Genomic DNA, 275,773 nt, shown 5'->3' with positions numbered 1-275,773 from the left:
ATGTTCCTGATTTACCTGCTGTTGGTGCTGTATTTCCTTTCCTTCCCCCCTCCATTTTCACATCTGATGTTGGTAGTGATGGTGTGGTTTGCAGGTCTGTTTTTACAGGGTAGGGAGATTAATATGGAGAAGAAATAAGCCACATAACAGCAATGTTTAGAGTGTCATTGAGACTGCCTTGATAATTTTTTTTTTGCTTGCAAAGCAGATGTCTGTAACACACTCAGACTCGTCACCATCACATATTATCATGAAGCCATTTTAGCATAATCATTTTTAATTTATGTATTTCCTCTCCACAGAAGAATTTAAAATTAGTCTTTGTAGAGTAAATTTAGCTCTCTCTTACAACTTAAAGTACCAGAATAGCATTGTTTAAAAAGCAAACAAACACAAATACATGTCTTGCAATGGGAATTTTGTGGTTAATACAATAAAGTTTCTTTCAGGCTGCTTGCTTGGACTGCAAATCAAGAGTTTTATTTCCCTTCTGTGATCAGGTATCGCTTGAAATGTTCACACCTAAGTTCTGAGAACTGCATTGTTGTTAACTCTGCTTTTGAGGGCTATCAGCAGGATTTTACCACTTCTGAACAGAAGGAAAGGTGCACGTACGCAACAATTTTCAGCGAAATGGAAAACCAGAAGACATTATTTTGTTACCGTAACTTCACCCAAGAGCAGAAGAGGCAAATATGCGTGAGTGTGCTGATATTTGATAAGCTGGTATCTTTCTCAGAAAGCTTGAAAGTGGTAATTTTTGCAGCTCTTCCTTTTGTTCAGATTGATTAAGGTATGCTTTATTCTTTTCCTGCTTTCCTTCTCACCAAATTTGTAAGTAAATGACACAAAAGAGAAGAGCTATTTTTAAAATCAGACTTCAATATATTGAAGGCAAGTAGGGGGGGAAAGCAGAAAAAATCAGATCTAGTGAACAGTCAGAAGCTGGACACAGTTCGACCAAGTACTTGTGAATAAAAGCCCAAGATTGGAAGTCTGACCCCTTGAACAATTCATTTAAACAGGGCCATGGTGATAACACAGGCCACTTCCAGCTTTAAAATCACACTAAAAAGTGGAGCTGCGGTTTTCTTGAGAGACTTGTGTAAATTCCTGACTAAGCCAGATACCAGGGAAACCCCCCTACTTTGGCAATAATTCTAAGATGAAAAAAGAAAGCTTTGGAAAAAAAATTAAACTCAGAAATTGTTTTTTAATATGGGATGAGCATTGATACTTTATCAGTCTGTTTAACTGGTGCTGTGTGACTTCTTCCAGATTGTGGATGTTCTCAGGTTGTCTTGTTCAGTTTGCTCTGTGTTTTGAGAGACAGAAAACGTGAGAAAATGAATACGTACGCACAAAAAAAAATAAAGTATACTTGTATAGGTGATACATATTTCAGTATGCACAGAATATCATGTCCATTGTGAACGTCATCGTGTGTGATGCATTTCAGAAGCTGTGCCAAAGGAAGCGTGCATCCCCGTGGGCACCAGGCTGCCGCATCCGTGGGCTCAGGTGGGATGAGGCAGTCGGCCCCAGGGACACCACGCTTGGTGACAGGGCTCAAAACAGCAGCTGCACAAGTGACGAGAGCATCACTGCACAGGTCTGGCACTCTCTGTGGCTCCCCTGCATGCACCGTGCCCTATTGCTTCTCATTTTGGTTACCCAGCATGTGCAGGACCACTCTGCTAGGCAGTGGCACCGTACAGCTCCTGGTGTTTGCCAGAGCCTCCTCGCTAAATGGCAGCTCTTGGAGTCATCCAAACCCTGCCTCTGGCCTCTGCAGTGCCCTGATGCATGTGTAGAAGGGGCTGCAGCTTTGGTTCCTCACCTGCTTGACATCTTATGTGAACACTTGCTACCACCTATTGATTTTTATGCACCTTGACAGACGTGTGTTGCTCAGATAAGACAACCTGTGAGGACTTGTGCTGATGTTCTTGGTTGTTTTGACAGCACTGAGATACTTTCCTTAAGAAATATAAAAGCTGTGCTGCTAATAAGAAGCAACAGAAACCACACTGCGAGCTTTTCTCTCTCTCCCCTCCCTTTTCCACATTTTTTCTGCACTGTTCCTCACCTCATTTGCTCCCTCTTGAACTGTCTGAGTGATGCTTCTCCAATCAGCCCCTCATCAAACCGAAGTGCCTCTTGGTGCCCTTCACCCCTTGCTCCCACTTCCCATGGCCAAGTAACGTGGATCCCGTCAGCCCTGAGGCTCACCTGCCCTGGTTGTCCCTTCTTAAACCAGGTGAGTCAGGCCAGGGGGGAAGGACATGGGACTAAGAGAGACTGCCTGGATAATTTGGGCTGGACTGGAAGTATAAATTGGTTCTCTCTACTTTCATTTTTATTTTTCATTTTGATTTTTGCTTTTAAATGAAGGTTCAAACAGAAAATGGATGGCAATTTAGCTGCTCCCGAGTCAGTTCTGAGGACCCAGTTTAAATTGGGGTTTATCTCTGCTTTTGCTTAGGGCATCCACTCTGGCATGTACTCCAAGTTACATTTTATTCACTAGAAACAATCAGACAAATCCTGCTACGTTTTTATCGTAGGATATAATGACACTGTGTGGATTTCAGCTGTAACTTCAGATGCAGGAACAATCCTTGCTGCTTGCCAACTGTTATTCAAAGGAAAACCTTAATGGTTGGAAAAAATAAACGTTCAGGGAGATTAGAGAGATGAATTTGTAATTGGAGTGATTAAGAAATTCCTTCAGCGTGTTCTTAACAAAAGAGAGGAATAAACAAGTGATGGAAAACCAACCCAGAGGCAGGCGCAAAAGACAGGAAAGCGATCGTATGCTAGGAAGAAAGGTCATAACTTGTTAATGTAGTGAGCTTGTTTGAGGATATTAATGTTACGGTGTACAAGGGGAGTGCAATAGCTTTTGAGAGCATTTGGCAAAACTTCAGATCAGAGTACAATGTTCGTGATGCAGAGTAATGGAGTAAGTGGAAAGTTGGCTCCTGAGCTACAAAGCAGGAAACAAAAAGTAGCTGTAAAAAGGAGTTGGTATTCCCCCCCCCCCCTTTTTTTTTTTTAATCTGGAAAGAAATTAGGCAATTGTGCTGGAAAGCTCATTATTACAGAGAGATGTGACCTCAGCTTGGGCTACAAACTTTGTTCTTGGGTGATTTTCCCTCTGCAGCTGTACAACAACAGCCCACAAATGCCAAGTGCAAGGCATCAGTGCGACATGATGGGGAGAGGTCTCTGAAACTGCAACGTGTGAACTAGACTTAGGCAAAAGACTGGGAAAGACGTCCTGGGAACTGCCCTGCCAGCTCGATTAAATCTCTCAGGAGCCTGGAGAAGTGTGGCTTTGTGCAGAAGACAGAGACAAAGGCTTCCTAGTCCTGCTGTGAGCTCCTTCTCTGCAGCAGCTGCTGCTGCCCAGGCTCCTCTAAGCCACTTGGTCTGTGTTTGGTGTAAGCTGAAGCCAGAGGTTGTTGCACGGTCATACTAGTGTTTATTATTCTGTGTTTGCTGAGCAGGTAGGCAAAAGGCATGTTTTGAAGGGCCTTGTAGCAGTCTGGCAACTGGAAAACAAATGAGCCTCTTCTGCAGCCCACTGCGTGACACCCTGCTGTCCTTAGCTGCCTCCTCTGAACTTGGATTCGCTAAATTCCCAGCCACGTCTGGGCTCGGGGAACACATTATGAAGCACAAAGGAGAGCAGGTGGGCCTGTGCAACCCTGTTTGTGCTCAGCCTGGTCCAAGAGATTGGCTTGGGGGGTGGCAGAGGTCTGCAGGCGTACACACAATCCATCACCGGTGCTTCTGACGGACGGCGAGGAGCTGCTCCAGCTGCTGCTCGGCTTCAGATGGGCTTTGAAATATAGGCGGCTTGAAGGACGTATGAGTTTTTCTTTCACGATAACAAAAATCAGCATTTTGTTCTCCTATCTGTACAGTTAAGGCAATTTCCTACAAGCGGTGATAATTCCAGAGCAGTTTCTGCCTTGTGATTGATACATAAATGAGGTGATTATTTTTGGCAGTGCTGCTTGATTTTATTATTATAACAGAGAGAATCGCAGCTAATTCTCTGTTTGCTGAGGTTTTTAATGCATCCTCTGCACTAAAACACCTTGAGTCACCAGACAAAGGGGAAATAACACATTGCTGTGAGACAAAACCAGCGGTCCCCACTGGAGTAGACCATCCAGAGATCTGCCTCTTGCTCTCAGTAGCAGCCCTTATGCAACAAATAAATAAATAAATAAAATAAAATAAAAATAGCTTGCAGGCTATGATGGAAGATGCAGCAGAAATGCACTCTCTGTGTTTGCCAGGCACTTTTAGAGAAAGCTGTGAAGATTTACTCCTAATTGATCAAGGCTTTTGCAAACCTGAAAATGCCAAGGCTGACTTGGAGGATGTGGTCCTGGAGAGGCCAGATGCTGCCCATAGTGGCTGTTGCAGCCTCAGAAATAGGGTTGACCCTCCCAAAGCATCACCTGCATGGGATCTGGGGTCTCACATGGCTGCTGCACTGAGTGTGGGGCCGAGCCCTGCTCCCCAGCACTGCCCTGTCCCATCCTGTCCCCCTTGTCATGGTACTGTTGCCTCTCCCTGTGGTGCACAGTTTTGTCTACACTGCCGAGAGCCCTTGAGCCAGCCTGGGTATTTAGGGAAGAAAACAGCAGAAAACAGTTAATAGATAAGGCAATATTTTATTTTGTAATAAATATTTGGAATACGGTTTCCAAACTTCATTTAAAAGTATATTGCAAGGAGAATCTGAACGTCCCTTGTAAATAATAAAGATGATGTTGTCCATTGGAAATACAATCTGTAGCTTCTTTGAAGCTCGTTTTTTTAAGCATGATACGAATTACTCATTTCTTGCCCATTGCCTGACCACCTGGGTTACTCTGTAACATCAGCGTCTGCATCTGTACAAAGGGAGTAGCACTGCTGTGCATCTTTGGAGAAGAAACGGGGGTTTCAGAGTAAAGGGGTGATTTAAAGGCTGGATTTTACTTCACCTGATAAATCTGCAATCTGATTAGAGTGAGTTGTGAGACCACCATGGAACGCAGTGGAGCAATATTGGATTATTGCAAAATGCAGACTGGAAATTAATTACATATTTATTACCTTTAAAATAATTATCTATGACATTCTCTGTTAACCCTTTCATTGTTGTCTCACACAGGCCAAAAGCCAGATACCCAACAAGTGACTCCGCATAAATTTGGACACGGACAGGACATGCTCATCTTTCTTTTCAAAGCAATTAAAATTCTCATTCACTCTTTCCATCTCTCTCATTCTTGCCACGTGTAATGAAGCAGAAAGACAACAAGGGACACGGTCACTGGGGATGCTTGTCAAGTCTGTGAGAAGCCGCAGAAGTTCCCTATTAATATCACTTGTGAAAACTTCCACAAAGAAATGCTGTGGTTCCAAGGTCAAGTGTTCAGCTGTGAGGAAATAACCGTGTCATAACTTCCCCGGCCACCTCAGCTCAGTTTCACCATATATAGCCTTTATAATATTTAATTACGTTATCACAGATAATAACCTCTTCAAGGTCTAACCATACTATCAGAGGAGTTTATCCTCAATATGAATGATTTTAGCCAGAAATGTATCAATTTATGTCTCAAAACTCTAAGAAAATGAAAATAAGGCATTGCATTTATAAACTTGACACCAAGGAGTGATCTATTTTTGTTTATCCTGTGTTTCCCTATGGTTTTACTCTCCACAAAAGTCTCTGTATTTTTTTTTTCTTCTATTTCACCCTGATTCTTTTGCTTCTATTTTTTCTTTCTTTTTTTTTTTTTTCTTTTTTTTCCTTCCCCACTTCAGTGTGTTCTCTGTGGCAGCCGAAACACTGTGATTTGGGCACACTTCACCAGGAAGACATTTCAGGAGGAGAATTACATTAACCAGGCTATTTTAAAGTGGTAAAAATGTTGTAGTGCCATTAAAGCACAGCAGCTGCACAAAACTTCTGGTAATCATAGGTCTGAGGTAAGCCATCTGAGGCCTAGAGGGAAGTCCCCATCCCATTTTGGAAGCAATTTCACCACAGAAAATGGCAGTGGCTGCAGAAGTTTCAGCCAGAGATCTGGAAGATGTACCCTGAGCATACTTATATATGTAGGCCTGGGTCATCTTCTGAGGACACATCATACAGGGGTTTTTATTAGCACCCACCAAAGAAAGATTTGAGGTAAATTCCTGCTTGCCTTAAGTTTTAAAGGTGAGCTCAGCATGGCAGATCCATGGTCAGGATAACCCATGGAGGAGAGCAGGGAGTCCTGTCTCTGCTCATCCCCCACGTTTCACTGGAAATGCAGTGACCAAGGTGACCTTCCAGGGAACCCCCAGGCACACCACTTCACCACTTGCTGGCAAGCCAGCAAGCCCCTTATCCAGCTGTAAGGGCTCATCCTTGCCAGCTTGCTAGCAGAGGCCTGTGTGAAAGCCAGTGGAGATGCCTTGCCATGAAACAGCCAGTCCCAGTCCCATCTACATGAAAAAGCACAAATAAATAACGAGAACAGTCTACATAGCAAAGTTGCACTTGTTTGATTTTTGAGTGGAAAAGCTGAAGGAAGACACTGATGTGGAAAATCATGAAGATTTCTGAATCTTCCCAGGGAAGAGGAGAAAATCCAATAGTTTAAAACCTTTTTCTGGAAAAGATTTACCTTACGTTTTCAAAAGCAATGAGGCCTTCTCTGAACAGGTACAAAGATGTTTCACAAGTTTGTGTGGGAAAAAGGAGTTTGTATATCTTTCCTTTCAAAGATTTAATTGCTTTCAAGAACTCCGGTTCCTGACTATTTTGAAAAGAGACTTTGAAAGGATGACGGTGTGTGTCCAACATCCAGGGGATGCTGCTGCTGGCTAAGGGCTGCTGCAGACCTACATCTGGAGCCATGTGAGAAGCAGAGAGGTGGCACACTGGGCATCAGACAGCCATCCGCAGCAGAACAGGTTTTTCTTTATCTGAATATGAGCACCATGCATGCCTTGATTGCCACTGTGGTCAATTTGGGGGTTTCTTGCAGGGTACTGGTTTACAAAAGGCTGGTTAGAGATAATGAAAATGATCACATGAAAACAAGCGGCACCATGGTGGAAAATCGGTCCTTTTAACTAACTGTAGCAGTAACAGATGAAGCAAAGCAGCCCTCTGTGGCTCAGCAGCTTGGCTGAAGAATTGCTCTCACGAGGGGGTCGAGCGCACGTTGTGCAGCGGTACAATGCCTCAAAAAGAGGAAATGCAGATTTTCTGGGGGGCTTGCATGGTGTGGCATGGCTCAGAGCTTGGGAAGTGATGTGCACGTTGCTCTTCCAGCCGTGTGGTGGTAGAGGAAGGCTTTTATGAGTTTTGCCAGCTGACCATGTTCTACTCTTGCAGCCTAAGTGATGCCGAAGGAGCCCACGAGCTGCCCTGGCGTGAGGCCCTGCTGGGGGAATGGAGACCCTCAGGTGCTGCTGCTGCCGGGTGTGATGAGGCTCAGGAGGGAGCATCCAGAGACGAGACGAGCCCTGGGGCACGCTCTTATTCCTGTTTTTCCCAGCTGAAAACCATCCCCAGCAGCCATCTGCCACCACCCGGCTGGGTGCAGTGGCTTTGGGGGAAGCACCTGGCTCCCTTGCCCCGGGCTAATGGCACATTGTGGGTGCTTTGGGGAAGGCAGCTGGGATTCTTGATGCCCCCGGATGCATGAAGAGCACTCTGATTGTTTTGCCCTTGCTGCTCACGTTGGTTCATCTGCTGTGCTTTTTGGGGAAAACTTGCCACCCCATGTGGTACTGCTGTACATCTGCCCCATTTGAGAGAGCTGCGGTGCTGGTCTTTCTGAAGGCATCAGAGAATAGGCTTTTAAAGGGGTACCACTGGTTACATGAGTTATTTTTTACTGAGAATGCGCAATGTGCTATAGATGCTCATAAAAAAATGGGTTAATGCTTTAAAATCAGTTAACATTATTCTCCCCTCCCCTCCTCTCCCCTCCCCTCCCCTCCTCTCCTTCTTGCTGTTTTTGATCCCACAGAGCTCATACATACATGTGTTAATATTAGTGCGTCAGGATCAAAGACGGAAAGAAAGAAACTCTACCATGGTCTCTTTTTCAACCTCCCTTCAGGATGCTGCGACCTAGTCTCTACTCCGGAGGGCACAGCTTTTTGGTATCAATGGGGAGGATGCCAGGTGCTTTTTTATAGCATGTGTGAGACTGAAATTGCTCATTAAAATTCCTTCCAACCTTGGTGCCCAGAGTTTGCTGTGGGCTGCACTGAAATCTGACTGTCTGTGTCAATAGCGTCTGGCTGCTCAGCATCTCCAGCCTGGGAGGGCCCTGTTATCCTTTTTTGACCCTGCCTCTGAATACTTGCAGGACTGTATTGGGATGCTTTCCAAGTTTCAGCATCTTCACTTTATGGATTTAATGGCCTCACCAGTTTTATCTGCTTCAGTTTCTCTCTCTCTCTCTCGCTTTTTTTTTTTTTTTTTTCATCTCATTTATCTTAGTTACATTTAGTTAATTGAGACTAATGTTTTGTTGAAAAATCTCTCTCTGAGTCCCCAAGCTGAGCTTTTGAAGTGAATAGATTTGGGTAAAAATTTGCAAATGAGCTATTAATATTGCCACGGCAAAGACACTCTCTTCACCCATCATTTCCACATCAGCCTGGAGGGGATTCCCTTCTCTGAACTGATAGTCAAGCAGTTGCCAGCATCGCTTTCTTCTTTCCGTACAGCTGGGGCTTTACATCTGTGTATTGGGTTTATGTGGCAAGGTTTTGGTGGTGGGGGGCCACAGGGGTGGCCTCTGTGAGAAGGATCTAGAAGCTGCCCCTTGTTAGATAAGGGCCAGTTTCAGCTGGCTCCAGTGGGACCTGCTGCTGGCCAAAGCCAAGCCAAAAAGCTCTCTAAGCACCTCTGTAAGAGCAGATTTAAGACAGGGGATAAAACAACAACAACAACAACAAAAAACAACCAAACTGCTGCACAACAGCAGCTGGGAGAGAGGAGTGAGCACCAGCCCCGCAGCCCCCAAGGTGAGTGCAGCAGGAGGGCAGGAGGTGCTCCAGGCACTCAGCAGCAGTTCCCCTGCAGCCTGTGGAGAGGCCCCTGGTGGAGCAGGCTGTCCCCCTGCAGCCCATGGGTCCCACATGGAGCAGATCTCCACGCTGCAGCCCCTCCATGGGTGGAGGAGCCCCCGGTGGAGCAGGTGGATGTGGCCTGGAGGAGGCTGCGGCCCATGGAGAGCCCCCGCAGGAGCAGGCCCCAGGCCGGAGCTGCAGCCCGTGGAGAGGAGCCCACGCAAAAGCAGGGGGTGTGGGGGGAGCTGCCCCCACCCATGGGGGACCCGTGCTGGAGCAGTTTGCTCCTGGGGGATGGACCCAGTGGGATGGAGCCGTGTGGGAGCAGTTCTTGAGGAGCTGTTGCCTGTGGGCAGCCCCCGCAGGCTCAGTTCGGGAAGGATGGCATCCCGTGGGAGGGACCCCATGGGGAGCAGGGACAGAGAGAGACCATGAGAGAGCAGTGGGGACAAAGCGTCAGGGACTGACTGCGGCCCCCATGCCCTGTTCCCCAGTGACACTTGGGGGGAGGAGGGAGAAGCGGGTGGATGAGGGGAAGGTGTTTTCAGTTTGCTTTTTAGTTTCTCACTGCTTTTGTCTGCTAGTGACAGGCAATAAATTTTATTAATCTCCCTATGCCGAGTCTGTTTTGCCTGTGACAATAATCACTGAGTGATCTCCCTGTCCTTATCTCAACCCTTGAGCCCCTTCCATCACATTTTCTCCTCCTTTTCCTTTGAGGAGAGGGAGTGAGCATGGTTGTGGTTTTGCTCGGCTGCCCAGCTGAGTAAAACCACCACAGTCTGTAACCCTGGTCTGATCGTGGCTGCTGTTCTGGAGCAATCTTACCTCTGAAAATGAGTTTCTCTGTATTGGGATTTATCCCAAAAGAGGAGAAAATGTATCTTTTACCTCTGGCTTCTTAATGCCGTTTTATAAATGAATGGATCCTTATTTGGCTTTTCAGTTTGAGTATCACCCAATACAGTTTGGGAAGAGGAGAGAGTAGCTGATCTGTAGCGACTGTCGTTAATCTGGAGCTGGAAAAATGCCACTGGCACCAGCTGAAGGTCCTCCTCAGATCTTTAGGGGCCATACCTTGTGCAGCTCCTGCCTGTTTTCATTTCCTGAATCAAATGTGAATGCACAATTAGATAAAAGAAGCAAGACATTTGTACAAAATTGGATCCACACAGAGGGAAGAAAGATGTCATAATGTTTGGTCTTGCATTTGACTGGGTAACCAATTGGTCCAATCGACAAGAGTTAGGGCTGAAGCTGAAAATCTAATCGCCTGAAATTGGAAGAGAACCTGAAGGACACAGCTCCATCTTAAAATAAAAAGTCATTTTATCTGGGGAGAACCAGGAGACAGACCCAATCCAGCCAGAGGACGTGGCTGTGGGATGTGGTTCCTCCTTGAGAGTGGACACCTTGGGCAAGATCCAGCTGGGAAGCAGGGCTGACAGATGGCCATGCTGCTGTCCTGTGGTGGGCAGCATTTTTTATGCTTGGTGGGGACGGGAACATCACATCTCCTATGAAGAAGGGCTGAGAGAGCTGAGGATGTTCAATGGGAAGAAGAGAGGAATGGCTTTAAACTAAAAGAAAGGAGATTTAGATCAGATGTTAGGAGGAAATTCTTCACTCAGAAGGTGGTGAGGCCCTGGCCCAGGTTGCCCAGAGAAGCTGTGGATGCCCCATCCCTGGAGGTGTTCAAGGCCAGGCTGGATGGGGCTTTTGGCAACCTGGTCTGGTGGGAGGTTTCCCTGCTTGTGGCAGGGGGTTGGGACTGGGTGGGCTTTAAGGACCCTTCCAATCCAAACCATCCTGTGATTCTGTGATTCTATGATGTCCAGATTCCCAGGCTGTGTCTCAGTAGACTGCAGAGCACTCCTTGTTGCCAGCTGGATGCTGTAACGTGTCTTTAGGCAATGGGATGTCTCATCCAGGAAAAAAAAGTCTAATGCCTCTGCTTCTAATATCATTCAAGATTAGTCCTGTTCGTGCTGCAGGGTGATATCATCCGTGTAACCCCTTTGCTGGTGTCCCCAGGTGACTCCTTTGCTCTGTGGAGGGGCTGGGGTTGGTACCAAGCCCCAGGACAGGGGTCCAAGCAGTGTCAGTGGGAGTTCACTGCGCAGAGCAGGCTTCTTTCCTGGCAAGGCACGGGAAGTTATGTGAGCAGCCAGACCGGAGGTGAGGTTCGGTTGCTGTTCCTTGTGCTTATTTCCTCTGCTGGCACACATTAGCTGGCAAACTGTGAGGCATTGCTAATACATCCAACTCAAAGCATTCTACTTCTGTCATGACTTTTGATCATGGCTGTTTCCTGTAGGATATTCCTAGCCTCAAAAAGAGGGAAGCCTCCCTGAATCCTGGCATCTCCAAAAGTAAGAGATTTGCTTTAAGCCAGGAAATTGACTTTGTGTTGCTATAAGAAGGTGTTGAATGAATAGGATGTGATAAGTAGGTTGGTATTGATGTGTATTAGTATGGTATTTACCAAGTAATATTACATTATATTAGGACTAAGGAAGCTCAGGTCACTACTCCCTGGTCTCATCCTCATACTGATGGAACCAGGCAATGCCATGAAATGATACATGAAGGAAAATAAATCTCAATATTTTCAGAATCGTGCTCTGATACCCCAAATTAAATAACTCAGAGGGACAGGGTGTTTTTTTTTTTAGAAATTGTTGATCATGTACCCGGTTCTGAACATAAAGCTCCCAGCAGTTCAGACATGGTATGTACCGCTCTATATTTAGGTATCTGGATGTGAAATCCCTGGCCATGATCTCCAAACCGACTTCATAAAAACACACAGCTCATCCTTGCTTTATTTTATTTTATTTTTTTTTAGCTCTGAGATATATTTTTGATGATGAAGGAAAACAGCCCTATCTTATAGGAATCTCAGGAATGAAATGGCATTTTTTGAATAGTTATTTATTATTATTATTGTTATTTAAAGCCCAACAGAGCACTGAAGCTTTTGGCCTCCAGAAATACAGTAAAGTGCTTAAACACTGAAACAGTTTTACTCTTTGCTCATGGCTTTGGGCTTTCAACATTGTGTTTGGAGAGGAGCTATTTATGGGCTATGAAACAAGGTGCTGGAAGAAAGGAATTTAAAGCGTGTCCTTGAGCACTTCGGAGGAGCTTTGCAGATTGGGAACAAGAACTCGTGTCCACCCTCGTGCCTCCCCATGAGGCTGCCAAGGAAGGAAGCCTGGTTTGCCCCTGCCTGCATGCCACCGTGTGTTCGTCCCCTGGCTGCAGTGACATGGGGACATGCAGGGGAAGGGAGCCTCTGCTTCATGTTAAAGATGTCTCACTTCTTCACCTCGGTGCTCTTCTCTAGGGAAAGGAAGAGCTTTACACCACGATTTGAATTGAGATGCTTCCTACAGAGGAGGACGTGAGTGTGCGTCCCACAAGGGAACAGCCCGATCAAAACAGAGCCATGCCGCTATTTCATCATACTGGGGAAACGTGCAGTGATGTTCAAAGCAGGTTAAGGCAATATTTATATGAACCTTTTTAAAACACAGACTGATTTGTAGATGAGAATGGTGCAGCTGGAAAGGGGCTGTCAGAGCCCTGCACGGCTGCACGATGAGTGCGGTGAACCGCTGTCACAGCCCGCCCATAGGGAAACACGGGGGAAGAAGGGACCCTGCTGTTGAAAGGATGGCACCAGCCCGCAAAACAGCACATGCAGAGGATCTGAAGTGTATTTAATCAGAAAGCTCCTGCACAGAGGAACTGGGTCCTCTGAAGCTGAGGTTGTGCTCTAAGCCCTCTGAGCTATTCACAGAGCAAACTCTTTGCTATTTAGCCAAGGTCGAGAGGCTGGTGGCTGGAGGGGATGGCACGATCTGGGCTGTGTGACAGCAGAGGACAGGACTTAGTGACCTGGCTTTCTCCTCTGGGTCTCTGCTCTTCTCTGCTCTCAAGGAGAGCTTCCCCTTCCACCCCAATAACACATTTCCAAATACTCAGCATTTCTAAACTTGCTTGTCCTCAACGAGTGTAAATCCTAAGCTGCCTGTTTAATAGACAAAGGCACCATCCTTATCAAAACCAAATAAATCAGGATCTCACTGCAGCACAGCAACATAACTCTCAGACAGTTGGTATTTATGCTGTGTTGTCCTGGTGTTGTGTAGCTCAGTGGGAATTGGTTGCAGTATTAAGATGCTTCTGTCGAGGTCAGGCTCTCCTTTGAAGATGCTCTGGGGTGCCTCAGGGGCTTGCTTCCACCTCAAGCTCCTTCATGCCCCAGATGATCGCTTGGAAAAATGGTGGCTGAGGACAGAAATTGGCTCTCCAGACCCCAAAGTCTTGCTGTGGAGCTGAGGGAGGGGAGGAAAGGGCTCTGCTGAGAGCACTGCATATGGCACAGATCACCTACCAAGGCCTACAGCAGGAGCAGACATTTCGCCTCCTCCTGCCCAGCCAAAGGCTGACCCAAGGAAGCACCGTGAATCCAGCACCTGAATCCGAGTTTGTTTTGCCATTCATAGCAGCTTTTCCTTTCTGAGGAGGATCTGAGGAACTAGGAAAAGGCTTTGAGCTCCTGCGGGTTTCCCATGAGCCAAGGAGATGTCCTGATGTTATTCGATGTCCAGAAATCCTGTCAGGCGGAGGAGTTATCTGTGCTGCTTTTTCAAAGGCAGAAGAAGATCAGTGGCTGAAAGAACACATCTCCTGACATTGCAGGGATGACATTTGCTGTATGACATTACACAAATTTAAAATAATTAGGTGTGAGGTCTCTGCTTGGATTGTGTGCTTCCACAGGGCAGCAATTGCTCCTGCTGGGCAGCAGCAGCATCGCCCAGGTCCTCGCCGTGCGCTCGCTGCTGACAAAATTCATAAGAGTCTTCCAGATTTCCTGCCTCACACTAATTGAACTAACTGAATTTATCACCTGCCAAACCGAGCAGTGAAATCTAGTTTTTTATCTGTCACGGATCAGACGAGGGTGGAAACAAAGGCTCATTGCTTTCTCCCCAGGACCGCAGGAGCTCTCTGTGTTTCACCCTCTGACCGCTGACCGACAGGCTGCTCGCTCTGTCTTCATAGCTGTCCAGCGCTGTTCCAGGCGCTGTCTCATCAGTGATCAATCACATCAAGAGGAGGGAGGATGTGGTTTCGAAACCTTGAACGCCCTTCGTTCTCAGGCTGCTTTTGCCTTCTGCCATGCAGCGTGGGCTCTCCAGTTGCCTCCTGGATGAAACGATCTCATTAGGTGATTTCAAAGAGCGGGATGGAGCGCAGCCACCTGCTTTCTCAGAAAGGGAGCCTCATTAGCTTTCCCAGAATTGGCAGAGCACATGCAAAAGGGATGTCTGCATCCCTGAAAACCTTACTTTAAAGATGTAGCAGCAAGATTTCTTTGCTTGGGCAGGAGTGAAACAGAGCATCCCTTTGCCTCCTGCTCCTTCTCCCTCCTTCCCTGTATTTCCCCTTTTCCTGGGCTTTTTTATCTCTGATATACTTCCAGACTAGGGCCGTTCATCCCTTACCAACATGTTTATTGCAGCATTTGTAAGCCCATGTGGATGAATGGGTATAAATCCCAATGGGGAAACTTTGCCTCTGGGGTAACAGGAGCTTTTTGCTTTCTGGTGCACTGTGGTATAGTTAAGGAAAGTCCTTGATCCTGGGATCAGACTGCTCCTGGGGGAGTTTTACTGATGCAGCTGCAGTGGTTTGCAGGGCCAGGTTGGCACACAGACTCTTGGAGGTTTTGTGTTTCAGTGCTGTCCTCCACCCCTCCTTCTGCTCCATAAAACAAGCACTGCTAGAGCCACAGCTGTACCCACGTCCTGTAGGGTGCCTATTATCTTTTTAATCAACATCCGAGCATATTTGCTTGGCTTACAGAAAAGTTTTTTTCAATGCAGAGGTTGCAAACAGAACCTGTGGGTTTGAAAGCTGGGCTACTTTTCTGCAGCATGCACCCATCGGTAGCCGAGAGGCAGAAGACAGCATTTGGTTTCTCTGATGGTGCAAAGGGCAGATGGAGTCCGCTGCCCTCCTCTTGTGGTATTGACTTTGTGGGGCTGGAAAATATCTCTATTTTATATATATATATATGGAAACATGGCTGGGTAAAGCAGGAGAGAGCACACACTTGTAGGAAGAAAGTGCCATTTCATGAGTTTTTTATCTCAATACATTTATTTTTTAAACTGCTGTTGGTTTAATCCTTGATATTGCTTTCACTTGGGAGCTGAAGAGTTGCTGGACAGATTATGTAAAGCATGCGGTCTCACAAGACAGCTTTTTCAAACACTCCCAGAACTATTACATAAACTATCCTTTTCTCACAGCATCCTAAGTTTAGTCTTTGTTGTCTCCTCCTGTGATCTTCAGGACAGTTACTGTTTAATTATTGATACTGACAGCGTGTCAGCAGTTACGTGCTGCTGCAGTTCTGCAGGTAATCTTTGTACACCTATACTCAGGGAGGAAAATATTTGCATTATGATGAGTTGTAAAATGATGTAAAATGCTGTTTCCCTTTGCAGATCTGCTGGGAAGGCTGTGCTGGCTCATTTCTTTTTGTGCCCAGATCATTACAGCCGAGGCCCCGAGCTGCACGCGAGCAGCAGTACCAGCCTGCCTTCCCTTTCAGAAGCTTCCCTTCCTCCAGCTGAGTCCCGCAAGTGGCAGCTTTAGCTTCTGGTGAAAACATGGTTGAGGTGCCTGGCGAAACAGTCTCACATTAGGGCTCAGCCAGCCTGGTGGTTTTTCTTGCAAGCAGGTTTTGTTGGGTTGGGATTTTACACAGGTGGATGGGTGGGGAACCATTCCCTAAAAGTGTCCCATCGCTGCATACCAGCTCACACATCATAAAAATGGGCTTCCAAACAGAGCCCCAGTGACCTCCACTGACAGACTGCTTTGGAAACTGGCTGACAAGGTTAATTGACTCACCTCGGGCCACCAGCTTTCTCCCAGGACACGTTATTTTCCTCAGTCAGACTCAACTAATGGTAAGCCTTTGAGAATGGCACTTCCAAAAATGAAGGGCCTGCTAAGCGAGCTGTTACTCATCCCTATCCAGGAGGGAAGGGATGGCTGCTCTCACAGCTCCTTCATCTCTGTAGTGCCCTGCTCTTTGGGGACGGGGCTGTGGGGAGGCTGTGCTGAACCTGGCCTCTCCTCTTCCTCTGCCTCTTCCTCTTCAAGGAGAGCCAAGGGCAGGTCTGCATGTTTCTGAAGTGCCAGCTCTCCGCTCTCTCCACTGAAAAATAATGGTTTTGTTTTTAATAGCTGTTTATTTTTAAGGAGTAATGACTAATAAGCCCCCCTGCATTTTTCTAATGATGTCTGACACGTTTTATTTTGGCAAATAGCTGGAGCTCGTTGCTTCCCCTGACAGATGATCTGGCTCCGTGTCTGAGAGAGTTGTGAAACAGGCTCTGGATGCCTGGCAGGAGCTATCCTCACTCTGCGACAGTGTGGTGCTCCCTGCCTGTGGGCATGAAAAATCCCAGAGCATGTTTTGGAGAATGGCATGGTTGGATTTCACCTCTTCCTTTAAGGTTTTAGTACGGTTTCTCATATTCTTTCCAAATCTGTGGTTGCTTTTCTGTGGCAATGAGGACATCTCCTGTGAAGGAACATGGTACACAAATGTACAATCCAATGCTGGGAAAGGGCTCGGGCTGTCCCCAGCTGGGTGTATTGTGTGTCCTACACGGGAATGTGAGAGCATCACCCATGGCTTCTCTTTGATCCCGACACACTTGCAGAAAGAAGGAAGCAGCCTTGCTCCAAACACCTCTTCACACAAAGTACAGCGTCATCTTGCATTTCTGTGTAACTGGTAGCTCTCTTCAATCAAAGTTTTGAGCTCATTCTGTGGTCCATGGGTTCCTCTGCTGGAATTTCCTATTAATTAGCAAAATACCTGCCCTCCCGAAAAACTGGCAGTCATCTGCCTGTCCGAGGTACCTGAATTTCTGCCAAACTGTCCATCTTGTGCCTTCTTTGCATAATGCACTCTATTCCCGTGCATGCTTAATACGGCATCATTGTCTGGGAAATGGCATTTGCCTTTTGCCTTGACAGGCGTTTGACAGTATCTCACCACCTTTCCTATTATTTCCCCGTCACAAGCTTTCCCCATAATGAGGCTGAGAATAGGGGTTGCTTTGCACTTATCACAGAGGTTGTCACAAATAAAACTTCTCCCTGGCTTCTTGGAAAGACCCCCCAGCACCGGGTGGTGTGGCTGTCACTGCCGGCTCTCTCCAGGATCGCGGCGCTCCGATGAGCAGCAGAGTCCTGCGGTGCTGCAGGAGGATGCTTCTCTGCAAAGCAAAGGGGTTTCTGCAGGAGGAACGGCTGCTCTGATATTTTCACTCTCTGTACTGTTCGTGCAGGTGTTAATGACTCAGTCTTTGTTCCTAAGCTGTGATTTTCTGTGCTTTTTTTTTGCTAGAGTCCTTATGTGATGAAAGAGCGAACCTCCCAGGTTGGTTAAAATTCTTTTTTTTTTTTTTTTTTTTTTTTTTTTGAGAGAGACATGTATTAGCTTGCTTACCAAATATGTAGTGTTACTTACCAAAAGTAAAAATAACATTACATTTAATATCTGTCTTGTTTTTAAAACAGTTTAGGCAAATTCTCAGTCATGATCTAATTACAATTTCAGCTTCAGAAATTTTCTGTTTCTTCTTCCATTGACAGAATTGACCTTGTAGGGGACATACAGCGAGGATGATGATGTTGACAGGTGCTGAAATTAACAGCAGCTTCCCAAGAGCATTTCCTACACATTTGTTTTTCAGCGAAAGAAAACCAGAAACAAAAAGCATTAAAACCTTTTAGAAGCCAGAATATTTACTCCAACCCCCTCAACTGTCTCCTAATTCAGAGCACACCACATAGTTTATTGATTGCACTACAGAGCCTGTAATTTTCTTCAGACTACAAAAAGTTGTGAATAACCAATGGCACAAGAAATCTTGCTTGATGATGTACTGTTGGTTTAAGTCAGATGTGAAACGGCTCTCAGCTTCCTGTTGTCACGTGTAAAACATTGCATAAACCCTAAGGGAAGACGCATGTTTGCTTTTCTCAGAATTTAGGGTTAAGAAGCTGCTGAAACAATACTTTTTAGCTCACACTTGTATATAAATTTAGAGAGATTTCCCTTTTTAATGATAGACCAGATACGTGTCGTCTCAGTGACAGATAGCTAAGGCTCCTGGCTGGTACAATAATGTTTGTCAAATAAATGGCAGCGGAAAATGGCTTGCAGTAGTCTCTGCCAACAAAATGTGTTTTGCCAGCCCTGTAGGTGGCTGACGGCCGGCCGCTCCGAATGGGGACAGTTATACAATAATAACTCGGCTCTATCACGGGCGATGCTCGTCTATGCAAATGTCGCTGTAATGAATCCAATTAGGTGTCTCTGCATGCAGAAATAAGCTGAACTAGCTGCATCTAATCTGGCTGGCCAGAGGACCGGGGGGCACGGCTGCTGGGGGGCACACAAAGGTCCCCCCAGCTGGCAGAACCCAGCCTGGATGCCCCCAGAGCTGGGGGCTGGCTAAATAATTATCCATTTTGTATTTTCAAGCATCTGTTTTTCATTTTTGCTAAGGTCAGGTTATCACTTTCTCTTGGGACAGGTAATCACAAAAAACCTCTGTCACTCTTTTTGGGTGTTTCCAGCGAATTTCCCGAGCGCAGCAGAGGGCAGATGCTGCTGCGCGCTGAGGCTGCTTGTGCAGCCATCGTGAATGAAACGTTTCCGTGCTTAATGAAGGAGGGGGTGTCACTTATTAAATAAATTTTCCTTTGGGGCCTCCTGAATATTCATGACGCGCCGGTTCCTGCTGATCAATGTTTCTGCTGCCTCGATTAATCAGCTGGCCTTGCCAAGAGGTTAAATGGGCTGCAGCGCTGCCAGCAAGCAGCGGGCTGCAGGGGAAGGGGCGCAGGGTGCTTGCCGTGAGATGTGGAGAAGAGAAGACCCATCTGCCATGGCTTTGCCTTGTGTAACAGCCTTCATGTCACCTAACCTGATAACCACGCAATTGGGGTTTTAGGCCAGGCAGTGAAAAGTGGGTAAACCCTGCGGGGATCTGAATAAACACAGGTAAACTCCATTTAGCCACCCTGACACCGCTGGCCCTGATTCTCAATGAACAGATTGCCTTAAAAGTGTGCGGATTTCTGTGTGATGTGTTTGTGTTCAGTTTTGTTTGCCTCCCAAGCTGGGGATTCATCTGATTCATTTGCTAAAAGTAACAATGCATTCCCAGGGCATGCTGGAGTGATTTTGCGGCTCTCCTGCACCCATCAGAGGTTCCTGCACTGCCAAGAGGTCCTCTCGATGTACCCAGCATGGGTACAGATCTGACAGCTACCTGTCAGTCCCCCAGTTGGAGTTGTTTCCTTCGCACCATCAGGGCAGCTGAGTTTTCCTTGGCCTGGCTGTATGCTTCCAGAGCACAGCATCTCCACATCTGATGTTTCATGGTACATCTCTTCCCAGTTTCTGGGTGGTTTAGCTTGTCTTTGCAAATGTGAAAATGGAAACACACAGGGGATTCATACCGGGCTGCCAGGGACCAGTTGAGGAGGTAAGAAGCCTTATTTCACAGTCTTGAACATCGAATCCCCCCTCCAAGTCTGACCCTGCTGGGCACCATTGGAACTGCTCAACCACGAGGCACGGCTGGCTGGTGCTGGTCTGCCCTAAAGGCAGCTCTCCAGGCCCAAATCCCCCTGCCTTACTTCAGCCTGACACTGAATTTGTTCTGCAGGTTTCATTATTTGGTGTGGATGAAAGCAGACATACCACAGCCTGCTGCTCAGCCACGAGGTGCAGTGGGAATCCAGCGGTCAGAGGCCAGAGACCTGTGAGCCCCCTTTATACAGTTAAATTGCTTCCCTATACATCGCACCATAATTTCTCCTATCAGCTTTCCTACTCCCACGATGCAATTTTCTAATGGCTTAATTATTTTATCCATATGCTAAACATGTGCTAAGCAGGATCCTGTCATTAGCAGCTGTTGACCTGTAAACCTGAGATGCAAGGAAGAAAGCCCAAGGAGTGCACTCCAAAGAAATGATGCAGTCACTGCTGCAGACTGAAAGGAATTTTACCTTTAATCTTGAACACATGATGAAAGGAGTAGAAAAAGGACAAAGTAATACTGCTAAGGCAAAAGACTTCCTATAAGGCTTCAGTAGTAAACTTCTGATAACAGACATGAGAGTGGGAATTATAGCTGAAAGCTCTCAATCCTGCCTTAAAGATCGCTCTGTGATAAGGTGGCAAGTTCTCCAGCAGGGGAGAAATCTTGCCTGAAGTTACCTGGGCCCTAAGGAAGCTCCCAAGCCATCTGCAGATAGGAATTTTCCCTTGAACATGAACTCAGATATAGGTTGAGTTTTTCTTTTATTATCATATCTCCAATGACAAATGATCCTTATCTTTTTAAAGCCAGCAGATATACCTCCTTGCTGTTTGCTTTCCAGCTTCTTTCTGTTCATCCAGCAGACAGAACATCATGGTTTATCTCCCACTTCTGACACGCCAGCCTCCAATGCTTTCCTGTTACTTTTGCTGTTACTACTATATCCTATCAGCCTACACTAATATGGTTGAAGTCGGGAGGAGATTTGTGGTAATATTTATTCATCTTCTATCTCTTTTAGTTTAAATTATTTCAAAATGGTGTTCCACAATTTAACGCACCAGGTCACACAATAATAGTTAAGATTATTCATGAAGTGCGTACAACAATATGTACAGCTCGTGTATGTCTTCTAATACCTTATGTAGACATTTCCTAGTGTGCATATCCTGCTCAAGACAGCACCACAGTTGTCTTGTCTAGACCTTTGTCAGCTCTTTGAGGGACCACCGACAGGCATCACATCTAACAGCTTCCCTGTCACACTCAAGCAAATCACTACTTCATTTGTACAGACACATCAATAAGACTTCACAATTTTAGGACTTTGGAGCATCACTTTTACCTGTCATGTAACCCTTGATCAATGCTAGCAGCTGTTTAAAGTCTTCCCAACAAGGAGTCACTGTCTACCTTTTTCTACCTGGACACCTTCACTGCTGAAGTTCTCCATTGGAGTGGGAGACACATACCCTGGCAACTATTCCCTAGAAAAACTGGAAAGACAATGGCAAAAAAGGCAGATCACCTCCCCAAATGAAGTTTGCAATTTAATATTCAGTTGCTATTGCATACTGAGTGTTTGTAATAGAAGTCTAATTGGAATTCATAAATTGCTTGCAGACAGCTTCCCAAAAGATTACTTATCATCAATCTGCCAGTATAAATGACTGACCAAGGTACACGGAAAGTTGGTGTAAGATATAAAAATCAATCTTATATCCCTTTCATCAGGCTTGGTGACACAATCTGACAATTTTCCACAGAAAATCAATAGCAATAATAGATGTCTCATTAGCGGCCTTCTCAGTGTTGCTGATTTGGCTTCTTTTGTAGGACAAAAATGTTGGCTGGAGTATTTTTTCTTTCACAAAGACTTTCAAGGGATCTGGAAATATCAGAAAATAGCTAATTGTCCAAATTACTGTTAGAAGATTTCTTCAAAAAATGTCCAGCCTCTTTTTACAAGGATCCGGGCTAACCTTCCAGGGCCTAGTTCTGTAGCTCAGTGTCTGCTTTCTTGCAGAAATAATTTTCTGTCCAGAATCTGGCATTGCAATTCTCTTGAGCTTTTTCTAGGAAACTGATGATAAAATGAACAAAATTATTTTCCCTCTTCGGTCTATTAAAGATCCCCTCAGCCCCATCAGTGGAGGCTTCTTACAAACCAGCAAAGAGCAAACCAACCCTTTCTTCTTTCCTCCTGGCAGGGCCAGGCAGGGAAGCTTTCAGGCAGGGCTGTGCGCCCTCAGCTTTGCCATTGTTGATGATCCTCCAAAGGAGGTTTCCTTCCTCTGGCCTGGTTCTGTGGACACTGTCCTGCCACCGACCTTGGTCAGCACCTCCTTTGCCTTGCTGCACAGTGCCTGTCCTTGGAGAATCTGTTGTATAGAGGTGGTTGAACCATGAAATGTGTAACTGCACTGAGGAGCTCGTTGCTATCAGATTGAAGAACGATCTTTGAGGAATGGGCTGATGCTGTTCAGCACTGCTCTGCAACAGACAACACACTGGTGTGAGCACAGCACTGTATGGGCTGCTCTGGGGAATGCTAACTCCATCCCAGCCCGACCCAGTGCAGGTAGCTGGCAGACAGAAGTGTCATCTTGCATGGGAGGTGAGAAGAAAACCACCTGAGATTTTTCAGGATTTTCCCACTGCTCTTTCAGCCTCCCCATGGGATAATAACAAAACAGAAATTTCTCTGCTTTAAGAACTTGTCTTAACCAGCTTGTACATGCTGTCTTGGAAGAACAGCAATTGCTCCACTAAGTTAACAATTTCAAACAGATGCTGGTTCTTTCCAAATTACCCACTGGCCAAAGCTGCTTATGAACAACACATTGGCAATAACTCTACCTGCATGAAGAGGAAAACACCCATGTGTCCACAAAAGAATCTCCTTGTTTCTCCAGATACAAATCAGAGCTAGTGAAGGGGTCCACAAGTGCTGTTCAGTGAGGGAATCCTCTCCATCAGCTTTTATTTTTCAGACAGCCCTTGCTTTATTGGTTATGCACACCATGCTCAGAGCAGTGCACAAGAGCAGTCTCACCCACTGGCCCTGTGCTGCAGGGCTGCCCAGTGCTGCAAAGGCTCCACAGCCAGAAAGGGCATTATTTGTATTGTGTTGTATTGTATTGTATTGTAGTGTATTCTACTTTATTCTATGGAGCAGGGCATCCATCTCCCAGATTTCTGAAAACTGGATTGCTCACAGGAAAATGGCTTCTCCTACAATGGAAAAGGCACGTGCTTTTCTTTGTGTACATCTTTTGAACCACCCTCTGCACAGGCAACGACAATTGTATTTACTGCACTGATCCTTGGACAGTCTCTTTCATGATTTGGTGAGGAATGACAGAGGTATCATGACAAGTTGCTACGCTTGCTTCTCAGCTAGCATTTGCTGCAAGAAATGGAGGCATTTGCACCTCTAGTGCTTGGCATACTCAGGTATGGTTACATACACATTGTGTTTTGAAGATCACCTCTGAAAACAACAAAAATAAATTAAAGTTGTTTTGAAAAGTCTCTTTTTCACAATGATAACACAGACTTTAACTCAGGTAGTTTAAAGGCTCCCCAGAAGGTTGCACTGGAGCAGGTGCAGCAGTGAGTGGCTCTGCAGGGCGGGACAGTTGGGTCTTTGCAAAGACCAGCCTTGTATCTATCTGAGGTACAGATACAAGTGGTCAGCACCCTGGCCTGACTGCTTGTCAGTGAGCTCAGTGCTGGGAGAGTGAGGACAAAAATGCACAGATTATTGCCAGTTTATTTTAAAACACTCCTGCCTTTCTCAGTGGCTGTGGTCGCTGCAGGGCATGCAGCAGGGTATCAGCCAAGGTCACCCAGCAGAGCATCACGAGAGGGGAGCAGAGTGGGGGCACAGCACCTCCTCACCTCGCTGTCTGATTGCTGCCTTCACAGGGCTGGAGACCTTCTTGACCTACACAAACTGTCTGAATTTCGAATTTCACTGACAAATTGAACATCCCCACCAACACCACTTCTGAAGCTCCAAGTCCTCAAATCTTTTTTCCTTTTCCTGCTCGATCATGTGTATGCAGCACTGCACCAGGTGGTGGCTGCCCCCTTTTTAGCTCACATTGGTGCATATCTGGGATGACCATGATATTTCCAAGGAATATAAGGCTGTTATATTTTTCCAGCTGGGAATCAAGGGCAGAGCTTCAAGCTACTGGTAAAGAAGGGCTCCCTGAGAGGCCACATTCTCTTGTTCCCCAGCAGCCCTCAGAAGAATAAGCCAAAGAGATTTCCAGGGAAGTGAATGCAGTATCACTCCACTTTCCCTGTCCACAAATATTTTTTAAGGGGGTTGTAATCTGCTGAGGATTCTTGGTGTGAATGCTTCTGCAAGAGCAGTGGAGTCAGAGGAGAGAGGAAGACCGAGGAGCAAGTGTGGAGAAACAGGACTCCTGTGTGACTGTCCCATGGTGGCATCAGTCTCCTTTTTCCTTAGTAGATGCTATGGGATGCCAGTGGTGGCTGATTTTCCCACCTTGTCCCTAGGAAGCAAAGAGACCAACGCACCTTACCTGGAACAGGAAAAAAGGATAAGGCATTGTAATGGGAAACCTGCTGGCTGCAGTGTACTCAATAGGAGAAACCATAGAAGAAAAGTTACTGCAGTTTACACCTTACAGACCAGGCAGTAATTTGTAAGGCACTTTCATATCCTTCAGTGCAAAGGCATGCATATGTGACACCCAGTCAGGAATATAAATGGCAAAAATTAGGAAAGTAAGACATGTAGGTTCAGTAACACTATTTAAAAACAATAACAGCCCCGATTTAAGCCTTAAAGTTCCATGGTCAATCCTGCTATTTTATTTCTAAGCATTCTTGAGAGAGAATTTTAAAAGCTCATTGACTAATTCACTGCCTTCTATTTCAGGAGAGCCTTGAGAGGTGCTGCTAATGAAGACAAATGAAGGAAATGGAACTTGACCCTGGAGTATGAAATTTTGCTCATTAACTCGTGCTTCCAATTGGCTGATTGATATTATTTTGATGTAGATAGGGTAATTAATGACAGGAAGTAATGCAGCAGGATATGAGTTGTGTGGAATGCACTTCAGTCAATCTACCTTTTATTATGTCTTGGTTTATTTATGTGCACTACATTTGTTATGCCACTGCCCAATGCAGTCACCACCTTCATTTGGAATTTCCTTCACTTAATTGTTTTCTTTGTTCTTTTATGCTATTTTGGGATTTTTTTGTTTATGTTTCTGTATGTAATTTCCTAGTCCGTTTTTAGTAATGTGAGGATGCACTTTCATGGCCATAAGGAACGTGAAACATTTAGCATGTGAAACATTTCTTACAATAGAAATTGCCATTGAAACAAGCTATACTTCCTTCCTACTTCACTGGACAGGCTATTGGTATTGCCAGTAAATTACTTGTCACGAATCTCCTCTGTACTCTCACTTACATTATTTCTTTGTCCCAGAAGGAAATGAGCAAAATCTGAAATTTTTTAAACTTTTATTATTATTTTTTTCCCTTAGTGGGATGCAGGGCAAAAGGCTATGCCAGAACTTTTTAAAAGACACATGCTCCTTGGAAGGAAGTTGTCCTATGGTATGAGCCAAAGGATTTTAAAACAGTAAAATGCCACTGTGCTTATGATTTAGCTTCTTGATGTGTGAATAATGCATGTCACCAAAGAAAAAGACGAGCTAAAAATACTGAGTGATGTGAAATGACCCTTGGAATCATCCTATAAATGTTTATGCATGTGAATAATTTTACACAAGCTTACTAAGGTGATAAGAGAATAAGCCCAAGAAAAGTTATTGACCTGAATGTTTGTGTGAAGGGTCAGGCTGTCGTTATGAATATGTTTACCCAGATTCCTTAAAGAAAACTTGCATGATCACGTTCTGTGTGTCTATCAAACTGTCTTTTGCCTCCTGAACCTTTGGATCCTTTGACATAAATGTGGTACTTACACTTGAGGTCACACAATGAAGCTTCTTATATAGTACATGACTTAAAACATAATAACATTTTAATCAAAGAAAAATGTTATTTTATGCAAGATGCAAAGCAGAACATTGAAGAAAGTGCCAAAAATGCGAGCTTACATCTTGGTGCTACGTGTTAGTTGTCTGAGTGTACACATCTAGATCCAGGGAACTGGGACAGTGCATTTGTGAGTGAGGGAGGGGAAAATGACCTCACATGTCCTGTAAGGAAGAGCCTTCAGGTGAACAATTATCAGACAACAGCTGATGCTCTGGAATTTCCTCTGACAACACCAACTTGTTTGCTTGCATGTTCTCACCGGCATTAAAAGAGAAGCTGGGAGGACCAGGTACTCCGACCAACTGAGAGTGACAGTGTGGTGCTTCAGGAGCGCGTTGCCTTTAGATCACAAAAGTAACTTTTGCCATTCCAGACTGCCCCATCCTGCTCACATCAACCACAAACATCCTCCAGAGGATGAACATACTCTGGGACATAAAAATGAGATTATAACTCCTGAAGACACCCAGTGTTGGCACCAGGGTGTTGGTACAATACAGTGACTGAGTGACTGCTCGTCGCTCTCCTGTACCTAGACATGGCATTCACTTGTTGCCTTAGACCACAACGCAGTGCTTCACCCCAGAACTGTCTCCATCCCTCACTTTTTATAAGTGAAAATATGTTAGGAAGAAAAAAATGTCACTTTAAAATGATTTAATCCATTGGAATATCCTCAGACTGATTCACGTATAGGCTCAGAAATGGATCATTAAATGATCTCATTCTTTAGCCTGTTTCAAGGAGCTAATAACTCCTTTAAAGTTCATATTATAATACTCTTATAATGAATATTACTCTGTGTGGGCTATTTTTATGAGATAATAACAACCTGAAGGGAAAGTTCATCGTGCTGGAAATACATAATGTAGCTAAGAGAAAGAAAGCTCTCACCCTCTCCAGTGAGAACTGCAGAAAGGATGAAGCAGAGAAGTTTTATCATTCAGCATTTACTGAAAACATGTTGACTGTTTGTTTGAAACGAGAGGAATGGCCAGCCAGCTGGCAGCCTTCTGAAAGCCTGCGTGTCTCTTCGGAGCAGATGGTGCAAGCAGAACCTGAACACAAAGACTTCTTGGTTTGTCTTAGGTGCTCAGAAATGTGCTTCAAGGCACAAATGTGGACTGCTCTGTGACCACCACCACTGCTGTCAGAGAAATAGTTAGAAATAGGTAGAAAGCATTTTAACATGGGGAAGAGACCATTTCGTACAAAGCATTTTCTTTCCTGTTGAAATCTGATTCTGTGATCTCTGTGTCCCAACACGAAACCCAACAAAAAAGTCTACCCCTCTGGTAGACTTTGCTGTCTCTTCCAGCTTCTCCTGTTCCCCTCTACCCTCCCAGAGCACACATCTTTCCCGTTCCCCACAATCCCTGTGCCATGATCTGCCATCATTTATTCTCTGTAACTCAAACTCATCCCATCTCCTTTGAATCAGAACTCTCATTTTACTTTTTCTCCTTTTCTTCTCTAATGATCGTTTATGAATTAACTTATGCACGTTGGAGCTTATATGAAAATAATAAACGTTCTGGGATAATTACTGCTGTAAACTGTGCTGGTCGTAACCCCCTCAAAAGTGCAGACCAATTGCTGAAACTTTATATTGTACTGGAAACAAGAAGCTCCCAAGGCCAACTATTGATCTGGTTAGGTAATCAGTCTGATGGAAGTAAAGGCTGTAGTTAAAACTCTGTGGCATTTCTGACTTTTCCTCAGAAATGCTAAAATAATTGTTGATAATTAGCCATTCTCTTTTAAGAGTGGGATTCACTCTCTGCTATTTCTGCAGTAAGAAAATACCTGTTATCAGGCAGACCTCACTGCTCATAACACCCGCAATCCCAGCATAGCAGCCTGATGTTTAACAGGAAAAACACCGATTTCTCCAGGAACTGAAGCCACTGCTCTGCCAGAGGCACAAATGCTTAAAAACTGGACTAGGTAACAGAGCTCCCCCTAATGTTGTTTTGATATCATACATCCCCCAGGCAGCCCAGGCTGGCGAGGGGGGTATGGATGCTCGGGGTGATGTACCTGGACAAGGAGCCTCTGCTACCAGCCCCAAAGGTGCTGGCTTGGCCCACTCTTAATGCTGGGCCCTATATGAGTTTAATGATCCCTCCTGCTGCTAAAAGACCCCTAGGAAAAGCTCTTCATGGCTACCCAGGTTGCTAACTATAAAACAGGAACAAAGTAGAAGCTGTATTTCTAGTCCACCTCTAAGGATTAAAGGCAAATTGCATTCACTGACATGCCAGAGGTCTTTCACCACTGAAGGTCCCAGGGTTATGGCTCAGGTATAATTTTTCAGCTGCTCTGTTAGTCTTTGAGGGTAGCTTTATGTAACATTTCTTTAATCTGCCTCGAGGATCTCAGGCAGGATGGCTGCTTTTATTATAACCAGAGAGCCCCATGGCAGATCCTGGGTACTATGTGGTAAAAAGAAGCAAAAATAAGCCTTTTTTTTTTTTTTTTTCTTTCTGTTTTTCTTCTTCATATTTCCATTTTAAACTTGCTTCCACAAGAAGATATGAAAAGGTCATTGTTTATGGGGAATAAAATCCACCATCTTACATGTACTCAAGCACCTATCTCAAATGCTCAGTGAACAGCTTGGAAGTGCACAATCCTTTGACAGATAAAGGTTATTTAATGGAATACCTCTGTTTCCATGCAAAGGTCCAAAGGCTTACAAGAGCCCAAAAGACAGATGTGGCACAGATTCATTTAAGAAATTTGTGTGTCTTGTGGGGTGGGTGAAATTCTGTGTGGCTTTTGAGGCTGGCTGGGTAAATGAAGAGAGTTACACTGCCTGTTGGCAAAGCTTGTTCTGAAATACTGTTGCATGGTGAGAAATACTGCAGAGACTTTTTAAGAAAAGCCCAAAAGTAATGACTCGAGGTAGAAGCACCACACTCCAGCCAAATGTCCCTGCTGTGTCCCACACAGAGGAGGGCTGCTGTGGGGCTCAGTGTAACACCCCCCCAGGACTAAGCACCCTCAGCTGAAGAAAAAGTTCAATAAATTCTGGATGCTCATCTTAGCACTAATGGCTTGAGTAAATATGACAATATGGGACCTACCAAAAGAAGGAGACCAGACAAGTTTTTAAGAGACTTATCTGACTTTGTGTGACTTGAGAGCAAAACCTGAACTGAAGCTGGAGATGAGGGAATCCTGAGAGAAAGAACTGGTGTTGCTTATTCCCTTGGGTTTATCTGTCATGATAAAAATGGTATTTAAGCATTTATAGTTCTTTCAGATTCATTTATAAACTGGTTTTGCAAAGTAGAAAAGACTCGCTGATTTATAATCAACATCAGGGCAAATGTTCACCTTGTGACTTTAACACCCTCTGTGTGTGTTTATGTGTATGTTTGGAGATGAATACCCACACTGACAAGTCCTACCTACCACTCAGAGCAAGTTCTCACAAGGGGCTATTCAACTTGCTGTGTTGCCCCTTGGAGCACCCTCATCTCCAGCAGTACCGCCAGGATCCATGAAGTTATTTTAAGGGAATTGCAAGCTTATCATTAGCTGCAACCTTTGTCACAAGAAAAGCTTTGACAGGACTCTTAGAAAAGGCTGTCTGATGAGAGAAAGGCATCTGATGACAGAAAAAAAACTGTCCAAATGGGAATTTTTTTATGGAGAGGTTTGAACACTACAGCCTGAGGAAAGATGCAAAAGGTGTGAACAAATCAAAGGGTAAAATAAGTGCTATAAAATCTTGTCTTGCAAACATTACACCAGGGATCCCAGATATTACTTTTCCTTAACACTCGCATTTTTCCTGTGCCAGTGCTTTCAATGTGATCTAATGCTGCACATCCTGAAAGGTCACTGGTTGTAGGTGGATTTTTATAGTCCTATATTTCAAATGGAAATACACCCTTGAACTTTGTGTGTTTGCCCCTTTATATGTCTTCAGGAGATTCTGGAAATGAAATACTAATGGGTAAATCAAATCCTCTGTTAGCCCAATCTAGAGAAAGAAAGGCTGAAAGTGGATATGTGCAAAATGTAAACGGTACCTGCAAAGTGAATAGTTCTCCATGTCCACTGGCACAAGAAAAGCAGGTAGACACTGCAAGGGATAGCAAGGGCAGGGGACAGGGATCAGGCTGCTTGGGAAGGGTGTGGAAGCTCACCCACAAAGGGGCTGTGAGAAATGATTTAATCCAGGAACACTAAGTATAAATTCAATGTGCATTTGAGTGACAAAAGCGAGAACAGCAGGGCAAGGATTTAGAGAAATAATGATTTTCAAAACTGACACAGAAGTACAGACATGGAAAAAGATGAACTGAGCACCATAGCCTCAGGGCTAGACAAAATTGACTGGCACTAAACCCAAGGATGAATAAGAAATTCTGGGACATAAATCTCTTTCAATGCTATAACTCACCAGGATCTAGAGAACTGTGCACTAATTTTAACATTGTTTGCAATCTGGTATTCTTTGATGTTGAAAGAAAATTTCCTATGAAACAGAACTAGCTAACGGGGCCCTTTTGCCTCTGGGATAAAAAGGAAGGGAGAAGCAGTATAGAAAAGATTAAAAATGATGTGGGGAAAGCTGTGAAAGGCACCAGGAAGCCCAGCTAAAGACCAGACTATGCAAATGCAGACCAGATGTAAAATGAGAAGCGGTGGCATGGAGGATGACAGGTGTTGCACAGAGATGAATAGCTCCTGGGAAGATTAAGAGTGGCCGCTGCTTATAAAAAAAAAAAAAAAAAAAAAAAAAAAGCATGCAGGGTGCTGGTGAATTCTAAAGATGTGGGAAATGAATATGAAATGACAGGGAAAGGAAGTCAGTGGAGAAGATAACTAAGAGGAAAAGGGAAAAGGAATGAGGGGAAGAAGAAAGAACTATGAGATTTCAAACCTTGACTATCACAAGTTATCTCTTCACAATAAAAAGTGCCATTACCAGAACCATCAGAAGGAAAGAAAAGAAGGGAGGCAGCAAAGATGGAAAAGCACCAGGAATTTGCAAGACTTGAAGGACACAAGAATTTATAAAAGACTTGAAGGGTTCAGATGGCAAGAAACGGAGGATGGTGAGAGGCGGTGGGCTGGCAAGACTGAATGCAGGAAAGGGATCAAAGAAGAAACATCCAAGAGCTGGCTGCAAATGAGAATGCAGGGAGGGAGAGAGAGCCTGCTTAGAAAAGCATGGCTGAGCTTGAAGTGGCTGAACCTATGGGGTGAGAATGAGAAAGACAGGAACAAAGCCAGAAGACAGCTGTGGGCTAAGTCTACATACTGGAAAGTGTCGCAGGGAGGCTGGCTGCTTGCAGCCATAGTGCTAAATGCTTTCAATGCTTTTCACCCCATCAGGGTGACAATGTCCTGAAAGCCTGTTGGGAATAGTCCCAGGTTGGCATTAATGCCCAGCAGCCTCCCAGGGCCAGCTCTACCAGCGAGGGCTGGGTGCTGCTGCCCAGGATGTGCCCCTGCCCTACACAGGCAGCCCCAGCAGGACCAAAGCTCCAAGGGCTGGGGATGTTGGATGGGCTCTGAGAGGACACCACCACCTTCCTCATCCTCACTACAAATAAGGTGGCTTCCAGCAAGATATGGCCTGCTAAGCTGCTGAGCGGGGTTGTGAGTTGAAATCCTCTTTGGGTAAATACAGCATCATCACACTGCTGCCAAAACCAAAGGTAATCATTGCAGCTAACAAGAGGATGCAGAACTGAGTGCAAGTGGCATAAATGTAAAATATAGGCATAATGCATATTCCTGGGGTAGCAGCAGTGGAAACATACCTTGTTTCATTCCAGTTTGCTGAATATGGAGCCTGTCTTCTCTTTGCAATGGGAATCTATCACGTCTGATGGCCCAGAGCAAAGTGACAGGTGAACATCTGCAGTGTGGCAAGCACAGCAGAGCTGGCCAGCAGCTACCCACCTTTACGGTGCTCACTGTGTGCAGAAAAAAATAAAAGCATCACAAGGTTGAGTCAGAAAATGCATCCTGTAACTAAACTGGCTTAACCCTTGCCTCTCAGCACTGCAATCTTCCTTACATCCAGCAGGCACTGACCTGGGCACAACGGGAGCGCTGGAGGAGCCTCATCCCAGGCTCCTTCCCAGCTGTGTGAGCCACCTGCACTCTCCTCTTCTGCTCACAGAGGGTTGCTGTGACATTGCCACAGCTCAGCAATGGGATCTCGTGGATTAAAAATGTAGGTGGGACAAGGAGGTTGACTACAAGAGAAACATGGCAGGGACAGTGCCATGGGTGCAGAGTGCATGCCTGTATGTGTGTGCACACGGGAACACACGGGAGTGTGATAGAACAGAGGAAAGCAGGCAACCAGATCAGTATCAGAGGATCAGAGCTATGAAACAGAATATGAAGATAAAGGAAGAAAAGGGATTCTTTTTTTTTTTAAGAGTTGGATTACTTTTGTAGCATGCAATATTTCAAGAGTTACCTGGTGCGTTTGATGCGTGGCACTTCATTAGTACTAAAGCTTTGCCATTCATAACAAAGAAATGGGCAGTAGGAGATACACTAAGCCGTGTCTGTGTCACCCTGTATGGTGTCCCCCCCTCCTTTAACAGTGTCTGGGGCTCAGACAGGTCTTGGTGCACCACACAGTGGGACTGCTGCGAAACGAGCTCCCAAAGACTGGACCCTTCTGGCTGAGCATGGGGGGGGATGGCTCTGGGATGCTGAGAGCCTGCAGAGTGCAGTACAATGGGTTTTGTGCAAGTAATGAGAATTTTACCCAACAGGCATTGAAATGACATGCTTTTTTTTTTTTTTTTTTTTTTTTTTCGTTCAGACAGAGATTGAGCAAGGAAACTCCTGCTGCCTTAAATTACAGAGGTGGTCGGACATGAGCCAGCTGCAGGCAGCTGATTTTTATTTTTGTGAGAGCCACCACTGTTTGCATACGCTACAACACTCTGCAGGCTCCGAAGACAACCTTTCTCTTCCCATTTTTAGTGTGATGGAGCCCTAAAGCCATCTTGCCTTCATTCTTCAAACATCATTTGTTGTGATTGTTTCTATATGGCCTTTGCGGAGATTAAAATGCCAAAGTTACAGGGTTTTTTTTAGAGTCAGGGAGAAGGCTAGGAAAGCTGATTTTAGCTTTAGGGAAAGAATGAACTCACCAAGTTTTGCAGCTGATTTTTACAGAGAAACATTTCTTCACAAACTAATTGAGCATATTTAATTAAAAAAAAAATAAACTCCCTTAAGTACAATATTTCTGCCTTAAATAAAACTACAGAAATTCAGATGGAATGGCTGGAAGAGGAAAAAAATTATCGAGTCTCATTTGCTTTCCCTTACCGCTTCTTGTTGGCTCACTGAGCACATCCGCCTTTTCATCAAGATGGTCACTCGAATTTTGTTCTGCTCTGGTTGTTGCAGAGTATCACAGACCCTGCACACCTCAGGAAAAACCTTTCCTCCCTCCTCCTCCCAAAGTGTTAAACTGGCATCTTGTAAGATGAACTAACATTGCAATTTGGTATTAAAATAAATCGCTCCGAGTCAGTTTTACAGCAGGAACAAAATATAAGAAATGAGTGCTGATACACCCACACAAATACACATGCATGCACGCACTCCCACGAGCAGCCATCCCGAGCGAAGGCTGAATCCCAGCTTCTGTACGAATCTGATCTGTGTTGTGCTCGGTTTGGATTTGAAATCTGTAGGTTTTGTGGAAAATGGCTCAGAACTGTGTGCAGGGCAGTGATAACACATTCACAGAAGGGCAGTATAAATAGCAGATATGACTGGATAAGATGGCTGATAAGTTCTGGCTTATCCACCAGAAGATGCCTCCCCTCCTGCTTGTGGAAAAAAAAAAAAAAAAGGATGCTTTGCATATTTTCTAACAGATCCTTGAGATTCGTGAAGAAAAAAAGTAAAATGTTCTGAATTGTCCAAGTCTAAGGAGCCCAAGTTTCACTTCCCAAGATGATTTATAACACAAATGAATCAGTGGTGCAGAGGTTGCTTACACTTGCTGAAAAAAATTATCCCCAAATAATTGATACCGCAAGCAAAGCTGAAAGTTATGTAACTTGTAGGCACAGCGGGGTAAAACTAGAAGACATTCTCTTGCAAATAATCAAAAAACACATTGACATGAACCGTCCTCAACACATGTAGGGCACTTATATCCACAATTCCTGTCCAGCAGCATGGGATGGATGCATCCGAGCTGCCTTTGCAGTACTGCCCAGCTGCTGCTTCAATCCACGTAATGTTCACCAAGGGCAGACCAGGTGGGGGACTTAGAACTTACAGTGCTGAGAGCTATCCATAATTTCCATGTTCTTTCAACATGTATTTGAGAAGGACAACATCAGTCCAGTGCAGAACTTGATAGCGTGTCTCTGGTCTGCAAAAGACAGACTGTGAACATCATGTACACAATACCTGGATTTTATTCACATCAAAACTAATAATTTGTATCATCAGTTTAAAACTGTATGCCACCAAAATATCTTTGAAGCTATAATTTAACCTGCAACTCATACTTCTGGTTTTACTTTATTAGTTGAATTACCTTAGAAAATGAATTGAGATAATGAATGCAAAAAATGAACCACTGACTATAATGTTTTTTTAGGGAGACAAGCTGCAGAATGAGGTTATGTTGAGTAGAAAAACTGTTATTCTTTTCTATTTCTGTGAAGTAGCTTTTTTATTTTTTTTTTCCTCATGGGAAATCATTACTCTTTCTGGAGAAGGTAAATTGAAATGTTCCTCTGAAATAGCTTTCCTCTTGAAAATAATGGCTGAATCCTCCCTCCACCTCATCAACATCAGCTTCTAATCTTGTTGGAAACCAGTGATTTGTGGAAGCAGTGGGGACCAAACACTTTCTCCTGAGTGTCATCCTTGCTCGGTTGAGCCATAGACTCAAGTGTCTCCAATTTTACAGAAATTTGCAGAGATTTTCTTCTGCTCTTCAACTGCCATTCATTTTGATGAGGATTCTAGGGCAACGAAGGATTGACTGCAAAGATTACTTCATCCACAGAGTTTTTTCTGAGTTCAGACACCAAAAGAACTCCTTTCCCCACAAGGCCTCTTCACCATCCCTATGAAGGGTGTAGCTCTCTGCATCGTTAATGACTCCAGGGCACAGAGACCAGTGATCCCCATCAGGAAACACAAACACTACAGCTGAGAGCAATGGGCATTACTGGTGACAGTGGAGATCTTAAAGTGTATGCATCTGGTCTGCTCTTACCCAGTATCTGCCATAGCATTTCGTGCCTCTCTCTTCAGCACCAGGACTCCTGAGGCTGGATCAGTCCTGCTGAGTTCCCCCCCAGCACTGCTGTGGCAATGGCTGTGAAATATTGCTCCTCCGCTGGCTTTGCTTTATGTGCTTGGTGTAACTACTGAAAACTTTGCCCTAGGGTCATCCAGCCATGTGCTCCCTAGTCCATTAAAGCAGCTTTCATAAAACACAAAGATAGGTGTTTTGGAGCCTTTTATGTAGGACAAGAAGCTGTATATTTTTCTTATTATTATTTTCACTCTACTGCCTTCCAGCATATTACCTTTCTCTTCCAGACTGTAGTCTGGCTGACATTGAGAGCCTCCCTTTTTACAAATGATTTAAAAAAAAAATCCTCAAAACTATTTAAAAAAACTGTTCAGAACTGGGAATTTCCTTGGCTCTCTTTCTTCTTGTTTCTTTGATATCATCAGTATTTCTCTCTCATTCACTGGTAACAGGAGTCAGAGTATCTACCACATCTCACCTCTGGCTTTACTTCACTGTTGAAGGAAGAGAGAGAGTTATCTGTCTCTTAAAAACCAAGAAGAAAAATGAAAAGCAACATCTTAGAGTTTATTTTGAATTCTTTATCAACATAGGAGTGAGGGCCGCCTCAGACGTCGAGGTCCATGATCAGAAGCTTCTGCTATTTATTGCTTATTTCAAGTGGACAGCCAGGGAAAGATGCATCAAACAGCATAGCTGTTAAAAGGCTAATACCCACTTAACAGCACAGCATACAGCAACCATTTCCAAACAGAACTTATTTTGAGATTGTGATTTAGCTCCCAATTAATTCAGATGATTCTTCCCTTTGAAGCTTATTTTCATTAGCTGACATCTGCAGATTCTTAGTACAAAATGTAACAGGATGTAGGTTTTTGAAACATTTTAATAGGAATTCTGGATTTTGCCTTCTGCATGTCAGGCGAGTGGGCAAATACTTATCTATATAAATCCATATAATTTCATTGGCTTCAGTAGAGATATGCAAATCTACATCAGATGACAATTTGTTCTATTTTATGTAGCTGAAAGCGAATGCAAGATGATTTTAGTTTTGGAAAGTATTTGAAAAAAAGTAATTGGTTGAATAACTGGGAGGTTGAATAACTGAATCCAGACACACAGTCAAATCCCAAGTAGTTACTGTGCCATCATATGGTGAGTCACACCTGTGAAAGTTCAGAAAAGTGCTGTAAATCCTAAGCAGAGAGAAAAGAAGGAATAAAACAGGAGAGAATTTTATCAGCATTTATCCAGTATCCTGGGTTAGGACAGGAGGATAAGACTTCAGCAGGAGAGTGTGGATTCATGACTTATTGCTTGATGAAATTTCCAATAATATCCCAGTTTTGTTGAGATATTATTGGGAATGCTATGGATGTTATGCTTGCCATAAGAGAACAAAGAAACCCACCTTGTCTGTGCTCTTACCCTGTAGGTTATTCTTCCCAGTTGCTAGTTCTGAAGGATGCTTATGAAGCTGTTAGAAAGCCCTGTATTGACTAAGATGTCCACTGTAATCCATTGGCTCATTACTGAAGGTAAGGTGCTCACGGGAAACTTAGTTCCTCAATATTACATGTTCTACCGAGATCTTATTTTCCCAATACTTATAATTATTTTAAACTTTGCCTTTTGGGTGATTTTTTCCTTTACCCTTCTCCGTGCAATTAGCTTTTATTAATTTTTTGCCTGCTCTGCCCTGGCTCTGAGCAGCTGCCAGTCTGTTGCTGGGCTGCCTTCCCGAAGCTGTGCTTGAGGCGCTGAATTCAGCTCTGCATTTTGCTGACAGGCTGGGGATTTAGGCTGGCTCTTAGGTGTAGCACTCTGATTCAAACACCACATTCTCCTTTTGGATACAATGCTGAGCCTTTTATCATTACTAGGGGTGTTGCACACTTACTGTCCTTATATTATCACAACATTTGTACTGGAAATGATCTTTGGGGAAGTGGGATTCATCCTGCGAGGGCAGTTCAGGTACCACTGCTGTCATTTATTCAGTTTTCTGCTCTCTGCCTTCATTGCCAAAGACATTTCTGTTTTTCCTTTATTTTAATTTAAAATAAAAATAATTCATGGAGACGGGCTCAGGGATCTGACTGCTATTGGTATGTGTTCTGAGCTGTGATTTTTCTTTCAGCAGTGTAAGCGCATCACTCTGAGTGCAGCAGACTATGAAGGCACCAGCAGCCCTTAGCATACGTGAACGTTTCCCGACATTAAAGTCACTTCTGTAAGGTACAAGCAGAACAGTTGGTGTTTGCAACCTAACTTCAGCACTCCCTTATCTTTTCCCGACTGTGAGCAAGCTGACAAAGTTTTTGAATAGCATTTATTTAAAATGCAGAGTCTGCATCTGCATATTAGATACATCCGCATATCAGATGCAAGTTGTTCTCCATAAACAATTAGGAGTCAAAGACATGGATTTGTTGTCTGCCAGACAATTTGCTCCTAATCTACAAAAAACATTTTCTGTTAGAGATAAGATGTGATCTTTCAAACATACACTATCACTTTGCATTTCAAGTGTTTGGGAGGAAGATTCTAAAGTTGGAAAAAAATCATATTATATGTTTTAAGAAGAGGGGATTACAAAGTGGAGCTCGTAGAATAAATATCTCCAAAAGGACTATTAAACTACTTTATAGTCAGCACCTAAAAATAATTAATTGATTGAAATTAGCTAATGTGGGATTGTCAAGAAAAGTCCATACAAAACAAATTAAGTTTCTTCTTTGACTCATAACTGGCCTCAGAAATAGTGATGAAACAGCAGATGTGCTATGTGTCTGCATCAGTAACATTTATTACACACCTAGAATGAGGTTTTCAGAGGTAAGCTACGAAAATATTGTATAGATAGGTCATGAAGTGGGTAAGTATTTGCTACTAAAGCCACTCTCAAAATGTAAGTAACAGTTGTGTACCATGAAACTGGGAGGAGGTTTCAAGTAGGTTCCTGAAGGGATCTGGTCTCTACACTCTATTAAATAGGCTAATGAACAAAATTAATAATGAAATAAAGAGTCATAAAATTAGCAGATGACTATGAGAAACAACGAGATAGTTAAAGCATTTTGAGGAACAGGTCTGGAATTAAAGTTAATCTTGAAAAATCCACAAGATGGCCTAAAATCAGCAAGATAAAATTCAACAAAGACAAGTGCAAAGCACTACCCAGAGGAAGGAGGGATCAAATCCTTAAACAAAAACAGACAGTGGATAACAAGGAAGCAAAATATTTTGAAAGGTCATGAGGATTATATTGGATTACAGTCTCAAATATTGGTCAACACTGTGGTGAAGGTGAAAAAGCAGGCTGACCTCAATGTGGGGGGTATTGACTGAGAATTTTTTGTAGCCTGCAGAAGATGCATAAGGGGCTTTGTCTGGGGCACCAGGACAGATGACAGTTCTAGGAAGTGTAGTCTGTTAGGAAATTTGATTAATTCAGCCCAGAGGAAAGAAAAAAGAGAACAAGTCAAGGTGGTCTTTTTCAGACAGACACATCCAATGATGACTGTGCTCTAAGAGGAAGAAAGTAAAGGACCAAAGAACCGAAGAAGACTTGGATTATATAAGGCAATCCACCCACCCTACACTTGGTGCTAAGGTGATGACAACCTGCAACAAGGTAGTGAGGGTGGCTGTGGGGTCTACCTGACTGGAAGTTCTTTGAGAGAAAGGTAGAAAAGCTCCTGCCAGAGATGGACTTGCTGTATGCAATCCTGCTCCAGTGCAGAAGGGTTGTACTGGGAAACCTTGTTGAGACTCCTTCAAGCCCAGTATTTCTAAGGAAATGCCCAGGGGGGTTGAGTTTCTCACTGCAAGTGAGCAGTAGTCAACAGGTAAGCTTTTGCTGCTTTTGCCATAAAGTTCTAGATAACAACACATGTACAGTTTGGCTACTCCTCCCTTCATCCCTTCTTTCTTTCCTTCCTTTTCCCTGCAATATTCAGGTGGTGGTTTTAGTTCAGTTGTGAGTGAAAACAAGATAATTAAAGAAACCTGATTTCCAATACATTACTATCACTCTTGCCATCCACTACAATAAACTCAGCATCACTCCTAGCCCCCACACACCCTGCACTGTATATTAAAACCGCATGGCATGGTGCCCACCACCACCACCACCAGTACCTCCATCTCTGTCCTGTCATTTTGAGCCCCCACCTCCACCCCCTCTACTGTTCCCTGTCTATTGTGCACTGAGGAAGAGCACATGATCCAGCTGTTTTGGGATATATTGACGTTTATTGGCCAATATGAGTGGTCAAAGAGAACCAAAGACCAAAGAGAACAGGTACCTGTGGAATTCACTACGCAGCCTTCCCCTGAATATGAAAATCAACGTGCGTTTCTTTCTTTGATCCAGCTGTGAATTTCACAATGTTTGTAGAAACTTGGGGAAGCTTTCAGACCTTCACACCTCTGTCAAAGAGCTGAAATCTACTAATGGGATCGGAAGTTATTGGCAGACAGAGGGGATTCAACAGACAGACAAAAATCTGACTGCAAGGGCATTATTTCGTTAGTTAATCAAGCAAAAAGTAAGTATACTTTTGTTAAAAAAAATCTATATTTTATGTTTCTGATTGCACAATCAATGATGCTGATAAACATTTTCTTTCTGTTTTGAGAGAGATACAACATTATTCTGGACATTTCAGCATTTATTGAGCATAGTCTGTATATCACCTCATTAGCTTAGGACAGAAATTAATAAAGTCTTTATTCTGATTTGTTTAAACAATGCAATACTTTCAACACTTCTAGCATTTCTAATAGTTAGATAAACCAAGATCTTGTGTATAGGCCATATTTGGAAAAAGTAGGTTACAGTTACTGTAGTCTATTAAAAACCACTAACATTTTGCACTGCTATTTTTTCTGCACTGTAATTAGATTCAGGTTGAGCTCATGCAATATCTAAATGTAGACTCCTAGCTCAATAGCTAATAGAATCAATTGAGACCCTTCACATACTGGCATTTATTTGCAACAGCTGTGGTAGTTGTAACAACTCAGACGAGCAGGACAGCGGTCAGATGCCTCTTGATTCCCCACTGGTGGATGGCCTGAGGCAGCTCTGCTGGCAGAGCTGAGACAGAAGCACAGCAAACATTTTTCAGGCACAGTAATTGTGTATCTTGGGGACTCCCAGTCCGGTTTTGTGTTGTACTGGTCACAGCCGAAGAGATTTCTAACACTACCAACACATTACAAATGACAGGCCAGAGCCATTACTGTGTTTTAATACTAAAATAAAAATACAATGATCATAGTTTCCTATATCTCTTCCAATCCTTTCTAACATGTAATTAAACATGTAAAAAAAAAAACATGTAAAACTTTTTTTTTTTTTTTTTTTTTTACATGTAACGTGAAATAAACATGTAAATAAAACATTTGGTCATTTCCTTCATCTAAGAGGATGCTGTCTTTCCATCCTGCCTGTGCCCTGTATCTGGGTAGCCTTTGAGTCCTGCAACACAGTTTTTACAAAGCTGTAAGTAGATGCACGCTTGCAGTGGCTTAAAAACTGTTTGCATCTCATTTTAGATGTGACTGTACACATGAGCTGTTTGGGAGCCGGTCTGAATGGATGTGGGAGAAGGCCCTGGGGGATGAGAAAGGCTCTTTGACCCCTCTCTGATGCAGCACCAGAACAGCCGCCCTCACACCCTCGGCACGAAGGCCCTCCACTTCTCATCTTCTCCCCGTGCCTCATGAACATGGGCAGCACAAACAGCCACCCGGGGGAAGAGGAAGGCTGAAGCCTTCTGCCTCCAGCTGTCCCCAGGAGAGGAGGAAACAGGCAGCAGCTGGAGTTGTGCCCCCATACATCTCCTTGCAAACCTGTGTGCTGAGAAGAAGAGCTGCTTGGGGGGGTGTTTGTGAAGGAAAGGGGGTGTGGGAGTCGTGGGTGCTACTGGAGAAGGGTGTGAGGAGGAGGACTGTGAGGAGATCGGGAAGTACAAGGAACTTAATATGTTAAGTACATTAAAAGGATACTTGATTATCGCTGGCCGTTTAGCAGGTGCAATTTCAGTAGGTATTAATGGTCAGGCTCCAGGAGGGGAAGTGCACTCCCATCAGGCAGCTGACCTTTAGAGCAGCCCGCGGCAGTGAAGAGAATCAGCACAGGCACACCGATAAAAAAAAAAAAAAAAAAAAGCTTGTTTATTTATTTGTCACTGATACCTCACCAAGTAAACGACTCCATGTTAGCTTAGCTCAGTCCTGACAGCTGCTCCTTTCATAAGCCCCATTTCTCACCTACCTGCAGCAAATGATGCATCTTCAGGTATTTGTTCAGTGCAGACTCCGAAGCACAGACTCCCTGTGCTGTGCTAAACTGTAAATACCAGTTTCTGAGCTGCTCAGCACGTGTGGTTTCTAAATAATCTCATAGGATATTCACTTGAGGGAAAGTTCATTACACGTAAATTATTCTTTAACAGTGACTATTGACTGCAAAAACACGGACCACAAAATTAATTTACCTTTAGCTGTATTAGAATGATGACAGTTTCAAATAATTCTAAAATAAGATGATGCTTTAAGGAGCAGATATATCTTGTCAGCGGTTTAAAATTAGATCATATATTCTGCATGACTGAAATCTGCTCCTTATAGGATGTGCATGCACGTGTGTGTGTGGGAGAGGGGAGAGGGGAAAGAAAAGGATCTTTTTACTACTCTTCTCATCTGCACTCTTCAATTCCGAAAGGGAATTTTAGATTAAACCAGAAGGGAATTAATTGTAATCGTGAGGTTTTGTTGTGGACAGTCTCCTCTGAAATTCACCCTTTGCAAACTGCCTCCTGTCACGAACACCTAAGGTAAAAGATGTTAAGCAGGTGAGTAACTTTGTGTCAAAGAAAATGGAAAGTGAAGCAGAGTTTATTATTTATTTATTTATTTTGGTGCTACATCTGTACTACTGATCATGCCAGCCCTATAGCCGATGGTTTATTTGGAAAGGCCTAACCGCACGTTCAATACTTTCAGGTGCTCCCAAGGACTAACTTTTGGGGCAGCAGGAGGACAGCGGGGTGATTGGCCAGCTCTGCCCCTGCTCAAAGCCAGCACCCTTCATGTCAGCCCTGAAAACCAGGGGCCTGCGGGCTTCCTTCTGAAGACAGAAGCAGGATTTAGCGCTGCGGAGGAGGATGAAGGGCAGTGCCCGAGCAGGGCTGGGTGACACAAGCAGCATCCCCACACGAGGGGACGGGGCAGCACCTGAGGGAGCCCCCTGCTCCCCTCAGCCCCGCCGTTCCCCCCGTGGAACCGCGGCCGCTCCTCGCCCGGCCGCCAGGCGTCGCCGCCACCCTCCCCGCGGCGGAGCCCCCGCCCCGAGCCGCCCCGAGCCGCCCCCCGCCTCCTCCCGGCGGGCGGCTCCGGCTCCGGCTCCTCCGCCTCCGCCCCGAGCCGAGCCGAGCCGGGCCAGCGGGCGGCAGGTGAGGCGAGCTGCCTCGACGCCTCTCCGCTGCGCCTCCTCCTCCTCTTCCTCCTCCTCCCTCCCGCCCCGCGAATGGCTGCCGGCTGACTGGCAGCCGAGGCGGCCACACGGGGCGGCAGCCGCCCGGTGCACACCTATAAGGACCGGCGGGGAGGGAGGGAAGGGGGCGCCCGGCGGTGAGGGGCTGCGTGTGGCGGAGCTCCGCGCTGGTGGTCGGCGGGGAGAAGCCGAGCGCTGCCAGCAGCCGCCGTGCTCTGTGGTCCCGGTGAAGCCGGCAGCGAGGGGGCAGTCCCGCAGCGCACCCCGCACGCCTTCCTCCTCCTCCTCCTCCTCCTCCTCCTCCTCCTCCTCCTCCTGGTCTCCGGCAGCGGCGCCCGAAGGATGCGGAGCGGCGGAGCGCGGGCGGCGGCGGGGCGCCGCGGGGGGACCCGCTGCTGCTGCGCCGGGCGCCGCCGCCCCTGCGCGCTGCGCTGGGCAGCGCCTCAGTGAGCGCCGTGGCCGCGGCCGGCCGGGCTCGCTGCTGCTGCTGCTGCAGCTCCCGTCGCCGGAGGAGCCGCGAGCAGCCCCGCTCCGCTCCGAGCCGGCGGCGGGGGCCGCCACAGGTGCCTCGGGGCCGGGGGCTGCCCCCCTCAAGCCCCGGAGCCCTGCGGAGCGCGGCTTGAGTGAGTCCGCCGTGCCTGCGCTGCCCCCGGGGCCATGGCTCTGCTCCGGCTGCTGCTGCTCCTGCTGCTGGCCCCGCGGGGGCTCGGCGCCGCGGCCAGCCCCGGGCAGGCGGCGCAGGGCCGGGAGCGGGCGGCCAGAGGCAGGCAGGCTGTTTACAACCACATCAAGAGCCGGGAGCCTCCCCCGGCCCCGCGGAGCCGCTCTCCGGAGAGCACCATCTTGGCGCAGCGGCTGGCCGAGGAGGTGCCCCAGGACGTGGCCTCGTTCCTCTACACGGGCGACTCCCGGGAGCTGCGGCGAGCCAACTGCTCCGGCAGGTACGAGCTGGCCAGCCTGGCCGGCAAGTCGCGCTTCACCTCCCACCCGTCCCTGCACGGGGCCCTGGACACCCTCACCCACGCCACCAACTTCCTCAACATGATCCTCCAGAGCAATAAGTCGCGGGAGCAGAACTTGCAGGAGGACCTGGAGTGGTACCGAGCCTTGATCAGGAGCCTCCTGGAGGGGGACCCCAACATCTCCAGGGCAGCTATCACCTTCAGCACGGAGCCTTTCTCCTCGACCCCCCAGGTTTTCCTCCAGGCCAGCCGGCACGAGAGCCAGATCCTCCTGCAGGACTTGTCCTCCTCGGCTCACCGCCTGGCGAATGCCTCTGTAGAGACAGAGTGGTTCCACAGCCTGAAGCGCAAGTGGAGGCCCCACCTGCACAGGAAGGTCTTGAACGCAGGCCCCAAAACTTTGGAGAACAGCTGGAAGAGGCGCGAGAGCTTCACGGCGGATAAGAACCACATCAGGTGGTCCTCGCCTTACCTGGAGTGCGAGAATGGGAATTACAAACCCGGCTGGTTAGTGACTCTCTCGGCGGCTTTCTATGGACTGCGACCAAACCTTCTCCCCGAATTCAGGTAGGAGGGGGGGCTCCTCTGCTCGCTGCCTGTTCGGAAGGGGGTAAGGTGGGCTTCCCCATCCTGCCCCCTCCTTGGGAAGGTTGTGCTGTGCCTCTGCTGTGTGACCTGAGCAGCCCTTCCCCGGCCGGCTGCTCAGTCACACCGCAGTGCAACCTCAGGCCTTCCTGTTGAGCGTCACCTTCATGTGTCTTAGGGAGCTGTTGCTCAGGAGGATTGCTTCTATCTCAGTCTGTAAAGCCGTGTTTTCTTTAACTGCTCTCACTGAAACAGGTGTGTATGTGGGCTATGTGCAGGGCATCTCTCTGGAGGAGAGGAGATAGCAGGAGCTGCCAGTTGCAGGTTATTTCTTTGCAAACGATCTTTACCGAGCTGTTATTTCTTACTCTGCTGCAGAACTAAAAGTAGCTCAACCCCAGCTGTGATTTTTTTAACCAACTGGGAAACAATGTTGTCACCCTGGTAAACTGCAGTTCCTGGTCTTCAGGGCACATCCACTGTGGGGTGCTCAAGCCTGGTCAGTGTGTAGGTGATTGTTTGCCACTGCAGGTTTCTCATAGTGCATGTGGTTACAGCCTAAACCAGCAGTTGGGAAGCTTTCTTTAGGGCACTGTTTGTAGGATCCCCACCCCATTGCAAAATTGTATAGATGAGACCTGGCACATGTGAAGAATTGCTTGTTTTCTACTGCTGTTATCTCTAGGAGTTTGCCACTGGGCTGTGACTAGCAGAGAGGAGGATACGGAAGGGCTCTTATAACTTATTTTAACAGCAAAAAAAAAGATGTGTCTAAGGAATGAGAGCAACCTGTGGGGTATGAGATATCCGGTTTTTGCACTGGCACGTTTGTAGTGGGGATCATGTGTAATTCTGCTGGGGAATGCCCACTCAAAGCAGCTTTAGTGAAGCAGCTTTCCTTTTTCAGGAAGTAAGGGAAGAGCAGAGAATTTGCTTTGTGCTGTGATTGAGTGGTGGGTGAAGACATCTAACAACACAGTGGAAATGGAAGAGATTTTGTCACACTCGAGTGCCCAGACAATTGTGTGTATGAACAGTGGCTTTCTTGGCTTAGTTTGAAATCTGGTGGGATCAAGTAGGTATGAATGCAGTCATGTATTCTCATCTTTTTTTAAAAAAAAAAATAAAAATATGTTGAATAAAGAGAGGATGATTATGTATGAAATTACCTTTTGCTCTTCACGCTTCTGGGGCTGGTAGGCTTAGGGTAGAATGAGCTCATCTGCAGTCTGTTGCTGAATTCCTTCCTCTCAAGACCGAAAGCCAAGAAAAGCTGTACTGCAGAGCTCTCCTGGACCCCAGCAGGGACTCAGACAAGTTCAGGGAACTTCTTGTAGCTTGAAATATTCAAACAAACTTAAGGATGCAGGTGAAAGCTAGTGAGGCAGAGATTCTGTTGTTGGGGACAGAAATTCATGTAACTTGAAGAACCTTTAGGCTGGAGGTGGGGTTGCAGCCACCAACTAAGTATTAGAGAAATTAGATCTTGATATGAAATCTAACAAAGCTTTGTTACCTTCAGCTGAAAGAAGAGCAGGTCTCTTCAGCAGCAGAGACCAAGCATCAACTTCAGCTCTGTGCCAAGCTCCTATGATGCCAGGAAGCATCTCAGTGGTGTAGGTTTCTGCTGTGGTAGCTCATGCACAGGACACACCAGGTCCACTTGGCAGTAACCCTGGCCAACCAAGGCTACCAGTAGGGGTCCTCCTGGGCGCAGTACAGAGCACTGCCAGGTTTCCTGATCTTCCTGGCCTCCATTTACTGTGTGGGATTCACCTCAGTTAAGGAAACAATCATTTGTTGCAACTCAGATATTTTGGAGGGCATCCTATAGGCACATTTAAGCTTGGAGAACTGAATTTTCATTTAGATGTTGCAATGGGGTATTATAGGTGTTGTATTACTGTTGTACTGCTGTGGAATTGAACAGTTTGGACAAAGTTCTTGTATCAAACCCAGAGATGTGTTGATAAACACTTCTAAGAAAATCTCAGGATGTTTTTCTGAGACAACTTGCAACTCCATAAGAAAGCAGGTGAAAAAGTGTGTGTATGTATATATCTTGGCAAAGTTAAATGATGGTTCCAGTGTTTCTAGTTTGAGATATGTTACATGAAAGATGGCCTCTAATAGGCTTATCATGTGTGATATTGAGGAAATAACTCTGCAGCTACATAGAAAATACTAAAACCAAAATGAACTTCTTCCAAGACTTGTGGGGCATCTTGGTAGTTACACAATATTTTTAGTACCTGATAGGTGTGCAGCCTCAGAGTGAGTTCTGAAGAGGATAAACCATCTGAAATATAAGCACGTAAAATAAAAATGCAAGATCTAATACAGCAATTAGTACTAGTGTTCTAATAACTACAAGGTCCCTCATGAAATAAGCCTTATTTCCCCTCACCATCTGTCTGTGAGTGACACAATGGTTTAACTTTAAATTCCTATTTAAGGCCCATATGGTAAAAAGCAGCATGTATTTTAGTCTCCATTTTTTTCAAAAGCCACATTGGTCCTCTCAACGAAATATCCCTGAACCATCTGTTAGGAACACTTAATGGCTCAGCTTACATGCTCCTTCCATTTAATAGCTTGGTGTGGGATCACTGACGGTACTTTAGTGTGTGCCCCTTTAATGCTCCTCTTACAGTTCATGTACTTTCTTCTTTGCTGACATTAGGTTTATGGTGTGCCATGTTGGAGTAACAGAATCATGAACTCATTTTCTTCATGGAGAAGCATCTTTTCAGGCTGTAGAAGGAAAAGCCATTGCCCCTACCTTTTGGTGTATCTTCTGTCCCAGTAACAGATGGGTACACTGCCCAATACAGTAATGGGAAGAGTTTCATGAAGATGAGCCTAATAATTACTACTGGTTTTGTTCAGTACGTGCTACTACTGCAGTACTGTCATCAATGAGGTTCTGCAAATGCAGTTGCAAGCAAAGCATCACTTCTATGTGGTGAAGGGTTGGGCCTACAGTCAAAGGATGTGACTGTTACAGGCACGGGGCTCCTGCAAACAGCTTGCTATTGGCCTTTAATTTTGTACTCCCCCATATAATTATCCCTTCACATGAGGTGGAAGACAAACTGTGAAGTGAAGGCCAAGAAGGAGAATGTCTTTTTAATTCTCTTGACAAGGTTATTGTAGGCCAACTACTGAGATAAGTGAAGAAACCAAAGACATGTTGATTGTGCTGATGAACGTACCGCAAGCTGTCTGAGGCCAGTGGGACCATATCAGTGGTGCTGCCTTTGCACTGCTTCTTAGCAGTGCTTGCTGGTGTCTCATCTGCTTTCCCTGACCTTTGTTCTGCCCAAAAGGAAGGGAGGCGATGCTCCCATCTGCTTAGCGAATACAGTGCAGGCTCATTTTGAAGCAGGGAGGGGATTCACAGAGACTGGAAGTCATCTGTTGGTGACATTAACCATTCCTTCTTCATTCCAAAGTCTACGCTGATGCAGCTGGAATTCAACATCTAATGTGTCTAATTGCTCTACAGCTCTTGTGCTGCACAGGGTAGAGCATTGGTAGTGTTTGTTGTTAGTCTGTGACCTTCCTCTGCTACTTTCTGTTGCTCAGTGACACTGAGCCACGTTCTGCAGCCCACGAAGATCCAGCTGGACTCTGCAGCCTTGCTGTGGAAGCAGAAGGGTGTGAAAAGCTTCACCTCATGGCTGTGGTCCATTTGCTAAAAGCACTCACTCGGCCTCTAGAGGGGAAGTGGGAGGCTCTCATTGCTTCAGCACTCCAGTGGGTGGGTGGGGAGGATTGCTCTCTGATCTGGAAGGAAAGTGTGTAAGTAGTCTCCTACTAGGAGCATATGAGATTTTTTCCTTTTCTAAAAATAAAAAAATAAAAAATAAAAATTAAAAAAAAAATCCACTCTCCTCAGTTATTGAGCCAAATCTCTTGCTCACCAAAGCCCGCTTAATGTAATCAGTTGACGCAACTTCATCTTAAAGTAGGTAGCTTTCTGTCTTGGCTCTCCACTTCCCCAGCCTGATGGTTGGGATAGCTTCTTCTGATTTCTGATCTAAATTTATTCATTTAAATATCCATTTGTTCCTGCTCCAGAACTGCCTTCTGGCTGAAATAGCTGTCTGCAGATGTTTACTGCCCTGACCTATTTATAGGCAGCAGCAGGTCCTTCTCCACCTTTGGTTACTGGGCTAAAGAACCCAGCCTTCTCCAGCCTCCTGTCAGGAGCTCTCTGTTGCCATGGTCCCTATTTTCAAGTCCTGTTCCAGCATTCCTTGAATATGGTTAGTCAGATTTGTGTGCAGTGTTTCAGCCTCGTGCGATGACATCAATTACTCCCAAACTCTGATGTATGAGCTGTTGCTCTTGCAGTTCAGAACGTTCTCGTGTGCTGCTCTCATTTTCTTTACTGTTGTCGTGAAGCATGTCAGCGTTTTGGGAAGTGGTCATTGCTCACTTTTTTCATCTAGCAGGCCTGAATCCCTTTAGGGTGAAGGAATGGTTCTGCCTCTCTGTGTTCCAGTAAGGCCATGTTTCACCAAGTACAGGGCAGCATTTGCAATCAGTTGCCTCAAGGACTGCTGTGAGGATGCAATGGCATAATGGCTGTTCTGGCAGAAAGGAACATACTCAATAAGCTGAGTAAAGCTTTGTTTTTTTTTTGGTTTTTGAACAATGCTGTGTTCTGCAACAGCTGTGGGTACCTTCGTTCTGAAGTTTGGCTGAATCAACTGTTGTTTCCTAATATTTTTTCTTCCTGACATTTATTCCTTCTCTCTTAATTATTTGAAATGTATTCCTTGGTGCAAAGATTAATCTTTATTGCACAGTTCAATTCAGCTATTTTTTTTTCCCTAAAGGCAGTGTAATGTAATGATTTCCACTGTACTATTAAAAATTACTCAAACCACTCTAGGGTTATCCCATAATGGGGTGCTTAGTTAAGGAAACATTACTGAAGGCAAATTCTACCATAAAGGTAGAACTACATATGACAAGTAATTTCTTAGGGAATATGCTTCTGCTAAATATTTCACAGGTGTTAAATTGGTAAAATACCCACAAAAATAGACTTTAAAAGAGAGTTTTCAGAACTTGAATCACATTTAAAAGAAAAAAAGTTACAAGTTCTGACTTTAACCACCTCTTTTAAAAAAAGTTTCCCCGTTTCTTTTCAATCTAGTCTTAGTACTGAACTCGGAAAACAAAATTCAGTTTAACTTTTTAAGGAGGGATATTAAGTGTTGTGCCATGATGTGTTAGCTGTATAATCTTGAAAATATTTTAAAATGGTGAGGCTGACATCTTCTATACCATGTCCTGGCCCATATAACATGATTGAAGGTGTGGGCGGATTTAGAATGGATTTTGAAAATGAAAAGGAATAATTTGTTTCCTCAAACTAAAAGTTTTGGATTTATATTCCTGAAAAGAGGTGAGAACAAAGAAATGTCTACTTAACGTGATTTATTGTTGGTTAAAGAACCCCCTCCCCAGTATTTTTTTTAATGTTCTCTATACAGTCAGTGATGTATGTGCCTTTTACGTATTAGGCCATGGCTGAGAATAAACTAAATGATAATGGAAAAAAAAAGGAACAAGGAGTAAGGAATTCTTTTTTGGAAGCATGCTTTGGATTTCTTCCCTGTTGGAGAAACAGTGGGGTATTTGAAGAAAGAAGCTAAATATGACCAGGAGAGGACTGAAACATGTGTTTGTGACAACACTTATGTAGCATGTGGTAAGTTGGAATAAAAGGAATGAGCTTTTTAGGTCAAACTGCTACTTCCAATCCTCTGTTCCCTGCCCCTATCCTCCTTGGGTAAGGCTTCCAGCACAGCAGGCTATCAAAGGTCTTTTGAAGGGAGTGGGCATGTGACAGTTCTCACTATCGGAGATGCAGCGCCAGGACTGTCACCTCCTATTCTGTCTATTCATGAACCTGAGCTGAGATTGAGAAATGTTCCCAAAGATAAGAACAAAAGTATTGCGCTGTTAGGTCAGATGAGAGGCTTATCTAGTTCTGTCTCCAAAAGCAGCTTCTGGCAGGCACTTAGGAAGCAATATAAGAAGTGTTTGAGTATCTTGGTTATATTCCATTTACAAGTAATAAGCAATACAAAAACTTTGCCTTTCAGACTGCATCTGAAAGGGCATTGATAGTAGGTATGGATTAAACTGATATCTGTAATTTAAACGTATTTTTAACCCATTTTTGTCTTCTACAATATAATTTAGCTTTGCTTTCCATAATATAATTGAGCTGTTTAAAGAGCAATTATTACTTTCTATTTTTAAATTTGCTGTGTGATAAATTTATTTGGACATCCATGATCCTTGTCTTACAAAAACACTTTTCCAGCATTCTGCATTCAACTTCTCTGGGCCAGTCAGATTTAGTTGTGTTGTATGCTGTATATTTTTATCACCTGCAAAGTTTGTCAGGGTTCACCTGGTTTTGATCCCTTTTAAACCTGTTGAGCAAAGCAGGCGTAACTGTGGTGCCCAGCTTGTTAGCATCCCTACAGGTGAGAGCTGACCTCCTGTCACACTGATGCTCTCCAGAATGGCTGAGCAGTGGAAGCTTCCTTGGCTCTAAAAGAGTGTAGTGATTAAAACAGTTTGCTTTCTGTAAAGGCTCTGTCATTTGAGTTCTTTTCAGATTATGATTGTCTACTGGCCTGACGGATTTTATTTTGGACTGCCTTTTTCTGAGATATTTGACAACTTTTTGGTTGTTTTGGTTAGATTTTACGCTTCTAACGTGCTGATCCTATAATATTTCTTATTTTTTGTCTTGCCCTCTTGCTTGAGTTTATGCTCCTCCAGGTTCCTTTTTCTGAACATTGGCTTCCACTTTTCATTTCTAAAATTCCCCTACTACCTTGTAAATCTTTGGTGTCAGAAGTGCAGCTGTAGTTAGGCTGAGGTCATCTCTCCTGTGTAGGATCCTTCTCATTCAGAGCTCTTCTTGTTCCTAACTTCCTCATATCACTGTCTGTTCTCTCCACCTGTCTTGTTGACCCTATGGATAGTAATGGGAATATTTGAAAAATGACTGTTTCTTATTGAACTATCTAAACTTGGTTCCAAGACCTTTTTTCATAAGCAGAATCTAATGCAAGTGGTACCCCGCCATTGCTGACACTGCACCCTTCCTCAATGAGGTGGTGCCTGGTCACAGAATTTAGACGCTAGCAGTCCTTAAACACAAATCCTCCAGCAAAAATATCACCACCCCTCAAAGCATCTAGGAAATTCTTTAACTAAAATGCAGGGAAGTCCTCAGGCAGTGCTGTGTGCCATAAATCTGAAGGCTGAATTGAATACAAAATAACTCTGCAGACAACAGAGGAGTCAGCTTTAAGTATTCCACCCTTGTAGTACTCTTCCAAATGGCCTACAGGGATTTTCTTTGCAGGTGAATCCTAATTCGTGTGCCCACACTGCTATACTGCACTCTTCAGTTAAATATATTTTTAGTGAAAGCTGTTTCTTCTGTGAAAGTGGGCTGAAAACCAGCAGTCATGCTATGGCTAAGGAATCAGGCAAGTCTGTCTGTCCTGACACTAAGAAATTAGTGATAACTGAGTGAGCAAATCAAAATCATGTTATATGTAATATCACAGTAGGTTTGTATGAATCTGGTGGCTACATTACAGTGCAAAGGTGGTGATAATTCTAGGGACATCGCGGTGATGTGGAATCCCAAATCTGAACTTTTGAAAATAACTTTGAACACACAGAAGCTGTTGATTACCAGTAAGATCTTTACAGCTGAAGGTCACCTGTGAATTTGACAGCGGGATTTTCTTGGATGGCCAAAGACGCTTTGAAGTGGACTCAGGTGCAACATTTGAAAGCTAATGTTCTTGAATGAGCCAGTTTGCAAAATGAGAAGGCACAGAGGTTTCCAACCTGAAAACCTTTGCTATGCTAATTACAGTATGCATTTATCTAGAGGTGTGTGGATTTGCAGATTTGGGACATCAGTACAGAATTCATTTTTCTCGTTTCATTGTTTTTCCTTTTTTTTTTGGTAAGGAAGACTTCTCAAGGATAACTTGTGGGGTGTGAATGAATATGGTACTAAGAACCTAGGAAGGCATTTAGATTTGAGGGATGATGTCTGCTTTGGCATGGAGTAACCATGCCTGATACCTTAATTGTGGCTGGTGAGGGCCATTTGTTTGTCTCTTTAAACCCACCACAGTGATTTTGTTTTCCCCTGGTTTCTAACGCAACACATCATGAGGAAGTTTACATTCTACTGAGGCATGCAGGATTCATGCTTAGACAGGATTTGTCATCAGTCAGATAAAATATATATGGTATTGTTGGTGCTTTTGAAAGGCTTCGTTATAACTTGGAGAGACTTTTCTCTACAACCTTTAATGTTAAAGGATCTGCTACTGTATCTGGTTCTCTTTACGTCTAAATTTCAGAAGGTTTCTCTGATTCTTCAATTAATAGGCTTTAATGCCCTTGATGTTTACTGTTTATTACAGAACTGATTATTGTAAGGATCTTATTCATACATTTGGTATCAGATTCTCCTATTTGCTTGCGATGCTTACAGACACAGCATTAAGTGAACAAACCTAGAAGACAAATTTTGAATGCCTGTTTAGCTGAGCTACGATGACCTCTGTGCCAAAAGCTTCTGAAGATCTAGAGGACAAAGACGTTGTTTGTCACCATTTGAATGCAGGCAGGCTGTTCTGTGCAGCTCTGGCTTGAGCTGGATGGGAGAAAGGGAAGATGTTCCATCTGTGTTTTTTTTTTTTTTTTCTTTTTTTTAGTGAGACAGTACAGGCAAAAAAATCTTCTGTATCTACAGGTTTTACAACAAGTTGTTACAATGAAATATTATAACTACTGAAACTATCAAGATAGCTGGTAGGTTGAGAAAATAAGCTTAAATCAATTTCTGGCACAGATTTTGAGGCAAACAGAATGCCAACAAACAGTGGTACTGGAAATTAAGACAGACATGAAAGCCTCTTAAATCAAACCTCTGACCCGACAAAATCCTTGATGACATACTTCAATGATTATCTGTTATGTACAATTCAACCAATTCTTCATCTATAGTTGTCCAAAATGTTAAGCACAAACTTTAATCTTTAGTGTTTTTTTTTTTGTGTGTAAGGACTTTAAAATTGTGGCAGAAAACAAATATTTATAGTTATAAGGAGATTAACAAAATATACTTACTTGCCAGATGGTCCACAATTACCAGTAATATTGTTATTAACTTATCACAGTGGCTTGAGTTCAGCCAGGCAGCACTGTCAGCGTGGATGAATGTGTTATGCTGACAAACTGAGTTGACTGTCATACAGTTGACGTTTGTCTTGATCACTTCTATTGAGAGAGCAGATTATTTCTGCAATTATTTCCAGTTAGTCCAATAAATGTAACACTTACAGGTAGTTGGTCTGTATACATAATAGGAGGATGTGTTCTTCCATATGTTCCATTTTCCGAATGCTGAATCAAAAATAAGTGAAAATGTGGGTGTCTAGCTGGGCTGTGCCAGCTACTGTATTAATCACAGATGAATTTCAGAAATACAGCATCACGTACATATTGGTGTACCCTATGCGTAATGTTGGTAGGGTATGAGTCTGAGATGGTGCTTTCAAATGGCAAAGCGTCCCAAATGAATGCAGTATAAGTCTGTACCATCATGATGCCTTTCGTAAATGCCACATGTACACTTAAACTTCTTTCCTTTGAAAGCGTTATGTATCATCAAGTAGTTGCAAGAGCCTGGTACTACCTCAGCAGAACTGTGACGTTACCATGAGACGAGCATATTGCAGAGGTACAGTGAAAAAGGGTTAAAATGTGCCGTGAGGGAAGACAGTGGAAAGCTGTAGTATTTTTTAACACTCAGGAGAGATCTTCATAGTCCTGCTTCTGGACTGCACTGTTCTTCCTTCCTGTGGATTTTCACCACAAACTCATAAAGCCCTGGGAAAAGGACAAAGCAGAACAGCGTAACTGTATCAGAAGTTCAGGTTGTGCTACAGAACTGCAGACACAAGAAGGTAGAAAGGATAGAAATATCTGTACCGAGGTCTTGAAGATTGGGCTTTGTGGAAAGGCAAGTGTTCTTGTGAGAAGTTTTAACATGAGAATTCAAATGGAAAACGCGTTGTTTAAAATCAAAGTACTTTGTAGTGTTTCTGGATAAAGCGTTGTGGAAATAGTTTGAAAATAAGTAATTGTGGCTGTTCAGCCACATTGGCCTGACAAAAAACTGTCAAAACTCAAACATGAAATGGAAGTGCATGAGAGGTGGAAGCAGGCTCAGGTAATCCTACTCTGGAGACTTTGAGTGTGGATGGGGTTAGGGAAACCAAAGCACATCTGGGGTTGGATCTGACAAGAAACATGAAGGGCAACAAGAAACACTTCTGTAAGCATGTTGTTAGCAAACTTAGGGCAGGGGAAAAAGTGGGCCTGCTGCTGAAGTGGATGCTGGGCCTTGGACGGAGGACATGGAAATGGTCAGTGATACCACTTGGCAAACTCTAGCTGTGTGTGTGTGCTTTGTAACTATTCCTCATGCCCCAGCAGTGATCAGTTTACCCTTCATTTTCATTTTGTCTCTTTCCAGAAGCCTTTGTAGAGGGAAAGGAGAGTTGCCTCTTTGACCAGTTAAAAAATAAATGCATGCAAGGGAAAAGCTTTCCCTGTAAAGGAACTGAAGGCCTACTTTCCTAAGGTGTTTGGAGAGTCTCCCAGGTGAACCTGTTGCAGCCTTAGTAAGGATATATCAACACTCTTTTTCCTACCACATAAACTAGTTTCTTTAGAGTAGTCAGTGACAACCTAATGCTTGAGAGACCCTTACCAAAGTCCCTTGTGTATAGGATGAACTGAGAAGGCAGGGACTTGCCCTAGTCCTGGGCCTGCTGCTTGCTTCATGCGCTTGAGCTCTTTACACCTGTGTGCAGCTAAAGTGAAATCATTAATAAGCAGGTCTTGTCCCTGGCCTACACATTAGTATTTATGTTCAGAAAAGTCCAGAAAATACCAGAAATCTACCTGGTGGGGTCTGCGTGTGACCTGTTGAGGAGTTAGTTACATCTGCTTACTCTATGTACTCCAGGAACAACTGAAGCAGGTGTCTTCTCACGAGGTTAAGATAAGCCTGTAACCCACCAACATAAACATTTTAGGGAGCATTAGTGTGTACAGTGTGGCAGCTTTTCCCCTGAGGCCAGTGGTTACCGGGAACCATGGAAAAAGCAATTGGGAGGGGAGGAACTGTAGTTTTAGCAGTCCCTGAGGAGGCTGATGTTCAAAACAAGACTGGAAATAGAGCTATGAATTAAAAATATTTTTGTGTATTCCAAAAGCATGGTGTGTGCTATTTCCAGCTGAATTTGCCACAACCTATGCTTAGATATTTCAAGAGATTTTAAAGCGTGTCCAGTATCAGATTGTGTAGATTTTAGCAGGAGATAGAGGCAAGGGGATGAAGAGCATCTGTACGAACTTCTTATTTTGGCATATAGGTTCCTAATGCAGTCTTCCTCTGATTCCTTGTGTTTCTCCAATGACTATCTAGCATGTATGAGGATAAATGTCCAGATATAGCTGGTGTGGACACTTTGCTCTTGGTCATACTGCTGTTAGATAAGAGGGAGCAGTATTGTCCTGTTTTGAGCAAGCTCGCCCTTACCCATGTTCTGATTTCGTTCACAAGCGACCCCTCAAATGTATGGCTCTGTAGCACTATTATTTATTGTTACAATTCTTATATATATTGTACTTTAGTTAAAAGAGTCAACATGCTTTGAGGTGAGCAAAGGTGACCATGTCCTTGGTCCTTTGAGATCTCTTGGGAAAAGCTTTTGGTGCATCCCAAGGCCTGAAGAGGAGATCTCTGAAAAGTGTGACTATGGTATGTTGAATCTGACAAAGCTCTGAAAGTGAAGAACAGTCTGTAGAGTGCCTTTGGAAGACCTAGAGAATGGTATCATAAGAAATGATTTAGAAGCATTTTGGTACCATTGATGTAACTACAGCATGTATGTTAGGCTATTTGTTTCTGAAATCTGACATTAGGAAATTAAGAGGTAATGTTGCACCACTTCTGTCCTTGGTAAAGGTGAGGATTAGTAGCTGGGAGGGTAGTCCACTGCCTGAAAGGGGGCTGGTGGTTGTTGTGCCATGCAAGGTCACATGGTGGAAATCAAAGCTTTAGTCTGAAGTGGCTGAAACTGTTGACTTATAAGAAGTGGTACCCTAGACTTAGAAAATCAGTAGAGAGCGTTTATCAGTTGAGTGAGTCTCTTATGACCTACCAAAATTTGCATGGCAACATTTTTGCCAAGTCCAGAGCAGTCACAGCTACTTTCACAAGCTGATGCTATAAATGTTCCACATCTGAAGTCATCTTGGAGATGATTTTAGAGAAAATGAGGAAATTGTTGGAGGTTTTTTTAGAAATGTGACTCCAAACTTACAGCTTTTGTTTTCTTGTGGTGATTTCTGAGTTTCTTTTTATAAAATGGAGCACTGGGTTTGAAATTGGTTGTTAGCTCTTCATTCATAAAAAATTAAGGGGAACTTTTGATGAAGAAAACACAAACGTTCTTGGTGTCCAACTAAAATAGTTCAGACAGTCATCAAGGACTTGTGTATGGAGGAACCTTTTTTTTTTGGCTTCGTAGGCATCAGTGGCCTACTCCTGGACTGTGCTGCCCTTCTATAGTGGCTTGCATCTCTGTGAGAGGAATTAAATTGCTGATATATCAATGTAGTCGAGGGGATGTGCAGAGAGGGGGGGGTCTGGGTGTGAATTTTTGCACAATGGTTTTGGCAAACATCATTCCCTGGGGTAAAAGGGAGGATGTTGTCACCTGGCATGGCACTCATATGGTTCTGGGTACTCCCTGGCCCCAGTGCTCAGTGTGCCCTCCGGTTTGGCTGGTGAGGCTGCTGGTTTCTGAGACAAAGCAGGTCACTCATTGTGCTTATTTTAGTTCTTTGCTGCATCGTAAAATGTGAAGGGTGTTAAATTATTTGAGTGCGTAACTTTTTCATACCTGCCACCTTACATCTATCGAGTGCATGAGATTTGCAGCTTTCGTGCCATAATGCAACTCAGTGAGCTCTAACATATGAATATGTCTCTGCGAGCATGGCTTTGGGAGCACAAAACTCCACATTTCTCTTCTCAGACATATCAAATTCCATATTTAGAGGACAAATGTAGTCCTGCTTGGCAGGTTATAGCATTGTAAAGAAGTTTGGTGTATTTCTGTAGTCATTGTGTTCAAGGCTGTTTTCTCTTTTTCAGAGGTGTCGTTAAAGTGGACATAAATCTGCAGAAGGTGGATATCGACCAGTGCTCGAGTGAGGGGTGGTTCTCGGGAACACACAGATGTCATCTCAACAACTCTGAGGTATGTTTGTAAGGAACCAAGCTAGACCTCAACAGAGAGTCTTTCCATTATGAATAACTTTCTGTAGTATAAGTGCTAGCTGTTCTATAGACTCTAAATGTGGTTTATGGACTGGACAGACATTCCTGTGCAAGGTGTTATGGTATGCATGAGTTTCAGGAATGCCTGCAGTTTAGGAATATTGGCATTAAAGCAGAAGTTAAGTTACTGTGCAGAAATATTAGCTATAGGAACAAAGAATATCTGCGAAATGATTAATGAAGTTCTTGTGAGTCAATCAAAACCCATTATTTTACATTCAAAGTTAAAATAAACTTTAATGTGAGTATCTCTTTTGAGTGGACAGTCTTATAAAATGCAGTAAAAGTGGCTAAAATGCTGGTACTGTTTATTCAGAGAAGTTTGGTCTCTTGCAAGAATGATGCAGAATAACAAAATTGGATGCTATAATTCTTTTTTAATAGAAATGCCAACATTTTGACAGAGCTGACTAAATGTTTCTGTTCAACTCCTTCCTGCTTCCCCTTTCTTCTGAAGGCCTGTGTCTGGCTCCGTCTGTCAATGTATCATAGATCATTCAGCTTGGCAAATCACATGTACGCAATGAAACTTAAAGCTACAATATATTCAGTGATTTTTTTGATTACATATAATGTTGTTTTCAAAGGTGCACATTTGTTATCTGTGAGACTGTTCTTTGTGTACTTCTGTACTTTCAGAAAGCACAAAGCACAGGGGAAATTGAAAGCTGAAAGAAATTTGAAAATTGAATGAAATTTGGAGTTGTTTACCAAACTACTTGTAAAATGCAGTTCTATCCAAACCAAATCTAAATTTAGGAAAAGTTTGTTTTGAGGAATTCATTGGTTAACATTTTTGAGCAAGAAAAACTCGGAATTGCTGTAAACACCTTTTTTGGTATTTTTCACTTTTTTTTTTCTTAAAATATATACAAAATAAGAAATGTTGTTTGAGAAATAAAAACTAAATGTAAATATTTCTGCAAATGTTTTTTTTCTTTGTCAATTAGTTTTTGACTTCTAAATTGAAGGGAATGATTTTCGATGTCTCATGTTTCCTCCTAGAAGAAAATACTGTTCTGAGATCTGATAAACCTTGTTTTTTAGTGTATGCTAGTTATCCTGTACATGACTATGTGTTTTGACAAGTGCTCCTCCTTTTCCTAATGTCTTATGAGTAGAAATGTCAGCAGAGGGGTGGGATGGTAAGTTACGTTTCTTCCTGCAGCGAAGAAAAGGGAGGGGGAAAAGAAATCTTATGAGAAGACCAAGAAAAACACATGTAAAAGTACAATGGAAATAATGAAGAAGTATCACCGGCAAGCTTTAATGTACCTTTGGACTGGTTCAAAGCCCACTCTTAGCTGTAATGGGTTCTGAATCATGCTCTGTATTCTTAACATTAAGCAAAACATAATCAGAGTGAAACCACACTGGAGGTAATTTCAAAACTATATATATATATTTTGCCAAATCTAAGTCCTTAACTGTGTGTCCTGCACACAGAAGAAAGTAAAAAGCTACTCCCTCTTGAAATAAGGTGCAAGGCATGGACTACTAAGGCAGGGACGGTGTCTCCAGAAGATATGAGCCAGGGCTGGGTTCTCTGCAGTCTGGGCTTCACTCTCCTGCTGAGAGCATGGTGGGTGTTTCTTACCTGCTGAGGGAGAGAATAACTTTTTTTTTTAAACATTTTACTTAAGATGTGAGATGTACATTACAGATTAGTTCTTCATGCTGGGATATTGGGCTGATGTTACAAAGGATGCTCTATTTTTCATACTGGAAAGATGCATGATTTTATTTTAGTAAGCTTACTGCATAAATAAAATATATCTTCTGTTCTGCTTCTGCTCTACTTCTACAAAAGAAAAAAAGAATGTCCTTGGCTGCTCTGCCAATTTTACTACCTAGACCTTCATGGTGTATCAAAGCCTCTTAGGCATCTAGTGACACCTAGATGTAGATACTTAAATGTAGGTGTCTTAACCTCAGATTTGAATTCCTCCTTTCTCTACTAAAGCACAGATAAGCAGTGTTACTCATGGGAACAGGAGTTGTTTAATGAGTGATGCTGTAATATGTGAGCTGGGCTAATGTTCACAGCTTATGGTTTTAATAATGTGGGTAAGGAAATGAATGCCACTGCATGAACAGCTTTTCAACTCATACGTAGAGCAGAAACCTCTCATCTGCCCTTGACATTTATTAGTGTTAAATCAGCAAGGGTCTCATGGCTGAAAGAAGGTAATGCCAACCTCCCCCAGACCAACATGCAGCTTGTCAGCAGGGAGTGCTTTTCCTTATTGCATCTGAAGATGATGAGACTCCTTGCCTAATAACAGTGACATTGCGGATAGGTAGTTGCTAGGAATAATATGTGGACCATCTCCTTTTCCTCTGTGGTCGCTTTAGGAGGGGTCTTCTTTTTTTTTTTTTTTTTTTTTTTTTTTATAAAAACGGATCTCATATGCTGCTTTTCACACTTTGTTTAAACAAAATCTGCACTGTAGAGTAAGGGTAGGTTACATAGCTGTGCAGTAATGCTTTCCATACAGTGTGTCTTATAAATGCTACTGAAATGATGTTGCCCATCCTTGCTTTCATCTTCTTAGATGAAGATGCAGAAATACCTGCTGATGCTGGAATGCTTTGTCCCAGGTTACAAAGTCAGTCTCAAGCAGAATAAAGAAAGGGGGCACAGATTTAAGCTTGTTAGACCCTGCTTCATCATTTTTTTTTTTTTTTTTTTTTTTTTTAATGACTCGAGCATTCAGCAGTGCATTATTTTTCCACAGACCTTTTGGTAAGCCTTTGGCTTAGTCAAGTTCCCAGTTCTCTCTGGAATTTTGGTTACTGCACTGCCCTTACTGCTAGGCCAGGTACCAGTGCCATTAAGTCTAAGGCATAAAGCTCAATATTTCAGAGAGAAATCTCTTTTTCCTTGTCTAACACTACAAAAATATAGCAAGTGACAGAGAAAAGGGAAAGGAGGTGACTGAGGGAATGGAGAAAATAAAACAGCTCACAAGTTACTAAGAGGCTTCTTTATTTTGTCTTACTTCAGTTTTGTAGTGGCTAATATTTCCCAGATGCTTCAGGTAAATTTTCCTACTTTCTGTACTGTTCTAAAATGTTTTTCTTCCAAACAAAAATGAGTTTAGAGAGGAGGAGGTGCATTACGGCAAATGTAAACATGCTGGGAGCTGAATAAACCAGAGGTCTTTATGTGCTAAGGCTAAAACATCAAGAACAAACAAAAAAGTATGGTTCCTAATGTCTAAGAGAAAACACAGATATTTCTACTCAAAATACTGTATTGCCTTTATGCACTCTGGCACAGAATCATTAGAAAATGATCCTAATTTGTGACACTGTGATTTAGCTTTGGGAGGTCTCAAATCTAACCTGATTGTGTGATGGAATAATTGTAGTGCTCTTCCTTGCTTGAAAGAAAAATAGCGTGTGGTTGGGGAATTGAAGATTATTACTACTCAAATAGAGAAAATGCCTAGGCATCCTATTTCTCCTTTAATCACTCTCTCTCCTAGGTGTTCCTTAGGACATGGAAAGTTGACTCTTAAATACCTTGCTTTTTCTATGGTGCACTCAAATTGAATTCTAAAAGCAAACTCTGGGAACAGGGACTGAAATCTTAGATTCCACCACTTTTAAATTGGCTACCAAGGTCCCTAGTATACAGTCATATTTTTTTTTTCCTGACTTGCTCTCTTTTGTGCCCATCCCTGACTTCATAGCAGCCTAGATGAACTGGGAGAACAGTCATTGCTTCCTTCAACCTTCAGATGATGAGGCAGGCAGTTAGGTGAGGCTTTGCATGGTGAAGCCAAACTGTAAAAGTGATAAAAGTCTGCTTCAGTTTTTTTTTTTTTTTTTTTTAACCATATCAGCCAAAAAGGAAGGGGACTGTGGCCAGGTGCTCTGTTCTTGGCCTGGGGTAAGAAAGGACAACCCATGGTGAAGCACAGAGCTGCACTCTCCTTTCTGCCTTCTTCCCTGGAAAAAAATACACAGGTAATTTGCAGTGGGTGAGGTGGGTAATATGTGCAAGACAAGAAATAATCAAATGAGTTGGGTAGGGAACAAAATATTAAAGATAATTCTGAAATTAACAGGAAAAAAAAGTTTCCTAATAACAAACAGAATATGCTTTCATTGTACAGGCAAGGTTGGGTATGAGGGTAAGAAAGCATGCACTTTTAGTGTTTGAAAGATTTAAAGATTTTTCTCTTAATATACAAGGTTATCTCCCCATACATTCTGTCGGTAACTGCTTCCACTTCTGGTAATGACTTTAGAGTCCTTGTTGGGACACTGACGATAAAATCAAGGCAGAGAAATGTTTGAAGAAATCAGCTGGCATAGCACATCGAGCTTGGCCGAACACTTGCAGCCAGCAGCATCAGCCTGTGAAAACTGCAGTGGCTTCCACGCCGTTCCCCCAGCCTTAATGAGACTGCCAACAACTTGCACTGTGAGGCAGGCTCAGCTGACATCTCTCTGGGTTGCAACAGTATTCCACAAATGACAGCGTGCAAAAATATCTAGAGGGAATGAGGGAGGCAGAGTAAACAAAAAAAGCTTCACTGCTGTCTGTATATAGCATGTGTATATTTGTGTTTGTAGGAAGATGCACAGGCCTCCTGTGTATTTATTCTGCACAAACACAACCAATGGAGGAAGGAAACAATATGGGAACAATACAGTCAGGTTTTTTTCCTGTTTAGCAGGCAAAAACACCGGTGACCATTGCATTTTACTACAGTTTACACAGTGTTACAGGCAACCAACAAAAAGGCGAGGGGTGTGTGTGGTTAACAATACAAGTGTAATGGGAGTTGGGAGAAAGGAAAAACAAAAGTGCTTTCCAGGTTTTCCAAGCAGATGCCTTTGTCAAAGTGGGAAAAGGCCATTTAATGCACATACTCCATGGGAGAGGAAGCCTCACAAGAAGTTAAAAGTCATAACCCTGTGGGTCATATCCAGTGACATTGATTTTGATTACTACTTACATGAATTTTCTGTCCATTAGGAAAAATGCAGTCAGAATGAGATGAATTTAAAAACCAAGGTGTGTGTTGGCAATACAGTCTGACAGTGAGCAGGGTTTACAGGATATAGTTAACTTTTAATTTGGAAGCAATCATCATCCCTGGAGTTACAGATTGCATTCAAGATACACTCTCTATGCTGGTACTTCTCCTGCTGTATGTGAGGTGATATTTCCCCTTAGAAGAAAACAAGATCTTAAGTGGTAGAATATAACTACTAAATATGGCATCAAATCCTGGGCCAAAGGGGAAATCTAAGATAGGAAGGGAGCAGCTCAGTTTAATACACAGGTAAAGAAAAAATAGCCAGCGCTTTTTGCTTTCAGAAGCAGAAAGGAGTGTCTGTCCTGTCATAGATAAAGGTTTGTCAGAGCTTTCAGTGATAAACAAGGTGCTATGAAAACCAACTTTCAGTGTAAAGAGCAGCCAGGTTGCTTAGCTACAGCTATCTTTGCCTTTTCAGAAAAAAAAATCTTAAATGACTCTGTTTTGAAGAGTTACTCTTGGTTTTCTGTGTTATTCTAAAGAAAACCTTTGTAATGTTTCCTTTCATCTTAGCAGTATTAACGAGCATCTAAATTTGTCCAAGTCAGTTCTATTTGCAGTGCTTTTCCTTTCCCCAGATTAAAAAGTGAAAAGCTATAGATGACTGAGTGCTGTCTGACAAAAATTAAAATAGCAGAGATGTAGCTTTTTTTTTTTTTTTAGTTGATAGGCAATCATTGCATGGCATCTGTTACTGGTAGTTCTTTCACATCTGTTGGTACAGCTTTCAGATCTTTCTCTGCTGGACATACCATCATTACGTGGGACAACACTGATTAGCTGAACCAGTCCTTGCAGGATAAGGTGAACTGTTTTAAAAATAAAGTAAAAAGAAGTTACTCTTGCTGGATTTGCAGAACACTGACATGCACTCAAGGAGGCCTAGGCCCTGTATGCTTATTTCATTTCATGTGGATATGGGAATCGAGTGATCCTTACACCTTCATTCTGGAGAAGCAGCAGTAGCTAGCAATTAGGGTCCCTTAGTCTTTGTCTTCAGATTCTTGTTTTCTTACTGCTGTGTGTTTTTTTCTTCCTTGAAGTGAAATGATTAAACTTTGTCAGGAAAAAAATAAAAATAAAGGCAAACTCTATAGGAAAGGACACTTGTATGAGGTTAGGTGGCTCAAGGGATTGGGGATAGGAGTGTTTCTCACCCCCCTTCCAAATCCTTCCAAGTTACAGGTTTTATCTCTGTTTTTACAGATGTGCATTGGAGAGAATCTGAGAGAGTATGAAAAAGCTCGTGTAACAGCAGTAGGTGGGGGAGGAATAAGTTTTCCCCTTGTGTTTGGGAAGGAAAGAGGTGATGGCCCAGGTACCTAGTTAGCTAATGGGACATGGACAAAGTGTGCCTGGTAGAAGCAAAGGAGAAGTCACAGAGGGAGGACGGGCACAGGAGCTCATCCTTGGAGAGAGACTGGCAAACTAATGTCCTGTGGCTGGGGCATGAAACTGCAGGTCAAGGTCTACCCGTGGCCACAGAAAACCTTACAGCAGGAGCCTGGGGACTGTAGCCAGGCTGGATTATTCTCCTTTGGGAAACTGGCTGAGTTACCTTTCCTACACATGAAGTGATGGTAGCTTTGTCAAATCTAGTATAAATGCAGCAGAACTTCATTCATCCAGGATTTTCATTTGTTACCAGCACATTCAGAGGTCTGTACAATATCTGAAAAATCACAGTTGTAGCATGGCTGAGGTTGGAAGGGACCTGTGAAGATCATCTAATCCAACCCCCTTACCAAGCAGGATCACCTAAGGCACATTGCACAGGATGGCACCCAGGCGGGTTTTGAATATCTGCAGAGAAGGAGACTCCACAACCTCCCTGGGCAGCCTGTGCCAGTGCCCTGTCACCCTCACAGTAAAGAAGTGCCTGTCCCTAAGTAATGAGTGTGATTAGATAAATGGATGCTAATTTGGTGCCAAAGTGTTTGGTCCCTCCTACATGAGAATGGATGTGCGTATTTCTGAGGACATGCAAGTGCTCCAGTATCTTGTGAGATAACATAAAGACTGTTACCCACATCGTAGAGCTGGGACACAGGAAAAATATTCTCTCAGCTGATAGACCTCCTGCTCGCTCAGACTGACGTGTTACTTCCAGGTGTGCAAATTGCTCTCTCCAGTTTGGTTTCTGCACGAAGTTATGTAGAGTGTGTGAGTTGAAAGTGAGTCATGTTGCTCTCCAGCCAGGGCCCAGTCTTGGGTTGTCTTTGGAGAGGGGTATTGGGGTGTGGATGGTACGCATCCACCCCACACTCCAGATGCCTACAGGATGAGTAAGCATCCTGATGCATTTTTGTAAACTTGTGTCTGAACAGATTTTCTTACTGATCTTCCATTCTGACAGAATAGTCAAAAATGAACAAACCACCCAAAATCCTCTTAGCTAAATGTGGTACTACCACACTTCTTGTCATTGCAGAGGGTGCCAACTTCATGTGAACTGCACAGACGGCTCCTGAATCGGATACTTAGCTATTTGTATACTCAGGCCATATAATGCGGAAGGTTTTTTTGTTTGTAAAAATACAAAAATTCTGCTTGTGCAAGTATTCTACAGCAAATTATTTTTATTGAAAAAACATGGGCTTGAGAGAGTAGATAATGCTCTGACTAAACCAATGGAAAAAGATTGTCTCCCTTATCATAACATTTTTATTAAATGTAGCAACTGCTTCTCCTGCTTTTTTTATACTTCATGATACCTGCACAAGAGACAAGTTTAATTTAGCCTTAAGGAGAAAGTTCGTTCCTTTTATTCCAGTAACTATTCTACTTTTTCTATAAAATTAGATTGAACACATATTAAAGATCCCAAGATGAAAAACTAAAGAAAGTAGCTGCTGAATTTTCATATTCAAAGCCATAGCAATAGCTTTAATGGAAACTCATATAGCTTTATTTTTGAATGCCCTTTCATAGCTTTTAGAGCAGTGGATATTAAAATACTTTTGTTGGTGACTTCTGGTAGAAGGTGAATTGTTTCTTTTCTCAATGTCTCTTTGCAAATGCAGAACTGTTTTTTTGTTTGTCTTTGCTTTTGTTTAGCTGCCAGTAATTCACATCATTTATTCTTGTTTGCATTTTCCAGTACCGCAAACTGATGGCTATCAGGTCACCCAATCACTGGGCAGCTGCTAATCTAGAAATTTGGCACTGCATTTGCTAAACTACTTTTTTTTGGTGCCTCCTCATTGCTTTGTCACCTTATCTTGTTTCAGATCACGAATATATTAAGCACTGTCCCTAATATGGGAACGCAGAGTGTTTGATTCTACTCTTTTTATCTTTTTGAATATTTGTTTTCTTTTTTGTTCTGGCTAGTTTATAATCCATTACTGAGCTTCATCTTATTAATGCCTTTCTTTTTCATTCGTCTCATGCAAGGGTTTTACTCTTATTTCTTCAGTGAATAAGTAGAAAAAGAAAAATACTTCTCAACATCTTATGCATGTAAGCTATTGAAGATAAATACAATATTTACTGTCTTGGATACTTCCTTTACTCAGAAGAGATGGTGAGGAAAAGTAAATTTTACTGTAGAAACAGATGAGACAGTCTTCTATTTGTAATATTGCGTTGTTTTCTGTTTGTAGCAAGATTAGAATTCCTCTGCGGCTAAACTTAGCCCCTAGATTTGCCACAACTGTTGTTCACAGGGAAATCAATTTCTATTTACTTGCATAAAATAGACAGTAGGGTTTGCTTACCAAGTTCTACTCCGCCAGAGTACAGTATTTGCTTTCCACCCCCATTCCATCATTGTTTATTTTTTCATCTTTCGAATATAGTTATCTGGGAAAAAAGTAATATTCATGGAGTGGTATAACTCTGCATTCCGATTTAGGTGAAGAGAGTCCTGTAACTTTCATCCAAAACATTTGAAAATAAAGCTAACACAGTTAGTCTGACCTAAGAGCTTTCACTAGAGCTGAGAAATTGAATTAGTGGTGACTTATTTGAATAGTTTTTGTGTCTGCATATTCATTTACATCTGTCTGTGTATACACATCGTATGCATGGGCATGCATGCCTGTGTGTGCAGACGTATAGGGAATGTGAACAATTATTGTTTGCACTAGATGGTGACTGCTCCGTGATGAGATGTAACAGAGGCTTGGGAGATGCTGCTCCTGGCCTAGCATGTGGCCCCGTGCTCTGCTACAGGCTCTGGGGGCTAAACAGCTGCTATTTTAGCATAGGCCAAACATCTTTCTTCCAAGAAAGGAAGTCGGAGGCACTCCAGAACTTGTAAACTTTTACGAGGCATGATAAAACACACCTATATTTTTAAATGTCCAAGACATAGCACAAGCTGGTTTTATGCATGTCATAAATTGTTACCCTGATGTTAATCATTTTGCCACCAAATGGAATTGTATATACCACAGAAAACATAGGAAAATAAGTTTCTAACACCTTGATTTGTAAAGTCCATGTTTTGAGGAATTATATGTGTTTCTAGATGAAATAAAATCTAGTGACTACATATAAGTTGGTGTCTCAGTACTGGCTAAGAGTGTTAGCTGTGGGCTGGGACCCTGTTATATGAGACATTGCAAAAACAGAGCAAATATTTGCCCTGTAGAGCTTATATTCCTGATTTCATATTGTTCTAGAGCTCTGCAAATTGAATACTGCATTATGTTACCTGAAGGAAGCATTTCTTGGTGGTTCACCTACACTGACTTCTGTGGATAGCTAGGAGGACGCTTGTTTGAAATGTCTAAATAAGATGCTTCAACCATCTCGATACGGATATTTTGGAAGATTTCTTAAACAAAAAACCTATTTTTTTTTTTTCCTCCTGGTACTAGTGAACTTTAATTCTGAAGTTTGCATTTTCTTGCAGGATGGGACTACATAATGATGATTGCTTTCTAAGGGACCACTTTATTGCTATGGTCTATGTAATTATGAAAAGCGATTTTTATGAAACATTACTTAGCCACTTAAAGAAGAATTATTTTTAGAGGTTTAATGCATTTTTCAGTTATGTTTCTTTTCCACAGGTGATTGAGTTGCCTGTAATTATATATCAGTAGATTATTTTAGCTACTTTCTAACATTATTCAACAGAGATGATGCATTATGTCATTTTTGTTACAAGTGTAACCTAAAAATATTTTCTTTGAGTACATGATTATAAGGAGTCCCATCTTGTATCCTTGTCATGCTATTGCACTGCACCAAATTTTAGAGTGTTTTCCCTATTTTTCTATATCTTGATTATCACAGTGCTAGATGATGAATGTTGGAATACATGGAATAGATGATGCACTGACTTTGAAATCAACGTCTCATTAAATTTTCCCTAGCTCTTGCTTAAATTTTCAGAGTGTATAGATGTGTATTTCAATATAAAATTTTAAAACAAGAAATGACATATTCTTCTTTTCAATTGCTTTACTCCTCTCTAGGTTGACTACCTAATAAAATACCCAAATCCAAATGCAGTCCAGTCCGTGCTCTCCGGCTTATGGCTGCAGACCAGGAACCTTTCTGGAAGATGTGTGTTAGTCATTCCCATGCTCCTGGGCTCAGGGCAGAGGTGTTTTGTTTGAAGCAGTGTGGTCTGTGCTATAGAGTTGATAAGATTATATTATCTAATACTCCCCTTTGGCTTGAAATCTATTCTATAAAGTCACAGAAGTGCTGAATCATTTCATCGTGTGTACCTTTGATCTTGTTACTATTTCAATTGCTGAGGGTTTTTGAAGTATAGTAAATTGTCTCCTCCTCTTTGATGTCTCTTGTAAACTAAATTGGCTGAGAGTCTTCCAAACCCAGACAATTATACAACAGTGCAGTGTGATTTTATTTAGTCTAACCCCATTATTGAGCTTTCTGCTTCTGAGCTGGTTTCTCGTCTGCTTCAGCCACTCATATTTGTGAAGTTTTTACCAGTAACAACTTGACTAATGCACATGAGAAAAACAAAACTTAAAAACCTTAAAACATTTTACTACTTTGTAACGAATTTCAAGTGAAGATGATTGCTTTGAAACTGCTTATGGCTCAACTCTACAGCAGAGCTGTGAGCAGTCCAGGGGCTGTGCAGGAATGAGGGGTTTTTATTCATGATGATGTGATCCCTGCCTCTCTGCTGCGAGAGGTAGCAGCATCTGGCTCACTGCATCAGCAACAGCTTGTGCCTATTTTTGAACCAGTTCTGTTCACACGTGAAAACTATTCCTAACACATCGGAACAAAAATAGAGGTGTAGTAGAAGATGCTTTGTTTTTCCTTCATGCGTCTTTACCAGATTTGTTAACTCAGTGGACAGTTAACAGCCTAATTCTTGTTAAGCTTGACTCTGTAGTGAAAGCTGGTGAAGGATGTCCAATGTGCCTCTTGACAATTTTCCTTGTGCCTTCTTAAGCTTCCCTGCTACATTTTGATTACAGAATCAATCTTGTATATATTTGCCACATCACATCTTGTAGAGAGAGACTAACCAACGCTTTGCAGCCTGCGGAAGTCTGCAAGCTTGGTGGGGAGAAGCACCGGACGGGTCACATTTCTCTCTTCCCTGAAAACAGCCTGTATGAAGGAAAACAAGGAGAGTTTGGATGCTTGCCTGAGACTGCCTGCTTGGCACTTGGAGGGGAAAAGCTACAGACGTGAACAGAGTGAACCTTTTTTAGAATAGATGTAAGAAGTGTGGAACCTTATAATAAGAGCCTTAGGCAATCTTTATCCAGAAGACAACAGGTTTTTAGAGAAATAGGCTGAAACAAGCAATTTACAGTTTGCAGATTTACCCCAAAATGTGGTAGCTGGAAAGAAGTTGAAGGAAAAAGTCTAATGATAACTGCTATGAACCTGAACTTTAACTTTGTACAAGTAGGGTGAAAAGGAGAAAAAAAACAAAGTAGATTGTCCCTTAGACCACTGCTGACACTGATCTCATGAGACTGAACCCAAGAGGCTGTGCTTTGAGTGAAAAATTGCATGCTGGAGGGATGGTGAGTTCTCAAAACACCTGGAGGTATTTCCAACGTAGATTCCAAAATGAATATTTCTCAACCCTTCAAAATTGGATTGTTTTTATCTGCCTTCTCACAAAGAATTATAGTGCTTCTTCTTGTCTCTGTTAAAATGCCTGCTATTTCAGATCTCATAGTCCAGAATTTAGAGGCAGACGTAATCTGATCTTCACGGTAAGGGCCTCTGGAGTAGCTTCTTCAGGAGAGATGGCAACGTGGGTAGGCTCTGCAATTGGATACGGAATACTGAAGATGCTCTAGTTCTTCTGAGGACAAGTATTAACTTTTTTTTTTTCCAAACAAATCACTTACACAGGGAAAAATGTGTAATGGGTTCTATGTAGCAGATATAAGGACTAATATTGACTTTGCAAAAAATATTGATGTTGCAAACAAGTTGACTATATTCAAGTCAAGGAGAAGGGCTGGGATGATAGGGAAAACGTGGCACTTACTGGGAAAAGCACTTGGTTTTCCAGTAACTTTTGTAACAAATCAGATTATCAATAGCAAAGCAAGTTTTTAGGGCAGTAATTAATGATGGGATAGATTTAGACCCGTCTGGGCAATTTTGAATGATCAATTTCCTCTTGTTGGTTTGTAGTCATGGGTGCTAGATTGGAAGCTTGGAAATGAAGTGCTCCTTATGGCTTTTAAGGAAAATAGTTATGATAATTAAAGCTAACAGTTGTTGAACTACTTTGTCAATCTCTGTCCATGAAAGTCATGCTGTTAAGTTAGCTGTGGAAGGACAGTAATTTTAAAACTGGGTTGTATTTGTCCCTATACGGTCATGTTTGAAGTGTTTAAAGTATTTATGCCCTACTTGTCAGTACACAAGTGAATTCTGACAGAGAAGCCATGAGCTATTGCCATGTTGCCAGTACACCTTGCTAAGTGCTGTTGCTCGGTAAAACACAGCTCAAATGTCTTTTAGGTCACAATAATAATGAGATCCTTTCTTATTTTTATTTTTTTCTCCTAGAACTTGAAGATTACAACAGTGTTCAATTGATTAAAAAAATGCTTTGAGGCACAAGAAGTAATGAAGAAAAGAGATCAGCAGGACTCTTAGCTTAAAAAAAAAAAAGTGTAATGAAAGATAAATAACAGGAGCTTATTACTTGAGGATATAATTATTTGAGAGAGCATGGTGAGGATATTGACTAAACAAATCAGATGGTGGAAAAAAAGACTTTTTATTAAATATCATAGGTAAACAGAAAAATGGAGGCCTGTTAAATTAATTGATTTTATTAGTGGTAAGTGAACCATCTTTATTTGGTGGAGTGTTATGTAGGAAGCATAGTAAGTATTAGCAAGTAAGGTAAGTTAAAGTAAGTTACATTAGCAAGTAAGATAAGTTACTTCTAATATATTTTAGATTCTAAATTCAGACTGCTCTTGTATATAAACTTCTACCAGGCAGTTCTTTCTTTAGAAAAATCCCTGTTTTTAATATTAGTTTTAGATTATTCAGAAAGAAGGTAATGCCAAAGCTGTTCTGTTACAAGACTTTTTTTTTTAACCTAGTAAGAGAGAGTATATTAGCTATTAAAGGAGATGAGGATTCATGTGAAATCTTGAGAAAACACAGAGCAAGAAGCTGTTCCCATAAAGACAATAATGAGCACCTAGTGCTCATTAACCACTTAAAAAGTTGATTTGTCCACAGCTGATATAAAGGCTTTCAAGTACACTGGGGCTGCCCGCACCTTAAATTCCTACAAGAGCCATGGTAACAGTTTTGGCATGCCAGCCTCTTCAGCTGCAGGACCAAACCCTCTGAGGGACCTGGTAATGACTTCAGGCACAATTTGAAGGACTGCAGAAATTCAGCAGCTGTTAATGTTGATACGTTTTTGGATGAAATGAGGACAAAAAAACCTGACATGGTTGAAGAGTTGTCTTGTTTTACTATTTTCTCATTGATGCTTGGCTGTAAAATTCACACTACTACATCATTTATGAATCTCAGGGTTTGTGGCTGAAGATGTTAGGAGCAAGTAATCAACTGTGTAAGTCTAAAAGAATGCAGAGAACTATTTGTAGTACAGAAACTTGACATTATTGCTGAAAGAATGAGATATTTTGTCATGAGGCACTTTGAATTTGAAATTGGAAACTTTTTTACTGTCAAAATCTTTGCACAGAAATAATCTTAAGAGAAAGTCCCCACAAGTGCAAGGAGCTCAGGAAGAAAATATTGAACTAAGTGCTGGTGGAGAGAAAAACTGTCTGTAATTTCAGGGGAAATTCCTCTTGCCAAAAAGGGTCTTTCTGTAATAGAAATGCCTTGGTATTGCTGACAGATTTCTACGTAAATCTTATGTTAGTTTATGTGAAAGTGGAGTAATGTTAGTTGAGAAGCTAATCCCTTCTCCTCTGCAGGAATGTCCTAGGAGAATACTCCTACAGAGTAGCCAGAGAGGAAATGTCTTTTGGTTTTGAGGTCAATGTCAGCCTTTCAAGAGTAGCTTAAAAGATTGGGGGGAAAAAAAAGGGTAATCTCTTCCTTGTTTTTGTGGTGTTTGCTTTGATCTTTTTTGGTGTATTAAACAAAATTAACACGTTTTATTTATTTTGGGATGGTGGTAGAAAAGTTGGGATGCTTTGTTTCAGCAAGAAAAGCAGTGTCCCACATCCTCCTTAAGCCCTCCACAGCCCAAAAAAGATTTCAAGTCAATCCAAACAAAATACTTTCGGTTCAGACACCGAAGTGAAAAAGCATCTTCAGAGATCTAAATGCAGGTTCTCCAAGACCTGTAGCTCTGAAACCTTTGAGCACTGGTGTAAATTTGCACCAAAACCATACGAGTCAGCAGTGGCGTGTGTACATGGAGAAGTTTGGCTACCACGTCAAGAGCAGCTGGTCTGATGTAGCCTTCGGAGATGTGCAGCTCTGCTCCTCGCTGGGCATTGCTGCCATGGCTTTGGTGTAGGACGAAGCTCCTCACTGCACAGCCCTGCCCTGTGGGTGCTGAAGAGGTGTCAGACTTGGAGGGAGTTAAAGTACTGTGCAAGTTATTATATCTCAGTCATGTACAAAGGTTGCTAAAGAAATTTGTTGTGGTTATTACTTCTCTTTTTCCTGGAAGAGAAAACTTTGACATTTTCTAGTTACATAGATACAATCTGAAATGCACAACTCAGCCTTTGGTTTCAGGATTAAGGCTTTGAAAGTATTTAGAAGCTCCCAGAGGTTTCTAAAATGCTCATTTGGGGAGAAACTACAATATTAAAAGTTGAATAAGGTTGTTTATGGGTAAAAGGATCCTAAATCTGTTAAAATAAACCTCTCTGAAATACCTTTGTTTGTCACTCCACCACTCAAAGTCTTGCCGTCAGAGCAGAAATGGATGTTTGTCTGCCACCTTCTGCCTGTGTCCTTGAATTTCTCCTGTAGCTTCTCCATGCAACTGGCAAAATTTGCAATGCTCTCTTACAGGGGTGCCCCCATTAGCTGGAAGTTTGTTAGTTTTCTCTAGAATACACTGGCCTTCAGTAGGACATGAGTTGGTGAGGACTTTCTGGAAGAAGGTGCGAAAACCATTACTTTTTACTTTTGCTTTGCCTGAGAAGTCAAAATAGATCTAACTCCATTACGCAAACAAGTGAGGGATACATTATTCATCTTTGTCGCTCCCAGCTCATGCATTTTGTATATGATATATTTCCTTCCATTTAATGAAGGAAAAGAAAACACAAAGCAAACAAACAAAAAAACAAACAAAACAAAACAAAACTTGATCCTGTATCCTCAGTTTTTTTAATAAAAATGTTCCTGCCAGTGCTGGTTTGTAACAAGCCAGGTCACGGTGTCCAGTTTACCCAAAGTGAAATGGCTGGATCTAATTTTAAAACTGGAAACTCTAGAAGAGTACATCATTTTTGATAATTATTTTACTGTTATAGTTGATAAGTTTGTTTTTATGTAGCTGCGTGCCTGTCTGGGAAGACAAGTATTTTTATTTGAGATCTAGGTATTTTAAGAAAGAGTGCAACTTAAATACCTTGCAGAAGGAAGCATATCTTGCAGCTTGATTCACGTCTTAATTATACTTCCCCCTGATAGGGGGAAGTATAATATTTGAAGTTAATTAAATGCTAATTGGCAGTTAATAAAGGGTTACTTTTTCTTGCTTGCACTGTTTTTTGCCTGTATTGCATAGAGTCCAAGGAACTGTTTCTGACTGTCAATCATCAGCAAGCCTTGTATATTTGAGCAATTTTGACCTGGCTCTAGTAACTGCCACACGTAAGGCATTTAGTTCTCCCCAAATTCCCAAAACGTGACTCAGTTTTCTGTTTGTTTTTATTATCCCGTCCCTTTGCCGTTTTATATTTGCAGCTACCACCTAATTTCTGTATTCATGATTTTTAACAGATGTTTTCATTTTAACATCCACCCATACAAATTCAACTGGAGATCTCCAAATCTACCATCTCAGCTTGAAATCTCAATATTAATATGGGCTCTTGCTTCTTTTTAGGAGACAAAATCAGGTTAATGTCTGAGTGGATTAAATCTGACCACATTTGTTCATCATCTAGGTAGATACAAATGGCTGATTTCAGAAATAAGAAAGTAACTCATTGATCCAGTTGAAACTAAGTTACTTGGTCTTTAAGGCATTGGACAGGCGCCTTTTGTGTGTTAAAGTTTCAGGTTTAAATGTTATTTTAACCTTGTCCCAAGTATTTGTATGCACTGTGTCTGCAATATTTGTCGTTTAATTGGTAGGTAACAATGGCGATAATGAAAGGTAAGCAAACTAGTATTCACACACAGTCTGTGAAAAGACTTCCAGGACTTACCCTGTGTTGCTCACTGTAATAAAATGGCATTTTTATTTATGACATATTACTATAAATAAATACTGATTTTTTTTTATGTTGTGTACTCCCACTGGAAAAAAAAAGCAGGTCAGAAAGCATGAATGTAAACACACAAGTGGTTTTTGGAAGTAGGGCTCAGCCCTTAGAGACTGAAAGCTCAATTCTCATGTGACTGATAGGTGCTGAGCATGCCAAAGGTGTTTTTCCTAAGAATATAGCGAAGAAAGCTTTGATAATCTGTTTGAAATAGTCAAATACTGAAACAATTTTCTATCTGACACTTTGAGGTCAAATTGAGGAATTGCACATTCTCAGGGAAGTTAATGACAATACCTGTGTTGTCTTCAGTGGCTGTAGGATAGCTAGACCTTAATGGCCTTACTTTAAAAATAGTAAAAACAAACAAAAACAAAACCCCAAAAATTAAGAAGAAAGGCTTGAGAGCTTTATTTCCGTATAACACTGCAAACAACAATGAGAGAAATACATTGAGTGTCTAAAGTCAAAATATTTTTTACCCTCAAATCGAAGGCTCTAATTTTAAAACTGTTCTAGGACCTTCAACCAATATGAGAACAGGAAAGCAGCAGGAACAGGACAGAAGGACTTAAACCTCAGTGGTACTGAAGTGCCGCTTAATTTTCAGCAAAAGCTGAAATCCATTCCTGATTTGAAGCCTGGCTTGGAAGTGACTGATGAAATTAGGTCAGTACCTTGTTAAAGTGGTCCTCAATCAGAGTAGAGTACAGGACTGTTCTCTTTTCATGTTTGGGGTACCCTTCTTTGTAGTGAATTTTTTTTGCACACCTCTGGAGGAGACTCGTAGTACCAGATGGGGTTGTTTTATAGGGCCATCCCATGTCACTCTTTTCTCTCTATTTCCACACTTAAATAAGAGTAAAAGTGACAGAGTTTGATCAATAAGACAGCTTTCAACTTCCTAGCCTGAACAGCAGCAGTAGTGAAGACAGATAATAGAGTTTGGGACAGATTACTCCAACCTACGCTTGTGTGAGGATAAGTGGTCTGACTATGAAAGACAGGTGTAAAGAAGGCATTGAGAATCTCAGCCTTTTCCTTATCCTCAGGAGTCACATTTCCCACTGCATCCAGTAAAGGATGGAGGTTCTCCTTGGCACTCCTCTACCTGTTAATCTATTTCTAAAAACATTTTTTGTTATCTGTTACCACGGTGCCCAGGTTGAACTCATGCTGGGGTGATGCCACAACGGGTGTTGCCTGGGGAGATCAAAATGGCATATTGGCATTTGTCTGGGTAACTGAACCCTAGAAGACTCTGGTCTGACAATGAAAGCAGGCCGTTTTGTTTTTCTGAAGACTGATAAAGGCATACAAAGAATACCAATGGTGCTTATATCACCTAGCAAGGCTGGTAAAAGTCCCTAGGCAAAGAAAATAGTGTGTATGTGGGGTTCATTTCATGATGGGGAGGGATAAGAAATGAGGTTTGGGGAAATAAAACAGGTTGAGCCCTGTGGATCTCATTTGTTGAATGAGAAGAAGAATCTCTTCATTCTCTCTTCTGTTGCAAAAACGATGATTTCCCTACTGAGTAAAAATCACATTTTTTTTTTTAACTTGTCAGTTTTGCCACAGCAGTAGAACTGATTATTAGTTTTAATAGACCAGACAGTACTGGAATTTTCTTGTTGATGTGGATCATTGCATAGGTCCCTGAGCACTAAGGAGAAATAGGGAAATCTTTTTATTTTCTGCATATCTTATATGTCAGTAGAAGGAGGAAATGATGTGCAAATTTTATTGTAACTCTATTGTTAGAGGCATGATGAATATAAGATCAATGAAATACAGGACCATTGCATTCTCTGAGAAGGATGATTATCACCCTACTCCCGTTACACCTCAATTCAATGGATATAGCAAGGTATTAGGGAAAAAAAGTGCTGTTAAATGCAAGAGCCATACAATCTAGGAGTCATTGTTTCTTTGTCACCTACTCTAAGCACATTCTTAAACATTCATTTTTATTCAATGAAAAATTATTAAAAGCTATTTTCAAGCATTTTTTCTTTTGTCCTTCCATCTTTAATCTCCATCTCTGCAGTCTGCCAAGACTGTAAATATTTCAAGGTGAAGCAAACAAAAATTAAAGACACCAGCTGCATTACTAACTGATAGAATTAAAAATAACATGGCAGTAGCAGGTATATAGACTGAACAAGAGTCCTTCCGATTTTATGTTATTACTTGAAGAGATTACCCCAGGATTTGTTTGTTACATCTTTTGTGAAGCAATTCTGTGTAGTAATTTCCTAAGCAAAGAAACCAAAAGACCAAGACATTGTGCAGCACGGGTTATAGAGTTATCCATGAATTCTTGCACTGAAATTAGTAGACTACAAGGCCATGACTTGGAGAGGGAGAGATCCCTTCTTGGTTTTGCATTTCAAATGGTAAATAATCTGTTTGGCCCTATGATGGACTTTTCTAGTGAAAATGTCTCTTTTTCCATACTTGCATTTTTCTAGCTTCAAATCATTTTTGTGATCATATAATATTATACACCAATTCATAGATACCACGTAAGCATCATCCTCATCTAACGATTTGCTTTACTACTGGTTAACTTCGTCCACTGTAGGTATTTGGATGGTAATCATATCAAATTTGCTTTCTTTGTGTAAATGTATTTCAATCTGAACAACTTAATCCTCTCATTTATCATGAAGAAGTCTTCCTGTAAAGCACATTTTCTGGAATTCAACTCATTTTTATGGATTTTTTCCTGAATTTACTCCAAAGTACCATCTTCCTTCACAAACTCTATACACCAGGAATTGGCAGACATCCCAGATAGTGTTTCACCATTACTAAATTCAAAGGTGATATAATCTTCCTATCTCACTATTTGATATTTTGCCTGGTCTTGTATTCAAAGATTATAATTTCTTTAGTCTTCCAGGCAAACAGAATCCTTACCTTTGTTCTTTCTGAATGTTTATGCTTCTGAGTAGATAAAATATTTTGGAAAGAAAAAAAAAGGGGTTGGTATCTTTACCCAAACTGTAGCCTGTCATGAAATAGGAAATAATTTTAGTAAATCTCATATGTGTTGATATTTTAGCTTAGCTTTTTTGTTGCCATTGAGAATTTGAAATGTGAAACACATGCAAGTATTGTATTTCTATATGTGTAAATGATATGAAAAAAATGAAATTTGTAGTGAACTATGGTTGCGTATCTTTGATGCTTCTGTATTTACATAGGATTCTTCCCTAAGTGTGTTGGTTACTTAAACCAACCATGGTCTTTTAGGTTGGCATCACTGATAGGTTTATTATATCAGCACTTAAAAACATGCCCGTGGAAATAGCAGTTGGCATAATACCAGATGGTTTTATTTAAGGAAGAACACCCTTCAAAGGCAACATTCAACAATATAACAATGCGTAGGTATCAGTTTTCCTTAAAATGTTCCAAATGTATTTACTTCAATTTGAACTAGATGCTGTAATTTTTGATGTGTTGCTCAGCATCACCATGCCAGTGTATAATGTCAGCTGTATTGATGCGAGTCTTGGGTAAATTAACTGAAATCAATGGAGTTGCTGTGATACACTGAAATTTGAAACGTATTTAAATAGCTTGGTCAACCAAGGCTTGGAGGAACCATTGTCTTTTTATAATTCTTGCTATATAATTTTATTTGTCTCTCCAGCATGCCTGTAGTTTCTTTTTCAGTTCCAGTAAGGCTTTATGGAAGTATTTGATCTTGGTTGAATTTCTTCAAATGTTTTGGAACCAACCACATGAGATCACAGGCTGTTCCAGAAGTTTGTTAATTTAGCTGGCAGAAATAAACTTATTTCCCTTATGAGGTTGTGTCACTTCAGCTTTTAATAACTGGAACTAGTCAGGCCGTTTTCTTTAAATAAAGAGGCAACCAGCACTAAAAGTTAATCTAGCAGGGAAGTATTTGTGCGTATTTCCTAACCTTTGACTAATTCCTGTAGCTGTTTTTGACATTTTGCTTTTATTTGTCTGTATGCTTTCAGAAATTTGGACAGACAAGCCACTGCCTTTTAATTATGGCCTCGTGAATGCCATAATGTGGTATTAATATTGTCTCTTCACACTGGCAGTATTCCCCTCCTGATATGTTCCAGGATCAACTCTGCCCTCTTAACAATCAAATGTAAGTGGTGATGAGTTTTGATCACTAATTCTTAATCCTAATTAAAAAAAAAAAAAAAAAAAAAAAAAATCCCAAGCAGAAAAAAAGCAGGTATTTTAAAACAGAAGAAATATCTGCATATTGCTGCAAATTCTGAAGGTTATTCATTGAAGGCTTGAATTACCTCTAAAGATTAGCTATTACTATCCATTGTAATTCTTTCATGATGAAACTGGTTATCATGTTCTGTGTCCTTTAAGTAACAGAACTTAATTTTTGAATAGCTACATATTAGTAAGGTCCAGCCCAATGAATGGTGAATTAAAGAGCTACTGTACCATAGCAAGGCTGTGTTTTCATGTGTTTCTCATGTCTGCTTTGCATCCTGTCTTACTACTCTGCTTCTGTGTTTAGAGTGTGGAGAGTAACTGGTTAAAACTCCATCAGTCTGAACCATTTGTGGTCATCAGTGGGAACAGTTCACAAGGGTAGGAGTGCATCTTTTCCAGTGAAACATTCAGATGTCTTAACCCAATGCACTCCAAAATAAAGTAGTTGGATCTCTGTTACATTGAAGATGTTGTCATGTTTCTGCTGACCGTCTTCTGCCCTGAGAACTTAACTGTAAAGTAAAATGCTTCTCTCTTTCCTCTGTGATTATAGCTGTATATCATCAAAGAGCTATCTTGGTGAGTCAAAATAAATCCTGTAATAAACTTGAAGGAAAGACTATACATTTAGGGACAGGCTCTTTGTGCTGATGTGGCTGTTGACCTAGGAGAAGCGCATCTTCCTCTATTAGCACAAAAAAGTAGTTTTGTGATGTTCAAAAATATTCTCAGCTTTTTCAGAAATTTAGCTTGGTCTTGTGTTAGCAGATTTCTAATTTTTCCTTTATTTTTCTTGCTTGTGTCTGAACAGTTTTGTGAGTTCCTGAAGGGTAACAGCATCTAGTAGGAATGGCTGTGGCTGTGCTAATGGATTTTGATAGATAAATTTCAAAGCACCAGAAAAGCAAAACATGAACTACTTAGGCTGTCACTAACATAACAGAAGATAGATAATTATGTAGAACAAATGAAAGCCTCTGAATCTTGTGAACTTTTGCTTTCTAGAAGTCTTCCTAGCATCGATCCACTATCTTGAAAACAACAAAACTATTAACTTTGGTTCAAAACTGTGATTGTGCACAGAACATCTCAAGGGGCTGATCAGAGTTGAATGCTAACTTCACGTGGGTGAATTGTCACAGATCTCTGCTACTGCTTAGTATATAGTATAGCTTTTGGTGCTGTCTATTGACTGACTGAGATGTCATATATTATCTTTGAAGGGTCCTTAATTTTTTTTGGGGGGTGTAGTTGTATGTAGTAGATATGCTGCAGCTTTTGTAAACTGTTTAAAAATACACTGATTAAATGAGACGAACCTACAGGCCATAAATATAGTAAAATTAATATTATCTAGCTTATTTCCTTTCTCTGGCAGTGAGAATCAGCAGATCCCTTGGGAAGAGAGAAAACCCAGCAAATTTCACTGTTTCTGGTGATCCCTGTCTTGCTGAGTCCAAGTGGGGCTCTATCTCTCTGTGTTCAATGCCACTGGTAGGCCTGAACTCCAGTGAAATGTCTGTTTGCATTCAAGTGCATTTAGACTTGGACATAACATGCAAATTCCAGCAGTCAACTATGTTTTGTGACAAAAAGTAGTCTTTCTGCCTCCAGCTGTGTTACGAGCAATTGTGAATTGTTCCTCCAAGCTCAGCTTCTCCATGGCTTTCAATTTATCGACTTAATCATACCTCTAGTGAAGCATCTCTTTTCCAAGCTGGAGAGTCCCACTGGGTTCAGTTGTGCACACTGCTATACATTTTCCCCTTAATTTCTCTTTTAACTTGGTCAGTGTTGCTTTTGGCATTAGGAAGCTGTCAGGTCCAGTGGGAAGCACAGGTCCGAAAGCACCTGCTGCTCTCTCCATCAGCAGCAGGGCCACAAGGACCAAAGTATTTCCATTCTTTTCTTGTTTGGACTTGCATGCAAACTTGTGTCCCACCTGAGAAAAGGCTTCCCTCTGCATTGCTTTTCCTATGCTTCACTTGGCTTCCCTGGAGTGTTGGTTTTGTGTTTATGGAGGTACTGTAGAGTTTTGGCTGCAATTAGCAGCAGTTTCCTTGATGTCTGTATTATTATTCAGAGTATACCTCAATATGCTTCATTCCACTGTAAGAATATAGCCTATATAGTGTAAAGAAGCAAGACACTTTTTAAAATTGAAGTAGCTATCCCATAGCTCATTTTAATTTTGAAAGTATAATCTGAGCTATAAAATGCTTCCAATTTTATGGTAGGTGTTGGCATCCTTACCTGAGTACTGAACCATGGACATATGTGAGAACTAAGGCTAAAAGGGTTATAACTTCTACCCATTGCCCCCTTGAAAGCATTGCCTGGACTGGTACTAGTACCAGTCCCCTGCAGCAAGTGGTGTAGTGGCTATGGGCTGGGGACCCTGCTTTGACCCTTACATTGTAGTCCACTGGGGCGGTGTACAGCAGTGAAGGTATCTTTAATGTTTAAAAGGACTTAGAGTATAAAGGCTGGTACTTTAACACTGTTTTTTAAATAGAATTTTCATATAATGATATTTCTAGTTTAAAGAGAAGTCAGTGAAAGCAGGACTTGGAACATGCACACCTGGTATTGTAAACACCGGCAGAATGCACGAGATGATGTTTAAAAAGCAGCATGTGGGATTTGTCAGCAAGCAGCCTTCCCAAATTCAATCAACGGCAAAAAAAAGTAAACAGTGATCAGAACTAAACCAAATGGGGAAAAAAAAAATAGAAGTGTCTGAAGATTTTCTATTTATGGCTGTCTCATTATTTCTTATTTAAGTGTTGGATTGCATTTTGTATGGGTGGAGCATTGTTGTGGGGTAACTCCAGCAGGCTGCTCAGGATGCCACGTGCTCACTCTCCCTAGGTGGGGTGGGGGAAAGAACCAGAAACGTAAAAGTGCAAGAACTCATGGGTTGAGACAAGGACAGCTCACCTGGTAAAGCACAAGCCATACACGAGCAGAGCAGAAAGAATCCAGTCGCTGCTCCCACCAGGCAGGTGTCAGCCGCTCCCAGCAGAGCTGGGCCCATCACCCGTAGCAGTTCCTTGGGAAGACAAACGCCATCACCCCAAATGTCCCCCCTTTCCTCCTCTTTTCCCCCAGCTGTTACTACCGAGCATGCCACCGTGTGGTGTGGGACATCCCTTTGGGCAGCCTGGGGCACCTGTCCCGGCTCTGTCCCCTCCTGGCTCCTGGTGCGCCCCCAGCCCCTCACTGGCCAGGCAGCATGAGAAACTGGAGAGGCCTTGGCTCTGACAGAGCACTGCTCGGCGGTAGCTGAACACCTGTGTGTGGTCACCATGATTTCCATCAAAAATCCCAAACAGAGCATTGTGTGAGCCTCTATAAAGAAAATAACTCTATCCCAGTCAAAGCCATGACTTACACAGTATGATGTGGTGAATAAGCTAGTAGCCAAGTGAAATGGTTTATGAGAGAAAAAGGAAGAAATCATGAATGCTGTAATAAATAATAATCTGTGTTCCTGTTTGTATTAGTGGAAACAATCCATTTAATAAATTTTAAAAATAGATTCAGCATTGAAAATCAACTTGAGAAAGTGCCTAATTTTGATTGAGGGCTGTGTTTAAACCAGTAAGTGTCACAAGACATGACTTTGGGTGCATATATATATGTCTATAACATAGACATAAGTTGAAGTTTTGCGTTTTTGGAGAAACAGTTGTTCAAAGAAAGATTAACTGAAAAGTTTGTTTGGTCCTGCTGACATCCACCACTGAGTCTGCAGTGCATTGCCTGTTACCAGCTGTGCTGGACAAGAAGGGTGCCTTCCACAGGCTCTCCGGTACCGACGGGCTCTGCTCACGATGTGTTCACACAGGTGACAATGTACTGTCTGTCCCCCAGGAATAAATGCCATTATATGGCTGTTGATTGCCTGTGGTGGCAAAACTTCTGAAATTTTCCTGTTGTAGGATGGCTGTCTCCCCATTACTTTCAGCTGATTTCTTTCGGACCAGCTGTATGTTAACTAACTTGCCTAAGTCTGTGCTGACTGACCCTTGCATATCTATGTAATTGCCTGCCATCTTCCTAGGAGAGATGCATATGTAAGGAGCTTTCTGGGGTAATAGGTTGTACATTTGTTTCACTCAAGAATATTCTTCTGACATTTACACAAAAATCTTGTTAAATGGCTGGATGTAAATACACACTGCATAATGCACATAACTCCTATGAATGTGAACACTTTTATTGATTAACCTGTTCAGTGTATTTGCTGTTGTCTACCATCCTTCCCAAACAAGCTGACAGATCCAGAAACAATTCATGTTCCTCACCAGCTGCGATACTTGTGGCAATGACTGGATTTCCTCACAAGAGTCCCAGCAGCCAAAGCCCTGCAATCTCAGCTGCTGCCTGTGGTTATGCCATCCATCTTGCATGGTCTGCTGTAGCCTCTATCTTGGGGAGAAGAGCTCTGCTTATTCTGGGTGCGAGGAGAGCACTATCCTTTATCGACCTCTTCCAGCACTGGTTTATTTTTGTATACAAGGAGGTCAAGGTCCATCTGACTTTAATTTCATTCTTTCCACCTCGAGTTGTGACTAGGTCCCTGAGATACTTTCTTTGTCCGTAGTAGTGACGTTCTGGGAAGACACCAAATGGAACAAGCAGGTGACAGCAGAAGAAAGGATTCTTTCATGTGTTGAGTAGTTGAGACTGAAATTTCTTAACAGAATGCCATGGAAGCTAACAGTTTTCATATGTAAATGCCTATTGCCATACATTACTGAGTCCTAAACTTACATATTTTTTTCCAAGAGATCCTCTTATAAGCATCTTTTTGTGCAGACACGTTAGCTGTACAGTGATCTTCTGGAAACTGAAGAATTATAAAGATAAGTGCTAAAACGGGAAATCTATACAATTTACAGCTCCCAGAGAAATACACAGACACAAAGAAATTGTGTCCAGTTGCTGACTGGTTATTATTTTTCTTTCCTGCTAAGTCTACTTTCTATTTGATTATCTCTTGGTTGTGGCTGGCTGATGGCTCCCTGGGTTCTGTCGCAGACAGTTTGTGCTGTCCCTTAAGCTCAGGAGTGGCTTCTGCTGCTGCCTGCCCTGCGGGGCTGCTCTGGCCCTATGCTGCAGGTGACACAGGTGCTGTCACGCCACACCAGTTTCACAGGGGGAACAGCTGAGATGATGAACAGTTTGCTTTATCTGCATTTTTGAGCGTATTGTTTGTAAGAATGAGCCAAACCAGCCTGGTTGTCCTGAGCTAGTAACTCAGCTAACAAGGGAGCCTTGTTAACTTGCCTGCACCACACCATGCATGCTGACACTCTGCTTCTGGAGCAGAGCAGTAATGCTGCAAGATACAGCTTTCCACTGCAGGGCGTGAGCTTGCTTTTGTCTTCCAGCCTCCATGATTTCAGGACCATTAAGCCATGGATTTGATTCAGCAGCAGAATTATTGCTCACTCCTGCAGTACCTCAGCCAGCCCAGGTAGAGTTTAGCTGTCCAGCAGCTGAAGTCAGAGCTCCTGTTTTATGCAGTACACATCCCAATCTGTCATGTCATGCATTTGCTACATTTTTTTATTATAGATTTTACACACCACATGAATATCTATGCATGGTGCAAAAAGGTGCAGAGTCTGCCCCTTTTACTCCATTGCGCTTTGTGTCCACCCAACGTTCACAACTCTGTAGCAGTTTCAAATTCTTGGTATGGTATGCAAGTAATTTGCAGCCTGATTCCATACATAGTTGTTTCCAGTGAAAACCCCCGAAATAGCAAGGTGAATTTAATTGAAAGCCTCCTACTCCTAGCTTTGTCAGTTCTGCCTGCTTACTCAACCCTGTTGGTAGCACTGGTATCATCATTTTTGCTGTTTAACTCATGTACAGGTTTGTGCAATGAGTGAATTCCCTTTCAAGTGTAAAGCAGTTTTGCCTGCTGCCAGTTGTGCTTGCAGTTGGTCAGACCCTCAGCTGTAGCATGGATTTAGCAGCCTGTGGAAAGGTGAGGGCTTCTGCATGAAGCAGTCCTTGCGGTAATGCAGAGGTGGTGACAAATCCTTACTCTGGTATAGAGAAAAGTGGTCTGGTCTCTCCTACAGTGTTGCAGTTGTGTTGTAGTTGAAGGAGGACTTGAGCATGGTTTCTTACGATAGCTTGGATTGAGTTGTAGGACCACAAAATTCAGAATATCCTTCTAGACCAGTGACTGCTAAAGTGAAGGCATTAAAATGAAAAATTGTCATTTAAAAAAAAATAAAAATCTCTATGTAGGCTCTAAATCACTAGAGACTTCAAATTTTGTCTGTCAGAACCACTGGTATCACTTGAACTTTGCTAAAACTTCTGTATTGTTCCTAAAAGTATTTTTTGAAGTTTCTGATCTTTTTTTTTTTTTTTTTTTTTTTTTTTTTTTGTGTCAATTTTGAGAATCCTCTGGACTGTGACAGAAAGCAAGAAAATTTTATTTAATTCAACAGACTTTAATTTGTTCTAGATCAGGCCCAAATAGAGCCGCACATTTATCCCCTCTTGATGCTACTGGAGTGTGTCACCCAGAGAAGAATTGAGTTTGGTCCTTGAATGCTTCCTCTGGTCAAATTTAGATTTAATGATATATTTTTTTTCATTACACTGGTTACTGCAGTGTGAAAAGCTGATGAGGAATACATCTCAGTCTTTTGCAGGGTGCTTTATGATGGTGCTACTGAAGGAGATTAACAGTAATAAAGCATACCAGAAGGGTATAAATAATACTTGGAAATTCATACATAACCGCGTATTATTTATGTCTTAAAATATTTATTTACTGTGTGAATTGTGAGATGTGACCGCTTAATGCCTGCTTCTAGTCATGCATTTTCTTTTTAAGGTAAAGGAGAAGGTTAATGCTTCATAACCTTTGAAATGGTCACTAAGCTATTCTGGGATAGTGCAAGGTTCAATTTCTAGCTGCTCTTGAATTATTGGTTGCTATTATTACATCCAAATTGAAATGAGGGGGAAGGAAAGTGAAAAAGGTTACAAAAATGAAATTATGTGATTCTCTTGTCTGATATTATGCCACTTCCTAGGAATAGAATAAAATGCGTTCTACAGCCTGATAATTGAGAATTGCAGTAAGGGATGTTCCTGTTGGTGATGGCCTGTGGGCTATTAACTTCCTCAGGCTTGAATAATTTTCTGTGAGGAGCTGTGGATTTGGAATTCACCGAGTCTTACTCTAGTGTAATTTTTATTCTTTGAATTATTCAAAGATATAAAAAGAATACAGTAAAGATTACAAAATCATTTACTTTTCCTCTGTCTGAAAATCACCACAAGTTAGCAAAGTTAGGAATTAATGTTTTAATGTTGCTGAAAGAAAATATTGGCTTTTTTCTTTTTAATACAATCTAAAACCACTTGCTACTTTACATGAGGGTTGTAGCTTGTGCATACATTAAATATTTCCTGATTTTGGACTTGGATTAAACCAAAGCTGAGAAAAGTGTTCTTAACCAAGAATACCAAGAACTGAAATCAATCAGGAACTGACAGCCTGATGAAATGTGCCACCTACCTTATAATTCTTTCAGATGGAGACTGGTCTGTAAAGGCAAGTATTCATTTGGGAAGTGTTGGGCACATCAAATTAGATATTGTGGCCTTACTGATTGCCACGACTCATTGATTCCAAGGCCATGTAGAGAAGATGCGAATATCTGGTCTGATCACCTGCATAATTCAAAGCACAAAATGTCACTCAGTAATTCCTGCTGTGGAAGACATTCATTTGTCTAGTATGGAAGTAAAAGCTGTCAAGTCTGATAAGCTGTAACTGAACTTGTGTATGCCTTTGAGAGAAACCTGCAATCTGAAATTAAAGCCTAATCAATGAGAAATTCCCTAGTTTCTTTGGAAATCTATTCCACTTTGTTACTTGCGGCTGGGGATCGCTCACGTTCTTCTGTTAGACTGAACAGTGGTGTGATTGGAGCCCATTAAATGTATGCTAATGCCAGCCTTTCTCCATTTGCACCTTCTTCCTTGTGCACCTTTTTCAGATTGCAATTCCCGACTTGATGAAAAATGTGCAAAGTGAGATGAAATGACTCAATTCCAGGAGGCAGAAGTCTAGCAGGAAATAAAATCACTGTTGAAGAGACAATGAAAGGAGAGAATTTCAACTGCAGGAAGCACCTAGTCCTGTAATATGGTGAATATTGTAGCGGCTTTGCCAACAGGCAGACGTGCTGCATATCAGCTGAGATAATTAGGGTAGTAGTGCTGAAATCGCTGCAGTTGTTTAAGTTTGATTGAGAACAGAATTTGGCCACTTATGATCCATTTTTAGCATATTACTCATAAAAACCCACAAAGGCTGGTGTAGTTTTCAGAACAGATGTCCTCAACGTTTATTTAAGCAGCCCCATCCAAATGTTCTGACACTTCTGCTTGCCGTGCAGGGTATTTCTTGAAGCTCTATTTGCAAAACTCTTGGATAGGGAGGAAGACGTTAGTTCTTGCCATGAAAGTGGGAATTTAAGACTGCACAACCAACCTATGTTTTGAAGTGGGAATTGTGGAAAGGGTGTATGATAGGAAGGTATGTAGAATATCTCTATTAATTCAGGAAAAATAATGGCCTAAATTAATAACCCAAGTTATTCTATGATTCAGGGAGGCATAGCAAGGCTGGGTGTTGAAAGGTACATCTCTGACCTCTTGGTCTAGTAGGATTCTTCCTTTTCTGCTGTTCGTGGTAATTTGTGCTTTCTCCCCAGTTCTTATCTGCTTATGTGATAAGTCTTTGGGAACAAGCAGTTAAAATTGCTGAATGCTTAACTGAAGGATGCTTTGCAATGGGAAATGCTTTTGGGTGTTTGTTTTTCAAATGTCACCCATGTCTCTCACCCTCAATGTATACATTAAAATCTGATTAGAAATGAATGTTGTGCTGTAATGCCAGCCTGCAATATGGTATGTGGAACCATAGAATGGCTTGGGTTGGAAGGGACCGTAAAGATCACCCAGTTCCAACCCCCTGGAGTGGGGATGCCACCCACTAAATCAAGTTGCCCAGGGCCTCATCCAGCCTGGCCTTGAGCACCTCTGGGGATGGGGCATCCACAGCTTCTCTGGGCAACCTGTGCCAGTGCCTCACCACCCTCTGAGTGAAGAATTTCCTCCTGACATCTAATCTAAATCTTCCCTTTTACTCTCTACTTTTAATCTTGTAGTTTAAAACCCATTCCCTCTTGTCCTATCATTATCTACACATGTAAAAAGTTGCCTTCCATCTTTTTTATAAGGCCCCTTTTAGTATTGCAAGGCTGCAACAGGGTCTCCCCAGAGGTTTTCTTCTCCAGGCTGAACACCTCCAGCTCTCTCAGCCTTTCTTCACAGGAGAAGTGCTCCAGCCCTCTGATCATCCTCGTGGTCCTCCTCAAGACACACTCTAACAGCTCCAAATCCTTCTTGTGCTGGGGGCCCCACACCTGATTGCAGGAGTCCAAGTGAGGCCTCACAAAGGCAGAGCAGAGGGGCACAACCACCTCCCTCCCCTGCTGCCCACCCCTCTGTTGATGCAGCCCAGGATGCAGTTGCCCTTCTGGGCTGCAAGCAGCACTGCTGGCTCGTGTTGAGCTTTTTGTCCAACCGGAACCCCCAAGTCCTTCTCCGCAGGGCTGCTTTCAATGAGTTCTTCTCCCAGTCTGTGCTTGTGTCTGGGACTGCCTCAACCCAGGTGCAGCACCTTGCACTTGGCCTTGTAGAACCTCATTAGCTTCACATGGGCCCACTTCTCAAGCTTGTCCAGGTCCCTTTGGATGGCATCCCCTCCTTCTGTGGGATCACCTGCACCACTCTGCTTGGTTTCATCAGCAAAATTCCTGAGGGTGCACTTGATCCCAATGTCCGTGTTATTGATAAAAATACTAAGCAGCACCAGTCCCAACGGTCCCAACCAAACCCCTGAGAGACACCACTCATCACTGACCTCCACCTGGACACAGAGCCACTGACCGCAGCTTTCTGGCTGCAGCCATCCATCCAGTTCAGTGGATACACTGAATGGTCCACCCTTCAAACCTGTATCTGTCTAATCTGGAGATCAGGATGTCATGTGGGACTGTGTTGAAGGCCCTACAGAAGTCCAGGTAGATGATATCTGTTGGTCTTCCATTGTTGTCTGATGCAATCACTCCATCACAGAAAGGCACCAGGCTGGCTGGGAACGATTTGCCCTTAGTGAAGCCATGCTGGCTGTCTTGGATCAGCCAGCTACCCTGACAAAATTAAACTCTACAAGTGCTTTCATAGAGATAATTTCTGAATTTGACATGCTGTTGGCTTCCATGTGTTCTTCTAGCTGAGCTGCAGCATTGTGACTAGGATGTTGAGAGGGAAATCTAAGCACGTTGCTTCTTTTTCCAAATAACTTTGCATTGTGTTTCAGCTGTTCGTGTACACATGAAAAAGCAAAAGGATCTACTGCACTTCTGTAGGAAACAATATTTTATAAAGAAGTATGTCTTTGAATTGTCTTTAGGTCAGGACATGTTTAAAGTTATATATATTTTATGCGTACAACTATTGCTCTGTATTCTGAACTCTATTTTTAACCAATGAAAACTGAACAATTAATTTTTATTTCTGATGTAATGTTACACTGGCATAGTATCTTAAGATAGAGACAGTTGTCCCTAACAGTATTAATTTTTGTTCAAACATGATGACAAGCACAAAGCCAGCACTCGTGAAATTAGTTTTCAGGGCAAAACTGTTTGGAAAAGTAAGTAGGGTTATCCTGATCACTGACTGCAAAGGGATCTTTCACATCCTTTTGCTCAGCAACCAGGGATAGGCAGAAGGGATTTAGTTTTATCCTCTTATCAAGGCTATAAATAAGTTCATAATTAAAATATATAGGCTTTGTGAGTTGAAGTTCTGAAGTAATTTAAATGTCAAATAATAGCAATACCTTATTGGTAGACATAACTTGTTATGTCTTCTGATTTGGGCTGTGCCTGGAGTCTCCTGTATGTGATGACAGGGAGCCTTGGCCTTGGTTTCCCTGAGGCTGTGATTTCATAGTGCAATTAACACTGCTATGCAGCAGCGTCCATTTTTGTCATTGATGTAATTCGGGATCTTATCAACTGCCTGCGTAAACAGCCTGTAAAGGTGTGCTGTGGTGCAGGAGATAATACACATCCTCCCTGTTCCCTCAGCATCTCTGAGTGATCTTCCTCAGAGGGAATGACAAGGGCTGAGGAAAGAGCAAAGGTGCAAGTGCACAGGGTAGATCACAGGAGTTTGGACATCCCTGCGCCTAGCCTGTGATTTAGCTCTTGGAACCACTGTAGTTCCTCTTATTGAAGATGAAAAATAATAGCAGCAAGCCTTGCAGCTGCTCTGGAGATGCTTAAATATGAGGGGGTACTTCCCCGATTTAGGGAAGAGACATTTTGACTTGGGAAGCCATCCTGCTTTCTTTTTCTTCAATGTGACTTCCAGTGCCAGCTGGGAGCAGCTGGATTGTGACCTGCTGCAACCTGCTCATTTAACATTTTCTTGGGCTTTTAGCACAGCGGCTAGGAGCCAGGTGAGAAAGAAGAAAGGTTTCCTAGAGCACAAGCTGCCTTGTTTGAGGCTGGTACCTCCAGGCTGCGTTCTGCAGCACAGCCACACCTGCTGCTTGGTTCCTCCTGTGTTCAGGGAAATAGGATTTATTTAGAAACATAAACACAATCGTGTCAGAGGAATTTGTGAGTCTGATCAATTGCTTCTCTTTCTGAAAGCAATCCCCAGAGCGCTGACTATGATAGTATATGTCAGGAAAAGTAGCCATGGCCATATCATCACCTACACGCACAGATTAGCAAATCAGATTGGCTTGGTTTGTGTTTCTGTTTTATGCTTTTTCTCCTAAGCTGCCTCTCCTTGCTGCTTCAAGATAAGTACTTTGAGGTGTGACCTCAATCTGTTTCTAAGAGGTGAGAAAAAAATAGGAAAACCAAGAGAAAGCTGAAGGGCAATATGTCTGTAACAACCGAAGCAGAAAACCTGGAAGGAGCTGGTACTAAAATTTCTGTTCGCCAGCGGGAATTTTGCTGATTCACACCCGCCGCAGGTCTGGCCTGATGGTGCGGGAGAGGAAGAGCCGGGGAGACGGATCAAAAGCTGTGATGGTGAGGAGTGACGAGCAATCCGAGCCTCCTTAACGTGACCTGATTTTCAAGAGAGCTGGCACTTAGCGCGTTCGGTAATCAGGCCTTTTCAGGTGAATCAAGCTGAGACATCCAGAAATCAGAATATGCACAAGAACTGGCCACCATGGAAAGTGTTGCCAAGATCTATAAATACATTTGCAGTAATAATAGAAACGCGAGAGGAGAGCATTGCATCTATAGGAAGAGAAACAATTTATCTGACTTTCAGTCAAGGGAAATTCCGGGCTGTGGCAGACATTTGCTGGCAAAACTTCATGCTGCAGCTTGAAACGCTGCTGCCCCCAGCTGTCTGCGTGTCCCTGCTGTCAGAGACCCCTACCCCTGCTATGGGACAGAGAGATGGGATTATGGACGAGTACATCCATCGCCTGCACCACTTTACACTCCAGTTTTAGTGCAAACCCATCTATATCAGCTGGTTTTGGGAGGCTGGGTGTGCGCTGAGTTGCTCAGGCGTGCCGGAGGCAGAACACGCACCTGGGGCAGCAGCCAAAACCAGCCCTGCTGCCTGCCAGAGCCTGCAGGCCAAATAACCGAAGCAATCTACAACAGGTGCGTTCTTGGGTGCTTCCTCTCCTTGTGAAGCGTCTCAACACCGATGGTCTTTTAAAGGGGCTTTCTTTTTGAACAGCTCCTTTTGTATGTGCGATAGGTGTGTGCTGTAAACTTGTCTTCCGATGGCGATGCAGTCTCAGCCAAACAGCTACGTTATGATGGGGCTAACAAGTGCCTGCTCTTCATTTAACTACTGCAGCTATTGATTTCATCAAGTCACAGTAATTCAGACTGGAAGGAACCTCAGGAGTTCATATGGACCAAGCTCATTTCCGTGCTTCTAGTCTGCCTGAATAAACATATTAGCGTAGACCTTTCTGCTGAGGTTTTAAGTTAAGCTGCATTACTTCAGAATTCCAAGACAAAAATGGGAAATAAAAATCTAAAAAGAATTTCATGGGAATGGAAAGCAGGTCGAAGAGAAAGTATTTAGAGACAGCCATCCTGCTCCATGCAATAGCCATCTTTTCAAGATCGTGGCCAGAGCAGCCACAAGTAGGATGGTCAATTTGAAGAAAGAAAATCAAACTTCTGAAGCCAAATGTGGCAGGAAGGGCTGAAAGCTGAAGAAAATGATTCTAACACTAGAAGCACTCAAAAGCAGTTACTCAACAGTAGTGCAGATCCCATTGCATGACTGCATTTGTAAAAAAAAAAAAAAAAAAAAAAAAAAAAAAAAAAAAAAAAAAAAAATTTAGAAAAGGAAACTACTAAAAGCTTTGAAGGTGAGATCACGGAACAGACTACCCGGAGAGTTGTTTAAGAGCAAATGGAAGAAAGACAAAAAGGGTAAAAACCATGAGGGAGCAGAGTGCTTTCATCAGTTAGGCACCAAAATGAACTCAACCAGCTGTGAGGTGTGGTTTAGTGTGCCCTCAGCCCTGGCATGTCGCCATCCCTCCTGGCAGTGAGGTCCTGTGTATGTGATACTGTTCTGAGGCACCTACATCAGTGCCAGGTGGGTAATTAGCTGAAATATGGTGGACCAAGACAGTTAACTAGTTGCAGTTTTCCATCTTATCCATCTCTGTAGTTACTGGAGTTTTCTGTGGAATGAAGTTTCTCCCTTCTTTAGCTCTATGTAAGACACTGAAAGGAAACCCTGACAACCCCTGTAGACAAAGACTGCCTTGCCTTGTGACTCACGTGGCCTGGACCTCATTTGGTCCATAGAAAGAAATCTGCAGAACTTCTGCCATCACATTTGGCTGCTTGCTAATTTCGATCTATGCACAGTTTCTGATAAACAGAGTTATAATTTAAATATAAGTGGATTTATGAGCTCGTTCTGTTTCTTTCAGATGATCCAATGTGATATTTCTGCTACCAGCGAGTGATGCATGATGGATAAACGCCTTATCACATTTACATCCAGAAACTTTGCAGTACATCATTCAATGTGTCATATTTATCCACTCCTGCTGACAGCTTTAATGAACCAGGGATCTTCTAACTTTTATTTTCCTTGTGGTCACTTTTGATTATGTGACCAGAATCATTAGTGAATGGTCAATGAAGTCAGGCAATCAAGCACTTCAACAAACAGCCTAGCACGATCTCATTTGCTAGAACAAGAGAAGAATGATGTTATTTATTAAATAGAAGGTCTAATAATGAAAATACGGTGACTCACCATGTGCCTGGTGGTTTTCTTCTGTGCGATGTAATTCCTCCTCTCTCCCCCCACAAAAATCTATCCCAATGGGAAGCTCCTCTCTAAGTCATGTATTTGGAAAAGTAGGACAATTTCAATTCTTCCTCCCAGAAAGGTGCCTTCTCCTCGGGCTTCTGAGTCATCGTGGCTGTGACTCAGATGGCTTGCGTTCATGGAGATGAGTCACTCCAAATTTTCTGGCATTAAGGCGATCCTACTATCTATCAGTGCGTTATCTGCTGTACACTGAGAAAATGTTCTGAGCCACACAGTTGTAAGTATGCATTAGAGATAAGTAATAAAAGAGAAGGAGAATCTTTAAGCAAGTGATGGTTAGTTTGATCTCTCCTTTTGGGGGACGGGCTGGAAGAAGAGTGTGATAAAGCATGGATTATTCTGGTGGCATTAGCAGCTGTCATTCATTCGACTGCCAAGTTCCATGGACAACCATTCAGGAGACAATGTTAAAGAGAGTTTTGCCACTGAACTGTGAGAGAGAAGACTGAGAGGCTGAGATAGCTGACGTCTGAAAGTAAGGAGCCTTTCACCTCCTCCAATAGGTATAGGAAGGGTGTTAGCAGCTGTGACAAAAAACTGTGAAGCTGGATAGTGATGGCATGATATGTAAAATGCAAGATTAGATGTTCACATTTTTTGTGAGCTTTTTTCTTTAAAAAGAGGAGGAAAATGGTAACAGCAAAAATGGTTGTACTTTTATCGTTTGACTCTAGACAGGCACTCTGAGAAGGCCCCTTGGAGGCCTAGGCAGGTTGGCTTTCTGAATTTTCCCCCATTTTGCTTTTTCTTCACTTCTTCCTTTTCTTTAAAGCAGGGGAATGGCACCTAGAGATAAAACCAGCAGGGAAAGAACAGTGTGTGTCTATCTTCTTGAATTGTTATCCAAGAGGAAATGTGTGGAAGGACTTCAACACCCAGCAGAAAAAACTGTTGTAAAACTGGGGTATCTTGGGTGGCTGAGCTCTGACACCAAAATCCAGGAGCACAGAAGATGCAGCAGAAAGAGCACTGGACTAGGAGGTGGATTTAGATTCAATTCCCTGCTTGGCTGCCAACCCATTGTAGGACCTCTGACAAATCACCTAAGGTGGCAGAGAGGTTCCTCTACACACTGCTGAGACCCTCTTCATTATAGAAAACTATATGTGCCTTTTTTTTTTTTTTTTTCCTGTGGAACACACCATGCCCCAGACTTTTAATTTAAAACACAGCTGGAGGAAGAGCTGCTGCTGGTAACCTTACTTTGTAATGGCTCAGTAATTAAAGCTCCTGCCCGGGATGAAGGAGACCAGATTCCAATATTCTTCTTTCTGAGTGAATATAGATCTGCACAAATCAGAAGAGTTATGTGCCACCAGGATAACACTGTTCTTAGCTGGGACGCTTGTCTCTGTCCTTGTTGACTTGATGGCACTGCATAACCAAGGGTTCAGGATGGATTGGACAGGAGAAAAGGGCTGGAGGAAGCACTGGCCTGTGCTCAGCTGGTCAGAGATGTTACGAGATGGGGAAGAGCGCTGCCTTTCTTTTGCTGCTCCCAGCACTGTTTCCATATTGTGTACAGGGCTGCAGTCACATGTGAGTTTGTCTTGTACAACGAATCCTTAATTCTGTCAGATAATGCCTCAGATACCTGGCTGAGGAGTGCTCCCACCTCCTCCTGTCCTTCAGCTCCATTCACGCATGCTGGGTTGAGTGTCTCGTGGGTAATTCTCTTTCTTGGGATTGATTTTTTTTTTGCACCTTGTTGAGGTTTCCCATTTTTCCACACCCAGTGCAAGTGCTCTAACCCCCAAACTATTCTGTAAGTCGTGGAAAGGGGCCGATGCTCAGCTAGCACACTGCAGCAGCCACACTCTGCTGGGAGCTGGCTTCTGGCAGTATTGGGGTGCCCACACACAGGAGGGGAAAGTCCTGGGTACTTGGCTTCTGCATCTTCTTGGGTAGCAGCAGCTCAGCGAGTATAGAAGCCTGGCTAGGTCTTGTCCAGGGACACCTGTCAACAGGCTTAGAGCCTTTGGTGTTACGTGACTCTGCGTTTTTTGCAGGGCATTGGTGAGTGTGTGGGTTTTATCAAGTCTAGCAATGGAAGAGGTGCTAAGGCTGTATTATCTTTACCTTAGAGTTGTTTTTTTTTAGAAGATAGCAGGGGTAACATAGGCCAAGACTTTTGCTTGGTGATGTTTTTGAAAAAAAGATGACTATTTAGAGTATTTAAACAAAAATACTTCCTTTTGATTGATGTTACAGAATTTGCAGAATTGAGCGGGACAAAACTGATCAGCTTATTTCTTCTTGCTTTAGCACAGTCTTGTGTGGGAAGGAGCCTGATAACTTTGTGAAAGATAATTTGAAAGAATTCTAATTATTCCGATTAAAGTTTAATTGTTGCAACATGCATTACTGTAATTATTAGAGCTGTTTAACATCCCTTTCCTCCAAACACATGCTGCGTTTGAGTCAGTTAAAGCCTCAAACCAGTTGGCAGTGTCCCTTTAAAACTGCTTCACTGCTTTCGTTAATCTAAGTGGCACAATAGTCAGTGCCACGAAGAAGCTTAAGACATGCATATTTTATGAGTATTTCAGAGAAGCACCACACAAAAGCAGGAGGAGGCTATATCTAAGTATTACTGCTTCACCTATTGTGACCTTCTCAAGGATTTTTTTAGATAAAAGAGAAGCTGAAGCTTAACTGCAGAGCTGGGGTCAGAGATCATAGGAAGGGGCAGGAAAATGACAATGCAGGGTGTCTGAGGACACTTGCTTCTTGTCACCTTGGTTTGTGCCATCTGATCATCAAATTCTTTGCTCAGAGCTTTATTCTAAGGTTGTTGGAGTCGTTCAGAGCATACTAACCCCCAACATTTGTTTCTGATTCTGGGGCTAAATTATGTAAGATGTTCGTTGGGTGGTTCTTATTTTTGTTAATTCTGAATGCTGTGAATTTCATAGGATTCCTAAGACATAATATCCTTTCCTTTGTTTCTATAACCTTAGTGAAAACAGCTTTTCCCTTTAATGGGAATGAAGGGAAATGTTTGCTACAATGAAATGCAGTTGTTGCCTGTTTAAAAATAAAACAGCACAGTTGGCATCCTTTTAATGTTTCCAGTCCTAGAATATTTACAGGTTAATTCAACTATAAAACACCATTGGGAATACTAGTTTAGATGTAGTGTTATGCAAGTAAAATTAAGCGTGCAACACACCTTGTGTTTGCTAGGCGATGCAGAGATACGTGGAGTATTTTTATTGTTTTTATTGCATACAAATACATAGAAAGAACTGCTGCAGGTACCATCCATCGACAAAGAAGGCAGCCAGGGACAGAGGTGACCTCCACGCATGATGCAGATGGAGCACGCAGGATGTTTTGGGACCAGGTGGGTGTGCAGTGAAGCTGGCAGAGTTTGCTCTGGCTGCTGGAGCCGAGCAGCGTGGTGATCCTGCCTCTGGCCGTGAGGCAGGAGCTCAGCTGAGTGAACAGCCACCTCGGTGAGTCTGCAAGGCGGTGTGTGAGATGCACAGGATGATTCCAGCCTGTGAATAGGTGCAGGTTGCTGAGTGCTCTGACTCTGGGATTTATTTCAGCTTTCTTGTGCAGCAGCCTTACAGGACTATTTGCACCGAGTTTTAGAGGTACTGTTAAGGCAGCTCTCTCTGGAGTTAGTCTCCATTATTTACTCACAGGCTTTATGTCTGTGCCATCTTTTCGTCTTCCTGTTCCCATATGGCTAGCCGTGGAAGTGCTGATTGTACCATGTGTGCTTATTGGCCGCCTTCAGCTGACTTCCCTACCCAACAGCAAAAACACGCCATGCCAATGTCAAATGCTGGGTGCTTACTTCTTTCTTCTGCTTGCTGCTTCTTTCCTTCCCTTGATTTTGGTTAAACTGAAGTTCACTGTGCCCAGGGGTGAGAAGATCTGTACTTCTTGGAAAACGTTTTTTTGCTTGCTGTCTTGATAGGATCATGAAGCCGTGCTCCTTTTTTTGCAAACCGTCTGAGCAGCAAACCTTCCTCCTGGCAGCTGCTGAGCTGTCCCAGTGCGTATTTGGGCTCGACCTCCGTAGAAAAGCTCACACACTTGCTTCTCTTCCTAAGTAAATTATGTGCTGCGTTGACCTCTGGCACCTATGTGCAGCTGGAGTGCCTGACTTCCTGCGCAGGGTATTTTGGTTTGGGCTTTGTGCTAAGACAGTACATAGTTTTGGATCATCTCTCAGGCAGGGTGAGCTCATGTTGATTTGGAGAAAGGGCAGGGTGAGGTCATGTCTACCAGATTGACTGCACATCCCTTTGCAGTGTGGGCAGGGATAGAAACAGATAACGTAGTTACCTGAACCACGAAATCCTCCCGGGAGTCTTCTAAAGCTCTGCCTCATTTTCAGTGCACTGCTCAGCTGCTGCAACAGCTGAAGCCAGGGTTGTACAGGCAGCAGGTTGTGTCAGGTTGGAGCCCGGTTGTCCCACGTGAGATCAAGCCGGTGTCCTGAATGAAGAAGAGGCAAGAGCCTTGGATCATATCATTATAGGCAGTAACCTGTCGTTCTCTTGTTTATCTCAGTGCTTGCTGAGCCACCCTATGTTCCTACCTTGCTTCCCATGTCAGACAAAGCAATGCTATAAAGGTCTCAGATATATGAATTTCAGGGCTTTGGGGTGGAGGTAGAGACATTTAAATATAGGATTATTTTTTTTTCTAACAGTCAAGTAACATTTTTCATGTTGTGAGAAACAGGCATACTGCTTTAATGAAAGATCAAAATTTGTGCTTGAGATTGTGAAAACTTCATAGTCAAACTAAGATTTAGTGTAGGGACTGTGAGGCAAAGTTATTAGGCAGGGCTATTCATCTTGTTTATGATATTTTTCTTCAAACTGACAATAATCTATAGCTAGGTAGTGATAGCAGAAAAAAGAAATGCTGACATTTCTATGATAACAGCGGTGCAATTGCAGATGTGACATCCCTTGAAGAGAAGAAAGCAGTAAATGAAAAAAAAAAAAAAGCAGGTTGCTTTGTTTTTCAATAATACTTGTGGCAGACATATGGAAACATTACTGTTTTGATATATTTGTTTATAAAGTGTGTGGTTGTGACTGTATGAGAACATGAGCCCTCTCCAGTGAGGATGGTGGGGATGCGTGCCACGTCTCCCTTTGGCTTTAGAAGCGCTTGGGCAGGTGCTAGTGAAGGCAGACAACCGCCAAGGGCTGTGGTTTGGCTGCTGATGGTCAGACCTGTGTTAATTCGTGCTCTGAGCAGGGGTGGCTCACCCTGTCCTTTGTTCCAAGAGGCCTGGATTTGTCCCTTCAAGCACTTGGTGAAAGCTTGGTGGAGGTAGTCAGGAGAGATCTTTGCAGGTAGCACACACAGAAGACTGCTGGCAAGGAAAATTTGTCCTCATCCCTGCCAAAAGATAAAGCAGCAGCTTTGAAATCTTTCTCTGAAAGCCTCAGCTAAGCCAGCAGCCCCAGTTTGCACCGTGGTACCCATTGTGCTGCCCCAGCCCCACAGCTCTGCTCTTGGGTCATCTCCCTTCCTTCTGCTTGGCACTGCCTAGGGAAAGGCATGTTGCTGATCAAATGGATAGAGGCACTGTATGTAAATTACTGTAAGATCTGACAATAAATGATTAGAATTGAATGTTAGAAATGTAAATGAACCAGACTTGGACATGCTTGGGGAAAATTGGAGGATACGGAGGATTATGTTGATGAGGTGCTGGGGAAGGGAAAGGTTCAGGCTTGAAGTTTTTAATGCAGTTTATTACTTCCATTTGAATTTTCATTCAGTTTGACACATGTATGTTAACAAGGATAAAGGAGCTAAAAAGAAGGAAATATAGGACAAAAATCTTTTCTGGTGGTGAGGGGAATTCACGGGACTTCAGAGGGTAAAGTGTTGGAGATGAGGTGTCAGGAGAGGAAGCTTATATGGGTTTCAGAGGAGCTTGTTGTCAGGTGTCTTAGAGCAGTCTCTGACTCATGACTGCTGGCTTTCAAATGTCAGCCCAGTCAGCCCAGAAAGTCTTTTGCTGAGTTCAAAGATAAATGAAAAGAAGGTCAGGTGGTTTAGCTGGAAATGGCGCGAGGGTGTGATTTGAAATGAAACAATCAGTCACATCAGTTTAGAGGTAAGTATATGTGTAATACTTACAGTACATGGCTGGATAAGATGGTAGAGGAAGGATCTGGTGTGGGGTATTTGGAAACACAGCTAATGCCATGGACACATGAGGAGAGTCTGTGTCTGGAGCCATACAGGCATACAGGTGGGCCTGCAGTGCCACCAGGAGCGCCTCAGGGTGCTGCTGATTGGGAACGGTCCCTGTACATGGTCCCTGGCATGGTGTCAATCAGTCTTGGTGAGCTGAACTGGAGAAGTCAGACAGCCAAGGGAAAGCCAAGATGGGAATGAGGCCACAGTTCACTGTCCCCAGCTTTACCAGCAGCAACCTTTCTGAGGTGCCCTTAGGGAGGAGCTGGGGCTGAGCAGCAGGGCTCCAGCAGCCACCGTACAGTACCGCAGCGGGGCTGACACCATCCCCTGGATTGTTGCTCTTTCCCATCAGCCAAAGACTGCAGCAGAGCTGGTCTGAGCTTGCAGCAGATGGTTTGCTTATGGTTTATGTTATGGTTTTTGTTTGTTTGTTTTTTGAAATACAACCTAATAAGAGTATATTTCATTTGGATGGACTCATGTCTTTTCCAAGGGAAGTGTTAGCAAAGATTCAAAGTTTGGGAAAGGGATTTTAATTAGTCTACAAGTGGAGGTGTAGAAAAAAAAATGAAAAGTTGTCCTTCTATAGTCTTCTGCTTAATGCTATTCTAGTAGTATTCCTTTGTTCCATTCCATTCCATCCTGAAGGACAGAACAGTGGATAGAGTGAGGGAATGGTCTTAAACTAAAAGAGGATAGACTTAAATTAAACATTAGGAGGAAATTCTTCACTGTAAGGGTGGTGAGGCACTGGCTCAGGTTGCCCAGAGAAGCTGTGGATGCCCCACCCCTGGAGGTGTTCAAGGCCAGGTTGGATGTGGCCTTGGCCAACCTAATGTAGTGGGTTGCATCCCTGCCCATGGCACTGGGGTTGGAGTAAGATGATCTTTAAGATCCTTTCCAGCCTAAGCTATTCTATGATTATGTGACCTGGACCTTTCACTACAGGTTCTGCTTCCCCGAATTGCTGCAAACCAAGGTCATTTTACTGTTCTCTGGAGAGAAAGTCAGGTTTGCATGCTCTGGGATCAGCTACTCACTGGGAAGCAATGTCATTGCCTGGCTTCACTGTGCTGAACACTTGCATATTTTTACCAGGGAAACTTAACAAAAAATCTTTTCCATTTATTATTTATTAATGTTGGTGGAGTTGTAAACACTGACCTCTTTTCATCTGAGGTCTTTGCTGTCAAATACAGAATGGTTTAAGTATGTAATGCCATTCTTGACAGCCTAATCATGCTGTTGGCAGAATTAGGTATGCTCTGCCTGTGAGTGAGCTGCCTTCAGTGGCACAAGCTGTTGAACTGGCAGAGCAGCCTCTGGAAACTTTTTAAGAGAGGTAGCCTTGCTGATGCTGCCACAAACTGTTCAAATTGCAGGAGGTGAACCATGGTGTCGTTATAATGCACAGAACAGATAATACAGGATTTCATTTTTATGTTGAATAACAAAATGGGTAACATTTTCTTATAGGAATGAATAGCAGGTTATGACAGAAATGATCTTGGAGGAGATTGAAATTATTCCCATATGATCTTGGAAAGACTTGTGGTAATATACGAACATGCAATTAGTCTTGGGAGGGAAGGAAAAAAGAAAAAACACTACTCAAGTAATCTTAGCCTCATGGTGTAAGGGAATGATGAGGTGGGGAAGCAGTAACTGACAAGCAACAGATGCTCTGCCACCAAGTTATCTACTAAAACAAAACAAACTGTGATTATAATGCTATGGACTGTATTTCTTCAGAAATATATGCATATTTTTACAGAATAGTGTCTTCATGTTGATATTTATTTAAAACTTGGTTCAAAAACCATGTAAGGCAGGAGGAATTTTTACACTGACTTTGATATATTTTGGCTTAATTCTGTATTGCAAAATTTGGCATTTTTTTTGTTTTCTGATATTTCATGTATGCTGGTTAGAACTGAGAAAGCTGAAAAATTCCCAGGTAAGCTTCTGCCTCTTCTGTGTCAGGTTTTATGTAACTAGAATTTGACTTTTCAGCCATGTTTTTTCAGAGACGTTCACAAAATATTTTGGTGAATTATTCTCGGTTTATTGTAGCTTTTCTCTTCAATGTAATATTCCAAACGCAAGCCATCTCCTTTGGCTTCCTTAGAAAACATTTTACCCCTGATATGTTCTGTAACCTTATTTATATTACGAATGGCTAGCTGTGAGGTATTCTCATTTCTGAATTCAGGTTTCCTTGTTTTTACCATTATTTCTATTGGTAAACTGCTTGGCTGATTATATATCAAACAAAGCCAACCTGTAAAACCAGAAAAATGAATGTAATAAGTAATTTGGATAAGGGAAGAGTCATTGAAACTTTTTTTAATTCCAGAGTATTCAGTGAAAAATATGATGAAAAGATACTATAGTCAGTGGTTTAAAACAATTCTTATGACTAAAGACCATGGATATATGGAATGACAGCTGTTTATTCTGGTAGATAGTTGAAGAAAGCGTGGTTTCTTGTGTGTGAAAGCAATACAATAATCCTAATACAAACACTTCATTAGTTTCTAGATAAGTGAGTTTTTGAACTGAACAACTGCAGATGAAGGAGTATAAAATTTAAAGCTTTCTAAGTAAGATTATGTGGAGAGAAATATCAATGTTGCATGCATTCAGTCTGCAGCCGCTGAGAAATGGAATGAAAAATCATGTAATTCCCAGACAAAACTCTTCCTTAATTTAGCTGAAAGTGTAAATACATATCTGCTAATTAAAAATCTTATTAGAGTGTTAGAATTTCCCAATGCACCAAAAAGCAAATCTTAAATTCAAACAAAGGGCTAAGCACATATGCAAATGTGTACGCATATCTTCACTGGAAAGAGTAGCTGCACACAAATCAAAGACGTTTTTATCAGTAACAATAATGACAAAAATGAATAGCAGTTATTTATTCACCTCAAACTTGATTTTTTTTTTTTAATGCAAAAATGATCTTAGTGAATTGACAGTTCAATTCCTGCATTTTCTTGCTATTTATACATTTGTGGTCTGACAACTCCTTTTTAGAGGAGGCATCTAATTATTATTAAAACTCTGTAGACTTACTAAGAGGAAGAAGAAAATAAATGTTGCCTGTGTCCTAGACTTTTACTCCTGTATCTCCTGGAAATCTTTTCAAACTGTTGTTCCAATGCTTACAAGACAGCCAAGGAAAGACAGCAAAAACTTGTTCCTGGTATGTGGGGAAACAATCTAGGTTCCTTGTTATGTGCTTGCTTTTAAATATAACAATTTTAGAATCTAAATGAGATTAGAAAGTACATTTTTTTCGTAAGCAGTTCTCTGTATTTTGTCCTCATATTAGTATCCATGGTGTTACAACTGCAGCCGTGATTAAGGCTGGGGACAGTCTGATTAATGATGTCTGTCTCAACAAGGTCCAGCCGCCCCCCAGCTGAGAGAAAATTTCCAGTGATTCACAGATTGAAATGAAGCAGACTCAGGCTGCGCAGCTTGCTATCAAGGTCACAAATGTGGCAGATGATGGATCAAATGCTCCAGTGTTTTCTGGCTCTGCTCAGGCCATTGGTGCTCACTGGATTGTTTTAGCAGCTTTGGACCTTAGATTTTGGGACAGATTCTCACGTCTTGCAGCTGAACATCCTCTGTGGTTGGGAAAAGCCCATAAAAAAACAGTGATGGAGGTCACAAATATGCCTCTCACATTTTGTGAAAGGAGCAGACGCAGGAGAAAGCTTACCATGGGAAGAAAGATGTGGGGTGACTTCATCTGTTTTATACCAGAGAAAGCACATGAGCTTAGATGTTATGTGTACCCACCACACAAAATGATTTTATGAAACATGAGCTATATCTATAAAGAAACCAGACATCCTTCATTGTACAGTCTGCAGATTTCTTTTAATTATTATTTTGATGGTAACAAAAGCATTCCAGAGTAGCAAAGAGAGACTGAAAAATGTTAAATGTTGTTGTCTCCCACCGTTTATATAACCCAAGGTCTGAAAGCAAGGACTTTGTTTTGTCAATACTATAAAGCTCTATGCAGTCCGGGGAGATATTTTTGAGAAGACTAATTTCTAACAGAAGTCAGGGGACAAAACCTTGTGCCAACCCACAGACTTGCTGAATTTTTGACTAGTAGCCACAAAGCGTACCTGTGCAGGTTGCTTTGATGTGCTTCTGTTCCTCTGTGGCCTTTTAGCTTCTTGCTGTTCTGATAGGGCACAAATAGATAGTGAAGTGTTACACAAAGCAACATTTCACTTGTCAGCTGCACCCCTGCTGTTGATGCTTCTCTCTAGGGAGCCATTGAGTTAAATGGTGCAGAGTCAGCTGGCTGGGTTTTTCTTCTCTCCTATTCAGTGGCTTCACCTCATTACCTCCCAGGTGAAACTGGAGCTGTCTGCATCAGCAGCCTGGTTCTGATTTCAAAGAATGAGTTAGGATTTATGACTATTGACTGCAGAAGGCCAGAGCATTGAAGCACTAGCCTATTTTAAATCTGTTTTACCCAGTTCTTTTGCAGGTGCTGCTGCTAGCATTGTTGGGCTTTTTTGGTCAGTTTTGTTCTCAAATACTGCAGTAGAAAGTTGAAAAAAACATCGGAGAGGAGAGCAACACCACAGAGGAAATGTATTATAATCTTCTCTGGGACTCCTGAGAAATGGCACAGTAATCCTGGATGTAACGTTAGAACAGTGCTTGCAGCTCTTCATTTATCAATTCTAAAAGTGCATAGCTAAATATAGAGGTATGCAGAACATAAAAATGCATTAATATAAGAAAGGGAAATCATAATGGTTTGTTTGCTTCTCTGCTTTAACAGCTCAGACGATGCAGCCTGAACGTTTATAATTGTCATTGTCAGATACGTCTGAAAACTCATCTTACCTATTATTCTAAAGCAGTTATTTAAAAGATGTAAATCCTTTCATTTCTATGGAGATGAGCAGTGACAAATAATTACAAGTGTAAGCTAGGATCAAGTATATCTGCAAATAAAGCCTGTACTCTCGCAGGACATCTGCAGCTAAATAGTGCCTGAATCCTGGCTGCTCAGTGAGAGGTTCCTTGGCATTCGTTTCCTAACAGGCTAATCCCACAGTGACAAAGCTTAGGAAGGGGAAATCTGTTTTCTTCCTTCCCCCTCAGCATTAAGTGTAACTTATTTAATACAGAGGCAACAGCTGCAGCAAAAATGCCAAGCCCGGCTAGTTCAGTTACTCAGAAATTCAGCACAGAAACTGAGGAAGTCGGACCACATGGAACAATTTCACATGTAAGGAAACTGCAGACAAAGAGTGAGTGAAGTGGCAGGATTTGAGAACGTTATTTTACTAAACGTGGCTTCATCCTCCGGCATGTTGATGCTATTTGCGGTGCTGCTTCTCACAGGCACCAGGTGGGAGAAGCACTTTGCGCAGCGCCCCTGGGAGCTGTTCATGTAACGGTGCGCCACCAGTCTGTGAGCCACATTGCCAGGCAGCTCAGAGGTTAGCAGCTTTCCGTTACCAACTGCTCTGAAGCCACAAAAAATGCTGAAAATTATGGTAACACAAATCATTAGAGAGGAAGTGTCTTTAGAAGCTGACAGAAGGTGTACGGGGTTTTAGGGAGCTGGATCGTCCTTCTCCAGCTGATGTAAAGGTGTGTCCTGAGTTGGTGTCCTTCTGGATTACACAACTTTCTCTGAAACAACAGTTAGCTCACATATACCTGCTTGATGACTTTGTAGTTCCTGAGTATTTTGTGTGTCTTGTGTTACTAGCAACAATAGTGTAATTGGGCTTGTCCTCTATTCATTAATCCAAAGAGAAAACAGATTTAATTTTAGGCATATTAAGCTGACCTAACAAAGGAAAGGAGAAGGAGCGAAATGCAAGAAGCAAAAAAAGACATGGAAGGAAAGATAAAGGAAAAAAAAAAAAACACAGCAGAAATGTTCCTGCAGGCATGGCTGAGTGCTGTGAAGGTGTCTTGTAAAGGCAAGGGCTCTGGAAGACAGACGGGAAGGAGCCAGCTGAAGCTGGGAAGTGCTGGCTGAGCGCGTCTGAGAGCCCAGCAGCCACATCACCTATTTGCATGCACCGGGCTGGTCTCGCCCTCGCTGGCCTCTTCGGGCTGTAAGATCCTTGGGCAGGGATCATGTGCCTGCCATCCGGTGCTCTCATGAGTGCTATAAAATATTAGAGTGCTCTGATGAAACATGTGAAAGCCTAGAGGGCACCTTGAACAGGAGAGATGTGTGGAGGAAAAAAAAAAAAAAAAAAAAGAAAAAGGTAAGCTTGGTGTTTGGGTGTGAGAAAATGGAAAGTCAGTTTTACACCTGCCTCTGCCCCTGACGGTGACCCCACCAGTGTCACATAATGGATCACATAAGTGGACTGCCGCTGGGAGCCATGGGAGCGTGAATGGACTGGCAGCCTGGTAGTTAAAGGGTGCTGCTTTTTCCAAGGCTCCTTCAGAGACCTGAGCTAAACTGCTCAGAGATCAGTATCTCTGCTGGCGATGCTGCTGCGCTGTTCTGGCAGAGACCAAGAGAAACCACTCTCAGAAATGATGCTGAGTGCTAGAGCATCCTCTGGGGATTTGGGATGCAAGCTCAGGTCCTTTCCTTGTGAGGGAAGGTTCATCCCAGGTTCAGGTCAGGAAAAACAAGGAAAGGAGCAGAACCTGTGATGCCCACTGTATCTCAAGAGGTGTAGGGACTCCTTGCATTTCAATGTTAAGTGGGAGACTACCATTTCTGCAGTCACTGTTGAATGCATATTTTAAACATATGGAATTTAAGCTCTCCCTCTCCTCACCAATATTTTTCACTAGGTTGAATTCAGGTATTTAAATAGTTTAAATATGACCTGAACGATTTTTATTTTGCAAATAACAGTTGCAAAGTATTTGCTCGGCCCTATCCATGGTAGTGCTAGAGCTCTCCTTTAACCTTGTATTGTCTCAATACAGCTGAACCCAATTTTATATGTGAGGCCCTAGACCTGTGCTCTTCAGCTGGAGGAACCCAAGTGTTGGCAATGAACTGAACACACAACCTAAGTCTGTTAGGGGAACAGGCTGTGTCACTGCTAAGGGAATTAGGACAACTTCACTTCAGCGGGATGTGAAGGGAATTGTTTGTGACAATGACCAAATAAATCTTCCGTGGTGTGTGGGTGTTTAAAGCACGGAGTGAATCCCAGAGAGAAGCCGGTCAGCAGTGGCAGAAAATTGCTCTTGCCGGAGCGTAGTGGCAGATTTTGAGGCCAGTGTTGTGTGTGAAGCCCCTCTGTGAGACAGGGCAGGTGGGAAAGGTTCTCAGGCTGATCTGTAGCTTAAGATCCAAGGCAAAGTGAAAGAAAAAAGGATGTATATGCTTTTAGTCCTTTCCCTGTTGGTGAAGGAGGGCCCTGATCCCTGGTCAGCAGGGGCAGGAGGGCAGGCACCTGAAGCCCCCTCCCAGCAGGATGTTGCCTGCGCCTTCAAACCGAGTGTTTTCATCCTGCTCCTGTTGAAACAAGTAGTGCCCATGTCTCCCAGGCATGCTTTGTAACCTGGATTTTGTCTGTTTAAAAGTGGGGACAACACTAGGCCGCAGCCCTCACCCCTGGGAGGGACCGGTGCTTTCAGGCCACTTACTACCTGCTCGTGATCCATATTAAATAGGGCAGAAAGAAAAATTGTGCTGTGCTAGGTATTTTTTGGCAAAAAATTGTGATTTGCTAATGGCTTTTCCTCAGTTGGATGCTGTGCAACTACATTCTTGAAATTAATATTTAATCAAATGCTAATATCACTTTGTTCAGAGTTCAGATGTGCTGGTGAGGCTGTGCTGCATCCAGAGCCTCACTCTGCTGTTCTGCTTCCAGAGCACTTGTGTCTGTGTTTTAAAATGATACACCAACAGATGTCTTTGGTTTTAACTTTGCAGTCAGTGTAGAGGAAATATAGCACAGGTAAATGTGACTGCAAGTTGTTTTACTGTATGAAATTTTACAGTGCTGACAGCAAAATAAGGCCTTCTGTGGCCATGGTTCCTTCAAAAGACTGGACAGTGTATTTAGGAAAATATGATTAATGGAACGGGACTGGCACTTTCTGTTTTATATTTTACCCACAAAACTGAAGGTTCATAAAAATTATAGTAAGTTTTTCTCTTTCTTTTCTTTCCCCTATGACCACTAGGTCTTTTAACTGTGCAGCCAGGCATGTGGCTTAATCTTGTATATTCTTGAGACTAAAACTTTTGCCTGCGTTGCCAGATAGAAAACCTTACTGCCAAGCCACCATTAAAATTCTCAGTGAAATTAAATTGAAGGCTACATGTGTACAATTAAGAATAATAATGGGGAAAATCAATCTTCCTGGTGAAGTGAGTGTTGACATACGAGATATTTCCTTTCAGGTTTGAATGAAAATGCTCGTAATGTTTTTCTTCGGTTGTCATTCAACCCAACATTAATTACATTGCAGGGTTTCCCCAATGACATGTTTGTTGAGCCGTATGTAAGTGACAGGATGATTATGTCTAAATGATTTGTAAATGTGTTGGCTTTGAGGGCTCAAATATTTGTGTAAATGAATCTTCAAAAAGCTGAGGAGTGCTTGTTGCCACAGATAACAGGATAACAGCTTTTTTAATGCACCTTATTTTAGGGCTCTGTTTTGATTATCTTGCGTGTTTTGGTAGTTTCTTACTTCAACACAACTACCATGAACGTCGGTGGAATGGTTTAGTAAGAAGCAAGCCCATATAAAGAAGACAACAGAATCTCATATGCAAAGAAGCAATTTCAATTTTAGCTTTAAGACATAAAAAGCTATGATGTATCCTCTGAGAGAAAACAGTGAGAAAACAAACCCGATGTTAAGAGTCTTAATGTGGGGAGTCTTACCTCTGTGGAAGAGGTAATGTGTTTGGAAAATGGATTTAATAGAATTCCTACAAAGTTATTTTAAAGAACAAGATTTCATAATAAACATCTTGGTTGAAGTCTGCATGATTTTAATAGGGATAGCATTCTAATGATTTTCCTTTCTAAGGAGCCACTGACACATTCAGTTACTGGGCAATGAGCCTGAGTGCCAGGATGACCGCCTGAAAACATGCAGCAACCTATCCCCAATTTTTCTATAAATTAAGAAATGTCTTAGACCAGGAAGAAAAGTGGAATGAAGGAGTATGTGAAGCAAGGCAGAGAAGAGAGAGCTTTAACTGGCACCTTTTCAAGTTGCACAGGTAAAGAAATCCCCTGAAGAAGTGTGGCAGGGATTGCCATGAGGCTTCCTGTTGGTGTGGATAGATCGATGAAGGAGCAAGGAGCTCGGAGGCACAGCAAATGATGCAGCAACCTGCAAGCAGAAAGGGGAAAGGGCAAACGGCCTGTACTTTGACAGACGGCATTTCCAATCCACTGGGCAATTAGTGGGAAAGATAAGGAATTAAAAAGTACGGTGGGTTTACAAGATAATGGGAGAGGATGTGGTCTGCAAAGAGATTTGGATGTTTATTGAGACAGTGACGTTGTCACAGCTCAGATACGGGTTACTGCTGTGTAAAAATTGGCAGACTAATTTACTGAAAGCAGAAAAATATCTCTGGGCTGTCAGAAGTTCTGCCATAAAACTGCTTTCTTGAGATAGGAGCTTTTTGCAACCTAATAGCTGTGTTGGTTGTCTAAAGAAGATGTGAACTGGTTAGGGCACAGTACACTGCCGTGTTCTGTAATCTCAAGTGGTGCTACGAACATATTCCAAATGATCTTCAGTTTTCTTGGAAAGATCTTATCTTTGTTAGTCTTGCCAGTGAAGTTCAGGCTGTGTACCTAATCTCTCTGACACCAAGTGTGATGGATAGAGTATCAAGCAAAAATAATTCAAGCCTGAACAATTAGGCAACTCTTTTCCTCCCTCAGAGACCCCAGAGGCCACTTTACTGACTTCGGGCATAGCTCAGGGATTTTTTCACCTGCTAACACTGAAATCCAGCAGTTTCTGTGGTAACACTTGACAATTGGTTGCCATCCCGAGGCAAGTTTACTCTAAAATGCAGGGAGAGAGGTTTGTTGAAGCTGTGGGTAAAGAAAAACAGAGAATTAGAGTATTAAACATTTAGGAAAGAATTCACTGCTAAAGCTGGAATTTGATGAGGACCTGGGGAATCATGTGGCTAAATGAATGTTATTTGCTAATTGGCAATAACAGCAGAAGCTGAATCAGAGTAGTGTAAAAATGGCCCTACCGTATGGTCCTTCTCGATTCTGCTGCTCTCCTGTCTCATGGATGGCCCTTGAGGCTACATGGGTCTTTGCTCTTCAGGTTTCATAACTTCTTATCAGTCTTAAAAATGGATTTAAAGAAAATGAGTATAAATTAAAGCATAGAAGCAGGTTGAAGCAGAGTGGATTTGATTCTAGCACCATTAGCAGGTAATATCAATGAGGTGACAGGAAGCACTCGAGTCACTGAAATTGTGTTTATTTAAAAGAAAGGCCAATGAGAACTGAATTGGATCCTTCTCATTCTGTCTTGCAAGTGTCTGTTACAATGAACTTCATGTGACAGAGACCACATACATCTTTTGTTCTGTGTGGCTCTGAGCACATTATTGTGATTCTGAAAATAACCACTAATAATTTCCTGAAGAATTGTCCTTTTGGATGCACCACTGTGTATTTTCAGCCGCTTTTGACATTATGCCACTAAAAGCTGGTTTGCCTTTCAAATGTGATTCTTCAGCTGTAGTTAGAGGTTCAGCAGCGTAATTGCCTGTGAGGATAAATGGCTTTGTCTGAAAGATTCAGAGATTACAAGGTTGGGGAAGTATGAGGGAGAAAGATATTGGATGGGGTCCTTGGGATCTACTAAAATTCCTCTACTGCACCACATTGAGAGAAACTAAAATAAGAAGATTTTAGACCAACCTCAGCATGGTTGGGCCCTCCAGAGGGCTGCCTTTTGGCCATGGGCCCATTTCCACCTTCTTGCTCCCAGATTTCATTGATATATTGAATTGTGTCTATGTTTTCTTGGAATCTTGCTTGGTATAATTCTACATTGTGCTCTTACAACTAGAGTTATCTCATTTATAAGCCATCTTTTAATCCAAATCCTAATTTAAATAAAAACTGGAAATAATCCATTAGACTAACTGAGCAAGTCAACAATGACTTTCATAAAAAGTTTTAAAATCGGCAATTTGTAACCAGAGGTATTGAATCAAAACGTGTAGAATATACACATTAAGATGTGATTCTGTGATGACATGTTGTATTGCAAAGTGACTGCTATAGTAGCATATTTTAGCATGAAAATATGATGAAAATATTTTTTTTTTTTTTTGTAAAAATAAAAAAGGGCATTATTAATAAGTAAATCTGATAAGCTTTTTAAAGCACTACGCATTCTTTGTAGCTAAAACAAAGAGACGTCCTAGGTTTTCAGGATGCTACTAGTTCCTGTGAATACTTGGGTAAAGTTTTTTAAGGAGCTAAAGAATGCAGGTGAAAGTGTATTTGTGTTAAATCATCTGTCTTGGGGAACTGTCTTGGAAACTGTAATGAGAAAAAGGTTTATCAGTGCAGTATATAAATGAGTGTCATTCCTCTTTCTCTCATGTGAAAGCTGAAGGTGAATGAATGGGCACTTGAACTGACTTTGCTGCTGGTGGAAGAATGCATTCTTTTGATGGGAATATTTCATTGCCCGCTCACTTCTTTACATTTGGTCCCTGCACAGGGAACTTTTCCTTCACAAAATGGCTAATTGTTGTAACAAAAGCCTGTAAAAGTTCACTGGGGAAATGAAGTTGTGCATTTACAGTAGATTCTAATTTGAAAGTTAGCCAAATGCTGAGAGCATCCAGATACGTTTCCCAAATTTACTTTAGTCTGAATATAATTAACTTCAATGTCTTTAATCTGCCAGTACCAGCACCACTGCCAATATTAACAGGATTTTTTTACAGGTCAGGGCAATTATAAGCACCATACCAGTCTCAAATGAGCTAATAAGGAGAGCAAAGAGTTATAGCAAAAGGTAAATAGGATTTAGTTTGTCAGGTAACCTTCTCAGTGGTCACAGCAATACTGTAATAGTATCTATATTACAGTCAGCAAGTTATCACTTGTTAGAGCAGGATCCTTTATTTTATTTATTTAATTATCTTTTTTCTCTGTTTTCCCTTTGGGTAAGATACCGACTAAATATCCTGGTGTTTACACTGGTTCACCAAGACATTTCTTATGATGCAAAGCAGTATAAAATACCTAATCTTGACCTTCTTTGATGATACGCAAGTTGGATCAAAACAGGAAGCCTTCCTCTCCCCCCAGAAGTCCATAGATAAGAAAAATATTTATCTTTTGTAAGACAAGCAGAAATAAAGTTTGTAGATAAGCAAAGGAAACATTTTCTTGGTAAGAGAAATGTAAGGAATTGTTAGTAGGTAAGTTGCATTGACAGTCTGCTGAAGTATTTGTCCTGGAGCGGCCATGCAGATGCCTGTGAATTTCTGAGCATTTCAAACCTGATCAAGAATCTCCAAACCTGACCTGGGAGCCTACAGAGTCTGCAGGTCAACAGCTTTCTCGTTTACCAGGGCTCTGGTCATAAAGAGTGCTTGGCTTTTTCACCTTTCTGACCTTTTTGAGGGCTTTCAAAACATTGCTTCTGGGCTTTAGGCTTTTCAGTACATTTCCTACAGTTAACTCCTTGGAAGGCTGATGTGAGTGGGAGTAGAATTTCACCTTAAGCTTCTGCCATAGTCTATTTGTACAGCTTTGTAATTCTATATTAGTGAATACAATCCTATAATATGGTAACTATATCCCAAAACTTGTAGATACAGAATCCAGAAACTTCCTGAAAACTATAAAGCAATGACAGTACTTGGGAGAGTTTGTCTTGGACTCAAGAAAGCTCAGTAGAAGTTCTCATCCTCAAACTTGGCTAGTTTATAATTCACTTACTGTACAGAAACGCTTTCATACAATTTACCTTCAGGAGTTTGTTTGTTTGTTTGTTTTAATGAAGTCAGTGGTCGAGATGGAGTTTTAGGAGTCCCAGAGCAGAAATTTGGAAGACCCAATCTGTGCTGTTAGATTAGGAAAAGTACTGGTCGATGTATTTGAAGAGACTGCCTTGGCTACTAAATAGGCTGGTGCCTAGATTTCTCTTGCTTCTTGAGTGTTGTGAATGAAACTTCTCTGCTGGGAGTGAGCTGAATGGAGAGCCCTTGTCCCTGGGGGAGATGTGAGAGACTTTTCTGGGGAGGTGAGTCACAAGTCTCACTTCCTTGGTGACGTGGTGCTTTGCAACAGAACAAGGGTAGAAAGGACAGAGAGGGGACCGTGATAACACAAAATGTAAAGCCATGTGTGCTATAATGTCACCATTCTTCTGGAATTGTTTGCCTAGAAAAAAAAGTACGCACATTATTTATTTTTAATATGAAAGAAAATCTGATTCCACTAGCTGCAGACTAGTGAAATTATTAACCAAACATTTATTTCTTAATCTGAAGGTTGTTTCTTTTTCCATTGTCACCTTTATAATATCCATGTGTTACCAACTAAAATATGTGAATTTGGCACTGAGCCTGATTCTGCCTTCATCTGTCCTGGCTTTAACTTCCCTGGTCTCAGGAAGTTTATCCACTCAAGAGAATTGATGACTGTGACTCTTCAAGTGATTTTAAAATGAGACTTAAAAAGTGAGATGATGCAGAGCAAGGGTGGGTTTTTGCGTGTGCAAGTGTGTGTCCCATTAAGGCTGGCAGGCCTTTGGTGCTATTTCTGTAGTGGCTTTCAATAAAAGTGGCTTGCTTTGCAGATGAAGAATAAACTTGACATTTAGTTGAGTCTGAGGCAAACTCTTCCAAGCATCTTATCGTCTGCTGAGGTTTATACATCTACGGTATGCTACTACCAGATGCCGTTTCACCATTTCTGGGAGCTCTGAGAACAAGCGTTACGCTTCCATAATTAATAATAGAAAACAATTTCCTTTTTAATTTTAACGATGTCAGAAGAGATCCAGTCCATCATGCTTTGTGAACCAGCTTCTGGCAGCTGCTGAATAATAGAGGGAAAACTCCAGCTTGTGTCCTCTCCAGCGGATATACCGTGTTACTTGTTATTCATGAGTCCCTGTTTTCATTCAGATTCATTAAATAGAATGGGTGGGTGATACATGCCTCTTACTGCCTAGAGGCTACTTTGATTCATGTGTTTCAGCGTTACCTTGCTGCCACTTGCAAGTACTTGAGAAAGAAGTAATTACAATGCAGATAAACTTGCTGAATTTTCTGACGTTCTTAATGATCCCTGGGAAATTGGCTTCCAAATTTGCACTCGCATGCTTTTTCAAATAGCGTTACTCATGGTAACCCTGCCAGGAGTGAAAAGGAATGTGAAGTTGCAGAGTTCCTGGTTCCAGAGATTTTTTGATGCTTTGCTTCGGTTTTCTGTTGCAAGCTGGAATCTAGGATGCAATAGGATAGGATAGGATGGAATAGGATAGGATAGGTTAGAATAGAACAGTTCTGTTGGAAGGGACCTACAAAAATCATTGAGTCCAACTGCCTGACCACCCCATGGCTAACCAAGAGTTAAAGCACGTTACTGAGGGCATTATCCAAATGCCTCTTGAACACTGACAGGCTTAGGATGAGAGACCTTGCAGAAGGATCTGGATACATTGGAGCACCGGGTCATCAGTTGAAGTTCAACCACAGCAAATGCCAGGTTCTGCACCTCAGATGGAGCAATGCCAGACCCAGGCACAGACTGGGCAGTGAGTGGGAGCAGCTCAGCAGAAGGACCTGGGGGTGCTGGCTGGCAGCAGGCTCAGCACGAGCCAGCAGTGTGCCTTGGCAGCCAGGAGGGCAAGCCCCATTTTGGGGTACAGTAAAGACAGCATGGCCAGCCTGACAAAAGAGGTGATTCTCCTGTTGTATTCAGCACTGGTATGGCCTCACCTTGAATTTTGTATCTGGTTCTGGTCTCCACAATAACAAAAGGATGTTAAGGTATTTGAGAGTGTCCAGAGGAGGGCAACAAAGCTGGTAAAAGGGCTGGAAGGGGTCCTGTGAGGACAGGCTGAGGACACCTGGCTTGTCTCTTCCGGAGAAGAGGAGACATCTCTCTCCTATCCCTGTGGTGTTGCCATCTGCCATTGGGTTAACTCATTTCAGAACTGGTGAAGCCACCAGCCAGTCTGGGACCTTGACTCAAAAATGGTGCATCACTGAACTGGGGGAAAGCAGAGTACTGAACCAGTTAGAGCTATATGTATTTCATCCTTCCAGCTTATATTTGAATTTAACTTGGATTTTGGCATGCATATTGCTGTACATCTTGGAGGATTGCCTAAATGTAGATATATTTCTATTGTAAAGATTAGTTATACTGAAGATTTTTCCAAAAGAAAGCTGCCCTGCTTGGAGGTCCCCATGGAGGGGGCTGCTACCAAGATTTTAGGGCACCGTGGCATGCTCATGAGTCTGGGCTGCTCCTTGGAGGCTCCTGGCATAGCACTGACACAGAGCCCCAGCAAGGCTAGCCTGTGGTGTGTTATCAACTTTTGCTTCAATTTGTTACCCAAAGGTATGACTGCAAGTCCTTCCCAAACATTTTTTAAACCCTTTAAGCTTGCCTAGTGTTAAAGAAAAGGCTGAGTGAGCCAGGTAAAGCTGGCAAATACTGGGTGCTGGATTTTCATTGTGACAGTGGGGCACGCAGCACCTCTGCAGGACTTGTGCTTTGTAATGAGCGCTCACGCAGCATCAATTCTTCAATGATGCTGCACTAACCTGGGGAGATCAAAGTGGAGCTGGTGCTGTTGAGTGCTGAGAGTTCGAGGGGAAGTTTTTCTGACAGCAGTAATGAAGTGTTGCTACTAACTTGTGATGGGGCTTCAACACCAGTCTGTCTGCATGGCTCTTGGGCAAGAAGAGGAATGATGACTTTGTCGTGAAATCGTTTCCTTTAGTATGTGAAACTGCGAAGGAAGCCTGGTGGTGAGATTGAAAGTAGTCAAGAAGAATTTGTAGTTATCTAAGCTCAGGTCACAGGTTAAATTGCTCTTAACTTCAGTTCTGAGAGACATCCCAATATTGAGGACGTAAAACCTGGCTGTAACAGTGGAAAATATTGTTTGACAAGTAAAAATATTCAAATCCTGATACTACCCTGTAAGCAAAATTAACTATCTTGGTGAGGTGACTCATGTCAAACAATAGAGGCAATGGGCAGAACCTAGCTGGGAGTTTTCTTCTACCAGTGACCACCAAGCAAACAGAAAGACTGTAGCAGAGAGTGTCAGACTGTTTTGTGAAAAATAATGCTGTGTCTTCATTTATCAGTCAGTGAGGTGGCTGTTTTCCTTCAACTGCTGTGTAATGTTGCACTAATATAAAGGAAAGAATAATGCAAAATCGAGCAAAGATATTAAAATTCGGATCCTTTCCAAAGCCACCATCTCGGTCAGGTTGCACACAGAACACCGAAGTAGAATTTCAGGAAGAAGTGATCTTGTGATGAAAGGAGCATCCTTTATCCAACTCCACATAGCTGGACTCATCTCAAGACTCCTGGCAGTCTTGAGTGGTAAAACCCTCTGGAAAAATGAGCCAGCTTCTTAGTTACCTAAAGATGGACAGAATGCCAAAGAAGTGGTGCATCAGGTTATTGTAGCCTGTTTTTCTAATCCATTTTCTTCTGCTGTTAATTGACGTCTAGGGGCACCAGTGGCAGCCAAACCTTTTCCTGTGCCTGTGGCGTTGGTAAGGACATTCTCTAGTGTTTAATAGAACATGTCCTCTTGATGTAGCTCTTCCCTTACCAGGGACAAGGGTAAGTTAGCTCTTCTCTACCAGGATGTCACTCTGCCGAAGCTTGTGGGAACTGAGGAAGTCTCTCACCCCTACCACGCTGCCTGCAGTCGGCCAGAAGGTTCAAAAAGTTATTGTGGATTGGGAAAACACACACAACAGTTCCACACCTTGCCAGTATGATCACATATGTCTTGCTAGTGTGTGGAACCAGCCTAAAAATAATGTTTACAGTCAAGAAACAATTGCTGTAGTGGTTGCTGGGAATTGCAATAGAAGGGACAGATGTAGCAGCTGGCTGGAAAGTGTTGGATCAGTAATGTTATCCATGTTAACTTATTAAAACATTGTGTACTATTTTCCACCATTTTATTCCTCTGTCTGAATTAAGCACCTAAATTAATGATTTATTGTAGCAGCTATTTAGTAGCTTTTGGATGAACTGTAAGAAATGTTTTTCCTTTCCAAAAAGCAGGGCCAGCAGGCTATCCACACTGGTGGAATTTTAAGAGATGAACTCTTAAAAAAAAAAAAAGAATTGAGCAGTCTACAAGATGTTCAGTTAAACATCTTGTAGATGGACATGTTCAGTCCTGTGAGATGAGCAGTGCAATTCCAGTGGACCCTCTATTACTCTTTCCTATTCTGATTGAGCTTTCTTTGCTAAAACTGCCCAATTCTCATGGTGGGTTACTAGCCTGGATGGACTATTCTAGTGCTTCTTATCAGCCTGTAGAAGAGAATATGAATGGCTGTTCTTAAAATTGTAAAGAAATATTTTTAACGAGGCTTTGAATGTGCAAAATGGATTTCATAATGAAAGTCATTTTTATTGTTGTAGAGGTAATAGAAGGGGAGATAATGGCATTTATTGGCAGATGTAGACCAACTGTGAAAATTTGATTTAAAATGGTTAACATCAATAAATAATACAAAATGGAGTTACTTGGCTTTTTTTTTTTTTTTTTTTTTTTTTTTTTTTTTTTTTTAAGACATTGCAAAATACTGCTAGTTTGTTAATAATTTGGGAAAACATGAGTAAGTGAGAGACAGCTCTGGTCCACCCTGCATGGGAATCAGAAGCAGGTCCAGCTGCTCCTCCACCAAAGGGTTTTGGAAATGCCTCACATTCTTGCAGAATTTGGCAAGCTCTCTTACTCTCCGGTGTTACTGTGTGGCCCGTCTCCCAAGCAAACTTTTGTGATGTTTTCTGCCAAGTCACAGATGAATGCAGAAGCAGTTGGCAGGATGAGAAGTCCAGAGGCGAAGGACCTGTGTGTATTTTGGTGTATTCCTTGACAGCTTCTGGAAGGTCTTCTGCAGATAACATTTGGCATTTCCAGTAGTGCTTATGTGTAAAATATGAAATTATCCTAACAATGGGAAAAAAGTCTGGGAAGAGATTCAGTTTTAAGAGAATTCTCTTTAATGCAGATAAGACCGTAAGGAAGCGAATTAGACTTTTCTCTTAGTTCTGTTTAACCCATGCTACCAGTAAAAATGCCTTAATTTATCTGCAATATGAATGAAACCTGGCCCTGAGAAAATGTCTCCAATGTAATCAGGCTGCATTATTTAATGGCTATACAATTATCAGTCCCTATGGTGTCTGTTAACAGGTTCCCTTGTAATTGCAGGTTAGTTTTCTAGGAGAGGAAAAAATGGTAATTTTATTGTATAGTGTATCCATCAGAAGCAAAGTTTGATATGTTTTTAAATGATATTCAGGTTACCAATGGCAATTCCAATCTGTTATATAAAGAGATATTTTTCCCCCTAAAAGTAGCCTGACTGTTGCCTGCGCAGTTGTTTTCAGCACTAAGGAAAAATCTGCCTTAAACACTGTCATTGCTTCAGAGCCTTTGAGTGTATAAACTACACATCTTCTGAAAATGGCTGTAATTGTGTATTTGTGATCTGGACTGTGGAAAGCATCATTTGCAGGCTGAGGTTGGGTTCCCCGTACGTATGACGAATGCTGCAGATGAGTTTTCTGATGCTTAGCCCCCTCCCCCTGCAGGTAACCTGCTTTCAAGCACTGCTGTGCTCACCGTTTTCCCTTCTCACCCTCTTCTAAGCAAGTACCATGATTTGTAATATCATCTATATTATAAAATATATTTCTCTTTGCAAAATGTGCCATTTCTACCATTTTCACTAGCACTTTTTGTTACATTTGGCCGGTTATTTGCTGTTAGCATTGGCATCTCGGGAGTGATGGTCAGAGCCCAAATAGGGCCATTCCTTAGGGCCGGGGTTCTTGTTGGTAGTAGCCAAAGTGTCCTAATAAAAAAAGGTAACATGAATAGCTTCTTCCATTTTATGATTGTTTTGACACATAGCTAAGATTAATACAAAAATCAGGCATTAGAGCCTTAATGGTCACATGTAGCTTATAATTATTGGCATGAATGAGCTGAGACTCCTCATTATCACTGCTCACTCTGGTCCCATGGCTGAACAAAATCAGAATAATGAGAAATTGCATTAAAATGCAGAGTGGAGTTTTTAGCGAAGCTTCATGCCATTGGTTACTCACCTGAGACAGATATTTTCCTGACTCCTAACTTTGTTTTAAGCTGAATCAGATCAGCTGTTGGTGTGCTTTGTCTGACTCGGGATATAACAATTCAGTGTCATTGAGGAGAAAAAGTTACGGGAGCCTACCAAGTAACCCTGGTATATAGGTTATGGAGTGCCCAGCCCTGCCATTCCCTTTTGAAGCGAAATGGTGTATCTGAAGAGAAAAACCTTGTGAATACTGTTGTTAGCAGGCTGAAGCCTTAGCTGCCTGGAGGCAAGCTGCCAGCTCCCAGGTGTGTGCACAAGGCCCTGGGGTGCAAGGATGCTGTGCGCTTCAGAGGAGGCTGCAAACACATTTCAAAATGCAACCCTGCTCTTGGCAGATAAATGAAGTGAGAGAATGTAATAGGTAAAGCCTTTTCAATGACAAAACTGTCATTGACTTCAGCAGATGGATTTTTACTCTTTTATCTTCTTTCATTTATTTTCCTGCATGAACGTGCCTGACACATGGCAAACAGGATGGGAAAGGAGCTCCTGGGGTCTCGTGGGACACCCCTCTGCTTCAGCAGCTCTTATATGCCAGACCCAAATTGACCTCTACATACAGAGTATTTTCTAGAATTTACACGTGCTGCCACAAACCCCAGTGATGAAATGTGTTTATTTGTACTGTTTCTGTTAAATTTTATCCATCATGTGTTTACTCTTGAACAAGGAGTCGACTTTACCCAAGGCAGACATCCTCATCACTCTGTGCATGCAGAAAAAGCTGCTCACGTGCTTTGAAAAATTTGAAGCACCCAAGCCAAGGCTGGCTCTATTTTTAGTCTTCTTTTAATTTTTAATTTTTGTAATTCTAAAATGACTGGTTTTATCCTTCAGGTTGAGAATGTCACAGACTACATTTGTTTGGTGGTTTATATAAGTTTCTAAATTAGATATAGCACATGATGCCACATACTTTCTTTTAAACTATTAATTTTTTTTTTTTTTTTTTTTTTTTTGCTGTCATTTCCACTTCTATTTTCTTGCATGGATGTGATGTCTGCTTTGTGCATCTGCTGAATACTTTGTCACTTGATTTCTGTCCAGTCAGATCTGATGAATGGCTTTGCCTCTTTTATGCCAGAAGATTTGGCTTAGACTTCCAAAGCAATTGCACAGTTTATGCTAAGAATCAATTTTCTTTCCAAACAAATATATTCTTTATCATGTTAGATTTATCCAACTTTGTCATTTACAACAATCAGCAGAAAATTTAAACCAATGCAAGCTCTTTCTGCTGGCTTAGATGGTGCGTCTGTGTTGATTCAGGACCCATTTATTTTCATTTATAAAAAAAATTTCAGGGTACATAATCGATATCTTACTCTTTGAGCTGACTATAGTTTAAAAGCATAGTATGTTAAACTTAGGATCATTTTCTTATACAAATATTGTAAAGCTGAAAATAAAATCTTGCAAACCCGGGAACAGACAGCTGGAATAAATGTGCTGGAATAAATAGACAACTGTAACTTTATTTTTTTAGCAAAGGTTACAAAGCTGCTGTAAATTGTTACCAAGCAATCTATAAGAACTAATGGCTGGAAGTTAAAGCAATGTGAGTGCCAATCATAGGAGGATGTCCTGAAAGGAGTATCAGGGGAAGGCACACTGTAGCTGTCCTACAGGAGTCCAGAGAAGGGCAATGAAGCTGGTGAGGGGCCTGGAGAACAAATCTTACAAGGAGCAGCTGAGGGAGTTGGGATTGTTCAGTCTGGAAAAGAGGAGGCTCAGGGGTGACCTTATCGCTCTTTAGTACCTTAAAGGAGGCTGTAGCAAGGTGGGGTTTGGTCTATTCTCCCACGTGCCTGGTGACAGGACGAGGGCGAATGAGCTAAAGTTGCACCAGGGGAGGTTTAGGTTGGATATTAGGAAGTACTTCTTTACCGAAAGGGTTGTGAGGCATTGGAATGGGCTGCCCAGGGAAGTGGTGGAGTTACCATCCCTGGAGGTCTTTAAAAGACGTTTAGATGTAGAGATTAGGGATATGGTTTAGTGGGGACTGTTAGTGTTAGGTCAGAGGTTGGACTCGGTGATCTTGGAGGTCCCTTCCAACCTAGACAATTCTGTGATTCTGTGATTCTACATCTTTAACTGTTTGCCTAGGCACTTGCTGTTGCGCACAGAAGAGACAGAATTAAATTAGGCATAATTTTTAAAAGCTGATGACCACTGATGAACAAACAGTACTCAGAAATATAGTGGTTTTATTCCCACAGCTTTGCTTTCTCATTCATGATAAAATCTGAAACCAGGTCAGCTTTATGCTTCCCTTTTTTGCTTATGCGGAGGTAGGTATTTTTCAGGCTTGCTTTTTTCCACTGCTAAGTTCTATATGGATCAAATCTTGTGTGACCTAGCAGCAGATTAATCTTACTGGCACCGTCTACAAAGTCTGTTGCGAGCTGCTCAGTCCCCATGTTCCCAGTGCCCAGCACCCAGGAGCAACACAGGAGCTGTCTGAAATGCAGTCCTATTCCCAGTTACATTAAATAATCTTGCTATTTTGTCAAGGTAGAGCCTGCTGGGCTGGGCTGTATGGGCTGCAGAACCTTAGGAAGACCATAATCTCCGTCACATTTGCCCCTGCTGGTTGATACAGGAGTAATTTATAAAATATTTTCAAGAAGAGAGGAATTTCTTCATTCTAGGAATAGTTCCTATTTATTTGGCCACATGGTATTTTGCGTTCTTCGTGCTTCACTGCTGAAATTTCTTTCTTTCTTTTTTTTTTTTTAATTTAATTTAATTTTAATTTTAATTTAATTTTTTTTAATTTAAAAAAAAAAAGAGAAAAAAGACTTTAAATAGTTCTCTTTCCATGAAATGTTGGTAATCTCTGAGCATGCTGCAATTTCACAGTTTGAAACTGTATCGGCTTTCTGGAGGGATCCAAGCTTGCTTTCCCTCCTCCTTTTCTTTCACCAGACTGATCCTTTTTATACCTTTGCATGGAATTTTATGGACTGCAAGAAATAGAATTTGAGTGATGGTTCTTAAGTTGTACATTACAGCTGCCAAAGACAAGAAACACGGGTAATATCTTACACCAAAGGAAGACAGCGGTGTTTGAAATCCTCTGTTCATTTTTAGGTTGTTGGCTGGTCAGAAACAATAAAAGGTTATGAACTTCTGTTGGTGTGATTACTGGATGTGTGTGATCAGTAACACATTTATTTTAATGCAGAGCAGATTCACGAGGCTGTGCCACATTTTTATATGAAGAATTTCTGCAGTGAGAACAGATTATAGATGTGGTCCTATGGGTGCTCTGGTATTTTAAGGATTCAGTTGAAGCTAGCTCTTTTCTTCCTTGGCTTCCAAAAGCAAATGTGTTATCTTTAGCAGCATGTGCATTCATCTTACAAAGAAAAAAAGCCAGAAAACCACAACAGAATTTTCCCTTGAAATATGTTTCTGAAGCACGATGACTGAAAGGGGCTGGAGATGATGGAATTTGCACGTTCTTTTCCTTCTTTAGCTGCTTTTTTGGTCATGGCTAAAGAGGTTTTGCTGTCATTGGACTTACACATTCATCTCACTTTGATGTCTCCTGTCCCTCACCTTGTCACAGTCACATTTCTGTGGAAGATGAAGTGAGAAGAAAAATTATTTGCGCCTTTTCTTTTTTCCTTTCTTTCCTCCTCTCATGTTTACGTAAAGGCTGAATGAATTTTCAGTGTTCTTGCATACTGATTTCCTTCTTACTGTTGCTTTCCAGTAGCACCTGCTGGCCTGCACTGAGGTGCTGAGCTTGGCACTGCACACACACACACATGAGAAAAGACTGCTCAGCCCACCTGAGGGCATGAGAAGCAAAGTGGTTTTCCGAGTATCAGGAGGGATTATGTCACAAAACTGAAATTTGAGATGAATGCTGGAGTTTTTATTAAATGTCAGCGTGGACTGTCCTCTCATGGTTTGCATTTGATTTTTAAAACTTGTGTCTTATTTACTTAGCCCTGTCCCCTGCATCTTCCTCCCAGCCACAGGCAGGCAGAGATTTACACTTATTCTGAAGCCACAGACAGCAGCAAACAAGCATACAGCAGCATACACTTAAGGAATTGAGAGGGCAGAGGATATTTTAGTTAAATCACTCAGTTGCTCACTGAAGAAATATGATTGTCTAGTTCTTATTCACAGAGGCATATCGTTACGGTACCTGTATTGGTATAGTATCTATATACTAGTACCTATGCTGATGGGAAAGGCATTTAGGATGGCAGTCTAATTTGATATGGTAAAGTGAAATAAGCATTATTGGGAAAATTCATTTACCAGTGTTTCTGCCTTCACATTGCCAAACTATATCTTTCCTCTGTGCTAGCCATAGCCTATTTCTTGTACAGAAGCGGTCTGACAGTAGATGTTCTGTCACCATCATAAATTTGTTTTGGTGTTCCTCACGTTGGACTTAAGCAACACATGGTAGAAGTGGGATCTGGGGCCTGGGCTCAGGTTCAGGGCCATGCTCAAGATGCAGTGTGGACGGAGCCTGGCAATGGGACACCTCACAGGGACAAATCTCAAATTTTCCACTTGGCTGGTTTGTCATGGGACAGGCTTGTTTGTAACTGTGCTGTTCAATAGTAATGAAAAAAAAAACAAACAAACAAACCACAAACTACAAACAAAACCAACAAGCTGGAGTAAAATATGGCTATGGGAAGAGTCCCTGAGAAAATAAATATTGTCAGACTGGAAGGGGTGCCTGCTCATTCTTAGAAGTCTGCTCACAGGATCTTGTAATGTTTTACTTATGCTTCAATGTATATCTCAGTATATGGTTGTATAGTCACCTGCATTACTTTTCTTTTTTTTTCCTTTCTCACAGTGCATGCCAATTAAAGGCCTTGGATTTGTGCTTGGAGCCTACAAATGTATTTGCAAGACTGGATTCTATCATCCCAACATCTTTTCAGTGAACAGCTTTCAGAGTAAGTGTCTTTGCTTGAGTCTTAGGAAAAGAAAAAGAAAGAAAGAAAGGAAACAGAGATCATTAATAATGCAGAGCTCCTTTTTATCCTAGTCAGGGTTATACAGTGAAATCCCAGTGGTTTACAACTCTCGGATTATGTAATGATTTAAGGAGTTCTGTCCCTTTGGTTTGCCATTTGTGATACACTTCAAGATCCTGTAAAAAGTATCCACTTTAAGAACACTTGATTTGTAAATAAATTTAAAAATACGAAAAGAAGTCTTGCTATAGGGAAATAAAGACTTCTGACATCTGTGTTCAAGCACAAGTATTGAGGAATTTAATCTAATAATTGTCTCTGTTGTTAGTTCAAACTGGAATGTTCTAGCCTCTGGCTTTGTGTGTGCTTTAATTGTTTTAATTTTAATTGATTTTCAAAGGAGAGTCCAAAGGAGCATGTCGAAGCTCTCATTCTTACAAACAGGCTAATAGAGGTGGGTGAGGTCTGAGTCTGGTTGGCAGTATGCTATGGATGACATATAGCCTATGCTTTGCAAGAAAGCATGCTGTGTGGTACTCACAGTGAGTTAAAGGAAGTAGGGAAACAGAATTCGGTTGATATACAGCAGGAAAAATAAAAGAACAAGCATCTCCAAAGGTGGTGACTGTTACTTTTATCATATGACCAAGGTGTGATCTCTGTGCAGACTTTGCTAGTGAATCCCATCCCCAGCTTCTTGGCCCCATGGTACAGTGTACCTGAGAACTGGGTTAAATACACTGTTTGGTGTTAACTCAAGAGCTGGAAATAAAGCTTCTAAGTTCCTTCCCAAATTAGTTACTCACAAGCTCTGCTTCCCTATGTTAAAAGTTACAGGGTTTCTGGGTGAAAGGCGGGTAGCTCTTTTAATAGATATTCCTGTTTGTGTGATAACGGATATTCCCTGTTTATTTGCAGCCCCAAGTTCCAGAGATTTATTCATTTAACCTGTGTCATGGGATGGCCCGTTTTTATTGATTTGGTCTGGTTCGGATATAGATTGGCCGAAGTATCTCACCCCTTACTCGGCCTGTATTATATCTCCTGTAAATATATGTAGCATAAATAGCACAGTGTTTGTTTAAAAAATTACGTGGTGTTTGTTTCCATTCCCTTTTCATATTGTGGAGTGTTGTAGAAGGCAGCCTTGTGATAGTGCTTTTTCTTTGGGCTCTCTATGAATCTTTTAATAGAAAAAGGATGATGCTTGGTTGCTCCTGCAGTGCAGTGAGTTATGATGGAGTTGGGATTTAACTCTTTGAATGAGCATATGGAAAAACAAACAAACAACAACAACAAAACATTCATAGTTTTTTATCATACCAAATGTCATAGACCACAGAAAAACAATGTGGCTAGACATTAACAACAATGATCATTAGGGACAAGATTCATTTTTATCTTATAACAGCTGTCTGAAGTGCAGATGTGTGGCAGATATTAGTCATCTAGGTTTACACTGTAGTCAGTAGGGAGAGCATGGCTCCCCTGGAGGGTAATCCTGCTGCTTTGGAAACTTACCTTTAGATGAGAGAAGTAACTCTTTAGGCAAACAGTCTTTTTTTTTTTTTTTTCCCTCCGTGTACGACAGAAGGAGGAGCCTACATGACTAACTTATATTGGATATTTTGCTTCTAAATAGCTAACATACAGTGAAATTTTCCCACAAAAGTGCTTGTATATACTGATATTTAAGGGGGTGGAATTAAATGATCTGTGGCCTCTCCAGTCTGGCCATGTGTTACTGTGAGCTAACATAAGCATGAGGTTAGAAAAAGTCATTAATAAAGAACTGCTTTTAATTCATCTAGATGCAGCTCAATTTGCCAGCCTCTAGAGATGACTTCAAAATGTGCTAGTGGGAGACTGGAAGTGACTGAAATAATTGAAGAAAAATCACTGGTTCAAAGGAGCTTAGCCCTGTCACCCAACTGTATTCTGTAAAAACAAAACTAGAAAAGACAACAAGGTTAAAATGGCTGTAGTGTGTATTTGAAGGTTCAATACGATACTAATACATGGATTCTAGACATGATTCCTGCAAGTTTTGACAGAAACTGTCTGACCTGAAGATCTCTTTGCAGAGATAGGTTGGTGAGGTGTGATGAAAAGAGAGAGGAAACTGTATAGAAATGTTAATGGCTTAGAAAGTATTCCTAGAGAAAGAAAATCAAGAGGCAGAAAAGATTTGCAGGTCTCAAGATAAGATCTAAGTAGGTAGATAAATTAAAAATGACCAGTTTTGTGCTTCTGTTGATTGGAAATTTGAATTCAGGGTTGTATCTTGAAATGATGGTAATTCTTAATGATATTTGGATTCTGCACCATAGCAGAGTAAGTTTAATTGCACATTAATTGCACATTGAGCCTGAAGTAACAATGTTTTAAGCAGGGGCAAGGTTTTGCTTTAGGTCCAGATGAACATTCAGGTTGAGACTGAAAGATAGCTGTATAAATGGCTTTGCAGGGATGTTTGAGTCTCTACACAGTTTGCTCAGTGGGCAGGCTTAAAAGATTGCTTATCTACCTCCTCTGCAAAGTCAGCTGGAGACCTAATGCTGAGATGCAATGTTGCATAAACAATGTCCTCAGTAGGAAAGTTTCTGTTTTTCTGACTTAGAGCAGTCCAGTTTGGCTGCTCGCAGGGAGGTTGTGCAGCTTGTGTTGCAGATTCTAGATGGGACAGGGAAATTTGGGCCAGTCTCATACTGATGGGGAAGCCAGGAAGGTGAGCTGTCCCAAGGCTGGGTTTGTTCTTCAGAACTGACAGTGCCAAAATATGTAAAATCATTCTCTTTTTGCTGATTTGTTTAATGTGGACTCTTGGTACTAACAGAGCACAGTCGTTGACATATATTTCCAGTGTCTCTTTTGATCAGCTTTCAAGATTGAACTTTGCAGAAGTAGTGAATATACAAATTATGACCACGCAAAATTGCCAGGCCACAGTCACATAGGATTTGTGACTCAAGTAATCTCAGCAGAAACTGATTTTAGAAAAAGACCTATTTCAGGTATGCAAGTTGCTTTAACTTGCAAGTGCTTGAATACCTGGTTATGCACTTCCTAATAGTTTGCTTTTAGGAAGCACTATGAACTTATGTTCTTTGCCTCACAGGTTAATCAGATATGCATTAGAAAATCCTTAATAGAACAGCTGTCGTTTGTTCAACCTAAAATTGCATTCTTTAACAATACATTGACAATGAATCGCAGAGATTCCCCTCAGCTCTTGCTGTTTGGATGTGGAACCTGCCCTGTGCAAAAAGGTACTGGTATACCTTCTGTGTCTGGATATGAGACTGGAATGTCTCTGCCAGTGCAATGACCTCAAGTCCCAGGAGGGATTTCCAGTTCAACTAGAACTTCCCTTCTTTAAGCCTGCCCCTTATCTCTGATTCTTCAACAGGACTTACTTGTGCACATCTTTGTGTGTATGGAATCTCTTGCTGACTTCAGGGATACATTTCCAGGGTGAGGATTATGACCATGGCTTGCTGCAACTTTGAGAGGCTACCAGATCGAGTTCCATTCATACATGCTGCTTAAGTTACTGCAGCATCACCCTAATGTTGTTCCTAATCCACATTATTACAAAACAGGAGCAGAATCTGTCTTTTGTTCTGCTCACTGCTCAGCATGCCCCGTGCTCTCTGTGCTTATCGATCAGACAGAAAAGGAAGACTGGGATAGAAGAGAGAAGAACTAGGAAAAATATAGTGCTCAGGCATTATTTTTATTACATTTCATATTAGTTTGTGCTCCTATTCCTGTTTTCCTACCAATTCTTTCTTTTCTCTGTCCATTTTATGCTTTTATTTTTTTGTTACTGCATTTCTTTTTTCTTGAGGGAGGTACTTGTATATATCTTCCTCATCCTTAGGTCTAACAGTGGCACAAAGTCTTTCAGCGTTCAATGCAGTCTCACTTATGTCAGTGCTAAAACTACTGCTGCCTTACAGGGAGAAAAATTGGCTTATGTCTGTCTGTTGTACAAGTGTTCAAAATATTTGGCCATCTTTTAGGGAGGAAAAAGTGATTTTCTTCACTGGAGGAGGCCTGTGGAATCTAAAAGAGCAGCTGAAACAGGGGTAGGCACAGCACGGTGCAGTCTTGGCCTGGCAGTGCTGTATGAGGCAGTCACATCACGCTTAGCTTGGGCTGTCTATGGCTTGAGGTGATGTTATATTGACTTTGGTGAAGGGATGGTGCCAGACATAAAAGGCAGAGTGGTTCGACTATGCAATGTCTGACAGTGCCTTGGGACAGAGAACCAGGGCAGGGGTGTGGGTGGACTTGGACTCCCTCTCCAAACAAGCTCCCAGTCGGTGGTTAATACAATGGTCGGTCAGTTGCCAAGAGCTTCTTTTAGAGGATCTGAAAAGTATTCTTTCTTTTTAGTAAGGAGAAATAAAAAGTGGAGATTGTAAATAATTTCTTATCACATTGTATGAAATCTCAAGTAGATCCTTTTTTTTTTTTTTTTTAAATCTTTCTTATATAAGCCATAATGAAGAATCATTGAAGAGTCAAAAGATGTTCACCAGATAATCAGTCATAGCTGGCAGCACAGGAGATGCATATTGATGATCTTCCTTCATACACTGCAGAAATCATTACACCAGAAATACCTAAGCAAAGGTTTGCTGTTGCATTATGAATTCATAGCCTTGGGATATTTACTATAACATGCAGCTGTTTATCAGCAATTATCCCCATAGTACATGCTGAGCATTCACATGAATAAACTTCTGTGCAGAAAGAATAAACTTCTGTGAATAAACTTCTGATAAGAAAATACTTGATAAAATAGATTTGAATGTATTTGCAGCACCTTTCAGGGTTGAACAATATCAAGTTTAGGACCATACAACATTTTCAAGACACGTGACTTAAGTAATCTCCTAACTTTAGTTTTTAACTTACATTTTTTTCAGTGTTTAAATTTTTACCCTGATAATATTTTATTTTAGATAGTTACCACAATAACACTTTACCACAGAGTGGTGCATATGTGACTTAGAAATGTGAGGTTTTAAGAGATTAAATAATCTTCTAGGAAATGGACTAATTGACGGGTGACTCCTTATGGAAATGACAAAGGAACAAGTGGTGGTGGAAAAGCAGGTTTATATGAGCACAAATGGAAATGAAGCTGAAAACTCAAGCAGTAGATAGTGCATTCTTGATTTGGCTACTGAGATGGGATGTACAAGACAGTCAATTCTGTCTTTGACAGAGGACAGTGTGGCTCTGTTTCTGTATATGTTAACTGAGAAAATAAAGATGTAACATTAGATGCAGAGAAGATGGGCTCTGGCAAAGCTTTTGAAGTGATAATGGGTAGAGGTCCATGGGTGTTAAGTCTGACAAAAAGTTTTAGTCCAAGGATGTCTTCAAGATCAATGTTTCTTAGAGGTTCTCCACTTTCATAGAATGCCCAAGCACAGTTATTTTCCAACATTTCCATTCTTACCTCCCATAATCTGGGTCAAAAAGACACTACATCTATTCTTACCGTCTCTTGGCGTATGAGGAAATCTGGCATGAGTCAGCACTTTTCTGCTATATTCAGGTTTCCAACATCTTTGTTTAGAATAAAGCACCAAAGAGAAATCCACAATTTTCATGAAAAATGCAGACTGTTCTCACCATGGGATGTGAGAGAGAATCACCTTTCACTGAAGGTGAGGAGTAGAGGGCTGCTGGAACAGCACACCAAATGTTTATTTATTTGCATGTATGAATGGTTTGTCCCTTTCCTAGATTTTGCCCATCAACAGACATGTTCCTGCACATTCACGCATACATTTGAGAAAGGAAGAAGTAATTATCCTTGTAGATAACCTTCTGTTTCTAATGTTTCAACCTAAAAGTCTGAAGAAGTTTCATACACCAACATGCATATGTGCAACATTACCAAATTACACTGTCTCTTGAATTTAGACCAGATAATGCAAGATTGACAACTTTCCTTGCTTAATAACTTTAAGCAAATTCAGCTTGCCTTTTTATTTACTTAACATTATTCTGTTTTTCCCCCTTTTCTTTCAATCTTTTCTTCCATTAGTTGACTGTAGGGTAAGCAGTCTTGCAGGGGGTTACATGCAAGTGTTCATGGATCAGGAAAAGCAGAAAATGCTCCTGTATGCTCTCTTGGTGGGTTCACTTTGATGGGCCAAATGTCATCTCAAGGACAGTTGATTTTCATTGACAAGATATTAACTTGCCAATAGGATTTTGAGGTTCTCTAGTGTGTTTATGTGAACTGTAGAAAAATATACTCAATGTAAATGTGCTGGTTTGGATTTGAGCACAGAATAGTGCGATTGTGCAACTGTTTGCTGAACAAAGAAGGTGGTTTTAGTTATATATATATATATACGTATATTTGTCTTTGAAGCTAATTATTTTGCTAGATAGCATCTTTATGAAATTGAGGAACTGTCTTAAATAAGATCAGAGCTTGTACAGTGAACAATAAGTAGTTAATGGATCTACTCTTCATGTGTCTGTGTAAAATTGTTTCCTTATTCCTAAATCTTTGATATAATTTTCCCCCATTGAGAAGTCTCCTTAAAATAATTTCCTCTGCAGATTTAGCCCTTCTTAAATACAACGGGAATGTATTTAGCATTTAATAAGCTCACTTTCCCTCATGTCTAAATTGGTCTGCATTTTCTGAATGTGATAAAAGAGAGTGAAATGACAAAAGCAGCCCTGGCAAACTATTTCATCCTTCAATGAAAGAGTAGAATGAGGAAGGAAAAGGAGTCAGCAGAGAACTGTTTTGCTCCTGTATGTAAGAGCTGTGCATACTGTACAATTAAAGTTGTCCCTCCCTTGCCCCACTTGGTACTTTCAGGAAAGGATACAGATAATCGCTTTTCTGGAGGTGACTTGTCGGAAGAAGTCTACACCTGCCTGCCCTGCAGGGAAGGATGTTCGTACTGTACAGATGATACTCCCTGCTATGCACAGGAGGACAAGTATTTACGGCTTGCTATCATCTCATTCCAAACACTCTGTATGCTGCTGGACTTCATAAGCATGCTGGTAGTCTACCATTTCCGCAAGGCAAAGGTAAGCAGTCTTGTTTTACTTTAATCTTCCTTCTCACTGAGTAGTAGAGACTCATTTATGTTACGTGAATAGCTTCTCATCTGGAGGACACTCAACTTCTCAAGTAAGGAGCACAACTCTTTTGTAGAGGATTGGATTTCCATACAGGTATGCTTTCCTGTACGCATGGAGGTACCTAAATTGTTTATGTAATTAAACAACAACAAAAAAAAGCTGAGCAAGTTGTCTTCCAGTGAAGTCTGCTTACATTTATAGATGGTCTGTAAAAATCAAGGAAACCTATTGTGTTCAAAGTCATTTTGGAAAATGAGGCCAATAATGGAGGTACCTAAGAAGGTATGTGGGTATTTATACACTCTAGGTCTTGAAAGTCTCTGGCTGTTTTACCACTGCTAGGAAGGATGTTTGGTTTCAATATATTTGAGACACTAGCTGGATAATAAACTTTCTGCTTTTACCTCATTCAAAATATATTTACATGTAATATCTCATGCAATTTCACTGTTGGCTCAGTAAATCAGTAAATACAGAATATTCTATGAAACTTCCAATTTACTAAAAAAAAAAAAAAAAAGGATGTAAGCTGGCACATATTCACTACCTACATTTGGAAGACGTAGGTGTGCACACAATATGCTACATTGTTGAAATTAATAGCTTCATCCATTTTCCATAACTAGATAAGCATTTCCATTTTTGTTTTTGGAACACTTGATCCCACAATCTCCCTAATCCTACACTGTCTGTATTACAAATGTGTGGCTCATTTTGAAAGACTTTAATATCCTGGCAGGAAATCACAGAATGAACAGTAACATTATTATTTTTTTTCCCTGTTTCTGACAGAGTCTTTGCATTTAATGAAATTGCATCAAATGATTCAAATTACAGATTTAATTGTATTTATAAAGTTTTTCATTATGAAAAGTATTTTGTAGGCATCTATTTAGTTGCCTAATGTTAACTTAGCAGAAGAACTTAATTTCAATTCTGAGAGGTTTTAGTCCTCAGAGTAATGTTGCTTGATTTTAATGGTTGTGTAAAATAGATCATGATGAAAGAAGTGTTCCTCATGAGTAAAACTTTTCTCTCTAGTTCTGCAAAGTGAGCAGAATAGCTTACTTCATGTCCAGCCCTTGCAAGTTTCCCCTGATTTTTTTCTCAATAAAGTATTGATGGTTTTATAAGAAATTTCTATACTTGTTCATAAATAGTTTGAGGTCAGATATGAATGAAATTACAGAAACAAACTTGCAATTGAACACTGACATAAGTTGTGTTATCATATTCACTACTGTTAAAAATATATATATATATTTATTAAACATACTAGAGAAATCTTGAATTTCACAAAACCTGCTAGTTATGCCAGGTACCTTTTTACGTTTGTGACAATCAGCCACTCCTTCAAAGTAAGCTATGAGTAAAGAACCAGACAGGATCTGAACGTTTAATTCCAAGGCAAACCAAGAAGCATATACACACCTTTCCTTGTTTCTAAAGAACTTTCCAATCTTTATATAGAAAAACCATAAATCTATTCTTTTCCAGATTACCTGTTACCTTGAGAGATTTATTATGACATCTGAACATGAGAACCAGACATAAAACCGAACTTGTTTTTCCTTTTTTCCCAGAAAGAAAAAAAGATGTCTTTGAGATATAGCATTTCATTTAGTTGGACAGAAATGGATTCAATTATAATTTAGCTACCTTAGAAGAAAGTTTGACTTTGCTCTAAATGCGTATTTCACAAGGAAAACACAAAGGAAAGAGAGACAAAAAAGTCATGTGTAGATTAACAATCCTTTCCTTTATGATCAATGTTTTCAAGAAACAGAAACTGAAAAATAGGTGTTCCATTGCTTTTCATGGCAGTCAGCTGAGTTTCTTTCTTGGATTCCTTTTATGTTCAATATCTTGTTGGTACAGCATGATTTTAAAAAGAAAAAGATCTTGTATGATTAACATGAAATGAGAAGCTTTATGAAGGGCAAACATAGTGAGAACAATGAGTATTTGCATAAGAAAACTGCTGGTTACATTCGATAATGACAGAAAATTGGAGTGAATGAAGAAAACCGGTAACTGTCTACTCTCCACTAAGGGGGAAAAGTCACAGAAATTAAAGAGCAGCTATTAAAGTATTCAAAATACCGGGATTTTGAGAATTTCCAACTGTTAGTGTAACAAGCCTCAATTGGATTAGTATATCCATATGTGATTAAACTTAACTGTGTTAAACTGCTCATATCTGTTGTGCTGGGTGGGTGTCAGAGAAGAACATTTTTGGGGTTCCCTCCCACATATGGCATTAAAATATTCAAATAGTTAGAAAAAGTAATTTTTAATATAGCTTTTTAACAGAAAGAAGTATATACTGCTATGGTATTAAGAAATAGTCTTCAAAGTCTTTACAACTGCAAAATAGAGTGATCAGAATATAAAAATACTGATTCAACACCCCAGTGTTGAAAAGAATGAGGTGTGGATATGTGGCATTTTGTTGTAGTAGTTGACTAGTAAAACATGCTCATTAAAATGGGAAACTGGGTGGGGTTAGGTTACCACTCTGGTAGAAATGTGCATAAGAGAACACTACTCAGTGCTTGTACTTCATGGACGTTCCTGATAAATATTAATTTCAAAAAGCCAAGGTCTTGAAAAATTTGTCTGGCAACAAAAAGTGTCTTGGGAAAAAACATCCCTGGCACCCAGCCTGTTACTTTGTGAGTTGCAGGAGTTGAGACAAAGAACAGTAAAGGTCCAAAAGGACTCTTCCAATTGCAATGGAGGTGTCAAGATTGGTCTCCAAAAGCTAGCATATCAGGAAGAGCAGGTGCAGATCAGAAGTATTTTAGAAAAGAAAAATCTGAACTATTCAGATCACAGTGGTTATACATATTAAGACCAAGATATGATACTCATAGTGGAAGCTACTGGAAGTCACTTGTCTACTTGGTTTCATCAACAGTGTGGAATATATGCTAGGTCTAAGCCAGTTACTAAATGGTTGATATAGATCTGGTAATAGATCTACTGCTCCATTCCCAGAGGAGATCATAGCAGTGGGAAGAGAGATGTTTTCAACAATTACTTTCAAAGAGTTATTGACAGAATGTGAAGGTACAATTTTGTTTCTGACATGATCTTTATTACTAACCTAGGGTGTAATAATAATGATCTACAGGGAAACCTGGTAAATATCAATAACGGTGGTTTCATGGCTGAAGGATCTTGACAAAATGAATGGGTATAAATCAGCAAAGCCAGATGACAATCTTCTAAAAGTCAGCTAGTTCTGAAAGAACTTGAGAGGCTTCTTAAGGATCCTCTAAAGAGTCCTCTTTAGACTTCCAAAAGAACTCTTCTAACAAGTTGCTGAATTATTTACTGTGGAGTAAGCCACTGCTTATATTAATAGCAGTAGAGGAGGAATGGAAGATAGGAAATGTGACATCTGCATTTATAGAGACTGCTGGTAATGATGACAAGAGCTAAAGATCAGTAGGTCCAGCTTACATACTAAGTAATTCATAGAAATTTTAATAAAGAACAGAACTACTAGGTCTGTGAATAAGTGTGAGAAGTAGACTTTTGTGAGAATATGATGTCCCTACAGATGTATTTATATCTCTGTGAAGGTGGATTATTCCATATGGATGAGGGTATTTTTTCCAAGGACAACCAACAAAAGCTCTTAAAAATGATGATCTCAAGGAGCTAGGTGAGCTATGCTTCTTGTAGGTAATTGAGAGAAGACAGAGTAAAAGACAGTGTAGCAAATATGGTATAAAATCATATAAGGCAGGGAAATGGTGACATGGAAACAAATATTACTACTGTTCCTCTTAATCTGTAACTAAAAGGAATTCAACAGATCTCCCAAGTAGTAAAACAAATAAATAAACTGCATGTTATGAACAATTTTTAGTTGCTTTATGTTGCTTTATTGGCACAAAACAATAAGGATCCCAAAGTCTAAATCAATTCAAAAAGAGTTTATCAGGAATCATGAAGGTTCTCTCCATTGTCAGTTATTTAGTCACAGTGCTTTTAATGAAACATCTGGTTCTGGAAGTACATACTATTTATTGTTGGAAGTGAGGAGGATAGACCACGAAGGATAACTCTCTGCTGTTCTCCATATTAAACCACGCCCTGAGATAAGACACAGGAGTCGAATTAGAAAGCCATACTTTTGTCAAAGAGTCATCAAGTTAGACATTATTTTTGATCTTGAAAGCATTGTAGTTACTCATCTAGACTTGCAGAGTTGCATTTGATAGATGGCAAAACCAATATCAGAGGGATGAATCAAAATTCAAGTCAGTTGTCCAAGACGCAGTTACGGAAAGCTATCGCTGATGGCACTGACCAAAATTTTGCATTGCCAACCTATATATGAAACTGAAAATTAGTGACTTGAAGCAGTAGTCAGCACTGGCAAACAGTACAAAATGGAACTACGGGAAGATACTGTGAGAAAGCTCAGATCGATGCTGAGGAATTCATTTGAGGCTTTGTCAAACACAGGTGAAAGTGACGCAGCAGCTCTGAGATTAGCTCAGCAGCACTGTTAATAAACTGCAAGAATCATAACTGGAGAAAATCACAGGCAGAAAATGTGGCCCTTTGCAGAGAAAAGAAAGCAGAGAAGGAGAACTGGAAAGCAGAGAAGTGGTAAGAAACAAACAAACAAACAAACAAAAAAAATGACGGAGGAATGCACAGAAGGAGTAGCAGAAGCTAAGCCACTAATGAAAAGGTTTGTAGGGAAAGACAGAGAAAGATGAGAAATATAAGAGAGAGAGCAGATGCTGCTGCTATAGAGGGAAAAGACAAAGCATTTCAGCAGGGGAGTGAATGAAGGAAGTTTGCCAAACAAAGCCAAAAAGGAAAAAAAATAATTAACAGCTAATACAGAAGGGAAAGCAGATGTGTAGATCACTTGAAAGAAATCTCTAACTATTCTAGACAACCACAATGCCAAACAGTAATGAAAGCTGGAAAGCCTGACTGTGACATTAACATGAGCTACAAGAGGCAGAAAAACTCCCAGGAGATGAAAATTGATCAAATCCCATCAGAAATGCTGACAGCACCTGACAGCACCAGTTTGATGGCATTGAAGGATTTCTGCAGTGGAGCCCAGGAAAAGGAGATTTTTCCTCAACAGTGGGAACATTGGAGTGTTATTAGAGGGCCCCAGCAGGATGATCTTGCTGAATACTGCAACTGGGGAGACATCCAGGCTTCTGAAGTGTGATACTAAGGAAGATGAAGCGACAGTGGATGCAAAACAGGGAACAGGCTTAAACTGAGGCTTGCAATTGGAAAGGAGCATATAAACTAATAGGCTCCTCTTTTTTCTTTGCTTTTCAAAAGGCTTTGACAGACTGTCTGAAAGGATCTTGCAGAACATCTTTCAGCCCCATGGAATAAGATCTGTATGGCTGTTTACAGAGATACAAAATGTTCTCTTAAGTCTTAACAACTAAAAAACAAATCAGCTCAAGGTGAACAGTAGCAAACATTGTGGTGTGCTACGCCATTATTATTGATTGGATAAATTATGAGGCTAACCTAACAGAAGTAGCTGGATAGGCAAGGACAGAAATCACTGATAGTAAAGCAAATATTCTCAAAACTGAGAAGCTAAACAGTGATTTTAGAAGAAAATTTACCAACAAAGTAGGAGAGAATTCATCTGTGTGAGGAGTGTTATGTGAACCAATGGAGAGCTCAAACCAGAGAGCAACCAACTGCAGTGTTGACTAAATGCAATGTGAGGGCAGCGGAGCAAAACACCATCAGGAAGAAACAGAAAGCTTAAGAAAATTTTTTAATTCAAAGGTAACATATGATTTAAAGGACTAAAGATCTACCAAAATCTTAAAACCAGCAGCCTTGTAAACAAGTTCTTCCAAACGTACTGGGCTGTGGAAGGACATCACCTACAAAGAAGCCGAAGAGTTCATCAATTATTAGACTGCCATCAAAAGGATCAGAATGAAGAGCTGAAAATAACTGATCTTTTCATAGTGGCATACTAGTGCAAACATGGAGCTATCAGGTAGAATACTACTGCTGTGAGGAGTCATAAATGCCCTTACAAATGGTAAGAACTCTACTAGCAAAGAGAACAGAGATGCTGATCTCAGCCCTCGAGTGGAAGAGGCTAGCTGCTACTTCTGCCCCAGGGATCAAGGAGAGATGAGAACATGACACCAGCCTTTGCTCACACTGACAGCAACCAAAACACTTGGAAAATATTGTTTTCAGCTCTTAAAAATAACATGAAAAGTGCTTAGAATAAAATATTCAAAACAGTGGTTCAGAAGGGTGTTGTCATATGGCATTAACAAGGATAAAGAAGTGCAGTAGATCCCATTGAAATGAAGGGCTTTGCCCCATTCAAAAACGTATATGCTTCCAAATAGTAGAAATTTATAACTAAACCTCATTTTATTGTGTTATATTTTATTTCCCATTTATGGATACTGTTGGAAAAAAAACAAACAAACACAAAAATGCATTAGAGAAGAAAAAAAATATATGGAACACCGATCAAATTAAAGCTTGCAGTTAACAAGACCACTTGGCTAATCATCAACAAGTATAAATCATTTTCACTGTGGTAAATAACAGCAACTGACTGTTTTTATATTGTTTTTACTCTTTGTTGAATATAGATTTCCAGTGACTGGGGTTCAAGATGACTAGATATTTTATGGCACCAGTTTCCTATTTATACTCTCTAGTGTAAATGCATTTAAATGTTCTGCTAAATATGATTTCCAAACCATGAAGATCGGCCTTAAACAATGACATTTTAAACACTGCATAAAACTCCACATAGATGGAAAGACAACATGCAAATGAATGCTGTAGTTCTTCTTTTTAATACTAAGAAATCAAGAATTTCTTTTCATCCTTACTGCAACCATGATAGGATGCAATAATTCAGAATGAGATAATCACAAGCTATTGATGTGTGATACATCTTTAAATATTAAAGCTTGCTGGCTTTGCAAACATACCTTTTTCTCTAATGTAAATCAGCCAGTCCTTTCTCTCTCTCTCTCTCTCTCTTTTTTTTTTAACACTACAGCAGCATCTTGATGTGCTTGTGCCTGGATGCCTTTAATCTTTGGTGCACATTCTGCTTTTTTCTCCCTAGACACCAATTGCTGACATTTCAGCTGAAGTGGAAACTTGATAGAGGGAAAAGATCTTGTGCAGATGGAGCAGCTGCCTTTACATGCTGTGCTGGTGGGCATACCCAACAGTTCACTCAGCACATACATATTCTGTGCAGTGCTTTATGCACCTTTTCTTCATTACATCCTTGGGTGAGAACCTAGTTTCTTGTGATTTCTTGGGGAAGTTTATTGGAGTCTTGAGGTGTGCAGCTTTAAAGACGTTGATGATGTTTTCAAAACAGATGTTACTTTTAGTGGAATTCTCATTTCCTCCATTCATAAAACAGAACTCATAAGATGTCCTTTCCTATTTTTCTGCATAGTTAAGATATGCCTTTAAGGGATGCTGTACCTTTATTAATTCTCACATAAATAATTGCAGAATGCCATATTGAAAAGATAAGTGCATGGGCTGTTAGGCTCTGTTAGCAGTTGAAAATCAGAAATGACATAGTGGCTGCTGTGGTTCCCAAAGACAGTGAACGATGGCTGCAGCACTGTTATTGCCATTCATTTGCAGGGTGTTGTGGCATTCACTTCATAAGCCCACAGGTTTCACATCTGAGTGTATTTCCATTTATTATAATAAGTGGTTTAGGGAAATTGAGTACTTGCAAACAGAAAAATAAATCTATTTCCACCTTAGACATTGTAGGCCCCAGGACAAACTGATGTGTGAAGAAAATAAAGATATAAATGTATAAAAAGAATATCTAGTGGATGCTCTTCTAATGGAATGAGCAGGGCAATAGGAGGCACAATTAGGCTACGCAATGGTGCTCACTAGACAGGGTCTACCCTAATGGACAAGGTAGGTCTTAAACAAGACTTTTAATCAATACTCAGCAATAGCTGTAAGGATCCAAAATTCACAATCTTCTTCCTGTATCTTTATATTAAGCCAATTTTTTGTCTCTGCAATGTTGAATTAGCACATATTCTTAGTGGCCATCCAGAAAACATGCAAGATTGTAGGGCAGTATGTTGCCTTCAAAGTGACATGAATCACCAGTGGACTAGGATACATTTGCTCCATGTTGGCTTTCAGACTGATTCATGGCGTGTACTTTCTTAGCTTTTATGTATCACTGTTCAAAACTTTGCAGTTCAGAATCATTGTCACCTTCTATTCCTTCAATGTTCCATAAAACTCTACAGCATAGAGACCCAATGTTCTAGTCAGTGGAGCAGATAACAGAGTATTTCTAATACAGGATCCTGGCTAGGAAGATAGCTGTCACCAGGGAGAGACAAGGCTGTAGTAGCCTTGAATGCTACTAAATAAGTTTAACTGTATAATAATCTGATTTTCCTTTTAAAATAAATGTTAAAAAAAAAAAGAAAATTGAATCCATGAATCTCAGCATATGTTTCCCAACAATGAGAACTAGTACAGCATAAAATATTTTTTCCAAAGCAGTTTTGGAGCTAGAAATTAAACTAAACTGCTAAGCTTTTTGTTCATCTGCTAATGTTGGTCTTTGGTTCTTGAAGACTATCTCATATGTATGCTCCTTTCAGGGAAGCTGAGTAAACTAGATGGCCATTCACACAATGATAAGCTTTTACCACTGATTCTTTGATGCAGTAACTTCAGGACAGTTGCATTTACCTGCAGTTTCATTTGGATTTGTGAATGGACGCTTACAGGTTTATTGGGAGGGGACTTCCTGTCATGTCAGCAGAATAACAGTGGCATTATTTATTTATCCTGCTATTTGTCTTGGAGTTGTATGCTGCTGTGAACCTTCCTTGTACAATCAATAGCAATAGCTAAGCCCCTGGTGGGTTGCATGATGTCCTTGGCATGCTTCCCTCTCCAAGAGCAGACTTCCATCTGAACTAGGCCTTTCTTTTTATTATAACCACCTTAGTGTAAGCTAGGAAGAACTATTCAAAGTAAAAGCCCATCTTGTAATGAAGGGACTTTTCAACCAACAAATCTTGAAATTTTAGCAGTGACAATCATAGATGTTTGTCTATGGAAGAAGGTTTTGTACGTGGTTCCCTGAGCTGACATGTCTTTGGCTAATAGACAGGGCACAGATTTGGAGACTGCAATTGACTGTAGCCTCTTCAGATCATTCAGACTAAAACATATGCCTATTCCTCATTCTTTTCATTATTTCTTTGGGTGAAAGTTGAAGGTTCGTAGATCACAAGCAGCAGCATTATACTGTCAGCTTCTCTTTAGGACTTTGTGCTGCGAACAGTCAGATTGCTTTCTGCCTTCTCTGTCCCAGACATGCCTCCCTCCCTCTGAGGTAAAATCTTGACATTTTCCTCTGACAACTTCTCATCAATATCAGTAGACCTGAAAAGAAACCTTCATCTCCTCCTGGTTCCCTCAAAGATGTCCCAGCTACTGCTTTCTTAGTTACGGTAGGAATCTGCTTGTTATCTAACATTTTGTTGGACTCAGCTCACTTTGCCTCCAGCTCTGTCAGAGTCTCACTGAACTCTTTCTGAGTTCCCTTTTATTACATGCCTTCTGCCAATCCTTGCCTTATCTTGCTACCTTGTGCCTTGACTACTGCAATGCTTTCTTCTGGCTTTGGCAAGTGCAGTCATGGCTTGTTTGTATCTCTTCAACATGATGCTGCAAACAATTCCCTATCCTGCCACTTTGTGCTGTCCTTATTGCTTCTCTCTGTTGGCAGCGTACGTAAGCTATACCTTCTTGTTTTCAAGATCCCTCATAAGCTTTTCCCTCTCTACTCATGCCATTTATTTTACGCAAAAGTGTCAACACCAGCCTCCATCATCATCTTGTTACGTTTTTCAAATACACCCCTTGTTCCCTTCATATGTTCCTCATACGTGGTAGGGGCTTTATGAGAGCCTCCCCTGCTCTCCATATTATGTTTTCAGATTCAGCAACTTACAAAGTGTGTGATACTGATAGGCTGGGAGTGCTGGTGGCTCATTACAATAAGTGATATTGCCTTGTTTTTCCCTTGGTCTTCCCATCTGCCCTTATCCATCTGTTTTCCTTTAGCTTAAACTCTCACTTCTTGGAGCAAGGGCAGTCTTCCTTACTTTCTTCTTGTGCAGGGTCCACAATAACTTAAGGAGGACGTGGGGCTGGGTCTTTCCACCATACAGTGGTAGCAGGAATATGTAGCAAGATTTCCTTCAAAGGCAAGCGTGCTTTTATTTTCAGTGAAACATACAACCCATGATTAATTTTTTTAATACAAGATCGTTTAGTGTGATAAATTCTGAGGAGATGAACAGTCTCACCATTTTGGGGGTCAGCATTTCTCAGATAAATTATTAGTTTGGAGCAGTTTAGCCATTTGGCTCTTATAAAGGAAAAGTGAATAAAGTAAACCGGAGTTGGATTTAAAACCTTCAGAATGATGAGGTTTTGTTTGATTTGAAATTAGTGTAATGATCATCATCCAAAGTTCATTTGCCTTCTTAGTCATGTGAATAATGAGTTGGTTTTTTTTTTTTCTCTTTATCAAGTTTTTTCTACCCTTCTCTTCTTACATCATGCCCAGTTTGTTTCCTCTGAGATATCATGGGTCTTGAGCTTTGCAATCAGGTTGTTTTTTCTCCTGTAATTCACCATAAACTATTTCTTTCCACATGATTGAGCTACAATTTATACAGACTGTTTTAGTGAGCTGTGGCATTATCTTCAGTAATAGGCAATGCCATTTGAATGAGAAAGCTGAAATCCAATTCAGGTGATCCAAAGGTATTTGTAAACTGGAGCAGGAGAACATGCAAAATGAGCCTTGTACTTGCTAGTGAAATGTGTTTTGTTTTTTTTTTTTTTAATCCACCAGATTTTTTATATATATTGTTTGATCTCCTGCTGGTTAAACAACTATTGATATTAAAAGCGTACTTTATTCTTGAAGAACATAATGCCTTTTTGTCTTCCTTTCTCTTCATTCTGCATTAATTGAAGGCATACCTAGTGAAGCAGACTCTTTAGGCAATCTGGAATTTTGATAATCGTCATCTTACATATTCAACCTTTAAATTAACCATAAGGATGTGAATAGATTGAAACTGAACTAGGACCCTGCTTTACCTCCTTATTGATATTCCTTCACCCTCACATTTATTACAATTTGGTGAGAGCCAGCTATCTTGATCTAAGCTGAAGGAATTCCTGGTCTTATAACAAAGATGTCTCTGGGACATTAACTAGTTTTACTGTGAGGGTTCTTCACCAATAGTATTTTTTCAAGTATCTGGATTGTAGGTGGCATAGTGCAACTTTTATGCAGCAGGATTTGTACTTCAAAATGTAGAACAACTTATCTTCATGATATATCATAACAGCTTTCATTACTTCTATAACAGAAAAGATCAAGGGCCACATGAATTGAAAAATAAAGCATTTGGGGATTTCTCGGCTGCCTGACATCATGTGCACTTTTAATGAAATTGGTTTATGATTGATGGCTGCTTGACCTTTGCTTTTCCTGTTTTGTTTTTTTCCTCCAAGTAAAAAGTAAATTTAATGATTACGTTTTATTTGGGCTCAGCTATAACTAGTAATAGAAAAAAATGACCTTTTTGTAAGTATTTTTTAAAGAGGAATATAAAAGCCATGAGGATTATATTTATTTGGTTTAGGAATATTGCAGAAAACTGCAAATGCCAGAAGATTTTGACAACGTGCCAATATAGCTTAAATGGAAACATGGAACTGTAAGCCTATCTTTGGAACATTGGCCTTTGCTGTGAAATTTACTGTATTTGCAATCCATATTCTATTAGAAGGCTATTATTCAAAGAGAACAATTATCATTAAAAGTATTTGTCAGTGTGATAAGAGGTTGAACAGGGCATAGAATTTCACATTGAATGTTTTGCAAAGAAATTTTCAAAAGAGACACAACCATTTCCACTTTGAAGTGAAAAGCATTTCGTGCAAAAGAGTTGCTTGACTTTTGTAAGACAACCTACATTAATGAAATGAGATCTTGAAAATTCCCTTTTTGCTGGGTAGCAGTCCTACTCAGTCTTTGAATTTATTATAGAGAAGATAAAAAACAATGATTTACTTCTCTGCTTATTTCATGGCAGCGCTCTTCTAATTTTTTAACTCCTTACAAGCCTGTGCACTTGGGGAAAGCCTTTTAGATACATTTTTAATTTTTTTTTTTTTTTGACATTGTTAAAATAGAATTATTCTTTCTGCTGTAGCGGGCTGTGATTTGTCCTGGGATGAGGAAGACCATCAACCCTCAAAATGTTTGCCTTCATGTGGACAGATCTGTCCTGTGCTAGGATAGTTCTCTTGTGCCAGGGAGCATATGGTATCTTTTCCTGTTTCACCAATGCTTTTAGAAGGCATCTGGATCAGGAAGAAAGTGGATTTATTAAACCTTTTTTTCTTATTCTTTTTATTTATTTATTTTTTTTTTTTGGAATGGAATTGTTTTCCAGACAGTGCCATTCTGGTATGTGTAACAGAGGCTTTGGAGGTCTCTTTCCACTTGCTTTTGTGTCCATTCCTTTGTATCCACAATGAAACGTGTTACCACTCTTCTGATTTTCTTCATGTCACAGGCTTTCTGCGGACTGGCAGCTACTGCTTTTGTCTCTAACAAAGGAGCCAAACATCTTGCTTGCTCTAGTGCAGCCTCAGGGACTTAAAGAAGAATCTCTGTTTTCTATTTATTAGAGGTAAATTTCAAGTGAAATGGCAGTTCTGAAAATTAGTTCTTCAGTTTTTCCACACACTGGAAAAGATAAAAATGTGTTTGTACTTGGGAAAAGTTATATAGAATGAGAGGAGAGGAAAAAGGTTCAATGGGCTTTAGAAAAAAAGTGGATAGAAATCAAAGCAAAAATACATTTATGAATGAAAAAAAAAAAAAAAAAAAAAAAAAAAAAAACACACAATATGCTGGGAAGGTGTTTTTTAGTAAGATAATGAACTGGCAATAAACCATTTCAACCAGTTCCACTTCAGACCAAGTATTTTGAGCTTGACAAAATCTCCACTCACTTTAGTCATTTGGCAGAAGTAAAGAAACAGCAATAGCAGGAAACAAGAATTTGAACAAGAAGGGCTTTGAAAAGAGTAGGAGAGCAATTCAGAATCATGATCCAACAGCTTCTCATCACATCTACTGTGCCTTCACATGTACATTATCTATAGTTCAGCTATGGGACCTGCCAGACGTGCAACATAAGGGACATGTGAGAGTATTCCTCCTGGAAGCACCAAAGAGTGACCGCACTGCTGACACGCATACCTTTAGCTAAGGTTTTTGTTTCACTTGTTCTGAGGTAGTTTTGCTTAGTGATTTATCTAGTCTCTTCAAATGCATCAGCTTAGCGTAACAGAGCAAACCTCTGTCTGTTCTCTGTTTCCTAGCTTCTGGGCCATTCTGCCATGCATCAATACGTGCTTGCCAGCAGCTGTATGTTGAGTGGTAGGTACCCTGTACAGTTTAAGAAATATGAGTATGTTGTATGCAAAGTTGAGACCAAAGAGGAAATCTATCTTCCTTTTTTTTTTTTTTTTTTTTCTAATGATTTTCTTAAGGCCTTGTTTATCTGGAAGGCAAGATCGCATCCTGGTGGTAAGCCACCTTTGCCAAAGGAAATTTTCTTTTAATCACAGCCCCACTCAGTCATTTGTTATGTTATAAAAATGGCAGAACTATTTAATAAAAGAGAAAAAAAAATCTAATTATGCCAAGTCATCCCCTTACTATGTTTCCATGGTACCATGCTACATATAATCCACTGTGACATGTGGCCATGGAGAAATCTGCAGGCTTCCTGGACTGACACCAAAAATCTACAGTTTTGTTAATTCATTAATATAGAGTGTACCAGATACAGAATTACTTCAATTTTATTTTGGCTTTTAATTGTTTTTCATTTTTCTCCTTTCTGAAAATACTTTGACACTCATATCACTGGCATTGTGTGAAAATATTCAGAAATTCAAAGTTAATTAAGGCTGCTGTATTTCCTGGATTGCTTAGGACCACAGAGAATTGTAATGCAGCATCTTCTGTGCTTGTTTATACCTCATTTTAGCTTCTGGTTTTGTTATACTTGATGCAACTTGGATGGCTACGCTTTTTTTTTTTTTTAATTGTCCTTGTGCAGTTAATTGTCAAGCATTTATTTATGACCCACTACCAGTACTGAAAAGGCATGTAGGACTTGAGTTTCCTAATGTGATTTGCTACAGAAATTGTGTTACTCCCTGAGACCTGAGGATAGAAAATTATTATTTATCTTAAAGACTATTGATGTGGTCAACATAGAATGGATGGACCAAAGAGCGAGCAAATCCAAAAGCATTTTTTTCAGCCCTGGTCAAGAAAATGTGCTCTACTAAGGCATATTGGTAAGGGGGAAACAAAAAGGAAGACTGGGGATACCTGGCCTGTGCTACCTAGGAACGCCCCACCTTCTCATTAGTTTCATAATCTGCAGTAAAGCTCTAAATTAACAGTGGGACTGCCACTAGCATGTACAGAACTGATGAAGATTTCCTTCCTACCTTAGAGAAAGGCTCGGGAGCAAACCAAAAAGTGCAGTAACACCAAAATACCACTTTTGAAGTGTTATGACATGAATGTGATCTGGCTTTACATGCTGTTCTCTAATGATATGTGGGTTCCACTGTGTGCTTGCTCCTCAGCTTTTGTGGTCGCTGCTTCAGTTTTCCTCCAGAAGCTGCCCTCTTCTTCTGGTCAGTTTCTTTATGAATTAGATGAAGATAATACTTAGAATAGAGAACAAAACACTGTTTTTACTGCCTCAAACACATACAGTTCCAGCTCCTTCAGATCCAAAACTGGAAGCAGTAATTGGATAGATAAACTGGCTGAAACCCAGTCTTGGAATGAGATTGGTGAGGAAGGTCGATGCATCGCCTTGATACCATCATCTTACCAAAGGCATCTGTTCATATGGTTTATCTCTAAGTCTTTATTTTATTCTGATCTTTTCATTAATCAAATGTCCTGAGAAGCAGTCTGGCTGAAAAACAGCAGGAAGTTGAAGAGGACTATGAGCCAATGCTGAGCTCTCACCACAATTAAGGAAACCAGGGGCATACCCAGTAAGCGAAGGAAGGCTGTTATTCCTCTTTGTTCAGTGGTAGTGGGGCTGCTCTTGGAATACTGAGTCCAGTTTTGTGCTCTGTGGTTCAAGAAATGTGGGGTAACTGGAGAGAGCCCAGAGGATGACAGTAGTCATCCTGTGAGTGCTAGAGCATACATGTATAACCTACTGGAAAAGCCTGTGGAAGCTAAGCTTGAATAGGATGGCAAAGAGGATGCTAAGGAGCAATCTAGTAGCAGCCTACTTGAAGGGTGTTTATAAAGACAGATCCAAACACTCCTTAGTAGTGTCGAGAGATGTAACAAGGGACAACAATCACAAATTACGGCTTGGGAACTTGAGGCTGAGCATTAGGAAAAGCTTTCTCACTAGGAAAAAAGTGCCAGACCACCGTCAGCTACCCATCAGTTACCTAGCTCCATTCTTGGAGGTTTTGAAGGCTTTGAAAGACAAAGCTATGGCTGACCCAATTGCTGTTGGCAGTAGTCCTGCCTGAACCAGGAGATGGGACTGGATAACCTGTAGAAGCTCCTTCCAAAAAACATTTATATGAGTCACTAATTCTTTGAGACTAGTTAGGTTTCATTATGCTCATTATGGATTATTCTAATGTTTATTGATTAGATGCAAAGCATATAATTGGATTAGTTCTGTGAGTTACTCTGTATTAAAGATAGCTGTTGGGATGCTTCTGTCTCAGCTGGACTGCAGTCCTCATTGCTTCACATAACAACAAAAAACTATGATAAATGTTTGCTTTCTGTAATAGCATTTTTGTTTGTTTCTATTAATGAGAAAAGATATATGAGAAAGTTAAAAAATAGCTATATTTCTCTAATAAACAGTGAGTGAGGCTTTCTATAAAAGAATTGCTCCAGAGAGACAGCAGTGTTTGCTTCACAGCAGAAGTAATGAGCCAGCCTTTACTTCCGTGCCTTCCTAATTTATAATATCTGTATGTGCTGCACTGAGATTTCAGTACTGAAACCAGAGTTTTAGTAAGGATGTCTCTGACTGTCTCTGTGTTTGGACCACCCCCACACCCAGGGGCAAGGTCTCCTTTCTCAGCGGGCTGCCTTGGACCCCAGCATCCTGACTTTGCTTTCCTCATCTGTGCCTCAAGGCTTTGTCTCCTCTCTATCACTGCATCTTGCTAAAGTAACCGAAATAATCTGCTATGGGGTGACCTTGACCCACTATTATGTCTTGGCTTCCAAGGGGAAGCCTGCAAAGGCAATTTCACTGTAGCTGCTCCTGGACTTGTTTATAGAATAAACATGCTACATCAGATGTTGTGACATCCATCATGTGGCATGACCCTGACCCCTACATCCGGGTTGCAGATTTGCAGTCAAATCCTGAGTCTCACATGGAGGTGATAACTAACCTCTCAGCTGTTAACGACCTGGAGTATTTCTGGACTTTGTGAATATTTGTAATTCTTACTTGAAATCGCTAACAGCCATGTGACTTTGAGTAGTCACCGAAGTGCAAATGGCCAGTGGCATCTCACAACTGCTAGTAGCTGCATCCCAGCTGAGAGAAGAAACTGTGAACATTTCGAGTTTTATCCTCTTTGAGTTGGAGTGCTGGTCTGTTTTCTGCAGCGCTTGTATAACACAAGGGTATGTCCTCAGCTGTGAGTCCTGTTCCAGTGCCTAAGTCACACATGAACTCAGTTTTTCCATAAATGCCTCTGGAAGTATTTAACATGCAGATGCAAAATGTTTTACCATCCTATTACGGTGTTTTTTCTGTGTAGATTTAATGTGACATACTCAGTGATTCAGAAGTTATCAAGCCCACCCACCGACTGGGGGCCTTTATGTCCTATGTCCTCGCACTATTTTGTTGTTTGCTATCATCTACCTAAAGCTATCTTGCATTTTTCTAGCTGGTCCTTTTGATAGCTTCCTCTGAAACACCTGACTGCAATTCTCCTGAATGTCTCTTACGGCTGACAACTTGCACTGGATTTGCTGGAATTGTCTTACTGGGCATTTTGTTCATTGCAGGATTTAAGGATTGTAACTTCTTTCAGAGAAACTCAAGCTCAAGACTAATAAGATGGTAGAGACCAGTACATAACCTGGTCTCCATCTTTAGTGTAATACGTGCCACAATATTTCAGTTGCTTCCTTCTGGTTTGATTCGAGAATTTCTGGATGGAGGCTGGATTTAAGCCAATTTCTAGTTCAAGCATTATTTTTCCTCCTTCAGCTTAAAGCAATAATTACTTTTAATGAAGATTTCAAAAAACAACAACAACAACAAAAAAAGAACAAAACAAACAAACAAAAAACCCCACAAAACTAAACAATGTGGAAAAAGTATGAAAGAGGTAAGGTAAGTATAAAAGTTAATAAGAAGCTAGAAGCAAAATAACTTGCATTGTCACTTAGGTGCCTGCAATGTGTAACCATTAAGTGAGACAGGGAAAACCAGAAAGGACAGATTTACTGACACAAATAACTAAACACAGAAATGAAATCATTTAAAGGGAAGTGAGCAAACAGACAAAACAACAAATAAACAGACCTTACACAAGCTGAACAGCCAGAGAAATAAATAATCAACAAACAAAAACCCAAATAAATGCCCAGGCAGCTGATAAGGAAAAGAGAAATAAATTGACATGATGTTACATGTAAATGGAAGAAGATTCCCCTGGGCTTTATCCTAAAATGCCCTGATATCTGTGAAGGAGGATTTTAATTGTACAGACAGCATTGGTGGAGAGCAAAAGGCAGAGGCTGTATATTGCCATTTGCTTCCATTCTTTCATTTACTTTCTTAAAAGAGTAAAGATTTGTGTCCTGACATATGTGGACTCATTCACTGCTTTGTGCATTTGAGAGTCCTAAAGAATCAAATATTTGTGGTGCTGCCTACAGGTACACATACTGCCTTAGGTGCCTGTACTTGTGAAGTTTGCGTAGTGGCAAATTCAACTCTTGGTGGAAAAATGGTGCTCCAAGGCTGATAGAAATGCTATCTATCTAACATAAGATACCTTCTATCTCATGTATTAAGTAAAAAACCTTTTATTTTGGTTTTCACCCTTTTAGCTATTCCCTATTATTAAAGCTTTGGTACTGGCTGAAGGCTTCTTGCGCCTTATTGGGCTGTAGTAGTGTCACTGGAGGAAAAAATGAGTCAAATTAAATATAAATATTTCAAATAAATATACTTGTCTTTTATAAACTGAAAGCTTCCATGTTACCTTTTTCTTGTTAAAATATACACTTTTCTTTACAATAAAGAAAATTAAAAAAATGGAATTTCAAACTTGTTGTTTGGGAGAGTTCTCATGCTTCCATTTCCTTCCCAATTTTTTATTTTCTCTACACTGCAAAAACAGAATTTTGCTGGTGCTGTTTCTTATTTGAACATTTATGTTTTTCATCATCAATAGGGATGCCATTCATCTCTGTCAGAATATCCACTCCAATTTCTGAAGAATCTTCTTACAAAAAGCTGTGAATGTAGGGTTAAAACCTCTATTTTCTAAGTCCCAAAGACTGAGATAAAGGCACAGTCACGACCTGGACTCAAGTTCATTTTGAATTTCAGTGTTGTTGTGGAATTCATATTTCTTTTAGGGCACAGAAGAGAAGTACATGGTCAGAACTCATAGATAATGGTTGCTACAGGAACACAGGTGAGAAGGAAATCATATAGGATTTTATTGTTTTGGGAGAAGTGCTGGAAATGTGGCAGTTCTGTGCCCCTGCAGGTTACCTTATCATCTTGCCATCCAGAAGAAAGCTTGATAAGAAAAGGCTGATCAGGGTGAAAAAGACTTATTTATAAAAGGATGTTCATACAGAAGCTGTTTGAAGAACAATTTTTAAAGAATGTTTTCATCTTCTCTATAGATACCCATTTCACCTACTTTCTTGGTCATTCTGCCATATAGAGATGCATAGTATAAAATGAAAAAAAAGCTTCTTCAGGGTTTGAGGGTTGACTGATAGTGGGAGACATGAGTTCATTGGTTGTGGTCAAGTCCCCTCTGCATTAATTCCCAGTGAGTAAACTGGTGTTGTCTTAGAAAGATGTTGTGAAAAAAACTTTATCAAAATGTGCAGAGTCAGGACTATATAAGGAATCTTCTGGTCCTAGATACTACTTGTTTTTACTTATGATGTAATGATTGGAACTTTACATCACAAAGTAGGAAATGGTATTGGAGGCAGATTTTAACCTTTTCTAATCTTTCTAATCTTTTCTTCCTTGTGTACTTCACAGAAGTTTTACGCCTTTCTCAGACTAAAGTTATGTGTTCATTAGAAACGTGAACTAAGTCGTACTGTCATTTATAGTTTGCAAAATATATGCAGTTTCTGTTCTACATGTCAAAGCAGTGTGCACAATCCATTAACTTCAAACATGAAAGCTATAAAAAAAATTGAGAGTTTAGTCACTTCTTAATTAAAATAACGTGAAAGTATTCTATTTAATGGCTTCATAACTGGTACCTAAACATTTACTTCTAGCTTTTTGGTGTCATATTGGATCAGAACAAAAGTGTCTGCAGAAAGCAGTCTTGAAATGTTGTCTAGAGGTATTGATTTTTATAGTGCCATTTGAATAAGTTGAATGTATATCTAAATACATAAATAAGAATACATAAGCAATTTTAATACAGCAACCATAAACGATAATATCATCCATTTGTTTTTTGTTTATAGTTTTGGGACACTCATAAAAAAATAAACATATTGCGAATACAGAATCAATGCGTTTTGTTTTGGACATTTTTTGTCTGTTGATATATATGCTTTGTGTATGTCTCTGGAGCATCCTTGCAGATGAAATGAGGCAGGGCTGTTTTGTGAAGAAATGCAGTGTGGGCATGTGGGACCATCTTTACCTTGGTAGACTAGTGGGTGAGCTTCCCCCTCTATCCAAATGACAGAAATAAATTACATAAAGTGCTAACTCAATTGAATTTGGTATGTCACTGATAGATTGGATTGCGTGAGCCTAAAGAACCTTACAGTGACATTTCAGTCACCCATTGTCTAGCTCTTTGTATTTGGGATTAAGCTTACACTTTACCCAACATCAAAATGTATTAACTGAGAAAGAAAACACACTTTAATTTGGGTTTTTGAAACAAATATCTTGCATTGCAGGAGACCAGTGATGAAAATGTAAATATGAGCTCTGCTTGTGGGTCAATTTTCAAGTTTCTGCAATTGCTTTGACAGGCATTGCATTCTATTTGGAAATAGAGTTATGGTAGTTTAGCTGTTGGTGGAGCTCTGTTTTGCTTTGCTTTGCTTTTTAGGAAACTTTTTGTGGAAGCATGTATGTTATAGGAAAATTTTGCTAGAAATATGTATGTTTCAAGTTCAGGGTGTAATTTTAGAGTGAGTTAGCAGAATAGTTTTGTGATCCTTAATATGTAACTCTTACTAAGAAAGTCTAAGTTTCAGAACTAAAGCTGCACTACAGAAAGCTTAAGAAACATTAGGAAGAACTTTCTGAAAGTGGAGATTAGGAATAGGAAAGCACACATGCACTTTTCTTTCTGGCCAAAAAAAAAAGATCATCAACAAAAATCCACCAGTTTTTGCAAGTTGAAACTGGACTCCTGGGCACCAAAAATTTGTCTGTAAATCTACTCACATAGGGCTCTTTTTTAATGATTGGTTTACTAATGAAAGATAAACTTCTCCCATCTAAACCCATTAGAGATAGTACCACAGACCATTGATTCCAGTCCATGAGAGGATGTTATGATGGGAAATGGTTGAAATTGCATGAAATGCATCATTTTTCAAAAGATTTTTGGCAAAGCCTCTTTTGCTGTCTTATCTGATTGCATTGCTTGCCGTCAGGATGGCGCTGCCTACATCCAGAATAGTGAATGAAAGACCCTCTCAGAGGAAGGAGGTAGCTAAAGAAATGGGAAGCAGTGTTGATCTTTTGTCTTTAAGATAAGGTGCAGATGCACTATACATAAATCATCAAACTTACTGGAATAATCTTTATATTAAGGAAAATAATTGATTTTTTTTACTTTAAAATGGAAGAAAACTATGATGGAGGCTGCATTAGAATTGGTAAGGAAATGGCACAATATTTTACAATCTTGACAAGTTAATGTCTAAATCAACGTCTTTGTACAAAATTTCAAGGAAAATAAAGGTGCTTTCAATCTAAGAGTACATTCTGTATTCAGTAAAATTGTAGATTATTTATACATACAGTGGAAGCCAAGTCATCAATATTAAATAGGCAGGTCAAAATGTTCAAAGGGCTTCTTGAAATTTAAATAGTACAGAACAAATTCTGCAGTTAAATTCATATCTGTAATTTCCATGATCTGTAATTCCTCACAATTGAGAGCCATTTTAGCAGTTTGAAAATGTATCCAGGTAATGTGTTGAATAATATTTAACATAGGAATGAGTGATTTTTGAAATTGGATTTTGTAAAACACAGCTATTGTAATGGGCTGGTGAATTAAAGAATGTGGAGCGTGACAACATGATAGACAGCTTAATACTGTGCTAATAAGCATTACTGTGGAAGCATTATACTGGTGGAAGTGAAGGTGCCTTTTGCAAAGAACTCAGAATCTAAACTGCACACAGAGAATTTTCTAATATTTTGTATTGTCTTTTTTTCTTCTGTTTGTTTGTTTCCTAGAGTATCAGGGCTTCAGGGCTGGTGCTGTTGGAAACCATTCTTTTTGGATCACTTCTTCTGTACTTTCCAGTAAGTCAAAATGATTTTTTTTTGGAAAATTATATCGTTGCCAACATTTAAAAACATTGCATGAGTCACATTGGTAACAAATGTGGTTATCAAAAGTAGTTATGTAATGATTGTCTAATGGGTTTAATAAAATGTGCTATGTTCTGTAAATATTCTTAAGAACACTTGGATGTTTTACTGTATTTGAAGAAATTCTCCATCTTCGGTTAAAGAACATTTATTTATTTATTTATTTATTTATTTATTTATTTATTTATTTATTTATTTATTGGTGTTCTGCGCTAAACTGAGTTTTAGCCTTGAAAGAAGATACCTCTCTGCTCTGTCAGGGGAAAAATGTACAGGGTATGTAAAAGGAAGACACTGATTATACCGTATATTTCTTGGGAATGCAGTACAAGGGAAGGTGATTATTTTAGTGTATTATTGCTGGTATATATTTCAGTAAGTGTTTCTGAGGCCTCGTGACATCTGCAATACCAGGTATTTGGGAAAATGTGATGTTATCCATTTAAATGGGAAAAAAGGTGATTTCACATTCACATGAGGAATGTATCACAAAACTCCATGAAATATATATACTTTATTTTTTCAAAAATCCCCCACTGAACTCATAAACCCAAGATAAAGCCTAGATAAACCAAGGCATCAAAGAGTAAATCAAGTGAAGTGAGTTGAAAGTGTGCAAATCGGGGGACAGAAGCAAAGATGTAGTTGTGGATTGATTTAAAATATGTTTATGTTCTCTTTTCCTCAGTAGTAAGAATCTTCTGTGCTTTTGCAGACAGTTACTGAGTGACTACTGGAAAACAAAATTCCTTAGTGGTTGTGGAACAGATAGCGAACAAACTGTAGCAGAATGAAGTGTAAAGAATGCTATAATAAACACAAATCCTGGTGGAATTTTTATGCATTATTTTGGGAATTTTGTTGGCCTTTCAAGTTCTAAAGAAACGTGTGTGCGTTTCTTGGATGGTTTTATGTGTCTTTTCATCCTTGACTTTGCAGACGTCAGGAAGAAGGAAGTTTTGTTTTTTCCATATTGTACAAATGCTTTTTACTACTTGCTTTGCCTCTCCCCTGGGTTTCCAGAGGTCCCTTCATGTTCTTTTCCAGTGAGAAGAACAGGAAGGCCATGCACTGCTCCCTCAACTGGTATAGAAATGGTGTAAATCGTGTGAGGAAATTCATACCATAAAGCATAATATAGGGGATTTCCTTTCCATGGCTGTCCCCTCTTGCTTCCCCAGAGAGCCATGGACCCATGTCTTTCCAAGTCAGAGGCTCTATCAGAACCAGCTGGTGTTTGTACCACACTGGCTTCAAGTTTGCCAAAAGCCTGATTATAGTGGTGTGCTGTGCCTGCAGTCTGCTCACCTGTGACTGGTTCTTCGGCATCTATCCCAGTGCTTGTCTTGATCCTGTAATTGTTGTCTTCCAGAAAGGACAAATACTATAGAATCATAGAATCACAGAATCATAGAATATCCCGAGTTGGAAGGGATCCATAAGGATCAAGTCCAACTCTTGGCACTGCACAGGTCTACCCAAAAGTTTAGACCATGTGACTAAGTGCACAGTCCAATCGCTTTTTAAATTCAGACAGGGTTGGTGAAGCGACTGCTTCACTGGGGAGCCTGTTCCAGTGCGCAACCACCCTCTCAGTGAAGAACCTCTTCCTGATGTCCAGCCTAAACTTCCCCTGCCTCAGTTTAACACCATTCCCATGGGTCCTATCACTGGTGTTTACAGAGAATAGGTCACCTGCCTCTCCACTCCCCCTCACGAGGAAGTTGTAGACTGCAATGAGGTCCCCCCTCAGCCTCCTCTCCTCCAGGCTGAACAGGCCCAGTGCCCTCAGCTGCTCCTCATACGTCTTCCCCTCTAGGCCCTTCACCAACTTCGTCACCCTCCTTTGGACACTCTCCAGCAGTTTAATGTCCTTCTTGTACTGTGGTGCCCAGAACTGCACACAGTACTCGAGGTGAGGCCGCACCAGCACAGAGTAGAGCATCTCTGGTGTCATGTCCTCTGGTGGCTGGCTGTCCTCAGGCTTTAGGAGCTCAGTATCAGAGAAGCTTAGATAATAGCAATGGAGTTTACTGGCACCAGCTGACTTGAAGAAGTAACCTGTTAGATGCAAGAGATGGTCATCTGTAACCTTTAAATGCAGAGGGAAAAGAAAGGCAGTGGAGCTCAGAGGGGGCATTAGAAGACCAAAGCTTCCCCACTGTTTTTCACTGATGTTTAAACGTTCCCCCCCCTCCCCCCCCCCTTTTTTTTTTCATTGACATTAACAATGTTAAATGTACGACAAGTGAAAAATGACAAATTGACATTGTCTGAGGAAAAATGTTCTGCTGAAAAGTCTTGATGAGCCTGTATCCCAGGTGGGAAATAAATACTTGACTGGACCTCGTCTGTCTCTGCACATCTCATATGATATTAAACTGCCCACTGAGAACACGTTCTGTTAGAAACTAAAATGTAAAGGGTACAACTTGACTTCTCTGTTAGAGCAGGTTTATGCTCCCACACTCTTTGGTAGGGCTCTCTTTTTTTCATACATAGGTAATTACTCATCGGGTTATTACTCCCACAGGCTGAAAGAAAAGGGAAAGTAATTTTATCATTTCTATTTTAAAGGTCTAAGGAGAGGGACTTAGTGTGGTAATGGAGGTCATATTAATGTTCAGACAGAGAAATTAACCAATTCCACCAGCTGCAAGAATATGGTTTTGTAAAAAAGAAAACTGAAGCTAATGAAGAAATACCAGGATTGCAATATCCCTGTCCCTCTATTCCAAGGAAGATTTCATCACTTTCTGATCCATGGCAAGAAAATTGAACAATAAATGTGTGAAGTGTGAGAGCACACATAAAACATAGCCAGAGAGGTCCATTATATCATCTTTAAGAAAGAAAAGACTGCATTTCTGCAAGGTATGAATTATGGGGTGTGGGTCCTTGAAATGGGAACTCTTAACATTTTGCAGTACGTGAATAGCATCTAAACGTACTCACCCGCATCTTGTTTGGAAAAAGGAGCACAAAGCAGAGCAAAATGGAGTGGGAAAGAAAGCCTGAGCTCTGAACTAAGAGTCTTGTTTGCACTAGCTGACATTCACACAAATGTTCATTCAATGAGTGCAGTTTATGGATTATGATATTTGGTATGTCACATACATGCAGAGCAGGTCTTAATTTTTCTGGGTCACGTGCATTGTTTATTTACCTCTTCCCATTGTTTGGTGTTTTTATCTGTTTCTGAGAATAATTGGGAATGTTCTGTTACTCTGTGATGTTAAAAATGTAGTAACATGTACACAGAGGTAGAGTTGATTTACCTATGTGAATTGGTCTTCATTTTATGAGAGGAATACATTAGAGATTTAGGAGTAATTAATGTAAGACCCAGGCACAGACTGGGCAATGAGTGGCCAGGGAGCAGCTCAGCAGAAGGACCTGGGGGTGCTGGCTGGCAGCAGGCTCAGTATAAGCTAACAGCATGCCCTGGCAGCCAGGAGGGCAAACCCCATTTTGGGGTGCAGTATGGCCAGCCTGTCAGAAGTGGTGATTCTCCTGCTGTATTTAGCGCTGGTGTGGCCTCACCTTGAATATTGTGTGGAGGAACAGCACAAAACTGTGCCAGTTGAGGGTCAGATCAGATATAAAGTAAAATTCTTTACCATGAGGGTGGTCAAACACTGAAAGAGGCTTCCTAGTGAGGTGGTTGGTACCCCAAGCCTAACAGTATTCAAGAGGCATTTGTATAATGCCCACATTATCATTCTTTAACTTTTGTTTAGCCATGAAGTGGTCAGGCAGTTGAACTTGATCATCTTTGTAGGTTCCTTCCAACTGTTCTGTTCTGTTCTATGCTATGCTGTGCTAATATAAATCTCTCCTTTTATACATCCTAAATAAGCATGTTCAAATATGTTTTCCACAGCTGACATGAGATGCAAGTTAAAATATGACATGAAGTTCACCAATATGGTCCAGACACCACTGCAGCATGGTGTTTCTGTTTAACATAATGCTTTTTTTCTTTTTGTCCCATCTCCTCTTCTATTGTGAGTTGGAATGTAAAACTGAAAAGCTCAACTTTCATGCTCAAATAAGTGCAGAATTAGAAAGCTTGTGTTAGTGCGTATACAATGTAAAGAGAAAAAATGACAGAATTTCAATTCTAAATAACTCAAATCTCTGTTCATTTAAGGATTCAATGCAAAATCACATTCTCATTTAAAAATGAAAATTTCCACTTAGATTTTCTCCACGCTGCTTAAGTCTTCTGTATCTTTATTCTCCACTTCCCTGTGCTTTCCTAGTTCTGTCTTTTTCTTTATCCATTCACACAGTCTGTCTTAGATTGCTTTGAGAGCCTTCAGCATACCAATTTTACTGTGTCCAGAAGAGCTTTATTGCATCTCTGCCTTTCCCTACCCTCCAATTAAATGGAAACCAAAACCTGTTTTGTTTTATCGCTTAATTTCGTTCACTAATTGTTACTGTTTACATGTCTACATGCTGTAATCTATTCATAGTATAGAGTCATTAATTGAAAAATAGTATCACCAGCCAGCTGCCTTTGGTGAGAAAAACAGCTGTTATAATGCCCTTAGAACCAAACAGGGAGTGCAAATGATGGTCTCCACCAAAATTTATTATTCAAATTCTGCTATATTGATAACAACACACTGATCTTTCCTGAATTACAAAGAGGCAGAGGAGCTTTGTCTATTACAAATGCATGGTTGCTGGGCAGCTGTCATTTCCGAGGCTCTAATTTCTTACATTTTCTGTAGTTCTCACAGTATCATCTCTGACTTTCCTTTAATTAGTCTTTCCAATTATTGATAGACCTCCTCCAAATGAATGCTGTGCTCTCTGATCGATTTTCATTATATTTCTTTGTTCCTAGATTTTGAAGAGGGGGCCAAAACCTGAATGTCTTTTTCAATAGTCTCTTAACTTCTATACTTGGCATCTGAAGGGAGGTTTCTCATTACTTTCCTTTTCCAGAAATACCATGATGAAGCTTTTAGACCTTTCCTAACTCCAATCTTGATAATAATTGTAATAGGTTGCATAAATATTGTAAGTATTACAATATTTTAATAGATCAGCCTGTTAATTTCGTGAGGGATGAGATATCAGCTGATTTTAGATAACTGTAATGGACACAGTTTGGAAAACAGGAGATTCTGGTTAGATATCAGGAAATACTTTTTCACTACGTGAAAGTACTGGAACAGAATGCCCATATTACATGTACTTGTGGAATATCCATCCTCTTTCTGAGAAGAAATGTCTCCTAATTTCCAAACTAAACCTCCCCTGGTGCAACTTGAGGCCATTCCCTCTAGTCTTATTACTAGTTATCTGTGAGAAGAGGCCAACCCTCAGCTCCCCACACCTTCCTTTCAGGTAGTTGTAGAGAGCAATGAGGTCTCCCCTGAGCCTTTTCTTCCCCAGACTAAACAACCCTCAGCTGCTCCTCACAGGACTTGTGTTCCAGGCCCTTCACCAGCTTCGTAGCCCTTCTGCAGGTTCCTGGCAACCTAAATTATTCTAGTATTCTTTGTTGCTAATGTGTGTATTCACAGCTGATAAAAGTTATCCTGTGCTCACCAAGTAGTTGGTGATGAGAAACTGGGCCTTTTACATCTCACTTTAGACTTTAGCTTGCGGATTAGGTGAATCATGGCCTTAGCTCCATTGACTATAAAGGAGGCCTAGGGCTGCTCTATTCCAATAGTGTAATGTTTACAATATTTATCAAATGTTTTGAATGGTGAAGAATTCTACCCAGGCAACTGTGGGTTATCTGATAGTGTACTTAAAAAGAAACACTAGAATGCATTCCAAAATCCATGCAATATTATGATATCATTCCTACAGCCAGTGATAAAAGTTAGTGGGTACCATGATGAAAAGAGGCAGGGAATATCTTCTCCATGTTCTTGATATAACGGAAGAGAGGCACTGGGTTTAAAATCTAGCAAGTTATGTTAGATGGTGAGGGGGTGACTTTATAATAGTGAGGTCATTAGGCCATAAAATGGATTAGTTGAAGGGGCTGTAGTGCATCTTTTTGAAGACCATTGGATTTTTTCCTTCAGACTTCTCTTCTTTTGGCTCAAAAATCCAAATTCTTTGTCTTTCCTGCTGTCTGTTGTATTTCCAAACATCTAATTATAGCAAAGCAGCATTGGTTTCTGTTTAGGGAAACAGATGCTGAGCTGCAGTGCACTGACACTCATGAAGCAGGTGAGTAGTGAAGCCTGGAATAGACTCTTTACACTCAGATATCTTGATGCATGTAGTAGGTATTAGGATCTGTTTCGGGGACTGTGTTACTCCCTCTTTCACACTTGAGCTAGACTGACCTACCCTTTAGTGTTATGAGACTGAATAGAAAGTGGGAAGTATTGTAACATCAATGCGGGTGTGGGCTTTTTTCCCCTCAAATCATCTGTATGCACATTAGCACAGGAGAAGTGAGCCATGAATGTTGTGGGGTCTAGTCTGCGGTAGCTCTGTTAGTCATAGCCCTGAGCAGAGCAACAAGGTCACTGGAGAGCTCAGTTTTTGATATTAATGAATGTGAAAATGGGTTAATATGTAATGCTTTTATGCATTTGTCCCTCAAGTATGCCTAGAAGTGATCCATTACAAGAGCTCAGTGACTGTTTATTTATTCTTTACATGTTGTTCACAGAGGCCAACTGAAAGATGTTGCCTTTTTCACATTCAGCTCTGCTCATGCTGATGAATTGGGGTGAATCTCAGGCTTTAAGCTCTCTCTCATACCTCAGGTGTTTTAGCTTTTCAGTATATAGCTACATCCTCTTTACTCATAAAATAGTTTTTAAAGCTCTTACAATCAACATGCATCATTTTTTTTGTTGTTTCACAGTTGCTAAATAATAGTATTTGTGCCACTTAAGTCTAAGGGCACAGCATAGCTCTCTGCTCTGGGATGATCACCACAAATTTTGCTAGTACTCTAGGAAAGGGTCTTCCTGTTTTACTTGGATCACAGGAGGTTAAAAGGTGGATTTAAAATATCATGTTATGAGGATTTTATATGTAAATTGTCTTGTTTGGGCAGAGGAGTGAGGGAACCAGGTGGAGGTTTATCCAATAGTTTTTTCCTGTAATTGGCAGACAAACATACTTTTTGGAGTTAACATGTAACCAATAAAGCAACAGCTTTTTTTGAGAGAGACAGCTTGATTTGAATGCAAAAGCGCAAATGGAGCTCATGCAGCTTCCACATTACAAGCTTTTGCTTCAAATTACAGAAGACCCATAGGCGCTAAGAAGAAATGTGTTCTTGCCATGAACCTCACTAAGGCAAATGTTTATGACTCTTTCTACTAACTGGAAGCAGGCACTGAAAAATTTTTGCATTTTGAATAACTGCTTTTTGAAATAGCACAAAAACAAAATGCAGAAGGAAATAGTTCTTCGTGGTTCTGTTGTCACTAGTCTACATAGATAACCTAAAAAAATCTGGTACCTACTCTCAGGGATATAACTAGAAGCTGTTTAATATATATTTATCCACATCTAGAACTGTGATTAGCCACAGCTATATGTCTCATGATTGGTATCTCCATGTAGATAACAAATGTTTGGTGTATTGGAAATTCAGTTGAACTATGGCATCATGAATGATAGGAAATACACAAGTAAAATTCAGTGAGGAGTCTGTTCTGTGTGTTTGTGCTTGTCTGTGTGCTGTGTTCACAGGATATCATAGGCTGGAAGGGACCTCAGGAGGGCTGTAGTCCAATGTACTGCTCAAAGCAGGTCAGCAATAAGGCCAGCTGTTAGACAAGGTTTCTAAGGACTTTATCCAAATAGGTCTTAAAAACATAGATAGGTCTTAAAAACATAGATAGAGATCATCTATCCAGGCAGTGTGCAGGCGTATTGAAAAGTGATGTGGTTGTAACTTTTGAATTATGGTGTAAAATATGTGACACGGTTGGAACATTGAGTGGGTTTTGTAAATGGTCAGTAATGGCAGAGGTAGAAGTGTTGCCATTCTTTCATGTCTTGGATTCCCATGCTCATACTTTTGGCACTGGCTGTGATAACAAGACAAAACCCAGTCTCTTCTTCCTGTGAATCCAAAGGTGCAGTACAGGATTACAAGAGGGCAACGTTATTTTTACAACTCTTGAAAGCTTCTTTGAGAACTAAGTTTGAAGGACACATTTGTCAGAATCTAGTTTCACTGAATAGTCAAGTGTGTCTGCAGAGGCTTGAGAGCCAGAGAGAAGGAGGCAGTAGTTGGTGACCTGAACCAATTGCTGCATTGGATTTTCTTCAGTCTTTTAAGTGACTTTCTTGCACTGCTGGATTCTTGGACTTCAGTGTTTCAGTCTTGTCAGCCCTTCATTCATTGACATCAATCTTGTGGTCAGAGTGGCAAGGCCTTTCCCTTTACTTGTAATGCCACTGTCACTCGCATGAATACAGTGACTTGCATATGTAAGAATTTGTAGGTAAAGACCCGAAATTAATGTCCACATTACTTGTTACTTGTCTTGTTGCTTCAAATTAATATAAAAACAGACCACAATTGTGAAAAACAATGCCCAGTATTTCAGCAGGGCTTTTTAACTGGTATTAACTGTATAACCATGTGCACATGTTAAAAATCTGCTGCATTTGAAAAGTAAAAGTTGTGGTTAGCTGATTTATGATCATAGAATGTGTTGATACAGAAATGATCAAAGAGTAAAATGTGGGTAAATTCGTATAGAGGAAAACGGTCCTGGGAATGTTCATAGTATGCGCCTTACCATTGCCTAGAACCATGCTATAATAAACCCATTGTCTTTGCTCTGCTCTCCAAAGTGAATCCATTAGAGGCTTGGCTAGTACTTGGGTGGCAGACCACACTGCCATAGGTAAGCCAAAGAAATACCGAAGAATATCTAGTAGATTAAAATATATATATATATATTATTGAAGGATCATGCATATTATTTTATACAACACTTGAAAGCTTGTTGAATCTCAGTAGAGTATAGGCTAGAAATGATAGGAACCATTTTTCTCAGGCAAACAGTTTAATGATCACATTGATGACTGGGCAAGTGGCAGGCGAACTGAGTCAGTATGCACAATGTTTATTTAGAAAATGCTTAAATTTTACTGTAGTGATTTAAGCATATGAAAAATCAATACATGAATAAAGGTTCTCATGAATTAATTCGTATATTAGTTCAAAATATAAATGTGACAACATTTACAGAAAAGGTGATAAAAAGTAATATACTACATTTTTATTAAACTGCAAAACTAAAGTCAAGAGTTTTTGATATTACAGATATGCCAGGAATTAATTGTGCCAGAAAGGAAAATATTAAAAGCTGTAATCAACATTTGATGTATTCTCAATAGGACACAGTCTTGATGTCAGTGATTTACCTTCACTAATTAGTTTAGCACCTGAGAGACCTTGTGTTGGTGGGAGATAAATTTCAGTCATTCTTCTTCACTTACCCAAGTGTCTTTCAGTGAAAGCCAGGGGCATGTTTGTATTTTTCCACCAAATGTCTTTTCTCATTGTTTATACATGCTTTCATGCCTAAGACCAAAGGAGCAACAGCTGTGGTCAATGAAAGTCCTGTACAAGTCAGCTTGTCTGCTTACCTAGTTCAGAGCTGTTGTGGTCTGCATTAACAAGAATCTGGAGGAAAATGAAAGCAGAAGCATTTCATTCCTAAGGTAGACTTTGCTTAGATAATCTGATACTACCAAACTGAATCTTACATGAAATTGAGTGCAATTATAAACCTGGGCTGCCAGTGAAAAGCATGCTGTGGTAATCCACCATGCCTTGGAACATGAGGTTGAGATATAGAAGGTAAGGCACAGATGGGTGTGATATGTACAACTGAGTGCTAAAACACTGTATTTTACCTATCAAGTTCCAGGTTGCTTGACAGAGACCTCTGAGTCAAGACAGAGGAAAACTGAAAGAATCTCCACCTCAAAGCCTGTTACTGTGTATATTACAGTAGCAGACATGCATTTTTTCTCACTGGGTTTTTCTCCTCAGTCCCTCTTCTTCAACATGTGAATGTATTATGAACTTCCTAACCATCTACTTTAAGTAATGATTAAAGTGATGATTTCAGGATGATAAATGGTTAATGATTACAAGAGTTGAGAAAGTCAATGCATTACAAAATAGAAAGAGAAAAGTTGATGCTTTTAGAAGAAATTCTTAAGAAGGGAGATTTCATCCATCAATGATGAGACTGCTCTCATTCAAGTCATTCTGCATGCCGTGAATACAGACAATGCAGATAGTGATATAATGTGTGTGGTTTTTTTTTAATACCAACTGCTAAACATTGTTAAGCAATTTCCAGTATACAGGCAATATGATATGATAATTAGTGAAATCTTTACATGGGAAAAATCTTAGAGAATTATGATGGTGTTAGTGGAAAGTTTTCATTTCAGCGTAGCACTGTAATTAAACTTCTAAACTCTGGGACAAGAGATCTGTGGGATTTAAATCAGTGCCCCTGAACCACTTATCATCTGATGTAAATAAGAAATTAGCTTTTTAAAAGCTTAAATAACATAAATACTTAAAAGAGCACGGACAAATTTACAACATAAAATAGAAGGTGCACTATAAAATGATCCAAATCCATCAGCAAGTACTCGTGTATAACATATGCTGTATTTCCACTAGCTATTATCAAGAATGATGTAGTAGAGTCATCTTTGCCAGGGTTAAAAAAAAAAAAAAAAAAAAAAAAAAAGGAGAGTTAGGGTTCAAGAGGTAAAAAGTTCACCGTGTAACTGAATTTGATTTCTGAAAATGACACATTGAATAGAGTAGCCCCTGGGTCTAAAGCTATACCACACCAAGAAGGGAGAGGTTAGCTTTGTGTTCATAGAAATAGCAGTAGTACTGAGGATGGAATAGAAAGTGTTCACAAGAATAAGGTATTTGCAAGGAACAACCTTTTGCTATGTGATGCAAACCTTCTGATTCATTGCATAGCACTGTATATTAGGACCACATAGAAAAAGCAATAGTATTTTCCAAAAAAGTTGTTTTATACTAACTATTTCATTTTGAGATCCTCTGCATCTGTGGGACTAAGCATAGGTCTGCAAATATATGCAAGTTTTGAGGAGGCTGTTACGGAATATCATGTCCTTCACAGCCAATATAGAGCATCCACATAGTGTTCTTTCTTTGAAATCCGAATCTGAATTAGACTTCTTGTAATGGCATGATACAGTACACTAAGTTTTGCATGTTCTTGAGGAAGAAAAAAAGGAGCAAAGAGAGAAATATGTCAATTCAATCAAAGCTCAATTGGAAATAAATGGGAGGATTTCAAAACCAAAATATTTAAAGCAATTCCAAGAACACTGAAAATAAGAGGATGAAATGAGACCTTCTTTCATCACTCACAAAATTGCAAGTGGAAAAAATAACATTTTTACACGGTTCTCTCACAGTGTATCACTTATTGAGTTTATATTAAATTATTTAGATCATCCACAAGTTTCATTATTCTTTGATGTTAATCTTTATATAGGCCAGGGTGCTAAAACTCTTAGCTTTATTGCATATTGTTTGGTAAGCTAAAGCAATGTAATAAAGAGAAGAAGGAAAGGATAATAACAAGAAAACAGAATAGAGAACTTTCAGAGTTAAAACATGATTGAAAATCTAACATAGCAACAGGAAAATTAATAAAAAATTGAGTAACTAAATAGTATAGAAATGAAAGCAAGATGGAAATTACATCTTGTACCTTGATACAGTTCTGGTTTTTCTTTCACTGGCACAATAACACGTTATAGAAGGTATCTGTAAACCTAAATACTGTACATTATGTGTTTGTTCTTTGCTTGTGTAGATACAGTTATTTCTCCCTGCTCCTTGCAAGCTTTCTTCTCCTTTCCTGAACCACAACTTACATAATTGTAAAAGATATTTTTTTATATAATTTCTTTGTGCTTCCACTGTATTGACATGTGGTTTCTCATCTCATATTTAAATTATGAACTCCTTGGTCCAGGGTTGTTTGACTTAGCTGTGCTTTGCAAAGCAGGGTCCTGATCAATGAATAAGAATCACATGACAAATGGCTGTTACTAATAATAACAATGAAAGTGTTTAAAAGTATTTTATTAAAGGTGTGAGGAAGGACATGTTTGATGGTAAATTTCTTATCCTCCCAAAGGTCTGGTAATATGCAATTATTTTTATATCGCTAGAGAAGTTAGGTATACTTTTGGAAAGATCTGAGGATATTTGTTTTAGGTTTGGGAAGATTAAACCATAAAAATACTAACAAAAAATGTCAGATTCCAGTCCCACAAGGACTATATTTCAGGTGTACTCTACTAAGTTCTATCTAGCTCATCATGAGAAGTTAGGTGGTGAACAAAGCAGTGAGGAATGCTGGAGTAAGAAGGAAATCCACCACTCTCACTAGAGAGCCTTAACCTGCAGTTAAACTTAACAGTAAAGCATAAGTCTTGAAGTTAAAGTAATTCCTCAAATATCTTATCTCCCTTGGTGATAAAGGACTACCAGCTACTTGTCTTTTTTCCTTTTATGTATTGCAGACAGTAGACAGTCCTCGCTTTGTATGTTCAGTGTGAGATTGGCTTGGGGATAGCCAAAAAGTTAAAAGTATGCCTGTGGAAATGCAAAACGTAGCCATAATGTCCATACACATTAATTCTGACCTTTCTGGGTGCATCAGAGGGGTGCACATGTGCAGATCCACTGTGAATGCAGCTTGTGCAGGACGTACTGAAATCCCTGTGGTTTGTGGTGGAATAAAGTTATGGTAGGAATCTGTCACAAGAAACTGTAGCCTCTGCTACTATGGTAGTAGAAGCGTTTTTGGAGAAAGGGACATCTTAAGTTCTTGGTTTGGCTTTTTTTTTTTTTTTTTTTTTTTATGAGAGCATATTTTTACTTCTTTTCCTGGGTGATCAAGACTTTTTTGGCCATTTTCACTGAAAGAAATTAATGCTGTTATCTGTATATTCAGCAGGTACATTTTGTATAGTATATGCTGGTATGCATACAGGCTTCAATGACATTCATGAAAAAGGACTTTTTGTTGTCATATGCAAGTCCTTTACACTTTTCCTTCAAGTATTGAATCTTGTTCAGAATTTTGATCTTCCTTCCAAATTTGGGATTTTTCTGTAAGAAAATTGTTAAAATAACCACTAGTTTTAAATTAGCTTGTAGCTTTGATCTTCAGGTCTCTTCATGACCGTTCAAGTGTGCAAGTTGTCAGATTAGTCAGAGTCCAAAATAATTTTATATATTACAGTAGTCCATTATTACATCTGCTATTGTTTTTTATTTTGTTAACTAGCCTAATCCTTCTCAAATATAACATGTATTGGGGTACAGATCAAGTATTCTTAATGTTCAGTTCACTATCTCAAACTTCTAATCTGAAATCACAAGCATGCTGAATCATTGAAATGCTGTTTTGAAACTCTTTGGCAGAGTTTCCTGGCCCATGCAGTCAGCTGATCCTTTTTTTCTCTCTTTATTGATGGCATTGCCTTGAAACCTATAAAGAGCTAATCTGCAAAAATCTGTGTGCTGGGTTATTTAGTTAGCTATTTATATCCATATTTATTAAACTTGTATCTACTTTCCAAGCCTCGAGGCATATTTACATCTTTGAAATCATAATCCAAATAAGTTACTGCCATTGTAGCAGGCAATCTATATTCAAGTACCATTGTAGCAGGCACTCTATATTCAAGTAATCACCAGTCATTGCTACAAAAAGAGAAGGCAAAATGCTGCCATAACAAGTTTTTTTAAACCCTAAGTGTATCAACCATCAATTCAACATTTGCACTGTTATGCACATATGCTCCATTTTATGAAGGCCCAGGGATTTTGGAAGATAGCTGAATCAGAAAGTACCATAAATGCCTACAGTATAAATCTTAAATTAGTAGATTTAGTAACATATATTCATTTGCTTATTATGTTGGTAACATAAAGGTATCTGCCAATTTCAGATGTCACCAAGAATTTTAATAAAGTCTAAATTAGTTTTTTAGCTGTTCTTTTTGTGACTTTTCTGGAACCAAAAGACACAGAACACTATTAGGTTTACAGGCAAAGGGACCTGATCTGTTTTGACCCCAACCCTGAGATGACTTTCTGTTACTGCTGTTGGTTGTGGGAATAGCACAAAAATAACAAGCACTTCTTTTCTTAGGCATGATATCTTCTCTGTTTAGGGTAAGTGCCATCAATATATACTGTATTTGGAAAAGATATCTCCAGTATATTAGGCTTTCCTCAAGTGTCTAGTAATGCTGCTAACCTGATAACGTCAAAAGCTTTTTCATATCAAATAATGTTATCATTTCTGTTTTGACTCTCCAGTGTATATAGCAGACATCAGAGGTGATCAAGAACTTGTAGACTTGAAATTAATTTCATAGGAGGTAACTAATCAGATTTTTATACCATAATTAGAATATATTATTGTTTACATTATGACAAACCCCCCGACACTGTTCAGATGAAACAAACAAGCAATTTGATGGAGGATGAATTATTGAGAAGACAGTAAATTTGGGAAAAGTCATTCTGTGTTATTTTCAACAGATGAAAAGAAAAGAAATGTGGAACCTTGAGCTAAATTCAAGTAAGGTTTAGTTTTAACTGACTGAGAAGTAGGTTAGAAAACAGGAGAAAAGAAAATTGTAACTGGTCTGTGTAAGTCTAAGAGACCATGACACACTTTCTTGAGATTTTGTGGCCACCTAAGCAAATTCAAATAACTGTTTTTGTTTGTTTGTTTGTTTGTTTGTTTGTTTCCTCCATGCATGTCTTTCCTATAGTAGATTAAATACTGTACTGTAACACAGGGCAGTCTGCTAAGTTCATTTCCTTAGACAGTCTGAAGTAATGCATTTTTCTCAGACATGTCACAAACAATCCTGTCAAATTTTGCCTGAATGAGTTTGTTTTAAATCATAAATAGTTGTGATATATATATAGTGAGTGTTCAAGAACCTTGAAGAAAAGGGAGGTCATGGCCCTCTGAGTACTGTCAGCACCTCCTGTAAATGCAGGTCTGTAGATGTCTGTTCTGGCCAGTCTGAGGTATAGGGTATTATATTACATACGTGGGTATTTTATCTCCTTTCTGACTATCTTTCTAACTATCTATTTTACCAGCCTGGCTCGTGTTTAATACTAATGCTAATGCTAATACTAATACTAATAAAAATGCAGAGGACTGCCTAGCAACAAAACGCAGCAGAATATGTCCGTCATGGTAGAGGAAGGACCTTTTCTTTGATAAATTGTTGGACTGTTTGGAGGACTCCCCCTGTGCTCAGAAAGGAGTGAAACATTTGAAGAAATTCTCTTTCTGCTGTTTTATGTTAATCTGCTAATGAGCACATTTTGTGGACTGTGCAAGTGAGATGTGTCAGGACTGCAAATAAGAGCTGGAAGAGTGCTATTTCTAAGCTTTATTGTAAGCCACAACAAAAAGTGAGAACCTGGCAGGTACTGGTTTTAGCTATTTTGTACAGTGTTTCAGAAAGGAGGAGACCAAGAAGGTTGAATGGTTGAGCCATCTGCATGGACTGTTTTCCTATTACAGCTTCAGCTTTTAACAGGGAAAATCTTTTCAGGACTCAACTTCCGATGGCATTAGGCCTTGCAGCTCCAGGTTGCAGCACCTAATTTTTATGCCTTGAGGTCAGTGGGGCCTGTGTACTCCTGATGGTAAAGAGGTGTGTGCTCAGAGCCAGAGACACAGAAGCCAACATGCCTGCTTTGGAGTTAGCTAACTCAGGCTGTTGGACACGCTGAAGAAATATTTGCAGTTTGTAATCTGCCTCTCAGACAAGGCCTAGATTTTGTGAAGATGCCTTCCTTTACAAAGGCATGCAGATCTGAGCCCTCTCTTTGTGTGAACCTTCAAACCTTGCCCTTTTTTTTGCTAAGTGTGGGTGGTAAAATTCAACCTATAGTATATAGTTTTTTTACCTAATGTCCCACTTGTCCGTATTTTCATTCTTGATGTGACACTCGAGTTAAGCTCCCCTCACTATCGCAGGAGATACCAACTTCTACCATCTTGCCAAAAGTTTTAGCACTAGGGTTTTAAGATGTTCAAGCATGAGAAGCATTTCAGCCTCTTATGCTGCTATTGCTTCTTTTCCATTTCTTCACTAAGCAGTAGAGGGTACAGGCATAAGCACAACATAAATATTAATATTACAGTGTAGTAGGGAAGGTATTTTACCTATTGGCAAGGTTACTTAGATGGAGGAAGGGGAGACCTGGTTTCCAATACCTGCTCCAATGAATGTTTAAGTAATGCCCAAGCATTACTGATCGCCAATGCACAAGAGCAATCACAAAATAAATGAAGAACTGAGTAAAAGTTCAGAACAACTGGTACATAACCCTGGAGTACCAAACAAGAAGAGTTATCACTGGAACAGCATAGCTTGAACGTGGTTATTTTACAAATTGACAGCCTTAACTCTCAAGCACTTTCCTAGATACCTCCTAAATAATGAAAAATGGCTCCTCTGAGTTACTTTGTCTTACCCACAATTTATTTATCTACAGTTATTTTACATCTTTGAAATAAAAGGCTATTTTAATCAAAAAAACCCTAAACCCTATGCAAAGAGAAAGCACATTTCAGGAAAATCTTCAGGTGCTAGTACTGCTCTGGGTTTTTCGGTTCAAATCTATAGGGCCTGAAAAGGCTTCATATCATGTGAGAGAGAGGATTTAAGTTTTTAATGACAACTGAAAAAGACATTAAAGATCAAAGATAAGCCCATGAAATGCAACCTTACATCTCAAACATTTTTGTGGTTTATCTGTTTCTGAAAAAAGAAATTGCCTATGTCAGAGAATAAAGAATTCATCAATATGTTTACTTGTGCATTTGCCAATACAGTTTTATGGAAAACCAGAATGCATGCAAAGGTTAGCAGATATGATGTTTGGGAGATGAGATGTGCCTATTATCCCTTAGGGATTTTACGGTTATTGATTTTTCAGGTGATGAGCAGCAATACAAATTGTTGAGGTGTAATGAAACTTTGTTTTCCAGAGGAGGAGAATTTATCACCTATATTTTCCCCCAGTCACTTACTTCAAATTTTGCAACTCCCTTTTCATCTCACTCCCAACTTTCCTACACAATTATAGTTCAAACTTCTCACCAACTACTTGGTGACCTCCACAGACTCCTTAAAGGTTTTCAAGTCCACACACAATTTCCTGAAGATATGCTCCGGGATCCATCTCTCCTACTTTCCACTTAAACACAGCATTTCCTAGGGGAAGGTTTCTGTTCTGATTTGTTGTTCTCTTTAGTTGGTTGCCACCTACGTGTGCTGAAGCTTTTGAAGACTGCTCTTTCAGGGTTGAGTGTGCTGTTCTTGTACTATTGAAGAAATTTTCCTCCTGAGATCTGTAAATAATCCTTCTTAGGCTTCTCTGAGTTTATCCAGGTACGTTGCTGATAGATAGCTTCTGCTGCTACACTTGGGAGCTTCTTGACAGATTGTATTCAGCATGGCTCGTCTGAGATCATTGCTTTACATTTTAAGATTTTTGCATTTTTCTTCTCTAATGGAACTAACACCTGTCCATTCACAGCAAAGCTCTTGATAGTCTAGTGCCTGTGTTACCTTCATTGCCATCTTATTTTTGTGTTTCTGCATTCCTTATTAACTTAAAATCTACAAAACATATGTTGTCTTTTAGGCCCATTTATTTCATCAGTTGAATTCTTGTAAAGGTCTTTGCTTCCCTTGAGACCCACAGTTTAAAATAGTAGTAACTGTTAAACTGAGCTAGATAAAACAAACGAACTAAAATGGCTAAAATCTATAAATCTTTTTTTTTTTTTTTTTTTTTTTTTTTTTTTTTTTGTGTGTGTGTGTTCCTTGTTCTAGTGTTGTGAATAATAACTATTACTTAGTTATTAGTTATTACCCGATGAGCTAACACATGATTTCTCTATCTTATTGACTGAAGTTGCTTGTTAGATTCGGGTTAGAATCTCATACAGTTTAGCTGTTTCTCTGTTGGGAATGTAGTGATATATAATTATTCATACAAGTAGGTGATTAATTTTATATGTAGAAAAACAGAAGTGCATAAAATGGAAAAAACAGTAGGAAACATTTATACATGTAGAACTTGCATCAAAAAAGATTTAATGCTTTACTTACAATTATCCTCTCATAAGCAAACACATAACCATACACACAGAATCAAATTCTGGACCACCACAATATCATTATATATATCTATAATCTATTGGATCTCAAAGTTTTGTGAAAGCATTGATTTTTGTGCCATCCAAATATTCGCTTCTACACTGCTTTTATTAAGAATATTTTCCTCCTCAGAAACTCCATGACAAGTGGAAAAGTAGAACTCAGGTCTCCTGAGACTTATTTGTTCACCTTAACACAAGGACTTAAAAGGCTGGTGGGTCAGACTTCTCCAGTTAAGGGTTAAGTGTGCTGCTTAAACTTCATGAAAGCTAGGAAATCCTATCCCTAAAAGAGTAAATGTTATTTATAAGTTGATCCGGCAGTATCTTGCATATGGATGGCAAGGAGTGTAAGGCGCCAGCTATCTCTGTATTCAAGTTGATATGCCAAGAGCTGGAAGCTCTGACCTGAGAAATTAAATAACTTTCCTAAATAGTCTAAAAATCCCAGCACTTCTTAGGTAGCAAAAGCAATGGTCAGGTGTGTGCTGGATGCTTTACAAACAATAAACTTGCTATGACAGAATTTATTTCTAGTATGTTTTCAATGGCTTACTGACAATGAAAATAGGAAGACAGGAATTGTGCTCTTGTCTTCATTTGCCTGCACTCTGTAGCCTAAATGCAGTAAGGAGGTGAGAAGCCTGTTTCCTTGAAAATGCTCTGTCTATAGTGCTTCCAGTGAAACTCAGCTGCACTCTAATTATAGAGATGATTGTTTTTCTTTTCTTTCTACACTTTAAAACCAGAATGGCAGTAATACATCACAGAATGTAAACTCTGTGAAAAAAAAATAAAATGCTAATGAAAGTTTGGAGAAGAGTTGTCTTGGGAACATATGAGAAGAAAGGTCTGCTCCATCACTGAGTTCAGTCCCCAGCTCTTTCAGACCACCATGGTATTAATCCCAATAATAAATTTATCATGTTGGCTTCTCCTTTATTAGGCCACCATTGAACTGCTACTTTGCAGCATCCCTGAGCCATCCATAGGTATGTGGTTGCTTACTATGGATGGTTTTGTTTCCAGAGAAGAGGACTGATATCAAATGTGCCTACGCTCTGTGCAGAGGAGGGCTGGTTCTGCAGGCTGCTCTGCACCAGTGCTGCAGGGAGGAGTGGAGCTTCTTTAGAGAGTCTGATATTTTGAATCAATTAGAAATTTAATTTTCTAAATTTCTTTTCATTTCTCTATCATAATAATTTTTCAGTATCTGCTCAACACACCATAAATATTTGTTTGGATTTATTCAAAACAAAAATTTTCCTTTTGGCTAGAGCTAAAGAGCCTGAGTGCTCTGGCCCTCTTAGCAAAGCCATTTGTCTGCAATTTTTTTGAAAGGCAACAATGTTCATATCATTATGATATGAGAAAAGAATGTCAATGGGAAGAGAAATTGTGTTTCCTTTCTATTTCTATTGTTTCTGTTATGGTGTGAATTTTGAGTTTGCAGCTGTGGCTGCTTTCTTCTGGACTTTGTTAATTCCACAGAATTTTAATGACATGATTTTTTTTGAAAAGGTTAATGTAGATTTAAGACCAGTGCTATCATAGATCATGTCATCTGAGCTGCTATATGTCACTCATTTTCACGATTTACCCAGTTAACTTCTCTACTGAAGCCAATAGCTGCAGTTTATCTGACACAGATTTCCCAGACAGGTGTCCACTCTTGATTTGGGAACATAAAGAGGAGGAATGTTCCCGCTGCTTCCTCTGGTGGTTTGTTACGCTGTGGCCTTTGGCTTGTCCCCGCTGCTGTTCTCGCTACAGATACATAAGCTGAAAATGAAAAGTCAATAGTTCCAGCAGTGATGTCTGCAGTAAACTAATCAGCGCTGGCTGGCTGGAGATGTCCAGCTGGTATTTTGTGGAGAGAGGTTTTCTAAATTAATGTCAAAATAAATACCAACAAAAACTTTGCTGCAAAGGGTAACAGCCAGTCCTGTGTCTTCCTCTTTGCTGTGGTTTAACAGGATGTTTCGAAGACCTGCTCTGCCCCCATTATCTTTTCCAAGTCACCATCTTAAAACTATGTGTCAATAAAATTTCTGCCTGGACTCGTAAACCTGCCTAAGGTGTAATTCAGAGAGAGCATGCAGCCAGGAAGGAGGAGTTCCTGAAGAACTAAAACCATCCAGAAGTGTCCTCTCACAATCTTGGAGTTAAATGCTGCACTGACCTGTTAGATTAATATTAGAACCACTCTTGTAGGAGATAAGGTATTTGGGAACTCTAAATAGCTGCATGTTTAATTTTTCCCAAGTAGAAGTCACTACTTGAAAATGTTCACATAAAACTCTTCTCCTTAGATTTGTAGAGATTTCAGCCCTATTGTAATGAAATGCAAAATCTGTGCAGGTCTGTTTTATGACCTGTGTCTTGCATTAAGTATACTTGGCAAGTTACTCTGAATAATTTAGTCTGTTATGTCTTAAGATAGCAGCAGCTCCTGAAAGATTTATTTTAATGTAGGCTACTTTACCATTATGTTTTTAAAAGGTTCCTTTTTCTTAAAATCACAGAGATTCAATTCTTAGAGTGAATTGGTAGATTTTCCTTGTTTTCAATAAAATATTGTATTGCATGGTGCATTTTTTAATTCATAAAATGAGACTTGTATACTCTTAACCCTGTTGTTAATGCGTGTCAAGTATTTGGCAGATGACTATGCTGAATAGATGGCTTTTTCATTTGAGACGTTTCAGCTCCTTAAGATGTTTCTCTTTCTGCTTCTCAGGTCACCAGATCTTTGGTAAGAAAAGATTAGAGCAGTGTATACAATAAGAACATTTTCTATTTTTTTCACATATGAAGTAAGTAAACTAGGGCATTCAATTTACTGTTGTCATGTACCCAAGTGGCATGTCACAGTGAAAAAAATGCATATGAAGAGATAAAAGAAATCATTGGATTGCAGAAGTTATCTGGTGGAGGGAACATCTAGTTTAGTTAGATGATAGTTTGACTTTGCAACTTCCTTTGATTTTTTTTTAATTCTGTATTGCCGTGAACAATTTTTGAAACATGCCTGTACATACATACCTGTTGCCTATATAAAGCATTCTGATTAAATTACTTCTATTTACTTTGAATTATATTTTTGAATGTAATGCAAACCCATAAAAATAGAATTATTGAGTGGCTAAGAAGTTCAGCTTCTCTACACTTCACTTGTGCTTCTTTTCTCATCCTTAGAATGAATGTGGCTGGAGCTCCTGCTCCTGCCTGCTTATCACTTCTTGTGGAAGTGTCCCACCTGGTTATTTTATTTATTTATTTATTTACTGATGTTGCTGCTAACAGTTTGTCAAATAATCTGCACTCAAAACCTGACAATTTGACCAAGAAACCCACATTTTCACATATATTGCAATATTTAACTGGAAAGGAATCCAAGGCCTTTGGGCATTAGTCTTAGGAAGAAGAAACATCAAATAAAAGAGTGCAGAGCTTCTATGTGATCCACACTGCTCTTAACACTTTAAACTCCTCTTTTGAAGGCAAGGAGCCAGATACTTTTCGAGTAGTTGCCTTTCAGTGAGGTCATAAGCTCCTACCTCCCTGGCTAGCTCCTAAATACCTACAGAATCAGCTCAATTATAATATTTACTGTACTATACGTTAATTTTGTGCTTCAAGGCTGTGTGTGTAACCTCTAACATATGTAATCATATGTAAGATTTTTATTATTTTTTCCCCAGTGCACATTTAGCTAGATGGATTCTGGAGGGCTTTACGTTTTCAGACAAAATAATTGTTTCTCATATTAAAAATCTTCATTTAAATAGATTTTAAACTTTCTCTGGTTATATGTTGATTATGTGTTCAGCCAAGTCTACATCTTGCCAGCGCAGTCTCTGAGCTGCAGACAACTCTCAAACCTTCAGGGAATGACTTCTGAGGTTGTTTGGGTTGCTGTTAGGATAACTGTATTAAAGAACACGAGGCAAATGAATGCATTGTGATACTATACATTCAGGTTAGATATAGATATTTCCAGACCTGGTAGGATCTGTGGCATTCCACTGTTTCTTTTCAAATTGGAGGAAAGATATGGCAGCACATGGAGTTCACATGGACATCTATTTTCTTCAGAATAACTTAGAGGTGTCATGTCCAGGGTTAGCTGAGATTTGGCTTACAAACAGGGGGGAAAACAGAAGGAAAATAATTGAAGATAAATTTCAATAAAAAGATATTCTATGTATACAGTCTTGTGTCAAATCAGAATTCTCTTGAAGGTTCTGTTTACTTAATCACCAAATAAATCTCTCAGGAAGCAGAATGAGCTTCACTGTAAAAAATAAGTTCCATAAAGAGCCTTAGAGATCTGCTGTTACTGCCTGACGAGGATGAATTTGAAGTATGATAAAAATTAGTTATAGCAAAGCATTCTGATGACTCAAGTTCTAGAAGTCTGTCTTTGCATCTTACACTGGTGCTGGTAGTTATATACATGTACTTACACTGCATCATGGTCTTCCAAATGACTATACAGGCAAGATTTGTCTTTGCTGAAATGTAGCTCGAGGTTTCATATGTTTTAAGACAGGAAATGGGAAAAAACAACCACAGCTGAAAGTGTCCTGAAAGGATTTCAGTAGACTGTTTCAAGCTGGACTGTGTGGGTGGCTAGGAAGAACTTGTCTTCTTTTATGAAAACCAAAACATCTTACACGGCCATAAGGATTTTGGTTTTGATGTGCATATTATCTGAAATGCATTGCCCCCAGTAGCAGAGTGTCTCCAACACTTTGTACTGAGGAATTGATTCCATTCCAATTCAGAGGCAAGAAGAAAACCTACTGAGTAGTAATTGTGGTTTCCTGCAGCAGCCGTATGCTTTATAGAGACGTTGAGCTAATGATCTGGCACAACTCTGCTTTCAAATTGTAGATTTGCAAGGATAACAGGGTTTTATGGTACTGTGTGTCCATAGGTCTAGTAGAGTAAAATATTATGGCTTAAAAAGTACATGTGGTTTAAGAAAAATGGGATAGAGACGGAAGGAAGTGCACTTATTTAATTAGCCTAGGAAAATATTCAGCTGTTATCCTACCCCTAAAATGTTTTGTGTAGTTGCACCGGAAATATTTGTTGGTAGTCCAGGACTGGATAATGAGTTGTGCATTCACTAATATTTAAGCAGATGCTCTGAGCTGTGAATCATGTTTTGAACAGTGGTATGTGATGCCCATAGTGTACATAGGCTCATGAATGCCTTCATTCATGCCCATCTGTGAAGATGGCAACTTGCCTGCATACAAGTGGATGGGTCCCTTTTCTAGAAAGCATAGTGCCAGACTGTTATGAGTTTGGATGGCAAGCTTATCTAATATTGCAAACAGTGTCTCTGATGCAGGAAATCCCTTCTCACTATTAGCACGGAAGCATTAATAGACAACTTGATATAGTAGGTTATCCCAAAGGTTATTTTATGTTGAAACAAACTATTCAAACATGGCAGAAGAAAAAAGAATGCCAATCTCAAAGACACAACAGGATACTGAGAGGACGAGCTGCGTGTCAAAGGCAAGTGTGGGAGCCGGAAAGAGCTCTTGGAGTGTCTGGTGGCTTGTTTTGCTGCAGAACTGCCTAGAGACAGGCCAGGCAAGGGCAGATGGTGCTGGGCAGTGGAACAGATCGGATAGATCTCCTCACAGTTTCTCCTAGATGCTTGTTAATGGAATTAGCCCAAAAGGCATGATCTTAAACGGCTGTGTCACATCCTACTTTGTACTGGGCAGACTACTTTCAGGGAAAAAGAAAAAAAAGTTAAATAAAAATAGTTAATTTTCCTGTAAGGGTTTTTGTAAAGGTTAACTTGACACAGGAGAAATTCGGTTATTTGAAAATAAGAAAAAAAAATATTTTTGCATCATTTTTTTTTTCTAAAGTAGGTGACCTTCACCTCAGATCCATAACCAGATGATGCTCTAGCTTATGTTCTAAGCTCTGTATCTCATTTCCATGTAACTAACATGGATAACTCATCTCCACGTATCTAATGTATCTAACATGGCAAAAATAAGTATAGTTGAAAGGTGAACTAGCCTCTCTCTTTGGAGTTTTTGAGTTAAGGTCCTACTCAACATTTTTAATATTTAGGTTTAGGCTTCATAGCACTGTCACTTCCTAATATTTTTAAAATTATTTGTTCTGTGACTTCTGATCTGTTGAATTATTATGGTATTGCACATTCTTTCTCAACAGGAATGATAGAAATTTGATGACTGCAAAGGAAAATGAGTTTTTGATCTATCCATGATGTTTTTATGGCTTAAGAACTGAAGTAAAATGCAATTTATCTACAATAATCTCAGTCCTTCTAGTATAGGCTTTTAATTGACATATAATGAAGCAACTTCTCTAAAATAAATGCTGAAGTACCTTTCTAGTCAGTGGAGATGTGTATCTGAAGCCTTTAGGTCAAGATTCTGTCCAAGAAACTGAAGTTCTGAATTTCTTCAAGGCTCTCAAGGGTACCAGGTTTATCCATGGGTTATCTAGGGGACTTTTGCATTTTGATTTGCTAGTCACCTATAATTTTGGCAGAAAATCTATGCCTGATTCCCAGTCAGTGTTCCTTGTGGAGCTGTACAGTATTAAAATATTTTCACCTGGATCTGGTACCCCAGGTGAAAGCAAAGTTAGTCTTCTCACAATGTGCACAGTAATGGTAATCTGAAAAAACAAACAAACAAACAAACAAACAAAAAAAAAAAAAAAAAAAAGAAATATTGCTCACTGTTACCATTGCAGAGGTCTTATAAGGTGGTTTTTTTTTCTTCATTTTTTTTTCTTTTGTTTTAGCAAATCTTTCTAAATGCTGTTTTTCTTTCAAGAAACAATGACACTGAAGCTATAAACTCATGTATTTGTTCCTTTTTCATAAGGACCACATCTAGTATGCTTTTGAAGATTAAATTGTTCTGTGTAGGTTCTCTTTGCACTGCTATTTCCTATCTGCCCTGATAACAAAAAGTTACCGCAGTGGGTAAGGATCCTGTATTGACTTTAGGCATTGTTTTTAGACAGTGCATATATCTGTTCATCATGCCAGCTGAATGATTGGGCTGGCTGAGTGCTGTGTCAGCAAGCTAAGGCTCTCTTCCATGTCTCTATCTCTCCATCTCTAAGTGCTCTCGACTCTTGCCTGGTGACCTTAGAAAATCTTTTCATCTCTTACTTCAGAAGTGGTAGTATGACTACTGACGATGTTAGTAGTATGACAATGTTTTGGCAAGGGTAATAAAAGCTCAAAACATGTTGAGGTTAAAAGCAAAAACCTGAATCCATTTGTCCAAATGGCAAACGTGAGCCACATGACTTTATGAAGTCTCATGCACAGCTGCAGTATCTAGTATATGAACAAGCACTGTCTGATTTCTCTTCTGGTTTCTGAATATTTTTTCCTCAAATCCTTGTTCTTTAATGAACAGAAACTGGTGTCTAGTATTTAAATAGATTTCAGGAGCTGGTGAAACAAAGAATATCACATTTCCTTATGGATCTTAAATAGGTTTTGTGGCATCCATCAGCAAAATCACAGCACTTTTGGTGAGATTTTTGCTGCCAGCATGGTGTGACGCATTATAAAAGCAAAAAGTGAAATGAATTACTGTTAGATTTTTGGTGGGCAGAGTAGTTTTTTAGAACTGCAAAGGGATTCCCTCTGCTGTTGACAGCAGCCTGGGCAAGTGGTTGAATCCTATGCTTATCCTATACCTCTCATTGGAGCTAAGCAGGCCATTGCTGCATACTGTTTGTCATGGTAAGGAAGGCATGTCTCTGGGAAGAACACAAGGAAACGGGTGTTTTGGTAATCAGAAGGTAGAAAAGGCTGTAATGAAATGAACCAAGGCTTCCCTGTGTTATGTTTCTTTTTTTGTTTGTTTGCTTTAGCAAGAAGGAGCAATGGATGGATTACAGCAGCCAGACATTTCACCAGACATATATTCTTTAAAAGAATGTGATACCACTTGAATCAAAAGCTTGAGCATGGCTTTTGGTGTACTGAGCATTCAGGACAGTGCTGTTGTAGCCCCTTGGCTCTGATCCTTTAAAGATTATCCAATTTAATATTGTGCCACCAAAATTTACTGTGATTGTAAGAGACTTAATGCTGACAAAAGCTTAGAGACAGTAGTCAGCTGAACATCCCAATTAGCTCTGATGGAAATGGGGCTGACATTTTCTTAGAATAACTTTCTGGAAAGCCTAAGCAAGCAAAAACATTAAGTGCAATAATTCTTGCTGTTCAAAGCCTTGGTTCATACCAGACCACGTGTAGCTTACAGAAGAGTAGGTAGAAATGGATGTTGGCAGCTTGGGAGAGCACTGTGACTGTTGTCCATCATACAAACGTAGGAAGAGAGTTTCAAAAGACCCAAAAGGGAGTCGAGCTTGAGCTGAATCTTTGTCAACTTCCACAACGTGTTTGACCACTGGACAAAGGAGTACTTCAAATACGTCTACATTGAAACTGGGAAATGAGAACAGTTTTCACCAACAGAATCCTGCCTCTGCAGCCTTCCTAGCTGGCTGCCACATGCCAGCTCCCACCGTGATGCATTTGAAGTGCTTCTTTCTTGGTTGATAGCTAGCCAAATGCCTCAGCTGCTCATACAAATGGTTCAGCGCAAATCAATGAGGTTTTCTAGACACAAGCAGTTAATATTTCAACAAGCAACTGCAGCTAAAATTGCTGTGTCAGTTTTCATGGCAGAGAGAGCTGTTGCCCTTGTTCAGAAAATTGTGTGCCTGGAAAGTTTTCAGACCTTCCCATTTCAATCATCTGAAAATTCCTGCTTTCAGATCCACTTTGAAATGTTCAGAGTCCCTGCATGTCTGTCTTTTTTTGGCATTGTTTTTCTAGTTTGGAAGAATCAAAGATGAAACAGGATGGTTTCTACCCCCTTCGCAAACCTCAGGAGGCAGGTTAATGCTTCAGACTTGGCTCTGGTTATATTAGGAGAAGAGGTCATTACTAAAATTCAAGTCTTTCTGAGCAACTTCTTGCTGGATGCTCTATTTACACAAGCGTGTCCATGGGCACGTGGATGTAATTTGTTTTTCCATCTGATCTTCCAAGAGGCGGGCCTTTTGCTGCATGCAGAATTCATCAGATTCCCAGCAAATGCCTACCTTGAAACATGTTCAGTCCTACAGCAGTGAAAAAAAGCAGATGAAATTTTCCAACCCGGTTTGATTCAACAAGCAATTTTTTTTTTTATTTATTTTTAAAGAAATAGCTTGATTCTGCTGCAAAAACCCACCATCCATCCAACAAACAAACACTGCAGTGAAGCACAGCAGCTTCCCCTAGCTCGCTCTGTCTCAGCTCACATCTGCCATTTTTGCCCCCGCTCTCCTAACTATGTCTGTGTCACCCAGAGGACCTAGTCCTGGGCTTTTGGCCAATATCCTGGGCTTGAATCCCCACATAGAAAAGCATTTACTTAGGCAAATAATACCATGTGGCAGCCGGTAGTCACAATACTACCTCTACTGCCAGAATGTAGTGACTCTAAATGAGGCTGTGGCAGATGGCCGAAAATGTTTCAGCGCTTTCTTTCTCTAGATCAGGATTATGCAATTAATTTGTACTACAGTCCCTGGTGGTGTTCTACAGGTTCTGGTCAGGCAGGTGGGATGCATCGTCTCTAGCTTTGCTGGACCAAGCAGGGTCTGCAGGTGGGGAAAGGCAAAAAATCCCTGGGACAGTGGGCTCCTGATGATGCCAAGAGAGTGGGAAGGAATATGGGATCATCCCTACAAGCGACAACATCTGTTAAAGGCAGCAGAAATGTACTCCTGGTTCACACTGTGTCCGAGTCCTCCATCCGAGCAGCCCTGCTTTAGATCAGGGTGGCATTTTACTTGATAATGATGGCATAGGACACCTGCAGAATTGGTGTTATGTTCCTGTTTATTGAGTGTTGGCCTCATGTGTGGTACATGGTAGATGCAGAGAAAGGCCTTTCTGTCTCCAGTGTTGCCTCCTTCATGTTTACAAGCAGTTCTAGAGCAGTCTAGGTCACATCCAGATGCTACAGTTTGCATACATGTGATGCTCAGCACCAAGGCTGAGAATTCAGCCTAAGAGTGTGACAGATCTTTTTACCCATCTCTTGGGTTATTAAATTGAAAGCTTTTCTTGTAACATTAAAATGAACTGGGGGGGGGGGAGGGTGGAGAATGGAGAACAGGCAGCATCATGTGTGCATAAGTGTAAGTTACAAGCACAGCTGAAAGATGGAAGATCTGCTAGCTGGAAGATGGCCAGGGCAGCACTGAAAGGAGAATTTCAATGAGTTGTCTGGGAGGAATCCTAGACAGATAGGCCACAGCCTGGGTTATACATTACTGCCTTGATAGTGAGATGGGAACCAACCAAACAAACAAACAAAACACACAAAAACAAAACAGAAATTAGTGAAATACTTAAGAAGAAAACAGCAATGCATTTGGAAGAAGGAAGGTGTGGCTGGAGTACTGAGGAGCATCCATTGGGAAGCAGAGGGAAGTGAAACAGAACTCAGTCAGTAGGACCTTCCTGTTGCTGCAGTTGGAGAAATCTATAAGTGAACAAAAATGTTATTCCTGTTCAGAAAGTGTTGATGTATAGACAGATTTGGTATGGCTCAGTGAAAACATATGGGGAAGAAGAGGAAAAAGACAAATATGACATTGAGATATTGGGGTTTCAGACAGGGAGAGGCTAGTGCAGTCGTTTTTGACAGAAAGTGGTTGAGAGAGAAAAAAAGAGCAGCTCACTTTTTGCTCGGTTTATTAGAAGGAGGAACTTTGAAGTGTAACCTAGTAAATACAGTCCATCAAATCAGAATTAGGCCAGCTGCCTATTACTGGAATAGCTCAAGGAAAACGTCCTTGTCTGTTCTCTTATCTTCTCCGGGTACATGTTTTCACTCAGTTAAGAAAAGTCAGAGGAATTGCATTTAAAAGTGTTGTCACTTCACAGTCTGTCACAGGGCTTTTGCCAGCTCCCTTCAAAAGGAGCTGGTGCCTAGAACTGTGCCAGCTGGTTGATCTGATCATCTTGTCACTTTACTAGAAAATCTAAATATACAGCAGGACGAACTGAAATATGTCTGCTGTCCTGTTTTGCAACTATTCTGCATTTGATTGAAGATCTAGTTTTGCGTTAAAGAGGTACTGAAGCTCTCTCTATCTTTCTGTTCTATAGGTTGTCATTTTGTATTTTGAGCCAAGTGTATTTCGCTGTGTTCTCCTAAGATGGGTTCGTCTTCTGGGCTTTGCCACTGTTTATGGAACTGTGACGCTCAAGCTACACAGGTATTTCACATGTTATTAATTTCCATCTCTGTGGGAGTATGTGCAATCTGTGTGGGTACTTAGATTAAAGAGCTGCAAATATTACCATAAACAAGTGCCGTTTCTGATTTTTGAGCCACTGTGTATTTCTCCACACTATTCCTGCTGCAATTGCATGCTCCTAATCCCAGTAGAGAGCTGTGAATGCAGACAGAGATAACGATGGCTGCTCAATGGGGCTGAGTGTGAGAGGTGTAGAGCTGGAGCTGCAGGATTTGATGAAGAATATGTACATCAACTGTAAAATTGTGCAAGAGCCACCTTTCAAAGAAGGTGAATATATTCTCCTTGAACGTAGGATGAAGTAAAACGTCTAAGCTTTCCATTTAAAGTGTTCATAGAGATACTCTATGTTTCTAAGTGTTTAAATACAGTGTTGGTGGGTGAAATAGAATACGTTATGGTGAATATACATACTCTGATTTCTTACGGCTCATAAGTCAAGGGCTGCTTTCTTCAGGCAATCACAGCTGACAGGCTGCACACTCACGAACATTGGTGCCTGCCAGAAAAAATGTGTGGGAAATTCTGGGTTACACTGGGGGAGGTTCCAATGGGTTGGCAATGCATTCAAATGCAATTCAGACATTAAGATTCAGAGTTCCAGCTTAAAACCCCACTTCTGCAGTCCATTTAAAAAGTGAAGCCTTTGCTGGATAAAATCCTAATGCTTTTCCCTGTTTAATTTTCCATGGAAAAAAACTACTGATACATTCCTTAAGTATTTTTGTAGAAGTAAAGAGAAGTACAATATGCATCTATTGGTACTTAAACACCTTGGATGAAGTAAGCTTGCTCATCTTTTTATTGTAGTTTCATAACAGTGTTGGCATGTTAGATAAGTAAGGTTCAATATTATGCTCATAACTGAAAGAGGACTAAGAATATCTTGCTCATGGTGCACAAATGACTTGTCACATTTTAGGTGGAAACCCCTGCTATCTTGTTGGACTTCTTGCATTTGTGTTCCTGGTTACAAGTGTAAACCCTGACTATATAACACTATGTCTGGCCACGTCTTCTCATTGAAATTCATCCAGAAAATCCCACACACTCATGGTATTTTCCAGGATGAACAATTTCTGATGCAAAAAAGAATAACTAGAACACTATAGAAAAGATAGGACAGAACTGGTGATTTGCTTGGATGATTCATTATCTATAGCTCACATACAGACAGAAACAGTCTTAAGACCATGGGAGACTCCTATCATAACTGCAGTTCTGCTAACCTAGCAGGTTGTTTCTATTATTTTACATAGTGTGCGGAAGCAGTGTCCTAACAGGGTAGTTGATCTTCTGCTTATATAAAGAGAGAAAAGGCTGGAAAATTTAGCAGAAAATTTTGCACTTGTGGTTTGTTCATTCTTTGGTGTTTCTTGGCACATGTGCTGACAGGCTCAGTAAATGGGACAACGACTGAATAAGAAACCAAGAATGAACTACATCCTCATCCTTGATCAGTGCCGTACAATGAAGGGTAACAGCAGACTAGGCTGTATCGAGGGAGCCCAATCAGTAGATTGAGGGAAGTGATTATTCCCCTTGGCCATATCCACAATTCTGGGTCCAATTTTGGTATCACCCAAGGCATCAGTGAACTTGAGTGAGTGAGTTCAGTGAAGGACCATCATGGTCAGGACTTGGTGCACTTGCTGTGCAAGGAGAGGCTGAAGGAACAGGGCATGTTCAGCCTGGCGAAGAGATGACTTAGGAGGGACATAACAGTAGCTAGCTAACAGCTACAAGGATTTTACTGAGAAAACAGAGCCATGCTCTTTACAGTGACGTATGTTGGGACAACAAAAGACATTGAGAAATTGAAATGGGAGCTTTCAACTTTATACAGTATTATCCTCAGGTTCAACTTTATCCAAGGAAAACGTTTTCACCATGAGGGTAATTAAGCAGCAGAATTAGTTGCCAGTGAGGCTGTGAACATCCATACTTGGGGGTTTTAAGGCCCAGTTTGATAAAGCACTGAGTAAAAAGCACTGGTTTGAATTCAGTGTTAACCTTGGTTTTAGCACTGAATGACCTCATGGGACCATTTCCAATCTGATTGATTCTACATTTCTATATGAAACATGAAAAGAAAATAAATATTTCATGTATACATGAAAATAAAATAAATATTTCATGTGCTAATCTAGAATTACTTTCTCTAGGAATCTTTGTTTTCCACTAAGGTTTCATGATCATTCTTTTCCTTTCTTCTTTATTTCCTTTTCATTCTTTACATTCACGATACTTTACTTTAGTACTAAATATATCACTCAGGGAGTGTGCCTTGCAAAAGACTGACTCAAGTTAGATAAGTTTTATTGTATATATTCACAACAATTATGCTAATTAAGAACAATATGATGCTAGTAGAAATTTAGTAGAAATTTTTGGCACATCTAATTTAATCTGCAGTCACCGCAGGGCTGAAGAATTGCTTGTTATAGACACCACAAATACTCGTGACAAGCACTGATTCCCTCCTGCAGATAGCCTGTGTCTTGCCTGGGGGAATAATTGGATGCTAGCAAGGAACTGGTGATTTTTCTAAGTTTAATGGAAATACCAGTGTTGCGTATAAGCAGCTATTAATGATAACTAGAAAGTCTAAAGCTGTATTTCTCAACAAATGAGGTGCTTTGAATAGCACTGGAGCATGAAGGTTAGTTATCCAGAGCTAGGTAGGAGGCACTGGAAACTCTTGCTTTGTAGCTTTCTTTTCCCTTGGCTCCCCACTTCCCAAGGAGGACTTTGAGGTTTTATTAGGGTCAGAAAACAGGAAAAAATCAGGAAAGTAGCCAAGATCAGATACTTAAGGAAGAGCAAAAGAACAGGGAACTCATGTACTGATTCATTCTTTGAACACCCATCACAGTCAATTTCTAAAGTGCCTCATCTTAAATTGCCTCTTTCTTATTCATTGTGCATTTTTAAAATAATGAGATGATGTTTATGGGGGTGGGAGGGTGAGGGTAAGCAAATTAGGTTAATTTAAGAAATCTAACTGTAGAGCAATGAACAGAAGACTCAGTACTTTCCTCAGTAATGAATTCCTCAAAGTAATCCTCAAGAAATAATGATGTTTCAAATTTAACTTTTTAGGCTTAAAAGAGCTGCTGATTTTGTATCTTTCAGTATATTGCTCTGACTGAAGACAGTTTGTATCCTTTTTCAAACCCTATATTTTATAAACAGGTTATCTTCTTATTTTTAAAATTTTGTGAGCTTCTGCCAATTTGGGTTCAGGATTAATACAGAATCCTTAATTCTGTATTAAAGCATAAGAATGGAAGAAAGCTATAGGTAAATACATACAATAGATGTATATATATGTGTGTGTATGTATGTGTTTGTCTTTACACCTAGGACAGCTTTTAGACATTTTAGGAGAGTGATGAGTTAGAGACTCTCTTTCCTTTAGGCTATCAGTTCCAAGTCTAAGAATGGGATCTCCAGTTCACAGCAGCCTCCTTTTCTTATATTACTAAGAGCAAAAGAGGAGAGTGAGGAGCTGAGGAGACTATGAAGGTGTGGAGAAGGTGTTGTTCCAGGTAGAGAAAACAAGACAATAACACAGAGTGGCTTTTTTTATTAGTTGGGATGGGGGCATTAGTGAGGGGATAGGAAGATGTGACTCTGTGAGGCAATTCTGCACTTCGTCTAAAAGTTGTGCTACAATTACATTGCTGTGCCTTGCTGTCTGGTACAGTGTGACACTTCTAAGGCATCTGAGCAAGTGGTGGCCCTTCCTACAGATCTTTGCAGGTGATAACGGAAGGAGAGGGAAGAGTGTGAGCGGTGGGCAGTGCATGTCATGTGTCATGGTTCAGTATTTTACAGGAGAGGAAACTCATACTAGCAGAGAAACCAAGAAAGATGTCAGGCTGCTTTTTTTGAAGCTCTTGGGAGGAGGTGTGTGTTGATTGTGAGAACAGGAAAGAAGGGGAGGAGGACATAGCGAAACCTCCTCTTGTAGCTAGGTAAGAGAAGGAACATACAGATCCCATCTAGAAGAGGCTGGTGGGAATATGGGGCAGAAAGGTACAGATGGTGCTGTGGCAGTTGGAGCCTGTAGGCAAGAAAAGGGATGGTTTAATCAATCTACACAGCCGGTTGCACTTCAGGGGCTTTCCATAACCATTCTGACCATTTCTGTATATTTCTTCATTGGAAGACTACAGGTTAACAGCTGAGAAGTTTGATCTCTGTTCTATTTGTGCATCTCTGTTTGTTTTGTGAATCCAATTCATGTGATTTTATTATAAAATGTTTGGGGGCAGCTATCCCCATTTATTATATTCCCATTAAATCATAGCATCAGCCTAAAAAGTCAAGTGGCTTGTCACTCTGAACTCCATTTTAAAGACCAACCACCCTGAGACAAACTTACTGTGAACACGATGGGTTTATGTTGTATTCCATGGTTCTTTGTGCTGAAACTTGCTATAAATCTCCCCCAGTCCCTGGAAGGAGGATTTGTCTGCCTCTCTTTCCAAGTGATTTGTGGAACCATCAGCAAATGAATGATTTACTGCTTCATCCTCCCTATAGTGGACAGCCTGCAGCCTGGGCTGGATTTGACCCAAGACTCATAAACTTTGGAGTACTCCTGTCTTGAGTGAGATGTCTTTTTATAGGAATCAGGTTTGGATTAAACAGGTAAAAATTCTTGTTAATTTTGTGCAGTTATGTAGCAGAGGAGTAATCTCGGTTTCCTCATTAACTTTACCTCCTAATAAGGCAAATGAAGTTCAGTGACACCATCTTTCTGTATCTTCCATGCATCCTCATGGAAGATTTGATGTGCAGTTTGCCTGGTCTCTGTCTGCGTTGTCTTAAGCAGAAGTGAAGGAGTATGTGGTCAGACATGAAGCCACCATCAGTCACTCTTGAAAAGAAGCAGTAAGTGCAGCGTCTGGCACACATTTCTGTGCAGATCCCTGGAGAGAGGCAGATGAAGACATGAAGATTTTTTTTTTCTGGAGAAGGGAGAGACGCTTGGTCTGAAGCTTTGGCTGAACAGGGTTGCGTGAGCACTGCTTATTATCATTCCTGCTTTAGGGAAAAGGGCAGCTGGACTTTTGAAAATAAACATCCTGCACTGAGAAGATACTTATTTTGTACTGCCAGTTTCTCTTCTAAAGGGAAAATTAACTCAAGAAGCTTCCAAAATTTGCCAGTGGTTGGCAGAGGGACTCACAGCCATGCAGCTTTTGCTGTGGGCTGCTGGAGCTCCATCCTTCTCCAGCCCTCTCACAGACATCCCTCTTCTGTCTCTCCTCTTCAATTTGTGTTCATGTAAGAGCTCCATAATGCTGCTTTGAATATCAGAGCCAGCAGCACTAATGAATCTATAAGGATTAAAAAAGAGCCTTCCTGCATTAGTATCACCTCACTCTGAGCTTCATTTCCTGGTAGTGATGACTTGGATGAGAGAGAGGCACCTAGTTTTGGCTAAAAGGGAGACGTGAGGGAAAAGGAGAGGAATTGGGTACTTTTTTATTTTTATTATGATTTTAATTTAATTAAGAAAAAGTAAATCAGTGAGACCAATACATCTATGTCCTCTTCCAGTGTTTTTTTCCCCCCACATGTAGCAGTTCGATGCCATATGCATTACCTATCTTTAAAAATGCATTACCTCTCTTTAAAAAAGAAGTAAAGCAGTGCATGGAAAACGTATGTGGATTTCTATGTCACTTGCATTATTTGTAGCTCACGTCAGTGGTATTTCTTTTATAAGAAAAGAGGTAGTTCTAGTCCTATGGAAAGATGTCTTGGGTATATGGCAGAAAAAATGGTTGTTTGAGGTTGTTGGTATATATGATGGGAACTTCCAAAGCAGCACCCTGTCAACTGCTGCATCCAATGCCAAACGAACAGGGATTTGTTTTTATCTCTCAGTTCTGTTTTGAAACCCATTAGCCAAATTCAGCCAAAGATAGCAGAGAATAAGAGGTTATACACATGAAATCCTACCAAGCTTTGTGAAAAATGCTATTGGGACAGAAAACAGGTCTTCTGAGTGGTCCCACAGGGCAGGAGGCTGAAAGGCACACCACCAGCAGATACCTCTGGCTGCTGTGCCCCAGCAGTCAGCACCCCCATGCTGCCTGGCTGTTAGGGGAAATAAGAGAGAAATGGGGGCTTTGAGGGCTGGGGGCAGAGGGAAAGGCTGGGTGCTACCGTTTGGCAAGGAAGAAAGGGAGCTGGACTTGCTGCAGAAAATCTCTGCACACACAGTAAAAAAGGAACTAAGTTTCACTAATTAAACTGGTCGTGGAAAAATCTGTTTTCTTGTTACCATGTTTTAACCTAATTCATTCACTTCCTGAGTATAATTAATTTCTCCTGCCTCCTGCAAATCTGCCTGTTTGCTATTTATTTTATGTTATAAATAAAAAATGGGCTTAAGAGTTAAGTAATTCCGTATAGTGTTCCTGTATGATGCACTTTCAAGATGAAATTCTTGTTTTGGTAGTTCTTCTAGATTAAATAACAGAGCCATATTCTGTTTTGTTGTGGCTCTTTTTCCCAATAAAATCTGCATTATTAAAATCCTATTTAGATGTTTTGTATCCCTGCCTTTTTCAAGCAATAACTAGCCTTAACTAGACAGTGTAATGGTTGTTTCATATTTCTGGTTAAAATATCTACTTTATATGTATAAACTAATAAAATGTAGCACAACTGTTATAAACACACTTGGAACACAATTAATCTTGACGGAGCACAGCACAGAAATGGGACTAATAAACATTATCTTTGAGCACAAATATCAGCAACATTTAAAATACATAAGATTATTAGACAACTATAATCCTGAAAATATTATTTGTCCATATTCCTATTAATATTTAATTTATATAAAAAATGTAGATACAGCTGTATGGCTATACAGTTCCATGGGCTGCTTTTTTTAATCACCTAAGGTAATGCACATTCTGCTGTGTCTTAGTAGACCAAGAGAAGATGAATAAAAAAGATGTCATTTTAATATTAAATTATCTTGCTATCACGATTAGGAAAAAAAGTAGTGTTTGGGAAGGCCCTCTGCAGTGATCCACAGGTGTCATGAGACCCTTCAGATCTCTTTCGTTTTGATGGCATGCAACAGCCCCATGGCAGAGAGTAGGAGAAAGGACTGGTTTTGCACATCAGATTGCGTGATGGCAGGAGGGCTTCAAAGCTGGAGCTGGAACACAGCATCTCTGAGACCACAGCTGAGTACAGGACCCCATCAGGTGGCAAAGCTTTGTGCTGCTGTGCAATATAGCTGCGTTTTCATTCCAGGTAGCCTGCCTGCCTGCCTTCCCCCCTTCCTCCCTTCCTCCCTTCCTCCCTCCCTCCCTCCCTCCCTCTCTCCCTCCCTCCCTTTTTTCTTCCCTTTCTTCCTTTTCTTTTTCTCTTTCATCTCTCTTTCCATGGGGAAGACAGAATTGGTTGATAAAACAAGGTACCTGCTGCCCAGCTGTCTGCTGGGTGGGATTATGGCATGACAGAGAAGCCAGGCATCATTCCGCATTACGTGAGTTACAGGATATTTGTGGAGGAGTGTGAAGAGGGAGTTAAGTATATGAGTCACACTCCACACACAGGGCTTTGTCACAGCTAAGAAGAAGGAGGGATTTGCAGATCACATACGTTGATTGTCAGTGAAAAATCATGACTGCATGGGAGTGCTTCTAGTGGGCTCGTGTCTTATCAGGCAGTAAGCCTGATACTATTCAGCATTTTCAATAGCAATGAAGAACCAAACACAAAATGATTACTCATAAAATTTGTGGATAACTCAAAGCTTGGTGAAACGGTAAATTTTGTTTGAGAAGGGATAGTAATGAAAAACAGTATTTATTGCTTGATACCTTGAGCCTAGTCAAAGAGATACACTTGAATGCAGTCAAAAGAAATTATGGCTGCGGACTAGTTAAAGAAACCAAATTCAGTTTCAAAAGTTATCAGTAGGGAATTCATTTTGCTGTAGGAGGTGGCATCTTTGAGATTAATACAATAGCCTTACGCCCTCTTCCTGAGATGCATTTTTTAAGGGAGGTACGCAGTAGATGGATATAATTCAGTAAGCATCTGAGGGCTACTGAAAGTGTTTGATACTGTAAAACCTAATCTGTTGTTTAGATAAGCAAAAAGACCGAAAGAAGACTTCTTGTGTGGTGTATAAACAAGCAGGAAGAAAAAAAGCAGACATGAAAGACTCTTTAATCTGTTGGGCAGAGGCTTAGTAGGATCTGGTAGCTGGAAGCCAAAGGCAGAGAAATTCGAATAAGTAATCTGGCACAGATTCTTCTCAGCAAAGGTGCTTAGCCATTGAAAAACGTAACAAGAAACATGGGAAGTTTTCTGTATTGCTTTCAAATCAAGAATTAATCCTGTCTTGGAAGATACGGTTTAGTTAAGTACAACTGCAAATTACTTAAGTTTATATAGAAAAAAATGCAATGATCTTTTTACTCAATGGATATAATTTTAAATATATAATTATATATAATTATTTATATAATTTTACACAAAGTATATAATTTAGGATTTAGTCCCATACTTGACCTTTTTTTTTTTTTTTTTTTTTTTTTTTTCCCCACATATATGCAATAGAAATTATAGCATCCGTATTAGTATGGATCAGTTTAGATGTTTAGTACTGGGATAACTGGTGCCTGAACTAAATATTCTTAGATATGAGCTGCTCTTTTCTGGATTATCTTGAAGACTAAAAATTGTCATTATGTGCTTGAAAAAAAGTCTTCATCTGACCAGCGGTAACAAACCATTCGTAACAAAAAAACACCATGTTGCCATTCGTGGATGTAATCACTAGATCAATTGAGTTATGCCATGGCAGCTGACTGTGAACGATCTGTTAGCATGACCTAATTGCCAAGGTGGAAGAATAGAAGTGACTTAAATGATCCAGTTTTACTTTGCAACTGGGGATAATTAAGCAAGTATATAAAATTAACGGCTATTCAGCTGATGGATGGGAAATCATGTAACTATGGTAAGTTAACCTCTTTGGGAAATGTGACCACTCTTTAACACATAAAGGATAAAGTTTGTCAGCACTGTACTGCTGGTCTGTACGTTGGTGAGTTAACACAGAGCCGTCATGTATGGGTTAGCCTCATACACACTTCTCTGAAACAGAGGCAAGTTTGTCTAAGAACTTTAGATGCAATAATGAAGTCCATGATCTGAACTGGGAAGGTCAAGACAGCTCTGTCTTGGCTGCCCAGAGAAGCTGTGGATGCCCCATCCCTGGAGGTGTTCAAGGCCAGGCTGGATGGGGCTTTGGGCAACCTGGTCTGGTGGGAGGTGTCCCTGCCCATGGCAGGGGGGGTTGGAACTGGGTGATCTGTAAGGTCCCTCCCAACCCAAACCATTCTATGACTCTATGATTCTATATGTTCAGGAATGCATAGACAATAGGTCCTGAAGCAAGCTTCATTATTTATTAACTCAGCTGAAAGTATCAAGCTATTGATTTCAGAGTTAATCTGTAATATTTTAAATTAAGAATTACCACAAAATGTTTGTATCAAAAAATAAAACCCTTACTATTGGAGATTATTAGTCCAGTGGACCGGCAGGTTTTACATGGCTTAATGCCACATAAAACCACTGACACATGGAGTCAGCTGAGTTTTGGATTTTCTTGATTTGAGTTCTGCCCCTTTATGTGCACAATGTGAGCCTGTGTACGTAATTGCAATTAGCTCTATATGGTTCAAGCTGCAGCCTCTATGTCTAGCCAACTCTAAAAATTGTTAATAATCAGTGTAAAGTTTTGAATGCCTATTTTTATGTATAAATTAAATCAGTTTGCAGTGGTGAGCTACTCAGGGGGCCCTGGGTCTCTTCCCAGCCATCATTGCTGCTGTGCTCTGGAAGATAACAGCAGTGCAGTCGTTCTGGTTGAGCCATATTCTGGTCTTGGCCCCTGCAACAGCAACATGTTACTTTTCTGAGATCTTCTTGAGCCAAGAAATCCCCCTCTCCCTTACTGAGATTTTAAGGAGATGCCACATATTCTTCCTGGATATTCCTAAGGCAGGTTAAAACTTGATGTGAGCGCAGGGCTGCTGGTGGTGAAGCCCCTGCTGTTTGCAGCCTTTGCCTCCTAGTGTCTGTTTGCAGAGTTGTTATGAAGTGGCAGCTAACTTGTGGCTACAGATCTTGCTAGGCTTTTTGTTTCTCCTTGCCTATCACTTTATACATCCATTAGGCCCATCTGACTTTGGCATCAACTTTCAGCAGTGCAGGTGTGCTTGTTTTCAGTTTTCTATTGTACAGAACATCAGATGGCGGCCAGGGATGCATGGGTCCTGCCTTGTTGCTCTACATGGTCCAGGGTCTTTTCTCTTTTGTGTTTTTCAACATTACTTTAACATAATTTTCTACTGTTCAATTATGAATAAAGCAAAATGCATTAAATATCCTAAATCATCCTTCAGTTCAAGCTACATTAATTCATGATCTATGATAAGGGCCAGTGCCTGAAGGTACCACGACTGTTTCACCAGGGCTATTAAAAAACAAGCTGATATGTGTATAAGTGTGGAATTTTTTGGTACTATTGTCTCACTGAAATAAGGCTAAAAATGTATCAGCTATTTTTCCCAGATATTGTGAAGAAATCTGTGTCCCCTTTTTTGCAAGAGATCTTCTGTCCTTTTGCTTGACTTATCTTTGCAGCCTTGGCGTATGTGACAACCTTTTAGAACTTCTTTTCCATGCCACTGTTCATATTTGTTTTGTGAAGTTGTGTATTGAACTTTGTATTTCATAGTAGCTTTTATTAAACCGTGTGGTTTTCAGCTCTCCTATGATTTCTTTCAGTCCCTAAATGACCACCATATATTCCTTCTGACACATTTCTCTGGTACCTCAGAAATCATTCTCTTATTTGCTTTGAACACAACTCCATATAGTGCTGAGAGCCTTAAAACTGATAAAAGAGCTGGAATTACACTGTCCCATCCATCCCTTAGTAACGGCCTTAATTATTTTATGCAGGATCTTTCCTCATCAATAGTCTGCCTTCTATCTTAGACTGGACAGACTTTTTTTTTTTTTTCTTTTAAATCGAATTAACATAATCCAGCTCTGGACTTTGTTTTCCTGCACTTTTCCAAATGCTTTGGAGAATATCGCTGCAGTGACCAAATCTCTTCCAAGTTTTTATTCAATTTGCAAATCACACTTTGCTAGTTGAGAAAATTGCCTAGATATTGCTCTGAGAACCTTGTAGGTGGTGACTGTCAAACTCTTTTTAGAAATAGCAATTGATGGCTTCTGCTGAGTATCAACACTGTCCTCTGATGAATAAAAACCTATTACACCCATGAAAAAGAGACATTGGCCATTTTACATTTTAATGTATTAAAATTCAGGGTTTTTGCAGGGACATACATTGTGTAATGTTCAGTTTTGTCTGTGACTCAATATTTTGTAAGAAAACTTTGTCAGAGCCTTCTCCTCGGAAACAGTGGCTCATGCTCCATTCATTTTGTATGCTTTCTATGATGATTCCTCAGGGAATGAACAAACTCTTACAGTTTTTCACATTCTTTATTGAGATTTGCACTCACATCAGGATCACTGACATGGGCAAGAGACGAGCTACAAAATCCTTGTTCACCATTCTGTCTCTTTTAATATCCTTTTCTCATTTGCAGGGTGGGAAACATGGTGGTGACAGCCACTGTCTATTTATGTCCTCTTTGAACTTTGCTCTTGGGCTTGCTCTTTCTCTTACCTGTCATTCTGATACTCATTTATTTGTTGCCCAGAACCCTTGCTCTCATCAAAGACACAGAGAGCCTCAGAAAACTGTTCTTTAGTTTTCCTGTACCAAAATTACGCTTACCTAGTTTAATGTTCTTTGTGCTAACAAACCACTCTTATGTTTTGGACTGAAAATGTGGGCATGGTGGGATTGCTCTCCCGGAGCTGGCAGACTTGAGCCTTTTTTCAAACACAGGGCACTATCTCGTGTAGCGCCACTAGGTACAGTGAGGTGTTGATCGTAGGTACTCTGTGGCCTCCAGATGCCTTTTTGTCCCATAATTTTTTCATAGTGTTTTATATTTTATACATGATGAACCACTACCTATCTCAAGATCCGTTTAGGTGATTTATTTGATAAACAAATCTTAGTGGCTTTTCAAAGGGCTAATTCTGGGATCCCAGTGATTCCCTGTTGTTTTTTTTTTCTATCAGGTGTCAGCCACAACCAGATCTACTAACCAGCTAGTCCACCTAAAATGACAAGACCAATTATTCATTATGGATATCATAAACTCTCTTGTTCCTTCCTCCTTTTGGGTGTCTGTTTAAAATATCAGTGTTTCTCTGTTAGGAAAAAAAGTCCCATATTTTAAAATTTCAGTGTAAAAATTTTGTAGCTGGCTTATTACTGTCCCTGCCTGCTGCTTGTTCCTCAGTGCTCCGGGCTGCATTTGCCATTTGTCTGGGTGCAAAGGGTTTGCCAGTTCCAACTCCAGGAACCATGGAATGGCTAAACTACTTAGAATCATAGATTCACTCAGGTTGGAAAAGGCCTTTGAGATCATCTAGTTCAACCTTCAACCGAAAGGTTGAAGTCCACCACTAAACCATGCTACCAAGTTCTACAGAAACCATACAGAACCCAAATCTGCTTTACTTAAGAGGTTACAATCCAACCAGCATCACACAGCGCAAGTGGCACAAATGCCAGTTCCAGGCACTTTCTGCTAAATCTTCCTAAGTTGCATTTTCCCACAAGCACTTTCATAAAAGGACTTGTTTAGGAGCTAAAATGCTTTGTATCTGTTAAACCTGCACCCCAGCAATTGTATAAACTTTGGAACAACCAAACGCATGCCCTTTTAGTCTCCATCTGTGAGTTTTTTTATAAGAAAGAAGGTAGAGCTTATAAACCAAGTCAGTGAACTTGGTAGTTGTTTTCCACACCTTGTCACTGAAAGCACAGTGATTATATTAAAGCCATTGACAGAGATCATCCTGCAAACCCAAATACTACTATTTATTCCAAATCCCAAAAGTGTTCATTGTGTGGGTTCCTAACATCCATAATGATTATAGGAAGGTCACAATTAGCGTAACTGAGTGACCTAAAGGGTACTGAAAATCAAAATTAGGAAGTCAGATTTTGTACCCATCTTCTCAGAAAGCAAGGAGCCTTTGAGCTTATCTGTTTTCTAGCTTGTTGCAGCCTGCATGCAGCTCAAGCACAGTCGGATGTAGGAAGAACTGGCAGCCTGCCCTGCCCTGGAAAGCCTCAGGTCTGTCATCATGCATCTGCATTACCACGCAAAGTCACAATCATCAATGTCATTTACAAGACTTGTCAGAAGGAATACAGAAACCAAATGATGCATCCCAAGACTATTTTAAGTAAAAACACATTTTCTCTTCCCTTTTGTCTCTTCAGTTAGACTGTGCTGATTTCTTTTATCTCCTTCATGGTATATGAAGAAGAACATTGAAGCTGTTTTCTATATTCCAGAGTCCAAATCTGTTTCTTTTGTGATTAGCTCTCATTCCATGCTTGTCACCAAGTCTGAAATTGGGTCAATATCTGACTATTAGTTGGAAAGAAATCTTTTTAATTTTCCCCCTTTTTTTCTCCCCCCCCCCCATTTTATTTTTTTTTGGTGGTTTTGGGGATGGATTATTTAGTTGTGCAGAAAAGCGACAGCCATGGCATTTCTTAGCACTCTTTGATTTCCCACTGTTTGGAGCATTTCTGTTTAAACAACTTCTCCTTAAAAATAATCACAATTATCCACACTTTTCTAATATGTATGTGACCTCAGAGTGGAGCTGGGACTCTTTCTGCTTGCTTCATCTTCACAGTTTTTACTGAGTTTTCAACTTACTGTGTTTCCTACTAATTTTGTTGTCGGTAGGGTTTCATTGCTGTATGAGGTTAGATTACGTGGGTCTACAAGGATGATCTTTTACATTGGATTTTGGGTGAGAATCTCAAATGTTTTTCATCAGTCTGATAGCAATAAAACTTCCCTCTTTCTTCCTGAATTTTTATTTATTTATTTATATTATCTCTCCTCTGTTTTTTGCAACACTCTGTCAGAACAGGAAAAATATTTTATTTTAGATTATCTTAAAATAGACACATTATTCTAGTTTGGCTTTGAACCTTTGACAAGTAAGACTTTGACCATAATTTAAATGGTCTGTGACATTAAGTTGCGCCAGGGGAGTTTTAGGTTAGATGTTAGGAAGAACTTCTTTACCGAAAGGGTTGTTAGACATTGGAACAGGCTTCCCAGGGAAGTGGTGGAGTCACCATCCCTGGAAGTCTTTAAGAGACGTTTAGATGTAGAGCTTAGGGATATGGTTTAGTGGGGACTGCTAGCGTTAGGTCAGAGGTTGGACTCGATGATCTTGAGGTCTCTTCCAACCTAGAAATTCTGTGATTCTGTGATTCTGTAACACAAGTCATGACTGTGTTAGGACACGGATATACCAAGCCTTTGTTTTCACGTTGAGGACAAGGTAGACTGACTTGCCAATGTTTAGATACAGAGAACTCCACGTAGGCAGTTGCAATACAGCCCCAGTGTTAGTGTCCACAACAGCTACTGTCAGATCAGTTTTGCATGGATTGGTGAAAAGCTGAGTGATTTAATGTTTAATTGAAGTTCATTTCCATGGTATCTGAATATCAGAAAAATTGAGTGAAATACACTGAGAGTTTTAACTTTGTTTGTCTTCAGTATGACAAGTGTGCTAGCAAAAATTCACAACACTGAGTGCTTTAAACAGCACTCTGAAATTTGTATTTCAGCGTATGTATAAATGATCTACTACTCAGGGGTGCTGAGTGCCTCACACTTCTCAGTGAAAGCAACAGCAGAGAGAATTTGTAGGAGAAAATGTTTTCATCAAAAGCAAACCAATACAAGGACAAATGTCTCCAAGCAGTTTCTGACCCAAACCCTGACTATTACCTTCAGCTCATTTCCATTGTGCTGTAGAAGTCAACTGCCAGGTTAAGTTAATGAACAGGAAGAATAGACTGCTGTGCTGCAAAAATAAGAGAAACAGCCTCCAGGTCATCTCTCTGTACCTGTTGGCGTTCACTAGTTTATGATCAAGTATGCTTCTGTCACTTTTTTCATTATCTTATGGTGAACATGAGGCAAACCTTTACAGAATTCAGCTTGTCAGTTGATGATATTTCCTCCTGTGCTTCTGAGAGGAAGCATAGAAGATGAGAGTTAGTGTTTCTTACTTTTTCAAGTTCACTTTTTGAACTTGAACATTTCATTTCTGAATGACAAATAAACAAGATGTATCATTACTTACTTATTCATATTTATTGAAGTTGTATGTTGCATTGATATATAAGTACCCTTGCAGGGGAGTGTGAGTTTTGCTTTGCTTCTTTAGAATGGATGACGGTATTGTCCAATAATAAATTTTGAAAATAAAACTAAAAAGGTGTACTTTAAGGGGCCCTAGAGATAAGAATTTATGATACTTTGTGGAATATTCAGTCAAAGCTCTGAAGTTCATAGAACAAATTACACAAAAAAGCTTCTAATCCTAATATATTCAAGCATGATAAATCTTAAGGTCTGAATAAAAAGCTTGTTGCAGAAAGCTTACTAAGAAAATATTACTGACTGCTTTGTTTCTTCCATCCATCTATGCAACTATATATTAACTACACAAAGTTTACAGAATCACAGAACAGTTGAGGTTGGCAAGGACCTCTGGAGGTCTTCTACTCCAGCCCTCCTGCTCAGAACAGGCTTAGCTAGAGCAGGTTGCTCAGGGGCATGTACAGTCAGGTTTTGAATAACTTCAAGGATGGAGACTCCACAACTGTCTTGGCAACTTAGTGTTTGACCACATGCACAGAAAGTAAGCTTTTTATTGTGTCTAAATGGAATTTATGGGGGCTACAAGAAAGCTGGAGCAGCACTCTTTATCAGGGATTGTAGTGATAGGACAAGGGGTAACAGCTTTAAACTGAAAGTGGGTAGATTTAGATGAGATTTTAGATTTGTATTACTATAAAGACAGTGTCATACGCTGCCCAGAGAAACTATGGATGCCCCCTCCCTGGAAGTGTTCAAGGCCAGGTTGGATGGGGCTTTGAGCAACCTGGTCTGGTGGGAGGTGTCCCTGCCCATGGCAGGGGGGGGTTGGAACTAGATGGTCTTTAAGATCCCTCCCCAGACCATTCTATGATTCTATGGATGTCCTGTTTGTATTTCAGTTTGTACTCTTTGCCTTGTCCTGTCACAGGGCACCACTAAGAAGAGCCCGGTTCCATCTTGTCTAATCCCTCCCATCAGGCATTTATGCGCTTTGATAAGATCCCCCTGAGCCAGGATGAACAGTCCCATATGCTCAAGTCCTTTAATCATCTTACCAGCTCTTTGTTGGACTCAGATCCAGTATGTCCATGTCTCTCCTGCACTGGGAGCTCATGGCTGGACACAGCACTCTAGATGTGACAACAGTGCCGAGTAGAGGGATCGGACCACCTCCCTCAAATTGCTAGTCATACTCTGCCAAAGGAGGCTGCTGGCCTTCTTTTCATTGAGGGCACACTGCTGGCTTATGGTCAGTTGGGCATCTGCCAATATCCCCATGTCTTCTTCTGCAAAGTGACATTCCAGCTAGTCAGAATGTACTGCTGCTTGGGGTTATTCCTTCCCAGGTGCAAGACCTGGCATTTCTCTTTGTTGAAGCTTGAGATTCCTGTTTGCTCATTTGTCCAGCCTGTTTTTGTCCCCCCTAAATGGCAGCACAACCATTTGGTCTCTCGGCCACTCTTCCCAGCTTTGTGTCAACTACAAACTTGCTGATGGTGTTCTCTGCTCTATTGTCCAGGTTGTTAAAGAAAAGGTTACAGTGCTGGACATGGTATTGACTCCTGGGGTACACCAGTAGTAACTGACCTCTACCTGGACTTCTTGATACTAATCACAGCCCTTTCAGCTTGGCAGTTGAACTCACTATTTAGCCTGTATTTAATCAGCTTGTCTATGAAGATGCTACAGAAAGCCTTCTTGAATCAAGATAAACAGCATCCGCTGTTCTATCCTCGTCCAGCAAGGTAGCCATCTCCTTGCAGAAGGCTATCAGGTTGAGCAGGCACAATTTCATCTTCCTAAGGCTGTGCAAACTGCTCCCAATCACCTTCTGTTTCTTCGTGTGTATGGAAATGGTGTCCAGTAGGATCTTTTTTTCTATCATCTTCCCAGGGATAAGGTTAGGTTGACCAGTCTGTATTCCCAGGGATCCTCCTTCTTGCCTTTCTTGAAGGACAGAGTGACATTTGCTTTTTTTTTCCAGTCCTTAGCAACCTTCCCCAGTCACCACAACCTTTTAAAGTATTGGAATTGGCCTCACAATGATGTCAGTGACATTTTACCATGTTGCATGCATGGACATCAGTAAGTCTAGTTCAATTAAATGTACCCTAACCTGATTCCTGAAAGGTTAAATCTTTCTTACTATGGGTTTTCCCAGTGGTCTTGGGCACCCAGAATTCCTCAAGGCAAGTCCTACTAGTAAAAACTGAGGCGAAAAAGGGTTGAGTGTTGCAGTCCTTTCCATGTCACCACCAGATCCCTGCCCTATTGAACAGTGGGCCTGCATTTTCCCTATTCTTTTTGCTGCTGATACACCTGTACAAGTCTTTCTTGTTTCCCTTCATGTCCCTTACCAGATTCAACTACAGATGGGTTTTGGCTTCCCTAATCCCAATGCCATTGCATTGAGACATGCTCAAGCAGTGTCTTTGTATTCTGCTTGGGTACCCTGGGTCCTTCTTCCACTTCTCTTACACTTCCTTCTTCTGACTTTAGTCAGGAGCTCCTTATTCATCCATGCAGGCCTCTTGCCACCCTTGCTTGATTTCCTGCACCTATGATACCTTTCTTGCACCTTTGATACCTTCCTGAGCTTGGAGGAGCTTGAAATTTTGTCCCCTTCTCTCAAGATCCTGAACATCACCACTCATGGTCACTTCAGCAAAGGTTGTCCCTGACCTTCATGGCCCCAGCAGTTCTTCCTTGTCTGTATTAGTTCCAGCAGAGTGCCTCCCTTCCTTGGCTCCTCTGTCACCTGTGTCAAGAAGTTATCATCAGTGTGTTCCAAAGACCTCCTAGATTGGCTATGCCCTCTTATGTTGCCCTTTGAGCAGGTTGCTGAAGACCCCATGAAGACCAGGACCTTCAAACAGAAGGCTTCTGCCAGTTGTCTGAAGAAGGCCTCATCTACTTCTTTCTGATCAGGTGGTCTGTAGCAGATACCCACTAAAGTGTCACCCACATTGGTGTTCCTGACCCATAAGCTCTGTTCTCAGTCATCAGCAGTCATTTTTAAGGACACCATTAAAAATGTCTAATTCAGGAAGCAGTTCTAGCTGTTGAGGCACACTCCTAGCAGTATGGTATTATACAGGGCTGGGAAGGCACCAAGTGAGGTTGTTGAGTGTGGGGGGTCACCCACAGCATGTATTTCTCAATACATGCAATATATTCAATTGTTTTCACAAATTTTAAATCCAGAGAGACATTCAGAAGCTCATGATTGACCTAATTAGCATTTTTTTCTGATTGCCACACATATTTACACATACTGAGAGTAAACATAGCTGAATGAGCACTTACCTGGCAATAGAATGTGGAAGTTTATGAAAATAGTAATTTTATTCAGATACTGCTGACACTTTACAAGGATTCTGGACTACAATTATTTGAACTTCCTTTAATTAGATGTTGTATTTTACATGAACCTGTTGTGGTTTAAACCCAACAGGCAGCTCAGCACCATGCAACCTCTTGCTGGCTTTTTCTAGGTAGGTTAGGGGAGAAAATCAAAATCATAAAAGTGCAAGAACTCATGGGTTGAGACAAAGACAGCTCACCTGGTAAAGTAAAAGCCACACACAAGCAGAGCAGAAGAAGGAATCCAGTCGCTGCTTCCCACCGGCAGGCAGGTGTCAGCCGCTCCCAGCAGAGCTGGGCACGTCACTCATGGCGGTTCCTTGGGAAGACAAACTCCATCACCCCGAATGTTCCCCCCTTCCTCCTTCTTTCCCCCAGCTGTTACAGCCAAGCATGCTGCCATGTGGTGTGAGACATCCCTTTGGGCAGCCTGGGTCACCTCTCCTGACTGTGTCCCCTCACAGCTGGCAGGGCAGCAGCTAAAAACACCCCAGTGAATGATTACCAGTATTTTGTTAAAAAAATCCGAAACAGAGTATCATATGAGTCGCTATGAAGAAAATTAACCCTATCCTGGCCAAAACTAAAACAGAAACATTGGAAAAAGATCATCCATAGTGTAATTTATCTCCTCCAAAGTGTGAATATAACCGATCTGTTTAAATAACAATAGTGGCAGTCAGTAGCATGCTGGATTCATACAGAAATAACATATGGAAAAGCACAGGGACATTCTGCACTGTTGTGTGCAGTGCTGCTTGCACAAGCCAAGCTGAGGCTAATCAGAGCAGAAGATTCCATCCCTCTTCAACAGTTTATCAGATGTCTATTTTATACAGCTGGGGCTTTTTAGTTGCTGTTTTTTTTTTTTAGTTATTTGTTCCTTTATTTTACTATTATAAACAGAAGAGATGCATTCTTCTCATTCTTCTGTATTTGACTTTGGACAGATTTTCTTTTTTGCTTTAGCTAAGAAACTGCTGTGCACATGCTGATGTTCATTTCTTACACAGTCATCGCTCTACTTGTTCTTCTACCAGTAGGAGTTTTTCAAATACTGGAGTGTGAATGAGGCTGGGTCTAAAAAATTCTATTTTGGTCTGTTTGCCTGTACTGTAGAATTTCCTTTTTTTCTAATGTTCTTAACGAATGCTAAAAGGGAAGCATGAATAAGTTGGGCAATATGGCAGGGAATTTATGTGAGTAGCAGCTTGGCTACCAGCTAATGTCTGTTTGTCCCCTGCATCATCAGCATTCAGAAGAAAAGAGTGGTTTTGAAATAATTAAGGCTTGGAACCTTATTTCATTGTTGTTTTTTGAGACTGGAGAATTTACTAATGTAAAATAAGAAGACTACCAATGGAGGGGAGGGCTGCAGGTAGTACTGCAACATTTAAAGCCAAATATCTACACCTTTATATTGAGGGAGATTTATATCTGATGTTGTTCCTGCATCTTAAATATCTCCTGTAACCCTGGGAACTGCACAGGAAGCTGCTGCAGGAGCCTTTGGCATTTAACTCACATGTTGGGCTTTTTATTCTATATGAGGTCACTGCTCCTCCATGCCAGCAACTGGGCTCTTCCTCTCCCTGCTGTGGGAGATGCTTAATAAAGACAAGAAACTCAAAATCATCTGGACAAGGTCCTGAGTAACCTGCTGTAGTGGATGCAGCCTCAGTCATGAAGGTTAGATTAGACAATTTCTTAACCTCTCCCTTCACACCTCAGCTATTCTGGCATCCTGTGAATTAATCGACCAGAGCAAAAATAACTCCCCAGAGGCCTGATGGGCTTTTGTGCTCTTGCCAGTATTTTCATTCCCTTCAGTGTAATCTACTTGCACAGGACTGTTTTTAATAATAACAATATTTTATCACATGGAAATTTCATCCAAAGAAGTTAGCATTGTTTATGGCCTCAGTTTCCATTGGTGATGACTCTGCTGTATCTCATGACAGGTGGAGATGTTCCCGATTTAATCTGTTGTAAGAATGGTTTGAATCTTATCATTTGCAGACAAGCTGAAGAATAAACTTTCCTTTCAAATACACATGAAGGTCTTAGCCGTGATACCTGCATGCACAGACCACAAGATAAATTTAATATTTATTCCACAAGTGGAAGGAGAACATAATGCTGATAAAGAGCTTCATTTTCAATAGAGTTGATATAAAACACTGCTGCCTGTCAATCATATTATAAAATGGTTAACATTGATTTTATTAAAGTGAGCACAAAACCCTCAACAAATATTTTCTAAGTATTACAGATGTGTTTCTTTTGACAGTTTTTGACCAACTCTCTCCTCAGGCTTTTCTATACCACATTCTATTAATCTCTGTCAGCTTTACACCATATAATAATCCTGCTATTTGGATTTGAGTAGGAAATTGTGTCCAGTGGGTGTGATTACTCATTCTTATGCCTCAAGGTATCTAGTAAAATATAGTAGAACAGGCTCTTTTTGTTACATCTGGGCTGTTTAACTGCCTGCCATCGTTGTGAATGTATGTAAATGAGAGCAGAGCACAGAGGCTGGGCCTTTTAATGTACTGTCAGGTCTCCTTCTCAGTGTCCACATTGTGGGTTAAAGGAAATGCTCTTTTGGGTTGTTCTTGTTCGTGGCTACTTAACTGAGAGATGATATGTAGGAACTTTGCATGATTAGCTTACATGGGCTAGTAGGAAAAGAGATTTTTTCCAGATATTAACTGTATTAATTTGTGAGAAAAGCATAAATCTTGGAAGTTGTACTCATGTAGACCTCATTAATGTCAGCTGGAAATCAGGAACTTTTCTTCTTTAGAAAACCAGGTTTCCATGTCTGCATATGATCAGTGATGAAGCAATAAAACTGGGAGGATGTCATGATGAAAAATGTCAACATTTTTATGGCTTTGGTTGGACACGTAAAGGCACACATGCTCCTGGCCATCTGACATGGAAGCAGCTCTGTGAGCCTCTCTCAGCCAGTTCAAAGTAACTTTCAGCCCTGAAACATTTTGAGAGAAGGAAAGAGAAAGGAGAAAGAGAAAGGAGAAAACTATGATGCAAAAGATAATAGGAGGCATAAAAAATGGTGATGCATATACAGATAGGAGAAGTTCCTGTCCTTTCAGTTGCTGCTGTTTGCTTCCTGCATCTTTAATAATGGATTGTCATTTTTAAGTGGTGCCTATTAACGTAATTTCAGAAACCAAAAGGAAACAAGTGCTTGCAAGTCATTTGAGGAGATAGTTTTGTGCGAAACAATGCTCTGCAGAGTGCTTTAGTGAGCACTCCACAGACACAGCACCTCTCCTCGTCTCTTTCTTCCCACTGAAACTTTTTTGAAGGCAACATACTTAAAACCAAATGTGTTGATGCCAAATCCAGGCAAAGCAAACTTGATCCTTTGTTTTGCTGTTGCCAGCTTTTTATCTTAGAGAACCAGTTTATTTTGAAAAATATTTCTCTTGAATGTCCTCCAACAATGCAGTTAAACCAACAGCCAGCTACAGCTTTGAGTCCACGCACCTTCTCTACAGGAACCTTCTCCAAAAAGGCAAAGGGAAGACTCAGAAAATTAACATTCTCTCTGACCAGCTGAGGTGACTGATTTTTTAAATGGAAAAAAAAAAAAATAATAAAAATTGAGACAAATAGATGAATAAGACTGGAAAGAGCAGTATTTATACCTAATTCTTCACTTGTGTACTGTGTCCTTGCAGGGAGGTCTAGATTTGATCTAACCTAGTGAGCTTTGAAGTTGCATCATGCTCTCCACAGTTTTCAACGGTTCTTGGAAATTTTGTTTTCGGGCTCCCAGGTCTACTCCATCTCTCCTGCTTTCACCCCCTGCTGTCTCTCAGGCCTCTTCCTGAGCTTGCTCAGCAGTTCATTGACAGACAGAGCAATGTAATTTCCATCAGAGAAGTCTACTAACATCAACATTTCCTAAATAATTGTATGTTTATTATCTTACATATAAAACTAACACCAGATATGACATACAGCATGAAGATCCTCAGGAAAATTGCACCAGCTTGAGAAGCTGTCTACAGAGAAAATAATTCATCTCCTAAGGGGAAATTAATTTTCATCTCCCCCCACAAGAAGAGTTTTCAGAGAAGTCATTTGGTCACTGATGACAAACCCAAACTCAGACTCTCTTCTTAAATCTTGGAAGTCAACTAGTTTGTTCCTTTAGAGCAGGGATGGGAAACCTTCTCATTGCTGAGGCTGGGGATGCTTCAAACACCTCTACTGGTCTGCACATTAATGGGTTCCCAGTGATGGTAGCCAGTAACTGACCCAGTCCATGTGAAATGGAGAGAGAGCCACATCTGGCCTTCAGGCTATGGGATCTCAGATCCTGCAGTGGAAAATTCATAACAGAATCACATGATATTATTGCAAAAGCACTATTAAAAGTTTTTAATGTTGTTAAAGTAGCTAGTAAGATGGAGGAGATCGCATAAAAGGGAATTTGATTTTCTGGTGCTTTAGTATAGAAATTTGCTATGAAATTAGAGATAAAAACTCAATAAATTAATGAGGTCTTTTTATTGAAAACCTTTTCCAATCCACAGTGTAGCACACATGAACTAATAGTTTCAAGAAGAGAGTTAGTAGCCACATGTTCCATGGGATACAAAGGGGAAAACAATGATACCTCCATCTATGAACAGTAAGATATTTCATTTATGAAATTATGGTTAGGTTGTTTTCTTCAGTTGCTGACTACTGTGTAGTGTCTTGCTCAAAAAGTAAAGTCTATAGTAGTCTGTAAATATGCTATTAATATATAGTCCAGTCTTCAGAATAAAACACTGCTAAGAGAGTGAATTGTAATTCCCTCAAATTCGCTAGATTGTTGTTCACTGTTTTTTGATCCAGGGAGAAGCCATGCATTCTTCTTATATATTACTTCAATGAAATAATCAAATAAGTTAAATTTATAAGAGTGGTGTAACATGTAGTGTATATCTTGATTGTTAAACTGTCCAGTCCAGTTGAAGATCTCATAAGTACTGTTTTTCTTAAAGCAGCAATTCTTCAAATTGTGCAAATGGATCACCGGATCTATTGACATTAGCTTAAAAGGAAGGAGGTATTTTGCTTTCGTGACCACATTAGAAATGTTGAAAAAGTACTGTCTTTTTTAATTTGGGCTTATCATTCTCTAATCAGAAGTGTAGTGCTTGCCAGTGAACTAAGAAGGAGCAGAAAGGAAAGAAGGTCTTTCTGGATCAAGACATGTAACCACCCCCAAATTTATTTTGGTCTGGATTTGGGTTTTATCCATGGCAAGACTTTTGCTATCTGTAGTGTGCCTATCTAAGAACTAAAATGCAAGCTTTGACATAGGCTACTTTATTGTTGGTCACTAGAAAATGCCTCTGACATTCAGAGAGGTTGCTGAAATCGTCCGTGAGTGTTTTCAGCAGGAGTGAATGCCTGTGTGGAGCAGCACTAACAAGGAAGGGGATTTGTGCCATCCCCACTGCTTTTACTCATCAGCCTTTGTTAAAGCAAACATTGTCAGCTTGGAGCAGGAGGGGCGTTGGCTTTGTAAGTTCAACTCCACAACACCCTGTGAAGCAAATTTTGTAATGATCGTCTTGAAAATGTGCTTGACCTGTTGTAGGAGAGGATTACTGGCAGGCAGTGCTTGAATGTGTTTTCACAGCATAAGCTTCCTGATAAACTGTGACTCTGAGATCTTTTCTGCTGCCTATTCTGAAAGTCTTTGATAGGAGTAAAGAACTGAATGGCTTTAGATTTACAAAAAGTTAATAAGCACTTGATGATTTTTAAGAAGCAAATAATTAGCTTAGCCAAAGCTTGTGTAGCCTGAAGGATTTATGATCTCCAGACTCAAGTCCTAGCGGCAGGAGTCTTAACGATATATGAATTAACGTTTCTGCCACAGAATCACCTCGAATTTGAATGAAGAAGAGCTCAACGGGGTTGGTTTGCTTATGGAGAAAAATGTCTGAGGAGCTGACCTCATTTTTAACAAGTGAGGGATGTAATTATTTAAACCTGTCTACCAGGAGGAAATTATTGAAATGGTTTTATTAACCATTCAGTAGCAGATTCAGGAAGAGGTGGTGTTATCCCTATCCCAACATCCTGGATTTTCAGCATTTTAGGAATCTCACACAGGGTTCCGTGGTCATGAGCTCTTGATTTTGGTGCCCTGAATGTAACTGTGTGACGTAACCTTAAACATGAGTAACTGGCAAACACGAGACATGCCACCGCTAGTTGTCTGGGGTCAGAGAGATGGGCCCTTATAGCATACGTAGTTACTGTCACAGTGCTCTGTAGGAGCTCTGCGTGGTCAGGACTTGACAGCAGAGGGTCAGATGCTTCCCTGGCACTCTGCAGTTCTGCTAATCTCAGCAGGATTCCTGGGGGCATTAGTGCATTAAGTGGTTTATTAGAAGAGATAATTAGCACAAAGCAGCTGAGGATTTTGTAAATAAGGAGACTTGGTCTGCATCACTGAAGCCTGGTTACATGACACGGCAAGTCCCCAGCTGAGCCTTCTTACTTCTCAGCTCCCTGGTGCTTGGCGCATCCACCAGGATGGGCAAGTCCAGCTAAGGAATTGCCGTGGCTGATGAGACCTACCTGAATGGTGATATGAACAAAAGCACTTCCAAAAGCAACACACACACACACAGTTGCAGCACCTCCTGGTATGGGGGCCAGCAGCCAAGCAGAACAGATGCGCGCAGCAGGGCAGTGAGCTGGGGAGCGAGGGGGCACAGGGGAACGGCAAGCGCCAGCTGATCTGTCAAAAGACTCCAGCTACAATCCCTGGAATCAGCCACAGACAGACAAAACTTTTTGATCTATGTTCTGCCAGGAAACTGAGCTTCCCTCAGGTGGGAATTTAGACTTGCAGGTGAAAGAAGAAAATATAGCATATGTAGAGCACGAAAAGTGTTAGAATCTGGGTACATTTAAAGAAACCACAAATAATTAAGTTAGCTCATTCCAGGCTTACCCACATACTGACAGACAAAAGCTACTTCAACTCAATACATTTTCATCAAAACAAGTCATATTTTTAGACTCTTTCTGTATTATTAAATATACATGATACTGAGAGTCCAGTGGTGCTCATATGGGAACGAGTGAGTGGTTCTGATTGCAGCGGGGAACTATTGGGCTGCTTTTTGCCCCTCATACCCTGAGCCTTCCCTTGAACTGCCTGTGATTTCCCTCCCGTAATTTATGACCTTCCTCAGTCTGGTCAAACTCTTGGAAATTATGGCAGCACGGTTTATCTCCTATATATTGATCCAGCACTGGGACTTTCATCAAAGCACTGGCGAATGACCTTTATAACATTTCAGTGGCACATTATATATTTAGTCCAGTCTTCCTCCATGTGGTATATGACTATTTTTAAAGGCACAGTGCAATACATATAGTATTAAAAATAATCTAGGAAAGTACTATATTGAGTAGGTTAGCATTATGTCATGACCTATGGGTCTTTGCTTTGCTTACTAATGGTAGTTTTTAGCAGGCACTGACATAAAATATATTTTTAACACATATTCACAGTTCTTCACAGCTTTGTTTTCTAGCCATATATCTGAACTATTTGTATTACAGTGGTTTTCTGTAATAGAAAATTACTTTAAAACTCTGTGGAAAGTATCAAGGAAACTATATTTTCAAAATTGCACTTTTGAAGGTAAATATAATTTGTTAAGGAAAAAAGGATATCACTGTTTCTCTGATCACTCAGAACACAAGACTATTCAATCAGTAATTAGACATTAGGAAGTTCTTTACTGTGAGGGTGGTGAGGCCCTGGCCCAGGCTGCCCAGAGAAGCTGTGGATGCCCTATCGCTGGAGGTGCTCAAGGCCAGGCTGGATGGGGCTTTGGGCAACCTGGTCTGGTGGGAGGTGTCCCTGCCCATGGCAGGGGGTTGGAACTGTGTGATCTTTAAGGTCTCTTCCAACCCAAACCATTCTGTGATTCTGTGATTCTGTGATTCTGTGATTCTGTGATTTTGTGTGTATGACACAGTCTCACCATGCCATTGTCACACTGTTGACATGGTGCAGCTCTGAGCCCAGGTTGCTCAGGTTTAAAATGGCCAGATTCAATAAAGCAAAAAATCACCCTGATTTCATTAAGTTTATTCCATGTTGGGCTTCATGCCTATTTTATGCTAAGGCCTTGAGAAATTATTTGGGAATTAGACAAGACTGATTTGGAGAGTTTGAGCTGAGGTGTGTTTGAAAAAGCTGTTTATTTGGATCTCTTAGCAAGATTTTATCCTTTATAGCCAAGAGACAATGACTTGTGGTATGAGTGCATCTAAATACAAACTGTGAGGTCTTGGGCCTTCAGTGTGGATGTTCTTCCTTCAGTCATCTTCCCTGACGTGGAAAAAAACCCCACACTCAGTATTTGTGTGTGTGGATGTATGTGTCAAGTGCAAGGTGTGAGTTTTCTTTGCATTGGCATGGTGCCGTACATGGGCCATAGGTACCTCTTCTCTGTTCTCAGTGGGATCACATCAGTTTGCAAGCTCTAGTAACTGGTCTCCTGTTCACTGTTACTCCAGAAGAAGCAGATAAGACGTAATCCCTCTCCCATAGGAAGTCAATATACTGCATAAGAGCTCTTGACCCTTAATCTTTCTGATGTAGCTTTCATATCACAATAAAAATCATCAGTCTGGAACAGAACAGTTTGACAGGATGACTCAGTAAAGCCACAAAATGACAGATACTAGAAATAAAAAGCAAACAAACTGTGCCAGGTCACTGCTGTCAAAGCAGGACCCTTCACCTGTTGTTCCTTCCATTTACGGAGTCAGCTCATGGTTTGAGGACCATGCTTTCTGTTCACAGGGTGAATTATTGATATGACCTGAAAATTCAGTATGATCTTATTTATTTTCTAAGATTATACATTATGTCTCAGGACATACTTTCTACAGCAGCAGCCACATGCTTTTGGCTGCAGTCCCTATGCTGGCGATCCCAGCTGGATCTGTGAACCAGGGTGCTCTGTCCTTCCATTTCTGGTCACTTCTCCTCTTCTCCTCCTGTCTGCTGGGCTGCCCGCTCCTCTCTGCTCTCAATGTTTGCAGTCAAGCCCTCACATCATCCAGCTATATAGATCCAGGCCAAAAAAAAAAAAAAAAAAAAAGCCCAAGCCCAAGGCCTCAGATCACAGAGCTTAATTCTCCCCAGATGACTTGGTGGTGCAGGCAGCAGAGTTGGGGGTTACCTTCAGTAGTTTCCAGACAGTTCATTCAGCCTGAACTGTCTTCTTACTCTGTTAAAAGGATGGCTATCACAAACTGGCTTTAATGTTGTCTGTACTGTCTGTAGGTCAAAGCTTTGCTTAAAGGCAGCTTTTAATGTCCTCCAGCAAAGTAGATAGAGCACATCACAGTGTGGTGTCTGATCTGCCTGTAAACAGAGCTGACGACATTTCACTGAAAATTATGATTGGATTATTCAACAGCAGTGCATGAAAGTGCATCGCATGTGCTGAACAGTTTTATCTGGTAATAGAGCTAGAAGATGCTGAGGAGGATGCTTATATTTCCTCTTTTGCCTTAGATCAGAGGCAATACCTCTCAAACAGTGTCCAATGCTTCTAACAATCAGGAGTTTTGGGGATAGGCAGGAAGAGGAGTTTTTTCAGATGGCATTGCTTTACTTGATACTCATGATTAAACATCAGTTTGTTCAGGAATTTGAATCCATGGCTACATACATATTCATAAATTAAGTGGCATCTGAAAATGTTTCTGGGAGCTGGAACTCCATCATCTGGGCATATTTAATTTCTTAATATAGATGTAGCCCAGAAGCTCTATATCTTACCTCCCTGTGAGAAATCTCTCTCATTTGCTCAATAACTTTTTCAACCCAATATATAGATACAGTGTGGAAAAGGAGGACTGAGTATTGTCTACCAAGAACTCAGGGCAGAGATTTGAACCACCTTTCTGATGGAAAGCACCAGTCATCAGACAACACGCAGTTCCCAGGCAATTTGGTCTCATATCACAACAGTTAAACTTTGGGGGTGAACTTAGATAGTATGTGAGTCAGAGGTACAGGAAGGAGAATGGTGCTCCAGCCTGGTGAGCAGGGAAGTTTTCAGGAGGGGAACCTCCTGGGTACATGCCTCTGCTTTAATACAGGCTCAGTAACATGTAGGGGAGACTGAGGATGTGTCTGCCAGTGATGAGGTGGTGAGCGATGTGGGTTTGGATTCATATTGCCACAGGAAGACAAGGGAGTTGCAACACTGGACCTCGTGTTCTGGTTGAGCACTTTCACGCCTCAGCCTTTGGAAGGGAGATTTTCAACATTGCAAGTCTAACACAGCTTTTCTGATAGCTCTTCAGAAATATATATATATATTTTACATAAATTAGAGGTTAGGTTACATGTAGGCCTATATTTTGAAGATATAAATGGTGGTGGTGATGGATGCCTGTTTTTGTGAAAAAGATGAGGGAAAAAAAGAAACGCAAATTGGAGGGTTTTTTGACTGCTCTATTGCAGCACGTTATTTGTTTCACTCTACTTAGATCAATAAGTAGACAGGCCACCCCACTCCCCATGAAAGCTGTTTCACAGTCAGCAGCTAATGAGCTAGTACTGGAAAAAAATTAATGAGCCCAGGCTTGTCATATCCAGAAAAGGTTCACAGTTCAGTAGAATCACCAAGAATTGCCTTTGGAGAGCCAAAATACAAAGGAATTAGGAGTTTATTGCTATTCTCAGATAGCTTGTATGATTTCTCAAATTCTTAAAGCTTCGTAAACGTGTGGTAAGGTTTTTCTCAAATGGCAAACAACAGCAGTGAAAAGATGATGTTTCTGATTTCATCACAAAAAGAGTATCTCTTTCCTTCCTTCCAAGAGGCTAAGTATTGATTGTCATTCACAACATGGAGGAGAAAAACTTTGCTCATATTGAATTTTAGTGTTCTAAAAAATGAGGATTTACTGGCATTGCCTGGAACAACAGTGCTATGGCTGATAAAGGCAGAAGGAAATTGTCTGCCTCGCCTCTGTGGAATTTTCTGCCTGTCCTTCCCAAAGTCTTTGGGAACCTACTTCAGATATAAAACACTTAGCATCTGGGAAGGGAGAGGAGAACATCAATCAGACGTGGAAGGATCAAAACCTGTGACTCCCTGTGGAGTGACTGTTGGGAGGGAAACAGCTGAATAATGTTGAACATATTCAGATCTCTGGCTTCACCTAACGCACACTGTGAGGGCTGTGTTTGTAGTCAAATGCTGATTCATTTTATGGATGTGGAAAAGACTTTGTGCTTTTGCCTTAAAAGACATTGCATTATTGTTTGTCTGAGAGACAGTGCCGGTTGCTTCTGCTTCCTTTTAGGCAAAAATAAGCATAAATATTGAACTGGAGTGTGATTTTTTTGCTGAAAGTGCAGGCCTGGCCATGAAATGATTTGGGATCTGGCTGAGGAGCTTGGTACACTGCAAATATTTGAGGGTTTTTAAAAACTCAACTTTATTAAAAAATTATTTTTTTCTAAACCTCAGTGATAATTAATTCCACGTGGATATCAAGAGTATTCAGTAGTCATGCTCATGCTCAGGAATCTAGAAGTGGAGTGGCTTTGAGGACAAAATCACTGAAACAGTTCACCCCTCACTTTGAAAGTGCCTTCCACAGTTACCTCTACAAGGAACAGGATGTTGTCTTGTAAGCATCAGAGTCTATGGGAAGAATATCAAATAGGGGAATTGTATGATTTGGGATGAGCAGACAGACAGCATCATAACAAAATAAAATCTCACACATGGTTGCTGTTTTATGGATATGACCTTCCCTTTTCCAAAGACAGAAGTCTTCCACTGGGAGCTGGAAGGTAGAAAATAGCCTGACAACACAGCATGTGAATCCATGCCTCTAGCATAAGTATAGCTAATATTTTCTATTAGTGCTCTGTAGCACTCTCTGGGCAGCAATCAGTTCCATTTAAATATGATGAATATGAAACTAATAATGTTTCAAATTTTACTCTTCTATATACTGTCAAGGGAGAGAATGTTGATATATATTTTTTTAATAGTCTGATAGTGAAATAAAATGAAAATCTAATTCCTGCAACACAGTTAGTTCTCTTTTTAATTCTGCCATGTCTGAATTTTTCAGGGTTTTAAAGGTATTCCTGTCCCGAACTGCTCAGCGTATTCCATACATGACAGGTGGGCGAGTGATGAGGATGCTGGCTGTAATTCTCCTGGTAGTCTTTTGGTTCCTCGTTGGCTGGACTTCTGCAATAACCCAAAATTTGGAGAGAAACATTCCGCTCATTGGCCAAGGACAAACATCTGACCACCTGATCTTCAATATGTGCCTCTTAGACCGCTGGGATTACATGATGGCTGTTGGTATGTTCATTTTCTAGCTTATCCTCTAATGTCTAAACTAAGGTTTAGTTGCCTTTTCTTTACATTTTCCTTCTTTTAGAATATCTTAAAGCTTTATCAGGATGCATAACATCACTTGAAAAACATTGAGGAGAATGAAATATTGGCATAGGTGTTTTTTAAATGGTCTGAGAAGTATAATTAAAATATACTGAGAATTTTATGACTTTCAAAGGTTTGTAACTTGGATTGTAGTAACAAAGTGGTGCTCAAGAGCTGTCATCTTTGAAGGCAGAATGTATCTAGCTATTCTACACTGAATAGTGTAGAGAAACTGTGGCAGAAATAACAAAGGCCTTGTGCTTCTGCACCACAGAACTGGACAGAGCTGTCACGTGGAGAGAAGAACTTGCTAGAGCACTCTTTCATAACTGCACAGAAATTAGTATTGAAGTAACAGGAATAGGAAATGCCCATCAAACTTCCCAACTTAACACGTTTGCTAGAAGTGTTGTCAGTGCTTGGGATAGGCAAGAGCTAAAAAATGCCACCCTGCAGAAATCCATCATACCAAGGAGAAAAATGACACACCTTTGTTTCCTTTATTTTAAAAGTGGTTTCCCCATGCCAGCGTTCAGTTATATGGCGTAACATACCCTTTCCTGGTGGCTGGACAACTTCAGAGCATCTGCGCCTAGAGCCCTCGTTTCCAGTACTACATAGGTGTGCCACCCACCATCTCAAATATGTCAATGTTTTGAAATCTGAAGTGAAAACTTACTTTTCTGCCCTTTCCTTTCCTCCCTATGGATATCCCACTGACAGAGCTCTGCAGCTGAGGATGAGGGAGAGGTAATGGGGTATCCTCCTTGTGAAAGTGAAGGCGAGATGGATAGAAGCAGCCTGTGGGTATTTGGGGTATTTTCTCTGAGTTCTGTACAGAAGGCCAGTGCGTAGTAGCACACAGCCATTTTAAAGGACAAACCACTGCTTCCAGCTTCCCCAAGGACTTTCCATGGGTCTAAGCTGCTCTGTCTCCCCTCTCATCCCTGTGCTCTGCTCTTCCCTCCTTCATGTAAGATCTCTCAGGCTACCTCATTTGTGACTGTACTCACGGGTAAACCACACAGAGAGTATAAATGAGTACATCTTGAAATGTGTCTCAATCTGGATCCTTTTGTAGGTGTATGCTGATAAAATATAGCTATGCCTTGCTGTAATGCAACAGTATAATCACCAGAGATGTTGTAAAATTAATAACAGGAGAGAATTAAATGTAGAACATGATGTCATCTGCACTGAGCCATTTTGGATGAAAATTTTACTGCATTTCACAGCCAGTAATGCAGTGTAGCATTATTAAAACTTTGATACTGGTGGTTGTTGCATAATGGCAAACAAATCTTTTTATTCTCTTGATCTTACAGCTGTGCTAGTAAACTGAATAAAAACTCAGATCTTAATGGCTGAGTATTACCAATAGTCCCCTATTGTAAGAAATGATGTAAATTGCTGTATGCCTAGTGTTGGAAAGAACAAAGACTGTTTTTGAAGACTTATTTACTCCTAGAGGGGTTTTTAAAGTGTTTTTCTTTTTTCTTTTTCTTTTTTTTTTTTTTTTTTTTTTTTTCCAAAATATACTCAGGGGTAGTAGAGGCAAAACTGTTTCTCAAGCCTGAACAAAATTGGACAGAGCTTTTTTTGTTCTGGCATTTTGCCTTTTCACCCAAACTACCTTATAAGCAGAGTTGAGTTACATTTGTGCAAGTCTTCAGTAAACTGCGGAGTCACATGAGTGCTGCCAGGATTTGTACAGCTACAGGTCTGTACTGACATGTGTGTGCCTCTACACATATCTGTGCATGTGCACTTTCAGGTGTCTATTGTTAACAGCAGTCTGAAAAGCTTACAGACAGTAGGATCTACTTCCAAAAACAGGTACTTATATCAAAGAGATGTCAGGAGAAATACATGTAATGCAAAACTCCTTTTATTTCTGCAATTGACTGGGAGCAGCCTAGGAAAAGATTCTATGTTACAAATTAATTGATAGATTATGATATTTCATTTAAAATACCAAAATAAAAATGCCAGTTGTTAATTTATGAAAGGCTTGTTATCTCATTTAATTTAGCCAGGCACAAGATTTTATACAAAACTATTGCATATTTTGGAGTATATTCCAAATACCGGTTCCAATACCTCACTGTTTCATTCTGCTGTCAATGTCTCACTGAAATGAGGAGAGGGAATTTTCAAGGTCACAGATTAGTGAAGTGAGAATTAACAAGGCTCTGTTAAAAAGTCATAATGAGATGAAGCCTTTATGCTACCAGAGATTATTTGAGTTAGGATTTATGGAGCATTTTCCATACTAATCACACTACTTAGGCTCCATCTTGAGAAACTTTTATGGCAGTGAATGTTTTATATTTACATTTCCATTAAGTTTGAGAGGATGCTCTCTTTGAGTGAAGTAAGGACTTAGACATAAAGGTTGTCACCATTTCTAACATTACCCTCTGTGCTTTGTGCTATGCCGATGAGAGAAATAGGCATTCAGTAAATGCTTATTTTATCTATGTAATGTAATGTAAGTCAGTATGCATTTTCCTCGAGATTGGATGCTTGTGGGTATTTTATTTGTCACTTGCCTATATTCTTTTATTTCCTTTGTATTTGTTTGTGCATCACTTTAGAGGTTGTGGCACCTGTCTCAGTGACAAGCCATGGCAGCGTGGATCACAACCTCAGATTTTAGAGAAGGACCTGAGGGCCTGAAAAAGCTCATCCACAAAGCCTTTCTGTTATGGCCTGGGTATATTCTACACCTCTACCTGCCACAGCCTGATTTCTGACTCCAAATTAGAAAAAAGCGGCTTAAAAACTTGTGGTAATTTGTGACAGTGTCACAAATCAAACTATTACTCTTTATCCTGAGGAAAAATACATATAAACAAAACAAATATCAGCACAGTACTTAAAAAAAGAAAAAGTTTCTTACAATCTGGAAGAACTGCAAAATAAGTTTAATGTGCAAAGCCCCTGGCAAGAGGGAAAGCTAGGCAGAGAGGTAAACATGCATGCACGAACACCAGTAAAAAACAGAGGTGGTCTTGGCAGGTGAATGATCCTGACTTCATTAGAGCCAGGGTATTACCTAAAGCAGATAGCATTTAAACTGTAGTTTTTAAAAATTCCCACATACACCTTGTGTGCTTTTTTTCCAATGTTTTACTTAAACAAGAAGTAAAAGGCAGGTATTAACCAAATGCAGCCAGGTATTTTTCCCTGGCACTTGTGTGATTCCCAGCTGGCAGGAGCTGTGCTCCTCTGGCTCAGCTGCTGCACCAGCACACTAATTGGGAGCTCAGGATCTGGGTCCTCATTATAAAGAGAGTTTCAAACACAAGGCTCTATCATGATTACTGAATGCCCTCAGCCAGGAAAAGGAACAAAGTAAGCATTTCAGTCTGTGTTCCCAAGAGTTCCCTCCTCCTGTTCATTTAATAATATTTAACCTATATAATCTTTGCATCTAAAGACGGGATGAATTGCCAGGACGGGCTCTGACAGATTGGGAATTAAGACCATCCATACGGTTCCGAGTTAGAGCATTGTAATACAGCCTTACAAAGCCCTTTATTAAATTTTCTACAGGCTTTCTGCTGTATTCAGCAAATGAGTGATTATTATTTCTTTTTGTTATCCCCATCAGAAGTGGCCCTATGCCATATTTAGGGTACATTGTTCAGAGTATGCAATGAATGAAGAATTGTTAATTTCCAAATGGGTGTTCTTAAGCCATGTTCTCCTTAACATCAATGTACAGAGTTTAATGCCAAAATTGTCAAGAGCAGCTATCCCTTTTGGGTGCTGTCTAGAGACATCTAGGGACTGATTTTTCCAAGTAGTGTTTATAGCCTCCTCTGTGTGGAAAGCCTAGCCAGGAGGAACTTGCTAGAATTCAGCACCAGCAAAGATCTGGCTTCAGTTCTCGTATTAGATACTCAGAAGGTGCATTGCTTAAATACATTTTTTGTTTGTTTGTATTTTTTTATCAATTAGCAGCCATCATTCTTCAGTTTCCCTTTCTCAAAAGTAGCTGGAACTCATGGCTGGAGCAGTTTGGGTTGCATTGCCACCTGCTCTAACACTGTTTTTTCTTTGTACCTGCTACATCACAGATGAAAGCCAACAGCCTTTGTTTGTGCACCATTTCTACAACATGTTTCTGCTAGGGAAACCATGTACAGGTTCTCTTAACCACATTTAAGATTCTTCAGAACCACCTGCAGGAGGATGTGGCTTTGGGAGAAGCTGGGAGATGCCATGACTTCGTCTTGTCTTTGCAGCACTCTTGTTTGTACTTTGAAGTCTTTCCAGACCTTCAAGTATTTTGGATCCTGTTGGCATTCGATCGCAACCTCTTTAAGTTGTGAGAGAAGAGGTCCCACACTCAGCTTGCTTTCAGCTGCTGGTGGTAAATAATTCTGATTCTAATTCTTCCTCTTTCACCAACACAAAAGTGAAGAGGATGACAGGCCCAGAAGAGTGGTCAGCTGGCTTTAATAACAGCGGCCTGTGGAAAGACTGAGGAAAGGCAGCACAGCTGGGTAGAGGAAGGAATAAAACGGAGTATAAAGGATAAGAGAGGGAACATGCAGAAACGAGAGGAGTTCCTGGAAACTGTAGGCCTTAAGTTTCATGTGGGGAGACACCTATGGAAGGGGCACATGGATATATATCACACTCAGGTCACTGGATATGTCTCCAATGTCTCCATTGCCAGGAAAAGGCATCTCTAGGTCACCCTCAAACCATGGGGACCATGCAGAGCCACAGACAATCCAACTTCTGGTAGAGAAAAAATGTCAGGATTTGACACCAACTCTTACTCCACATAGAAGTCTCTTTATTGCTGTGCCTGGCTAATTGAAATAATCCTGAGGTATGCTGAGAGAGACGGGTAATTTATAACTTGCTTTGAATAATTCAGCACTGAAGACTTATGCATGTAACCAGAGTTTGCTGAAATATAGGAAAATCCTTTCAGCCTAAGAAAAAAGCTTCTACTATGACATGGCACAGCTCTCCAGGTGGGATATTGAATGCAGTGAAGCAGAAAGAGACTGCACTGGCTGGAAATTGAGAGCAATCTAGGACATGATTTTTCTGTTTAACAGTGGAGCTCTCTCAGCTCCGGAAGGCACTCAGAGTGAGGAAATGGATGGAAGAGCTGTGCTTCCAGATCTACAGAGCAGTTTGTTTCAGTACAGGGCATTTAAAATGTATACATTAGTTTGATGAGATGAAATGGGATGGAGAAGAAGATGAGTTGTAGCCTGTCTATGCTGTGGATTTAGTGAGAGTTATAGTTTGTATCCAAAATCTGAAGAAAAAATGGTGCAGCTGTGGAACAATACTGTTTTGTAAAGTTCAGGATGCCAAATGGACTTGGTCAAGGTCATAGTTGTAAAAGGCTCTCCCTTCTTAAATACTTATAATGAAAGCCTGCAAAATATTTCACCATCTCTGGAGAGCAGCGTCATGTTCTTGTCCTGTGGTAGTGCTTTTTAAGCAAAATCAGCATGGTCAGACATGGAACATCATACAAAGTCATGAAAACTGGCTTCAAACTTTCAGGGCTGTCTTCTTTTTGCAGGCAGCCTTTGGACAACAGAGTGCAAGTGAGCATGGGGATGGGGATGGTGGCTCAAGGGAGCTCCTTGTAGCAGCTCTAGGCCATGGCTGCATCTACCTTGGGGCTGGCCTGAAGAGGCACAAGAGAAGAATGTTGCTGTCAGGGGAGGAGGGCTGAGCATCAACCAGGACAGCCTAAAATAACTCTTTCCTCCCAGACCAGGGCAGGGAGGAAACTCACAGTTTAGGATTTAAGATGTTCACAAATCTGGGTAAATTTATTTCCACTGCCATTCTTCAGTGACAAGGTGGCATTATCCCCATTCTGCACAGCCAGCACTGAGGCGCAATAAGATTAGGGTTATGTGGTCCATTTAATCTGGGTGTCCATTTTGCAATGCTTTTGGCTCAGTTACAGAGCTTAGTCAAATCTGTATAGAACATGTTATATAGGGTCTCACTGGCTGCAAATACAGCCCTGTGTGCTCACTTCTGCTGCCAGTTGCAGCAAAAATTTCGAAGCTGGCCCCCAGCTAGCAAGAAAAACATGCTCTGTGATCATCTCTCTGAAGCATGGCTTGAGTGGGACATTAAACTCTGAAGTACTGAGGTGCAAAGTTAAAATTCAGTTCTCCTGCATGTGCTCAAGACCACTTTTTTTTTTTTTTTTCTTTTTCCCTCTGCATACTTTTTTCTCCTTCACTAAGCATCCAAATGTCATTTGCAACAAATTATAAAGATTTCTTTATTAGCCAACCTTGATTTATCTCTGGAATTGCTCTGTTACGTGCTGTAAATGAGTCTGGTCTCCAAAGAAATGGTATGGTTAACTGAAGGTTACACATGCAGAAGAGGGCAAATAAAGACTACATATTTTTATGTTAGTGCTGTCCAAGTTTTAGAGAGGACAAAGGTGGAGAGGTAAAGATGGATTACTTTCCTAAGGCCTCTAAGAAGAGTTAGTGTCCCAGTTCAAAAATCAGGAGTTTAACATTTCTTGACTTTTCAGGTTTTCTTATGTGATTTTTGCTTTTCTGAATCTGTTTTTTCTTACCACGCTTGATGTCATGCCCTTACTACCTTTTTCCCTTTGCCATCTGCAGGTGTTTTTCTGTTGCCCATTCAAGTGTAAGGAAGGTCTAACTTTTCCAAATCCTAAAGGACAGGAACAGCACTCTGATCATGGCTTTCAGTTCCCCATATCTCACTCCACTGTCCCATACAGTCAGCTGAAGTACAGACATCTGCAGAGTACACAGTGAATGAGGACAGAGAATTCACAGATGCTGGGGCTGGGCGGGCAGGAGTGGGGCAGCCTGCATCATATGCAAGAAGATGTCGCAGAGGCTCTGGCACAGGTTGCCCAGAGAAGCTGTGGGTGCCCCATCCTTGGAGGTGTTCAAGGCCAGGCTGGATGGGGCTTTGAGCGTGGGGCGTTGGGACTGGGTGATCTTTAAGGTCCCTTCCAATCCAAATGATTCCATAGTTCTGTGATTCCGTGACTGTCTCTGGACAGAGCTGTGCTTTGTACTGGCTTTAAATATGAAAGAATAATTGACAGCACAGACAACTGAATGTTTACCAAAACCTAGTACATATATTATTGCAGATCTTCAGGTAATTTAAGTCAGTAAAACCAACTGTGAGCGTGTCCTTCTTTACAGAGCAGAAACATATCACATACTGTGAACGTATCATTGTCCCTCATTATCAAAAGTTGTGGAGTATGAACAGTGACCCAAAGAAATCCCAGGTGAGCAGACATAGTGCACTGTTAGTAGTAATAGGCCAGATGTATCCAGCGTCATCTGGTGTGTTGGGTAACGGAGCTAAGTGCTCCAAAATGCTCCATTTTTTAAAAAACATGATGGAAATTGCAAACAAAAGGAATGATCTTTTTTTTAAAAAAAAAAACAAAACAAAACAAAAACAAAAAAAAAAAAAACAAGAAATATAAATAAGTAAGTTCATTAGATAGTGCAAAGCCCAGATAAAATATTCTAAGGATAAGAAATAGATAACTAGCAAGAGATATATTTAAAGATTAATTAATCCCTGCACATGGCATATTGAGGCCATATTATGTTTTCATCTCACCTTCCATTCATATGTGCATCTACTTGTGTCTTTAATTATTCCTTTTCTTAGTCTCTTATCTCTCACAGATTTGCAAGTAAAATCTGAAATGCCTGGTTTGGACAGTTACAAAATAGCTACTCTGAGTATTTTAAAAGCTTGATTTTTATTTTTTTTATTTTTATTTTTTACTTCACATTTCCTGTCCAGATAGTGGTTGACAGCTGTCTCTCCTAGAAATTTCCATCATTTTTCAAAGTAAGAAAAGAAGATATTTTTTGTTCTTCTGCTTAATAAGTAAAAATGGAATATTTTTTAGGCCTTTTGATAAATCATATTTAAAGGAACAAGATTATGCATTTTGAGCTTTGAGTTTGGTCTTGGTGGGCTTGCATTATGCTAATGTAGTCCTTTAATTGTCAAAAAGTCACTTTTCTCACACCAGGCTTGTGGTGAAAAATTGTTCAGCAAGCCAGATTTTAATCATAAAAGATACTTGGTGCAAGAGAGTCATTAGTGTGCCACAAACAAAACTAGTAGGACTTCAGAGATGAGTGGTGCTTAAGAATCTTGCTCTTACCTATTTAACTGTCTGCCTATCCTGTCTACCAATTTAAAGTTAGCTACACCTGTGTTTGTCATAAGTATACTAAATATATAACTAACTTATTTGATGTTGAGAAACCAGAAAGACCAACTGGAAAATAATACAGCAAAATTTTATAACATCTTCAGTTTCTTATTACAACATGCACTAGTAGTCCGTAGCTAATTATATGAATTCAATTTTCCCCCTCAAGCACAACTTCTGCACAATGCATTTAAGCTGTGTAATTAGTGGTTTTGATAATTAATTGTTTTTCAAGCAAGATTTTTTTTGTTATTGCTAATGAAATTATTGTATCATTGGGCTTAGCAACTATAGGAACTCTGTTATTTTACCTTGTGTTTCAAAAGCTATTTCCTATCTGTGTTACCAGATGTCACACTAATTATTATCTGCAGACAGGAATGCCAGTTCTGCTCTAAATGTAAAGCATTATGCATTAAACAGTGCAAAGCATTATGCATTAAAGCATTATGCATTAAACAGTGCAAACTACTGTTATGGTCCAGTATGCTAATGCTTTGAAATCCCCTCTTGTCTTAGGAACTCCTTGTGACTGAGTCTGAAAATGAAAACAGGGAAATTTGCAATCAGATCTGGGAATCATTCACTCCTACTTAATGCAGTTCACTGACTGTAATTCATCTTGCTATCTGGGTCTGACTTACTCACTTTCATTTGTGTTCTGAGAAATACTGATTATACATTTTTTTTCAGTCTGCATACAAAAAAAATAATAATTCTCGTACATCTTCAAGGTTGCAGCAGTGTTGTGGTTTTTGTTTGTTTGTTTGTTTCTTTCTTTCTTTTTTATTGGTAAAAATAAGCAAAATTTGTCCCATCCTGTTTATTTGAAGTAGGAATACTTTTAGCACATGTATTTTCATGCCATTAAAAGCCCAACTTTTTCAAACTCTCCACCTGTATTAGCAATGGTAACTAGTCATTTCTAACAATAAGAGACATGGGGCTCTTCTCACTTCAGTTGTAGAAGAGAAAGAAAAATGAACTGTGTTTTGGGGTAGTATGCCTCTTACTTCATAATTAGCTCCTATATTATCTATGCAACTCTACTGATAATTTATCTATTCATTTATTAATTTATACTGTGGAGCAGTTTGGATGAAAGGCAAAATGAGAGGTAATGTGCTATGTGGCATGTTCTGTGATGCCTGCTGAAATATGGGGATCCGTAGAACATAGGACAGTGCAATACAGTGATTTGGCTTTAGCAACCTAATCCTGTGAATGCATTCTTTTCTTTTCAATTTCTTCTGAAATCAATACAGAGCAATTAGAGCAAGGAATGTCATTACTTTGAAGAGCAATACCTCTCAGTGCCACAATTCTGCATATGCGAGACAAGTGTACCTCGAGAAAACAAAACTGCTAACATTTGTAAAGGAGCCTTTAATCTCTTTTCATTGAAGCAAAATCTGTATTCCACTTGCTCAGAGAGGACTTCAGGAGCAAGATTGCTTTGTAGGTGATTCCTGCATAGGTGTTTTTAAGGAGCTAGAGTAATAGACTACACTGGTAACATATCTAACTATATATATGATATTAGAAGCTTTGAAATGCTGTAACACTATGATAATGTATGTACTTTGCAGCAGTTACATGCTGTTATAAGTAGAAGCAACCAGAGGACCTGATCTCATAAGTTATACAGTGCAGATATTTTACTTCAATCTTTTGATAATGGGGGGTTCACAAATATTTGGACATTTATCCAAACCAGACCAATAATGATTTGATGATCACTACCATCGGGTGATATTGCTGGTCTCCTGTTCTGGTTACAGTATAATAAGACGTATTTGTGAAAAGAGGTTTGAGGAAGAAATGATTTTCTATTATATTACATTTGACTGTATTTTTACTGTAAAGGTAATTTGTTTCTTTACATACAATCAGTGGCAATTTAAGATCTAGCAACAAAGTATGGAATTTCCAAATTTCCATTCCAGCCAACAAAAAGTTGAATAAGGAACTTTTCTTTAGTGCAGGCAGCTGATTGAATTCATTTCAGAGCTGAGGAGCTATGGTAGGCTTCAGCTCACCTACCAGGACATCTAAAGTCTAGATACTTAGGGTAATCATTGGAGTGCTTTCAATTTTAAGGAGAGACGTGGCACCTCCTGCCATGTTAGGATGTGATGATTTGCATTGCAGAGCTGGCTTGTTGTTCATAGGCAGCAGGAGGATCACTGGCCGAGCTGGACACCTGACTACTCGGTAGCTGAGTATGGGTGAGTTCAATCCCATCCCACCCATTCTTCTTTTTCCTCTCGAGTACATGTACAAACATGCTCTCAAGAGAACTGAATGTAGGCGAGGGTCACTAACAAAATACAGCAGTCACTGGATTAGATGCAAAAGTTCACCAAGCCTAAAGCAGTGTATGAGTAACAACAGGACCACAGTCAATTTCTGAAGCTGTCCTGGAGCAGTGCCATTATTGCAGGGGTCTGATAGGGAATTGCACCTTGCTGGGCAGACATAACCACTTCCAGCCATCATCAGCCCAGAGTACAAGGCAAGAGGTAAAGGTGCCAGCTGTACTCATAGCTATGTGGCAGAGCTGAGGCTTTTATTTTTTGCAAGGGGAGGTTTTTCGAGATGGATATGAAATTATTTCATTCATATCAAAAGCAAATTGAATGATGTCACAGCAGACTGTCTACTGGAAACGAAGCCAGAGGACTAGTGGGTGCAGATGAATGAGCTCTAACAGGATAGTTTGAACTGATCCTGGCCCTTTACTCCTCCATTCTTCCTTTACTCATTTTTCTCCTAACAGAGAGAAACACGTCATTTCATATAATTACATTAAGCCCTCAGAAATGACTCATAATATTATGGGCACCAGCAGAATTAACTGTCATGAACAGTGGAAAAATTTTAATCCAAAATGTATTGTTTAATCTAAATTACAAACCTTTGAAATGAAACTGTTGACTTAGAAACTTGTAGTCTAGTAGTAGCACCAGTAGCTGCCTCTATAGCAAGAACTAAAGCTACAGATAAACATATTTTGTTATTTTAAACAACATCAAGTTGCTATAGTCCCGATTTGAAAAATGAGTGAGAAATTATTAGACATTGTCTTAATGATTGTATATTGAAAAACTGAAACACCATGAATGCAAAGGTTCCTGATCTGGAAAAAAGAGGTGTTTAAAATTAAAACCAAATGCATGATGCACAGTAACAATATCTGAAAGTGTTTGCTTCTCTGTGTGTGCGCATATAAATTTACAAGTGTGTACTGTCTTTATCTGCTCATATATACAGAAGATACTATAGTGCTTCAAATTTCCTTCCTTTTTCATCTATAAAACTAATTGCAAATTATTTCTTTTTGTTCTTCTCACAGCTGAATTTTTATTCCTCTTGTGGGGTGTTTATCTCTGCTATGCAGTGCGGACAGTCCCATCAGCATTTCATGAGCCACGTTATATGGCTGTTGCAGTTCACAATGAGCTCATTATCTCTGCTATATTCCATACAATTAGGCAAGTGATCTGTAGATCTAGTAATTAACTATTTATCTTTCAGGTTTCTTATGGTGCAACTTAAAATGGGTAAATGGGATAGGATGAAGAATGGAAGGTCTCATAAATATTTAATTCTGCAAATTAAGTAACTACTAAACTTAAAACTGTTCCCACAGGATTCAAGAAAATGTACAGTCAACTTGTAAATCATATATTTAGTGTTTTTTTTTGTTTGTTTTTTTCAGTATTGCTAGCTAATATGATCTTGGATGAAAGTAGATGCAATAAATTAGATATATGTATATATCAGTATATGTGATAAATTAAAGGTAGCAGAAATACTGTCTGTCTTGAATCATTTACACTCTGCTCATTGGTTTGTATCCCTAGAAAAGCAGCAGGTAAGGATGTTGGTTTATACGAACTTGTCCTGGTGTGTAACAGATTGGCAAAGTGCAGCTGTATGTTGAGATAATTGCACTGGTTTGTGCATGCAGCATAGTGGTTTATATGCTGACATAAAAAGTCATTATGCTGCAGCAATAATATAAGGCTTGTGTTTCTTATAAAACTCCTAATGAGCTCTATGTTTCATACTTGTAAATCATTAGAATAGTAACAGATAAATAACAGTCTTTGCCAGAGCTACATGATAATTACCATATATGTTTTGCTGCAGAGTACTTTGCAATAAGGAATTGGTCCTAGAAAATTCAGAATAGCAAGATAGCGTTAATTTCATCTCATGCTCTAAGAGATTCTTAGGACTTTCTTATGGCATTCTTACACCTTTCTTTGCCTCCTGACAGACCCTATCCTATATCTACTCAGATATTTTTTTAACGGCACTTCACTGACAGTCTTCAAATACTCTTCTCAGTTTCTTGGTCTGTCTTGGAGCTCATGTTTCTCTGTGCTTTCTTGATGTTTTCTTCCATGTTTCTGCAACTTTTTATTTCCTTAACCTTCTCCTAGCCCCTTATGTATGTATCATCCACATACATTCAAAATCTTCTTTACTCCTTAACACAAACATCTAAAAAAGAAACCCACGATTTTTAAAATTTGTATTTGGTTGAAGTATCTTTCAATTTCTGATAGAGCAGACATAAAATTTGCTTGCAGTACTTTTGAATTGGCTATAACCAATATGGTAGCCCTTCAGTCAAACTTTTCCCCCATTAATTGATGTTCCTAAACCATACTTTGGTCTATGGTAGAAGATACAGTTCAGTGCATTAGGAGAGGTGTGCTAAGAAGTTTCTTTTAGCAATAGGACAGGATGAAAGAAACCTTGGATTGAAGAGAAAGGGAAAGGGGAAAATGCAACATTTTCATTCCCTTCAACCATGAGGATTTTACTTGAAAGCATTAGGAATTGGAGGAAAAGGAGGGATTGAGCTCTCTTTTATAGACTTGGTCCTATTGCATTTCCGATCAGGCCAGTGATTTGTTTGTTTTCAGTAATAGATTTCCAGACTTTATTCATTTTTCCAAGATGTTCCTACAGTATCTGAAGTTAACCAAAATACATGTAAATACATGATCCCTCCTGAGATTATGTCCATATCTTTATACACAAGTCCCAACCTGGTCTCAAGTTCACTTTTCCTTGTGTGAGTTTGTTGTGTTTTTTTGTTTGTTTGTTTTGTTTTGTTTTGTTTTTCTTTTTTTTCTTCTGTCTTCCCTGCCAAGCTCTGCATGTAACTGAAAGAGCTGTAATGTTAGACTTATATCTAAGTTGTCATGAAGTTGAAAGTGCCACAATCTTGAAGGACATATACTATTATGTGGCAGCAATCCAGTCTGAAAAACCCTGAAGCTCATAGAAGACTGATATGAGCACTAAATAAAACCTCAAACTGCTTATGTTTGTTCTTCTTTAAAAGTGTGATTCCCATTTCAGAAACAGAGGATTCTTGATTGTTTTCAGATCAGCATATTATTAAATTCCTGCCTTGCTCTTTCTTGAGAAAATTGAGAAAGAACATTTCTCAAAATGTTCTTCTCAAAAGTACTATTGAGAAGAACAAAATGTATATGGGAAAATCTCATTTGAATAGAAACTCTGTCTCCACAGAGATCAGATACAGGGCTCAGTTAGTAACTTGCATACGTGTCAGTAGCCCCTCTTATTGTCCCTTCTTTCTCTTTTTCCATGCTTGTTCTTCTGCCATCCACCTTAGCCCTTCTCTGTCCTTGTGTTTTCCCAAGTAAACAACACACCCCTCATTACTTTGTCATTTCTGTCGGTTCCAGCACTCAATTTGGTACTTCTGGCTTCATTACCTAGGTGATCACAAGCCCTTACATTGGTACCCCTGACCTTGCAAGTTCTGCTCCCCCCAAAGCCCCCAATGCTCCCTTCAATTACCTCTGCAGTTTTGCTGTCTTTCTCACAGAATCACAGAATCACAGAATTTCCTAGGTTGGAAGAGACCTCAAGGTCATCGAGTCCAACCTCCAACCTAACGCTAACAGCCCTCCACTAAACCATATCCCTAAGCTCTACATCTAAGAGTCTTTTGAAGACTTCCAGGGATGGTGACTCCACCACTTCCCTGGGCAGCGTGTTCCAGTACCTCACAACCCTTTCAGTGAAGAAGTTCTTCCTAACATCTAACCTAAAACTCCCCTGGCTCAACTTAAACCCATTCCCCCTCGTCCTGTCACCAGGCACGTGGGAGAACAGGCCAACCCCCACCTCGCTACAGCCTCCCTTGAGGTACCTAAAAAGAGCGATAAGGTCACCCCTGAGCCTCCTCTTCTCCAGGCTGAACAAGCCCAGCTCCCTCAGCCGCTCCTCGTAGGACTTGTTCTCCAGGCCCCTCACCAGCTTCGTCGCCCTTCTCTGCACCCGCTCAAGCACCTCGATGTCCTTCTTGTAGCGAGGGGCCCAAAACTGAACACAGTACTCGAGGTGCGGCCTCACCAGAGCTGAGTACAGGGGGAACTCTCCTTTAACTGCCTGTCCAATTGTGCCATTCCTCACGGCACAATCTGTAACTTTTGTTAGCTTTTTGCTCTGTCATTTGTTATATCCAGCAGTCTCTCATGTCATCTCCAATAGCTCTCAAGATGTGTTCAGATAGCTAAACTGCAGGCCTGAGCCTCGTCGTCTGCCTGCACACCTTAACAGCAACAGGTCTGTCAGAAAGAAGAATTTATAACATTTTATTGTGCTCATGAAGCACTGCATTTACAAAGTAATAAACATGAAATGATAAATACATTATTATGGCATATAAGGTAGTGTTTCACGCCAGACTATTTCTGTTAACAAAAGCTTCTGCAAAATATGCTTCTGTGGGCTTGGGTAAGTTGCAAATCTCATTTCGATCTGAATGATTTATGTAGACCTGCAAATTACAAGCCAGTGGTGAATCCATTCATCCATTGCATTGCTTATAGTTGATATCTTTGGGAGCTCAGTAAAGCAGATAAGCCAAGCATGCTTCAGTTAACTTTAACTGCAGTGTTTGTCCTGCCACTCTTTTAGAAAGCTCAGCAAGGAATTGCTTCATGTAGGACGTTCAGCCACTCATTTCCTAGGGTTTGTGGGGCTCTTAGACCCTGACTGCTCCTACAATCAAGACCATTTCTCTTCTCCCCACTAAAATGCATTTCAGTTAGTTATCTCTTTGAGGGCTTATCAGCCACACTCTGTAGCTGTGATCTCTGGACATCTTGTATTTACAAAGCGCACTGCAAATTTTCATAGTACACGTGCTTACCTAACCTAAAATCATCAGTTCAGATCCTTAATGTAAACTGCCGTAACTCAATTCACTCTAAAGAAACTGATGATTTACACCATCCAAAAAAACACCAGCTAAGTAGAGGGAAAACACGAGACTGAGAAATGTCCTCAAAGGTCTGTTGTTTCTTTTTATACTTTGTTCCATCTTGTGTTTTGTTTCATTGTTGTTTTTTTGTTTTTTTTCTGATTCGTTTTGAAATCGTGGTATGTAGGTAAAGCATGTGCATGTAATGTTTGGTCTGTATGAAGCTGTACAGAACAAAAATAGTTGTGTTTGGCATTTCAGTGAAAAGAATCCTAAAGAATGTTAAAAATGTTAAATCTGATGCACTGGAGAAAAAGCAGTGAATTGCAACACAATTCTATTTTCAGATTCATTCTTGCTTCGAGACTTCAGTCTGACTGGATGCTGATGCTGTTCTTTGCACACACACACTTGACTGTGACTGTCACTGTTGGCCTACTTCTGATCCCTAAGGTATTTGGTTCTCCTGCCTTTTTTCTTTTGCCAAGACCAAGGAACATAAATGTCTTGCAGAAGTAATTCTATATAAAATTAGCAAGCAACTGGTAGAAAAAGAAAATGTAAAATTTGGCTGTAATGCCTAAAAACATGTTTTTTTCTTTAAAAACTCTTACACGTTTTGAAAAATTCCTTCTTTCTACTTTCAAAATTCCAGAGATTTAGAGGACTTTTAATTTTAATTTAAATTAAACAAAAAATGATTTGATTCATATGAGAAGTAAAGGATCTTGCCTGATAATGCTTACTTCATGTACTTTGGTGACTGTGCTGTTGTGCTATTGGTGATCAGACAAAGAGTTTGGCCAAGGGGATAAAAAGACTAGGGTGGACTGTTAAATAAAAGTGGCATAAGGAGCTCAGACTAGCCATGAGAAGAAGTGGTTGGGACTTCAACCAGGCAGTTGTTACTGGCTGGAAAAGGAAAATTCTGTGCAAGTCAGAGCCTGGGACATCCATGTCCTGCATACCCAGGAGAGACTTGGCCCATGATGTGGAGCCAGGAGCAGAGCAGGGTGAGAAGATGAATGTGTGCCGGACGTGAGAAGATGCAGGATGGCAGGGTGCAGGGAGGAGAACAGAATGAGCTTTGAGCACTGCGGCTCAGCTCCCAGCAGGCTCCAAGAATGAAATGACAATATGTCAGTCTCACCAGGGTAGGGAAACCCCAGGTAGCTCCACCTGTCCCTAGCACCAGTCTGAATCATTTGAATGTAGCTTTCTTCTTATGCAATACCCCAGCAAACACATGATTTTATAATTGCTTTTGGAATGACCAATAGCATCAATCAAAAAGTCAAGAGTCAAAGAGAACAATGAAGGTGAAAGTTGCATATGAAGGAAGAATGGAAAGCAGTTCAAGTTAATGCAATTTTCAGTTTAATGAAGCTGCTATTCCTATCTTTTGCCTTTCTGTCAGGAGAGGATATGCTGATAAACTCTCAAATATATGTATATTAAACAGCCATAAGCAAGGGACACACTGATGCCTTAATACTGAATATCCTTGTTACTTTTTTAATGACTCAGCTGGTCGTTAGCAATAGTTTTGTTTTTTATCCATATGCTTTATTACATGTCTTCAGAGATACCTTTCTAGACTAGCCTAGAAAATTTGTTAACCTTTCTGAAACTGACTCATAACTAAGGATATTCATTTCAATTTTTAGCTTATTTTCTGTGTAACACTATACAGACTTTTCTTCCAGCACCCCGAAGAACTGAAGGAGTAAGAAGATTCACAAGGTTTAGTTCCATTCATAAAGTCCTAAGGCCAGATGACTACATAGGCAATAGTAACCACAGATGAATGAATCCATATGAATAAAAAAAAGGTTGCACAACCTCTCCCTGCAATGCTTGATCTGGGCATTTGCTAAAACTTACAAGAGAAAGATCATCTTATTTCTTTTTTTTTTTTTTTCAATTTTTCCCCCTCCTTTTTTTTTTTTTTTTTTTACATTGGCCACCTTATCTCTTCTTTTCCAGGGTCAGGATCTAAAATGGGAGAACTGCTTTCTGCAGGATTATTCAGCTGCATGGAATATAAAATACAGTCATGATTTTAGCAGCCTAATTGCTAATTCTCACTGAAAGACTGTTCCCATATATTTGTCATGCTCGCTTAATATAAATGCACTGTAAAGAGGCTCAAATAAGCATCAAAATGAGTACAAAGGTGTTGTGTTTTTTCTAACACAGATCTCTAAACCTTTGAAGTTAACTCACCATGAATATGAGTTTCTTCCATACAATGCTGATATTCTATAGGACACTACTTAAACCAGTAGAACTTATGGGTAGTATTTTGAGTTTAGAAAACCATATGAAATCTGTTGTGATTGACTATGTCATAAAAAGTGTTGATGTAAATTTTTGCAGTGCACTGATGGCAACATCTTTGTTATGAATGCCTATTGCAGTTTTCACATTCAAGCAATAACCCAAGAGATGATATAGCTACAGAAGCTTATGAAGATGAGCTCGATATGGGTCGATCTGGATCCTATCTGAACAGCAGTATCAATTCAGCATGGAGCGAGCACAGTTTGGATCCTGAAGATATTCGGGTATATATAACTCACTTAAATATCATTTATTTCAATAACACTTTTTCCTGTCAGTAAACTCTGAATCACATCCGTGTAACTTTTTTTGCAGATACCAGATGAAACAGGTCAGCTTAGGTCTCTCAATGATTCTGGTAATCAGGTCATGTAAAATATCATAGGAAGAATTCACTAGTGTGAAGAGAAGCCACATTACTAGTTGTAGTGGAAGTCATGCTGGAGGCTGAGGAGGAATAAGCATCCACAGCAAGAGTTGTTTATCAGTTTACATGGACTCTTCGAATTACCTGGAAGCACAAACAGCATTTGGTGTCACTGTGATTAGTTGTTTGTACATAATATATACATAACTATATAACATATAATTTTAACAAACATAGGAAATAGAAACAAAACTATGTTATTCCTATGTTAAATAGTAAAAGGGCAACTCTGCCTGGAACTTTTCTTACAATCCCAGAATACTAAATATCTGTAGGGGTCAGCAGGAAAGCTTGCACAGGGTATTGTAGGAATGTAACTAATTGTGCATGCTGTATGATGCACAACTATGCAAGGTAACTGGTTTGTGCACCAAGGTTGAACTCAATTTTAAGGTAGAAGAACATGAAATTTGAGTTCATGGAGAAATGGCATATTCAAGAACTAGAAAAGAGGGTGAAATAAGTTTAATGTCATTTTTAGAGCAATATGTAATGCATTCACTGGGCTGCTTGTTTGACTGTGTTCACTCTACGTACTATTTTTGCTATTTACTTTACAGGATGAGTTGAAGAAACTATATGCCCAGCTTGAAATCTATAAAAGGAAGAAGATGATTGCTAATAACCCACATCTTCAGAAAAAAAGGTGCTCCAAGAAGGGCCTGGGTCGCTCGATAATGAGGCGTATTACGGAAATCCCAGAGACAGTCACCAGGCAGTGCTCCAGGGACGAGAAGGACCTGCTGGAGCATAGTGCTCTGAAGAACACGTCTACACTGAAGAAAAACCCACAGGATTCCACCAGTTCTGTAAAGCCAAAAGAAGAGACTATCAAAAACAGAGTCTTTTCATTAAAAAAGTCCCACAGCACTTACGATCATGTTAGGGATCAAACAGGAGAACCTAACAGCTTAACTACAGAAAGCACAGACGTTATGGCTGCTGAGAATTCACTTCTGGATTCCTTGACTGGTAATGATGTAACCAAAAAAGCTCCTGAAAAGGTTGAAGCAGTGTCCACTGAATCGGTTCCTTTGGTGTGCAAATCAGTAAGTGCACATAATTTAAGTGCAGATAAGAAGCCTCTGCATCCAAGAACGTCCGTGTTACAAAAATCCCTCAGTGTTATTGCTAGTGCCAAGGAAAAGACTCTGGGACTAACGGGTAAAACGCAAAGTCTAGAAGAGAGCGCTAAATCTCATAAATCTCAGCAGAAGGGTAAGGAGGCCAGCAGAAAGCACTCTGCCTCTGATAAAGGGGAGCATAAGGATTCTCATCGGAAGAACTCTACCCACTCTGAGGAAGCAAAGAAAACCCATAAGTCTGGAATTATGAAACAGCAAAGGGTTGCTCAAACACCCACAAATCCAGACACAGGCCCAGGTAAGTCTCTGCACAAGGACACTTTTGACATAGGAGAAGTTTGTCCTTGGGAGATATATGACCAAACTCCTGGTCCTGTGCCTTCTGACTCTAAGGTTCAAAAACATGTGTCTATTGCTTCCTCAGAGCCAGAGAAAAATCACCCTTCCCAGCCAAAGGGGAAATCTCATCATAAGCAGAAGACACCTGAGGGGTATCAACAGTCAAATCAACAGAGCTCAGAGAAGGTGGAGGCAGCCACTCGGGAGGCACAAGAGCAGCAGGTTTTTGAAAACGAGAAAAAACAGTCAAATTCCAAGCCTCAGGTCTCACCTGGGCTGAAGTGTGAGAACTTTAATAGATATGCACCGAATATTTGTGCTGGGGAGCATGATGAGCTACCCCCGAAAGCAGTGGAAAACATCAATAAATTGGTGGAACAGAAAAAAAATGCCTCTTCTGAGGGAAATGTGCTTTCATCTGACTCCCGTAAGCCAAGTAGTTACTTACAGCAACCTTCAGCATCTCGAGCTGAAGTCTGCCCTTGGGAGTATGATACACCAGATTTACCAAATGCAGAAAGAAGTGTAGCTTTATCGAACACCTCTGCTATAAGTGCAAATAAAACAGCAACACCTCGAAAATAAGAGGCTTTTGGACTGAGGAGAGTAGCAACATTGAGAAGAAAGACAACAGGAAAGACAGAGGGGACTTAGGCCAAAAGGATCTGAAAATTCCTAAGGAGCATCACTTTAATTAAAGGAATCAGCACAACAAAAAAGTAGGAATCAAACAAAGCAAATTATTATTATTATTATTTATTTGTTGAGTGCCAACAATGTGATTAGCAGTGCCCAGAATGTGTTCCCAACTCCAAGGATTGTACTGTGTCAATGAAAGTAACCTGCCTTTGTGAAATCACTTCTCCTTTAAAAGGAAAAAAAAAAAAAAAAGGTGGTAAAAAACGCACACTAGGTCTTAACAGAATTATTTCTGAATGCCACAACTGGCTTTAACTCGCCCTTGGGACTTTAGAGATCCAACAGAAGTAGGGCACAGAAAATGTCCTGATGGCAAAAAGGGGTATCAATGAGCAGCTGTTAAAATGACGACTTTTCACTTTGCATATTTTAATCTTGATAGCACTGCTAACTCAATGCATCCCAAAAATACATTTTATATAATGATTGCTCTCATTTTCTTATTACTGTGTGTTTAAGTACATTGTTGTGTCTCATATTAAAGCATTCCAGATTGTATAATTTTTGCAAATAACTTTGATATTATGTGACACAACAACACATTTATGCAATCTGCAGATATTTTCTTCTTATTGTAACTTAAAATACCTGCTATAGACTTTTTGTTAATATATAGAATTACAGTAATCTTCCACTGGCTGTGGAAGCCGTAACTCTCATTGGGAAATTCCTTTGGGCTTTGGGGATTTTTTTTTCCTTTCCTGTGATTTATATAGTGAACTTTTTGTTTTATTCTCTGTTACTTAAATTTATAGTTTGATACTGTATTATTCAGGGGTTTTATACACAGCAAGTTATTTGTTATGCACTTCCCTGTTAATGCTCATAGACTTTGTTAATAGTGGAAATCCAGTCGTCTTAGCTGCATATTCTGGTAAGTCTTAGGACAACTTATCTGTTGTTTGTTAGAAATTGGAAAATATAATCTAAGAAACCAGAATACCAATTTTAAACATCCATAATGATGGTCTTGTTCAGTATTTCATACTGAGGATATATTTCTAAATGAGACAAGCAAGAATGACAACAAATATACCCCAGAAATGATGACCTGCTTTTACTAAAACCAGACAACCCTGGGAAATATATTAGCTAGCTCATATGGAACAACAGTTTACTGTTTATCCCTGTTGGCAAACCTCCAGAAATTGGCCTTTGGAGATACACAAGTGAGGAGAGAGAATCTGAAATATTTCTCTTCCCCTATATATGCAATTGTAATATACAGCAGGAATTAAAATGGTGGCATCTCTCTCCCACTCTCCAAAAGTTTATATTTTATTTATTTATGTTTAATTTATACATACATTTACAGTAAAAGTTAGTATTTAATACAGTACTAATTTTCAGTAATAGCTACAGTCCTCATCCTGCATATGAGCTTAATTCAAAGGTGGCCCATTTACAACTATGAGTCTTAGTGCAGAAACACTCATGGTATACCACCAGGGCCTAAGAGGTATCATAGAGAATCTGTGCATCACTAATAATAAAAACTAGGTTCCACCCTCGCCCATCTGAATGTAGTACCAGTGAAGTGCTATTCACTAGAATTGGCTGTACATACAGTACTCCAAAATAAAGACAGCTCAGTCCTAAAGAACTTGTGCAATTTGAGAGAAGTGATGGGATTCAATGAAAGAACACGAAATGAGGATGACTGAATAGAATGTGTTGTTTAATATATATATAATATATATATATAATAGATATTTATATATGTTTAATATATATATATATAACATGTCATATCTAATACACACATGCACATACACGTATGTAGTATAAACTGATTTTTGTGGCATCATAGAAAAAGTGGCTTAAGATAAAATGCAACAATTGGAGGGACTTAGACAAGCTGGACAAGAGGAGGATATTTTTGTCCTTTGGAAAGGACAAGAGAATACAGGCCCATCTATGCTGACAGAAGAAGACAGACCTGATCTTCCTACTGCCTCTGCTAAGCCCAAAGCCTAAGCCAATTGGAAAAGAGTCAGCTCAGGTCCCAGTGCTGTCTGAACACATTGGCCTCATTCGTAAATTCTACCAAGAGTAAGAGCTTGTTAGCTCCAGATGATAGTGGCCAAACTGCCCCAAACAACCTGGTGAGCCTGGATGGTGCTCGATTCCACCATGGGGACATGCTGACTTAGGTCTTTGCTATCCTGGGCTGGTCTGACTCCCCGACTCCTCTTTTGTAGGATGTAGTCATGGCCTTGGAGACCTGGTCTCTACCTTCAAGACACATCTGGCCAGGACCCTTACTTTGGCCATCTGTGCACCCACTTTGCCCAAACAGTGCCAGTGGTGACCCATGTACAGCCCAAATCCAGCTTGCTATTTAGTTTGGAAAAGAGCTGGGGTTAGAGCCCGTGTGCCCAAATTTCCCCTCCCCAATCCCAGACACTCACAAAATTTGGCAGTAACTTTTCCATCAGCTTCAGTGGGATTTGATCAGAGGGAAAGTAACTCTAAACTGCCCTGTGTGGGAAGAAGTCCACCCTGAGAACACAGCTCTCTGGAAGTCCTGCGGGGGCACGTTGACCCTTTCCAGAGAGATACACAATTAAACCTGCTGAATATGGTGATCACCTTGTGCCTCTCCTACCCCTGGAAGAAGGTCCTGCAGCACGTTCAGGAGGTGGTTGGTATGACTGGGGAAGGAGGGCAGCTTACGGCAGGTAGCCCTTACTCACAAAGGCGCTGAGGTTAGAAGTGGGCATCTGTAGGGGTGTCATGAAAAGAGATTTTTGTACATCCTCACTGCCTCTTAGAGAAGACATTCACAAGAAGCAGGCACCACCAGCCCTGGTGCCCTCCCTTGTCCTCATCTCCCTTCTTTACCTCGAGGACACACTGCTGCTTGGTGGATGCTGCAGCATCCACCAGGAATGAGGGCATCCATGTCAGCAACCCAGCACCACTGTCCCTTGCTGCACTGGCAGGATCCAGCCCTTCATGCATGACTGTATCTGTGCCGCTGTTCTGTATCTACAGTTCCTTACTCATTTATTTTTTTATTTCTTTTTTAAAGATATCCTTACTAGAAACACAGAAACAAAGTCCATTCCTTAGCTGGTGTACATCAGCCCAGCTGCACTGGCAGCAGAAGAATGAAGGCTGGTTGACCAGGGAAAGCACTGGCTTGTGTACTCTTGTTTGGTTTTGTTTTCTTTCATCCTGACCCTTTCCCTCACTTCTTAAAAAGTGTCTGTTATGGTTCTTTAGGCTTGTTGTAGTCACATATCCTAAGACTGATACAATTGGAGAACTTTCCTTGAGAAAGCAACAAAGCTTTCCCCAGTTTATTTAGCAATGGATATTTGGGCTACAGATTCAATTGGTACTTTAGATTATTTTGCACTTAAGAAAGAGGGGCCAAACTTCACTCAACTATTATATTTCACTATGATGCTGCTAGAAACATTGCTTAATGAAGACATACTAAGTTAGACATAAATAATGTTCTGTATTTCATAGATTTTTCTCCACCAGCATATATTGGCTAGATTGCTTAGTTGTCTTTTTCTGGAGTTTCATTGTCATTATTCAGCCAAGAGAAGTGCAACTCTAGAATTAAGATGTTTTCTAGCAGATCTGTTAAGAGAAAAGATAATAAACACTAAAGTCACAAACATTTGCTAGGTTGTCCTTTTAAATGCATGTGCAAGCTGCATTTCTCCTTTATTTCTAAGCCATGGTTTATAAATAATTAGATTTATACCAATCTTATTAGACTTGTATAATTTATGCAAGATTATACGCTTTAAAATATAAATCAGTACACACCTATCATCAGCTTTGGTGGCATCATAGACCTGAAACTGGACAATACTTTTATATTTGCTCTCCTTAGGCTTTTGCATGCATATGACAACAGGCAGGCCTGAGAAAACACTGCCTTTTGACTTTTAACATTTTAGCTACTCCAAGTTGTAGAGTATATAAAGCTGTAAGTCTCTTCACTTTATAATGTGGTTCTTATAACAATGTTATCTGGCAACCAACAGCATCCACCATGAACTACTTGATAGATTTATGTTGTAATGTGTTGCAGCATGTAAATAATGTAACTTCTCTGCAATAAAGCACATTTATATGAAATCTGTCTACAGCCTTTTGTGTTGTGATTTTTCTGAAGTCATTGCTGATCTAAATTAAACAAACTAAGCATCAAACCTGTAAAGCAATCAAAAATGAGTTTTACAGGTATATGATCTGATCACAACATCAGCATTTTCAGGATTTTCCTTATGTTTTCTTGTCATCAACAGTTGGACTAGCTGCACACTGTGTTCAGGATTTCAGGTTATAGAAATAGCATGACCAACAGCTCTCTTTTCTCAGTCACTACAATTTAGAGACCAAAACTGTAGGATTGGCACTACATTCTTCTGAAAGTAATTACAACTAAAACATTAGAAAAGATTAGGAAATAAATAGATGGCTGCCTATGATGTCATTGTAAAAGCCTATAGGTCACCTGTACAGTATGTGCATGTCTGGATTCCTCATCTAATTTAGAAAACATGTAGAAAAGGTAATAAAAATGATCAAAAAACAGAGAATGGCTGATGTGTAGGGAGTGACTAGATCAACTGCAGCTTGTTTAACTTGGAAGAGAGATGACAGAGCATGATGATACTTACATAAAATAAAAAATGGTCTGAAGGTGATTAGAAAACTGGTATTTGCTGGTTTTCATCCTGCAGGAATTACAGAACACCCAGGGTGGCCATCATGCAGCATTTTAAAACAAATGAAGTTTTCTTCCACATATGCCGTAATTAAATTGCGGAGCTCATTTTCACAGATTGCTGTGGATACCAGGAGTTCAAAAAGCATTAGGCAGGTCATAGAAGAGAGATTTATCAAGATGCCTGAAAACGGTGGATGAAAACTCTTAATTTGCAGTTTGCTTAAAGAATTGTCTTTACATAATCACCCTGGTTTCTTTCCATAATCAGCTACTAATGGATATGGGGCTAAGTGAGCCTTTCATCCAGCACAGCCTTTGTATATTCTTATGTCTGTATAAATAGTTAGGCTTAATTAGTTTATTTTCCGTTGTCATACCATTTTTATTATTGTCCCATTATTCATGTAGGAGTTCCAGTAGTTTCTTGCACAGGCACATATTCACTTATAACTTTCAGAGTGCCTCCTGAGTTGAAACACTGCAGTTTCTGTAATCATCCTGAGTCATGATATCGAGGAGTGATGGGGCCATGACCATGAGTGGGAGAGAAGGGGAAGGGAATTATGTACATTCACTAAGTGAACTGTGCACAGTTCTGGGTATCTGGAAGATATAGCCTAGACATTTTACTCTGAACTATTTCATGAAGTTAATCTCAAACCTAAGGCTTTCAGACATGGTGTTATAACTAGCTGGGTCTTCTGAGCTCCACTTCTGACACTTGCATGGCTTTTAAGGAGTAAGGGAAGGCCAATCTAGTTCTGGGTTCCACAACACAAGAGATGGACCTACTGGAAAGAGTCCAACGTGGGGCCACCAAAATGATCTCTTGTGAGGAGAGGCTGAGAAAGATGGGTCTGTTCAGCCTGGAGAAGAGGAGGCTCAGAGGGGAATCTCACCAATGTCTCTAAATACCCGAAAGGAGGGTGCAAAGAAGATGGAGCCAGGCACTGTCCAGTGGTGCCCAATGCTGGGATAGGAGACAATGGGCACAAACTGGAACACAAGAGATTCTGTCTAAACTTCAGGAAGCACTTTACTGTCTGAGTCACTGAGCACTGGCCCAGAGTTTTTCTCCCTCAGCAAAGTAGCCTCATCATAGTGGCAATGTGAAGAACAAAATTATTTTGACCAGAACTGGCTGGAGAGAACAGGGTTAGCTATGTACATTAAGTGAGTGCTTGAACTTTTGCATAACTGAAAGAGTGTCTTCCACCATATATATATACACATATATATACTAGAATATGGAGGAACCATCAAAGAATTTTTAATATTTTTTTTCTTTCTATTATAACTCTTCAAAATGGCATTTGATTTGGTTCAGGATTATATGGTGGCATATCTACCTGCAAAGAAATTACTTCAAGCTGAACATTTTTTTTTTTCCCCTTAATAAAATAGTATTTCTGATAGATTGGAGCTAATTTTTTTCAGTTCTAAAAGAGCTAATCTCATCAACTCAGAAATTAGCTTTAACAGTGCTAGAAATGTAATAAAAGATATTAGGTAATAATTGATTGTTTCAGTTGGTTTGGCAGGCCTTCGTCTTGTTGCAATATTCAATCCTCTGTTTTTTTAATATTTGGAAAATTGAACTTTCTCCATTTATGCAGGTGATTTTTTTTTTCCATTTATGTTAGCTCTTTTAAGTCACTGAAAGCATACAAACAAATCAAACACTGAACATTTTGCCTTCAAATCACTGCATTTTAGATTTCTAGATATCTGAGTTGGGCCTAATTTTTCATTGTGTTCAAGCATGGAAAAGAGTACATTGCACCCAAAATAGCTATATATTTTTGAAGTATGCATTTATGATCTTCTGCATAATATAGATATACATATTGTACACACAAGTGTGCCAACATGAATATACAATCCATTTAAATACTTTCAACGACTATTCATAATGTACAAAAATAACCTGTTTATCTACATGTTGATTTACACTGCAGAAAAACTGTAGTGTGATTCATTCTTTTCCATTAGAAACAAATCAACACATTTCTATTTGCAAAATGAAATGAAGCGTAAGGTTTGCATATGATAAATTACTTCCAAATCAGTTTATAAATCTCTGTGGAAACAACAGTGAGCATAGGGTGCTGGTACCACCTCTTCTGGCTGCCACTCTCCTTTTTCCATTCTTTTTTTTTTCTCTTTTTTTTTTTTTTTTTAATTAATTTTCCATTCATTTGAGTGAGAACAAAGGGCCTCTCCTGATATTTTTATTTCTCTCTCTTTTTTTTTTTTTTTTTTTTTTTTTTTTTACTGTTCATGGGGGCAAAAAATATACAGAATCATTACACTTTTGTAGCTGCAAAAGAAAAGATTTTCCAATAGATGGGCCTTAGAAGTAAATAAAAGAAAGGATTGCTAAGCTTGGTGAATGGGAGTCTTGGGATGAAATTCAGCCCATTGGGTGTCTTTCAGATCTATCAGCTTAAAATGTGTGATAAATAATGTGTTTGCTTCTTGGCTGTCGGAGAGATGTTGGACACCTCTCCAATCTCACCATGGCATGGGCTATCCTGCCCACGTGTGCACCCTCTTGCTTTCCTGCCTGCTGTTGACTTGCTTCTGCTTCTGATGGGGAATCATGGAGTATATTTTACAACCTGCATTTTTAAAAATCTGCTTGGCAAACACCCATAATGGTGTTGGCTTTCTGTCATGTCTTTTCCCCTGCTGTTTCACACAGGTTGACAAGAGCCATGAAGAAGACATGGGTTTGTGTGCTGTGGACATGCAGGGGGACAATTGGGGCAGTCCCTCTTTTGGAGGCCACCTGGATCTCTTTGGAGTTGAATGCTATTAGCTGTGCTACTTGACAGGGAATTTAGGCTGGCTATGTGCTACAGATGAGAAACAGGCTGATGCAACACACTTCAGTGTTAAAAATAGCATTGTATAGTGATGTCTATATTGCATGAAAAAATTTTGAAGCTACAGGGTGGTAAGGACCATGACATTCCAAATGATCTTGGTGACTTTATCAAGGGAAAATCACAGCAGCACTGAAGAAGACACCTGTCCAACTCTTCCCACATTGCATTTTGTGAGGTACTTGGCAACTGCTCATTATTTGTATAAGCTAACAAAAATTCCTAGTGCTGCTTTGTAACCAATGTATTTTATTTCTACTTGCTGCAATGTTTTTATTTTAAAATATATCAGTTTCTCTTTGCTGGTGGCAGTTTTGTTATCTCTATGATTTTTTTTTTTCAATTATTTTACAGGAATTTGCTACAAAGTTTTGATTTGCATCTCAGCTGCTCCGTTGCAAGACCAGCATCATAAGTTGGTTTGTGGTTGAAATAAGAAGGCAATAGTTTCACAGGTTGTGAAATTTTCATTCAAAAATAGTAGAAAATTTTAAAAGACAACTTTGAAAAATATATTCTGCAATTATATATTCTGTTTGAATGACCATTCTTGCCATAAGTAAGAATAATGCTATGTTCCTTACTAAGTTGTACTATATGAATATTTTGTTTTGTTTTGTTTTGTTTTGTTTTGTTTTCCAGGATTTATAATTAATTATAGATTGCCATTGTGCACGGCATGGTCTTTCTATTCAACTGTTTGCTGTCTACATTGCAACTGGAATTCCCAGTTGAATAACAATATGACAAAAATACAGTTCTTAGCATTCTTAGGTAGATTGTGGTTTGTTGTTGTGGTATTGTGTTGTTTTTTCTTTTTTCTTTCTTAATTTATCATTTCATCAATGAATAAGAAATAGTTTTACACACAAACTAAACTATTACTTGCTTTGGTGTTCTGCGCAATGAGAATTTCGTTGTTACTTTTTCATGAAAAATGATTATTTTTAGTATTAAGGAGCTCAGAGAAAACTACATTTCTGATTGATCAAATATTGCCTCGTACATTCTCTCTAAATTGTTAGCCCAGCTGAAACAAGTACACATCTTGTAGTTCTTGGAATCAGAATATCCCAAGTTGGAAGGGACCCACAAAGATCACCAATTCTAACTCCTGGGTCCCCAAAGAACCACCCAAAAATCAGACCATGTGTCTGAGAACATTGATCAATTGTTCTTGCCCAAAACTCAAGTTTACTTATGCCCTTAAATAGTTGCATTTGACCTTTGGGGGAGGGATTTCAATTGAAGATGCAGAACCCACAGCCTGCATGTGGTTGTGTTTAGATTAAGACACAGTTTTATGCTGTTAACCTGCTCCTGCTTTTACCTCACAGTAAATTGTCTTTCCGTAGAAGTAAATTGTTTGGATATTGTTTCATCAAAAGTGTGTGCATGTTTAGAGCATTAAGCAGGAGGTTATAAAAGGAAATATACTGAAACAAAACAAACAGTGCAGTTTTGGAGGTTATTCATGCACATTTTGTACTTTCCTCTGCTTGTTTCTTTTCTCCTCTAATGGGAAATACATTTTCTAGCGTGGATTAATAAGAGTCAAGAGAAAACTTGGAAGAAAACAGGTACTATTTCACTGATTGAGATGCAAACTATTAATTGGTTAATGATTAGAACAGAAATCAATGATTTTCAAAGCCACTAAAAAAGAGAATTTGGTCTCCAGTCCTTTATGAATTCAGCACTTCTCTGAAAACTCCACTCTCAAAGAGTTAAGCTAATGGTTTGAAGGTGTGACAGATCTTTACAAATAACAAGACCAAATCTGCAAAATCAGCAGAGTCTGTGCCCTCATGTCCCCTGCAGAAACAGGCCCATGCTAAGTCAGATAGATCCTTGACATGGGAAGCTTTTTTGAGCAGCACATGGGACCACATGAACTATATCCAGAATTAATGCATTTAGGACTACCAGGAATGCAATGTTAAAACCAAACAGGTGAGGTAACATGTTTGACAACACAGACATCTTTTCACCTGGATTTGAATAGGGAGGCCACAGACTCATTTAAATTAACCCACTGAATGAGTTGGCCCGTGTTAAGTCAGGATCTGGATCACGTTCACATCAGGAAAACAGAAATATGCAGTCAGCAATCCCCTGAATACAAAATTCTTTGGTAACAAAGAAACATTCATTGCTGCAAGAGCTGCCACTGGCTCTTTCACATCCCTGCTTTCCTTGGGGGGTCCCACCAGGTGCCTTCAGCTGTTTGCCACCCTGCAGACAGTACAAAAGGTTCAACTTTTTGTTAGAAATGTCACAGTGGCTTATGCTTGGTTTTACTTTCTTTTCAGCTAGAGGCCAGAGCATTGTGCTGCAAACTAAAGCTCTTTCCAGATTTTTCTCTGGGCTGTTCAGCTCCCTTTGATCCCCTGGGGTTACTTTCCCAAGCTGAAACCCTGGCAGCGCTCTTTTAACCTTCTCCAAACACCCTACATTATTTTAACATCGCATACCGCTCTATGGACTAGAGCCATCTTGTCAAAATACTTCCCCACCACCTCCCAGTCCAGAGCACTCACCCCATTTTCTGCCTAGTTGTAAGTTTCATGTGTAGATTTAGGAGTTTTTGCATAGGTGCTGCTCCCTTTGCCCTAATTTTCCATCATCAGTGTGGGGTTGACATGGCTACTTGTGAAAGGTGGTATAAAAGAAGACAAAGCCAAACATCTTTTGGTCTTCAGATACTGTTGCTGGCACTAGCAAACACAAGCATGATACTGCTCCTCACTTTTTATACTACAGTGGATTTATGCATTGTCTAATGGCAGTCAAGTGGGTACAGATTCCCAAAGGATTATAAAGTACATGATTATCGCTTTGCAAGTTATGGACACTCGGTAAAGGGAAGCTGCTTTGTACTACGTGAAATTTCTTCTTGGCTCTTTTATATTATAATCTGCAGTTCTTAGTGGAACAGATAAAACTAAACAAATCAGAAGTTGAAATGTCCTGACCTTTTCCTGCATTAAAGTTTTTATGGTCTCTGAGCTGTTCAAACGTGGGAAATGAATACTTACTGGTTTTTATCACTGGCATCAGGAGTCCTCCAGAATTTCCCTTGCACACCTTTGCAGCTTGCTGCTGCCATAGCAGCATTCCTGTGTACACATGAAGAATGAATTAAAAATCCTCCTTCCTTCTCCAAATACTATCCAAATGTCACAGGGACGGTCTTTGGTATTTGTGTCTCTGGTACATCTGGTACAGTTTTGTGTGTCTGTTTAATTTCAGCAGATCTTCATCCCTGTTTAATTCCATGGAGCCAGGTAAATTCAAAGAAATAATATCAAAGTATCTTCCTCTTTGCATCCTTAACTTTGTAAACAGAGCTGAATGTGCTCAGAAGAGAGGCGATTTGTGGCACAATGTAGAAATCAATGTTATGAAAAAGTCAGTTTATTTGTATCTAATGTCACTGTCACATTCTTCATGCAAAGTCAACCCAGATCTTGAGGAAACCTTTAAGTACTTTTCCTGATCCTCCTTTCTAGCATTCTCTATTGATCTCCTTCAAAGATTACATTTCTCTCCTCTCTCTTACAAAGAGAAATCAAAATGAGCTCGTTCACTATCTATCATAGTGACAACAATACACTCTGTGCAGGTGTGTCCTGGACTCACCTCTTTATAACCCTTGGCTGCAGTTTTCGTTATAAGCCCTTTCGCATGCCCAGTGTCTAGTTCTTGCTCTGCCTGTAGTGTTAATAAAAGAATCACACTAAGGACTTTACTGCCATTCTATTGTACCTTTTGGATACTCTTTATCCTTCTAGTGTCATGGGTTCTGAATGAAATGCTTCCTTATTATTACTACAGATAATAAAAGGAGGAGGACTCCTTTTACCATGCTGTTGTTTACCCCACTGCTGCATGGTGTGCATTGTTCATGCACTCTGTTTCCTCCAGCGCTCTCTGATGAGAAAGACTTCTGTGCCTTGATGATCCTAACCAGATCAGCTTTCTGGATGAGATACTACTTCCCACAAATACTTTCCAGTTTAACTCCTCACACTCTGGGGACTGTAGCAAACTTATTTACCCCATTTGTACATTTTCCTTGAGCAGGATTTCTCTTTGACTGGGTATTTCCTCCTGTATGCAGGCCATTGCTTCTAAGCGGGGTTGCAGTGCACAGTCTCCTGATGGAGGATTCCAAAGCTCCATTAGTCTCTGTGGGAGATGCTGCATCTGAAGAGGATGTATTGCAGTGCTTCAGGATTGCCAGGCAGGGATTCTGCCCATGTTGCTGGCAAAGTGTATCAACAACTTGGTCTTCCAGCTGCCTCCTCCTGGTTCCCAGTGGCAGATGCTTTGTGGGACTGCTCTCATGGATCTCACTGTGTGGAAATCCATGTATGGGTGAGTCTTCTCTATGGCCAAAGGAGATTTATTCAGGCTAGTCATTAAAGTCTATAGCATAGTTCATTCCACACTGAAGATAATGCCTACCCTAGGTGGTTTAAAAGGCACCCTGAAGTTGCTATCTTCCCACTGACCATAAAGGAAGATGAGGATGACTGGCTCAGTTTTCGAAGTATCCAAGCTGTCTCATACTAGGTGAGATGTGGTATCCCACATATGATGTGACTCAGCCTGCATTGTACATATTGGCACTGACCATGCCTTAGTTGCCTTTCCAGCCTCCCAGCTTTTCATCTGGCAAGAATCATTCAAATACCTAATCTTACAGCAAGGATGACTGTCTGAGTAAGGCACAGCAGACACAGGCCAGACAAAAAGCTACAATTTTACACTTAGTATTCACTGCTATTCAGTATAGAGTGGTAATGTATACAGGGATAATGTACTCCTTATCATTTAAAAAGAGCAGATCTATTTTATCTCCTCAAGGAGTCAAGGCAGGAGTGGGGATTTCATTAAGGTGCAGTGTCTCCATTTGGTTAGTGATCATTATATTTACTGCAGAGTTTGTATTGTTACATGAATGCTCTCATTTGGACCCTTGCACCCAGCAAATGAAAACCAGCTCACTACTGGAAGTTCAACAAGCCCCTGACAAGTCCAAGCAATGATTATTCAATGCATTCATTTTTTTTTTTTTTTTTTTCTGCAGCAGGGAAATTCTCTTCTTCCTACAGTAAGAGATCTCTAAAGGACTAAAATGTAATTACAGTTCCATCTAGAGCTTGGTCAAGCTCCATCTGTTTCTCTGAGATGAACATTACAGCTCTGAACTGTGCCAGGAGCTGGTATGTAGGAGTCTGCCCAAGTTATCAACCTGTTGTCTGCTCCTTTCGTGAGTGTCGTTCTGTTATTTATTGGCACTCTCGTACAAAGCCCAATGAAGCCACAGGGAGTTTTTGCACTGACTTAAGTAGGTTTAAATCAGGCCCCAAAATAAAAATTCTCTCTTTAGAAGGCAGGATGTAACAGAACGGTGAGGAACTATGAGTGGCTTAATCATTACATTTACTCAGCTTTATGACTAATGCCTGTGTCAGTTAACAAGTTTTATTAACAATATAGTGACCTTGAAAACTCTGTACATCTGACTAACTCATTCTACTTTATGAGTAAGTGTTCTATATATTGAGCAAGGATGTAATTGAAAAGATGTCATATAAAGTGACTTGATGCTTAAAATGATTTAAATATTATATGGATTGTAATTTCACTTGAAACTGATACAGTTTTTAAATATTGATAGAATACCTTAAATTACTGAAATTAAAGGTGGCAGTGTAGTATCAGCATCAGGTAAAATATATGTGTAAAGTGAAGTGAATATGAGGTTATTAATCATAGGTATTAAGTGCTAGATAGTACAGAAGTATTCCAGCACTGGAAACTATTAAATGTGGATACGATGAATTTGGCGTCCATAATTTGCCAGGTTTGGAAATCTGTATGACAATGAAAATGGGTGTCCTTGAAATGTATTGATCATAACACTAACATTGTGGCAGGTCATATTTTACACAAAGGGAGTCTTAAAATGTGCTCCGTGCACAAGCAAGTGCAGAGAGCTGGACAATAACCTTGTAGTTATGAGGTGTGTCCCTGAGTTGCCACATCAATGGTGAGGGTGCAAATGGTACATCGCACCCCAACCCACTCAGAAATCTACACACCCCTTCTTTCTGCCCCCAAAATGTCACTTAGCACTGAGCTAAATCAGAACATCTACTTAGCCATTTAAGTTCTTTCTCTTCCTCAAAAACTGTTATATGCCATCGCACAGGTGTGATATATGCAGCGTGATCACACCTCCCGAGATACATAGCTGGCCTGCCTGCTGTTGAAGCCAAACTTTTACACCACTCAGCTAAATACCATACCCTTTCTTTGAGAAATGAATATCCATACATTTCTCTGTGCATGTTGCATTCTTCCCTGAATTATAACTGTGTAGACCATAGCCTCCATCACTGAGGCAATGATGTGCAATAATGCATTATGGTTGAGCACCATGACTCCACGTCCCCCTTGATGGCATCCTTGACCCAACAAACAGCCACCAGGACTCAAGCACATGTGAGACCTGACCTTTCACATGTTTCTTAGTTCCAAAATAAATGTGAAGGACGCTGCTCCTGTGTCATTTCCCTCATCCAGGAGCACGGTAATGTCATGGCATTTCCCAACCACGACACAACTCTACAGATTGGGGTGTGCTCCTTCACCTCAGTGCTCAGCTGTGACTGCCCAGTCTCCTCTCATCTCTTCTGGAGATCTAGCACAGGGGCACTGGGGCCATGTCCTGATGAATGGGTTGAGCCCAGGTGAAATTGTACCTGTTCTGTAGAACATGTAGAGGAGATATCACAATGGTTCACCAAGATGACTGTCCTTCACACCATGTTTTTGCCAAATCCATGTCCAGGAATTAAGAAGAACCCCAATTCCCTGGTGCTGCTGTGGTTGGTGGGGGGAAAAAAGAAAATGTGTGAGAGAGAACTCCACTATGAGAGGTGTGTGGGAGGGATGAAGGAGAGAATCAAGAAAACCTGGGAAGTAACAGCAACTTTGTTTGATAAGACTACTCAAAATAGTACTCATGTGACTAAGCCAACATCTCTATCTGCTAGTCCCCTTAGGCTCCCTTTATAAACAGAGATGGAGTCTGGGACACAATTCATCTCCTGCTAAACCCAGTATCTGAGACATCAAATGAATCACACACCCCAAAGTACTAATTTCTCTTGAATATGGAGGAAGTCAAGGTGACTAGCTCAGACATTGATGTTGACCTTGTGGATGTCTAAAATATCACTCAGATGAGAGCCATCACTCTTGTCTTTACTGAGGAGGCCATTTTTTCTTCCCACAACAGTGTTAAGCAAGATTAGTACTTAACTATGAGTAACCTGTGTATGTGAGGTTTGTCGATAACTATAATTGTTAAGCTTTCATTTAACTTCCATGTCTCTATATATCCATATATACCCATAACTTCTATGTATGCATTTAAATACACACATAGACACAAATGCACAACGATACTCAACTATCCCTGATTTTTCACCTAGGATGCTGACATATAAAAGCAGTTATTTTAAAAACACAAACAAAAGCTTTAAAAGAAGGATAAGTGAGCTGTGTGTTAACTTTATTGTTATGCAGATGTTTTCTATAACCACTGTAGTTGCAAATCTATTAGGATATACCTTCACTCCAGCAACGTTCATACAGTGCTGAAGATTTTAATTGATCGCGTAAGGTGACTGTCAGTCCATGTACATTGAATGGATGCCACACTGGAGAAATGTGACTCAGAATAAAGTGCCATCAGGAGGCTTTCTGTGCTCTATCTGCTAAAGTGAGTCATTATGGAGTGAACTGCCTCTCTTTGCAGGCAGACCTTTAGACAAGAGACTATGAAACATCAAGAAGCTCTGAAACATCATCCTTGTTCTAGAAATCCTTTCATACAAAAGAAGCCAGTCTACTCCATTCTGCCCTGACATGAGATGCTAATCCAAACCTTCTCGGCTTATTGCGTTTTACTATCTGGAAATACTTTCCCCAGAGTAGAGAAATGCTCTAGTGGTGTCAATATTCCCATTCAAAGAGAGGTTTCAGATGTGCAATGTTCTTCTGCCTTCTGTACCTGAGTGCTATGGATGACTATGCTACTGCAGCTGTAGTCTATATTGAAGCTGGCAATATCCTACATTTGCAAGATCTTATTAAACACAGTTAAATTTCATCATATATGGTAGCAACCTACAGATAGCTAAAATGTTGAAGTTACAAGAAAACCTGTAGCAACTTATGCATTCAGTTTCCATTTTAAATCTAAAAGAAATGTGAGCCTTTTTGCAAGTGAGGAAATGCACAGAGAAAATACCTTAGAAACCTCAGCTCTGCCCCGCTAGCAACAGCAATCCAACTTCCTTCCTCCTGGCAGAGCTTCTCCAAGACATATGTTCTTTGAGCTGACACATAGTGTGTTGCTATTAGGGGAGGACTAAGGGAAGCTGGAAAATTAAAATTCTGTTCCATGGGGAGTGTCACTGCTTGCTTATGTGGTTCTTTTCAAGTTTAATTAAAAAATCTAGGATGAGTGACTGCAGCCTGGAGATCATGACCACATTGGTACACTGTGGAGAGGCATCTTTGTTTGCCCAGGTGTATGTTAGGACTTAGAAAGCTCTTGCTATGGAAAGATACATCAGTACATTGCCATGAAAAGTTTCACCTAGCTGTCAGCTTCTGGCAGCAGTATAAAAAGCTTAATGGGAAAAAGAAGCCTTAACCAGCTCCATTGAGGACATCTGAGATACTGTCCTGCCTTGATAAGTGTCCTCTGTAGCTTAGTTTTGGCCTTTGATACTTTCAGAAAGATTTTTAAAAGCTTCCTGTAGATACCGCTGCTAGCTCCTGCTAGGCCAGAATGCTGCATGGCATCACTTCTCTTTCCCAAAGTTAATGCTGAGGAAATAAACCGTAGGATGGAAAAGTGGCCTCAAGACCCATTGTTTGCTAGGAAGGGAGTTGGAGGATCAGCCTCATTTATGGTTTGCACCTCTGTGGTTGAATCAGAGAGAAACGCATTTCTTCCCTCTCCCCCTCCTCCTACACCCTTAAATATATAATAATTCAGGAAAACATCTGAAATAGCTCTTTGATAGAAATGTGTATCTTTAGTTTCCTTATTTAAATGCAGGGACTTTATTAGGTAGAAAAAGTCAGCTTTAATTTATACCAATTTATATGAATTAAATAGCTGCAAAGAGGATCATAAAAACATGAAGCCTGAAGGCTCAAACATCAGAAGGCAATTAAAGCTCGAGGCTTTGCATGTACTGGGAGGAAGAGCAGCTATACAAAAATATCTTTGAGGAGGATACTTCCATGGCAGAGGAGCAGCTAACTCCTACGTGCAGCAACACATACACACAGCCTACTTTTTGTCAGCAATGTATCCAGGGGTCCCTAGGGGTCCTGCCTGAATACTGTCACTCTGCATTCACAGCTTCAGGCTCAAGAAAATCCACTGCAGGGTATGCTTAATCCTTCAGAGGAGCCTGGAAAACCCAGAAACCTAGTCTGTTCCACTTTTTGTTTGAGAAATATTCATATGGGTCTATACCTGCCCCATTGCTCATCTTCCCCTCCTCTGTCAGCAGAACTGGTCTCTGGGAAATAAGGGTCTAGGCAATCCTCACAATTTTTCTTTCACACAGAAGTGAATATGTGGTATGTAAGTGAATATATAAGCTGCGTGAATATTCAGGCCATTTCAGGTTATGAAACTGTATTGTCCCAGTCCTTTCCCACACAGCTGAGGCATTGGTGGCATTGGCTACTGAATTTCTAGGGTCTGTAAAATGTCTGTAAAAACACTGCTATAAACAAAGAAACAAATAAACAAAAACACTTCACATTCAATATCTAAGTATTCCTTGACCTCATGACCAAAATTACATAAAAAAAAACACAAGCATCCCCAACACCAAGGGCCCTATCATTTAGAAAAAGAAGATGTTTTAAGCAGAGTTCTCCATTTAAGGTTCCATTTTTCCATGAGAAGCTTTCTTCTCCTTGATTATTTCTCTGCCTTCACTTGTGTTTGTAATTCTTCTCATTTGCTGACAACATCATTAATATTATGCACTAGATATGTAATGAAGTGAGTAATAAGCGGTAAACTGCTCTAGTTCACAATAGGAAGCCAGAAGAGTTCTGGGATACGGAATATGGATTATCCTGCAAAAAGGAGCTCTGAGCATGAGCCCAGAACCTCACAGCGAGATACGTGGATGTATATGGCATACAGCTGTCTCTCACCAATTTATTTATTCTTGCTCTGAGCTGCCAATAATGCCACTCCACTGGGAGGCTGTGAATGCATCGTGCGGGCACAGACCAGGAAATAACAAAATTGGGCCCAGCATGTTTCCATCCAAAGATCTGGAAAATTTTGATCATTCATTAGGCAAGAAGGAGCGATACTGAAATCCTTTCCTTTGTACTAAAAATAAATCAGAAGCACAGAAACGAGTCGCAGCCTGCCACCAGCTTGGTCCTCCTGGGGGCTGTGGCTGAGACTCTCGCTGCTGCAGCTGTACCTACCTGCTTCAGGCCGCAGCATCAATCCCTTGGGGCTTGAGAAAGCAGTCATCTCCACGTTGGGTCATCTTTGTTCCCTCTGCAAATTTGTTGCACTTAAGTTTGGATCTGAAAGCTTTTTCTGGCTCTGTTTCAGCTTTGCTGTGTTAACTTCCAGACATCTTCTCAATTCCTGATATTTTGATGCAAGTTTTTTGTTTGTTTTTTTGTTTGTTTGTTTGTTTTTGGAGGGGTGGGCTTTTCCTTCAGCAATTAGTAAGTAAATTACTTGTCATTCCTGATGTACCCATCAGGCTCGCCTCGTGTCCTGATGAAAACTGGCATTTATTCTAATGGTTTGTTTCATAACCTATGCAGCTGATTCTGGTAAAAATGAAAATAATTTAAAAAAAAAGTCTTTAAGAGATCAGCAAGGTGTAATTTTTCTTTACCAATGTTCATTGAAGAAGTTCTAGATACCATTAATAGCTAAGAGTTTCACAGTTTCATATTTAAAATGGTTGTTAAAGACAGTTATATAGTACCAAAAATAAGGCTGCGAGATATATGTTTTTTCCTGAGTTATCCTTTAAAATAACAAGAGAAGAAACACCTATAGTTGTTTGTTTCTCTCTCAAAGCCATTGCATTTTAAGAGCTGAAAAAAGATAATATAAGAAGTAGGAAATCCTAACAGCATGGAGATATTTAAGCGAATTGCTCCATTTAACTAGGCAGTATCCAAAGAGAGTCTATGGCAGCACATCTGATATACAAGTTACAAATGATTGTTCAGACATAGGTGATGTAGGTTTATAGCGGTAGGCGTAATACCAAGTGTATAAAGGAAACATCATAATGCCATGGATCTACCTTACCTCTACTAGATTTAGCATTATGTAGCCAAATTTAATCTTAGGCTTTATAAAACGAGTTGGTTACACTTGATTAAAAACATGGCAGGATTTACAAAATGGGACTTTTTCATTGTGTTTGTTCTGCATTTATTGCTAGTTGAATCAAGTAAGCCTAAGGGGATATTCTACTTGAAACAGGTTTGTTTTCTTGAAGGTTAAGTTCATTAAATCAAATTTTGACCTTTTGTAGTTTACACTGGCAGAGCCTTTCTGCTCCCTGGACCTCTAAGCAAAACCTTCGGTCCAGAGATGGCACCTTCCCGCAAACCTTCCCCACCATTAAATGCCCATCCTTGCTTTCAGACTGTTTGCTGCCATTCATCAACATGCAAGCAAGGAAAGGATGTCTACAAAGCAAGTAGTAAAACAACATGGCTTCAGTTCTAAATGAAATACTTTGCAAAATAAAACCATTTCTGCAACCACAGATTTCCCAAATCAGCACAAGGGTGTAGTCACGAGAACATCTGGATGAATTTATACATACATATAACGTATGTACAATTATGCATGTACACACACACACTTAAGCATGTAAGATGCTTTTATCTTGCTGTGATGGTTGTGCTCTGGCCTAACCTGAATACACTGTGTGTCTTTAACTCCAGCCTGAGATGAATAGATTGCCAGCTGAACAGTCTTTTTATAGTACTAGTCTGTGGGGAAATTCTTCAACAAAAATGTTTTTCTGATCACATTTGCAATTCATATATGCTATAAACAGGATTCTATTAATTGAACACTGGAAAAAAAAATAAGAAAAAAAAACCAACTAATTATTGTATATATTATTGATGACCTTCCTGCATCTATGATAAATGACACGGTCATGTTCAATACCAACGTATGTTATAAGAGTTTCTCACTGCTGGTTCTGTACAACTGCTCTTCAAATGGTTATTTTTTCCTAAGGATTTCTACATTTAGATGACAAATCAAGCATCTCTAATTGCCAAATTGTATCTGCTTCTTCATCAAGAGACACCTCACAGAGCTTCTGAGTCAGAGTAACCAGGCAACCCTAAGCCTCTAGACTTGGAGGCAAAGAAAAACGTGTACTCCTACAGCAAGAAGAAAAATGATCATTTCAATCTCTATTTAAAAATTTGTCATAATAGATAAAACTTTTGCTGCAACGTAAATATTTAAAGGGTGATATAAATCCTTAGGCTCCCAAGATGTCCCAGTCAGAAGCTGAGAGGTTGCTTGCCAGTTCTCCCAAAGTACTGGTGCTGGGCAATCCAGAGCTCCAGTGGGAGCTCACCTGGCAATGCTGTGCCTCTGAGCTATCACATTTTTAGTTAGCTGTGTCATACCAGGGATATACCAGACTCCAATCTACTGTTTTCTTGGGGAGAAATCTCCTGATGGTTTTGTCAAAGACAAGCATTCATAGTGTAAATTTCCACAAATCCCAGTGATGACCTTTAAATGAGGGGAGCTGCATAACCTCAGCATCTGTACTTTGAGCCTCTGAGGTTTATCCAATGACCTGCCAAAGACCACAAGATCATATTTATTACAAAAACAAAACAAAACAACCCCACCAACCTTTCACACAGCTATCTATGTGCATGCTTTGGACTACCAAGTGCTCTGTTTGTTCTCTAGCATCTGAAAAAAAAAAAAAAAAACCTTCTCACAGGCCTCATGTTTGTCACTTGGGAATAGCTCTGTTCGCTCCTTGCTCTGCTTTGTTTCTCTCTTTGCTTCATTTCTTCCCTAAAATGCTTCTGCCCAGAGCATTTCCCTTGTCTCTGCTGGGTGAGGAGGAGGAGAAGCAGGGGGCACGGCAGTGTTCGCTGGTCACTGTCCTGCCACCAGCCTCTGCCTCTGCCTGGAAGGCAACCAGCCTCAGGATGAAACTAAGATAAGGACTTCAGTTCCATTGATTTCACTGGGACTTAAATGGATTCTTCCATGATTTGTCGCAGATAAAGGGTTTCAGACTTTTTTTTTTTTTTTTTAATGCACAAATTAGAGCCCTAATAGTCCATTTGTTTTAAATAAAAGTACTCCTGGGTTTAGATGCAGTTTGAGGCATAAAGGGCATAACTTTGTCCCTCACTGGGTAATCTTTCATTTCTCGCATCCTTAGAAGCACACAGGATTAATGCCTCAGTGTTGTGTGAAAAAGCACAGTGTGGGAAATGCTGCAGTCCTGCTACCTAGAGCACTGTGGGCAGCCTGGCTGCAGAGGGCTGCTTGCTCCAGGACCACCGCAGGGAGAGAGGAGAACGTCCCTGAAGCAAAACTGATCAACTGGCCAAGGATGAAGGAGCTGTGTCCAGTGCCTGATAGCCAGGCTGAGACCAGGAGGTCATCAGAACCAGGTGGAAGCAGTTGCAGTGATGAAAACCCAGCACAGCTGGCTGAGTCACAAGGCTGTAAGTAAGAGGGACACGGGAGCATCACTTAGGGCTTTGTCCCCACTCTTGGGGTTGTCTGCACATGGTGTTGTCTCCCAGCACAGGTACAGCAGCACCATAACACAGTGTAATGTTATTTAGCATTCAATATTAAATTCAAAGGCCGTTCTTCCCCCCCCCCCCCCCCCAAAAAAAAAAAAAAATCTATTTTGTAAAATGTACAGCCTTACATATGGAAGGTGAGATTTATAGGGAGGATTTTCAAGGCGAAAAGAGTGGCCGAGCTCCACCTGGTGCTGCTTCTGTGTCTCTGCCACTGCTGCCTAGGCTTAGGGAACGGCTTTGCAGCTCTTGGCTGCTGGAGAAAGTTTGTTGTGCTCGTTTCTGCTCCCTCCCAGCTCTTACTTATGAGAACACAAACTTTATTTTAAATGAAAGAGCTTTAAGGGGAGAAGGTCCTGCAAGATTTTTGCTGCTATCTGTTGAACCAGTTCTAGCACGACCTCAATCTAACTGTCCACAATAGTTATCTTAACAGCTCTACAAAATCCTGTTTAGCAACTAAATAACATTTCCCAGCTTTTTTAGATCAATATACAGTTCAAGACTTAAAATAAATAAATAAATAATTAGTTTCAATGCCAGTTTGCTGTTCAATCGGGAATTTAGCTAAATCCAAACTTTCCCAAACCCTATGACCACAGTAGAAAATCTAAAGAATGCTTTATTTTCAAGTGTCCTAAATATTCGACAGCTCCCAGTGAAATCAGCTGGATTTCTACTACATTCAGTGCTCATAAAAGCAGCTGAGTCAGACCGGTAGGTACTTATGACAGCACAATTTCTTTATCTATAATTAACTGCAATGTAAAAAGTTCCCCCAAGTGGTTTCTAAGCCCATTGCAACAGGGGAAAAAAAAAAAAAAAAAAAAAAAAAAAAAAAAAGTGGATGGCTGTGAAGGGGAAAATGCCTCTTTTCTGTGATGTTTGCAAAATAATAGAGAAGAAAGGTGCAAGATAAGTGAGCGAATATGTAAGAATCAGTATTATTTATGCCTTTCCAAGACAGTTCATCACATAGGACAAAACCAAAGCATTTACAGCGTTGGGCACACAGAAGTAGATAAATCATAAGCTGACATGCCAGGGACTATTTTACATAGCTGTCCTAAAGACCTGCTGTGTGGGTCTCGGTTCCCTCAGGAAGGTGAATGGAACATGATGGGATTATGAGTTTTCAGGGAACCTGTGTTTCAGTTAAGTTTTGAGGCAAAATTGCATGCTTGGATTGAGCCCATCCAGTTACCTCTCAAGTTGAGTTTCCACAGAAAAATCCTGAGGAGTATTCACTTTCCTCTAGTATGCCCTCAAAGTCAGACTCCAAATCTACAAATTGTTCTCAGCAGATCAATTCTCCTATCCCTGCAGGATCACTGAGGGAAGACTGTTATTTAATACAGGTACAGTGAGAACTGCTCATTACTGTGGATAAAAAATGTTTATTCCTGACCAAATGCTTGCAAAGAGGTAGCTGACCTGTGACACTATCCTAATTTTAATTCCTTCAGCTGTTCATTTATGAACAGCTCCAGCTTGCTTGATTGATTTCAATGCCAGTAGTTTATTCAATAGCATTTGCAGCATGGTTTGTTTTGTTGGTTGTCCCTAAGTGTCTAAATTATTATGACTTGCTATGACTCGTGTGTTCCTTTCTATTCCTCTCTGAGAACAGGATTAAAAATGTGCTCTCATTTTGTAAAGCTGGTTTATTAACCAGTGAGGCTCACACAGCACACAGATTTTTATAAATTCATCAATATGTGAAGGTCGATGCTTACTCTGGGAGCATTTCCATCATAGCGTGAGAGTGAGGTGGAGATACAGGGCCAGTCTCATTCTCTCCTTCCATATCTCCAAGGAGAAAGTGTGGAGGCAAAGGTATATGAATAGGGACTAGAGCTTTTTTTTTTTTTTCTGCTGAGTCTCTTCCTCCAAGGGAAATTTGTGCCTTGGGAAGAGGCCTGCAAGAGCCTGCAGTTTTGCTACACTGTGCTGAGGCACCACAGTGTTCTTGGGGCTCCACCCCAGGACAAAGGTAATAGTTCCTCATGGTCATCAGGTATGGGTGGTGGCCTGAAGCCACCAAATTAGTCATTCGTAAGTTTTTATTTATCTACAAATATGTAAATTGTCTTTTAGTAAACAGGCATTGGCTGGAGCCTGCTTCCTCCAGTAGAAGTTCTTCCCTATTGAAAATTCCCACCCAGAGTTAAGTAAACCATGTAATGAGAAAAAGACACCAAAAATGTAGTTAAAAATACACTGGCTATTTTCTATACTGGGGAAACAACAAAGTGTCCAAGACACGTTAGTTTACAGGAAGAGAGGAAGGAAGATACTAAAACAAGCGAAGGAGGTCTCTACATGTCCCATGCACATGCAATTTAGAAGGTAACATGGTGGTAAACGAAATATAGAACACTTTTTAGATTTGATTTCAATATACACTGGAGGACACATTAAATGTTGCCCTCCCTGTCCCCTTACAGAATGCATCTGTTCACTCCTCTCAGAAATAGGCAGGCATAAATCATGTATGTGACTGGAATAAAGGTTGTGGGATGTTTTATTCAAGGAAACATTTATGAAAAGAAATCTAAAGGCATCAACATACCTCAGAAGGATGTGTGGTTTAAGAAATGCTCAGTTAAAGCTGCAGGGTTGTGTACAAAAGCCTGAGTTTGAGCAGCCATAAAATCACAGCATCACTTCATCAAGAAGGGACTTCCAGAAGTTGAATGGGGGGTGTCAGGAGGCTGCAACAAAAAATGTCCTACACCTACAGCATAGAAATGGAAACCACAGCACAGTTGTTGATCTGAATAGTTTCCCTGTCTTGCTCCCAGCATTTAAAGATGTTTCCAAGGCAGATCACAGCATCTTTAAATGAATTTAAATAAAGATTTCCTTGAGAGGTGTTCAGCTGAGAAGTTTAGTAGGAGTGAGAATAACCTAAAAACAGTCCTCATATTTCACCCTTATGAATTCTGACACCAAACATGAATACTTGGAAGAAAGCAGTTTTAAATGACCACTACAACCCAGGCCTTATGGGTGGCAGCTAGTAGACAGGGGAAGTACTTGAAATGTGTGTGAGCACTCAGGGAAGGTGCAAGGTGTTTCCCTGAAGCCAGTCTCCACCAATCTGCAGAGTGAGAAATGACTGAAACAACGTGTGCTCTGGAAGCATATGCTAGATAGCAAATACCATCTGGGGTATCCAGTTCAGGTCTCATCTCTCCACAGGTTTGGGAGAGCCTCATGCAGTGCCCTGGGGAAGGAACGAACGTGCCAGGGTCCGCTCCTTTCTTGCAGCATAGCTTCTGGCAGTGGCACAGGGCTGGAGAGCTGCTGCTTGACCAGGGGGACCAGTTGGTATTGGTAGCTGGGTTCCAGCCCAGGTACCCTCCTCAGAGCCCTTTTACCACTTCTGATGTTCCAGAGAGTTTTTTTCACTTTTTCTCCTATGTGAGGCTGGGCACTGTGCAAGTGAGCGAGACTGCTCTCCTGTTGGCATCTGCCATTGTCTCTGCAGGCTGACAAATTCTCTCTGTAATGAGTCATCTTCTATATTTAAAACTAAAATTAAAAATTACTTTTAGTTTTCATTTAAAACTTGAGTTGTCTCTGCTCTGGATCAGGGGAAAATTATGTCCCCATACCAGTTATGTGCCCATTTTCTACCCTTCCTGTTTCAATGGTTAAGAAAAGATGGGAGTCAAATAACAACAAATTCTAATTTAGAAGGTGAAATCAGGCCAGATCTGACATGGTATTGTCCTAACAATATGTGCCTCATCCGCTCTTCTATCATCACAGGTGGACTTCACCATTGTAAGGTGATGTTAATGAGCTGTGGTAATACATCTGCTGCCCTCTTCTCCCCTGGGGAAGATTAACTTTGTCTCCTGCTGCTGGGAACGAAGCTATTTAAATGATATAGTTCACAATGCATGAACCTGCCTCACCCCCCTCCCATTCCCAAAGCGGCTCCCAAGGAATTAAAATTCAGATGTAATTGCACATTCTGATTTCTTTTTTTCAGGGGGGAGGACGTTTTCCTCATGAGTGGGTGAACAGAGAAAGATGCGGAGGACAGGGTGAATCTCATTTGTATGTTGAGTGGCATCTCACCTAATGCTAGTCCTCGAAACCTTAACTGTCTGTGGTGAGGAGTTAGCTAGCTGTCCTCTACAAATACCTGCCTTAGGTGAGAGGAACTGCCTTAAGAAGTCCTGTCTTGATCCACAGACTTGAGATAAAGTGACATCTTAAAGTATGTATTAGCCTAGAATATTTGCTGATTTTCTCTACTGTATGCTTTTAAGTAGAGGTTACCACACTACTGTACTAGTGTCAGCAAGCACAGGACTATTCTTTGCTGACACTGACTTGATTCTATTTAATTTAAAAAACCTGCATAACAAAACCCATCAAATCCATCTCCCCAGTTTTCTTACAGGAGCTGACAAACTGATGACAAGGTAAGCTCTGACATAAAACTCAGCAGATCACAGCAAGTCCAGGAGTCACCATATAGGAAATGCTGTATACAATACAGCATTTTATGTATACCACACAGCATTTGCTATTCATGCTTGAGGTCACTGGCAGCCCCAGCACTGGGTTCCTCCTGCACCCACGCTGTTATCAGCAGTGTTAAAGATCTGAGGTTTCAGTACATTTTCTGACATAATTTTTTTTGAGGTGTCAATGTGGATAGAGGTGCAAGGTTATAATTTTGTTGACAAGCAGACCTTTGCAAGTGCATCCATCTGAGATATATATCTGGTCTCTCTTTCTTTTTTGATCAGCCCATCAATTCCTGCACCTGAGACCTAGATCTCAGAGCCAAAATCCCTCATTAAACACTGAAAATCTTAGCGACTGGTAAAATGACTCCAAATCTCCAGTGGAGAAAATGAGGCCAGAATTTAGTCCCCTTCCCATTGAAAGCTGGCATGACTGCTGAGCAGAAGCATACATCAAGGACGATGCCTGACTTATCCTCCGTGCCCTCCTGAAGGCTCTCCTCTGTAATGTGGGTTGCCATGGTGAGCCCGAGTGCTCAGGGACATCTTTGGCCAAGCGCTAGTGGAAAGCTCCCAGCGCTAATAAGGTTGATGTGGTCCTCTTTGGGAAAACGCGAGGGTAACAGATTGATGTGGTCTGACCTTGCTGTGATGGGTGCAATTGGAAAGGGACAGAACAAACTCAGAAGTTGTTCAGCTGTTGATTCAGAAGTGTTTGTTTACAGCCAAGGAAAACAGAAAAGTTAAATTAAAAAGTTGTCTCTGGAAGTGCTCTGCTGGGAGAAAAAAAAAAAAAAAAAAAAGCAATCTCTTCAGCATTGTTTTTGTACAAGGTATTCAGTGTCCAAGGTATATTCAGTTATCTCCCTAGCTGTCAAAACAATTTTCTCCTTTTTGTATGCATTTTCCTCTTGTTTTTCTTTAAAATTCACTACGTTTACTTTCCTCTTCATTAGGAACTGTACCTTAGGCTCCTCTTGGGCAGCCACAGCCTCATGTAGATCATACTTATGGCTGGTAAAGACCAAGAAATTCTCCATGCAGTTTATTTTGCCCATGTTAGCTTATGTGTCCTTTGTTGTACTGATGGCTCTCTGCCTCTCTCAGTGTGTATTGAACACATAAAGGCAGAGCAGTAGCATCCACCTGTTAGCACTTCAACCTTGCTCTATTGTGGCAGAGCTTCATGTCCTGCCTGTTCCTAGATCACCATGAACAATGAAGTCCCAGGTCCCTGCTGGTTTCAGGTCTCTTCCTCTGGATTCTGCCTTCCAGTCTTGCATGGATTGCAATGCCCAGGTAAGGTTTAGTATATACACCATAGCTCTCACACAGTGGGGAAACTGAGTCCTCTGAAATGTTGGCTGGCAAGGAGGTGTGGGTTAGCTCCAACAAGCAGCTAAGTACCATGAAGCTGCTCGCTCACTTCCCCCCAGTGGGATGGGGGAGAGAATTGGTAGGGTAGAGGTGAGAAAACCCATAGGTTGAGTTAAAAAGTTTACTAGGTAAAGTAAAAGCTGCATGCGCAAGCAAAGCAAAACAAGGAATTTGTTCACTACTTCCCATTGGCAGGTAGATCTTCAGCCACTTCCAGAAAAGCAGAGTTCCATCATGCCTAACAATTACTTGGGAAGGCAAAATGTCATCACTCTGAACACTGTCTCCCTCTTCTTTTCCCCAGTTGTTATTGCTGAACATGACACCATATGGGGCAGTGTGAAAAACAAAGAAGGCCTTGATGCTGTGCAAGCACTGCTGATCAATAGCTAAAATGTTGTTTAGTTATCAGCACTGTTTTGGTCACAAATCCACAGCACCATATGTGATGCACTGAAGAAAATTAACTCCATCCCAGCCCAAACCAGTACACACAGAAATAATATTTATGTTTGTAGTGCTATTTATAGGTGATCATTCATACTTCTATTACCATCACCCAGCACAAATCATCAAAGTGGTCCATTGCATCCTAAAGTTGTATACCTGTGGTTTCCTGTACTAGACAAGCAATGAGATTGCTCCATTGGCTGCTGCCTCTTCCAAAACTAGTTGATGGCAATATCATTAGACATTCTGCTTGATCTGAAAATTTAGTGTAGGCACTTTGAACTTAACAAGGCCACATCTTCCTACATTGATTGTTCTGAAGGGTCATAAGAGGTAAAGAAGCAGGTAGGTCCAGATTTGGTAACTAAAAAGGCCATTTTGGCTAACATTGCTTTTCTCAGCAGTGTAGGAGGTTTTGCTGATACAATAAAGCAAACTAGCCAGGAGGCATTTAGCCTGGTCTGGTAGGAAGCATAAATTACCCTGAAAGCTCTAGGCAGACAGAGTTGTTATAAGGTCATGCAATCTTGAATCTGCCTGCCATCAGGGGAAATTCATAAGGGCTTTCTGGAAACAAAGTTCATATTGTACATCCCTTCTCAGAGCCAGACAGGTATTTATGCCTTTGCAGCCCCATCCACACTGTTGGTAATGGGTGGCAGGTGATGGCTGGTGCCCCATGGGTGAGGAGCAGGGAGCGGGCAGTAGCTCAGCAAATGCACTCCCAATCCAGCTGCGTTCCTAACAGAGCCCTTGCTGGCAAGTGAGCAGCGTTGCTCTGTCATGAGCACACAGACAGCATACTGCGAGTTTCCCCGAGTACCAGATGGAGGCTTGAGCTGGTGTCAATCAAGTGTTTTCAGTTGGAATACTTGGAAGTTGAGCCCGGGCCATTTTACTGCCAGTTGGTTACTGACAAAAGAGCTAAACAAACATCAGGGAAACAGAAGAGAAAATTATGGTAATTACACAGCTTTTGAGAGCTCCTCACAAAATATAATATTCTATAAAAGCCATGATGCAGGGAGGTGACTCTCTGGGAAAGCACCACTGTAGATGGCAAAGTTCATTAAAAGAATTAAAATAGTTTAATTTCTGCTTAGGCAGCATTTTCTGTGTTTGGTGTTGAAATCATTCCATTAAACTGTTTCTTTTTGGCAAAAGGCTTTGTTTGCTAAATGTGAAAGCTACCCAGCTTATCCTGTATACATTCCACAACCGCCATCCCCAAAAGCCAACACAATAACAGGCAGTATGGCCCGAGGAGCCTAAGAGCCCCCTCTACCAGAGAAACCAGTTGGCTGATGGCCTCAGTCCCCCTACACTTCACCGACACTTTGATTCCATCAGCTGTAACGCAGCTGACATACTTAGCTCACACACATGCATGTATATAGGTATCTAGGTTTGTATCTGTATAAATCTCTCACCAAGTCCCAAATCCCCAAAGGACTATGTGGTCAAAGCCAACAAATCCACTGGCTTCCAGCTTATCTACAGGGCTATGTATGAATGTGGGAGAGAATACTAGAACAGCCTGACTGAATGCCATGCTAAAGGATGGGGAAACTGTTTTTTGGAGCTGTAAAGGCTCCCTTATTTTCCCTCCAACCAAAAGTCAATAAAAGCAGTTTTTTTCTGCATTGAGGACATCTCCTAGAGGACTACGTCACATGCTTTCTCTGTTGCATAGGATATAGGATACGCCAGATCATGATTGCTTCATCTGTCACTGGGATATCATGAAATACCACATTAGTGCTGCACAATGCATGCTAACCCACTTCCAGATGGTGCACGATGGTCAGAGGATAACGGTTTGAGCTCTCTTTGGCTGGCCTTGGTGATGCTCCTGCATTCACGTGGCAAATCTGCAATTTGTTTCTTCATGGAAGAGCTGCAGTGAAAAAGGAGACCAAGGCAGGCTGCCAGCCCAAGGAGATGCCAGCATGGCCAGAACTCAGTTGCCAACTGAGTGTAAGTGATCCCAGCTGCAAAATACACTGGAAATCTCCTATGGCACCAAATGCTCAACAAACAACAAGGCTGGATTCAGAAATGCTGTACAGGGCTAAAGGGACCAAGAGGGAGCCCTCAGGGATGATGTACTTTGGCCTCAAAGTACATTGTGATCATGCAAGCTGTTAAATCTTCATTTTAAAGTAGCTCCCAGAGATAGAAAATTCCATTTCCTCTTTGAAATATTTTCTTTGCTACCAGTAAGATGGAGCCAGACTAGTTAGATTTTCCTGTTGACAGTCTGTGCCTTTTCCTGCATTGCTTAAAGCACAAATACTTCATCTTAAATGTTTGCTCCTAAAAATGGTGCATGTCTATACAAGTGGAAAGCAGGTGACTAAATGTTCTAGGACATGTGGCATGGTGACAGTGTAAACCAGACGCTGTAATCCCCAATTTGCTTATCCTCATGGGTATTTAATATAAGCAATTTGAGATCCTGAAATGTGCCAGCTGTAAGCATGAGTCCCTTACGGCTCTAAAATGCGGATTTATGATGCTTTTGTGTTTTCTTCCTGTATTATACCACCCAGGTGTATAAATGCTGTCCTTGCTGGCTGCTCTTTCAGTATGCTGATATTGTTAACCTGTTTGCTCTTTGGCTGAAGATAAACCACAGCAGACAAGTATGATTATACGTATGTGTTTGGATTCCTGAGCACGTGAAATTGGTGATAAATTGCACCCAGCCTGCACAGAGGCACAGCTACAGCACAGCACGGCACATCCATTTCACAGCAGGCTTGAGGGTGCCAAAATCCTGCCTCCCACAGGGACGAGACCAAAACCATCCTGCAGCTCTGCACCTCTCAAACCTTCTGGAGAAATCAGGGGTCAAAACTGCACGTTGAGAAAATATCTTGGTTAGAAAAGGAGAAATAAAATGGTGCTAAAAACATGATGCTCTGGTTTTCAGCTAGTTACAGGAAAACCTGTCCTTCCTGAACCTGCTTGATCTCAGAGTCAGTGTTGTAGTTACTACTTTGTTTTAACGTTATTGTTATTTAACTGCATATTAACTAAACACATCTGATTATTCCAGTTAGTTAACTATATGTTTCTTATAGACGGTGGATTTATTGTCAGCTGCTGCTAGTCCTGACTTATTGGTGGTTCCCTTTTGCTCTGGCTAAGAAATGAAAATTGGCATTTACTGCTGTATTTGTGGGTACTCTCAAGCTTGCTTGCTACATCTTAGTTTTGAATATATTTAATGAAGGTCTTCAAAATGAGAAGAATTTTAGGATAATTAAAAACTGCAGAGTAATGAAATTTATCAATGCAATCACAAACATTTGGATCAGACTGGCTAGACAGAGAGTAATGCTTGCACAGGGCTGTGTATGCCACCCAGTGTATGAAACTTGTACTTGGCATGAAAGTCAACATCTGAGCATTTGAGTCCTTTCTGAAGCATCAATATAATATTCTGAAGGTCAAATATTGGAAAATAAGCAGCAATCTTGCAAATCATGAGAATGCATGCTAAATATTGTGGTTGAGGATTTTTGAAAATAGTTTCAGCTAAGATTTTTAAAATAAAGCAGAACAAAAATGTTGAGTTTGCCCCTTGTCTCTAGTAAATGAGTCCTTAGAATACAAAAGATTAAAAGAACCCTAAAAAGCTTGTGGTAGTTAATAGTGTGCAGGTAGGATACCACAAAACCAATCACCCACAGTCATAGTAACTTATCAGGCTGAGAAAAGTGCCGTCTTGGCAAGGTAAGAAATTAAAATAAATTGTGCAAAGTAGTTTCAAATCTTTTAAGCTGCCATACCAGTTCCAGTATCCCACACATCTCTTCCCCATCAGCCTTTCACTGCCCTCAGACACTTCACTCCCATACTTCTCCTGGCTGTCCATTTATTACATATTTGCCATAGAAATTTATACTGAAATACCAGTTTTTGAGGGGCTGGGGACTGAGTTTCACCCCTGTCCTGCAGTGACCCAGTAGCCCCCATAGGTACTTCCCAGGAGGCTGGCTGCCAAGTATTTTGTGGAGGCAAACCTGCTTGGTATCTCCCTCCTGGAAGTTTTCTTCTGGTCAGCAGTGTAAAGAAAAGCCCTGCTAGCATCATTCCAGCTGGCACATAATTTATGTATCAGCTGAACAGAGTCTTAATGCTCAAAGTGCCTTTTAGGTGTATTTTGAGATATGTGGGCAGGGAAGAGGAGCTCCCTTCTCCAGCCTTTTGCATCCTGAAATGGTAACAGCGGCAAGTCCACTCCATTGTACATGCGGCAGCCTGTGTGAGGGTGGTGTGCTGATAGCTTAGACTGTTATTAAAGTCAAGCTCCCAGAACACTTCAGCTGCTAGATCTGACCCAATTTTCTTTTAAGAAACAGCAGAAGGGACACTCTGAAGACATGGTTGCATTAGGCCTGCCATTTACTTACTGGCTATGTGGGGAGATCTGCCTACCTCTGAAATCTTCCTGGTGGATATTTATAAGTGAATGCCAGTAGTGGGACACAAGCAATGGCAAGGGTTTTTAGAGAGTGTCTGAACATCCTGCTTCATCCTTCAAGATAGTTTGTGCCCCTCACACAGTCTCTGTTCTGCAGCAGGCTCCTTCCTTAGAATTACTCCTTCCTAAGTATTACTCCTTCCTTAGGACTATACACAATGGTATGAACATACCCATAGCTCTGTGACCTGTCTTTACCACAAGCCTTGGGATTGAGCTGTGTGCCTTCCAGCACACATATGAGAGCATCTCAGCTTTCACCTTTTAAAAATTTACTGCGGTTGTGAAGACATGAAAGTATGTTGCAAGAACAGTCTGTAGATTTAAATCTGAAAATACATATCATGACTTCATCATGAAAGGAATAGGTTGGTTCATTTTGATTTTTGTTAATGAGACAGCTTGGAAGCAGCCACATTTCCAGCTTTGCAGTAGCTGGGTGGGAAAGCCTCTGCTGCCAGAGGGATGTCAGATGAACAGTGAGGCTTGTAAATCTTTCATGTTTTCTCTAAGTGGTTGCCTTTCTGTGGCAAATGCCATTCTGAATTCTGTTTTCTTTCAGTGAGAAACAACTGACTATTGTCTTTTCCTTGCTGGCATCTTATTTTACTTTTTTTTTTTTTTTTTTTTTTTTGATCAGCAGCTCTGTTTATAGCATTCATTGTACTGCATGTAGTACATGAAGTGTACTACTTCTACTACTACTTCTACTACTACTACTTCTACTACTACTTCTGAGCCAGACAAAGACAATTATTAAAGAGAATACAGAGCATGAAGCCTATTTCTCTTGGCACTGCTGTCAAAATTGAGTGACTTTATTTTATTCTCTTTGATGTATTGATTGAAACATGAAATTGTGTTAGTACTTGGCTCTCTCTTGCCTGTTTAATAGGGTTCATTTGTCCATTCAGGCAGGTGATGGCTCATATAAAATCGTAGAATCATTAAGGTTGGAAAAGACATCCAGGATCATGCAGTCCAACTGCCCCCCTATATTAGCCACTAAAACATGTTCCTAAGTACCACATCCAACCTCTCCTTTCCTCAAACACCCCTAGGGACAGTGACTCCACCACCTCCCTGGTCAACCCGTATCTAATGCTGAATCCTCTCTTGCTTCATACAAGTTCCTCCTTTGTCAAAGTGAGCTTTTTTACCCTTGGAAATTATTTTTAGAACTGAAGTAAAGTGGTGCAGAACAATGAAAAAGCTGATTAAGCTAATTAAATACTATGATTAGATTAATGTGTTAGCCTGAGTGCAGGAGACCATCATGACTGTGACATCTTGACTCTTGCACAGCTTCTGGGTCCCATTTTTCAAATTGCTGAGTTCGTTTTGTGCTAAATAATCCGTTTAACACTGACGTGGACATGAGAAGCTGCCTGGGCATGTTATGTTCACTACAAGAGGGTCAAGAGCTTATGCCAAGGGACAAAGAGGTGTACCAGAGGTATAAATAGGAAAGAAGGTGACTGACTTTCTAGCTGGACCCCTTCAGCTACAGAGCGTGAAAGCTTCTTAGGACATTACAGTGGAGTATCTGCTGGTTTAGCCTCTGCCAGGGCTGGGAAGCTGGCAGGGGACACACATCTGCCCCCTCCTCTGAGTTGAAATGAAGCAGAAAGTTGAGGTCATTATTTTGAAAATTACCCAACTAGCCAAGAAGACCTCAGCTGGCCTGTCCCCACAGCTGGGACACATCATCAAGATTTCCAGAGCCCTGCCAAGGGGAAGTTGCCCTGGGTGGCTCAGGGAGAGCTGCTTTCTCTGCAGCTGGGCTCAGCGGGCATATGATGGGGGCACAGACCCTGGTGGGAGGAGATAGCATCAGGTCAACCCTACAGTCTATTCTGCTGCCTGAAAGGATGACCACTGACCACACTGTGTCAGCAGCTAACAGCAAAGACTGCACAGAGGTGATTTCATGGTCCACATTTGTACTTTTGAAGTGAAAGTGCTCCTGTATGTTTTCAGCTACAGCTGGGAAAAAGCTGTGCCCTTTGCTGGGCTTGCAGAGATCTGGTGGCTTCCAGAACAGCACTAAAAGGCTAAGCACACAAAAGGGCACCACCAATTTCTATTTGCTGTGGACATCAAAGCAACTGGCTGTGTCCATCAAGGCTCCAAAGCCAGCTTCTGTGAAATTTCAGCAGTGTGAAATAACAGTGTGTGTAACAGCAGTATTTGCTTTAGGAACACAGCCTGCCCCAGAACTGCACATCCCAGCTACCTCAGCACTGCTCTTCCCTGGCCTATGTCCCTGAATGCAGAGATGGAGTTTCTAAGTAATGTTTTGTCACCAAAGGTCACCTTGACTGCATTAAACTGAAGATGATGGGTTATTTCTAAAAATGTCTGTGCACATACAGATGCTTGTGATGCTTGGAGCTGATCTGGGTGCAGCTTTGCCTTACCCTGTACTTACATCTATTACTTTTAGAAAGTTATTTTGCTTTCTCAGTGACTGATTTTGAGGTGGATTGTCTTTGTTTCCACGATGACTATCATCAACTGTTTGTGTACTGCTGTATCCCATTTCCAACACAGGACTCAATTATATTTATGAAAACGAGTGTGTCAGAAAGTGCCAGCAAATTATACCAAAGAAATCTCAAGACAGTTTCACAAGTCATCATTATCATCATATGAGGTCAGGAGAAAACTGGTTTGTTTAGTGACACATTGTTTGATTTAGCAGCTGTGTGACTCACATCAAATTGAAGATTTGTTGCTACATTGAATGCTTAATTGCAAAGACAAGCCGCTCTGTTACTTCATAGATAGTGTGTAGGCTGGGACAAGCAGATGCCAAAATCATGAGGACGATTAGTGAAGTTTAAATTATAAAGCCTGAATTGAAAGCTGTGACTAAATACAGACTGTCCTTCATTAATCACTATTTATGCTTTTCCTTCTGGGTTTCATTCTTCATTTTGACAGAAGCAACCCTATAGGGCTGTGAAACACTTCCGTAAGGATCTGAAGCAGAGCTAAATACTGGTGTCCAATATGAATCTTGTTTACAGGAATCCTCTGTTTGCAGGCACCACTTATTAACATCAATGTATTTTCCCAGGTACAGAAGGAATTGGAATTTGAGGCTTATCTGAGATGTCTGAGATGTGTCTGAGATGGGATGACAGCACTCACACCTATCCTATCACCTGCTGGCCCTGTGCTTGTTCAAAAGGCAATGTATGGAAGCCTCGTGTAAACTCTTCCATGTAATTACCAGTGCTCACTTGCTTACTTGCCCGTCTCGGTGCAAACAAGAGTGTGTTGGCTGTGTGCCTGGTGTGAGCACAGGCTCAGTGGTGGCAGAGGGTCAGTGGGGCCCAAGGACAGCAGTGCAGAGCAGTGAATGCAGCTGGAGCCCCTCTCCCTGGGGCTGTAAGAGTCACTTTTGTGTCCAAGCAGCCAGTTGTAAAAATGTTGGCACTGGCACTACTGGTTTCCTGACTGAGGAACCTTAACCCGGTGCTCAGGTATGCCTCAGGACCTTGGAGAGGAGGCATTGTACATGGAGCTTTCTCTGAGTAGAGAATCAACTGTGTGCATCCAGTTTTTACCTGAAAAATCCTCACTTTTCCTTGCTGGAAACTCCTTTGCTCATGTCACCAGCAGATGGTGCAGTCTCTAGCACCATCAGCTGCTCAAGGCATAAAAAAGCTTCCTTTTCCCTTCATGCACACACAAATACACGTTTAATTACTCCCAAAACTGCAATGTGTTTGATAACTCCTGCTCATCCAAGCAGTGCCCTGCTCACCAGAGTCATTTTCTGTGCCCATGCTCGGGGCACGACATCCAGCACATGGCAGCGGCTCCCTCACACCGGCCTCCTCAGGGGGCAGCAAGAAAACCTGTCCTGTATGCAGCTGATGTGGCTGCTGGTGCTGCCCACTTGGGTTATAGTGTGTTTGGTGGCTTGGAAGTGCCCTCTGGGCCTTCCCCATCCCAGTGGGCTGGGTACGAGCTCATAACTGCTGTGGTTTTCCAGGGAGCTGGGTCAGGTCTGCCTGGTGCCTTAAGGCCAAGCATACATTTGCTGGGGGGGAAGCTAAAGGTTGTCTTTGCACTGGGTGAGCACACAATGAAAGCTATGAGCAGAAACAATCAATAGAAGAAACCACAAAAGCTGTTGGCTGAAATTTCACAATTCCTTGCGGTAACAACAAATCCAAATGTGCATGCAGGCAGTCATCTTTTCCCACTGAACGACGAAAATGAAATCATGACCTCTGTGTCTATGGAGGTAAAGAAGCAAAGCAACAACTGATTGGGTTGATTCAGAAATCACAGTTTGGGGGGCAAGAGATTCACAAAGAAATGGTTTTTGGCTTTTTTTTTTTTTTTTTCCATCATCTGACAGAGCGGTACAACTGCACCAGCTGAATCATCACTCACAGGGGGGCAATGCATGGGTGGAAGCCTTCCCACCGTGCTGCGAAAGCAGTCTGCACCCAGTTGTTCCTGTGGAATAACAATGCTGGCCGTGGGGCCTGCTCTCCCTTGCAAGCAGATGAGGCTGCTGCCTCTTAAGCTCTTTGCTGATACTGCCCCTCAGCCCGCAGGATTACCTTATCAGCAGCAAACAGATGGAGTGTATCAGGGCCATGCCAGTCATCCCACACCTGTTGATCCTGCACAGCAGCCAAAAAATTAATTGCTTTAGAAATGTAAAAGCCAAAGCCTGAAATCATGAAAAAAAAAAAAAAAAAAAAAAAAAAAAAAAAAAAAAAAGATAAAAGGGAAAAAGCGGTGAGGGCTGGGAGCTTTTTGCCTGATATTGGTATCAGTGTCAGCATATTTTGGAGGATGACTTATGCGGCATCTGATGCAGTTTGCAAACGCAAGAGAGGTGGAGACCCCAGAGAGCAGATATTCTTGGCAAGAATTACCTATTTAGCAGCTACCAGTCAAGTTTAATTTGCATACATTTAACTCGCGGAGATAAGAGCAAATGCAAAAAGCTTTCTGAAAGGATGCCGCACTGTGATGCTGTTATCTCGCTGCTCGGGCTGTCACTGCCTCCCCAAAGTGCTTCCAGCATGACTGGGGTGCCCCAGCACGTGGCATAGGGTGGGCTGTGCTGTTCTCCGAGCCTCCCTGTGCCATGGAACATGAATGAAAAATGTTTTCCAGCTCCTTGCCATGGTGATCTCCAAGTGCCTGAGCCATGAGCATGAGTTAGGCCACTCTCCTCAGCCACCAGAGGGACACATGCCATGAAAGAGCTCAGAAAGCAAGCAGACATAATTTTCCCACGCAGGCCTACCCCATCTTCTATAAATCACCAGTCACATTTTGGGTAATGGGAATAAAGGCAGCAAATCAGGGGAAAAAATACTTATAAAGGTCCATTTGCATAAATGGACATTTTTAGCCTTGCGTGCTGCTCAGAGCAGTCCCAGGAGGGAGTGATGTTACTCAGGTCCATGGACCTGTGGAGTCTGGTGCAAGCACCCCAGCACTGGAAGAGGCAGAGGTCTGTAATTTCATCCTTCCCCACACCTGGCAGCATCCCTCTGAGCACTCTCTGTTTTTTTGCCCACAGCTGATGGGCAGCTTTGCCCTGGCTGGGCAGGCAGCACAGCAGCCTCTTACCATTTGGAAAAGCCCAGGCAGGTGACTAGGGTGGGCTGGGAGATGTGGTGGAGTGTGCTTGGCTGCCCATGGGCTGAAGAGAACACTGGCAGGCACAAACCTACCGACAGCAAAGAAATAAGAGCCAGAAGATGCAAATGGGGTGTCTGTGCATGTACCAGGGAGGCAAGTTTCATTCCTCCATCCCTGTAGGTATCAATAGCCCAAAGACTCAGGCAATGGTAGAGGTTTCTGCTGGGGAAAAATGTGGAAATGGGCTGTCATGTCCCTGAGGAGCCCTGCTCCAGGTGGTTGCTCCTAGAAGCCTTCCTTTGGGAAACTCATTCTGATTCCCTGAAACTAACTGGGTGATTCACACACTTGACTGTGCCATGTTAAATGACGGTTGTCCCATACCAGTCCTTCTACAACCTTTATTTGTGGGTACAAAATGAAAAGAGCACTGCTAAAAATAGCAGGGACTGAAGAGTGTTTCTATTCATTATGCACAGCTAGCATTATTCCACTTAGTGGTTTTGCCATCATTTTTAATTGAAATTGGCAAATCTCTCAGGCCATGTGTTCATGACTTTTAGTCCCAAATTTGTTAACTTCCTGTGGGAATAATTACATTTTAATTCTCCAGATCCACCTCTTCTTTTAGTTCTCTCCCATGAAGTGATTCAGGCAACTATGGGAAATTTCTTGTTCTCCTTATTTATGCTGTTCAGACTTGCTTGACTTCTGAAGAGGACCTGGACTTGTCACTGTGCCTCTGTACAGAGCTCCACCTCTGCCAGTTCATGACATGGACCATTCGTGTTGGGTTGGGTAACTAACACCCAACTGGATTTTATGTACCTGATAGCAAAAGGAAATATTTTCTTAAACATAGGCTGCAGCACTGGTAAGTAAGTGGTGATGGAAACCTTGCTGGGCATGGGAATGTGACTGCCCATGCTACTGAAATATCAGATCAGCTCTTGGTCTGTTTTCTGTAGGGCATACTGAGGGCTCTCTCAAACCATTCCCCATCCTGGAAGGTGTAGTAATCTGGCTAGAAGATGTTTAATAGCAGAGAGAGGTTTATTTTGGAAAGATCTAGACACTGCTTCCAAGAAAACCCTGCTGCAGAGGTCCCAGCATCAAGTAAAATGGGTGGGATTCATCTCATCTGATTTTCTGCCCTTCAGTTGGTCACCCAAGGCTCCTGCAGGGTCAGTGGGGAGAAACCGCAGCCTGCAAGACTTCACCTATTTGAGCCATGTGCTACAATTTTCATTAAGGTGGGATGAATCACTTTCCTGGAATTGCCTGTTCCTCTCTACTGACTTTAAAGAGAGTGACGTGTATTCATTTAGCCAGCTGAATAACACCTCAAGCTACTTGAAAGGGAACACACACACACACACACACACACACACACAAAAAAAAAAAAAAAAAGGCTTTGGGACTGCAGAAAGAAGCCTTTTATGGAAAAGATGCCTGAAAAGGACCCATAACTGCAATCACTGCAAAACATCCATCAGAAATGAGTGTGGGAGGCAGGGGGTTTGCCCGGTCTTTCTGTAATTTCCATCCTTGTGCAGAACAGTTGTGCGGAAGGGGATATAAATACGTCTACGTTTGTTTACTCAGCGTCAGCTGTCAAAGGGCTGTCAGCAAGATTTTGTCTTCCACGAAGCAACAGTGACATCCAGCGGTGCTGCGGGAGCCGCCGGGGGAAGGCAGAGCCCTCCCCAGGACACCTCCCGGCACGGCCACCCGCAGCCTGCCGGCATCAACGAGCCTGGGGAAAAAGAGGGGAAAAAAAATGCATTTTCTTCTGAGCATGTAGTGGGAGCACATGCATTTCAGAGGTTTTGCGAGTGCACATGCATTGGGAAAAAAAAAAAAAAAATCAGCCTGTTTTCTAAAAAGTAACATCTGCACGTCAATCAGTCTATTTCCATGTAAAGAAATTCATGGTATAAAAATGATTCCTAAGCAATTAAATACTTAATTTCACTCACTGTAAGGCATAAATAAAATTGCCTTTTTCTTTTACTTTTTCCCCCATTTTCTGTTTTGTATGCTGACTTATACCTGTCTCAAAAAAATAAAAAAATAAAAAATAAAATCCTTTGACATTTTCCCTAATCTCTTCCAATTTCCACTTGCCTTTGTCTATCATTTAGTTTTGCATTGACTCACTTTATTTTTCTTTTCTACATCTGACCTGTTCCCTGGAATCGGCTGTCAAAGGGTGCCTGTCTCAGAAGCTCTTGGTTTGGCTCCCTTATTGCTTTGCATTGATTTTCTTCGCAGGACTTCATTTTAATCCAATTTACAGTGCTGGTAATCTGGGTCTCTTCTTTCAGTCACCTTTAGGTTCCAACCCATTTGCTTCCCACTGACAACTGACCGACTTTCTCTGCTGAAATCGCCGTGCTTGCTGTCTCTCCGCTGGGCTGTTCCCTTTCTGGCTGCCTCTTGCTGGCGGCTGGAAGCGAGGGGCTGGGAGATCGGCGGCACCAGCAGAGTATGGGGGACAGGGTCTGCCTCCAATCCCCCTCCCCAGGAACAGGGGCAGTGGTCGGGCTCCATCAACACACCTGAAGAAGCACAAACTAACAGGGTGATGCCAGCACACAGTGGTTAAAAAGGTTTTAAACCGCCCTCATCTCACCCTTCAAACAGAGGTAGTGAGCGCTCTGCTTTCTGAAGTGATATGGTCGAAAGGGCTTGCCTTTGTCAGGCGTGAAGCTACTGTGAGATGGGAATGCTCTTCTTTCCAGGGTATCTCTGAGAGGTATCTATAGATATGTGATGATCTTCTCTCTCTCTCTCTCTTTTTTTTTTTTTTTAATTGTCTTACTACTTTTCTTTTCTTGCATGATTCACATGTCCCTTTTTTTTTTTCTTTGAAATGTAAATGAAAAAGCTGCTTCATCAGATCTATATAGAATGTTCTTGAATCTAATATGATAAGAAAATCAGAATATAATCATATGGTGTGTTTTTTTGTTGGTGGTAGTGTTTGCTTGTTTTTTAATGGGGGGGGTGGGGGAGAGAGGAGGCAGACACACTGTTACTTGACTAGAATTTCTCTCAGAAATGTTTAGCTCTGTAATATTTAATTAAAGATGGAAAAAAGATCCTTCCATTCATTTTCTGATAAAAAATAAATTTCTTCCATTTCTTCTGTAGGACTCGTGGACACACTCTTAAAAATGCAGTAAGTAGCTGTGCTTAATGGGGAAGGAGCAGCACGCTGCAGTATTTTCTGCTGCTGACACTGAACCACAACAACATCAGCTCTGCATCTATCAGGGACCATTACACTGCTCTTTCCCTAGTGTACATCCCTCTTTTGTCCACTTGCCAACTGGCTTAACCTTTCATCAACAAATAATTTTCACTTAATGAGAATTTACTCTGGAGTGCATTTTCCCTCAGGAGCACAGGTTCCCCCTTTGTCCAGCAGGAGCCTCGCCATGCAGGTCGTAGCAGTTATTGGGGCTCGATGAGCCTCAGTGCAGGTATTGATTTGTCTCAGGCTGCTGTCTAGACCACTATTTGCATTGAGCCATTACACACACAGGTACACAAAGATCTGCCT

At 40.7% G+C, this 275,773-nt stretch overlaps 1 protein-coding gene across 2 annotated transcripts; it reads left to right on the top strand.

The window, feature by feature from the left end:
- The first annotated feature begins 43,121 nt into the window (after positions 1-43,121).
- GPR158 (G protein-coupled receptor 158) lies at positions 43,122-238,363 on the top strand. Of its 2 annotated transcripts, XM_082754163.1 has the most exons (12): positions 43,122-44,145; positions 57,473-57,578; positions 123,716-123,818; positions 130,705-130,922; positions 152,855-152,923; positions 182,471-182,580; positions 213,540-213,778; positions 225,463-225,601; positions 229,716-229,821; positions 231,789-231,935; positions 232,699-233,521; positions 233,648-238,363. In XM_082754163.1, the coding sequence occupies exons 1-12, from the start codon at positions 43,274-43,276 to the stop codon at positions 234,145-234,147; spliced, it is 3,432 nt and encodes a 1,143-aa protein (XP_082610289.1). In that variant the 5' UTR covers positions 43,122-43,273; the 3' UTR covers positions 234,148-238,363. The 2 variants fall into 2 exon arrangements, with proteins under 2 accessions (XP_082610289.1, XP_082610288.1); XM_082754162.1 differs by having other exon boundaries at positions 232,699-238,363.
- Positions 238,364-275,773: the final 37,410 nt, after the last annotated feature.

Source organism: Aythya marila, assembly GCF_965140915.1.
Source record: "Aythya marila genome assembly, chromosome: 2".
NCBI classification, from domain to species: Eukaryota; Metazoa; Chordata; class Aves; order Anseriformes; family Anatidae; genus Aythya; species Aythya marila.
Note: the sequence above shows the minus strand (reverse complement) of the source record. Positions and strands in the feature narration are given on the sequence as shown.

Coding starts and splice junctions, on each gene's coding strand:
- GPR158 (XM_082754162.1), top strand. CDS start 43,274: ATGGCTCTGCTCCGGCTGCTGCTGCTCCTGCTGCTGGCCCCGCGGGGG. Junction 123,819..130,704: donor TTCAGTGAACAGCTTTCAGA/GTAAGTGTCTTT, acceptor TGGTACTTTCAG/GAAAGGATACAGATAATCGC. Junction 213,779..225,462: donor GGATTACATGATGGCTGTTG/GTATGTTCATTT, acceptor TTCTTCTCACAG/CTGAATTTTTATTCCTCTTG.